This window comes from Lynx canadensis, chromosome A1 (genome assembly GCF_007474595.2).
Source record: "Lynx canadensis isolate LIC74 chromosome A1, mLynCan4.pri.v2, whole genome shotgun sequence".
NCBI lineage: Eukaryota > Metazoa > Chordata > Mammalia > Carnivora > Felidae > Lynx > Lynx canadensis.
Window position 1 is genome coordinate 87,889,469 of NC_044303.2, and position 278,559 is coordinate 88,168,027.

The 278,559-nt window shown below is 53.4% G+C and overlaps 7 protein-coding genes and 1 long non-coding RNA gene across 44 annotated transcripts; 3 read left to right on the forward strand and 5 right to left on the reverse strand.

The window, feature by feature from the left end:
* Positions 1-3,479: 3,479 nt before the first annotated feature.
* Positions 3,480-8,274, forward strand: TRIM17 (tripartite motif containing 17). The gene is made up of 6 exons (XM_030315035.1): positions 3,480-3,908; positions 4,611-4,706; positions 5,089-5,319; positions 7,270-7,292; positions 7,383-7,483; positions 7,727-8,274. The coding sequence occupies exons 1-6, from the start codon at positions 3,480-3,482 to the stop codon at positions 8,272-8,274; spliced, it is 1,428 nt and encodes a 475-aa protein (XP_030170895.1).
* Positions 8,275-9,330: 1,056 nt separating this feature from the next.
* TRIM11 (tripartite motif containing 11) lies at positions 9,331-17,528 on the forward strand. Of its 2 annotated transcripts, XM_030315013.1 has the most exons (6): positions 9,331-9,874; positions 12,523-12,618; positions 12,825-13,055; positions 15,381-15,403; positions 15,492-15,592; positions 16,113-17,528. In XM_030315013.1, exons 1-6 carry the CDS (start codon positions 9,467-9,469, stop codon positions 16,658-16,660), a joined length of 1,407 nt encoding a protein of 468 aa, XP_030170873.1. In that variant the 5' UTR covers positions 9,331-9,466; the 3' UTR covers positions 16,661-17,528. The 2 variants fall into 2 exon arrangements, with proteins under 2 accessions (XP_030170873.1, XP_030170883.1); XM_030315023.1 differs by lacking the exon at positions 12,523-12,618.
* Positions 17,529-52,555: 35,027 nt separating this feature from the next.
* On the reverse strand, positions 52,556-208,613 carry OBSCN (obscurin, cytoskeletal calmodulin and titin-interacting RhoGEF). Of its 33 annotated transcripts, XM_030315328.1 has the most exons (114): positions 204,389-206,257; positions 202,964-203,233; positions 202,008-202,268; positions 200,947-201,255; positions 200,558-200,824; positions 199,488-199,763; positions 198,787-199,062; positions 197,868-198,143; positions 180,409-180,684; positions 177,429-177,704; positions 173,383-173,658; positions 169,735-170,010; positions 157,382-157,657; positions 154,659-154,934; positions 151,001-151,276; positions 148,867-149,142; positions 146,635-146,910; positions 142,511-142,786; positions 140,584-140,859; positions 139,337-139,621; positions 138,875-139,141; positions 138,483-138,752; positions 137,427-137,693; positions 136,906-137,172; positions 136,628-136,740; positions 136,376-136,529; positions 136,035-136,196; positions 135,843-135,947; positions 134,883-135,149; positions 134,516-134,785; positions 134,105-134,371; positions 133,476-133,742; positions 133,107-133,373; positions 130,430-130,702; positions 129,564-129,830; positions 129,154-129,420; positions 127,311-127,583; positions 126,731-126,997; positions 125,710-125,976; positions 125,359-125,622; positions 124,778-125,041; positions 121,812-122,075; positions 121,208-121,471; positions 118,018-118,281; positions 117,221-117,484; positions 116,627-116,890; positions 115,797-116,060; positions 115,195-115,458; positions 114,389-114,652; positions 113,789-114,052; positions 112,983-113,246; positions 112,383-112,646; positions 111,800-112,066; positions 110,796-111,062; positions 110,419-110,691; positions 109,720-109,992; positions 109,275-109,471; positions 108,685-108,760; positions 102,754-103,026; positions 102,156-102,431; positions 101,595-101,882; positions 101,120-101,479; positions 99,667-100,040; positions 97,794-98,658; positions 96,485-96,763; positions 88,405-88,483; positions 88,068-88,192; positions 87,738-87,935; positions 87,278-87,310; positions 86,966-87,064; positions 86,452-86,670; positions 86,057-86,129; positions 85,779-85,846; positions 84,962-85,081; positions 84,690-84,829; positions 84,138-84,338; positions 83,946-84,028; positions 83,595-83,768; positions 82,839-82,995; positions 82,474-82,590; positions 82,213-82,377; positions 81,702-81,860; positions 81,415-81,592; positions 80,871-80,984; positions 75,899-76,066; positions 75,585-75,687; positions 75,296-75,425; positions 74,240-74,348; positions 66,429-66,692; positions 65,314-65,410; positions 64,958-65,079; positions 64,291-64,403; positions 63,976-64,144; positions 63,745-63,826; positions 62,807-63,007; positions 62,243-62,303; positions 61,778-61,855; positions 61,297-61,469; positions 61,126-61,152; positions 60,401-60,553; positions 60,258-60,303; positions 60,046-60,123; positions 57,631-59,659; positions 57,056-57,133; positions 56,628-56,738; positions 56,312-56,479; positions 55,269-55,391; positions 54,922-55,092; positions 54,404-54,488; positions 53,943-54,182; positions 53,491-53,714; positions 53,293-53,368; positions 53,010-53,159; positions 52,556-52,865 (listed from the first exon to the last, which is right to left on the reverse strand). In XM_030315328.1, the coding sequence occupies exons 1-114, from the start codon at positions 205,419-205,421 to the stop codon at positions 52,688-52,690; spliced, it is 26,655 nt and encodes an 8,884-aa protein (XP_030171188.1). In that variant the 5' UTR covers positions 205,422-206,257; the 3' UTR covers positions 52,556-52,687. The 33 variants fall into 33 exon arrangements, with proteins under 33 accessions (XP_030171188.1, XP_030170926.1, XP_030170934.1 ...); XM_030315066.1 differs by lacking the exons at positions 116,627-116,890; positions 118,018-118,281; positions 154,659-154,934; positions 169,735-170,010 and adding exons at positions 104,851-105,117; positions 106,063-106,335; positions 208,418-208,613 and having other exon boundaries at positions 66,429-66,713; positions 204,389-205,395; XM_030315074.1 differs by lacking the exons at positions 116,627-116,890; positions 118,018-118,281; positions 154,659-154,934; positions 169,735-170,010 and adding exons at positions 104,851-105,117; positions 106,063-106,335 and having other exon boundaries at positions 66,429-66,713; positions 204,389-205,395; positions 205,875-206,256.
* Positions 208,614-239,899: 31,286 nt separating this feature from the next.
* On the reverse strand, positions 239,900-247,913 carry IBA57 (iron-sulfur cluster assembly factor IBA57). The gene is made up of 3 exons (XM_030315340.1): positions 247,545-247,913; positions 241,193-241,542; positions 239,900-241,045 (listed from the first exon to the last, which is right to left on the reverse strand). The coding sequence occupies exons 1-3, from the start codon at positions 247,883-247,885 to the stop codon at positions 240,654-240,656; spliced, it is 1,083 nt and encodes a 360-aa protein (XP_030171200.1). The 5' UTR covers positions 247,886-247,913; the 3' UTR covers positions 239,900-240,653.
* Positions 243,485-245,695, reverse strand: LOC115513856. Its single transcript, XR_003968807.1, has 3 exons — positions 245,684-245,695; positions 245,592-245,598; positions 243,485-245,470 (listed from the first exon to the last, which is right to left on the reverse strand). It is a non-coding gene; the product is annotated as an uncharacterized LOC115513856 (long non-coding RNA).
* A 7,664-nt stretch (positions 247,914-255,577) lies between the features above and the next one.
* GJC2 (gap junction protein gamma 2) lies at positions 255,578-258,017 on the reverse strand. The gene is made up of 2 exons (XM_030315368.2): positions 257,943-258,017; positions 255,578-256,867 (listed from the first exon to the last, which is right to left on the reverse strand). The coding sequence occupies exon 2, from the start codon at positions 256,847-256,849 to the stop codon at positions 255,578-255,580; it is 1,272 nt and encodes a 423-aa protein (XP_030171228.1). The 5' UTR covers positions 256,850-256,867; positions 257,943-258,017.
* An 8,058-nt stretch (positions 258,018-266,075) lies between these two features.
* Positions 266,076-273,168, reverse strand: GUK1 (guanylate kinase 1). 2 transcript variants are annotated; one of them, XM_030315393.1, is made up of 9 exons: positions 273,079-273,147; positions 272,583-272,736; positions 268,765-268,878; positions 268,435-268,476; positions 267,617-267,713; positions 266,754-266,892; positions 266,583-266,667; positions 266,382-266,467; positions 266,076-266,269 (listed from the first exon to the last, which is right to left on the reverse strand). In XM_030315393.1, the coding sequence occupies exons 2-9, from the start codon at positions 272,626-272,628 to the stop codon at positions 266,234-266,236; spliced, it is 645 nt and encodes a 214-aa protein (XP_030171253.1). In that variant the 5' UTR covers positions 272,629-272,736; positions 273,079-273,147; the 3' UTR covers positions 266,076-266,233. The 2 variants fall into 2 exon arrangements, with proteins under 2 accessions (XP_030171253.1, XP_030171244.1); XM_030315384.1 differs by lacking the exon at positions 272,583-272,736 and having other exon boundaries at positions 273,079-273,168.
* A 179-nt stretch (positions 273,169-273,347) lies between these two features.
* On the forward strand, positions 273,348-277,087 carry MRPL55 (mitochondrial ribosomal protein L55). 3 transcript variants are annotated; one of them, XM_030315441.1, is made up of 4 exons: positions 273,348-273,467; positions 274,436-274,527; positions 276,304-276,505; positions 276,856-277,087. In XM_030315441.1, exons 2-4 carry the CDS (start codon positions 274,475-274,477, stop codon positions 277,006-277,008), a joined length of 408 nt encoding a protein of 135 aa, XP_030171301.1. In that variant the 5' UTR covers positions 273,348-273,467; positions 274,436-274,474; the 3' UTR covers positions 277,009-277,087. The 3 variants fall into 3 exon arrangements, with proteins under 3 accessions (XP_030171301.1, XP_030171291.1, XP_030171284.1); XM_030315431.1 differs by having other exon boundaries at positions 274,439-274,527; XM_030315424.1 differs by lacking the exons at positions 273,348-273,467; positions 274,436-274,527 and adding an exon at positions 274,534-274,626.
* The last annotated feature ends 1,472 nt before the right edge of the window (positions 277,088-278,559 follow it).

Genomic DNA, 278,559 nt, shown 5'->3' on the forward strand with positions numbered 1-278,559 from the left:
CTGGGTGTTTCAGTCAGTTAAACGTCTGACTTGGGCTCAGGTCATGATTGCACAGCTAGTGGGTTTGAGCCCCGCATTGGGCTCTGGTGCTGACAGCTCAGAGCCTGGAGCCTGCTTCAGATTCTGTGTCTCCCTCTCTTTCTGACCCTCCCCTGCCTGTGCTCTGTCTCCCCGCAGACAAAACAACAGGCCAGATACATCAAACACGGTAAAAGGCTCATCTGGGCACTTTATGCACGGGATTCGTTGCTCTCCTGTGGGTCTTCCTGACACCTTTTTACTCAAGGTTTGAACATTCCATGATTCTGTTCCCTGAAGGGAAAGACATCCTCCGCCCAGAACGCCCCAGCTGATGGAAAGGGCAGCAGAGGGGTCGTGGCTCTGGGAGGGGGGATTAGAATCAGCATCAGGCTGTCCACCTGGAGCCTCTTGCACCGCCCAGGCCCAGGCGCACATAAAAAGGGTCAGCGCCCGGCCTGTCCTGGTCCTGTGCGTCTACAGCCACATGCCTGTTTTCCCCGCCCTCCTGCCCTGGCCCAGCCTCAATTTCCTCATCTGTCGGGTCCCCCAGACCCTAGGACTTGGGGGTGCTCAGCCACCAGCGAGCTCTAGGTCCGGGTTGGGGGCAGCTACCCGCCGAAGCAACCTCCGGGCGGGGGCCGGACCCCAAGGGGTCGACCGTTCCCAGTGCCCGTCCGATATGATCCTCCTTTCCTAACCGGGGATCTGGACGACGCCCCCTCCCCTGGCCCGGCTCTGAGCACTAGTGAAGTCACCACCGGAGAGGTGGGGCTGTTGTGAGAGGGTCGCCCGCCCTGCTGCCTCCTCCAGCGACCCCACTTCATCCCCACCCGCACCCAGCGATCCCTTCACCTCCCGCACCTCCCCCCCCCCCTCCACTCCGCGGGGAGCCCAGACTTGCTCCGTCTTCTGCTCTCATCTCTTCCCCATTGTGGATCCACCCCTTGCCCCTTCCCACCTCCCCCCTGCCTGCAACCCTCTTTTCCCACACCTCTCAGAAAGATTACCCCCCACTGGCCTTTGCCCCTGCAATCTCTGTCATCCCTCTTCCCTCCTCCCGGCTGGGTTGCCAAAACTGCCTCCGTCCCACCCCTGACCCACTCTGCGCTGGCCCCCGCCCCATCCCCAGGCTGCTGACAACCCGCCCCACAAAGCCTCCCGCCCCCATCCCCTGCCCCCACCTGATAACTAGCGCCCCCCCCCAGCCGCCCTTGCCCCCGCCCCTGCTGACGCCACAAAGCCCAGCACCCCCAGGGCCCCCACGCCCTCTGTGACCACCGCCCCATGGTCTTCACTGCGCAAACGCAGGCTTTCCAGGGCGCTATTTGCGCGCGTGGCTGAGGACGACCGCGGCCTGTGGCCCCCTCCTCGGTGGTGAGTACCGGTCCCTCCAGGGAGGGGGCAGGCGGCACGTCACCCCTTGTGCGCTGAGGCTCTGGTGGGGACTTCGTGCGCTGCCCCTGTAGCAGACACAGCTTCCAGGATGGTTACAGCCTGGGACCAGACGGGTGAACTGGTTTTGCCCCTTTACAGAAAAGCATTCTTGGACGGAGGGTGGCCTGTCCATCCTCACTGACCTGGGGCCCTTGGGCGTGTCGCCTCCATCCTGAGCCAGACCCCCAGCCCACCAGCTTGCCCCGCTGGCCCGCGTTTCTGTTGGGTGGGCAGCAGTGCCCCTTAGGGTGGAGAGAGCAGAGGGACACCCTGACCTCACAGTGTCTGCAGAGACAGCTCCAGATAAATTGAACCAGGGTCTGGGACGTGGGAGGCCTGAGGCATCCAGCCGTGCTCACTGCAGATGACTGCAGAGAAAGGAGCTGGGATAGTAAAGTCCAGAAATGATGTTCCAATCCCCTAACAGGGCTCGAATAACACCCTGTGACCTGCAGAGGGGGCTTTGGACCTCCCTGGCATAGGGTCAGGGGTACAGCCACACCCAGTGTGACCATGTGTGTGCATGTGTGTATGTGTGTGCTCTCATGTGTGCATGCATGTATGCATGTACGTGTGTGCGTGTGTGACTGTGTGTGCATGTATGTGTGTGCTTGTGAGATTATGTGTGCGAGTGTGTATGTGTGTGCTCTCATGCGCGTGCATGTATATCTGTGCGTGTGCTCTCGTGTGTGTGTGTGCGTGTGTGTGCGTGTATGTGCTCTCGTATGTACGTACATGTGTGCATGTGTGTGGCCGTATGTGGGTGTGCTGTCGTGTGTGCGTGCATATTTGCATGTATGTGTGCATGTATGTGTGTGCATGAGTGACTGTGTGTGTGCATATACGTGTGTGCGTGCATGTGTATTTGTGTGCATGTGTGCACTGTGTGTGCATATGTATGCTCTCGTGTGTGTGCATGTATGTCTTGCGTGTGTGACCATGTGTGTGCGTGTGTGACCGTGTGTATGTGTGTGTTCTCATGTGTGTGCATGTGTGTATTTGTGTGTGTGCTTGTGAGACTGTATGTGTGCATGTGTGTGCATGCGTGTGTATGTCTCTGTGTGTGCATGTGTGCATCTGCGCGCATGTACATGTGTGTATTTGTGTGCGTGTGTGTGCATGCATGTGCGCACATGTGTGCGTACATGTGTATTTGTGCGCGTTTGTGTGTGCATGTGTGCTCTGTGTTCTGTGCATGCGTGCACACGTGTGTGCATATGTGTTCTCTGAACATGTGTGCTCTCGTGTATGTGTGCATATGTGCGCATGTGCGTGTGTGCTCTCATGTATGTGCATGTGTGTGCATGTGTTTGCATTGCATGTGTATGTGCATGTCTGCTTGTGTGCGCATGTGCATGTGTGTATGTGTGTGCACGTGTGTATGTGTGTTCATTTGTGCACGTATGTGTGCAAACATGCATGTGTATTTGTGTGTATGTGTATACATGTGTGCGTGTGTGTATGTTCTGTGCATGTGTATGTGTGTATATGTGCGCGTGTGTGCATGGGTGCGCTCTCGTGTGTGTGCATATGTGCACGTGTGTGTGTTTGCTCTTGTGTGTGTGCATGTCTGTGCATGCACTCACGCACACCAGGTGTCTTTTCTGCACTGCACCATGTGGCAGAACACCAGAGCTGACGCGTAGTCAGGACAGTAAAAACAGACTTTGTTCAGGATTACTGTAACAGGGGATGAGAGATCCCAGCAAAGAACTGGCTCAACTCAGTATAGGGTGGACCAGTGGGGATTTATGGCGGTTCAGGGGAAGTGAGGGTTAGTGATGAAAAATCTCTGAGAGGGAGATTCTTGCCAAACTGGCCGAACAGGATTCTTGCTGTAGACAGGTCAGTGGGAGGTGAGGAGTCAGATCAGACATCATGTGGGGGGTGGGGGGTTGGGGGGATGCTCTAATGCAACCTAGCAAGATTCTCCCTACAGTGGGTGGGGCTGGCCACAGACAAGGGTTTGGTGTGGAGAGGATCAAGGAGCATGTGAGGGACACTCCACTCCCTGCCCAGGAAGCATGGATGCCTTGGAACTTGCCAGAAAGCTGCAGGAGGAGGCCACGTGCTCCATCTGCCTTGACTACTTCACGGACCCGGTGATGACCTCCTGCGGCCACAACTTCTGCCGCGAGTGCATCCGGCTGGCCTGGGAGAAGGCCAAAGGCAGGAAAGGGGGGAGGAAGCGGAAGGGCTCCTTCCCATGTCCCGAGTGCCGGGAGCTATCCCCCCAAAGGAACTTGCGGCCCAACCGCCTGCTGACCAAAGTGGCTGAGATGGCGCGGCAGCACCCAGGCTTCCAGAGCAGGGACCTGTGTGCAGAGCACCAGGAGTTGCTGAAGCTCTTCTGTGAGGACGACCAGATCCCCATCTGTGTCGTCTGCAAGGAGGCCCGGGAACACAGGACCCACAGGGTGGTCCCGGTCGAGGAGGCCGTGCAAGAGTACAAGGTGGGTCACAGGGACGTCCTGGTGCACATGTAGTAGGCAGGACAAGAGCCCCCATAATGCACAGCCCAAACGTCCACAAAGCTGGTGGCCTGGAGTCCACACTGTTGGAGGCCCTGCCCCAGGTCCGTGCAGTTAGGGCTCCAGCACCATGGGCTGATAGCCCTCATCCTGGTTCCCTGTCCTCGCTGGGCAGGGAGCTCTGTGGGGTCTGTTGTATGATCACACTAATCCCATTCCTGGGGGCGCCACCCTCGTGACCTGATTGCCCCCCAGGAGCCCCACCTCCTCACTCCGCGCTGGGGGTTCGTATTCAGCATGTGGGCTTGGAGACATGTGCCAAGCACAGCAGAAAGCAAATATAGGGAAACTCACGGAAGAGAAGGGTTGTTAGTGCACATGCATCGGGGCACCAGCTCGCCACCTTCCTGTAGGGCCATAAACCTTCCTGGGATGAGACCCCTGGCCCTCCTCTTCCTCTGGCCTTTACTCAGTTAAGGGGAGCCCCAGGAAGGTCTATTTCTGCAGTGCTGATCCTTGATTGGCTCCAGCTCATAATAACCCTCCTGCCCAAGGCACATGTCTCGGGTGCCATGTGTTCTTCCCCAGGACCCCCTCACGTCCTTCTCTGGAGTGGGGGCACTGGGCAGATGCCAGGGCATAAGGGCCTCTGACCCCACACTCTGCGGTCCATGTGTCTCACAGCTGAAGCTGCAGGCCGACGTGGGGCACCTTCGGGAGGAGATGATGAAGACTGGGAGGCTGCAGGCCAGGGAGAGACAGACCTTGGCTGAGTGGCAGGCAGGTGCCCGGGGACGGGGTGCACACACAGGAGCCCAGTGGGTTCGGACAGGCCACACAAGAGCTGTGTGGATGCGAACACATACCTGGAGCTCAGGATTCCCGCTAGAATCAGGATCCAGAACACACGCCCAGCCCAGGCCGGCCGCCTTGGAGATGCAGGGACGCTTGGGTGCCGCTGCTTGGGGCTCAGCAGGTGACCCCCACAGAGGGGCTCCCTCCCCTGCTAGGCTAGCTTCTTCTCTGTGGGTCACCAGGACCCTGGGGGGTTACAGCGTCCTGGGAGCTGCCCTCCCATCTGGCTGGCGGGGAAAGGGAGTGGACACGGGTCCGGGGTCCCTCACACCCGCAATCCCCCCTCCCCCACCGCTGGCTCCTGCAGGAGAAGGTGAAGGAGCAGAGGCGGCGCATCCTGGTGGAGTTTGAGAAGATGGGCCTCTTCCTCCTGGAGGAGGAACAGCGCCTGCTCCAGGCCCTGAAGACTGAGGACGAGGAGGTGGGAGCCAGGCTGCGGGAGAGCTCTGCCACCCTGGAGCGGCAGGGCCTCTCCCTGGAGATGCTGCTGCTCCAGCTGGAGGACAAGAACCAGCACAGCCCACTGCAGATGTTGCAGGTGAGGGGGCGCCCTGCTCTCTGGGGGGAGGAGAGTCCTCAGTACACCTGCTCCCTAGGGGTGTGGCGAGTCCTCAGTGCACCTGCTCCCTGGGAAGGAGTCCTCAATACACCTGCTCCCTGGGGGGTGGGGGTGGGGGAGAGTCCTCAGTACACCTGCTCACCTGGGGATGTGGCGAGTCCTCAGTGCACCTGCTCCCTGGGAGGGAGTCCTCAGTATACCTGCTCCCTGGGGGATGGGGGAGAGTCCTCAGTACACCTGCTCACCTGGGGGAGGGGAGACCCCAGGACCCCTGCTCACTTGGGGGGGAGACCTCAGGACCCCTGCTCACCTGGGGAGGAGGGGAGACCTCAACAACCCTGCTCACCTGGGGGAGTGGAGACTTCAGCACCCCTGCTCCTTGGGGGAGGGGAGTCCCCAGGATACCTGATCCTGGGGGAGGGGAGACCTCAGCACCACTGCTCATATTGCGGGGTGGGGAGACCTCAATACAGCTGCTCATCTGGGGGGGAGGGGAGACCTAGCACCCCTGCTCACCTGGGGGAGGGGAGACCTCAGTACACCTGCTCACCTGGGGGGGTAGGTGAGACCTCAGCACCCCTGCTCACCTATCTGGGTTGGGGGGACTCATGCCCAGGTGGGGGGGGGGGGACTCATGCCCAGGTGTGGTCAGGTGGTGACTGCAGTAACTAGTACACACAGGGGAAGGCTCTGTCTCAGCTCAGGCTGCCTCACAAAGACCACAGGAGGTGGTTCACACAGTGGACTGTGTCTCCTGGTCCTGGAGGCAGGAAGTCTGGGATCCAGGCACAGGCAGGGCTGGTTACTCCCCAGGCCTCTCTCCCTGACGTATACGTGGCCATCTTCTCCCTGAGTCCTCGCAGGGTCGTCCCTCTCTGCCTGTCTGTGTCCTAAACTCCTTTTCTTGCAAGGACACCAGTGTTAGGGAATTAGGGTCCAACCCTAGTGACCTCACTTTACCATAAATCGGCTCTTTAAAGACCCAATCACCAATACAGTCCCCCTCTGAGGTCCTGCAGGCTGGGGCTCCAGTGTGTGAATCTGAAGCCCAGTCAGCCCATAACAGGCTCTCGTCCTGCAGATGTGTGTCCCCTCCCTTCCTAGCCCAGGGAGGTGGCCTGGGGGCGGCTGTCATTAGTGAGGTGATGTGGGGCACAGACACACTGGCCCAGATAGACACCCACGACTTCACAGGCAGGAGGGAGTCATGTGATTGCACCCCAGGATGGCAGTCACGAGAGGCCACAGCTGGCCTTCCAAGGACAGACCGGCCCACCGAGGCCCTGAAAGCAGGGGGTTATGTTGGCCAACAAGTGGGTGATTCACCAACTATGTGGAGGGACAGAATCCACGGTGACAGATAAGATTGCACACACTCCTGTGTGCATGTTTCCACAAGAGAAGCAAATGCCACATGCAGGGAATCCATGCATCCATCCCGTTTGCCTGGCTCAGGCCCAGGTTTTTGTCTGTTGTCCTGACCTCTGTGGGTTTTGTCCCCAGGAAGGGGCCTGTTCTAGATGACAGGTTATATGGTAGCTCAGGCTACGTAGCTCAGAGGAACGTTTTGTCTTCTATTAAAAAGCAACCTATCTACAAACTAACATGTGGACCTTTTTGTCACTCACAGTGATGCTGAACTATAAAAGGCACATTGATGGTCACCTGCCCTGTGCCCCCAATTCCACCCATGGGTTCACTGGCACAGCTTCCATGTCCCCAGGCATTATGTGGGGAGAACAGGAGGCCTGGCCAGGCCAGCGCGTAGGATTCCTGTGTGCAGCCAAGACCGGGTTACGCTCTGGAAAGTGGGCACAGGGCTGTGGGAAAACATCTTAGCCTTTCTAGCACTACAGACCAGAAATGCAGGCACAACGCCCCAGATTCCTCACGAAGCTTTGCCAATCTCCCTCCTTCTGTGTCTTGCAGGACATGAAGGAGCTCCTGAGCAGGTACGTGGCCAGCTGCAGGGGAAGCACTGATGGGCGCAGGGAGGGCTCCGCGTGGGGTCAGAGGGGACAATGACCCTGTGTCCACTGGAGGAGGAACAGCCTGAGTGTACAGTACCCAGAGGCCACCCCAACTGTGCTGAGGACAGTCTGCAGGGTCCCTGGGCAGATAGAGGTGCTGAAGAGTTTCCAAGGTAAGCAGGAGCCCAGCCGGGGGACTGTCCTTTATGGGACATTCACACTCTGTGCCCTTTCTGTTCCTATGGGGACACACGGTGAGGTGCCCAAATGGCCCCCCAGCTCCCAGCTCCTTAGCACCACCAATATGGACAGTTGGGGGAGGGACCCCAGTGGCCCAGGTGTACAGCTGGACTCAGCCCTGGAGCCTGGTTAGGGAGAGCACGGATGATTCGCTGCCCCCTTCCCTCCATCTGCAGAGGATGTGGTGCCGGACCCCGCCACCGCCTACCCCTACCTCCTCTTGTACGAGAGCCGCCAGAGGCGCTACCTGAGCACGCCACTGGTGGGCGCGCTCCACAGCAAGGACCGGTTCCTGGCCTACCCCTGCGCCGTGGGCCGGGAGACCTTCTCCTCGGGCAGGCACTATTGGGAGGTGGGCATGAACCTCACCGGTGACGCTCTCTGGGCCCTGGGCGTGTGCAGGGACAATGTGAGCCGGAGGGACAGGGTCCCCAAGTGCCCCGAAAATGGGTTCTGGGTGGTGCAGCTGTGCAAAGGGAAGAAGTACACACCCGGCACATTTGCCCCAACCCCTGTCACGCTGGCCGAGCCCCCCAGCCACATGGGGGTCTTCCTGGACTTCGAGGCGGGGGAGGTGTCCTTCTACAACCTGAAGGATGGGTCCCACATGCACACCTACGCCCAGGTGCAATTCTCCGGCCCCCTGAAGCCCTTCTTCTGCCTGGGGGCCCCCAAATCAGGCCAGATGGTCATCTCTACAGTGACGCTGTGGGTGAAGGGATAGGGGCACAGACCGGGGGAAGGGGGGCGCGGGCATCCCTGGTTTCTCCAGAAGGTGAGGTGGCTCCACTCAGCGCAGGCCACTTGCCAGACATATCTAAGGTGGTGGAGCGCTTGTGAGCCACTGGCTGGCTGCTCTCAAAGCTGAAGTGTAATCGCGATTAAAGCCTTTAAATATCAAGAGACTGTATTCACACATGCGTCATAAAGGAGGCTTTGAAAACCGCTGGGTTTCACAGTGGGCCGATTCTAAGTGGGGACCTCCCGTGCCCGGCGCAGCGTGGGATGCTGGTGTTTAGCCCCCACTTCGACACACGCCCAAGCAGGGATGCTGCCTGCGCATGGGCTGCTTGTGACTCGCAGAGCAGGGCCCACCTTGTCTTCCAAAACTTCCACGTTTGCACGCACCTTTTGCGGGTGTCATGGGGAAGGGGGGACCATGGGAAGATGACACTTTTCAAACTGCATCGCTGAAACCCTCAGAGCAGTCCAGCCTTGAAGGTGTACCTGCAGGGATCACGGGTCACGGGGGGGGGGGGGGGGGGCGGTGGTGGTGGTGGTGGGAGGAGAGTCCTTTCTGGCCCCGCCCCCGCAGTTTCAGGCGCATTAACCGCCCTACGCCAGGCCGGGCACCCAGAATCCCAGTCGGTGTATGTCTACCTTAAGGCCAGAGTGCCTACAGGCCGAGCCCCTTCCTGCACTGATCCTGATCGTGCCCGGCGCAGGGGCGCACGGGAGACGGCTTGGGGCTCGCCGCCGCGGCCTCAGGCTCCCCTTGTCCTCGAAGTCGCTGTGCTGTGCGGGGAACCCAGTGAACGTGTGAGGCGCCCGCCGGCCCGGGTCCTGCAACCGGTCCTTCCCGGGACGCCAGGGAGAGGTGACCCACAGCCTGGAGCGCACGCGCGCGCGCGCGCAGACAGCGGAGGCTACGCCACAAGGTCAGCTGGCATGCAGCCTCCAATTCGGTTGGGCCCGCGGACCGCGTGGCCGGCCTCAGCCAATCCGGAACTAAAGCGGGTTGTTCCAAAAAAAAAAAAAAAAAAAAACCCAGCTGCTTCCTGCTTCCGCCGCGGCGCCTCTTCCTCCGCGCGTCCCTGGAGCCCCTGCGTCTCCGAGTGCTACCCGGAGTCTCGGTGACGGAGGCCACACCGCCCGAGCCGGCGGAAAGCGCCGCCCATCTCCGCCCGACCGGCGCCATGGCCGCCCCCGACCTGTCCACCAACCTCCAGGAGGAGGCCACCTGCGCCATCTGCCTTGACTACTTCACCGACCCCGTGATGACCGACTGTGGCCACAACTTCTGCCGCGAGTGCATCCGGCGCTGCTGGGGCCAGCCCGAAGGCCCGTACGCCTGCCCCGAGTGCCGCGAGCTGTCCCCGCAGAGGAACCTGCGGCCCAACCGCCCGCTCGCCAAGATGGCCGAGATGGCGCGGCGCCTGCACCCGCCGTCGCCCGTCCCGCAGGGCGTGTGCGCCGCGCACCGCGAGCCTCTGGCTGCCTTCTGCGGCGACGAGCTGCGCCTGCTGTGCGCCGCCTGCGAGCGCTCTGGGGAGCACTGGACGCACCGCGTGCGCCCACTGCAGGATGCGGCCGACGACCTCAAGGTGCGCGGCGGGGCCCGGCTGGAGTCGGGGCCCGGGGGTGGTGGCTCGGCCCGGGCGGCATCCCGGGGGTGGTGTGCTCCTGGCTCGGGTGCAGGGAGTGCACGCAGCCGGCTTCACACAGTTACCCTGGCCCGGGTTCTAAGGAGCACGGGATGTGAGTGCAGCAAGCCCACACCAGCATCCTCCTGGCTGGGGGTGCACCCTGGCCGGGTTGTAGGGGTGCGCGTGCAACAATGGAGACTGGTACCCTCTTGGGGGGGTGTGTGTGCAGCCAGTCCCAGACCGGTACCATCCTGGCTGGGGTTTAGGGGAAACAGGGTCTGAGTGCAGCAAGCCTACACCAGCACCCTTCTGGCCAGCGAGTAGGGGACACAGGGTACCCGTACAGCCGGTCTAGGCTGGCACCTTCCTGGCCAGGGTCTAAGGACGAGGCACAGGGTGTGTGTGCAGCCTGTCCCAGACCTACTGGCTAGGACAGCATTCACCAGTGGGGCACCGGCCTGAAAATCAGGAATGGAGCCCAGAGAAGGAGAAAGCAGGAAGAGAACCTTAGGTTCTCTGCGTAGACAGAAGTGGGCTCAGCCCTCAGAGGGCCATGGGCGAGGCAGGGCTGTGGGGTGGAGACGAGATTTGAGGAATCACTGGGTTGGGATGGGTGGGGACACAGCCGTTGCCCTGGGAGGCAGGTGCCAGGGTGCCCGCAGCCCGTCAAGCTTTCCGAGTGGGATGCTTGGAGCCACTTGTGCCACCTGACATGGCAAGATCCACCCGCTTTGTTCTGGAAACGCATTTCCTCAAAATCCAGGCCAGCCCTCGCCCGACTGCTGAGAGCTCGGGGCAGACACCCATGTGCGGTCCTCACTGGGCCTCAGGAGTGTTTGCTCCTGGAGCCCCAGGTATTGACTACACAGCTGATACCTTGCCAACGTTTGGATTGGTGTGCGTTGTGCTTCATGGCCCAGAGCGTCTGCTGGCTTGCTCCAAGGACGTGGCGTAGCCACGTGAACCAGTACTTGGCCAGTTTGTCACTGTTCTAGAACCAACAGGACAAACTTGGATCCTGATCTGCATCTGTGGGCTCGTCCTGACGGAAACCCCTGAAGTCTTGCCTTCCACTTTGAGGCACAACACGCGGATGCCCCACCCCTTTTGTCGGTCCAGCAAATGTGCTCTGTCACTGAGCAGAAAGTGACCATGCCGCTCTGCAGAGGCCCCTCTCGGTTGGCCTGATAACGCCTCTTGGGGCAGCACTTAAACCCCTTCCTATCGTAGGGGAGGGCAAAGCTTTATGTCCAACTTGTTAGGTTCAGTGACTGAGGCTTGCAAATTAAGCTAACAAAGGCAGAGTAACAAGTGAAAAAAAAACATAATTTTATTAGTCTTTAAAGAAAAATTTTTTTTAGGGGCGCCTGGGTGGCTCAGTCGGTTAAGCATCCAACTTCAGCTCAGGTCATGATCTCACAGTTGGTGAGTTCAAGCCCCACGTTGGGCTCTGTGCTGACTGCTCAGAGCCTGGAGCCTGCTTCGGATTCTGTGTCTCCCTCTCTCTCTGACTCTCCCCTGCTCATGCTCTGTCTCTCTCTGTCTCAAAAATAAATTAAACATTAAAAAAAATTTTTTTTAAATTTTTTTTAATGTTTTATTTTTGAGAAAGAGACAGAGGGTGAGCAAGGGAGGGGTAGAGAGAGAGGGAGACACAGAATCCGAAGCAGGCTCCAGGCTCTGAGCTGTCAGCATGGAGCCCAATGCAGGGCTCAAACTCGTGAACCTTGAGATCATGACCTGAGCTGAAGTGTGACGCTTAACTGACTGAGCCACCCAGGGGCCCCATAATTTTATCAGTCTTTTAAATGTTCTATGGCACAAGAGCTTCACAGAGGCAAAATGAAAAACCCTTTTAGATATGGGATTATGTTCTATTTTAACAAAGGGTGTTGATAAACTGGGGAGAAGTGGCTAGGCAAAAGAAAGGGAATTAGGGCTTGTAGGGTCAGTAAGTTGTGGGAAAGGAACTAGGGAATATATGGGGGGAACAAGTGATAGGTCAGGGTTATCTGAGTCATAAAGTCCCTTCAGGCACAGTCCTGTCTGACAGACATTGTGATGAGTGCCGTCCCCTTCTGGGTACAGACAGGGAGGGCACCCTTGTGGGAAATTTCTGCTCTGCCTTGAGGCAGAAAGGAGGAGGGCAGAGGGCTCTTCCTACATCTCCAGAGAGTCCTTGTGCCAAAGTGGCTCCCTCTGGGCTGGCACCTTCTGACCTCCTTCCCTGTAGTAGCAGGTAGCTACCCTTCGTGCTAGGGGTGCGCAGCACACCATCTTTACCTGCCCCCAAAGGGCTGTGCCTGGCATTTGCACACCCTGGGGTGCTGGGTCCCCCAAAGTGCCACCTCCCCGGGCCTCAGTCCATCTAAAAGTTGGAGGGAGAGCGCAGTCAGGTGGAGAGGTGTGGGGCCTGCAGGGAGCCCAGAGCAGGCCTGGAGAAGGAAAGGGGACTGAGTCAGGGGAGGGCAAGGGGCCTCGGTGCTGGGGGGGAGGGGACTCATAGGTTAATTTGAGGCTGTCCCATGTGTCATGCCTGGCCGGGTTGACTGGAACGGGGATGGGGCCCACCCAGCCAGGGTCACACTGGCCTTACCTTCCCGTAGGGTAAGCTGGAGAAGTCCCTAGAGCATCTGCGGAAGCAAATGGAGGACGCGCTGCTGTTCCAGGCCCAGGCCGAGGAGACCTGTGCCTTGTGGCAGGCAGGTGGCGCGGTGCCCTGAGGTGCCCAAGGTCGGGGGGTGGGGGCGGCAGGCAAGCGGGCGCCTGCCTCGTGCTGTGTATGAGGAAGGCTCCCTGCGTGTAACCCGCCCAGGAGGGTGAGGCTGGGGACTGGACAGGACGTGGGGGCCCCAGGTGGGGGATGGATGAGGTCCCTGGGCCCTCAGCTGCCCTGTTCACCCTGCAGAAGATGGTGGAGAGCCAGCGGCAGAACGTGCTGGCAGAGTTCGAGAGGCTGCGCCGGCTGCTGGCAGAGGAGGAGCAGCGGCTGCTGCAGAGGCTGGAGGAGGAGGAGCTGGAGGTCCTGCCCCCGCTGCGGGAGAGCGCTGCCCGCCTGGGTCAGCAGAGCGCGCAGCTGGCCGAGCTCATCGCAGAGCTGGAGGGGCGCTGCCAGCTGCCTGCGCTGGGGCTGCTGCAGGTGAGGCACGCTGCGCTCCAGGTGTGCGCGTGCTGGCTCTGAGAAGGGATGGGCAGTGCTGTGCCCTGGGGGTGCCTGCCTGGGGGCTCTGGGCAGGGATGGGCTCATGGGGCAGTCTGCGCGCTCAGCTCACCCAGGTGTCACCCACCTGTGAGAGGTGAGGGCGGGGTGGGGGGGGTAGCTGGGACCGGCGATCCACTTGTGGCTGCGGGTCCTGCAGAGTGGGTGCGGATCTGGAACTTCTCCCGGAACTGCTCCAGTGCCTGTCCTGTAGCCCTATTGGACCGTGTGACAGGTGGCATCTGGGGTCTGTGGGTCACCAGGCTAGCTCCAGAGGTTCTGGTCCCCTGGACTGCGAAGTGCCGGCAGGAGTCCTGTAGGATTCCTGCGCCAGCCCTGTGGGGCCCTGAGACTGCCTGGCTCTTAGCAGAGGGTGGGAGTGAGGACGCTGTGTGTGTAGCCCTGGGCATCTCCCACGGGTGGTGACCCTCCTGCATCTCACTGACCAGGCAGAGGCTCCTGGCTACCCTCCTGGGGTCTGAACTTGGTCCTTCCGCCCTGCTGAGACACCAGGCAGTTTCAAGCCTGGGAAAGAGGAAGAACCCAAGACCAAGTATCTCGCGGGGTTTCAGGCAGAAGTAGGCTGTGGTCAGTGAGGCAGAGTCTGAGCCGCCAGCCAAGGAGGTCAGGGGAAGTGAACCCGGGTGGAGAAGGCAGGGACACCCCAAGTTCTGGAAAGAGGAGGGGTCAGCCCCAGACATGAGATGATAACCCCAGGTCTGTATGAAACGTGATTTGGGACAATGTGAGATGTCCCAGTGGGTTCACTGGAGGCTCTAGTGGCGCGGGCACTGGGTTCACTGGAGGCTGTGGGTGGGTGGGTGGTCTTGACTGGCCTGCTGCACTCCTGAAAGTGGCCACCTGCCCCCCAGTGCCCCCTGCCTATTCCCCCACCTGCCCTCCACTGCCTCCCCCAACCTGCTCACATCTCCTGGCCTGGATCTTTAGCTGGCTGGCTAGCTAGAGGGAAGACCCCTGTCCCTTCTCCTATCACCCCCCAGCCCCAGAGCCCCCCTTGCCTGTGCTAGGGGTGGGGTGGGGTCTGCCTTGTGGAGGGGCAGGAGAGCAGACCCCAGCAGTACCCTGTGTACTGGTGTGAGGGAGCGAGGTCAGGTGCACCTGCACCCTCGGACCTCAGTGTTAGGCGGAGGACTGCTGCATGGGTTCTGGCACCTGGGTGGGTGGGGATGTGCACCCTCATGGACAGAGGAAGTGAGGGTTTGGGTGACTTCCAGGAACCCACACCTATGAGTCCCAGCTGTGTGACAGAGTCTGGGGGTCCCAGCTTCCCCCGCCAGGCTCACCCTGTAGCCATCCTCGGTCCGCTCAGAGCCTTTTCCTAAAGGGATATATGTGTCTCCAAGGGGCCATGTGGTCTGCATGGAGGCCAGCCCCTTTCCTGGAGCTCAGGGCCCTCCACATGACCCTCAGGGTAGGTAGGGCCTTGCTCTCGCCTCAGGCCTTGTGACAACCACAACTGCCCCCGTCATTCCCCAGTGCCCCCTGGGTGGGCTGCCCACCCAGCAAAACTACCAAGGACAGGCTGTTTCCGCTTTGCATGCTACCCACACCAGGTTCCTTGTCTCCTCCCTGTATCTTCACATGGTTGTCCCTTGTCTGTGCCCCAGTCCCCTCTTCTGATAAAGACCCCAGTCATGTGGGATCAGGGTCCACCCTAGTGACCTCCTTTTACTCAAACCACCTCTGTAAAGTCCCCATCTCCAAATCCAGCCCCGTTCTGAGGCCCTGGGGGTTAGGCCTCCAACATTTGGATTCGAGGGACACAGTCAATCCCTCATGCTGAGTACAATGCTTGTGTGTGTCATTATGGGAGAGAGGAATGTCCAAGTGGAGAGGCCTCACCTGGAAGGTGGGTGTGAGTCTGGGACCTGTGGGAGGGCAGGCAGCAGACAGCCAGGTACCCTTGAGCCCTGGAGGCCAGGACCCCGCCCCACGTGTCCCGCCACCCAGGGGTGCTGGGGGCTCTGGGTGGGCAAGGAAGTAGCCAGTGCCCTGCATCCTCTAAGCACATGGGGGGTGTGAGGCCAGGTCTGCATGGTGGCTGAGCCCAGGGTCTTTCCAGGCTCCCCATGTCCAAGCTGCACTTGGGACAGCCCACCACTGGTTCCTGATGACTGGTGTATGAGTGTGTGAGTGAGTGTGAGACGGGGGGCAGAGCTGGGTCTTGGGGGACACTGGTGGCCGGGGCGTGGGGGGGCCCAGGGTCAGGGGACAGGCGCTGACTGGCGTGTGTCTCTCCCACAGGACATCAGGGACACCTTGCGCAGGTAGGAGCCCCGGCCTCTCCCCAGGGAAGGTGGGCAGGGTGCAGGGCAGGGCTGCCATGGGGGGTGACGCATGCTCTGCCCCCTCCAGGGTCCAGGACGTGAAGCTGCAGCCGCCTGAGGTGGTGCCCATGGAGATGAGGACGGTGTGCAGGGTCCCGGGGCTGGTGGAGGCCCTGCGGAAGTTCCGAGGTGGGTACCCTTGTGGCCCAGAGGACGCACTGGTCCTGAGCTCCTGCAGGCATGCAGGGTGGGTCTGTTCCTGTGGCGGACCAGTTCACAGAGACCTGGAAGGTTCAGGCACCAGACAGCAGCTAAGGGAGGGCCGGTCTGGCTGCTGGCCTGGACGTGTAGGAAGAGCAGAGGTCAGACCACCGCCGGGGTGGACAGGTCCACCCGCACGGACCCCAGCTGTGGGGAGTCCAGGATGCGAGTAGGCTGGACACTCCTCCCTTGCCCCAGGAACTGGAGGAGTGGCTGCAGGAAACCCTTGTGGTTTCACAGGTCCTCTGAAGGAGGGTGCATCGCGAGGGAGCCTGGACCTCCTTCTGGAACATTCCGAATTGCAATGGCAGGTGGTTAGGTGATAGCTTTCAGGGAGAGAGGCAACATGGGGCGTGGCCAGTGCACAGCCAGCCCCCACAGAGGTCCACAGGGGCGCACAGGCAGGGCTGCCCACTTGCTCCCCCAGTGACCTCCACTCCATCTGCAGGGGATGTGACCCTGGATCCTGACACTGCCAACCCTGAGCTGGTCCTGTCAGAGGACAGGAGGAGCGTGCGGCGGGGGGACCTGCGGCAGGCGCTGCCCGACAGTCCTGAGCGCTTCGACCCCGGGCCCTGCGTGCTGGGCCGGGAGGCCCTCACGTCGGGTCGTCATTACTGGGAGGTGGAGGTGGGGGAGCGGGCCAGCTGGGCGCTGGGCGTCTGCAGGGAGACAGCCAACCGCAAGGAGAAGGGTGAGCTGTTTGCCGGCAATGGCTTCTGGATCCTGGTGTTCCTGGGCAGCTACTACAACTCATCTGAGCGCGCCTTCGCCCCACTGCGCAACCCGCCGCGGCGCGTGGGCATCTTTCTGGACTATGAGGCCGGGCACCTGTCCTTCTACAGCGCCACTGATGGCTCCCTCTTGTATGCCTTCCCTGAGACCCCCTTCTCGGGGACCCTGCGGGCCCTTTTCTCACCTCTGTCCAGCAGCCCCACGCCCATGACCATCTGCAGGCTGAAAGGTGGGCCCGGGGACGCGCTGGCTCCCCAGTGACAGGGGAGCCTCGTGGCTCCTCACCCTGGCTCCGGGATTGGGGACTTCTGGCTACACAGGACCCTGGGTGGGTAGTGCTGTCCTCTGAGCCAGGGAGATGCACACGGTGCCGTGCACAGATGTGCGCACAGCGGAACTGAAGTGCGCTCGCTCCTGCAAGCGTGCGCTGGCATGTGCGGGGCCAGCTGCGTTCTTTCCTGGGGGCCACAGGGCGCTGAGACATCCCCAGTCTCTGGTTTCAGAGCCCTACAGAGGTCTGGGGAGAGGCACCACGGCCTGTGGGACATTCTCCGGCTGAAGCCTGAGCCCCCGACGGCCCCGGAGCTGCCGGCAGGAGGGCACTCCAAGCCTGCCACCCTGTGTCCAGGTCCCATCCACTACAAGGCAGGGCAGAATGGGCTTCGGAACAGCCAGGTACTGGGTGGTATGCGGAGGTGGCCAGAGGAAGCTGGGAGTGCAGGTCAGGGGGCCGAGTGACCATGCCCCTCCCCCAAATGCAGACCACTTGGGTCTTCTGGAAAATGCCCTTCCCTGGCTCCCGGTCAGGTGCAGCAGAGGTTAGGGCCCCCGAGGTGAGCAGGCATAGGAGCCCATGGTCTCCCCTGGGCTGAGAACCACCAGCTAGACAGTCACCCTCTCGCTGATCCCAGAACTCTGTGTACCCGGTCCATAGGCATCCCTGCCCTGCCTGGGGAAGGCTAGGCTCAGAGAGCCCCCTCCCTTTCCTGCTAACAGTCTGGGATTTGTCTTTGCTTTGTTCAGACTCTTGGTCACCCTGCTTAAAGGTGTGCTGCAAATTCTTTGTACCCTAGATTTTATTTATTGTAAGGACCGATGTCACAGCAAATAAATTAACTGTTGTCTGTAATCTGCTGTCTGCAGTTGTGGAGGTGAGGAAATGCACCAGTGAGGGGGATGGCCCCGGGAGGGTGACACATAGGCGGGACCCCCAAGGGCGAAGTCAGGGGCACAAGTCACCCCCATGGGCACAGCAGACTTCCAGCTGCGTTCTCCTGTGCGTTCATCTCATGCACCTGCCTCAGGAACATTTTTCTTGTTTTGTTTTGTTTTTCCAGATACCCAGAAAGTGCACAGTAGCTAAGTGCTCCATTTATTTGGTTATGCATTCTCCCATTTTTTGACTTTTTGCTATTGTTACTTTTCTTTTTATGTTTATTTTGAGAGCGAGTGTGTGTGCACAAGTGGGGGAAGGGCAGAGCGAGAGAATCCCAAGGAGGCCCACGCTGTGAGCACAGAGCCTTATATGGGCTCGATCCCACAAACCACGAGATCATGACCTGAGCCACCATCAAGAGTCGTGTGCTTAGCGGCCTAAGCCCCCCCCCCCCCACCAGGTGCTCCTTGGCTATTGTTATAAATTTATACCACTTTGAACATCCTGGACAGCTCCCTCACATTACATACCAATGGGCGAGTATTTTCTCAGTATAGCGGGGGTCTGGCAGTGTTTCCTACCTCTTCCCAAGTGACTTCCTGTTGCGTCACTCCTGCTTGAGGATCAGGGAATACTGGGTGCTCCCACCTGCAGCAAGATTGGCCCTATGGTTTGGGACTTGGAACAGTGGCCGTCGGGAATGCAGCCGGCAGCAGGACAGCCTCATGGGCAGGAGAGTGGACAAGCACCAAGCCACACCCAGGACACCAGGACAGATGCTCTGGCCATGGCTTTAGGAGGGCACTGGGTGCTGGTGTAAGGGTGGAGACCTCATTTTTCCTCTGCCCCTCTGACGGCTTCACTGTGTTTTCGACACAGAGACTGATAGGAGATACCTATGGAAAATGAGTAACTCAGACCAGCAGCTTAGAAAGGTAGTTTAGGGGTGGCTGGTGGCTCAGTCGATTAAGCGTCCCACTTCACCTCAGGTCATTATCTCTCAATCCATGAGTCCGAGCCCCGCATCGGGTTCTGTGCTGACAGCTCGGAGCCTGGACCCTGCTTCAGATTCTGTGTCTCCCTCTCTCTCTGTCCCTCCCCTGCTCACACTCTTGAGTCTCTCTACATCTAAAAAATAATAAACATTTAAAAAAAAAAAAACAGTTTGAAAGTATGACTTCGTGCAGACGTCACAGGACACAGGAAGTGGCATCAAGCTTCAAGGTGCCACGGGAAGGTAAACTGAAAAGGCTAGTTAGTGGGATCATGTGGATCGCCCTCCCGCCTTGCCACATTCAGGCTGACTGTCTAGAGCTCTCTCCTGTGACCGGTAGTCCTTCCTGGCATGGAGGACAGATGGACACCTACATTTGAGTCCCGCTTTTAGGGACATAAAGGAAGGGTACAGAGCTCTTCTCATCTGCCTCCATCTCAAAATAATGCTAATGCCAAAGTGGGATATTTTCAGGTGGTGTATTCTGGTACCCTTCAGGCGAAAAGAGAGCAAGCTTCAGTGATGCCCATTCACAAGCACACACCCTAAATTCACACACTCACCTTTCCACCTGGTCTCCCTGCTTGACTCCAGCGGCCTGAGGGCGCCATCCACTGTTCTAGATGGTGGACAGACCACAGCAACATGCCAGCTCCTGCCTGTGGGGCTGATGCCCTTGTGCGGGTGGGGGGGGGGGGGCGGTGATGACCAGTGCATGATGTCCTACACTGGCAGCAGCGGGTGTGAGCCCCTCCTCTGGTTTTCTCAGCCCCCTCATCCCCTCAGAGTGATGAGTGCTCTGGAGGCGGATAACTCAAGGCTGGGAGCAGAGAACCAGGATGCGCACCCCGTGTGCTCAGCCAATCCAGAGGCTTCCACAATAACCCAGCACAGAGCCTACCACTTCCTAAAGTTCTCAGACGCCTTGCTCCCTGGTGGCTCAGCCGTCCAACGGGGAGACAGCAGAGAAAGCAGGTAGAGAAGAGAAACAGGCAGTGTGGGTTGTAATTCGTGGAATGAAGAAAATATTCAGGAAGGGAGCGCCTGGTCTAATCTCAGGGCATGGCTCCGTGGAGGTAAAAAGAACATTAAGAACTAAAACCATCCCTGCTGGTGCTGGCTGCTGGTCATTCCCTGCAAGCCCTTCCCCTCCTGCACCTCTCCTGGTCAGGAAAGCCTCCACAAGACTGTCTTAACAGACAAGCGTCTTGTTCCCTGCACCTGCGGGACACATTCCTGCATCTAGTGCAGCGGCCAGTAGTGAGGTCAGCACCATCCTCCCTCACACCCGCACAATCTCCTGGAGCGCTGCCTGCATTCCAAAAGCTTTGCTGAGGACTCATTGTACCCCAACTTCACCTGCTGCAAACGTACAACTAACAGGGTGATTTCCGTAAACTTGGGCAGAGTTGCGCAACCATCCGTGCGCACCGCGTCCCACCTCCCCGGCGCGCTGGAATCCCTCCCGGGGTGGAGCCCCCCACCCCCAGCGTCCCTGGGCTGGGCCGCACCTGCTGCGTCTACGCGCCCTGGAGTCCACACGACCCGCGGTGCGTTCGGGGGCTGCCGCGAGTCTCCGCACCTGCTGCGCGCGGGCGCGGAGACCCTGAGGGACCCGTGGAGGACAGCTCGGTCCCACCTGCGCTGCGCTCGACAGCCCCGCCCAGCACCCCCACAGACTGGGCACGTGTCCGGAACCTGGCAGGCTCTACGATTTCCTCCCCTCGCCCAGACCCCTGTGTCCTAACCCCGCCCCCGCGGTCCTCTGAGATCCCCGTGTGCTCTGTGGCTCCAGACCCCGCCTCGCAGCCCGCGCATCCCCCGCCCTCCATGCCTCCCACGTACCCCACAGCCTCCCTGCTCCCCGCGCCCCAGTCCCCCACGTCCCCTGAGTGAGCGCGCCCGCCTGGCCCCTCTGCTTGGACCCCTGCACTGACCCCTCCCCTCCTGATTACCCCAGTCCCGAGGTCTAATTTTCACGCCAAAGAATGCAGCTGTCCCAAGCGCACACTGGAGGGATTTTTACTAAATCCGCCCATCTTGCCTTCCTGGGTAAATCCCACTGGCTCCTGTTCCTCTTCTTGGGCTCCGTGAGCTCGTACTGTGCCAGGGGGCTTGCATTCATACCTGGGGACCGGGGTCTCCGTTCCCCCGCCACTGTTTTCTGAGAACTAGCTGGCACAGGACTGAGCTGTGACCTCATCCGATTCCGGGGATTCTGGGGAGTCTCTGTTCTTTCGCTACCATCTCAGTTTCTTTGCTGTGGCAAGTCTGTTCAGATTTTACATTTCTTTCTTTTTCTTTCTTTTTTTTTCTTTCTTCCTTTTTCTTTTCAATGTTTATTTTTGGAGAGAGAGAGAGACAGAGCGTGAGCAGGGGAGAGGCAGAGAGAGAGGGAGACAGAATCCGAAGCGGGCTCCACGCTCTGAGCCATCAGCACAGAGTCCCACCTGGGGCTTGAACCCACAAACCCTGAGGTTATGACATGAGCCGAAGTAGGACACTTAACCCACTGAGCCACCCAGGCGTCCCTGCTCCTCTCTATCTGCTTCTTAAAATTAATTTCAGCGTCTGTTCTGACTCTGGCATTTGCAGCTATAAATTTCCCTTCATGCCCCACTTTAGCTGTGCCCTATAACTACTGTTTCCATTCCCATCTGGCCCAAAACGCTTTCTAATTATGTTCATGATTTCTTTCTTGACACATGGATTATTCCCAAATATATTGTCTAGTTTGCAAATGTGTGTGGCATTCCCGAGTTTCCTTGCATGGCTGACTTCTGATAGATTTTGCATGCCATTAGCTGTGAACAGTCTGGGGCAGGGCATCCCCTGGAAAATGTTCCAGGCACACCTGTGTTGTCCTGCTCATTCTGCTGCCAGTCAGTGTTATATTGTGCACACACAGGAGTTTAATTTATGGGGTGACCTGCTGAGCACTGGAAAGAATCCATTACTGATATGTCTCAAGAGAAAGGGGCATGCCAAGCCACCCAGGGTCACTTCAGGGAAACAGCAGTTTTGGTAGGAGGCAGAAGAAAGTAGTGAAGGGAGAGACCCAGGTTTGTTCCCCTGGTTTCCACAGGAAAGAGAAAGCAGGACGGGGTAAACAGCTTAGCTTGGCTGGTTTAAATAATTCTAGTGGGCTGTGGGGCAGAGGAGCTAGCTGTCCCATACCTGGTCCTGCATTGACTCAGGGCAGGGAGAATATTGGCTTGGTGGCTGAGAATCCAAGTTGGCTGGTGGTGTGGGATCTGCTCTGGATACCTTGCTTACAAAAGAAGAGCATTTACTATCTCTAAGAATTTTTCAGCCTGGGAAGGGGTGGTCTTTCCCCCTCACCCCCGTCAGAGAGGACATAAACACCAGAGCATGAAAAATACAGAAAATAAGAAAATATATGGGGCACCTAGGTGGCTCAGTCTGTTAAGCATCTGGCTTTGGCTCAGGTCATGATCTCACGGTTGGTAGGTTTGAGCCCCACATCAGGCTCTGTGCTGACAGCTCAGAGCCTGGAGCCTGCTTCAGATTCTGTGTCTCCCTCTCTCTGCCCCTCCCCTGTTTGCTCGCTCTCTCTCTCAAAATAAATAAACTTTATGTATAGATATATATTTAATACAACTGGCACTATGAGGCCAAATAGACAAATCTAGAATCTGAGAAAACACAGCATACTTATGGATGTTAGATTTGCCAGGTTGCTTGATGGTGTTTGGTAATTCCATATTCTTGCTGTTTGTTTTCTATTTATCCTGTCCATTACTGAGAGGAAGCTATTGAAATTTCCAGCTGTTATTGTTCAAGTGTCTGTTTCTCCCTTTAATTCTGGCACTTTTTGCTTTATGATTTTTCAGACTCTTTTGTCAGGTGCATACATGTTTATAATTGTCATATCTTTGTAATATTAAATTTTTTATTATAAAACATCCTTTTTTCTAGTAACCTTTTTTTGTTTTATAGATTATTTTTGATTATTTTATTATAACCACTTTAGCTTTTATTAACCATAAGACAGTTTGCAAGTTCAGCCTTTTTGATTTCAATCTATTTGTGTCTTAAAGTGTGTCTCTTATAAACACCACTTCTATTTGTTTGTTTATCTATTTTGCTTTTTTGATCAGGGACAATCTCTGCCTCTTAACTGGAGTATTTCATGAACTTTCACTTCAAATTATTTCAAATTGCTTTATGCAGGTCTATCAATTTGCTATTTATTCTCTGTCTCATGTTTTCTGTGTTACCCTGTGCTCCTTTACCAATTTCTTTTATATTAAAGAAGTGTTTTCCAGTGGTCATTTTTATTTCTATTGGTGGTTCTTACTGATTGCTTGTGACATGAAAATATGCATCTTAATTTATCACAATTTACATCAGATCAATACTTACTTAATCCCAGTAAAAAACAGAAGATTTTATTCATTATAACTCTATTTACTCTCCCCTTCTGTGTGTGTATATGTGTAGATAAATATAAATAGGTAGGTTGATAGATGACAGATAGATGATGTCTATATGTTTTAACCCAATGATACAATGTTTTCATTATTGCCTTATATAATCTTAGGTATTTTATTTCATTTTATTTTTTAAAGTTTATTTATTTTGTTTAGAGAGAGAGCAAGGGAGGGCCAGAGAGGGAGAGAGAGGATCCCAAGCAGGCCTTGCACTGTCAGCACAGATCCCAATGAAGGGCTTGAACTCATGAACCATGAGATCATGACCTGAGTCAAGATCAAGAGTCCGATGCTTAACCAACAGAGTCCCTAATCTTAGGTATTTTAAAGAAGTTAAGAGAGGGGTGCCTGGGTGGCGCAGTCGGTTAAGCGTCCGACTTCAGCCAGGTCACGATCTCGCGGTCCGGGAGTTCGAGCCCCGCGTCGGGCTCTGGGCTGATGGCTCAGAGCCTGGAGCCTGTTTCTGATTCTGTGTCTCCCTCTCTCTCTGCCCCTCCCCCGTTCATGCTCTGTCTCTCTCTGTCCCAAAAATAAATAAACGTTGAAAAAAAAATTTTTTTAATAAATAAATAAATAAAAAAGAAGTTAAGAGAAGTAGAGAGAAACATATTCATAGAGACTTTTACATTAACCTACATGTTTCTCATTTTTAGTACTTTTTTTTTCTTCTTCTGGGTTAGCATAACTGTTGTCAGTGCCTCTTCAGTGTAGCTCCATTCCTCACTTCATTCTGTGTGCTTTTCTTGTTATATATGTTAGATCTTTACATATTATCCTCCCAGATGTACAATTTTATAAATATTGTTGCATGTGGTTGTTTTTGTAATCAGTTAAAAACAAATTTTATTGATATTGTCTTTCATATCCTCCTATGTAACTGTCTTTACTGTGCTTTTTATTTCTTCAGGTCAATTTGAGTTTTCTTTGGGGTCAATTTCTTTCTGTCTGAACAATGTTCTTTGGTATTTCTTGCAAGGGAAGTCAGCTATCAACAAATTCTCTCTGTTTTTGTATATCTGGGAATATCATTCTTTCCTTTTCCTTTGTGGAGGAAAGTATCCATCTGTTTCCTGGATATGATTTCTCTGTTTTGATCATTTTCATCTATATGGATCATTGTCATCATCCTTACAATTATTTTTATTTCTGTATTGAAATGCCTACTGATTTCTTTTTTTAGTTTTTATTTACATTCCAGTTAGTTAACATATAGTGTAGTATTAGTTTCAGGTGTAGAATCTCATGATTCATCACTTCTGTACATCAGCCTGTGCTCATCACAAAAGGTGTACTCCTTAATCCCAATCACCTATTTCCCCCATCCCCCCCCACCTCCACTCTCAGAACTATCAATGTGTTCTCTAGAGTAAAGGGTCCATTTCTTGGTCTCTGTCTCTCTCTCTCTATCTGCTTATTTCTTTTATATCTTAAATTCCACATATGAGTGAAATCATGCCTACTAATCTTTTAAAAATAAGGCTAAAAGCATCTAACAAAATTTATCATCTTCACCATTTTAAGTGCACAATACAGTAGGATTAATTATATTGGAATTCTATACCCAGTTGTTGAACAACAATTTCCCTCTTCCCCCTGTCCCTTCTGCTGCTGGCAACTACCACTCATGTTCTTGTGTCTAAGAGTTTGACTACTTTAGATACCTCACAGAAGTGGATTCATGCAGGATTTATTTTTTTTGTGTCTGGCTTATTTCACTTAGGATAATGTCCTCAAAGTTAATCCATGTTGCAGCAGATGTCAGGATTTCCTTCTTTTAAGTGGTCAAATAATATTCCATTATATGTATAGACCACATTTGCTTTGTCCATTCACATGTCCATTGCCAGTAAGGTTTTTTCCACCTCTTGGCTATTGTGAATATGTTACAGTGAACATAGTTATACAAATATCCCTCTGAGATCCTGTTTTCAAACCTTTGGGGTACATACCCAGAAGCGGAATTGCTAAATCATATGGTAATTGTATTTTTATTTTTTAATGTTTATTTATCTTTTTTTTCTTTTTTTCTTCTGTTTTCAATATATGAAGTTTACTGTCAAATTGGTTTCCATACAACACCCAGTGCTCTTCCCAAAAGGTGCCCTCCTCAATACCCATCACCCACCCTCCCCTCCCTCCCACCCCCATCAACCCTCAGTTTGTTCTCAGTTTTTAAGAGTCTCTTCTGCTTTGGCTCTCTCCCACTCTAACCTCTTTTTTTTTCCTTCCCCTCCCCCGTGGGTTTCTGTTAAGTTTCTCAGGATCCACATAGGAGTGAAAACATATGGTATCTGTCTTTCTCTGTATGGCTTATTTCACTTAGCATAACACTCTCCAGTTCCATCCATGTTGCTACAAAGGGCCATATTTTATTCTTTCTCATTGCCATGTAGTACTCCATTGTGTATATAAACCACAATTTCTTTATCCATTCATCAGTTGATGGACATTGAGGCTCTTTCCATAATTTGGCTATTGTTGAGAGTGCTGCTATAAACCTTGGGGTACAAGTGCCCCTAGGCATCAACTCCTGTATCGCTTGGGTAAATTCCTAACAGTGCTATTGCTGGGTCATAGGGTAAGTCTATATTTAATTTTCTGAGGAACCTCCACACTGTTTTCCAGAGTGGCTGCACCAATTTGCATTCCCACCAACAGTGCAAGAGGGTTCCCATTTCTCCACATCCTCTCCAGCCTCTATAGTCTCCTGATTTGTTCACTTTGGCCACTCTGACTGTCGTGAGGTGATATCTGAGTGTGGTTTTGATTTGTATTTCCCTGATGAGGAGCGACGTTGAGCATCTTTTCATGTGCCTGTTGGCCATCCGGATGTCTTCTTTAGAGAAGTGTCTATTCATGTTTTCTGCCCATTTGTTCCCTGGATTATTTATTTTTCAGGTGTGGAGTTTGGTGAGCTCTTTATAGATTCTGGATACGAGCCCTTTGTCTGATATGTCATTTGCAAATATCTTTTCCCATTCCGTTGGTTGCCTTTTAGTTTTGTTGGTTGTTTCCTTTGCTGTGCAGAAGCTTTTTATCTTCATAAGGTCCCAGTAATTCATTTTTGCTTTTAATTCCCTTGCCTTTGGGGATGTGTCAAGTAAGAAATTGCTATGGCTGAGGTCAGAGAGGTCTTTTCCTGCTTTCTCCTCTAGGGTTTTGATGGTTTCCTGTCTCCCAATCAGGTCCTTTATCCATTTTGACTTTATTTTTGTGAATGGTGTGATAACGTGGTCTAGTTTCAATCTTCTGCATGTTGTTCTGCATGTCCAGTTCTCCCAGCACCATTTGTTAAAGAGGCTGTCTTTTTTCCATTGGATGTTCTTTCCTCCTTTGTCAAAGATTAGTTGGCCATACTTGTGTGGGTCTAGTTCTGGGGTTTCTATTCTATTCCATTGGTCTATGTGTCTGTTTCTGTGCCAATACCATGCTGTCTTGATGATTACAGCTTTGTGTAGAGGCTCAAGTCTGGGATTGTGATGCCTCCTGCTTTGGTCTTCTTCAAAATTACTTTGGCTATTTGGGGCCTTTTGTGGTTCCATATGAATTTTAGAATTGCTTGTTCTAGTTTCGAGAAGAATGCTGGTGCAATTTTGATTGGGATTGCATTGGATGTGTAGATAGCTTTGGGTAGTACTGACACTTTAACAATATTTATTCTTCCAATCCATGAGCATGGAATGTTTTTCCATTTCTTTATATCTTCTTCAATTTCCTTCATAAGCTTTCTATAGTTTTCAGCATACAGATCTTTTACATCTTTTGTTAGATTTATTCCTAGGTATTTTATGCTTCTTGGTGCAATTGTGAATGGGATCAGTTTCTTTATTTGTCTTTCTGTTGCTTCATTATTAGTGTATAACAATGTAACTGATTTCTGTACATTGATTTTGTATCCTGCAACTTTGCTAAATTCATGATCAGTTCTAGCAGACTTTTGGTGGAGTCTATCGGATTTTCCATGTATAATATCATGTCATCTGCAAAAAGTGAAAGCTTAATTTCATCTTTGCCAATTTTGATGCCTTTGATTTCCTTTTGTTGTCTGATTGCTGATGCTAGAACTTCCAACACTATGTTAAACAACAGCGGTGAGAGTGGGCATCCCTGTCGTGTTCCTGATCTCAGGGAAAAAGCTCTCAGTTTTTCCCCATTGAGGATGATATTAGCTGTGGGCTTTTCATAAATGGCTTTTATGATCTTTAAGTATGTTCCTTCTATCCCGACTTTCTCAAGGTTTTTATTAAGAAACGTTGCTGAATTTTGTCAAAGGCCTTTTCTGCATCGATTGACAGGATCATATGGTTCTTATCTTTTCTTTTATTACTGTGATGTATCACATTGATTGATTTGCGAATTTTGAACCAGCCCTGCATCCCAGGAATGAATCCCACTTGATCGTGGTGAATAATTCTTTTTATATGCTGTTGAATTTGATTTGCTAGTATCTAATGGAGAATTTTTGCATCCATATTCATCAGGGATATTGGCCTGTAGTTCTCTTTTTTTGCTGGGTCTCTGTCTGGTTTAGGAATCAAAGTAATACTGGCTTCATAGAATGAGTCTGGAAGTTTTCCTTCCTATTCTATTTTTTGGAACATTTTGAGAAGGATAGGTATTATCTCTGCTTTAAACATCTGGTAGAACTCCGCTGGGAAGCCATGTGGTCCTGGACTCTTATTTGTTGGGAGATTTTTGATGATTGATTCAATTTCTTCGCTGGTTATGGGTCTGTTCAAGCTTCCTATTTCCTCCTGATTGAATTTTGGAAGGGTGCGGGTGTTTAGGAATTTGTCCATTTCTTCCAGGTTGTCCAGTTTGTTGCCATATAATTTTTCATAGTATTCCCTGATAGTTGCTTGTATCTCTGAGGGATTGGTTGTAATAATCCCATTATCATTCATGATTTTATCTATTTGGGTCCCCTCCCTTTTCTTTTTGAGAAGCATGGCTAGAGGTTTATCAATTTTGTTTATTTTTTCAAAAACCAATTCTTGGTTTCATTGATCTGCTCTACAGTTTTTTTTAGATTCTATATTGTTTATTTCTGCTCTGATCTTTATTATTTCTCTTCTTCTGCTGGGTTTAGGCTGTCTTTGCTGTTCTGCTTCTATTTCCTTTAGGTGTGCTGTTAGATTTTGTATTTGGGATTTTTCTTGTTTCTTGAGATAGGCCTGGATGGCAATGTATTTTCCTCTCAGGACTGCCTTCGCTGCATCTCAAAGCGTTTGGATTTATTGTCCTTTCATTTTCATTTGTTTCCATATATTTTTTAATTTCTTCTCTAATTGCCTGGTTGACCCACTCATTCTTTAGTAGGGTGTTCTTTAACCTCCATGCTTTTGGAGGTTTTCCAGAATTTTTCCTGTGGTTGATTTCAAGCTTCGTAACGTTGTGGTCTGAAAGTATGCATGGTATGATTTCAATTCTTCTATACTTATGAAGGGCTGTTTTGTGACCCAGTATGTGATCTATCTTGGAGAATGTTCCAAGTGCACTCGAGAAGAAAGTATATTCTGTTGCTTTGGGATGCAGAGTTCTAAATATATCTGTCAAGTCCATCTGATCCATTGTATCATTCAGGGCCCTTGTTTCTTTATTGACCGTGTGTCTAGATGATCAATCCATTTCTGTAAGTGGGGTGTTAAAGTCCCCTGCAATTACCACATTCTTACCAATAAGGTTGCTTATGTTTGTGAGTAATTGTTTTATATATTTGGGGGCTCCCGTATTCGGCACATAGACATTTATAATTGTTAGCTCTTCCTGATGGGTAGACCCTGTGATTATTATATAATGCCCTTCTTCATCTCTTGTTACAGCCTTTAATTTATTTTTTTTAATTTTTTTAACGTTTTATTTATTTTTGAGACAGAGAGAGACAGAGCATGAACGGGGGAGGGGCAGAGAGAGAGGGAGACACAGAATCGGAAGTAGGCTCCAGGCTCTGAGCCATCAGCCCAGAGCCTGACGCGGGGCTTGAACTCATGGACCGTGAGATCGTGACCTGCGCCAAAGTCGGACGCTCAACCGACTGAGCCAACCAGGGGCCCCACAGCCTTTAATTTAAAGTCTAGTTTGTGTGATATAAGTATGGCTACTCCAGATTTCTTTTGACTTCCAGTGGTATGATAAATAGTTCTCCATCCCCTCACTCTCAATCTGAAGGTGTCCTCAGGTCTAAAATGAGTCTCTTGTAGACACCAGATAGATGGGTCCTGGTTTTTTTTTTTTCCATTCTGATATCCTATGTCTTTTGGTTGGTTCATTTATTCCATACATTCAGTGTTATTATAGAAAGATATGGGTTTAGAGTCATTGTGATGTCCGTAGTTTTCATGCTTGTAGTGGTGTCTCTGGTACTTTGTCTCACAGGATCCCCCTTAGGATCTCTTGTAGGACTGGTTTAGTGGTGATGAATTCCTTCAGCTTTTGTTTGTTTGGGAAGACGTTTATCTCTCCTTCTATTCTAAATGACAGACTTTCTGGATAAAGGATTCTCGGCTGCATATTTTTTCTGTTCATCACATTGAAGATCTCCTGCCATTCCTTTCTGGCCTGCCAAGTTTCAGTAGAGAGATCAGTCACGAGTCTTATAGGTCTCCCTTTATATGTTAGAGCACGTTTATCTTTAGCTGCTTTCAGAATTTGCTCTTTATCCTTTTATTTTGTCAGTTTCACTATGATATGTTGTGCAGAAGATCGATTCAAGTTACATCTGAAGGGAGTTCTCTCTGCCTCTTGGATTTCAATGCCTTTTTCCTTCCCCAGATCAGGGAAGTTCTCAGCTATTATTTCTTCAAGTACACCTTCAGCACCTCTCCCTCTCTCTTCCTCCTCTGGAATACCAATTATGCGTAGATTATTTCTCTTTAGTGCATCACTTAGTTCTCTAATTTTCCCCTCATACTCCTGGATTTTTTTATCTCTCTTTTTCTCAGCTTCTTCTTTTTCCATAATTTTATCTTCTAGTTCACCTATTCTCTCCTCTGCCTCTTCAATCCGAGCCTTGGTTGTCTCCATTTTATTTTGCAGCTCATTGATAGCACTTTTTTAACTCCTCCTGGCTGTTCCTTAGTCCCTGGATCTCTGTAGCAATAGATTCTCTGCTGTCCTTTATACTGTTTTCAAGCCCAACGATTAATTTTATCACTATTATTCTAAATTCACTTTCTGTTATATTGTTTAAATCGTTTTGTCAGTTTATTAGCTGTTGTTATTTCCTGGATGTTTTTTTGAGGGAATTCTTCCGTTTAGTCATTTTGGATAGTCCCTGGAGTGGTGCGGAACTGCGGGGCACTTCCCCTCTGCTGTCTTGAATAACTTGAGTTGGTGGGCGGGGCCGCAGTCAGACCTGATGTCTGCCCCCAGCCCACCGCTGGGGCCACAGTCAGACTGGTGTGTGCCTTCTCTTCCCCTCTCCTAGGGGCAGGATTCACTGTGGGGTGGTGTGGCCCATCTGGGCTACTTGCACACTGCCAGACTTGTGGTGCTGGGGATCTGGCGTATTAGCTGGGGTGGATCGGCAAGGTGCAAAGGGGTGGGAGGGGCTGGCTCAGCTCGCTTTTCCTTCGGAGATCCGCTTTGGGAGGGGCCCTGCGGCACCGGGAGGGAATCAGACCCTCTTCTGTTGGCCTCTCGTCTGCGCTTGGCTCCCGAGACTCTGTTCTGCTAGTCTTCTGGCGGTTTTCTGGGTTATTTAGGCAGGTGTAGGTGGAATCTAAGTGATCAGCAGGACACGTGGTGAACCCAGCGTCCTCCTATGCCGCCATCTTCCCAGGATCCCTGTTTATCTTTGAGAGACAGAGCATGAATGGGGGAGGGGCAGAGATAGAAGGAGAGAGACAATCCCAAGCAGGCTTTGTGCTCAGCATGGAGCCTAATGCGGAGTTCAAACCCACAAACTTTGAGATCATGATCTGAGCCGATCATGATCTGAGCCAAAGTCAGACAATCAACCGACTGAGCCACACAGGCGCCCCTTATTTTTAATTTTTAAGGGAAGCTCCATATTGTTTTACATCAGAACTATACCATTTTACATTCTCACCAATTATGTATAGGAGTTCTGGTTTCTCCACGTCCTCAACAACACTTGTCATTTTCATTGCTGGATAGTGCCATCAATGATTGCGTAGTGATATGTCACTGTGGTTTTGTTTGGCATTGTCCTGGTGATTAATAACATTTAGCCTTTTTTTAATGTTAATTAATTTTTGTTTTTTAGATAGAGAGAGAAAGAGAGCATGCTCCCATGAGTGGGGGAGTGGCAGAGAGAGAGACACACACAGAATCCGAAGCAGGCTCCAGGCTCTGAGCTGTCAGCACAGAGCCTGACTTGGGGCTCAAACTCACAAACCGTGAGATCGTGACCTGAGCCAAAGCCAGATGTTTAACTGACTGAGCCACCCAAGAGCCCCAACATTTAGCCTTTTTTTTAAATGCTTGTTGACCTTCTGTATAGCTTCTTTGGAGAAATGTCTATCGAAGTTGTTTGCCCATTTTTAACATATGGTTACTTATTGTTTTTGTTGAGTTTTGGAGTTCTTTACATATTCTGAATATTAACCCCTTATCAAATCTATTATTTGCACATATTTTATCCCATTTCAAAGGTAGCTTTGTCACTCTGCTGCTTATTTCCTTTAATGTGTAGATTTTTTTTTTAATTTTGACATCGTCCTATTTGTCTATCTTTGCTTTTTTTGCTTCTGCTTTTGCTGTCATACCCAAGAAATCATTGTCAAATCCAATGTCATGAAACTTTTACCCCATGTTTATTCTAGGAGTTATACAGGTTTTCTTTTAATTTTTTAAATGTTTATTCATTTTTGAGAGAGAGTCAGAGAGAGAGAGGCAGAGAGAAAGGGAGACATAGAAACCAAATGAAGCAGTCTCCAGGCTCTGAGCTATCAGCACAGAGCCTGATGCGGGGCCTGAACCTACAAACCGTGAGATCATGACCTAAGCCGAAGTCAGATGCTTAGCCAACTGACCCACCCAGGTGCCCCAGGAGTTATACAGTTTAGATATTTGACCCACTTTGAGTTAATTTCTGTATATGGTATAAAGTAAGAGTCCACGTTCACTCTTTTGCCTGTAGATATCCAGGTTCCCCAGCAGTATTTATTGCAGAGAAAATACCCATCAATTAGCCTTGGCACCAGGATCATCTGGCAGTATCATAGCAGGATTCTCACACAGAGAGTCATAACGCAGAGGCTTTTTTAATTTCCAGGAAGCAACTTTATTCGTGCCGGCACTGCTCAGTTGGGTTCGTACCCGAAGAACTAAGCGCTGAATGTCATGTGGCATAGTTTTTAAATATATTTTCTTTGTCTCCCATATATGGTAACACACAAACATGTAGTCTGATTAAGTAGTCTCAGTTTACAAGGTCATGAGAGATGTTGTCACGTAGGTGCATAGCCAGGTTACCTTGAAGTTTTATCTCCCTTTTTTTCTCTCCTTAGGGAGGGGATCCTACCACAGTATATGCAAGAGCTTGTTCTGTGCCTTTAGTCTATGTCTGTCTTTATGCCAATACCGCACTACCTTTATTACTGTAGCTTTGGAATATGTTTTGAAATCAGGACTTTTGAACTCACCAGCTTTGTTTTTCTTTGTCAACATTGTTTTGGCTATTTTGAGTCCTTTGAGATTCCACATGAATTTTAGGATTTTTTTTCTCTTTCTGTACAAAACAAAAATGTCATTTTAACAAGGATTGAATTACTTTGAATCTGTAGATGACTTTGGATGGTATGGACATTTTAACAATATCAAGTCTTCCAATCCATGAACATAGGATGCTTTCCATTTTTATTTGGATTTTCTTTAATTACTTTTGGCAACATTTTGCAGTTTTTAGTATACAAGTCTTTTGCCAATTTGGATAAGTTTATTCCTAAATATTTTGTTCTTTTTGATGCTATTTTAAATTTTCATATTTTTGACCCATAACTTGCACTCTGGGTATAAATCCAATTTAGTTATGATGTGTTTAGTTCATGTGTTGCTGAATTCAGTTTCCTCATATTTTGTTGAGGATTTTTGCATCAATATTCATGAAGGATATTGGCCTGAAGTATTCCTTTCTTGTCATGGCTTTGCCTGGCTTTGGTAATGGGGTCTAACTGGCCTCACAAAATGAGTTTGGGGTGTTCTTTATTTTTTAAAAATATTTTTAACATTTATTTACTGCTGAGAGAGAGAGAGAGAGAGAGAGAGAGAGAGAGAGAGAATGAGCAGGGAGGGGAAGAGAGGGAGAGAAACACAAAATCTGAAGCAGTATCCGGGCTCTAAGCTGACAGCACAGACCCTGACACGGGGCTCTAACCCACGAAGTGCGAGATCATGACCTGAACCAAAGTCAAACACTTAACCCACTGAGCCACCCAGGAACCCCTTGGAGTGTTCTTTAAAGTTTGATGAAATTCTCCATTGAGGCCATCTGGTCGTAGGTTTTTCTTTATTATGAAGATTTTGATTCCTGGTTAAATCTCTTTATGAGTTATAGGTCTGCTCAGGATTTTTATTTCTTTGTGATTCAGTCTTGCTACATTGTATGGTTCTAGGAATTTATCCATTTCTTCTCAATTACCCAATTTATTGGCATTCATTGTTCACAATAGGGTCTTGATCCTCCTAATTCATCTGGCATCAATTGTAATGTTTTCCTTTCATTTCTCAGTTTCGTTATTTGATTCTTCTTTTTTCTCAATTATTCTAGCTAAAAGTTTGTCAGTTTTGTTGATCTTTTCAAAAAACTAACTCTTAGTTTCAATGATTTTTCTATAGTTTTCTATTCTGTTTTATTAATTTTTCCTTTAATATTACCTCTCTTCTGTCACCTTTGGGTTTAGTTTGTTCTTTTTCTAGTTCCTTGAATTGTAAAGTTGGTTATTGATTTGAGACCCTTTTTTTTAATGTAGGCATTTACCACTATAAACCTCCTCTAGCACTGCTTTTGCTGCATTCCATATGTTTTGGCATGTTATGTTTTCATTTGTCTCAATATATTTTCTAATTTTCCTTGTGATTTCTTCTCTGGCCCACCGGTTGTTCAAGACCATTTGTTTAATTTCCACCTGTATACATCCCCCCCCCCCCCATTTTCGTTTTGGTATTGATCTCTAGTTTCATTCTATTGTGGTCAGAAAAGACACTTTGTATGACTCAGGTTTTTTATTTTTATTATTTTTTTTAAATAATTGATTGTCAAGTTAGCTAACATTCAGTGTATACAGTGTAGTCTTGGCTTCAGGAGTAGATTCCCGTGATTCATCACTTACAAACAACACCAAGTGCTCATCCCAACAAGTGTTCTCCTCAATGACCAACATCCATTTTCCCCACCCCCAACCCTAAGCCCAGCCACACATGAATGAAATCATATGATATCTCTCTTCTTTTGACTGACTTATTTCACTTAGCATAATATCCTCCAGTTCCATCCACATTGTTGCAAAATGACAATATTTCATTCTTTTTCATCACCAGTCACTGTCTTTCTAAGTTTGTTAAGACTTGTGTTGTGGCCTAGCATGTGATCCATCCTGGAGGATGTTCTATGTTCACTTGAGAAGAGTTCATATTCTGCTCCTTTGAGGTGGAGTGTTTTGTATATTTCTGTTGGGTCCAATTCATCAGTAGTGTTGTTCAAGTGCTCTGTTTCCTTACAGACGTTTTGTCTGTTGTTCAAGCCATTGCTGAAAGTGAGGTACTGAAATTTCCTACCATAATTATATTACTGTCTATTTCTTTCCTTCAGGTCTGTCACCTCTGACCTCATGTATTTGGGTGCTCTGCTGTGGAGATGGGGAACAGAGCCACTCCAGGCTAACATGCCCCAGATGCCCCATCCCCATCCTTGCCAAGGTTCAGGATATTCTGTTAAATAAATATTTTCAATTTGGTGTATGCTTTTTGTCAATTTTCAGTTTTTATATAGTTGCTTTGACAACTTTGTCCAGTTTTAATGTTACTTTTTGGGGAGAGAATTTGCTGAGTTCCTCAGTCATCCATTTTTTAAGTGGCTGGGCAGGTTCTCCACTGTTCCCTTATTCATACAGGGATGAATGAGGCACTGGGAGATGGATTTCATGGACCTTGGAAGAAATATGTGCCCTGAAGTCTAGCTGTGTCCCCCTCAAACATACACCCCTCCCAGGATCCATTCAGGCATTGGGACAATGGGTCACAGACCAACTAAGTTATCTTGGGGCCATCAGCTCCATGTCCTTGCCTCAATGGCCACTTTACTCCCTCCAACCAGGTCCCCAGCACCCAGAAGACCCTAAGTGTACACTTCCAGACACTTGCAACCCAACTCCAAGCTTCTTGTGATGGTACAAAATTAATGAACATTGGAGACAGTTACTTCCTCATCTTTTTCTATCCCATTTGGCATAAATTGAATTTTACTCAAATTTTATTTCTAGATGGTTCTGTATGATTCTCTAAACTAATTAAAAATATTTTCGCATAAGCATCCTAGATTAAGAATTGTCTGTATAAGAAGTAGTTATGGGGAGCCTGGGTGGCTCACTTGGTTAAACATCCAACTCTTGGTTTTTTTTTTTTTTTTTTTTTTTTTTCTTTTTTTTTTTTTTTTTTTTTTTTTTTTTTTTTTTTTTTTTTTTTTTTTTTTTATATATATATATATATGAAATTTATTGACAAATTGGTTTCCATACAACACCCAGTGCTCATCCCAAAAGGTGCCCTCCTCAATACCCATCACCCACCCTCCCCTCCCTCCCACCCCCCATCAACCCTCAGTTTGTTCTCAGTTTTTAACAGTCTCTTATGCTTTGGCTCTCTCCCACTCTAACGTCCTTTTTTTTTTTTTTTTTTTTTTTTCCTTCCCCTCCCCCATGGGTTCCTGTTAAGTTTCTCAGGATCCACATAAGAGTGAAACCATATGGTATCTGTCTTTCTCTGTATGGCTTATTTCACTTAGCATCACACTCTCCAGTTCCATCCACGTTGCTACAAAAGGCCATATTTCATTTTTTCTCATTGCCACGTAGTATTCCATTGTGTATATAAACCACAATTTCTTTATCCATTCATCAGTTGATGGACATTTAGGCTCTTTCCATAATTTGGCTATTGTTGAGAGTGCTGCTATGAACATTGGGGTACAAGTGCCCCTATGCATCAGTACTCCTGTATCCCTTGGGTAGATTCCTAGCAGTGCTATTGCTGGGTCATAGGGTAGGTCTATTTTTAATTTTCTGAGGAACCTCCACACTGCTTTCCAGAGCGGCTGCACCAATTTGCATTCCCACCAACAGTGCAAGAGGGTTCCCGTTTCTCCACATCCTCTCCAGCATCTATAGTCTCCTGATTTGTTCATTTTGGCCACTCTGACTGGCGTGAGGTGATACCTGAGTGTGGTTTTGATTTGTATTTCCCTGATAAGGAGCGACGCTGAACATCTTTTCATGTGCCTGTTGGCCATCTGGATGTCTTCTTTAGAGAAGTGTCTATTCATGTTTTCTGCCCATTTCTTCACTGGGTTATTTGTTTTTCGTGTGTGGAGTTTGGTGAGCTCTTTATAGATTTTAGATACTAGCCCTTTGTCCGATATGTCATTTGCAAATATCTTTTCCCATTCCGTTGGTTGCCTTTTAGTTTTGTTGGTTGTTTCCTTTGCTGTGCAGAAGCTTTTTATCTTCATAAGGTCCCAGTAATTCACTTTTGCTTTTAATTCCCTTGCCTTTGGGGATGTGTCGAGTAAGAGATTGCTACGGCTGAGGTCAGAGAGGTCTTTTCCTGCTTTCTCCTCTAAGGTTCTGATGGTTTCCTGTCTCACATTTAGGTCCTTTATCCATTTTGAGTTTATTTTTGTAAATGGTGTGAGAAAGTGGTCTAGTTTCAACCTTCTGCATGTTGCTGTCCAGTTCTCCCAGCACCATTTGTTAAAGAGGCTGTCTTTTTTCCATTGGATGTTCTTTCCTGCTTTGTCAAAGATGAGTTGGCCATATGTTTGTGGGTCTAGTTCTGGGGTTTCTATTCTATTCCATTGGTCTGTGTGTCTGTTTTTGTGCCAATACCATGCTGTCTTGATGATGACAGCTTTGTAGTAGAGGCTAAAGTCTGGGATTGTGATGCCTCCTGCTTTGGTCTTCTTCTTCAAAATTCCTTTGGCTATTCGGGGCCTTTTGTGGTTCCATATGAATTTTAGGATTGCTTGTTCTAGTTTCGAGAAGAATGCTGGTGCAATTTTGATTGGGATTGCATTGAATGTGTAGATAGCTTTGGGTAGTATTGACATTTTGACAATATTTATTTTTCCAATCCATGAGCAGGGAATGTCTTTCCATTTCTTTAAATCTTCTTCAATTTCCTTCATAAGCTTTCTATAGTTTTCAGCATACAGATCCTTTACATCTTTGGTTAGATTTATTCCCAGGTATTTTATGCTTCTTGGTGCAATTGTAAATGGGATCAGTTTCTTTATTTGTCTTTCTGTTGCTTCATTGTTAGTGTATAAGAATGCAACTGATTTCTGGACATTGATTTTGTATCCTGCAACTTTGCTGAATTCATGTATCAGTTCTAGCAGACTTTTGGTGGAGTCTATCGGATTTTCCATGTATAATATCATGTCATCTGCAAAAAGCGAAAGCTTGACTTCATCTTTGCCAATTTTGATGCCTTTGATTTCCTTTTGTTGTCTGATTGCTGATGCTAGAACTTCCAGCACTATGTTAAACAACAACGGTGAGAGTGGGCATCCCTGTCGTGTTCCTGATCTCAGGGAAAAAGCTCTCAGTTTTTCCCCGTTGAGGATGATGTTAGCTGTGGGCTTTTCATAAATGGCTTTTATGATCTTTAAGTATGTTCCTTCTATCCCGACTTTCTCAAGGGTTTTTATTAAGAAAGGATGCTGGATTTTGTCAAAGGCCTTTTCTGCATCGATTGACAGGATCATATGGTTCTTCTCTTTTTTTTTGTTAATGTGATGTATCACGTTGATTGATTTGCGAATGTTGAACCAGCCCTGCATCCCAGGAATGAATCCCACTTGATCATGGTGAATAATTCTTTTTATATGCTGTTGAATTCGATTTGCTAGTATCTTATTGAGAATTTTTGCATCCATATTCATCAGGGATATTGGCCTGTAGTTCTCTTTTTTTACTGGGTCTCTGTCTGGTTTAGGAATCAAAGTAATACTGGCTTCATAGAATGAGTCTGGAAGTTTTCCTTCCCTTTCTATTTCTTGGAATAGCTTGAGAAGGATAGGTATTATCTCTGCTTTAAATGTCTGGTAGAACTCCCCTGGGAAGCCATCTGGTCCTGGACTCTTATTTGTTGGGAGATTTTTGATAACCGATTCAATTTCTTCGCTGGTTATGGGTCTGTTCAAGCTTTCTATTTCCTCCTGATTGAGTTTTGGAAGAGTGTGGGTGTTTAGGAATTTGTCCATTTCTTCCAGGTTGTCCAATTTGTTGGCATATAATTTTTCATAGTATTCCCTGATAATTGTTTGTATCTCTGAGGGATTGGTTGTCATAATTCCATTTTCATTCATGATTTTATCTATTTGGGTCATCTCCCTTTTCTTTTTGAGAAGCCTGGCTAGAGGTTTGTCAATTTTGTTTATTTTTTCAAAAAACCAACTCTTGGTTTCGTTGATCTGCTCTACAGTTTTTTTAGATTCTATATTGTTTATTTCTGCTCTGATCTTTATTATTTCTCTTCTTCTGCTGGGTTTAGGCTGCCTTTGCTGTTCTGCTTCTATTTCCTTTAGGTGTGCTGTTAGATTTTGTATTTGGGATTTTTCTTGTTTCTTGAGATAGGCCTGGATTGCAATGTATTTTCCTCTCAGGACTGCCTTCGCTGCGTCCCAAAGCGTTTGGATTGTTGTATTTTCATTTTCGTTTGTTTCCATATATTTTTTGATTTCTTCTCTAATTGCCTGGTTGACCCACTCATTCGTTAGTAGGGTGTTCTTTAACCTCCATGCTTTTGGAGGTTTTCCAGACTTTTTCCTGTGGTTGATTTCAAGCTTCATAGCATTGTGGTCTGAAAGGATGCATGGTATAATTTCAATTCTTGTAAACTTATGAAGGGCTGTTTTGTGACCCAGTATATGATCTATCTTGGAGAATGTTCCATGTGCACTCGAGAAGAAAGTATATTCTGTTGCTTTGGGATGCAGAGTTCTAAATATATCTGTCAAGTCCATCTGATCCAGTGTCTCATTCAGGGCCCTTGTTTCTTTATTGACTGTGTGTCTAGATGATCTATCCATTTCTGTAAGTGGGGTGTTAAAGTCCCCTGCAATTACCACATTCTTATCAATAAGGTTGCTTCTGTTTATGAGTAATTGTTTTATATATTTGGGGGCTCCGGTATTCGGCGCATAGACATTTATAATTGTTAGCTCTTCCTGATGGATAGACCCTGTAACTATTATATAATGTCCTTCTTCATCTCTTGTTACAGCCTTTAATTTAAAGTCTAGTTTGTCTGATATAAGTATGGCTACTCCAGCTTTCTTCTGGCTTCCAGTAGCATGATAAATAGTTCTCCATCCCCTCACTCTGAATCTAAAGGTGTCCTCAGGTCTAAAATGAGTCTCTTGTAGACAGCAAATAGATGGGTCTTGTTTTTTTATCCATTCTGATACCCTATGTCTTTTGGTTGGCGCATTTAATCCGTTTACATTCAGTGTTATTATAGAAAGATACGGGTTTAGAGTCATTGTGCTGTCTGTATGTTTTATGCTTGTAGTGATGTCTCTGGTACTTTGTCTCACAGGGTCCCCCTTAGGATCTCTTGTAGGGCTGGTTTAGTGGTGACAAATTCCTTCAGTTTTTGTTTGTTTGGGAAGACCTTTATCTCTCCTTCTATTCTAAATGACAGACTTGCTGGATAAAGGATTCTCGGCTGCATATTTTTGCTATCTAGCACCCTGAAAATCTCGTGCCAATTCTTTCTGGCCTGCCAAGTTTCAAAAGAGAGATCAGTCACGAGTCTTATAGGTCTCCCTTTATATGTGAGGGCACGTTTACCCCTTGCTGCTTTCAGAATTTTCTCTTTATCCTTGTATTTTGCCAGTTTCACTATGATATGTCGTGCAGAAGATCGATTCAAGTTACGTCTGAAGGGAGTTCTCTGTGCCTCTTGGATTTCAATGCCTTTTTCCTTCCCCAGTTCAGGGAAGTTCTCAGCTATGATTTCTTCAAGTACCCCTTCAGCACCTTTCCCTCTCTCTTCCTCCTCTGGGATACCAATTATGCGTATATTATTTCTTTTTAGTGTATCACTTAGTTCTCTAATTTTCCCCTCATACTCCTGGATTTTTTTATCTCTCTTTTTCTCAGCTTCCTCTTTTTCCATAACTTTATCTTCTAGTTCACCTATTCTCTCCTCTGCCTCTTCCATCCGAGCCGTGGTGGTTTGCATTTTGTTTTCCATTTCCTTTAAAGCGTTTTTCAGCTCCTCGTGACTGTTCCTTAGTCCCCTGATGTCTGTAGCAAGAGATTCTCTGCTGTCCTGTATGCTGTTTTCCAGCCCAGCGATTAATTTTATGACTATTATTCTAAATTCACTTTCTGTTATATTATTTAAATCCTTTTTGATCAGCTCATTAGCTGTTGTTATTTCCTGGAGATTCTTCTGAGGGGAATTCTTCCGCTTGGTCATTTTGGATAGTCCCTGGTGTGGTGAGGGCCTGCAGGGAACTTCCCCTGTGCTGTGGTGTATAACTGGAGTTGGTGGGCGGGGCCGCAGTCCGACCTGATGTCTGCCCCCAGCCCACCGCTGGGGCCACAGTCAGACTGGTGTGTGCCTTCTCTTCCCCTCTCCTAGGGGCGGGATTCACTGTGGAGTGGCGTGGCCCGTCTGGGCTACTTGCACACTGCCAGGCTTGTGATGCTGGGGATCTGGCGTATTAGCTGGGGTGGGAAGGCAAGGTGCACGGCGGGAGGGGGGGCAGGCTTAGCTCGCTTCTCCTTAGGTGATCCACTTCAGGAGGGGCCCTGTGGCAGCCGGAGGGAGTCAAATCGCTGCCGGAGGTTTGGCTCTGCAGAAGCACAGAGTTGGGTGTTCGCGCGGAGCGAGCAATTTCCCTGGCCGGAGCCGGTTCCCTTTGGGATTTTGGCTGGGGGATGGGCGGGGGAGATGGCGCTGGCTAGCGCCTTTGTTCCCCGCCAAACTGAGCTCTGTCGTCCGGGGGCTCCGCAGCTCACCCTCCCTTTGTCCTCCAGCCTTCCCGCTTTCCGAGCAGAGCTGTTAACTTATGACCTCCCAGACGCTAAGTCGCGCTTGCTAAGTCGCGCTTGCTGTCTGAACACAGACCGTCAGGCCCCTCCGCTTTTGCAAGCCGGACTCGGGGGCTCTGCTTGGCCGGCGAGCCGCCCCTCCGCCCCGGCTCCCTCCCGCCAGTCCGTGGAGCGCGCACCGCCTCGCCGCCCTTCCTACCCTCTTCTGTGGGCCTCTCGTGTGCACTTGGGTCCGGTGACTCCGTTCTGCTAATCCTCTGGCGGTTTTCTGGGTTATTTAGGCAGGTGTAGGTGGAATCTAAGTGATCAGCAGGACGCGCGGTGAGCCCAGCGTCCTCCTACGCCGCCATCTTCCCAACTCTTGGTTTTGACTCAGGTCATGGTATTATACTTCATGGGATTGGCCCCTGCATTGGGCTCTGTGCTAACAATTCAGATACTGCTTGGTATTCTCTCTCCCCCACTCCTGCACTCTCTCTCTCTCTCTCTCTCTCTCTCTCAAAATAAATAAATAAATTTTAAAGAAGAAGTAGTTATAACAAAAGTACTCTGATACTATCAGGTTTGTAAATTCTAAATTAATATTATTTGAGATTCATCCATTATGCAACTATAAAGACATACCCAATAACTCAAGATTTACAGTAATGACACTATTTATCTCTTGTACAGATTATTTCATTTTTAAAAATGTTATCATTAGGGATGCCTTGTTGGCTCAGTTGGAGGAACATGTGACTCTTGATCTCAGGATTGTGAGTTCAAGCCCCGCATTGGGAGTAGAGATTACTTAAATAAATAAATAAATAAATAAATACTTTAATTTTTTTTAAAAAATAAATAAAATGCTATCCTATCATTAATAAGCTGGCCCAGTAAACTCCTTTAAAATCTTTGGTTTTCATTCTAAATTGTGCTTGTCCAAAGATAACATTCATTTACTCATCCAACCAGCAAATATTTATTGGGCACCTCTTTTAGTCTGCTTTCACCCCCATAACAAAATACTGTAAGCTGGAGGGGATTAAACAACAGATATTTATCTTCTCATATTTCTACTGGCTGAAAAGTCCAAGATCGAGGTGCCAGCCGATTTTATTCCTGGTAAGAACCTCTTCCTGGCTTGCAGATAGCCACTGTCTTGCTGTTCCCTCACATGGTGGGAAGAGAGAGCTCTGGTCTCTTCCTTTTTTTATAAGGACACTAATCCCATGATGGCTGCTCTACCCTCATGACCTCATCTAAACCTAAGTACCTTTCAGTGGCCCCACTCCTAACACCATCACATTGGGAGTTAGGGCTTCAACATAAAAATTTTTGTAGGAACCCAGGGATGCCTGGGGGCTCAGTTGGTTAAGCGTCCCAATTTGGATCAGGTTGTGAACTCTTGGTTCATGGGTTCGAGCCCTGTGTTGGGCTCTGTGCTCAACAGCTCAGAGCCTGGACACTGCTTCAGATTCTGTGTCACCATTTCTCTCTGTCCCTCCCCCACTCATACTCTGTTTGTCTCTCTCAAATATAAATAAACATGTTTTTAAACTAAAAAATAAAATTTTTTGTAGGAAGACAAACATTCATCCCATAATAGTGCCTGTATCTGCTGGGCATTACTTATGGTGCTGGCGACAAACAAGTGAACTCAGATCCTCTATCCTCATAGAGCTGGAATGTGCCTCCTAGAGAAATTATTAATAAAACGGAGAGTCTTACATTGCGTGAGGTGGGAAGGACAGGCATATTTACACCAGAGAACACATTAGAGTTTTATACTTGTAAGGTGATCATTAGGTCACATCTTCATAACAAGTGATTTAAACCGAATCTGGCATGTTTCATAGCAACCTGAAAGGCCAACTGGGAGGGCATGGAAGAATAAATCCCATGGTAGTATAACAATAACCAGAATAACATAACTATTCTAGAATAACACAGAACAACCCAGAATGTTTGTTCCACATGTGTGTGGTTAAGTGTCTGCTGTGGGTTCTGAGATGCCAGAATGGACATGGCCCTAGCACAAGAGGGAGACCAGCCAGATGGACATGGAAGAGGAAGTGGAGCTATGAACAGAGAAAAGATTCCAAGAAAGTGGCATGGCTATTTGAGTGTGCCTTACAGAGAACCTACTGGGGCATGAGGAGGGGTTGGGGAGGGGACATAGGAGTTTGCAGGTGAAGATAAGTAAGGATTGACCTTATTCTATAAGCATTGGGAAGCCACTTGGGGGGACAGGATGAAATTTGTGTTTTCAAAAGTCATGGTGGTATGGACAGCAGGCTAGGAAGCTAATTGGATGCAGAGGCAGTGGATAGGATACTGTTGTCATAGAAATGAGAGATGTTGGGGCACCTGGGTGGCGCAGTCGGTTAAGCATCCGACTTCAGCCAGGTCACGATCTCACGGTCCGTGAGTTCGAGCCCCGCGTCAGGCTCTGGGCTGATGGCTCAGAGCCTGGAGCCTGTTTCCGATTCTGTGTCTCCCTCTCTCTCTGCCCCTCCCCCGTTCATGCTCTGTCTCTCTCTGTCCCAAAAAATAAATAAACGTTGAAAAAAAAAATTTAAAAAAAAAAAAAAAGAAATGAGAGATGTTGGCTTGAATTGGAGTGATGGTCATGCAAGTGGGGTAGGGGAGGGAAGATCTGACAGACTCAGGACATGAGGGACAGGGTGGAGGGGATGATTGGGTATGGGAGTGCTATTTGAGGAGAAATTTTGGTACCTGTTTCCAGATTGAACATCTGAGAAATGATAGAGCCCCAGATGAGGTTTGGGCCAGGTCGGGTGTATCAGGTAGAGACTGCATTGTGAGTTTTGTTTGATGCTGAGTGTGTGGGGGTCTTCGAGGCCTCCAAGCAGAAGGGTTGAGCTGGTAGTTAGCCAGGAGTTTCGAGTTCAGGAATAATCACAGCAGATGCTGTTGGGGTGTGCACCAAGACCACCAGTGATTCACTACAAGTACTCTCAGAACTCAGCAGAGTTATGGTTTATTATGGGGAAAGGTCACAGGTGAAAATCACCTCAAGGAAAGAGGCACATGGGGCAGGGATACACCAAGGATACACCAAGAGCAAGCTTCCAATTGTCCTGTCTCAGTGGAGTTGTGGATAGCACTTAACTGATCCAGAAACCATACATGGCAACATGGTGGCAGAGGAGCTCATGGAGCTTTGCTGCTCACAGAGACTTGGCTTATGGTCTTCAGTGCTGACCTCAGTACTTTAGTGTCTCCAGGGGTCAAAGTGATGCTGCATAGGTCTTGATATCTTCATATGGTTTGGGGTTACTATCTAATTCCTTTCATTTCAACCTCAAGGACTCCCATACTCGTGTGTGTGTGTGTAGAGCAGTGGTAATAAACTCTCTAACCTTTATACCTGAAAGTCATTAACACTGTATGTTAGTTATACTTTAAGAAAAATGTGTTTAAAAATAAACCCTCTCACCTTTTGTTTATAAGGAAAGGTCTTAATTTCTCCCTGAGTTTTGAAGGACAGTTTTGCCAGCTATAGAGTTCTTAGTTGACAGTTTTCTTTTCTTTTACAACTTTTCAATCCTGCCTTCTGAGCTACAAGGTTTCTACTGAAAAATTGACTTATGATCTTATTTAGAATTCCTTGTATGTGATTAGTTGTTTCTCTTGCTACTTTTTTTTGTCTTTCTCTTTCAACAGTTTGATTATACTATGCTTCAGTTCTTAGTTTACCTTGTAGGAGTTCATTAATTTTTAGTTTTTTTAATATTAAATATAATTTATTGTCAAATTGGTTTCCATATAACACCCAATGCTCATCCCAACAGGTGTCCTCTTCAGTGCCCATTACCCACTTTCTCCTCCCCCTCCCCCTCCATCAACCCTTAGTTTGTTCTCAGTATTTTAGAGTCTCTTATGGTTTGTCTGCTTCCTTCTCTGTAACTTCCCTCCCATCCCCCATGGTCTTCTGTTAAGTTTCTCAGGATCACATATGAGTGAAAGACAGAGAAAGAGAGATTCTTAAATACAGAGTGAAATTATGGGGTTTCCTGTGGGGTTAGTGCCCACACTAGTGACCTCATTGTACCTTAATTAACCCTTTAAACACCCTATTTCCAAATATTGCCACAAATATAGTCACCTCAGAGGTCTGGGGGGTTAGGAATTGAACATATAATTTCACTTATGTCTTTCTCTGCCTGACTTATTTCACTTAACATAATACCCTCCAGTTCCACCCATGTTGCTACAAATGGCCAGATTTCATTCTTTCTCATTGCCAAGTAGTATCCCATTGTATATATAAACGACATCTTTTTTATCCATTTGTCAGTTGATGGACATTTAGGCTTTTTCCATAATTTGGCTATTGTTGAAAGTCCTGCTATAAACATTGGGAGTACAAGTGCCCCTATGCATCAGCACACCTGTATCCCTTGGGTAAATTCCTAGCAGTGCTATTGCTGGGTCATAGGGTAGATCTATTTTTAATTTTTTGAGGAACTGCCACTCTCTTTTCCAGAGCGGCTGCACCAGTTTGCATTCCCACAGACAGTGCAAAAGTGTTCCCATTTCTCCACATCTTCTCCAGCATCTATAGTCTCCTGATTTGTTCATTTTAGCCACTCTGGCATGAGATATGGTATCTCAGTGTGGTTTTGATTTGTATTTCTCTGATAATAGATTTTTTTTAGATTCTTGGAGTTTAGGATTTCTATATTTCATTAATTAGAATGTTTTTAGCCATTATTTCTTCAAATAATCTCTCTGACCTTTCTCTGTCTCTCTCTCACTTCTCCCTCTGGGATTCCCATAAAGCCTGTGTTGAGACCTTTGATGTTGTGCCACAATCCCTTAGGCTCTATTCACTTTTCTTCATTTTGTTTCTTTCTGATACTCAGGCTACATAATTTCAAATGCACGGTCTCTTTATTCTGCCTGCACAAATCTGCTGTTTAACTTCTTTTTTGGGGGACTCCTGGCTGGTTCAGTCTGCGGAGCTGCAACTTTTGATCTTTGGCTGTGAGTTCGAGCCCCACGTTGGGTGTAGAGATTGCTTAAACATACAATCTAAAAATATATATAAACAATAAAATAAATTATCTTTTTCAATATATTTCCTGTATTTTCAGCTCAGAAGTTCTTATCAGTTTTTTATGTATTTTCTATCACTTTGTGGATATTCTCATTATGCTCATATATTTTTTCCTGAATTCTTTTAGTTCTTTGCATTTGTTTTCCTCTAGCTCTTTGGTTATACTTAAAGCAATTGTCTTCAAGTTTTTATCTAGTAAATCCAATGCCTGTGCTTCTTCAGGGATAGTTTCTGGAAATTTACTTTGTACCATTGGATGACCCATTTTTTCCCCTCTTCTTTATATGCCTTGTGATATTTGTTTTTTTAGAAAAGCAGACATTTGACAAAAGCAGTCACTTCCTCATGTCTTTTCTTGTTGGCTCTTGGCTGGTACAGTTCTCTACTGTTTAGTTGAACATGCTCCAAGCCTAGAGATCTTCTCAAGGTGTTTTGGGGACTTTTCTGATACATATTGCCTGGAACTCACTGACTTTTTAAATTCTCATGTACACATGGCTGCTTTTGAATGTCTTAATTTCTCAAAGAGAAATCTAGCTTCTCCTTAGGAGATAGATATATATAACTCAGCCATCAAAAAGGATGGAATCTTACCATTTGCAAAGATGTGGATGGAGCTAGGATGTATCATGCTAAGTAAAAGAAGTCAGCCAGAGAAAGACAAATATCATATGATTTCACTCATGTGGAGTTTAAGAAACACAATAGATGAACATTTGGAAAGAGGAGGAAAAGGAGAGATGAAAACATACAACAGGAGACTCTTAATGATAGAGAACAAACTGAGGGTTGATGGAGGGAGGTGGGTGGGGGATGGGCTAGATGGGTGATGGGTATTAAGGAGGACACTTGTTGAGATGACCACTGGGTGCTGTACGTAAATGATGACTTACTGAATTCTACTCCTGAAACCAATATTGCACTGTATGTTAACTAACTATAATTTAAATTTTAAAAATGGAGCTTCCTAATGTGTCATTTGACTAATGTCACTCTCTTACACTGATTAATTTTGAATCGTAAACCAACTTATTATTCCTAAGGTAAGTCTTACATTATCATCATGGTTATCCTTATATATTGTGGGATTCTATTTGCTCATATTTAGTTAGGTGGTTTTTTTAACTTTTTTTTGAAAGTTTATTAATTTTGAGCAAGAGAGAGTAAACAGGGGAGGGGCAGAAAGAAAGGGAGAGAGAGAACCCCAAACACGCTCTTTGCTATCAGCACAGACCCCAATGCAGGGCTTGAACTCATGAACCATGAGATAATGACCTTAGCTGAAACCAAGTTGGATGCTTAACTGACTGAGCCACCCAGGTGCCTAGTTAGGTGTTTTTTTCTGTTCTTTTTAAAATGGAAGTATAATTGACATATAGTGTTATGTTAGTTTCAAGTGTACAATATAGTGATTTGACAAATCTATACATTACTCAGTGCTCATCACAATAAGTATAGTTGCCATCTGTCACCAAACAATGTTATTAAAATCTTACTGTTCTACTTTTCATCTCCACGACTTCTTTATTTTGTAACTGCAAATTTGTACTTTATCTATTTCACCCATTCCTGCCCCCCCACCTCCCTTCTGGCAACCACCAGTTTGTTCTCTGTATTTAAGAATCTGTTATTTTGTCTGTCTCTTTTCTCTTTGTTTTGTTCATTTGCTTTGTTTCTTAAGTTCCAGATATGAGTGAAATCTTATTTGTCTTTCTCTGACTTATTGCACTTAGCATAATACCCACTAGGCCCTTCCATGTTGTCACAAGTGAACAGGAAGCTCTCCTTGTTTTCTAAGGCTGAGTGATATCTCACTGTATGCATGGACCCCATCTTCTTTACCCGTTAATCAGTGGTTGAACACCTGGGTTAAAGAAAGTGAGATACTCCAAAATGGTAACTAAAGGACCCTCACTTCTGAAGACAATAGAGTATGTGAGCTTCTTGCTATTCCCTTCACTAGATACAAATAAAAGCTCAGAAATTACATATAAAACAAACATAAGAAGACCCTTATGCTAGTCAACTCAGGCTGTATAATAAACACTAGGAGGTTTAAATAACAGACATTTACTTTTCCCCACTCCCAGAGGCTGGAAGTCTGAGATCCAGGTATGGTCACAGATAGTTCCTCCCGAGGCCCCTCTCTCGTTGGTGTGTCCTCACATGGTCATCCATCTGTGCCAGCCTGTGTCCTGATCTCCTCTTCTTATAATGACACCAGTCCTGTGGGGTTAGTGCCCACACTAGTGACCTCATTGTACCTTAATTAACCCTTTAAACACCCTATTTCCAAATATTGCCACAAATATAGTCACCTCAGAGGTCTGGGGGGTTAGGAATTGAACATATAATTTGGGGGGGTGGGGCACAAGCCTACAACAACCTTCAAATGTAGAGACACAAGGTGGACCATAGGGAACTTGTGATCCTAGGAACAACACCATAGCGATTTTCCTGCATTTTCTTTTTCCCTCATGTATCCCAGACTTGGAGAACAAGAAGTCAACAACTCAGAAACACAAATGAGCACTGACAAAAAAAATGTCCCCCAAAAGCCTACTCCTTCTAGCCATAGGACCAGGACAGGAACAGCCTAGCAGGACAGAAAACTTGAATATCCCAGACTTTGGCCCCAGCCAGGCTGTAATGAGCCTTCTCAAACCCACCCCTTCTGGGAGAGTTCCATAAAAGACCAAGTGGGGAGCTGGACTTTCAGCCTTGCTGTGCAATACCTGGGAGTCAGAGGAGACCAGAGGGTAGCTGCAATGCCCACCTCTGTTCAACAGTAACTAGAGCCCCCACCCTGCCAGCAATGTCAGTGGTACCCCTTCTCCCTCTGCCAGGCAGTAATGAGGTGACATCAAACCTTCCCCTGCTGGAGTAGTGTTGGAGACAGCCAGTCAGGGCTGCTTTCCATCACCAACAACCAATTCTCTTATTCTCTGGACATCAGCTAGGCAGCCAACAATTCAATTTGGTTTTGACACTGCATACCTAGAATTAACATCGGATTCCACAGGTTAAAGGTCCAGACCCCACAAGTCATTCCCACTTACAATGCAAGGTGCAAGTCCTAGGCCACCTGTACTTCTGACCAACCAACAATAAATTGGAGACTCCCACAAGCTCCTCCCCAGGTTTGATGATTTGCTAGAGTGGCTCACAGAATTCATGAAACACTTCGGTTTACCAGTTTACTACAAAGGATACAACTCAGGAACATCCAGGTGAAAGAGAGGCACAGGGAAAGGTACAGGAGCAGGATGGTGCTTTAATACCCTCTCTGGGGCATCACCCTTTCCGGCAAGTTGACGTGTTCACCAACCGAGAAGCTCTTGGAATCTCGTTGTTCAAGCGATTTTATAGAGCTCAAATTCCAGCCCCCTCCCCTCCCCAGAGATCAGGGATAGAGATGGAAGTTCCAATCCTCTAGGCACTTGGCCCTTTTGGTCATCCCGAGGCCACCCATGGTTCCCATCTTAAGTCATTTCGTTAGCATAAACTAAGGTGTGCTCTAAAGGAACTCTTCAGGAGTAACAAAAAAACATTTGCATCACTCAGGAAATTCCAAGGAGCCTGGAATTTTAGGGACTCTGTGCCAGGAATGTAGGACAAAGACCACATATACTTCTTCTTATATTACAGGCAGCTAAAACAGAAGCCTTAAATAAGAACCAGAGTCTCATAACATGTTATGAAAGTGTTCACATATCAGTAAAAAGTCATAACTTGTCATAACTAAGAACCAAAACCTAAGAAGATCCCAAAATGAGTGGAAAACAAAAAAAAAAAGACAAGGAATAGGCACCAATATTGACATGACAATATTGTTGGAATTATCTGATAAATGTTTTAAAGCTATTAAGATAAAAATACTTCAACAAAAATTACAAACACACATGAAACAAGTTATAAGTCAAATGTTTCAGCAAAAAAATCGAGAGTCTTAGGAAACAAGTAGAGACATAAAGAATAACCAAATGGAAATTTTGGAACTGAACAATACAATAACCAAAATATAGCTCAACAGCAGAATGAAGGGGACAGAGAATGGAACTGGTGAACCTGAAGATATGACAATAGAATTTACCCAATCTGGGGGTGCCTGGGTGGCACAGTCAATTAAGCGTCAGACTTTGGCTCAGGTCAAGAGCTCAGGGTTCGTGAGTTCCAGCCTCGCATCAGGCTCTGTGCTGACAGCTGGGAGCCTGGAACCTGCTTCAGATTCTCTCTCTCTCTCTCTCTCTCTCTCTCTCTCTCTCTCAAAAATAAACACTAAAAAGACTGTGGTTTGCCTCTCTTTTCCCCCCCATGTCTATTTGTTTTAAAATAAATAAATAAATAAATAAATAAATCGTTCTAGGGGTGCCTGGGTGGTTCAGTCGGTTAGCCATCTGACTCTTGATCTAGATCTGGTCTGGCTCTCAGGGTCATGAGTTCGGGTCCCTCACATTGGGCTCCATGTTGGGCATAAAGAGTACTAACAAAAGAAATAAAAATAAAAATTACTGTCCTAAAAAATTAAAACTTGCTCTTTGAAAGGCCTTGTTAAAAGGATGGGGGAAAAAGCTGCAAAGTGGAAGAAAATATTTGTAAGCCACATATCTCACAAAGGATTAATATTCAGAATACACACATAATCTTCAAAATTCAGGAGCACCTGGGTGGCTCAGTCGGTTGAGCATCTGACTCTTGATTTCTGCTCAAGTCATGATCCCAGGGTCATGGGATCAAGCCTTGTGTCAGGCTCCTTGCTGAGCATGGAGCCTGTTTGATTGTCTCTCTCCCTTCTTCTGCCCCACTCTGTCCCTCTCTCAAAATAATAGACTTTAAAAAATCATTTTAAAAAGTTACCACATCCTAAAGTACAACACAACTGTTAAAAACAAGTTGTGTTAGATTTGATCTTTAGAAACAGCTTACCAACGAAATAGTCATAACAGATAAATGCAGGGACTTTGGGGCTGAGTGAGTTCATTCAACAAGGTTCAGTCTGGGAAAAGGGTCATGGATCATGGCACATGACATTAGAAAGGGCAAGTCCAAAATAAGTCTGTGAGGATGCACTAGCCACTGTGCACTAAGCACAGAGGCAGAGTAACAAGGTAGAACTCTCAAGGACACCTGGGTTTGCTGGGAAGTTAGGCCAGCCACCAGCAAGGACCGAGGGAAGCTGAGCCACTGGAGGAGACATTGCCTCTCTGCAGCCCCAGTGAGTATCTCTCAACATGTGCTAGTCGGAGCTGGGCTGACCCTGCAAAATTAGGTCTAAATAGGCTTAGACAAGGACATATCATCCCAGAACATCACACAGAGGAGGTTACCAAAGAAATGCAGTCTCAGAAGACAGGTTGCTCAAAGTCTCACCTGGGTCCCCATGTGCAGAGCCAAGCCAGCTGGGGCTGGATGAGCATGTGATGGAGAGGAAGGAGTGGGCTCAGATGTAGATCATGAGGACTGAGACTAGAGGTGTGTTCACTGTGTGTCTGAACAAGAGTGGTCAGGGCTACAGGACTGTGGAGGGACTCTCAGTAGAGGGCTCAGAGTCCCTGGGCACAGTGGACCTGTTCCAGAAGGGAGTGCTGGAGGGAGGCCATTCCTAACCGAAACTAGAATTAGAACTGGTAGAGATCAAACAAGGCAGCAAGTGCTCATGGCACATCAGAACCACACATTCTTTCCAAATGAGATTTCCCGGTGAGAGTGGCCAGAACATCTAGCAGGAGCAGGAGGCAGGGGGTTGGGGGGACTCTGGTTCAGGATCCTTCTTCAGCCTCTACGGCCCTCCTGTATAATCCACCTCTGCCTCCCTCTGGGGGGGAGGGACTGCTGGTCACCCACCAGGCTCCTTTCTGCCTCCGACTGAGATAGAGCTACTGTGGCCAATTCTGGAGGCCACACCAGGCCAGGGAGGTGACAATGGGGGCCAAGCTGATGATTTTCTATCCATGCACTTTGGAGCATCCAGGAGCCCAGGAGAGGTGCCTTGGGGGCCAGCTGGTGGGGCGAGGCTGGGGACCAACTGTCCCAGTTTCCCCAGGACTGTAAGCTGGATGAGCTGGTCACCTCCATTGAGGGTGCCCTGGCTGCCCCACTCCATGAACCAGGATGCCTGACTTCCACCCATTCCACAGGGAAGGGCAGTTCTGCTGTCTGATTGGCCCCCAACCTCCAAGTGAGGTGGCGGAACCCTCTCCTCCTTCTCCAAACAAACCCACAAAGAAAGAGATAACACTTCATCCGGTTCTGCTTTTTTATTGGCCTGTCTGTTCATATACAGCGAGTCCTAGAGCGGAGACTGAGGGGCGCAGCCCAGAAGGGCGACCTCCCACCCCCCATCACACACACCCCCTCTCTGCCAGGCCGGGTGCTTAGTGCACCTGGGCCAAGTTGTGCTTCTTGTACAGCAGCGCCCTCTTCTTCTCTCGCTCGCGCACGAAGGCTCTAAGTCGCGCGGTGGAGAAGGAGACAGCCGCGGGCTGGGAGCCCGCAGGGCCCTCCTCGGTTAGCCATGGACACTGTAGGCAGCTGGTCGCGCACGGCCGGCCCCTGGAGAGAGGGAAACGGTACCAGCTGAGCTCTGGGAGCGGAGGCCGAGCGGAGAAGGGACGTAGGGCGTGGGCCAGGCGGTGTGGGAGGGCTGGGCTCGGGGCGGAGCGCAGGGTGATGCGACGGACAGGACGGCCACCTTACCAGGGGTGCGCACACAACGTGCTCCGGAGAAAAGCCACCGCGCCGCCGGACAGCCCCGCGTAGCAGCAACCCAGACGGATGAGCCCCTTGCGCAAGGCTTTCTGCAGGTCGCGTGTCCCTTCACCGTTCACCGGGTACTCCGCGCTCAGCCTGCGCGCGTGGGGGATCAGGAGACTCAGGTAACCATCGGGTGTGTGCGGGGGGGACAGCGGGGGGTCTGGGAGAACCCTCCGTGGATGCCCAGTCCCTCCCCCCCCCCCGCCCCTGCGCTTGGAGAACTCACATGATGAAGGCTGTCACGCCTATAGCCCAGATGTCGGTCTGTGGGACGGCACCCTGGCCCTCCAGGAGCTCGGGAGCTGGGAGTGAGTACAGGTCAGGGCACAGGTGAGAGGCTGGGGAGGGACGCAGGCCTGGGGGCGGGGTTTCCTCCTGGCCCACCCTTCCCCCCAGGTCAGGTTGGCGTCCGCTTCCCGCGCACCCATGGTCTCCACGTAGTCCTTGAACCTCTCGGAGGGCAGGACTTTCTCCTGGGCGAGGCTCTGGGCGTTGCCCAGGTCGACGACCTTGAGTAAGTTGTATTCGGTGACGATCATGTTCTCGGACCTGAGGTCCAGATGCAGAATGCGCTGGGCGTGCAGGTACTGGGCGGCGCTAAGCATCTGCCATAGGTAATCCTTCACCTCCGACTCTGAGTAGGAGACCCTGGGGGCGCGTGAGAAGAGGGACTCGGCTCTGTCCACGGCAGAAGGGGCGCGGAGACACGAGCCCTGCCCGTGGGCTTGGGAGGGGCACCCCCGCTCTGCTAAAGCTCCGGGACGTGGGCTGGTCGGTGGAGGCGGAGCCGGGAGGTGGTACGCACCGCGCACCCCTCCGCGCTCCGACGCTCTTTACATTCCCAACCCCGGGACCAGCAGGCAGGCCACCCCTCACCTCTCCGCCAGGCAGGGGAGCAGCTCGGGTCCCGAGCAAAGCTCCAAGATGAGGACCAGGTGCCGGGGGCTGAGGTAGGCGGCCTGCAGCTGGGCCAGGTGCGGGTGGCGCAGGCTCTTGAGAGCCTCGTATTCGCGCAGTACGGCAGTCCTGTCCTCGGGGCGATAGGGAACGATCTTCGCGGCCAGCGCGCGTCCGCTGGCCTTCTCCCGGCACTGCCGCACCACGCTGAAGCGGCCCCTGGGCGAGGGGGCACCGGCCAGGCTTGTGAGGACACCCCCCACGCACCCTCCTTCCCAGTATCAGTAAAGCAAGCCCAGCGGGAGGTGACCAGAGCCTTCCGGGAAGGGGGAGGACGGCACAGAGGCTCTGAACCAAACTTGGGTGGAGGCACCAAGTGGGGAGGGAGGCTGGGCCAGCGGGGTGGTGGGCTGTGGCGGGGAGGTCCGCCTTCCCTTTACCTTCGGATCTGCGTCTGGAAGGCGAACGTCTGCGTGCTGGGGAGGGGCTGGGCTGGCCTCGAGGCGCTGCTCTCCTCCTCAGAGGCTACGGGAGAAGGAGTCAGTGACGGAGGCACCCCTCCAGCTCCAGCTCCCCCCACCTCGTCTCCTCTCCCCCTTCCCAGGCACCCTGACAGGGGCCCTTCTGTGAATCCCCACACTTTGACCTCATTCCTTGGGCCATGGAGATGCAGGGACCTACAGGTTAAACCAAACTTTCCCAGGGGCAGTCCTGGGGGCTCAGTCCCTTAAGCGTCTGACTCTTGATTTCTGCTCTTGTCATGATCTCATGGTTGGTGAGTTCAAACCCACAGCTCAGAGCCTGCTTAGGATTCTCTCTCCCTTTCTGTGCCCCTCCCCTGCTCATGCTCTTTCTCTCTCAAAAATAAATAAAACAAAAATAAATTTAAAAAGCATCCCAGAGAGTACGTGTGACTGGAGTGATAGTGCATGGCCACCGCCCTGCCCAGCAGGCTCACCCAGGTGGCTGGGCCCTCCCAGGAGGACCGGCTCTGAGGGGCTGCTGTAAGGACCCATGCCCGCCTTGCTGACGCAGGCCGTGCGGAAGATGTATGTGCCGCCCCTCGAAAGCTTGCTGGCGCCGTAGCAGCAGTCGAAGATGTCAGAAGCCAGGGTGTTCCAGCTGCCACCTGGGCCACACAGGAGGGGCATGGGTGAGCACTAGCCCAAGGCCCCCCTCCCCAGGGCCAGGGGGTGGACAGACCCCTCCCAGAGGGAGCACGGAGTTGGCTGGGCTCTGCCTGAGGCCCCCCAGCCAGGCAGGCTTCCCCGATGGGCACCCGGGGGACACCGGGACGGCTCGCACCTTCCAAGCTGCACTGCACAATGTAGGTTACGGGGCCGTATGACTCCACGGGTTTCCAGACCAGCAGCACCCCGTCGGCATATACCTCCCCGATGTCCGGGCGGGGGGAAGACGAGGGGCGCTCTGCGGGGCCACAGTCAGCAGTCAGGGTGGGGGGGCCTTTCCAGGGCTTCCGATGCAGCTCAGAGCCCCTGCCCGCCCCGCCTTGCCCTCCTACACCTGCAGCCAGGACCCTGAGCCCACCATCCCCTAGTCCCATTCGTTCGGGGTCCCCTTCCAGCACTGACCAGTAAGTAGAAGGGCCCAGGGCCTCCTGTGGTGGGGGCCTTGGTAGGTGTGTACCCTGCCAGGCTCCCTTCCCACCATGTACTCAGGAAGCCCGTGGAGTGGCCCTCAGGGACAGCCCTCTGCCAGTGCCAGGCCCCCCACAGGGAGGCCTGTCCTGGCTGCTCAGGTTCACCTGACAAACACCTGCTGGTTGGCCATTGCTGAGAATTAAGCCAGGGCTCGAGGGCTGCACCCACAGCCCCTGTTTGGGGTCCCCTGCACTGTTTTTGAGATCATAGTTTGACCTTAATAGAAATACAAACTGGGAAGCAGCCTGGTCCTCCATTGGCTAGAAGAACTGGGAGGAAATGGGTGTGAAATGCAAGGAGAGGAGCACCCCCCCCCCACGCCCAGAAGGGCAGGGGAGAGGGATGGGCCAGGTGGGCCACCCTGCCTCCTGCCTCCTGCCTTCTGCCTCCCATCCTGGGGGTTCCAGCCTGCAGAGCGGACTCCTACCCTCTGTGGCCCCTCCAGGCTTGCCAGTGTGCTGGGGTGTGCACAACTGGCTGGTGAGCGTCACATTCTGTAGGCCTCCAGCAGAGGGGCCTGGCATAAACCCACCCTCAAAGTGATAAGGGGTCTCCAGGCACCCCAGAAGAGTCTCATCCCCTCCCCCGCCTCCGTGGGCCTGGAGGAAACCTCCAGAAGGAGGCAGTGGCATGTGGGGTGGCCCCTCTCCCTGTCTCCACCCAGAGGGCCTGGCACGGTGCACCCACCTGCCTTCCGGAGGACAGCCGTGGTGGCTGCAGTCCCCAGCGTGTTGCGAACACTGCACGTGTACACTCCCAGGTCATCAGCATTCACCACCAGGATGGTCAGGAGCTGGAAGTTCTTGAGTGTGGAGGAGATAAGGAGGCGGCTGCTACTCTCCAGGGGAGTCCCATCTGCAGCAGGACAGAGCAGACCTAGGGAGCAGCTCGAATATGCACCCTGCCTGGAGACCCGTGCCCTCCTGGGGCCTCAGGTTCCCTCTTTACAGTGAGAGCAGTGCCCTCCTCCTTCCTGCACCCCAGCCCCAGGACACCTCCTTACCTTTGCTCCAGGTGGCCTGTGCAGCTGGCTGGGCTGACACTTGGCAGGCAAGAGTCACTGACTGGCCCAAGACCACCGTTTCATCTGAGAGCTCCCTTAGAAAGGATGGCGCTGAGGAGCAGGAAGGGAGGCAGGGGAGCCTTCAGAGATGATCCCCAACCTGAGAACCTGGACCCCTGAGGCAGGGATGCTGGGGAAGCCCACCCTCACTCAGCTCATCTTCAACACTAGCACCTGCCCCAGAAAGTCCTCCAGAACTGCCCCAATAATGGAACCAGAGCACCCCCCCTCACCTATCTGGGCTCCAGCCCCCGTGGATGTAAGCTTGTCCCCCACACTGGTCTGGGCACTGAGGAGGGGCTCCCGTCCCCCACAGCTGGGTCCCCTCAGCTGCAGTGAGGCTCGGCCCCCCAGGGCAGCACACCCACCTCGGTCCTTACTTTTCAGGCCCAGCCGAAAGGAAGCCAGGCCTGCCTTCTTCCTGGGGGGGCTCTCTTTCTCCAGACCTGCAGGGAGGAGGCCTCCAGAAGTCACACCTAAGGGGCCCAGCTGCCACCCACAGTGGACTCCCACACGGGGCACAAGAGCCCAGATCCCACAGACTTTTGTTGCAAATGAGCTAAACTTGCTGCAGAGACCACTCCCTTCTGACCCCTGTCAGGATCAGCCTGTCCTGGGCAAGGGCACCAGGGGCAGGTAAGACTTGGGGGCCACGGGTGCCTGGGGAGGCCAGGACTGGTTTGATTCTCTTTGTACCAGTGTCTCCAAGCCTTCTCAGGTCCCAACACAGGGACCTCAGATGCACACGGGGGTTGCGGGTTGAGGCCACACAGGAGACCTCAGAAACAGAGGCCCCCATGTGGGGCAGGGGAGAGGACCCTGGAGCAGAGTGGCTTCTGTGTCACCCAACTCTTCCCAGCCGCGGAGGCGGCGAGGTGCCCCAAAGTGCAAACAAGACACCTACTACCTGCAGGGAGGGGGTGGAGTGGGGTGGGGAAGTCACCTTCCGGCCTGCCCTTCAGGAGGCGGGAGATGTGAGCCACCGAGGCCCTCACCCTCCTGCGCAGTCCCAGCTCCAGGGGCTCCTCCAGCATGTGTCTCCTGGGGAGGTGGAAGAGGCCACCGGAGGGGGGTGACCATTTCCGCTTCCTACTGCCAGTGGCCTCCCCGAGCAGGGTCTCCATGTCCTCTGGCTCCTCTGTGATCTGCAGGCTGGCTGGTGGACCCAGTGCGCCTGGCCAGGGCCACGCGGCCTCTGGGAACTCAGCCAGCTCCTCCTCTGCCTCGGATTCCGGGGAGGAAGGTGACTCTGGTTCCACAGGCTTGGGGACCTTCCTGAAGATCATGAACTCGAAAGGGAGGTACTTGATGTCATACAGGTCGGACAGGTTGAGGTAGGCAGGCTCCACCTCTGAGATGTCCAGGGACACAGTGTCCGCTGCTTCTGAGTCCCCAGACAGGTCTCGGATCTGCACCAGGGACACCTGGGAGCCCCTGCCGAAGTCTTTCCACGAGCTCAGCTCTGGGGAGGCCCTTGGGGGTGCCCTGCTGCCCTCGGGAAGGGGCGCTGCGCTGGCCTGGGGGGGTGGGCTCTGAGCCCCAGTGTCATCATGCTCCTCTGAGGACTGAGAGGTGGCCCAGGCCATCCTGGCCCACAGGGGACCCTGCCCCAGCATGCCCCCTGCATCCCCACCAAAGGCAAAGGTGCCATAACCTGCCACTCCTGCGTAGCCCCCACGTTGCCCCAGGGAAAACTTCCGCATGGTGGCCTGTTCCTGAGGCCGCTGTGGGCTGGGCTCCGGTTCTGATGCATCCTCCAGCTCCAGGGTGGCATCCTGGGAGGGACCAGGCCCAGTGCCCACCTGGGAAGCCAGCCCTGAGGAGCTAGGGGGACTCAGCCTCCCAGGGAGACAAGTGTCCTTTGGACTCTCCATAGAGCCTGGCTGGCAGCTTTCTTGGGCTGGGGAGAGGGGAGCCTGGGTCTCCCCCGAGAGGAAGGGGCTGGAGGATGCCCAGAGGGGCCCCGTGCACTGCTCTGAAGGGAAGGAGCCAGAAAGTTGTGGTGTAACAGCCTTAGGGGGGCCACAGCCTTGCAGGGGAGCGGGACCCCACTGGGGCTGGAAGGAAGGGGCGGGCTGCCACCCACAGCTGTCCTGGGATGACCCCTCTTGCTGAGCAGCCCCTGGGAGGCCCCCAATGGATGGCAATAGTCTTGGCCCCTGCTGGGATCCCTCTGGACACTGCATCTCCTGGGCACATGTGACCCCTCCTGGCAGGCTCTCCCCTGAGGCTATCTGGAGGCCTGAGAGGCCTGGGGCAGGGCACTGCCCCCCGCCACAGGCCTCAGTGGAGGAGCTGGTGGAGTGTGGCTGGTCGAGCTCCAGGGATCGGCTGCGGCCGGGTGCCACTCGGGCACTGGAGCCAGGCAGCCGCAGGGCGGTCTCGAAGGAGGGCACTTTGGCCATCAGAGCGGCCTGCTCCTCCCGGGCGGCCTCCTCCTCCAGCGCGCGATGCTCCAGCAGCGGCTCCCGCAGGCCGGGCAGGGCCTTTGCGAAGTAGCCGCCCTTGAGCAGGTGCCTCCGCCGGGCGGGGTGCCGCCTGCCGCCCATGGCGGGGCCTCCGCGCTCCGGGGCCTCGCCTGCCTGCTGGTAGAAGAGGCTGCGGATGACGCTCTGCCGGGGAACGCAGCCCGGGGCAGCAGGCACCTCTGCACCTGGGGGCGACGCCGGCCGAGGCGCGGCGGCGGCAGACGCGCAAGCCTCGGCCTCCTCCGGCAGGCTAGCGGACGGCCGCAAGAAGCCCCGCGGGTGCAGCAGCGGGGAGTGGGTCACCGGAGAGGGCGGCAGCGATTTGGCCCGGGCGAAGGGTGCCAGCTCGTTGTCGGAGGACGAGGACGAGCTGCTGGAGGCGGCGCTGGCGCCTTCTTCGTGCAGGTGCCGGGCCACCCCGAGGGACGGGCTGTCGGGCGGGCCCTGGAGCAGCTCGGGAATGGAGCGCATCACCAGGATGGACTTGTAGCTCATCAGGGAGCGCTGGGGGTTGCGGGGGACAGGGGCACGTCAGCCGTGTGTCCGCCCGCTTTGCGGCTCCTAGTGGTCCCTGAAGGGGCACCCAGGAACTGGAGCGCGTTACAAGCTCCACTCCTCATCCCCTAGGGCTGTGTCGTTCTGTTCCTGCCCAGGCTGGGACGTTGCGCGTGGCACGCACCTCCTCCCAGACCCGCCCCCGGGGCTCAGAGAGCGCATGCCCCAGCCTGGCTTCTCTTTCTCCCAGGCCCTGCGGGGACGCACAGCCAGCCCTCGGGGCCTGGTTTCCTTGCGGGCCTCCAGCCCCCACCTCGCAGCTCTGCCCCCTCTTCAGCATCTTTTGGGGGGTCTAACCCTAACCCTCACCCCCTCCGCGAGGCTGCACTGCTCACCTGCCAGCGGCTGCGGGCTAGCAGGAACTTGAGTTGCTTGGTGTTGATGAAGTGGGCCTCCTCCGCGGGCACGGACTTCTGAGAGGGCCCAGGTGACAGAGACGGTGAGGGCAGACCCTGGTGCACCCTGTGGTCCACGCAGACCTCCGCCTCCCCAGCCCCATGGCCTGTTTCCCTCCCTGTGCAGGCCTGCTTGGGCTCAGCCTGCTCACCTGGAACCAAGGGTGGGCCAGGCACTTGGCTGCGCTGGGTCGGGCCCTGCGAGGAGAAGAAGGCCAGGGGTCAGGCCAGGTGGTCAGCTGCCCCAGGGGCAGGCCTGTGAGAACCCGGGGCGGGGAAAGGGTGGCACACTCACTCTGGGGCCCTCTGCAGGGCAGCCTTGATAAATTCCTGGGCATCCTCGCTGAGGTGGGCAGCCATGGGGCTGCTCCAAGACACCCGCCCCTCCAGCACATTCAGGAGGGTGGCTCGGTCACTCTCACCGGCAAATGGTGATGAGCAGGTCAGGCTGAAAGCAGAGACATGACTTTGCCTTCAGAAGTGACCTGGATTTCTGGATGCATAGGGAGCAGGTGGCCAGAGCAAACAGTTCTGGGTCTTTTACAAGGCCCCCAGTGGCCACAGAGCCACTCCCATCCAGCCCTGAGAGTCCCAGAAATGGCCAATATTTGCCCAGAGATCCATGCTCAGCCTGGGACAGGGATCAAGGGTCAACCTGGAGTATGTACCCAGCCTTAGCGTGAGGTGGGATCCAGGCTCAGTCTACACCAGCAGCCTCCTCGAGGGCAGCTGTAACTGTAATGAGGAGGCTCTGGGCAGACCCTTTAGGGAAACAGCTCAGTGCTTTGCCTGGTGACCCGGCCAAGCTCCTCTGGGCCACAGTGTGTAAGAAAAGAGTGCAGCAGAAACCACTTATCAGAGTTGGCTGACCGCTGGTTCCCATAATAGCTGCCCTGTGGGTCTTGGGTCTTTGATCTGGGAAGCAGCCAGTAGTGCACGTGGCTTGTCATGGGTCTGATGGGGAAGGGATCGGCGCTTGGTTTCAGAGGGGGTGGTTGACAGAGGCAGGTGTCTGCTTACCTGAGATAGGAGATGACCCCCATGGCCCTGCAGGAGCAAAAGCACAGTCTTGAGTCATCCCATGCCTGGGCTTCAGGCAAAGGGTATGCTCAGAGTTGGGGGGTGTGGGAGGAGGGGCAGCGACTGTGTGTGGGGCGGGGCTGCTGGCATCCCCAGTGGCCACTCACTTACCAGATGTCCGAGGCCTCGCTCACAGGAGTCTGCTCAATGATCTCAGGGGATACAAACTCTGGGGAGCCATACTTGCTGTATTGTGGCTCTACTGGGGTGATTTTTTGGGCAAAGCCGAAGTCGCAGATTTTAATGTCCTCCCGAGCGGGATGCACCATCAGGATATTTGGGGGCTGTGAGACACAGTCAGGGAGAGGGGAGGCCATGCCCTAAGGAGGGGGCTCCCAGGGCCGCAGGGAACACACAGGGGTCTGTGAAGGGCTTTCCCAAGGCAACGGTGATGCTGGTGGGACAGTGGGCAGTCTTGGGGTAGGTTTTAGTGCTATTTGGGGACAGCTTCCAGTTCATCCGAGCTGTACCCCACCTGATATCACTCTGCATCCCCAGAGAGTCTGGAAGTGCTAGACTTGCATCTACCCGCCCCCCCCCCATGTTCAGGGTCCCTCCCTGGTCCCTGCGGGGCCCCAAGAAGGTCAAGCACCTTTATGTCCAAATGGAGAATGCTCTGGCCGTGCAGATAATGCAGCCCTTCTGCCAGCTGCTGGATGTACACCTTGACCTGGAACCGAGGCCAGGGCTCAGAGGAGGTCCATCCTCCACCTACTGCTCCACTCGCCCCCAGATCTGAGCTGGGCACGGATCCCGCAGGGCAGGTGGTGTGCAAAGCCTCCCAGAGCCCAAGGCCAGAGGATTCCTCCAGCCCGGAAAGCAGATGGGCCTGACTAAAGCCAGAAGCACCTGGTGTCTCAGGAGGGAGGGCCCCACCAGCCGGGTGGTGACTGGGAGAGGAAAGCAGTGGCCCCCCGGGGAAGGGGGGTGCATGGAAGGGCTTAGAGAGCCCTACTGAGGACCTGCCACACCCCATGAGGCCCGGGGGAACCCCAGAAGGTTTCCAAGGTGGGGTGTGCTGGGTGTGGCCAGGGAAAACAGGAGACCGTGCAGTTACCTCAGCCTCGGTCACCACACTCTTCTTGAACAGCCGGTCCAGCAGCTCCTCTGAGGAGCACCTGGGGCTCAGGTCAAGGGAAGCTCTGGAGTCTGGAACCCACCTGGTCCCACACACACCTCCTATCTTGGGGTGGGGGTGGGGGCCAAGCTGGGGAGGTTGGTGCTCAGACTGTGGAGGGTGGGAGGGACAGGGACCCCAAGGAGGGGGGCCAAGGTCAGCGGACAGCAGCAGAGTGGGAGGGGTGAGTAGGGCATGTGCACCCCTCCCTGGAGCTCGGGTGGGCTGCCTGAGGACCCTCAGCATTAGCGCTGAGTGTGGCCCATAAGTCTGACCTCCCTGCTGGGCAAGGCCCCGTGGAGCGTGGGATGGCCCAGTGAGGGCTTGTCTTGGACCCTGTGACACAGCTCTGCCAAAATTCCTGAGCCAGGGGACCGTGAGCTACAAGGCCAGGGCTGTGTCCAGGAATAGCAGAACAGGCCCTGCTGGGGCCCTCTGACCTATGCCTGCCAAGGGTCTGCGTGAGCGCCCCTTTTCTTGGCCTCTGGCCTGGCTGTGGGATACAGCTCCAGGACAAGGATCAGGGTCTTCCGGGTCTCAAACTGGTCAAGCAGCCCTGTGACCAGCGGGTGGCTGAGCGTGGCCAGGATGTCCCTCTCGCGGTACGCCTGGGTGCGCGTCCTGCTCCGCAGCGGGATGAACTTGGCCGCGCAGAACATCTGGTTTCCCTTGTGCTGCACCCTCTTCACGAAGCCGAACACGCCCCTGGGAGGAGGGGAGCCATGCTGGGGGCGCGCGCCGGTTCCCCAGGACGGGGTTGGAGGAGCAGTGGAGTTCCGGAGAGCTGTGCTCATGAGGGTCCTCCAGGGAAGGAGGTTTCTGGGGGACTGAGTTCTGGGTGGGGGTGTCCGTGCCGTTGGGTCAGCGGGAGGGGTGGAGCTCCTGAGAGGCGGAATTTCCGGAGAACAGGAGGGCGGGAAAGAGGGTGCTTCGTGGACGGCGGGGTCCCGAGGTGTAGGGGTTCCAGGGGATACTGGCGGCTCCCTGGAGAAAGCTGGTGCTCCCTGGGGGCGGGGTCCCGGGAAGCTGGGGCTCCCGGGGGGCTGGGGGTGGGGACTTGAAGGAAGGGGCTCTGGGAGGTGGAGGTTGAGGGGCGGAGTTCAGGGGACGCAAGGGTCCCCGGGGACCAAGGATTCCAGGGGTGCTGGGGGCTCCCGGGGGAGAAGGCAGGTGCTCCGTGGTGGGCGGGGTTCCTGGGGCGCAGGGGTTCCCGGGTCGCAGGGTTTCCAGGATCCTGGGGGTTCCGGGGGCGGAGATTGGGAGGAAAGAGCTCAGGGAGGCGGGGGCTGAGGGATGGAGTTCCAGGGATTCAGGGGTCCGCGGGGCGCAGGGGTTCCAGGAGGTGCTGGGGGCTCCCAGGGCGGAGAGTGTGGGGAAGGGGCTCTGGGTCACGGGGGTGTCGAGGAGCGGCCCTCTCCTGGGGCTGCGTTTGTGGACAATACCTTCCAATTTCCTCCTTGACCTCATAGAAGGAGTGCAGCTTCCTTCGATAGCTTTGCTTCTCAGTGTCAGGCTCGCTGTCTCCTGTAGTCGAAGAACGGGAGTCGTAGGTGTAACTATGTCCACTTACTCCCAACTGGAGCGTCTCTGTGCTGGACGGACTATGCTGGAGCCTGAGGGAGGCTGCAGACCACACCCGTCCCATGCCCTCGAGGAGGGTTCCCCGGACTCACCCCCGTGGACCACCAGCTCCGCTTTACACAGCACCTGGCCACCAGCGTTTTGGGCCAGGCAGGTGTAGACGCCTGCGTCCTGCTGGGTCACGTCTCTTAGCACCAGGGAGTAGGTAGTCCCTTCCCGATGCTGGCTGAGCCGGGCGCCGTCCACCACCTGGGCATCATCCTGGGGGCACAGGCGGGCGGGGCGGCTGTCAGCCCAACCTGGGGATGGACTCTATCCCGCCCCCGCCCTACTGCGAGTGCTTTGCTGGCGGGTGGGAATGCTACACACTCCCCAGTCCCGGCCCCCAGCCCGGTGCCTGTCCCTACCCGGTACCAGGTCACTGTGGGCTGCGGGTTGCCCTCGATGACCGCTTGGAACTGCGCGGTGCTGCCCCTCTGTGCCTGCACGTCTTCGATGGTGACCTGCATGGATGGGGGCCCTGGGGTGCAGGAGGGAGCCCATGGAGAGAGGTCCAGGCTGTGTCCTCAGCCCACATTGAGTCTTGGAGCTGGGCCTTGCAGTCAGAGACTGCGCCCCTATAGTGGGCCAGCATTGACCACCCACCCACGCCTGTCCTGATACCCCCAAGCCTTGTGATATGCCCTGGGGCAACAAGAGCCCACCTGCCTCCCTAATGGGGGCGCCCCCCTCCTGACTCTGCCCAGGCCCCTGATGGTCAGGAAGTGCCTCCTTCCCACGAGCCTCTGTCTCTCCTAGCTGTCCAAGGGCAGGGTGTGCAGAGCATGTCGACGCCTGCTGGAGAAGGTGGCCCCCAGCAAACAGTTCACTACCTTCAGCCCCTCAACCCTCCCAGGTGACAGCCCTCACCTCTCCCTGGGGGGACACAGGGGCAGAGAGCTCCCCACACCTACCCCGCCCCAGCAAGACTGGGACAGGCCAGGTGGCTCTTCAGGTTCCTCTGCACAAGCGTCCCTCCCCCGGTCCAGGGCACTGGGAGCACACACAGACATGACCCACTAAGCCCCCGCCTACTTGTGGCACCCATGTCGCTGGCCTGGTACACGTATGTCCGATGCGTGGTCTCCATGAACACCTGGCTGTGGATGTCCCATAGGTCCACTGCTCCTGCTCCCGGCCAGGCTGTACCCTCCATCCTGTGGTCATGGAGCTGGATGAGTGTCTGCTCTTCTCCTACACCCCTGGAGTGTGGGTAGCTCTGCCCCCCCTCCCGCACTACAGCAGACTTTTAGGGGATGCACAAAGAGGGGACCCAGCCCCGGGTGAGGCGAGGGCTCCACCCCTCACCCTGAGAGCAGTCTCTCCTCTGTGCCCTGACCCTGGGATGTCCCCTCATGAACTGCCCCCACCCAGCACGCCAAGGAGGTTACCGGATGGGCACAGTGCGTCCCTGGGCCTCAGCATGGGCCCCCAAGTCCTGCTCCTGGCCCTCCTGGGGAAGAGGCTCTGGCACCTTCTGAGGCTCAGCTGGTAGGAGACAGGGGCTTAGTGAGAGGGAGCTTGGGATGGAGCTGGGACTGCCCTTCACTATGTGTCCCCATGTCATCCTGCAGGCCCAGAGGGTGGGAGCACAAGGTGGAGGAGGGACTGTGGGAGCGCAGGGCCCCTGTGGGTAAGAACAGACAGGGACTACCCTCCTCCAAACCCAGGGGTCCTGACCTCCCTGCAGAGCCCAGGAGCCAATGCACCCTCCTGTCCTAGCTTCTGGCCTGGGCCAGCAGCCATGCAACAGGGTCCCAGCTACCCAGACAAGGGCCATTCTGACAGCCAGGTGCAGCAGCTTCTGGGGGGGAGGGGCCCCAAGGCAGCATCCCTAGGGGGGTCTCATCAGGCCAGGGTGGTGGTGAGGGGGTCTACCTCTCCTCTCCTTCCTCCTCCCTCTCCCTCCTCCTCCTTTCTTCCTCCTTCTCCCTCTCCTCCTCCCTCACCTCCTTTCTTTTCTCCCTCCTCTTCCTCCTTACTCCTCTTCCTCCCTCTCATCCCTCTTCTTCCCTCTTCCCCCTTTCCTTCATCCTCCTCCTCCCTCCCCTCCTCTCTCTTCCTCCCTCCTCCTCCCCCTTCCTCCCTCCTCCATCTCCTCCTCTCTCTTCTCTCTTCTTCCTTCTTCCTCCTCTCTCTTCTTCTTCCCCTCCCTCCTCCTCCTCCTCTCCATCTCCTCCCTCACCTCCTCCTCCCTCCTTTTTCTTCTCCTCCCTCCTCCCACTCCTCCTCTTCCCCCCCTCCTCCCCCGCTCCTTCTCACCTACCCAGAAGCACAGGGCACTCAGGCTCTGTGCCCAGGGCTAACCACCAAAGCCTCTGGCTTCCAGGACAGATGTACTCAGGGTGGGAAGAACCTCCCAGCACCCACCTCCTGCCTATAGCTTCACAGTTGGGGAGCCTGAGGCTGAGCTAAACTGGGCCTTGTCCAGGTCCCCCAGTGCATGGGGCCATTGGGATGTCAGGGTCCCCAGGGCTCTTCCCATTCACCTGAATAGGATGGATACCTGGGGTGGCCAAGGTTGAAGCCAGCACAGGGGGGACCCTGAGAGCAGGTGGCACTTTGTGGTCAGCCTGAGGCCACTGGGCCTCACCAGATGCATCTGCAACCTCCGTGCCTAGGAGTTTGGGGCCAGCCTCCTGGAGTTTGGGTGGCCCCCCAGGGCCAGGGATGGGGCCAGCGTGGTCCCCTGTGGAGGGTCCTGGAGCCTCGGGGCACACCAGCATCCTCGGAACAGACGTGATCTCCTTGTCTGCTGGCTCCAGGGCAACTGGGGGAGGGGCAGCAGCATCTGTGGGAGAGGCGGGTCAGCGTGTAGGGGTGAGGTGTGGCCTGGGCCCAAGAAGAGGGCTCCAGAAACCTTGTCCCAGTCCTCAGAGGCTGCCCCAGTGAGCTGACTCCAAGCTGCCCTTCCCACCAATCTGACCCACCACACACTCAAGCTGCCCTTCCCACCAATCTGACCCACCACACACTCAAGGCAGTGAGCCCAGGACTTTTGAAAACATGGGGGCTCCTCTGGGCACAGGTGGGTCTGGACACCTGCCCTCTGTCTTGGTCCTGCCCCTCAGTCTCAGTTCATCCCATACCTTCACCCTGGGACTGGCCTCCACACCATGGTCCACTCCAGACCCCAGGGTACTGGGCCACCCAGGCCCAAGGGAACCCAGCCCCACACTCTAGGGAAGCCTGGGAACAGCCTGATGCTGTCAGGGGCCAAGGGGTCCTTCCTGCCCTCCCAGGCCAGCCATGCATGGCAGCGGCCTCCCCTCCACCTGCAGCCTAGCCCCACCAAGGCCACTGTATCCTTGTTGGCTCCCTGCCTCTAGCTTCTGGTGCATTTTCCTCCCCCACCTGGGGGTCATTCTTCCTATGGTCACACCACAGCCTCACACATGCCCAGGGATGCCTACCACTCCATTCCCAGCAGGTCCCCCCGCCTGGAGCTCTCCCCTCACCCCAGACTTTTTCTCTTGTTCATCTTCTGTATCCTCAGACCCTCCAAGCTGGAGAAGCGACTAGTCAGTCTGCTGTCTGTGTGCCCTCAATGGCACTGGGACATGTGTCTCATCCTTCCCCAGTCCAAGGAGGTCAACAGACCCCGAACACATCACAGCCTCTGTGCCCATTTCACCAACAACCCCCCCGGCACAGATGGTAGGGAGGGCTGCTCAGCCTCCAGAGGGCTGGGAATGACCACTAGTCTTGTCACAAGGTAGCACCTGTCACCAGCCACACAGCCTGTGAGCAAGCTACACCGGCGAGCTGTCACGCCTCCAACCAGGGACCCTAGGATGGGCCAGAACCCACAGGCTGGTATCAGGTGCCACCAAGGGCTGCTACTGGTGGTCCCCAGGACCAGGCATAGAAGGCCCTCCCCAACAAGTCGCCGGAGCCACCAGGCAGAGAAGCAAGAAAGCAGAGACAACACAGTGCAGGGAACCAGTTTATTATCATCATCGGGGCCATCCGATGGGCCACTTCCCACGCACAGACCCTGGTCCACCCTGCAGAAAGGCTCAGGAGGGCCTGCAGGGCTGTGCCCCGCACAGGCCTCCCAGAGGCCAAGACAAATGTTCATGGTGAAGATGGGGCTGGGGAGCCCCCACCTGAGAGGAAGACCAGGACCCTAGCCTGGAGCAGACAGGACAAACCTGACATCCCAGCCTTGTGAACATGGCCAGACAGATACAGTGTCCCTGACTTATGTCTAGAGCCCTGAGCCCAGAGCTGCAGTCCATGAGTCTCTCCAGCCTGTACTCTTCAGAGGCTTCTGTACTTTCTGAGACTCCAGATCTGTGTGCAGTGTCCTCAGCCAGACCAGGCCTTGTGAGGTAGCAAGTGCCTGGGGTAGAAGGGGCAGGCAGGCTCCAGCCCTGAGTTCTTGGAGAGTGGAGGGGAGGATCAGAGCACACATATCCATGGGGCACTGGCTTCCTCCACACAGCCACACTGGCTGCATCAGGGTGCCTGACAGCCAAGCCCCTGACGCTTATGGCCTCAACTCTGGGAGGGGCTGGGGGCCTTATCCCCATCTGGGTGGATGTGCAGAGTGACCGTCTCACCCACTGTCCCAAAGCTGACTGTCTGGGTGGAAACCTCTGTTTTGAAGCTGCTCTGGCCACTGTCTGCAGACCGCTGGACCTGGGTGCAGAAGGACGGCTTCCAGGAGGTAGCACCCCCAGCCCGCACCTCCTGCACACAGAAGGAGACTCCACTGGGGCCAAGGACTTGAGGCCCTGACGGAGACACTTCCCGGTGACTGAAAAAGCTGGATGGGCCTCGTGGGCCCAGGGGACGCCCCACATTGAGCAGGACAGGCCGCCCCACAGTGGGCTCACTGATCTCTCTCTGAAGCACAGAGACCTCGCAGGGTGGGTCATCAGAAGTGCTGGGCACTGGGCCATGACAGCCGAAGGTCTCCCCCTCCCGGGGCACGTAATCCTCCAGGTCAGCCAGCGTCAGCACTCGGCCATCGTGTGTGAGGACCTTGGGGTCACGGCTCCAAAGGCTGTTGGTGCCCTGAGGCTCCTCTGTCAGGAGGGCACCTCCTTCCTCCATCTCCTCCAGGGGAGCCTCTTCTTCAGCTGCTTGGGGAGGGAAACGCTCAGGGGTCTCCTCTGGCCCAGCGTCCATGCAGAAGGTGAGAGGCTCTCCAGCACTGACTATGGTTCTGCCCTGGGCCTGGGGCTCCTGAGCCAGTAACTTGTTGTTGGAATTGTTTGCATTGGGGTCTCCTGTGGGTGTCCCACCTGACATCGTGAAAAGGAGCCCTGTGGAGCTGTCGGGTGCCTCTCTGGCAGGAGATGCACCCCTGGAGCCCGTCTTCTTCACCTGGACTTCAATAGTCTCCTCAACCTCTACCCACTTGGGTTGGGGCCTCGTGCCCTGGGGCAGGGCCGGTGTGTGGGACTCAGGCTCCGTCACGTACAGCGTGGGCACAGTGGGCCTCCAGCCTGGTTCCACCTCAGGCTTTCGAGGCTGGCTGGCCCCCAGTGAGTAGAGCACCTCGGGGGCCAACTGGCCTGGCCTGGGTGGGCTGGCAGTGCGGCGAGAAGGCGAGCGGGAAGGGGACTTGTTGGGGGACCGGCGCCGGCCACGGGGGCTCTTCACCACGGTGGTGATGGTCTCCTCTCTGCGGGGAGAGGGCCAAGAGGAAATGGGCACAGAGACCTGCAGCCTTGCTCAGTGCCCGCACCATCAGCACATGCAGGGGCCACATGAGTGATTGGGTTAGTGTCCTCACAAGCAAGTGGTGACACTGCACAAACTCCTACACATGTGCTTGAGCCCAACCTCTGGAACCTACAGAGAACCAAAGAAACAAAGCACAAAGCCCCATCTGGCTAACCTCAAACTCTAGTGTGCATATCTCAAAACAAGAGTTGAGGCATCAGGGGAGGGCCATTCCACATTACAAGGTGCCTCAAAACCCCAGACTGAGACTGGTTTACAATGTCTCTGTGTGCTAGTCTCTCCTCCATTTATGACCATCTCACTTCGGAGATCCCAGTGCTCTTTGTGCAGTTAATGGGAAGGTATGCAGGGACATAGCCATATGGCCTTCCTTGTCCATCCCACCAGTGCCTTATGCTTTATATCATGTGGGTTACCCCAGTGAGCCCTCAGAGAGCAGGAGCCATCCATAAGATGTAAATAATAGAGATGCTCCTTTCATGGATGAAACATAGAGTTAATCTGTATAAAGCTCAGACACAGTCGCATAGCTCCAGGGATGGGGTACTTACTACTACCCCATGTATTGTGGGGCAGCAACGTGCCTTGGGGGAGGAGGGAGGAAGTCGAGGAAGGGTTAACCCAGGATCTGACCAAATGTCTGATGATAAGATTCTCCATAACTTGGACAACTTCAGGCCCCTTGAGGAGGTCATAGGTCCATGGGGACTAACCAGAGTTTCCCAGCCATCTGGTCTTAGACCAGTTTTTCTTGCCTCCTGGCTTTTGCAAGCTTTTCCACAATCTCCACCTGCACACACCCTCTAGTGGAAGTCCTCCTGATCATCCAGGTCAAAACCAATTCTTCCTTCTGTGGTTTCACTCAGCTCCAAACCTCTTGTGTAATTTAAGTAGCAACAACCCCAGCCTTGAAGGCACCAAAGAAGGGGATGGCGGGCGTGGCACCGGGGAAATGGGTTATCAGTTGGCTTCCAATCATGAGACACCTTGAGCAAGCCTCTTCCCTGAACGTGAGTTTCCCCATCTCCCTAATGCTAGGGTTGGGCTTGGAGACATGTAAGGGACCTAGAGCTGTGCTGCCCACTAGGGTTACACTATTTTAATTAAATGCAAGTTAATGAGAATAACTAAAATCTAGCATTCAGTTCTTCAGTTACACTTGACACATTTGAAATACTTGGCAGCCACATATGGCTAGTGGATGCTCTTGTAGTGTGCAACATAGAGAATACTTCCAACATCACAGAAAGCTCTGTTGGACAGAAATGTCCTAGATTCTAGGGTTTTGAGTAGAATTCTGCCTCTGGCCCACTGTGGGAAACAGCTCTCAGTCCCGGCTCCAAACTAACTGGTGTGATTCTGGGTCCAAGCTGGGTGTACTGCTGTGAAGTATACAGAGTAAGTCTACCCTGCGGAAGCAATGGAGCCATGGAGGCCCTGTAAGAGAGAGCTGTGAAGTGTGAAGGTAGTCAAGACCCCAGGGGAATGTGGGTCCCCTCTGGAGCTTCTGCAAAGTGCTGGCAGTCTGCGTGGTGAGCAAAAGCCATATGGGCAGGTAGTCAGACAAGCAGGTGGCTGGGCCACACAGGCAAGGTCCAGGTGGGTTAGTGGGCATGCAGGGGGCACTGCAGTCAGAAGGAAAGTTAGGAACACGCCTGCACTTACATGATGATGGTTTTCTTGGGGACTTTAGTCTCCTGCTCAGTGACTACAAAGAAAACAGTCGGAATAGCCAGGGTTACAGATCAGCCAGCGCTCAGGAGTTGAGCTGTTTGAATGGCATGGCAGTGTAGTAACCTGCTCGGCTTAGGAGCACTGGATCCAAGCCCTGCCTGGCCTATCTGTCTCAGCTTGAAGCCCCAGTTGTCATCTTTGAAATGGAGATGACAGAGCCTTCTTTGAGTGTCTGGGGGATAAGGAAGTAGAACATCAAATGTGTCTAACATGAGGAAATGAGGGTCTTTCAGGGACCGTAGCAAGAGTAGGGGCCCCATCTGGGCAGTCCACATAGAAATTCCAGCTCTTTCTTCAGCTCATGTGCCAGGGAGCCCTGTGAGTTTGTCAAACCTAAGGTCCCACTGCTCAGACAAAAACTGAAGGCTAGGCGTGGGGAAAGGAATGGCTCATGGGAATCAAACTGCGACTGGGATGGCTGGTGCCTGTTTTATAAAAATTCCTAAAGAACAAAGGCATCTCTCCAGGGAGGTGGCACATATGAGCTTTGTAGCATGAGGCCATGAAAACCCCATCAGGAGCAACCAGAAATGCCTGGACAGGGTCCTGAGCTCTAAGTGAGTAGAGAAATTTAGGTCTCCCCATAGAAGCTACCTACAAATTCAACTGCTTTGATTACCCTACCTTTCTACCCATCTGGAGCCAGCAGATGGAGGATCAGAATCCCAGAGACAGGATAAGACTCATCTGGGACCAAGCAGCACCTATTCCAACCTGTCTCAAGGTCTCTTCCTCTGCAACTTCTGGGAAGGGCCAGGTGTGCAACAGAGATGCCCCCTCCCAACCACACCCTGCTGGACAGCAGGCAGTCACCGGCTACCAGTACCCTTAGGTCTCAACAGTCCCTTTTGCCATTCTAGGGACAAAGCTGAGTGGGATGCTCAAAAAAGTCAAGTGGCATGGCCTGGGGCACACAGCACCCTGGCTTCGTGTGTGGGATTTCAGGCTTTGCTACAGTGCCATATAGAAAAAGGATTTTCCTTTTAGATGACCAAGAGTATTTTAAACTTGTCTCCAATTGGATGCACATGAATTAAATGTACCAGTTGTATCCGTATGGCCTTTGGGAGCCTCATTTATTCGTGTATATGTGTGCACACAAGCATGTGCATGCACACATGCATGTATGTATGTACATGTGCGTGTTTGTGCTAGTTGCCTCCTGGAGAGGGAAGCCCCCTGGGAGAGAGAATGGAATGCACCAACATGCCCTGTGTGTGAGGATTAAGTTGGGGCCAGAGAGAGCCAGCCTGTTTGCCACCTGCAGACTGGACCCTGTGTGCAGAACTCCTCTCCTCGCCTCCCCCCCATGACTGGGGTCCCCTCCTGCTGCTCTATGGGGTGGTAGTCAGGACATGTCTTGGCTGCCTGGTGCTTTTGTTCCTGAACTGGCCAGCCACCTGATGGGCCCTAAGCTCCAGTGAGTACTGGCAGCTATTGGAGAGGTGCAGCCGTGCGAAGCAAGGCTCCTGGCCCAGTGCGGTTCCACAAGCGAGGGGGCAGCACCCACCCCACAAGGCTGGCCAGGGCCGTGCTGGCCATAGAGCCACCAGGTTAAAGATGAAGCGGCAGGATAGGGTTAGGAAGCGGTAGGCGCTGGGCTCCAATCCTGGGTTTGTGAGAACCCGCCTTCTTGGATGTGAGGCACCAGGAGGCTGCCCCTCTTCCAGACTCCACAGCCGTCGGACGTTGACAGAAAGTGACCCATCATGACAATGAAGTGAATGCCTCTGTAGGACATGCTTGTTGCCAGCCTGAGAGGGAGCACTGAAGTCCCTATGCAGCACCTCCCCTACATAAGATGCTACACTGCAGGAAGTGCAGGTGCCTGCAGACATCACAGAATCCTCTGGGGGGCAGGAACAAGGACCCCTGCCCTCTCTTTGATGGCTGTGGAGGGTCTCAAAGGCTGTGAGGCCAAACTTCAGATGCCAAGTAGGCTGACTGTAGGAGGGTCTAGATAGACAGAGGCGCCCAGGCATGGGGCCCCAGGAAGGACTGGATCCAGTAGCCCAAGGCATCACAGAAGCCAACATTCAGAAGTTGGGAGGACATGTATTCCAGCCCTTCCTACTGTGGGAGCTGAAGCTCCACCAGGTATTAGTCAAGCCTCTGCTTGTATGCCTCCAGGAACAGAAGACTTACCACCTTATAGGTGGGGATACTTGCACTGGGAGAAGCTGTCCCTGGGGCTGCACCCTGCCCCATCAGGCTGCTCTCTGGGACTGAGCAGGCCCAGAACAGATTCCAGTTGCCACCCTCCCCATCCCAGCCATTCTTGGGCTGGGCCCAGCTGGGATCTTGGACCCAGGCATGAGTGGAGGCGTGAGGTGCCCTGCCGCCCACCCTTCACCTCCCACCCCAAAGCACATCTCCCCCTAGTGAGACATATCCCAGGACCCCAGGGCCCCCCCCCGGCCAGGTTAGGGAGGCAGAGCCACGGCATTCTGTTTTTCCCATGAACAACCCAACCCCAACACCACTCCCTCTCCTGGGAGCCAAGCTGAGACCCGGCAGCCCTGTGCTCTGCACATGGCAAAGCTGTCCTACCTAATGTTGCTGCCACCTATCACGAGGCCTGGCTGGCTACTGTCCAGCAGCCTGCCTGGCCCAGATAGGACCTTTCTATGCACTCATTACTGCCCCAGAGATGGTGAGGAAGATGCCACCCCCAGGGCAGCCCTTCAGCCTTGCTGAAGCTCTGGGCTCATGGCTCACCTCATGCTGCCCCAGTAGGGCGCTGGGACCCAGCCCTTGCTCCACGGCCTCTGCATCCCCTCCTCTCCCAGCCAGACCCCTCCTTGGCCCTCACTGCCCCTCCTCCAAGAAGCACACCTTGATTGGAAAAGCTGGTAGTTTCCCCCAACCCAGCCCCACAGCACTCACCTTCCACAACTGCAAGCTGCTCTCTGCGACGTTGTTCCCGGGCTCGCACAGCTGGGCTCTGCATGCACAGCTCTGCCCCGCCCCTCGCAGAGCCCAGCCGGTTCACCAACTGCAGGGCAGATGGCAGGAGCCTGCTTAGAGCCTGCGGCTCCCTGGGGACCATGCAGGTCGTTTGTAGTGGGGGCCCTCCCTGGCTGTGTCCCAGAGGCATAGAGCTTATCACCAAAGAAAGGGTTCCCACACAGACCCAGCATTGCCCAGGGTTTCCTAGGCACTGGGGACACTGTCTACACACTTCAGTGTGGTGGCCATATGGGCCCAAGCACGTGCATGGAACCGAATCTTTACCTACAGGTAACTTATTGATTTCAATTCAAATTGCATGTGGCCAATAGTGACTGAATCAGACAGTATGGGTCCAGAGCTGGCTCAGGTCTGTGTGTTCCCACAGGAACCTCCATAGGGGCCAGGACCCACCTAGGCTACCAACAGCAGCCACACAGAGGGGCCTTGTAGCCAGGAAGAGCCACAGCCTGCACACACCATCCACAGACCACCCCTGGCCCTGCAGGTGGGCAAGTGGCTTTGGGAGAAAAGAGGATGCCACCCAGGGTTCCCATCTGGGTCCCTGTCCCCTGTCATGGACACTGGATGGTGGGCCAGAGATCCCCTCCTTCACTGGGGATACTGGGTGATCGTGGGCCAGGGATCGCTCCATCATCAGGGGCACTGGGTAATGGGGGGCTAGGGTTCTGTCCTCATCATGGTTCAGGGACACTGGGTGATGGTGGGTTGGGGTCCCTCCCTCAACAGGGACACTGGGTGATGGTGGGTTGGGGTCCCTCCCTCATCAGGGGCACTGGGTGATGGGGGACTAGGATTCTGCCCTTATCATGGTTCAGGGACACTGGGTGATGGTGGGTCAGGGTCCCTCCCTCATCAGGGACACTGGGTGATAGGGGGCTGTGGTCCCTCCCTCATCATGGTTCAGGGACACTGGGTGATGGGAGGCCCCAAGCTAGTCCCCTCAGCTGCCCTTATGTCTGCCCATGTCACCTCGCACTCATAGTGGCCCAGGTCCTCCTTGTTGGCCGCCAAGATCTCCAACACCAGCAGGCCACTGCGGGGCTCGTTCAGGGTTCGGTATTTGCCGCTGGGTGTCAGCAGGGCCCCGTCCTTGTACCACCTATGGCCAACCCTACAGTGTGAGGCAGAGCCACCCCAGCCTCCCCGACTTGAGACCCTCCTCTCGCCCCCCCTGCAGTCTGGGCTTGCACATGGAGCCCACCCACACTTTGCCAGCATCCAGCAGACCCTGTCCCAGCCCCCACACTGCCTGGCCTACCTGATCTGGGGGTGTGGGGCACCTTCGATGGTACAGGTGACCTGAACGTCCTCTCCCTCCACAAAGGGCACTGCCCGGACCTTTTTCACAAACCGTGGGGGTACTGTGGGGCCACCGAGTGGTGGAAGGGGAAGAGATATAGAGAGAGACACCATGATGGAGAGGGACCCTACTCCACCAGTGAGTTCCCCAGATGTGGTCGGAATCCACATGGCCACCATCAGCCCCACCCGCAGGCCTGTGCCCCCCATTGAGTCCCCAAGGTAGAGCAGGGTCCAGATGCCCCACACCCCAGCCTCCGTCCCAGGGCTCACCTTGCACCAGTATCTTGCCTAGGGTGCTGGCATTGCCAGCAGCACTGGCCGCGAAGCACATGTACTGGCCGGAGTCCACACCAGTCAGGTTGTCCAGAATGAGGGCACATGAGCCATCGGGGTCCTCGATGAGGATGTGGTGAGGGTCCACTTCCACTGGCTTCCCGTCTGGAAAGGAAGGCAGGGCTGTCACGGAGGGGACCCTGCTGGGGACAGGAGGCTGGCCTGCCTGGGGGGTTGCAGTCATGGGGCAGCGATGGAGGAGCACTTCTGGAGCATGGACCCCTGGCGGGGAGCCTGGCTGGCCAAGCTGACCCAGAGTGCCATTTCCTTCCCCAGACCTCCATGTCCCCTGTGCAGCCTTGCAAAGTAGGCTCCTAGCTGGAGGTAGGGGCCGGGCAGAGGGACCTGGCCCCAACAGACGATGTCTCATTCTGGCACGCAGACCTTCACTTATCTGCCCATTGATTCCGTTACTCCCCGGGACCCCACCCAATAGACATGCTCAGACACTGCCCATGTCCCTCATCACTACCCAACTGAATGTCTCCAGCCATCATGCAATTCTCCCCTGCGTGGAGGCCAGGATAGGTGCATCTTTCCCCGCAAGGATCTGTGTCCTCCACAAATACCTAGAACTTCACAGGAGACTTTGTATGTGCCGAATGAGGCTGTTTAAATAACAGTTCATAAGCAGCATCGTGACCCCTAACTCAGAGGAACCCGTGCCAACTGTTTTTAAGCCACGTCAAGTGACCCAGTCACTTTGGGGAAGAGGACACAGGCAGGCCTGCTAGCAGCCCCATAGAAGTCCAGCGTCTCCTAGAACCTGAGGTTTCTCCATTGGGGGGGCAACCCACTGCCTGCAGCTAACATCTGGCCCCCAAACGTGGGGACTGGCATATGCGGCTCCAGCCAGAAGGCCTTGTTTTCTATCTGTATCTGGCTGGCCTCGTGGTTTCCAAGTGGGGAAACACCCCAGACCCTTCATGCTTCGGTGACAAGAAGGGACACGGTCAGGACGAGGTGTTCCAGAAGACAGAGGAGGAGGAAGATAAACAGAAGGCCCCACTGGGCCAGGTAACAGGACCCATGACAGGTCTGTGGAGTCGGTGGCAGACAGCACGAGGTCCACTGGGCAGGAAACCACCCCCGCTCCTCCCCCCCCCCCCCCCCCCCCGCCGCCGCCGTGGCCTGTGGAGGAAGAGCCATGGGGCCGGAGGCTGCAGTCTGGGCACCGAGAAGCAGAGTCAAAAGCAGATCTCTGGGTGGTGCTTTGGCTGATACGCTCCCTCCTGACGCCTGACGTTGACTGGCTTCCTAACAAACACGAGAGCCCATGCTGGGTGCAGTCACCAAGTCCGGATGGGCAGAAGGCAGGAGGGCCAGCACCTGGGCTGGGAGGCCGGGCACTGGAAGTTTGTGAAGGACTCCTTCGGATGACAGCAGAGGAGCCATGTCCCCACAGGGAGTCTTTGATGCCCATCCTGTGGGCTGGTGGAACCTGTGTGGCATCCATAATGTGACAGGCTGGAGGAGGCGGAGGTGAGTGGAGGGCTATAGGAGCATTCTGACAGGTGGCCCTGAGAAAGGCTGGGGGATGTGACTGCTGCTCTGGGCCAGAAGGAGCCCCATCAGCAAGGTCACCACCTTGCGGGGGGTCCCCAGCCAACCAAGGGGCACAGAGCCTTGGACGGTGATGTGACGTGGCTGCTAAGTCAACATCCCCGAAGCCAAAACAGTATTTGCAGAGACGCTGCTCCAGACGGAGTTTTGGGTGAGCCCCAAACGCGGGACATTACTGAGCTGCGGAAGTGTGTTGTGTCTTCCTGCTCCTCCACCCTGACCTGACAGATGAGCCTTGGTCCCCTGTGCCCAGAGACCCCAGGCAGGGAGAGGTAGGATGTTCACAGCACCTGCATCCACTCACAGGACTTTAAAGTCACCTTGAGGCCAAGTCAGAGTTCTGTGGCTGCAACTTCTACCTCTGGACCCAATGTTTGCGGTATGCAGTTCGCGGGCCAGAGGGAATGTGGGGAGGGGACATTCCAGTGTGGACTCTCCAGGCACAGAGATGGCAGCAGCCACCAGAGGGAGCAGGTGGCTGGGCAAAGACAACTGCTCCTATGGCTCCAGTAGGTGTAGACAGGCTGCTGTAAGGGGATCCCCCATGCAGAGCCATGGATCCTGCTCTTCCACCCTCAGGCACGCAGGCACCAGGACCTCTCCGCATTCTCGAGGCGAGGTCTCTGATTCGTGTCCGGGGCCCTCCATTCTGGACATGTGGCCCCTGTGGGTGGGTCAGCACTTGCCCCTCTCTGCTCCTAACATGGGAAGCGTCCACCCATGACATTCTGTCATTCTGCTGGCTGGCAAGTCAGAAGTCTCCCCACGCTGAGTTCCTCCATTGCAATAACCAACCTTTACCTCTTCGTCGCCTACAAAGGGGACCCCCACCTACAGACTCATGTACTGGGACAGAACCTCCTAGGGGACCTTCCCTCCAATTCCCCCTCCCCTGCCCCGTCATCCAGCTCAGGGGAGACCCAGGCTATGCAGTGAGCGCAGCAGCGGTCCAGGCCACATGGCGGGGAGCCGGGTCCCAGTTCCATGGGCAGAGCTCAGGGCCAACTGTGTGGCTCCACTGGCGATGCTCTTCCCAGTGAAGACTGCTATGTGCCCACCAGCCTTGAGCTGTTGCAAAAGACACAGCCTGAGAGCCTACAGACCGGTCAGTTGAAGACCCCTCCTTGAGGCGGTGAACGAGGTGAGGTTCTTGCATGGGACACCGCTCAGAGGCCAGGCTGGGGGCGGACTCCCCATCCTGGCAAATCAGTGTCTCCGTCAGCTACCGGTGGGGTTTCCTGCCATGACACTGCTTTGGGTCACAGCAGCTCTGTCCCTACCACACGACTGTGTGCGCTGCGTGTATTGTGACAGCATGTGTCAACACGGGCTGACCATGTGGCTGCCCCCACCTCCTCCATCCACCCCTTGGGGAGGCAGTCTGGTCACTGGACACAGCTATCCCCAGCCAAGTTATCCCTCCAGAGCACTCACTGTCCACTCCTGGGCAGCACGTCCCCCTTTCCCCTTGGACGTGGGCCCCGGCCAGCACACCCTCTTGGAGGCAGCCTGGCCAAAACAGGTGGCCCCAGGGGTTCGTTCTTGCTTCCAGGAAACTGTATGAACCACTCTGTCCCTCCCAGGATGGAGGGTATGAACCCGTCCTCACAGGTCAAAGGTCTGGCCATGAGGGGACAGCGGGATGGACAGGTACCCTCCCAGGTTCTGTGCAGGGGAGGCAGCTGGGGATGGACCTCCTCAGACCCCAGGACGAGGTGGCTGCGGGGCCTCCCTCCAGAAGACGACCCTGGGGCCGCTCTCCCAAACTGCTGACGGGAACCAGTCCCTGTGTCCCCCAGCTTCAGCCTGTGGCTCTGACCGCAGGACACGGGGAAGGCCCCTCTTGTGTCCCAGTAACACCACCAGTATCCGCTCTAGCCCCATCCTCAGCCATGAAGGACAAACCAGTGCCCCTGGCTGCTCAACCCGAGGGCCTGCCCCTGGGACAGCTCCCCAAAACTGGGACTGGACTTGGTTATTCAGACTGAACTGAGGACTTGGAGACCTGTCTGCCAGCCCAAGTGACCCACAGTGAGAGTGTCTCAGTTTACCTGGGGGCCTTGGACCATGTCAGATGGCTGTACTACACTGTGGTTTAGGGCTGGGGCTTAAGGTCACATGTCATTAGCTTGACCTCTGTAGGGGCCGTGACAGGTCACCTGTGCCTGCATGAGTGGCCCCGAACAGAGGCCCTGGACACAAGGCCACAAGCCACAAGGCTCAGAGGGATGTCCCCAAAGGGCCAGACTGAGTGCTGCCACGCATGCATGCGGGAGGAACATGCAGTCTGCATGACCACTGGGTGGGGGGACCCTGGGACCCTTCCCCATGTTGCTTTTCCCTTTCCTGCAATAAAGCACACCCTGAGCGGAATGTTCTGCTGAGTTCTGTGAGTCCTTCAGGTGATTCATTGAATCCAAAGCTGGTCGTGACCCCCCCAAAGTGAAGTTGATGCCAGAAGTGGGGCTGGTCCCGGGGACCCCCAGAATACAGCCGGTGTCAGAAGTGGGGATGGTCATGGGGACCCCCAATGTGCAGCTGATGCCAGAAGTGGGGGTGGTCCCTGGGGACCCCCAGAATACAGCCAGTGTCAGAAGTGGGGGTGGTCATGGGGACCCCCAAGCTGCAGCTGATGCCAGAAGTGGGGGTGGTTCCAGAGACCCCAGACTACAGCTTGTGCCAGAAGTAGGGGTGGTCATGGGACCCCCAAGCTGCATCTGGTGTCAGAAGTGGGGGTGGTCCCGGGGACCCCCAAGCTGCATCTGGTGTCAGAAGTGGGGGTGGTCCCATGGACCCCCAGAATGTCAGAAGTGGAGGTGCTCCCAGAGACCCCCAAAGTGCAGCTGATGCCAGAAGTGGGGGTATTCCTGGGGACCCTGACCACAGAGCCAGCCTCAGTGCCCTCTCCCTGCTCCTGGCCTCCTGGTTGCCCACCCAGAGCTCCTGAATGTTCACCAGGGAGGCCTGCCAGCTGCCCCCTTTGCCTCATTTCTCTAGCTGGCCGTGTCGCCTTCATGCCACATGTTTGTCTCCTGGTTTGCCATCTGTCTCCTCCCCTAGACGACCAGCACCCCTTGGCAGGGCCTGGTACCTGGGACAGGGTGTGAGCCCTCGGAGAGCTAAGGAGTGAGTTTGGGGTGGGTACGATCACTGTGTCGGGATCATGGGTGCACACCCTCTGACTCTGTCCCACCTCGTCCACCCACGCACCCACCCAGGCTGGCGGTGATTGTGCCCAGCCCCCCAGCAGGCCGCCCCTCATTCCCCAGCCCCTGCCCAGGATGGATTCCCTCCCAGCGCCTCTTCCTGGTGCAGGATCAACATCCTTTGAGCCCCAGGGGCCTACCTTTGTACCAGCTGACGATGGGCTTGGGTGTGCCTATCACACGGCAGGCCAGCTTGACAGTCTCACCCAGCTCGGCTGTGCAGTCTGCCAGCTCCTCTTCGAAATCTGGGGGTTCTAGATGCACGCATGCACACACACACACACACACACAACACACACACAGGCTTTGAGCTCTTGGTGGGTGGGATAGCCCCCCCTCCCAAGTCCTTGGTGCGTCCCTGGCACAGCCAGAAGCCTCAAGGTCAAAGAGTGAGATTGTTATGGACACCACCCCTTGCGACCTTCCATCCAGGACCTGGGTCCGATGGGAGTCAGGGTGAGTGAGGCAAGCTGGATGGGTAACAAAGAACCGCGGAGAAAGGGGATCCCCTCTCCTGTCCTAGGTGGGGAAGCCGACCTGGGGTTACCAGGTCCTTCACGTCCCTAACAGTCTGGGTGCCTGTCTTGTGCTGGGGTGGGGGGCTGTGTGAACCCCAAGGCTTCCTGTACTCAGGTCAGGCTCAGGCTCCCAATCTGGCAGCACTGCCATGGCCAGGACACTCACGCCACACGGGCAGGGCCAGGCGCTGCTGGATGCCGCAGATCTCCTTCACCCAGGAATTCTTGGTGATGACCGTCCGCGCCTGCAGCAGATACTTGCGCACAGAGTCCTCTCGCTCGTGCCAAACCTCGAAGGCGCGGTCGTCACCCTCCACCTGGTCATTCAGGTCGATGCTGCTCAGCTGTGGGGGGAGGCGGGATGCAAACTCACTGTCTGGAAGCAGGACTCCACACTCCCTGCCCAGCCGGCACCCCCTCTGCCCCACTTGGGCTCCATGGGCACCCGCAAACCTTCATCATGTTCCGGAAGACATAGCTGAAGGTGTCGGTGCGGGAATCCCGTCTGGGCTTGCAGACCACCAGGTGGTGGCGGAACAGGAAGACATGCCGATGGTGGCCCTTCCAGGGCATCCGTGCGCCAGGCGCCCCCTCCCACACGATGAAGTGGCCCTGGGGAGCATTTGGCTCTCAGTCAGCTCGGTACCTGGCGCCCACACGGCCCCGCCCAGGCCCTCCACAGCGCCCAGCACCCAGCACCCACATAGCTCCACCAGGCCCTCTACCATGTCATCTACCCCGCATCCATGTGGCCCCATCAGGCCCTCCACCCTGCCCTGCACCCGGCGCCCACATGGCCCTGTCAGGCCTTCCACCATGCCCCACACCCCGCACCCGATGGCCCTGCCCAGGCCCTCCACAGCACCCCACACCCCGCACCCACATGGCCCCGCACCAGGCCCTCCACCGTGCCCCATTCCCCCCACCCACGTGGCCCCACCAGGCCCTCCACCGCGCCCAGCACCTGGCGGATGGGCTCGCCCAGGGCCTGCAGGGTGCCTGGGTAGTTCTCCATGAGTGACACGTGCAGTTGGTTCTCAGCGCGCTGCGGCAGGGCCGACACCACGGCATACGCCTGCTCCAACAGCGCGCAGTTCTGCCTGTTCCTCGCCTTGTTGCGGATCAGCTCCTGGGGGAGAAGGCGTCAGGCCCGAGCCCCACCGCCCGCCCGTCTGCCTGACCGCCCACCAAGGACAGGGAGGGAAGCCATGCAGCGGCCCTGTACCTTGAGCAGGGCCTGGTACTGCTGGACCCGCTCCACAGGCTGTTCCAGGAAGTGCTGCAGGGGCGGCGGTGGTGGCTGCGAGGGGTCTAAGGCTGACAGCACGTCTTCCGTGTATTTCTGTGGGAACCGCAGCACAGGGTTGGGGACACACATGTGCACCCCCGATGGCCAGTGTTACCAGGGCGGAAAGCTGGAGGGCTGGGGCGTGGGGTACATGCACATGTGCATACATGTGCACTGCTCCTCCCTCTGGTGGGCCTCACACCCTCCTCCTGTCCCCCGCGGTGTCACCCTCTGAAGCTGAGCCCAGAGCTTCAGGGGCCCTGCTTTTCTCAGAAAACTATGAGGCATGGGCTGGGGGGCACCTTGTAGAACTCCTGCACTGCTGTGCTGACCACCGCAGACTCGGCTTGTACACGGCCTACCAGGAACTCCAGGTACTTCTCAAAGGCCGCCTGGTTCTTGATGAAGCACATGGCCACATCGTCATCCGTGTCACACTGCTGCAGCTCCCTCTGGAAGCTGCAGAACAGGGGACAGTGGTCAGGGGGATGGCGAGCCCTCAGGCTGGGGGAGAAACAGGCTGCTGCCCAGGTCTGGGCTGGAGAGGCTGCAGGTGCAGTGTGTGAGGGCATCCACATCTTCACACATGACACGTGTGTGTCGTGTACACATGCATGCCCACACGTGTCAGAGTGTGCGTCTGAATGCAGGTATGCACGCCTGTGTCTGTGTACACAGAAGTGCATGTCGTGGGACGTGCCTGTCATGTGTTTGGAGAAATTTCTGGAGCGTTCTCACATATGGGTGCTGGCAGCAGGCAAGGATACTACAGGCGCTTCTGTGGGCAAGCCAGGTATATATGCCTGTGTTCCTAGGGACATCTGTGCCCTTAAACAGGGGTGTGGTGCGCCAGTGGGTAAACCCAGTCAGTGAAGTTCTCTCAGGCATGCGTGAGCATGTGTGTGCGTGCATCACTGATATGCATGCATTCGTCTTTGTGCACTTGTGACTGTCACGTGTGCTTGTACCTTTGTGCATGCCTGGCTGGCCCATGTGCATGTGTCTGTGTGCACACCTGGGGGCTCCGGAGCAGCCGTGGGGCCTGCCTACCCACCTACCTGTTGTGGAAATGGCTGATGTCCTGCACGTTTCGAAAGATGACAGCCTTCTGGGAGGTCACAGCCGCAGGTACATGGGGGCAGCGGTCCAGGTGCTGCATGTGGTGGCTTTGCAGGAACTGCAGCTTGCCCACAAAGGCCTGCTCAGAGCTCAGCAGCTCCTGGATGATGGAGCTGGGAGGGGATGGGGTGAGGAGAGACCCAGGAGCTCCTGAGAGGGGCGGGCGGCCTCCTCCTCCCATGCAGCCCACCGCCGCCCACCTTCAGAACAAGCCCGGCAATGTGGGCAGCACCCCCAAGGCTACCTGGAGGCCACAAAGCCGCTCCTGCCCCTGCCTGCCGGACCCTCACCTTAGCCTTGTCTTGTATTCATCCTCAGACACGGCCTCCCCCGGGAACTCGGGGGCCTCAGTGGGCCCCCACTCGGGTGACAGCTGGTGAGAAAATGGGGGATGGTGGCAGGTGGTCCCATCTCTGGCCCAGCCCTGCCCTGTGGGAGGACCCAGGGGTCCATCCCAGGACCCCGCCCCAGCCATCCAGTACCTTGAGCCGCCTGTCCAGGTAGGCAGGGGACACCCAGCCCTGGCGTGAGGGGCTGGACTTGGTGGGCTTGGTGCGCACAAGCCAGCGCAGCGGGTGGGCGGAGTCCAGCACTTCCACATACTGGCCCTCCCGCAGTGAGATGGCATCCTGCTCGGCCCCCAGGGGCAGGTAGTCAGCCGTGACCACATAGATGTCGAAGATCTGGGGGGGATGATGCCAAGTCAGACCAGAGGGATGCCAGCCTGACCTACCAAGACCCCCACAACCCCCACAAAGACCCCAGAGTGGGGAAAACCCAGACTGGAGTCAGCCGGGCCTCCTGAGGCTGCGGGGTGCCTGGCATCACGTTGGGGGAGAAGCCATCCTGAGGTTCCAGAAGTTCCAGGACAAGCTCAACCCAACTCTGCTGATGGAAATCCCATCAGGGTGGCAGTGAGGCCACCCCAGAGGGCCCAGGGGTCCAGGCCATCCCAGGTGGCAGTATTGTGCTCCCGCTCCTCCCCCCACCGGTGCCCTGCCCACTGCCTGCCCCCCACTGCCCCATCAGAGCACCTCGCCACGGGAGTCCCCATCTTCCGACTCCGAGGATGACTCCTGGATGCTGGAGGAGGGGCGGGAACGGCCATGCCAGGGGGATGCAGACGGTGTCTTAGATTCCTCATCGCTGTCACCTCCAGGCACCTGCAGCTTGGCTGGGGGCATAGGGCATGTGATGCCCAGGAAGGGCCTGGCCCATATCCCCTCCCCGTGGGTCCCCAGGGTGTGTGGACAAGGGAATTCAGTCACTGCCCCTACCCTCGCCCCACAGCCAGCGGCGCCCTCACCCTGCGTGATCTTGGCCGACACTATCTCTGTGATCTGGGAGGTGAGCTTCTGCAGGAACTCCTCTGTGCCCACCTCGGCCAGGGACAAGTGGCTACGGGCCTCCACCGCCATGGGATCTCCTGGGGACCAGAAGCTGGCTCAGCTAGCTGCAGGCCCTGCAGACCTGTGCTCTCCAGGCCTGGACCTGGGCTCAAGTGTCAGCAGTGCAGAGGAATGCACAGACTTGGGGCCATCACTGCTGGAAGCTTTGCAGGGTTGGGTCAAGAGTGAATGAGGGCTGCCTGGATGAGTGGGGGTCAGCCGAGAAGTGACCCCAAAGGTGGGCAACCAGCACACAGAGCACATGGCCTTCCCTTCTCTACTTCTGTGCAGACTCCCTGCTTTCCATTAAAAAGTTACAAATACCCCAAGGTGCCAGAAGGGCCTGTGCAGGTGGCCAGGAAATGAACCGAAGGACCCTGCTGGGGACGGGGGAGAATCCAGGACAGATCAGGTCTGGATGCTGGCATGCCCAGCACCTGCCTCCTGCACTGCCTTCACCTAGCCATCACTGCCACCTGTGTCCAGGCCAGGCATCCACACAGCCCGCTGGGCATGAGCTGTGAGCCAAGGGTCAGATCTGCAAGGCTCAGAAATGGCTCTGACACCAACTAGCATTCAGAATCAGGCCCAGGAGAGGGCAGGAAGCCCTGGCCCAGAGAGGACAAGCAGGTATTTCTGGAGCAGCTGTGGGCCTGGAGCAGCCTCCTCCATGCCTCACCCCTGCACTGGGTGCATCGACCCCCACCCTGCTCCCTGCTCCCAATCAGCCCATACCTTTCCTCTGCCCAGCAAGATCAGTGAAACCTGCAGGTTCTGACATCTGCGTGGAGACGGCTTGGGTCCTAAAGGGGAGGGGCATCCTGAGGGAATGCTTCAGCCGAAGCCCTGGTGTTACAGTGGGGACACTGAGGCACAGAGAGGGACAGGGCCTGGCCCAAGCCACAGAGTCCTTGAGGGGCAAGGCTGGGCTGCAGTCTGGATGGGGTTCCCTCCCAAGGGCGGCAACGCCCCACTCCCAGGCCTGCTGCTGCTGACCTGCTTCCCCTACTCACCCCTGCAGGAAGGTGGAGATGAGGGCCTCCTTCACCCCAGCATGCTCCTCTACTGCCCCTGCCTCCTTGGGCACTGTCAGGAGAACAGGGTGAGTCTCAGGATGACGCCCCACAGCCCTGAGACAATTCTGGTGGGGACCTGACCCAGGGTGTCTACCCCCCAGCAGGGACCTTGACCCTGGCCCTTGGGAGCCCCAAGGTGGAGTGGGGCCCAGGAGGAAAACACTCAGGAGGGCAGGAGGCTTCTAGGAGGGTCTCATCCAGCTATGCAGAGCCTACAAGACAGGGGTGGGAACTGGCCCATGGGGCTCTGTGTTCAGGGGGCCAACAGGAGAGGGCTCTGGGTCGGGGGCTCAGTGAAGGTCAGCTGCCCGCAGTCACCCACGCCCACTCACGGCCAGAGATGTGCAGGCTAGCGGAGCAGAGGGCCTGGCCAGCGCTGTTGCTGGCGATGCAGGTGTATGTGCCCTGGTGCTGTCTGCCCACATCCAGCAGGACCAGACTGTGCTGCTGTGCAGAGCTGGCCACCGTGTAGCCTGGCGTGTCATGGCCAATCCACAGCACGCCTCGCTCAGCCTCCTCCCGCAGCCAGTGCACGGCTGGGGCCGGGCACCCTGTGGGCAGGAGGGAACAGTGAGGGAGACTTGGGGAGATTGGAAGACTGAAGGGCCTTGGGGGGAGTCCTAGGTAGGAAGAGGGCAGGGCCCTCTCTGATCCTGGGGGAGGGGTCCCAGGTGGGAAGAGGGAGGGCCCCCCCCCCTCAGCCTGGGGGAGGAGTGCCAGGTGGGAAGAGGGAGGGGCCCTGCTCTGATCCTGAGGGAGGAGTCCTAGGTAGGAAGGGGGCGGGGCCCGCTCTGATCCTGGGTTTGGCTGTCCTTGTCAAGGGGCAGGAGAGTAGGAGGGCCCCACCTTCCACCTTCACTGAAAAGGTGATGCTGGAGCCTTTCTTCACTTTCTTGGAGGTGAATCTTTCCAGGAATCGGGGCGGCACCAGCTGCTGGTACACATCTGGAGAAACAGCAAGCATTGGTGATGAATGCATGTCGAACCCCTGCTCCCCATCCTCGGGGCACCAAGGCCCCCCTCCCAGGTCCCAGCCCCATCCCATCTGGAGGTTGGGTCTCCACAGCCTACAGTGCACCCTCCTCCACCTGCGACGCTGTGTCCCTCACTCACTTTGCTGAGCCACCCACCCACCTCTGCCCACCTGAGTCGGCTCACCTGATTCTGGCTTCTCTTCGGGATCTTTGGGGCCTGAAAGAGGCAAGAAATGGAAGTCAGGCCTGTAGCACCAGGGGGCCTCCCTCCTCTGGGCCTGTGCACCTGCTGGGGGTAGGAGTCTGTAGGGGTGTCCCACCCACTCTCATACACACAACCCTCCAAGGCCCCAAGAGTGTGGGCGTCGATCTGGAGCCAGCACGTGGGGTGGCACCGAAGGGTGAGTGAAGCCTAGGCAGAGCTGGGTCCCTCAGCCACTCCCTCTGGTGTGACCTGGGAGCACCTTGCGATGCTCAGAACTTGGGACAAAGGAGCTCATACCCATCCTCCAAAAGTGACTCCTGACCTCCTCCTCCGCAGTCTCCTGGTGCTCCCACACTTGTGGGTCTGTTTCACTGCCTGTCTGCCCCCACCCAGGCCACTTGCACTGCCCAGGTGGGGACACCCAGTCCCCCGCACCCACCTCGGACCAGCAGCCGGGCTGATGAGTAGGCGGCGCCCACGGCGTTGCTAATGTAGGCTGAGTACTGGCCGGCATCCTCCTTGGTGACAGATACAACCTCCAGGGTGTGAAGTGTTTTCCTGTCAGCCATGCGGATGTGTGCAGAAGCCGTCAGGGGCTGCCCGTCTTTGAACCAGTACAGCCGTGGCGCTGGGTAGCCTGGGACCACAGGGGACTGGTCAGCACACAGCCCCTGGCCAGCGTGCCCTGCCCTCAGAACCCCCAGCCCCCATGCCCACCCAGCCTCCACTGTCCAGATGGCGCTCCGGGCCATCTGTCTCTCTTCCTCACCTTTCACTTTGAGCTGGAACTTGGCCAGGCGTGTACCAGGGGCCACCTGGAGGTCCTTCATCTCCTCCACCACCTGGGGCAGCTGCCCCTCCTCTGAGGTAGACTCCGTGCCCTCTTGCTCCCGGCTGGTGGGAGAACAGAGAAGGGGCATGAGGTGGACCAGCAAGGGGTCAGGCCTGGATGGCTCCTGCAGACCCCTGCTTGCTGGCAGGACACTGCCAGGGCCTGGCTGAGAGCTCCAGGACTCAGGTTCCGTCTGCCCAGGCCAGCACTGCCGCCCCCCTGGGCCTGCACCACCAGCCTGCTGGGTGCTGCCTGCGTCTACATGGACCTCTACCTGGACAGGTAGCCTTGGGCGCTGAAGTAGGAGGAGGTCTCCGTGGCATCGGCCGCAGTTTCATAGTCCGTGCTGGTCACTGGGAGAGGAACAGTGGCTGGAGTGAGCTCTGTGCCCTACCTGCCCAGGCATGGCCCCCCACCAGAGGCTAGCCACCTGGCTCTCAGTGCGAGGCCATCCCTAGGAGCCACTGACACTCCTCGGGGAGAGGCCATGGGGCACATGGTAGACGGTGTCCCCTCCACACCCCAGGCTGTCTCCATGTTTCCAGGCCCGTATCTAACTGCAAGTCCCAACAAATTGTCAATACTGGGTGACGCTGGGCCTTGTGACTGGCAGAGAGCAGCCACAGCTGTATCCTCCAGTCTTCCCCACTAGAGAACAAGGGGTGACATATATAGCCAGCCGTGAAGGAGTAACAGGGTCTGGACTCACCCTCTGCTGTAGGCAGGATGTTCGTGTCCCCTTGACCTCAAATGTGGAAACCTGCAGTGTGCTGGTGTCAAAAGTGGGTGCTCTGGGAGGTAGTCAGGGAGTCAGGAGCTCCTGACAGTGGAGCCCCCACCATGGCAATGGCATTAATGCCCTGACAGGAAGCAACCCCATGCGAGGAAGAGCTTGACTGCAGCCACGAGCAGTACACTTCTGTTGTTTCTACCACCTGGTCCCTGCTGCAGTAGCCCCAACAGCCTCCCCTTCCCCCATACAGAATATGTGGGACAATGGCTGTGATAGTGTGATTTATAAGAAATACGGACTCAGCCCTTGTCACTGTTCCTGGCTCAGAGGTCCTAAGCCCCTTGGGTTTCCCAACTGAAGACAGCAATGAAGGTGTCACGGTGTTCATAACAAGCCCAAATTCATGTTGTTGTGGTGACTTTAGAAAGCCCCTAGGGATGGCGGCTGGTGGCCTGTGGACCCCACCGTGGGACCAGAGAGTTGGAGGCTTCAGTCCTGCCCCTGACCTCTGGGAAGGGGAGATGGAATCAACCACCAATGGACAATGGGTTAATCGATCATGTCTATGCAATGAAGCCCCCATGAAAACTCAGAGGGACAGTCTCAGCATTGGGGGGGATTGAAGGCTGGGGAGCACGTAGAGATGTGGGGAGAATGACGTGCCTGGAGAGGCATGGAAGCTTCCCATCCCTTCCCCAGTATCTTGATCTGGGCGTCTCTTCTAACGGGCTATCCCTGAGTTATATCCTTTTGTAATAAACCACTAATCTAGCAAGTCAAACATTTCCCTGAGCTCTCTGAGTCCCTCCAGCACATTCATCAGACCCGAGGAGGGGCTGTGGGAACCTGTGATCTGTTGCCTGTGGGTCAGAGCACAGGTGATGTCTGGACTTGGGGTTGGCGTCTGAAGTGGGGGTGGTCTTGTGGGGCTGAGCCTGTGGGGTCTGATGCCATCTCCACATAGATGGGGCCAGAGCTGAGTGAATTGTAGGACCCCCAGCTGGTGTCAGAGAATTTCCTATTGATCCCGTACAGATAGGAAATAATGGTGAGCCCTGTGATCACCCCAGCTTCCTGCCTTCAGTGTCCAGGTCTAGGAGGGGAAACTGAGGTTGGCAGAGCCAGGTAGACCCTGAGTTGAGGAGACAGAGTTGGCATCCTGGGAGATGAAGGCTGCTGGAGTCCACAGGACAGAAGCCAGAGAAGAGAGAGCTGCACACAGAGAGTGGGGACCCTCTCACTGGAGGGTCAGCAAAGCACTGACTGGCATGTGAACATGGGGAAAGAGACCTCTGAAGGGGCCATGGACACAGTGCAGAGGATACTGTGTTTCTAGTCAGACTGGAAACTTTCACAGTCTGTGGATCAGGTGCTCAGGAAGTCTTTCCTTTCAGTAGAGGGAGGGAATCAGCCCAGCTTCCTGGGCCCCACCTCTGGGGAGGATCTCAAGAAGGTCTGCAGACACACTGATCCTAAAACTCATGTAGAAATGCAAAGGACCCAGAGGCTCAAAACAGTCTTCAACGAGAGCAAAGTTGGAGGACCCACATGTCTAGATTTCAAAACTTACAATGAAGCTACAGCCATCAAGACAGCATGGTGGTGGCATGATGGTCAGATCATGGATAAATGAGACAGAATGAAGAGCCCAGAAATAAACCCATTTGTTTCATGGAAATGAGATTTTGACAAGAGTTCCAGGACCATCTTATGGAGGAAAATAGTCTTTTCCACAAACAGTGCTGGAACATTGGATTTCCACAAGACAAGGATGAATTTGGGCCCTTAGCCTCTCACCATATACAAAAAGCAAACCTAAATGTCAGAGCTAAACCTGTAAAACTCTTAGAGGAAAGCATGGTTGTAAATGTTTATAGCAAAAACTAGGCGATGGTCTTGTAGACATCACAACAAAAGTACAAGCAAGCAAAGGAAAAGTAGTGGACTTCATCAAATTGAAAATTTTGTGTATCAAGAAAGTGGAAAGAAAACCCTCAGAATGGGGAAAAATGTTCAAAAATCATATATTTGATAATGGCCTAGTACGCAGAATATATAAAGAACTCCTACAACTCAAAATCAAAACCCAATCTGAAAATGGGGAAAAGACCTGAGTAGACATTTCCCCCCAAAAACATACACAAATATCCAATAAAAGATACATGAAAAGATACTCAATATCATTAGTCACCAGGGAAATGCAGGTCAAAACCACACTGCTTAGGGCAGCAATTACTAAAAACCCCTGGGTGGCTCAGTCTGGTTGAGTGTCCAACTTTGCCGCAGGTCATGATCTTAAGGTTCGTGGGTTTGAGCCCCACATCAGGCTCTGTGCTGACAGTACAGGATCCTCTGTCTCCCTCCCTCTGCCCATCCCCTGCTCACTCTCTCTCTCTCATAAATAAATAAACATTAAATTTTTTTAATAAATAAAAAGGTGAATAATAACAAGTACTGATGAGGATGTAGGGAATTTGAACATGCATCCATTGCTGGTGGGAATTGACAATGGCACAGCCCCTGTAGAGCATGGCCATTCCTCCAAGAGTTAGCCACAGAATTGCCATATGACCACGTGATTCCACTCCTAGGTATGTGTCCAAGAGAACTGAACACGTATGTCACAAAACACAATTACTTGTACACAGATGTGTGCAACAGCATTACTGATAAGACCCAAGACAACTGATGGATAAACACCACCTGATGAATGGATAAGCAGTCCACATACAAGGGAGTATTGTTCAACCTGAAAAACAGATGAGGTACTGATGTATTTTACAACACACATGGATCTCTGGGACATGTTCAGTGACAGGAACCAGACACAAAAGGCCACGTATCATATGATTCCATTTATATGAAATGTCCAGAACAGGCAAACCCACAGAGACAGAAAGTAGCTTAGTGGTCTCCAGGGACCAGGGAAGGCAGAGTGGGGATTGACAGTGAATGGACACAGGGTTTCTTTCTGGGATGACAGAAATGCCCTGGTGTGGGAAATAAGCATAAGAATTCCCTGAGCTTGGGGGCGCCTGGGTGACTCAGTTAGGTGTCAACTTCAGCTCAGGTCATGATCTCGCAGTTCTAGAGTTTGAGCCCCACCTTGGGCTCTGTACTGACAGCTCAGAGCCTAGAGCCTGCTTCGGATTCTCTCTCCCTTTCTCTCTCTCTCTCTCAATCTCTCTCTGCCCCTCCCCCACTTGCACTCTGTCTCTCAAAAATAAGTAAATGTTAAAAAAATAAAAATAATAATTCCCTGAGCTTGCACTAATGAGTTAACAAGGCTTAGGATGGAAAGCCGCCTCGACAGGATGAAAGTGTCCGAGACCAGTTAGAGGCGGAAAGCCACTACAGGGTAGAAGCACCCGACGTTAGCTAGAGAAAAGGTGCTTTGTTAGCCTTGAGGCACCCTGCTCCAGCAACCTTACACTTTGGAGATAGGAGCTGCTTGGCTGTATCACCCACAGAGAAACACTGTCCATCTGGTGTATCGCTGTGCTTTAATCTCAACTTTTTTTTTCAATATATGAAATTTATTGTCAAATTGGTTTCCATACAACACCCAGTGCCCATCCCAAAAGGTGCCCTCCTCAATACCCATCACCCATCCTCCCCTCCCTCCCACCCCCCATCAACCCTCAGTTTGTTCTCAGTTTTTAAGAGTCTCTTATGCTTTGGCTCTCTCCCACTCTAACCTCTTTTTTTTTTTTCCTTCCCCTCCGCCATGGGTTTCTGTTAAGTTTCTCAGGATCCACATAAGAGTGAAAACATATGGTATCTGTCTTTCTCTGTATGGTTTATTTCACTTAGCATCACACTCTCCAGTTCCATCCACGTTGCTACAAAGGGCCATATTTCGTTCTTTCTCATTGCCATGTAGTACTCCATTGTGTATATAAACCACAATTTCTTTATCCATTCATCAGTTGGTGGACATTTAGGCTCTTTCCATAATTTGGCTATTGTTGAGAGTGCTGCTATAAACATTGGGGTACAAGTGCCCCTATGTATCAGTACTCCTGTATCCCTTGGGTAAATTCCTAGCAGTGCTATTGCTGGGTCATAGGGTAGGTCTATTTTTAATTTTCTGAGGAACCTCCACATGAAAAGATGCTCAACGTCACTCCTTATCAGGGAAATACAAATCAAAACCACACTCAGATTTAATCTCAACTTCTAATGCCACTCGCCCCCCGAACCCTTTGCTTGTTACACACACAAGTTATTGGTCCCTAGCTTATTGGTTTCTTCAGCAAGTTCACCACATATGTAAAACCTTGAGAGCTCAATCAATACAGAGACAAAACCCCTGTTTGGGGCTCTTGTCTCCTCCCGGACATTAGCCTCTCTCATATGCAATTCTGCATCTGCTCTCTTGCTGGACACGAGAGAACTTCAGATTCAAAGTCTGCAACACTCTGGCACTGGATGGTCATGCTGGTCGCACAACATTATGAATATACTACAATCCACTGAATTGCACATTTTTAAACAACTTCGATGGTGTGTAAATATCTAAACATTTTAAATCCCAAGAGAAAAGGCAAATTTTGCACAGAGAAACAAAGGTAAGAATGGCATCCTATTTCTCAGGTGGAAACAATGCAAGTTAGTAAACAGTGGAACAGCACCTTTAAAGAATGAAAAAGAGAAAAAAAAACCGTCCTAACAAAAATATCTTCCAGAACCAAAATAGAAATAGACGTTTCTTTCAGGCATAGAAAAGCTGAGAGAACTCTAGCATACCCAGACTACAAAAAAGATGCGGAAAGATGTCCCTCAGGCAGAAAGAAAGTGAGAGCAGATGGAAATCCAGATCTACACAGCAGAATGAAATATCTCCTACTGGGTAAACACATAATCTGGTCTCATTCGAGGTAACTGACTTACTGTTGTGTGCAGTTGTGCTGATGACACTGACTCCACATTTGGCCCTACATCTTGTTAGTGTTGCTTGATGACCTCTCCTGGGACCCTGTGTTCCCGGCCCCTTGGAAACTCATATACAGGTCTTAGAAGTGCCCACCAAAACTGGGATGGGGGAGGTTTGCTTTGGCCTCCCGTGAATCTGTTAGAGATAACCTAGTTTTTCTCAGACCTTATATACCCTTCAGTCTCCAGCAACCGAGGTCGCTTGTGTCATAACTACAGAAGGTGACACTGACACATCCCTTTTCCTTGCCAAGCAGTGTTCCCTACAATGGCTGTACCACTATGTAACCATCGCCCACTGAAGGACAGCTGGGTTGTGACCAGTTACTGGCTGTTGAGAATAAGGTTGCTAAGAGCCTTTGGGTACAAGTTTTATTATGAATTTGGGATTTCATTTCTCTGGGATAAACACCAAAAACAGCAACTGTTGCATTACATGTTAGCTATGCGGTTGGTTTTGTAACTGACTGCCACCCTCTTTCCCAGATGGAGTGTACCATGTTACATTCCTGCCAGCAATGCATAATCAATCCTGTTTCTCTGCCTCCTCGCCAGCACTGGGTGTTGTCTCTATTTTTTATTTTAGCCATCCTGCTAAGTGTAGAGTGACGTCTCGCTGGGGTTTTGATCAGCATTTCCCTGGTGGCTAATGATGGTGAATATCTTCCATGTTATTTGCCTTCAGGGTGTCCTCTGGTGTGAAACATCTGGACATGTCTTTTGCTCCTGTTCTAACTGGATTTTTAATTTCTTTTTTTTTTATTGTTTACTGTTGACCATTCTTTTTTTTTTTTTTTTTTTTTAATTTATTTTTGGGACAGAGAGAGACAGAGCATGAACGGGGGAGGGGCAGAGAGAGAGGGAGACACAGAATCGGAAACAGGCTCCAGGCTCCGAGCCATCAGCCCAGAGCCTGACGCGGGGCTCGAACTCACGGACCGCGAGATCGTGACCTGGCTGAAGTCGGACGCTTAACCGACTGCGCCACCCAGGCACCCCGACCATTCTTTATATACACAGTAAAACTGTGGATTGTGAACAACTTGTTCTGCGAGCATTCCACAAGATGAGCAAACATTTCTAATAAATTTTAACTTGATAAACTGAGCGATGTGTTGCAATATGAGTAGTACGTGACACTGAATGTCACATGATTACAACTGAGCCAATGGTTCTTCTCTCTCTCTTTCTCTCTTTCTCTCTCACTGCAGGATTGTGGGTGATTGTCTTCTATGCTCAGATGCTCATGCTCAGTCTCAGGCCATGGCATTTCACAGAAATCAGTGGTTTTTCAAAACATTGGAAGGTGCCCACAACTGGCACTTGTGGTTTTTGTTTTTTTTTTTTTTTTTTTTTTTTTTTGTCACTTCCAATCACCTATGGACAGCCCTTTGCTTTTCCATACAAGAGTGAGCTTAGGTAGGAATGCTTAGCTTCATTCTAGGTCAGGCTGCCTGCAGATATAGATCATTTCCTCTGCCGCCTTACTGACAGTTACATTCAATACGTGACAAGAGTTTATTAATACTGTAGTGAGGTCAACATCCATGTGAGTGTATGAAATGGCCCCCATGCAGAAGGTTCCATGGAACCAATAGATAGCAGTGATTCCATTAGTGATAGTGAAGGTTGCCCTACACAATAATCCTCCTCTCCCTTGTCTCCCTTACACCAGCCACAAACATTTTCAGGGTAAGTACATGTTAATTTTTCTTTATATTTTGTATTTTCTTGATTATTTTGCATTATATTACAGTATTGTAATCATTTTTATATGAGTATTTGGGGGCTGTGGAGCAAGTCATCTGAGTTTCTATTGTTTCTTATGGGGAAATTTGCTTTGATATACGAGCACTTTGGATTACAAACATGTTTCCGGAATGAATTATGCTCACAAACCCAAGTTTTCCTGCACATATATTTCATGCTTTCCTTATTTTTATTGGTTTCAGAGGTAGAATTTCTTGTATATATTTTTAGATAAAGTCCTTTACTAGATATGTGGTTTGCAGATACCTTCTCCCATCCTGTACTCTGACAACCCTCTGCACCGGGTCTTTCTCAGAGCAAACATTCATAACCTTTACCAATTTTCCCTTTTATGGGTGTGCTTAGTATCAAATCTAAGGAGTGTTCTCCTGGATCCTAAATATTTTTCCCTATTTTTTTTCCTGAAACCTTCATAGTTTTGTATTTAACATTTACATATATAGTCCATTTTGAGCTAATTTTTGTATAAAGCCAAGGTCTAATTCTTTGCCTATAAATGTCCCAATGACTCCAGCACTACTTGAGATTCTATCCTTGAATCTGAAATTCTATCCTGCCTCCACTTAATTGCCCTTGCACTTCTGTCAACAATCAAATGGATGTACTTGTCCTGAGGCCCACCAGGAGTCTCGGCATTAGAATACAACATGCCTCCTGGTCCCTTATCACTCGGGAAACTTCCAGGGATTTAAGAACTGTGTGCTAGGAACCCGGAACAAGACCAAGTACATATTTCTTGTTGTGCCATAGCTAACCGCCCAAGTGTGCCGGACACCTCCAAACTGTCCCAGGCCCCTCCCCAGCCTAGGCACCTCCCAAGGAGATAAGGTCTCTGCCCCCACCCCAGCCACAAGATATGAGGCTCCACATCCTGTCCGACCCGAAACCAGTGCTCTCTGGGGGCTGCCACACTCACGGTCCACACGGAGCTCTGCCTTGGTGGACGACACACCCATGCTGTTCTCAGCCATGCAGCGGTAGACACCCATGTCTGCAGGCACCACTGCAGTGATGATGAGCTGGTGGCCACCCTGTTGGTCCTCACTGATCATGTAGTGGTCATCCTCCTCCAGCATCCTGCCGTCCTTGAACCAGCACACGGTGGGCACCGGCTGGCCTGTCACCACACAGTCGAAGCTCACAGGGTACCCGTCCTGCACCTCCTGATTCTGCAGCTCAGTCAGGAACACTGGGGCTGGGAGGGTCAGGCAGGGTATGCAATAAGCTGGCCCCAGGGTCTCCACCAGTCAGCCCAGCTGCCAGCGGCTCAGTGTGCATCCAGTTCACAGCACCCATTCACGTGGGAGTGCTTGCAGACCCCGGGGCTAAACACAATTCTGCGTCTGCCAGCTTCACCCCTGTTCTCTAGGAGGATCCTCTCCTTGCCAGCCTGCATCTCAAGCCACTGAGAAGCCAGAGGGATAGTGGGCAGGAAACAGGTAGGAGGGGCAGGTAAAGAGAGACAGAAGTTGTGTGGGCTGCAAGCATGAGAATGGCCCATAATTGCACAGGGGAGGTTTCCAGACATGAGGCCATGGGGGTTATACACCTTCTTTACTCCTAGGGAAACACAAGGGAATGGTGGAGTAGCTTTAAAAGTAACTTAGTTGCTGGAGCAGAAGATGGGGGCCGTGGAATGCCACCTTTTATACTGGTTTTACCCCAAGCCCTCACGGAGCAAACACAAACTCTGGAAAGTCCATATTCTTATACCCACTTCATAGACAACACTGAGGCTCAGAGTGGCTAGCACGTAACAGACAGAGCTGGACTTAAACCGAGCTCTAACTCCAAATTCAGGGCTCCTCCAGCTCAGGCAGCTGCATCCGCAGTGGCCCCAAGCTGGAGCCCAGCCAGCTCCCTGAGTCTTCAGCTGACCCAGGTCACACCGGCCCTGCCCCCCCACCTCCCGGCCCTGCCCCTCCCCCTCCCGGCCCTGATCCACCCTCCCTTCCAGGCCCCGCCCCACCTTCCCTTCCAGGCCCCGCCCCATCCCCATTCTAGGCTCCACCCTTTACCGCCCCACCCCTCCTCATCCCAGGCCCCTCCCCCTTCCAGCCCCCGCCCCCTTTTCCCTGCCCCGCCCTTCCTTTCCAGCCCCGCTCCTCCTCTTCCAGGCCCCGCCCTCTCCCTTCCTGTCCTCCACCTCCAGACCCCGCCCCCACCCCTCCTCCCTTGTCGCCCCTCCCCCTTCCGGCCCCGCCACAGACAGCGCGCAGACTCACCGGCGTCTGTGGTCAGCGGCCGGGGCACCACCTCCTGAGCTGCTGCGGGGGTAGGCGCCACCTTGCTGATGCGCATCTCCACCCCCCGGGGCCCCTGCTCTGACAGGCTGATGTCCACGCCGATGCCCATGGTGCCAAACATCTCTCGGAAGCAGGTGGCCGCACGGTGGGCCTCGGCAAGCGCCTCGAAGCGAATGTAGACAAAGTGCTCTTCTTCGCGGTACGTCCGCCAGTCCCCCGGCTCCTCCGGCTCCGCCGGGCCCTCGTCTGCGCTCAGGAAGAGCTCTTCGTCCGATACTTCGGCCGGGCCCTTGGTGCGGAACAGGCGGTGCAGCCGCCGGGCTGCTCGGCGGAAGGCGTCATCCAGCTCGCCCCCCGAGGAGCTCTCCGCCTCGCTCTCCGTCCCGCTGACTACCACACAGGCGCTGTGGGCCACGTGGCCGAACTTGCTGCTCACCTGGCAGGTGTAGCGGCCAGCGTCTGCACGGCCCAGGCCCGTCACCAGCAGACAGCAAGTGCCGTCCCCAAGCTGGTCGATGTGGTGGTGCCGGCCGTCAGTCAGCTCCACGCCGTCCTTCAGCCAGCGAGCACGCACATCCGCCTTGCTGGACACCACACACTCCAGACGCAGGACATCTCCCACCTGTGCCTCAGTGTCCCCAAACGTGCGGGAGAACACGGGTCCTTCCTGCTGCTTCATCTCTTTGCGGACCTTGTAGCCTTTGAAGGCAGCCTGGATCTTCACCGCTGCCTTGTCCATGGACGGGTCACCCAGGTCTTCAGCCCTCAGGCTTCCCGGGGGTGGGTGAACTGCAGGTGGCTGTTCCTGATGCTTCGGTGGCTTCCCAACTGCAGGGATCCCAAGCTGTGTGCACAGGTAAGGCAGGGAAACTGAGGCCCGTGACAGAGAAAGGACAGTGCAGGGACATACAGGAAGCTGGAAGCAAAGCTCATGTTTCACTTCACCATGCTGCTCTGCCTTCTGCCTGCCTGAAATTGCATAACTTTCACAGAGGCTGGATGCCTTATGACTCCTGTTGCCACCGAGAGGCAAGCCCACCCTCCCTGAAATCATTTCTAATGGTTACCTGGACGGGGACTGACAGGTTGTGAGGAACACCACAGAGAGACCAGTTTAGCTCTTAACAGCCAGGTGGATGGTGGGTGGGAGGATGCATGGGTGGTGGGAGATGGGTGGGTGGATGGTGGATGGATGGGTGGGTGGGTAGGGCATGGTGGATGGATGGGTGGGTAAGTGGTGGATGGATGGATGGATGGATGGATGGTGAATGGTGGATGGGTGGGTGGGGGATGGGTGGGTGGGGGATGTTGGATGGAGGGATGGGTGGGTGGGTGAATGGTGGATGGATGGATGGATGGATGGGTGGTGGATGGGTGGGTAAATGGTGGATGGATGGATGGATGATGGATGGATGGATGGGTGAATGGTGGATGGATGGATGGGTGGGTGGGGATGGTGGATGGTAGTGAGATGGGTGGTGGCTGGGTGCATGGTGGCTGGCTGGCTGGCTGGGTGGTGGCTGGTGTGGCTGGCTGGGCCTGCTGGCTGGGTGGGTGGCTGGCTGGATGGGTGGGTGGGGGGATGGTGGATGGGTGGGTGAATGGTGGAAGGATGGATGGATGGATGGATGGTGAATGGTGGATCGATGGATGCATAGATGGGTGGGTTGGTAGTGGATGGATGGATGCATGGACAGAGAATGGATGGCAGATGGGTGGTGAGTGGATAGGTGGTTGTATAAATGGATGTTAGATGGACAGATGTATGGATAATGGAGAAATGGGTGGGCATATGGCTGATGAAGATCTGAGACATCCAGGCCTCTCTTCGAAGGCCACACTGGACACTCACCTTGCCGGCCAGTGGTGAGGTGCTGGGCTTCCCAGCCTTCTTGAGGTAGGTAACCAGGGAGGGAGTGCCTGCCCGGGACTCGTCGTCAGAGCTGGTATGCGAGAGGTCGGCCTCGCCAGTGCGTGCCAGCTCGTCTGCTGTGGAGTAGTCCTCAGAGAGGTCTGGGGCCGCTTCTTCTACCTCCTGCTGCGGGCGTGGTGAACGACCATCCTCCTCGGGCAGCTCACTGATGGAGTCCAGCGTGGGTTCACGGCTCATGCGACGCTTCCGGGCCAGGGCCTCCCACAGCAGGTGCAGGTCACCCTCCTGGGCTGCCTCGGGGGGCAGGCTGGGCTGTGCAGGGGCCTCGTCCTCAGATCCCGTGGTCAGCACCACTAAGAAGGACAGGAGACTGATCAGCAGAGTTGGGACAGACCCTCGACCCCAGGCTGGCCATGGCGGCTATGTGGTTCCCCTCAGTAGGCCTCTGGCACCTCCCTGGGCCACCAGGGTTTTCTGGAGGTCCAGTCTTTATGAAGTTTCAGAGGCTCTGAACTGCCCTCTCAGCCTCAGCTTCCCCTGCTGAAGCCAGACTTCACCCTACCTTGGGTACCTGCACAGGAGGAGTGAGCCCAGGGGAGCACGGGGCCAGGATCAGTGCAGATGCAGTGGGACAAATAGTGTGAGGGGGTTCAGAGCACAGGGGAAGGTGGTCAGAGTGGGGAGGCTCATAGCGGGGGGTTCAGAGCACAGGGGAGAGGTGGTCAGAGTGGGGAGGCTCATAGTGGGGGGCTCAGAGCACAGGGGAAGGTGGTCAGAGTGGGAAGGCTCATAGTGGGGGGCTCAGAGCACAGGGGAAGGTGGTCAGAGTGGGGAGGCTCATAGTGGGGGCTTCAGAGCACAGGGGAGATGTGGTCAGAGTGGGGAGGCTTATAGTGGGGGTTTCAGAGCACAGGGGAGAGGTGGTCAGAGTGGGGAGGCTCATAGTGGGGGGCTCAGAGCATAGGGGAGAGGCCATCAGAGTAGGGAGGCTCATAGTGGGGGTTCAGAGCACCAGGTGAAGGTGGTCAGAGTGGGGAGGCTTATAGTGGGGGTTTCAGAGCACAGGGGAATGTGGTCAGAGTGGGGACGCTCATAGTGGGAGGACTCAGAGCACAAGAGGTCCCTGTGCATGAGGAGGAGGCTCAGAAGGCAGGGTCCGAGAGCTTAGGGGACCAGCAGTGGGTACCAAGGGATGTGTTGGCCAGGACGTGCTCAGGGAGCAGTGTGGCTTGAGGTACCAGCTCTATGATTTGTGACAAGAGACTCAGCCACACGGGTCTGTGCATCTCCCCACCAGACCTCAGTCTTCTTTGGTGTGAGAGGGGCTCCCCAAGAGGATCAAGGAGCTGATGAAGAGGAGGGGCTGGCTTACCCCCACCCACCCCGCCCCACCCCACCCCACCCCCACCTTAGCTGGGTCCCAAGGACACACCCTGGAAGGAGGCAGCTGCAGAGGAGGCCGGGTCTCGGGTGAGGCCACAGCGGTACTCCCCCTGGTCCTCCGCTGAGAAGCCCCGGATCACCAGCGTCCGCCGCTGACCCTGGCAGAGAACCTGGAAGCGCCCACTGGGTTGGATGACCTCCGCCCCCTTCAGCCACACCACCTCGCCCGCCTCGGCCACCTCACACTCCAGACACACGTCCTCGCCGGCAGCCACCTGCCGGCTCTCGGGAGCGGGAGGTGTGGGAGCTGGGTGCGCAGGAACCGGGGCCACAGGCACGGGGACTGAAGACACGGGGGTGGGGACCGCAGGCACGGGGGCGCTGGCCGCAGGCACTGGCTCCAGGGCCTCTGCCAGAAACAAAGCCACTTCAGAAAGGACGCACTGGGGCTCTCCAGCTTGGGGAGGTCTGGAGCGCTCCAGGCGGGACTACCACCACCCACCTTAGGAAGGGCAACCACTCACCGAGCTTCACTGTCTGCGGCAGGTGCACGGGCTCCCCAGCCCCTGCTGGGCCCACTGCTGCCACGCGGAAGCGGTAGGTCTCCCCGGGGGCCAGGCCGTCCACCACGCACTCAGGCCCAGGCACCAGCTCATGGCACAGCTGCCACTCGCCTGTGGCCGCCGCCTTCATCTCCACCCTATAGCCGCAGAGACCGCCGCCACCGTCGCTTGCAGGCGCCACCCAGGACAGCGTTACCGAACGGCCGCTGCGCGCCACCACCTCTGCGTCCTCTGGAGGGTCTGGGAGGCCTGCGGGGACGGAGCTGGTCAGTGGAGGCTCCCGGTCCGCGCCCGCGGGTGCCCAGCCTTGCCTGCCTGGTTTCTGATCCTGGGGTGAGAAGTGGGCGCTGGCCCGTGAGCCCCTGTACTTGGTGGCCCCGACCGTCTGAGAGCGCAAAGGTCGTGCACTTCAGAGCCAGGGAGACAGTGTACCCTGAGCCTACCTGGATGGCAGCCTCTGGGGCTGGAACAGCAGAACCCTGGTCGCAACCTGCCTGCCCGCAGGCGGCCCAAACCACCCACCTAGCACGGTGAGCCGCGCGGAGGCCACAGCGTCGCGGGCGGCGAAGGTGACCTCGCCAGCGTGCTGTGGCTGGGCACTGCGCAGCTGCAGGGTGTGGTGGCTGCCGTCGGCGGTGACCGTCCAGTTGCGGTCGTCCGGCTGCACGGCGGCCCCGTTGATGTACCACGTCGCCTCGCCCACCGGCACCGCCTCACTGAGCGTGCAGCTGAAGCGGACCTGCCCACCGGCTCGCACGGCCGCGTCCTGCGGGGACTCCAGTACCTCCAGGCGCCAGCCTGCGGGGGCCGGGGTATGCGGTGAGCGCGCCGGCCTGGAGGCAGGTCTGGGAAATCTCCCGGCCACCGGGTCCCGCCAGCCCCGCCCCCCTGCTCCTGGCAGAGAAGGAAGCCCGGCATCTGGCAGGAGGGGTCTCAAAAGACCGACGCCCCCCCCCTCCACCAACGTCCTCAGCCCCCAGCCCTGTACCTCTACAGCGGAGGATGCAGTGGGAGGGGTCTCAGAGACCCCACACACCTGCTGAGCGGCAGCCGGTGGGAGGGGTCTCCAGATACACGCCCCCCCCCCCGTGAGGCCTCAGCCCCGCCCCGCACCCCTAACCTCTGACTGTGAGGAACGCGGACGTCACCACGTCCCCTGCCAGGAAGGTCACCCGGCAGCTGTCCTGCGGCCGCAGGTTTTTGAGCAGCAGCAGGTGCCGCAGGCCGTTCTCGAAGTAGACCACCTCCGCGTTCTCGGAGGTTCGCACAGGCTCATCGTCCAGCAACCAGGTGTGGGCGGCCACCTCGGGGCGGGACAGCTGGCACTCGAACAGCGCCTCGCCGCCTTCGAGTGCGTCCACGTTCTCCAGGCCACGCACCACTGTGTTCTTGGCTGCGGGGAAGGCGGCGGCTCAGGGTGCGCTGGGGCCTCCTCTGCCCCAGGGCCCCCTGCAGAGTTATGTGGAAGAGCCCACCCCCATTAGAAGGGCTTAAGGGCTGACCAGCATGTGGCCCAGTGGAGGGCAGTGCACGGTGTCCACATGGGGCCACCACGGGGGCCTCTTGAGGCCCTGCCCACTCCCATACCATCACCACGCTGGTAGCTTGCCTTGGCTGGTGGCCAGGGAGGAGGTGCTTCTCCACACCAGACAGGTGAGAAGCCTCACAGGTATTCCCAAAGCTGCCCAGCCCACAGCCAGGCTCAAACCCTGCCCCCAGCAAGAGTTATATGCCCCTGCCCAGGTTGCAGCGTGGGACTCTGAAAATGGCCCCCTTTCTTCCCAATCTTCAGCCAGCGCTATCAGACATGCTGGGCTGCTCCCCTCACCCACAGGGACCAGAGAGACCCCTGCCCTACTTCCCCACCCCTCTCCAGCTCTCTTGTTCGCATAGTACACCAGACTTAATAAGTGGATGTGTGTTTGATGTGTTAAGCCATGAGCTCAGGACTGGGCTTGCCTGGCCCCAACAGCAGCCCAGGCTTACCACCTGCCACGGCCCATTCCCATGATACACCACCTATACAGCAAGTGATGCCAGTGGGAAGTCTGAGCAACTTCCTGGAGGAGGAAGAATCTCAGGCTGGGCATGACTGAGCTGGGCAGGGCACATGTGAGGCAGGAAAGGAGAACCAGGTGACCCAGGGCTGGTCTGGATGCTGGGAAGGGTGTGACCTTGACCCACATGACTTTAGGAAGCCGCTACAGAGCCTGACCTGGGCAATGGGGGATGGGGCAACCACAGCCCCAACTGCTCTCTGGGATACATACCCAACTAGAACCTATTCACAGCCCTAGTGCTCAGTCCCAGCTTATCCACAGAGTACACATGCCCTGCAGGTAGGGGCATCTGCTCTGGACACGAAGCCCCAGGGAGTGAATGGGGCAGGGCATCTCAGAGCAGACGCCCCCACAGGACCCACCCATGTCCCTCTTCTGGCCACCGTCCCACTCCCGGGCTCCTCATACCACAGACCAGACTTCCCCACATCCCAGCTCCTTTCCTGCCCACATCAAAATCAACAGCACCAATGGGGGTTAGACATCCCAGATGTCAAAGCAGCAGTGAGCCCCTGCCCTTTCTGCCTCTCTGGGCTCCACTGTACCCTACCCATCCCAGATGGTCCCATGCCTCAGCTGCACCCCCGCCTCCCTCAGGTCTGGGCTCAAAGGGCAGCCCCTCCCCATAGCTGCTGTCACGTCTAACTTCAGCTCCCAGAGGGACAGCCCCCTGGAGGGAGGGATTGCTGTCTATTCCGAGCTGTGCCTCCTGGAACCAGAAAAAGGTGCTTTAAAAACGTCACTGTTTACAGAACCAGGACCTGCTTGTCCTGGCTTGGATGGCCCTCTCACTAATGCCTCCAGATCACTCCTCACTGGGCAGTGTTCTGATCTTCCCAACCAGGAACTGGCAGCGGCCAAATGATGTCCCTCCCCTGGGGGCTGCAGTCAACTGCCCCCCCACCCCTGGTCCCCCACACGGTATCCTTGCTGTGTGCAGACAGGGACACAGGGCTCCAGTGCCCCACCTAAGATCAGGGACTCAGGGCATGCAGCCCAGTACCCCCCTCCTGTCCCATCAGGCAGCTCCAGGAGGAGCGGAGGCCTGCCTGTTGGGGCCCTGTCTTTCCAGCACGGCCACATAATGCTGACTGTCACACCCGCCTCTGCACCAGGAAGGATGGCCCCAACCACGCTGGAGCCGTGCAAGGCCTCACCTTGCACCTGCAGCAGGGCCACCACACGGGTGCCCGCAGCCTCACAAGAATAGATGCCACTGTCGCAGGGCAAGGCCGGCCTGAACGACAGCCTGGCCACGGTCCAGTCCTGCTCTATGATGACACGGCGCCCGTCAGCGCACACCTCCTGCTTGTCCATCTTCCACGTGGCCTGCACAGGCCTTGAGTACTGGCAGAGGAGCTCGGCTGGGCCGCCCTCCTCCACGGCCAGGTCCTGCATGGCACTGACCACCTCCACCGTGGGATCTGTCGGCCGACACCCCGGTCATGTGTCAGCTGGTGCAGCATGGCTGCACCCCACCCACCCTCTGCTCTCAGCAGCTCAGCAGCAAGCAAGCGGTGTTGGGCGGGGGGGGGGGGGGCTGCGGCAGGAGGAGAACCCATCGCGGCAGCCCAGGGCCCTCCTCATGGGGGAAGCTGTGCCCTCCCTGGGGTAGATGGCACTGGAGGCTTGGCCTCTGTCGGGGCTGGGCCCTTCCTGAACCTTCTGCCTCCCTCCCCAGCCCTGGCCCAGGGCATGCTTTGCCTCAGCAGGGGCACAACACCCCTGCTCAGGGTCTATGAACTCTGCTGGGCCCATGGCACCCCCAGGGGCCTCGCCAACCTCGGGGTCCCTGTCCCATCTCAGCCTGCTGAAATCCTACTCAACAACTGATCTGCCCCTTGGACATGGGTGAATGTCTGCACTTATTCCACAGAAGCACCGAGTGAAGCCTTGTTGGCCAGCCATCCTGGAGGACCGGACACCCCACTGTCATCCTCCCCAAAGATGGCTCTTTCCCAGATGGTCACAGGACCCCAACTGAGCCCACAGCAAGGGAAGCAGTGGCGAGCAGGGACAGAGCAGGCCAGGCCCAGGACCAGGAAGGGGGCTCTCACTCCCCAGCTGCCCTCTGGGCGAGCACCTGAGGGATAGACAGCCACAGAATGGTGACCAGGCAGGAAGCCAGGCCTGGCGCCCCACAGGGAGGTGGGCATGGGGTTGGCTTCACCTCTCCCCAGCCTGGCCTCCTCCTCCACAAATCGGGACAGCAGACCTCCCACCATGCCTGCCCACGGCACACACAGAGCGATGCCCAGCTCGAGTCCTGGGGCCAGCCCTGGACCCGGCACCCTGGGAGCCCGCAGCAAGCGTTCAGGGTCAGCAGGTACAGAAGCGTCAGCTCAGGGCAGGGTCCCATTGGCCAATACCTTTGACCAACAACTTGGCCGTGGAAACCAGGGGCCCTGCACGGTAGGTGACGGTGCCTGAGTCAGCAACCCCCAGGCCCGAGAGTGTGAGGGAGTGGAAGGTCCCGTCACGCACGGAGATAGCACTCTGGGGACCATCCTGCAGCAGGGTGCCATCCAGCCACCAGCGGGCCTCCGGCCCCCCCGCACGGGACACCTCACAGGAGAATGTGGCCACCTCCCCCGCAAAGACGTCCACGTTCTGCAAGCCACGTACCAGGCGTGGTACTGCCTCTGTGCAAGAGGGCAAAAGGAGGGGGTCTAGGCACCCTGGGTCTGTGGAGCCAACCCGGGGTCTGCAGAGGCTGCCTTGGGGCTGAGACAAGAGGTCCACCCAGGCCAGCTGACCCACCTTGCTTGCAGAATGAGACACAGAAACCACCCACAGCAAGCCCATGGGAGGGCAGCTTAGCCCCCTGTACCCAACACCCCCATTGGGACATGTCCTGTTTCACCACAGGAGACTGGTCACCTGCATCCACGCCCTTTTCAGGAGGCAGAGCAGACAAGCCCTAAGGCTCCAATCCTTGGGGGGTGGGTGTGGGGTAGGAAGAAGTCATGGGGCCCCCTGCTCTCATAAAGTGCGGGATCTCCCTTGGGAAGTAAGACTGCCATCCCTGGGCGTTTGGAAGTAGATGTTTCTCCTGTCCCCAGAGGTCCATTTACCCAGACGTGCCCCGAGGTCCTTCCAGCCCTCAGATTCTGGGGCCCTAATGTTGCATGGCAACTGACTCTTGCCCTGTCACACAGTGGGGCTTGAACCCAGGGGCTTCCCAGATGCAGACGATGCCTGCTGTGTACCCCTGTACCCACCATGGCTGGGCCCTCCTGCAGAAGACCCCCCATACCCTTCCCAGGGTACGCCATTGATATTCCAGCCCCCACCTTCCCTCCTATCCTCTCCCAAAAGTGCACACCTGACCATGTCCCCACCCTACTGCATCATCTCCCCATTCTCGTCTCCCAACAGAGCTCCCAAGCTTGTCCATATACCACCTACCAGGACACCCATTTGTACCCCACCCCCATGCTCATGGCCCTCCCATAAGACCATGGCCAGGTATCTTTACATCATTCAGCACACTTCAACTGGGGACACCAGGCCAAGAGGGGCCAAGGCACAGCCCTCAGTGGGACCTGTAAGGCTCAATCCACTCCCACGCTGCCCCCTCACAGATACCCACTCTTAAGAACACACAGGCCCTTCCTGGACCCACCTGGATCACAACACCCAGGATACTTCCCCTCTCCCATCACTCAGCTGGAGGGCACTGCACTCTGGTGCCTTTCTCAGCCCCACAGTTCACAGAGCTGACTGCGTCTGTCCACCCTCTCAAGATCTGGGCTGGTGGGGCACCTGAGACTCAGGACACACTCCATCTCTATGTCTAACTCTACCAGCAGACTGGGGACTCCCTGATGGCACAGCTTCAGGCCCTCTCCAGGTAGAGGCATGTAGGGTAGATTGATGCCGGGTGGATGGATGGATGTCCATGGATGGATGGTGGGTGAACAGATGGATGGTAAGTGAACAGATGGATGATAGGTGGTAGATGGATGAGTGGATGGATAATGGATGAACAGATGGACAGTAAATGAACAGACGGATGGTGGACAGATAGATGAGCAGTAGATAGATGGATGAATGAAGGATGGTTGGATGAATGGTGGATGCAAAAATGTTGGGTGGGTAGATGAGCAGATAAACGGATGATAAATGGACAAAAAGACAGGTGGTGAATGTGTAATGGATGAATGTGTAGATGAATGATAGATGGTGGATGGATGAATCATGGATGAATAGATGGTAGATAGATGAGCAAATATGTAAGTGGATGGTGATTGGACAGATGGATGGGTGGTGGATGGAAGAGTAGATGGACAACAGATGGATAGATGGATGGTAAATGAAAGGATGGATGGATGGATGGATGGATGGATGGATAGTAGGTGGGTGAATGGTAGATGAATGGATAAGCATATAGGTAAACAGATGATACATGGACAAAAACATGGGTGGTGAATGTGTAGTGGATGGACATGTAGATGAATGATGGATGGTGGATGCATGGGGCCAGCTTGACAACCAGGAGTAAGACAGCACAGGAGAAGCTCTCAGGGTCAGGCACTCAGAGAGATGACCAGCTCTGGGGACAAAGTATAACCCAAGTTGAAGGTCTTTAGGTCCTCCCTACATGCCTGGGACCTTGTATGCTGTTGTATAAAACCACATGTGTCACTTGGAAACCTATGGATGTGCAGGCATGTATCAATGTAGACATGATTATCTACATGGCACACACAGGAGTGTGCCACAAGAGTAGACATTCACAGGGGAGAAATCCCAAAGGCCCAGGCCCACATCTCCCTCCTGTGGACAGCACTAATCCAATCCTGGGATCCCCCACACACTATCCTTCTGGTGTGTGACTTTAGCCATCAAGGGGTGGACGGTCACCATCCCAAGGTAAGATCACCTCTGGAAGGCATTGGCTTCTGGCCACACCACTGCCAACAGCTCCCCAACTAAGGAAATACAGACATCTGCAAGCAAGGGGCTGGTTAGGAGAGGGGGCTGCCCACCTGTGACCTTCAGCTGGGCTTCTGAGCTACATGAGCCCACTTGGAAGCTGATGATTCCTGCATCTTCCAGGGTCACCTGAAGGAGAGAGGGGGTCTATTCCATCTCTGCAGGCCTCCAGCCAGGTCCGAATGGAGTGGGAACCTCCCCTCCACTCCCCAGGGAGACCATGGCTGGCCCCCAACCAGGTCTGAATGGAGTGGGAGCCTTCCCCCCCACTCCCCAGAAAGCACCATGGCTGGCCCCCAACCAGGTCCGAATGGAGTGGGAACCTCCCCCCGCCCATTACCCAGAGAGCACCCCAGCTGGCTCCCAGCCAGGTCTTAATGGAGTGGGAGTGTTCCTCCCCACTCCCCAGGGAGCACCGTGGCTGGCTCCCAGCCAGGTCTGAATGGAGTAGGAGCCTTCTCCCCCAGTCCCCAGGGAGCAACCCGGCTGGCCCCCAGCCAGGTCTGAATGGAGTGGTAATCTATCCCCCCCCCACTCCCCAGGGAGCACCGTGGCTGGCCCCCAGCCAGGTCTGAATGGAGTGGGAGACTTCCCCCCACTCCCCAGGGAGCACCATGAATGGGGCAGGACCCAGAGAAGCCACCTTGTGCAGGGTGAGCAGATGCAGTGTGCCATGCTCCACGGTGATGTCATTCATCTCATTGGCCTGCAGAGGCACCCCTCCCAGGGCCCAGCGGGCCTCCTGGCCGCAGGCCCTGGATAGCTGGCACCGGAAGTGGGCGTCCTGGCCCTCACTGAGCTGTACATCTTGCAGGGGCTCCAGGATGCTCACATCAGGGACTGCACAGCGGACACACAGTGTGGGCCTCAGCATCTGGGATGCCACTGCCCACTGTCAGGGGTGCCTCCCAGCACCCCATCCCACTTCCTGAACACAAGCATGTGGGGCACCCCTCCATCACACCTCCACTGTCCCCAAGTCACCCCTCACAGGGCCGCCTCCCCACCCGTCCCTCAGACCCGGGGGCAGGGACCCCGGCATTTGTCTCTGGCATACAGAGGGCTTGAGCTTATGTGGCACCCGTTACCTCGGACAGTGAGCTGGGCAGAGGATGTGTGGGCGCCCACGTGGAAGGAGACAGTACCCGCATCCTCAGGGGTCACGCCCTTCAGCCGCAGCGTGTGGGTGCGGCCACCCCGCACGGCCAGCTCTGTCACCTCGTTGTTCTGTAGTGGCAGGCCCTGGAGGTGCCACTCCACAGCCATGGCCCCAGCCCGTGACACCTCACAACTGAACTCCACCTCCCCGTCGACCTGCACCTCGGCATCCTCCAGCCCCCGCACAATGGTCACCTCAGGCTCTGGGGGGTGTAGGCAATGGGGTCCCTTTACCAGCCACACCAGTGCACCAGGCCCACCTCCCACTCCCCTCCTCCAGCAAGTCTTCTTGAACATCCTCCCACTCTGCCTCTATTTGCCACGCACAACCTTTGTCTCCATGACACTTAAGTCTGGGCACTCAGAAGAAGCAGAGGGGTTGTGGGGTGGGGGGCTGCCTCTGTCCACCCCCACCCTGTGGCCAACCCCAGCAGGGAGGCAAGCCCTTCAGGAAGTCCTAGGACATGCTGTCCCCCTGCATGCTGGGGCCACCCACACCAGAGTGAGCAGAAAGGAGAAGAGCCTGTAACTGCAAAGGCCTCAGAGCCACGTCCAGAGGGGCACTTGGCCCTAGTGGGTGCCAGGCCAAGTGTTCCCCCGGGGCAGTGGGTGTGGCATGGATGGCTCACCTTTGACCATGACAGAAGCCATGGTTTTCTGACCACCGGCCATGCAGACGTACTCGCCCGTGTCCTTGGCCTCCAGCCCATGGATCAGCAGCTCGCACATGGTCCCCACACGCCGTATCTCATACTTGGGACTCACATGCAGCTCCACACCCTCCTTGAGCCACTGCACTGGGACTCTAGGCTCTGCCTCACTCAGCTGGCAGCGTAGCTGGGCCACACTGCCGGCCTCCTGTTCCATGCTCTGCAGCTCTATCTGGAATGTGGGCCTAGGGGCTGGGGGGCCAGGGAGGGGTGCTTAGGGCTGGTGAGCACAGTGCCCACTGCTCCCAGGGTGGGGGTGAGACCCCAGGGAGGGCAGGAGCCGCTGAGCAGCTCACCTCGGACAGAGAGGCTGGCCGTGCTCTGCGCATGGCCCGTGTCACAGGTATAGTGGCCAGCATCCTCCTGCTCAGTGTGGTGCACCCACAGCTCGGCAGCCCTTCCCTCCTGCACCATCTGGTACTTGGCACAAGGGAAGAGCTGCAGGGAGTCCTTGCGCCACTCCACACTAGCACCCTCTTGGCTCAGCTCACAGCGCAGGTGGGCAGTGGCACCTTCATCCACCTCCTGGGCCTGCAGCTCCCGGAGAAAGCGCACCGGTGCAGCTACAGGGAAGCAGGGCAGCGTGAGGGCAGGTGCAGGGGCAGCTATGGGAGTGCAGGGAGACCACAGGGGTGCAGCTATGGAAGCACAGGGAGACACCACAGGGGTGCAGTTATGGGAGTGCAGGGGGAGACCATGGGGGTGCAGTTATGGGAGTGCAGGGAGAGACACAGGGTGCAGTTATGGGAGTGCAGAGAGACCACGGGTACACCTATGGGGTGCAGGAGGACCAAGGGTGCAGCTATAGGAGTGCAGGGGGACCAAGGGTGCAGCTGTGGGGTGCAGGGAGACCACGGGTACAGCTATGGGAGTGCAGGGAGACCACAGGTACAACTATGGGGTGCAGGGGGACCATGAGGGTGCAGCAATGGGAGTGCAGGTAGAGACCACGGGGGTGCAGCTAAGGGAGTGCATGGAGTGACCACAGGAGTGCAGCTGTGGAGTGCAGGGAGACCACAGGGGCACAGCTGTGGGGATTAGGGAGAAAGTGAGGGCAAGACCCAGGGTTCCCACAAGGGTGCATGGGGGAACCACAAGGGTGTGGCTACAAGGGATAGGGGTAACCTCAGGGGCTCAGCTACCAGGGTAGGAATCATGGGGGCTGAGGCTCCTGCCAGGACTGATATGTCTACAGGAGCCCCTATCCCCCAAGGGACTCCCAGGGAGGTGCTGCATCCCAGAGGCCCAGCACAAAGCACAAGGGACTTGCCCCTGGGACAGGTGTTGCCTTGGGGCCCACCTGTAATGGTGAGGGTAGCACTGGTGGCCTGCGGTCCACAGGCACAAGTGTACTCGCCCGCGTCCTCTCTGCGCAGGTCCCACAGCACGAGCTCCGCAGTGTAGCCCCGCTGCCGAGGCTCCCAGCGCCCATCAGCCTGCAGCTCCAGGCCACCCTTGCTCCAGACCACAGCAGCATTGGGCTGGGAAAGCTCACACCGCAGTGTGGCCGAGGCACCCTCCTCAGCCTGCACGCTCCTGAGTGGCTCTCTGAATACCACTTGTGGGGCTGCAGGGAAGCGATGCAGAGGGGAGATACAGTCAGCCCAAGAGGGGAGTACCCACACCCAACTGGGCCCAATGAGGGCAGGAAAGCTGGACAGGTTGGGGTAAGGTGGGAGGGGGACACCAGGTGGGGATTCTACCCCACCAGCAGGATGACCACGTGAGGCCACGAGGATGGGGGACAGTGAGCAGACAAAAACGACTGGCAAAGTGAGTGGACACGGCACAGAGCAGGTAAGAGCCCGAGACACAGTGGTGATGCAGAGACATATACAAGGACAGGCATGCGTGCAGTCCACCTGGCCACAAACAGTCTTTACCCCTGACGGTCACCGTGGCTGACGTTCTCTCCTGCCCGCACACACACGAGTACTCCCCGGCATCTGCCACGGCCAGGTCACGGATCTCCAGCTCACACACCGTCCCATCCTGTCTCAGGCTCACTCTGTCCCCGGCTCTGAGGGTCTCAGACCCCTTCTTCCACTCCACGGGGACCGCCTTGCTCAGCTCACAGCGCAGCGTGGCCGTGGCCCCTTCCGTGGCCTCTTCCTTCCTCAGGCTCTTTGTGAACTTGGCGGGCAGGGCTGGGGAGAGCCAAGGATCAGGAGGACTCCAGGCTGTCTCGAGGACTCTATGTCCAGGACGAGACACCCACAAGCACCACACAAACTGCCCAGGGCCACAACACGAATGAGTGAAAGGAGCACAGAGTGGGTGAGGAAACAGTCCAGGAAAGGCAAACACAAGCCTGGACACAGACACCAGAACAAATACTTGACAAGGAGATGGAGGCTTGGAGTTCCCAGGGGGACACAGCTCGAGACACACAGATGCCCACAGTCTGACAGGGAGATGGTGGCGATAATGGACAACATGCAGACACCAAGACATTGGCCCACGTGGCCACACATGACCTTTACCCCTGACAGTCAGCATGGCCGATGTCCTCTCCTGCCCGCACACACACGAGTACTCCCCGGCATCCTCCATGGCCACACCACGGATCTCCAGCTCACACATGTTTCCGTCCTGCCTCAGGCTGACTCTGTCTCCAACTCTGAGGGTCGCGGACCCCTTCTTCCACTCCACAGGGGATGCCTTGCTTAACTCACAGTGTAGCTTTGCCGTGGCCCCTTCCATGGCCTCTTCCTTTCTCAGGCTCTTTGTGAACTTGGCGGGCACAGCTGGGGATGGTCAGAAAGACACAGACACAATCACAGTCTCTGAACACATGGATAAGACAAGACACTAACAGCACAGAAAAGACACAAACCAAACTAGACATGTGCCATGTGCTTGCTGGGTGTGCCAAGCACACACTGTGCGTTGTGGCTTCCCTCAGACCGGCTTATATACAGCGTGGCCGTGGCCTCTTTGATGGTTCATCAAGCCTCATGCTTTGTATGACTCTGGCTAGCATGGCTGGAGAGTCGGACACAGAATGGAGAATTGTTGAGGGCAGGACACAGTAGCACAGAGGACAAGACAGACTCCCACAGGACAACAGAACTAGCAGGGACTGACAGGTCAAAAGTGGCTTGGATGCTGGCTTCTCTTGGTTCATACAACCACCCAGGGAAGGGGAGACATTTCACGAAGTAACAGTGGAGGGTGACATCAGAGAATGGGGGAGAGAAAGAACGTGAACATGGAATGAGTGCACACGGACATCACGAGTCACTTGGACACTAGATCACAGCTCTGCTTGGCCACACACAGTCTTTACCCCTGACGGTCACCGTGGCTGACGTTCTCTCCTGCCCGCACACACACGAGTACTCCCCGGCATCTGCCACGGCCAGGTCACGGATCTCCAGCTCACACACCGTCCCATCCTGTCTCAGGCTCACTCTGTCCCCGGCTCTGAGGGTCTCAGACCCCTTCTTCCACTCCACGGGGACCGCCTTGCTCAGCTCACAGCGCAGCGTGGCCGTGGCCCCTTCCGTGGCCTCTTCCTTCCTCAGGCTCTTTGTGAACTTGGCGGGCAGGGCTGGGGAGAGCCAAGGATCAGGAGGACTCCAGGCTGTCTCGAGGACTCTATGTCCAGGACGAGACACCCACAAGCACCACACAAACTGCCCAGGGCCACAACACGAATGAGTGAAAGGAGCACAGAGTGGGTGAGGAAACAGTCCAGGAAAGGCAAACACAAGCCTGGACACAGACACCAGAACAAATACTTGACAAGGAGATGGAGGCTTGGAGTTCCCAGGGGGACACAGCTCGAGACACACAGATGCCCACAGTCTGACAGGGAGATGGTGGCGATAATGGACAACATGCAGACACCAAGACATTGGCCCACGTGGCCACACATGACCTTTACCCCTGACAGTCAGCATGGCCGATGTCCTCTCCTGCCCGCACACACACGAGTACTCCCCGGCATCCTCCATGGCCACACCACGGATCTCCAGCTCACACATGTTTCCGTCCTGCCTCAGGCTGACTCTGTCTCCAACTCTGAGGGTCGCGGACCCCTTCTTCCACTCCACAGGGGATGCCTTGCTTAACTCACAGTGTAGCTTTGCCGTGGCCCCTTCCATGGCCTCTTCCTTTCTCAGGCTCTTTGTGAACTTGGCGGGCACAGCTGGGGATGGTCAGAAAGACACAGACACAATCACAGTCTCTGAACACATGGATAAGACAAGACACTAACAGCACAGAAAAGACACAAACCAAACTAGACATGTGCCATGTGCTTGCTGGGTGTGCCAAGCACACACTGTGCGTTGTGGCTTCCCTCAGACCGGCTTATATACAGCGTGGCCGTGGCCTCTTTGATGGTTCATCAAGCCTCATGCTTTGTATGACTCTGGCTAGCATGGCTGGAGAGTCGGACACAGAATGGAGAATTGTTGAGGGCAGGACACAGTAGCACAGAGGACAAGACAGACTCCCACAGGACAACAGAACTAGCAGGGACTGACAGGTCAAAAGTGGCTTGGATGCTGGCTTCTCTTGGTTCATACAACCACCCAGGGAAGGGGAGACATTTCACGAAGTAACAGTGGAGGGTGACATCAGAGAATGGGGGAGAGAAAGAACGTGAACATGGAATGAGTGCACACGGACATCACGAGTCACTTGGACACTAGATCACAGCTCTGCTTGGCCACACACAGTCTTTACCCCTGACGGTCACCGTGGCTGACGTTCTCTCCTGCCCGCACACACACGAGTACTCCCCGGCATCTGCCACGGCCAGGTCACGGATCTCCAGCTCACACACCGTCCCATCCTGTCTCAGGCTCACTCTGTCCCCGGCTCTGAGGGTCTCAGACCCCTTCTTCCACTCCACGGGGACCGCCTTGCTCAGCTCACAGCGCAGCGTGGCCGTGGCCCCTTCCGTGGCCTCTTCCTTCCTCAGGCTCTTTGTGAACTTGGCGGGCAGGGCTGGGGAGAGCCAAGGATCAGGAGGACTCCAGGCTGTCTCGAGGACTCTATGTCCAGGACGAGACACCCACAAGCACCACACAAACTGCCCAGGGCCACAACACGAATGAGTGAAAGGAGCACAGAGTGGGTGAGGAAACAGTCCAGGAAAGGCAAACACAAGCCTGGACACAGACACCAGAACAAATACTTGACAAGGAGATGGAGGCTTGGAGTTCCCAGGGGGACACTGCTGGAGACACACATATGTCCACGGAGTCTGACAGGGAGATGGTGGTGACATAGCAACAATATGCAACACCAAGACATTGGCCCACGTGGACACACATGATCTTTACCCCTGACAGTCAGCATAGCTGATGTCCTCTCCTGCCCGCACACACACGAGTACTCCCCGGCATCCACCATAGCCAGGCCACGGATCTCCAGCTCACACACGTTTCCTTCCTGCCTCAGGCTGACTCTGTCCCCAGCTCTGAGGGTCTCAGACCCCTTCCTCCACTCCACGGGGGCCACCTTGCTTAACTCACAGCACAGCTTTGCTGTGGCCCCTTCCATGGCCTCTTCCTTCTTCAGGCTCTTTGTGAACTTGGCAGGCAGGCCTGGGGATGGTCAGAAAGACACAGACATGATCACTGTCTGAGCACTTAGACAAGACATGACATGAACAGCGAAGTTAACACACAAATCCAACTGGGCATGGGCCAAATGCTAAGTGTGCTAAATGTGCTGTGTGTTGTGGTTTCCCTCAGCCCAGCCTGTGCACAATGTGGCTGTGGCCTCTTCTGTGGCTCCTCATGCCTCATACTTTGTATGACTCTGGCCAGCATGGCTCGGAAACAGCCAAGAAGCAGGGAGCACAGTAGGCTCTCTGGGCACTTGTGTCCAAGATGGTACCCACACAAGGATCCCACAACTGCAGAGGGCCGTGGGGCTTATGAGATACACATGCACCAACAGGAGGTGGCAAATGGCCTTGCAGAAACAAGGGGCACAAGGACTGACACCAACAGCAGGACATGTGCTGGATAACAATAAGGATCCAGGAGACCCTGAAACCACAGTTGAATAGAGACAATTGCCCACGAGTCCTACACAGAAGATGGTGATATGGTGACAATGTGCCCACATCGAGCCACTGGTTCACATGGTCACAAATGGTTTTTACCCCTGACAGTCAGCGTGGCTGATGTTCTTTCCTGTCCGCACACACACGAGTACTCCCCGGTGTCCACTAAGGCCAGCTCACGGATCTCCAGCTCACACACCATCCCATCCTGTCTCAGGCTCACTCTGTCCCCCGCTCTGAGGGTCTTGGGCCCCTTCCTCCACTCCACGGGGACCGCCTTGCTCAGCTCACAGTGCATAATGGCTGTAGCCCCTTCGGTGGCCTCTTCCTTCCTCAGGGTCTTTGTGAACTTGGTGGGCAGGGCTGGGGAGAGCCAAGGAGGACTCCAGGCTCTCTTGGGGACTCTATGTCCAGGACGAGACACCCACAAGCACCACACAAACTGCCCAGGGCCACAACACGAATGAGTGAATGGAGCACAGAGTGGGTGAGGAAACAGTCCAGGAAAGGCAAACACAAGCCTGGACACAGACACCAGAACAAATACTTGACAAGGAGATGGAGGCTTGGAGTTCCCAGGGGGACACAGCTCAAGACACACAGATGCCCACAGTCTGACAGGGAGATGGTGGCGATAATGGACAACATGCAGACACCAAGACATTGGCCCACGTGGCCACACATGACCTTTACCCCTGACAGTCAGCATGGCCGATGTCCTCTCCTGCCCGCACACACACGAGTACTCCCCGGCATCCTCCATGGCCACACCACGGATCTCCAGCTCACACATGTTTCCATCCTGCCTCAGGCTGACTCTGTCCCCAGCTCTGAGGGTCACGGACCCCTTCTTCCACTCCACAGGGGATGCCTTGCTTAACTCACAGTGTAGCTTTGCCGTGGCCCCTTCCATGACCTCTTCCTTTCTCAGGCTCTTTGTGAACTTGGCGGGCACAGCTGGGGATGGTCAGAAAGACACAGACACAGTCACGGTCTCTGAGCACATGGACGAGACAGGACACAAGTAACACAGAAAAGACAAATAAATGGACACGGGCCATTTACTAAGTGTGTTGAGCACACACTATGGGTTGTGGTTTCCCTCAGGCTGTCCTGTGCACAGTATGGCCATGGCCTCTTTGATTGCTCCTCAAGCCTCATAATGTGTATGATTCTGGCTAGCACAGCTGGCGAGTCAGACACAGGACAGAGGATTGGTGAGGGCAGGACACAATAGCACAGAGGAAAAGACAGAGTCCCATGGGACAACAGGACCAGCAATGACCAAGGAGTGGGTAAGTGGCTGGGATGCTGTCTTCCAGTGGTTCACACAACAGCCCAGAAGGGGAGAGATTCGATGGAGTAACAGGGCAGGTGACACCAGAGAATGTGAGAGAGAAAGAACGTGAAAACAGAATGAGTGCAGATGGATGTCATGAAGTCAACTGGACACCAGATCACAGCTCTGCTTGGCCACACGTGGTCTTTACCCCTGATGGTCAGCATAGCCGACCTCCTCTCCTGCCCACACATGTATGAGTACTCTCTAGCATCTGCCACGGCCAGGCCACAGATCTTCAGCTCACACATGGTCCCATCCTGCCTCAGGCTCACTCTGTCTCCAGCTTTGAGGGTCTTGGACCCCTTCCTCCACTGCACAGGGGCTGCCTTGCTCAGCTCACAGTTCAGTGTGGCTGTGTCCCCTTCCATGGCTTCCTGGGTCTTCAGATTTTGGATGAACTGAGCAGGCAGTGCTGTGGAGGGTCAGATGGATAGAAGTCATCAATCCCTCTGGAGGATTTGGGGCATGACGTGAACACTTGGGATCAACAAAGCAGAAGTATGGAGGAGGACAGGCAGATCAGCTCATGTTCGACTGCAATGGCCTCTGGCATCTTGCCCTGAGGGGCATTTTACCCAGGGGCTGCCTCCTTCCAGGTGTCATGTCTTCTCAATATCCTCATACCCCGACCTTTCGTACTAGCCCAGCTCTGGCCTCACCTGCACTGAGCTTGAAGCCAGGCTCCTCCCACTCACACATGACGTTATGGCTCTTTCATGGAAGAATGCCCATGAGGCACCTCGGGTCATGACATTCACTGCTCCACTGCTGCTTCTCACCCCATGTTTCCCAGCCAAAGCAGGGCATCCATCTCTTGCTGCCCACACCTGGGCTCATTGCACTCTATCCCCACCCACACTAGGCCCTCTCTGCTCCACCTCACATGTTCTTGTCCAGACTCCACCAGACACTCACTCTCCTGCTCAGATTTCCAAGACTATGATGGATGCAGCCATGGCCTTTTAACCACACCCCTGGGCCCTTGTCACCTGGAATTCCAACTGTAGGCACAATGAGGTCCTAAAGTTACAGGTGACCAGTGTCCACCCTAGTCACACCATGTTGTGGGGTGACTCCCGTACCCCAAATTCATGTCAAGGCCCCAGGGGGCCTCAGAACAGGGCTGGAGATGGAGTCTTTAAAGAGGTGGTTAAGGTAAAAGGGGGTCACTAGGGTGGGCCCTGATCTTATATGACTGGATCCCTATCAGAAGAGGACATTGGGACACACACACAGACACACACACACACACACACACACACACAGAGGGACAGCTACGTGAAGACACAGGACATGAGAAGGCAGTCATCTGCAAGCCAATGAGAGGACTCTGGAGGAACCAGCCCTGTCCTGACTGGATCCCAGACTCCAGCCTCCAGGACTGGGAGACTACACGTTTCCAATGTCAAGGCCACTTCTCAATATCTCAGTCATGCCTGTTTTGATAGCAGGAGCGGTTCCTGCCATAACAAAGGCCTCAAGTTCTAGAACCAGCTTTGGAACTGATGTTGAGTGAAGGCTGGGTTTTGACAGACAGCCGGATAGATCTAGATTGCCTGGAGTAGATCATGGGAGCAGGGGTCAGTATAGGCATTACGGCACTTCTGGTGAGGCCCAAATCGGCAATGAGAAACAGCTGACTGGACACTTTCAGGAAAGTAGTATCTGTAGGAAGTATCAAGGAACCTGGATGAATTCTGCCCAGTCTGTGGGTGGATGAATTCTGCCCAGAATCTGTGGAAGGTGGGCCTCGTGAGCAGTGAACTTGCACTGGTTAGCTGAAAGATCTCCAAGAAGAGAGTTGAGGGAGCATCCTGATTTCTTCTCACTCCTTGTGGTGAAACACAGGTAAGAGCAGGGCAGAAGCGGGAACAGAGGTAGGGTCACCCAGGCAGGGTGTGCGGAAGGCTGGTCTGATGAGCCACACTCCTGAGAGCTGCATGGGAGACCAACGAAGTTTTGGAGAGCATGCAGAAATGCTACAGCCACGCCTGAATCAGAGAGGCGAAGGCTGAAATGGAGGAAACCATCAGACTTCCAGGGGTCCTACGGGATGCACCCATGGAGCTGCCCAACTGTGGACACGTATCACTCGTCAAGAAGGGCAAAGAAGGAAAGCAAGGGAAATTCAGAGGCTGCAGGGCTGCCACGGCATGGGATCCACAGGCCAGGCCACATCTACCCACAGCCCACGGCACCACTTGTGGGCCCAGAGGACAGAGCATTGAGCCAGAGGCTCCTTGTCCAGCCTTAAAATCCAGGAGTCTTTCCTGCCCAGTGTCGTGTCTCCAGGGACCAGGGACCTCTTCCCTCATTTCCGTTTCTCCCCTTCAGAACAGGAATGCGCGTCCGGTACATGTCCTGCGGCTGCGTTTGGGAGGTGTGCAGTCTGACCTCGCAGGTTCATGGCTGAGAGGAAGCCACCTTGAGTGTCACCCAAACCTGGTGCACATGCTTCCATCACACTCTGGATTCTGTGGTGACACTGGACTCAGGTAAGGCTTTGGAGCCTTGGGGACGGGGTGTGCATACGCTGCACGTGGGAAGGACATGCATTTCCAGGGATGTAAGAGGGCAGAGTGTCACGCACAAACTTGTCCCACCAGCAAATTGTATCCTGGAGTTGTACCCCCGAGACCTCAGAATATGAGCACATATGGAAATATGATTACCCTTCAGAGGGGTAATTAGGGTAAAGAAGGTCACTGGGCGGGTCATTAATCATGCTGGCATCCTAACAAGAGGGGATCAGGACACGAATAAAGGGACAGCCACGTGAGGACATGGGAGGAGACAATGTGTACACTCTAAGGACGGATGCTCCTGGGTCCCAACACCTGGATTCAGACTTCCAGCCACTACGAGTGTGGGACCCGTGACAGTGTTTGTCCTGCAGCCCAAGCCAAGTGGGACAGAGCCCTTCAGAGGGCAATCAAACCCTGTCACCAAAGGAGGGCCTGGCCTGTCGGGCCACCTTATCCCTGAACACCCCAGTGCTGCCCTCAGTCCTCCTTCACACATTCGTCATGTGTATGACATGCTCCCAGCCCCACACCTGGGCCCAGGATGCGTGCCCATCCGCAGCCCGATCACAGGCCAGGAGCCCTGGGCCATTCTCCTGGACTGTGATGCCCATCTGTACATGTTTTCCTGGGGGTCCCCGTACCATCCACCCCGGGGCCTGGACAGGACTGACCAGTGTGTTCTTAGTGTGAGACTGTGGGATGCTCCACATGGCTATCGTGTGGTCCTAGAGAGACAGCAACATTGAGAGACATAGGGGAACAAAGACCAAGAGGCAGGGGGAAGTCACTCAGGTGGCCACACACAGTCTTTACCTCTGACGGTCAGTGTGGCCGATGTCCTCTCCTGCTCACACACACACGAGTACTCCCCAGCATCCTCCATGGTCAGGCCACGGATCTCCAGCTCACACATGGTCCCGTCCTGCCTCAAGCTGACTCTGTCCCCAGCTCTGAGGGTCTTGGGCCCCTTCCTCCACTCCACAGGGGCCTCCTTGCTCAGCTCACAGTGCAGAGTGGCCGTGGCCCCTTCTGTGGCCTCTTCCTTCCTCAGGCTCTTTGTGAACTTGGCAGGCAGGGCTGGGGAGAACCAAGGATCAGGAGGACTCCAGACTGTCTCGGGGACTCTATGTCCAGGACAAGACACCCACAAGCACAACACAAAGTGCCTAGGGCCACGGCATGAATGAGTGAATGGAGCACAGGGTGGATAGGAGGCAAATGGCCCAGGAAAGACAGACACAAGCCCAGACACAACATCAGGACAAATACTGGATGGGGAGATGAAGGCTAGAGTCCCCAGGAGGACACAGCTGGAGAGGCACAGATGCCCACGGAGTCTGACAGGGAGAAGATGGTGACATAGTCACAGTGTGGAGACACCAAGCCACAGGGCCACATGACTACACTCAATCTTTACCTCTGACAGTCAGCGTGGTCGAAGTCTTCTCCTGCCCGCACACACACGAGTACTCCCCGGCATCTGCCACAGCCAGGCCGTGGATCTCCAGCTCACACACAGTTCTGTCCTGCCTCAGGCTGACTCTGTCCCCAGCTCTGAGGGTCTCAGACCCCTTTTTCCACTCCACGGGGGCCACCTTGCTTAACTCACAGTGCAGCTTTGCTGTGGCCCCTTCTGTGGCCTCTTCCTTCCTCAGGCTCTTTGTGAACTTGGCGGGCAGGGCTGGGGAGGAACAAGGTGACACAGAGAGCATCAGACCAAGTAACTTAAGAAGTCAGGATGTGGACACTCAACAATGAAATACACCCTGGAGCAAATAGGAAATCAAAGAATGGACACATGGACACATGGGTGGATCACAGTGTGTGGGGGCTGGGCAGCAGGGAGACAGAGGAGCTGGCATCCACAGTGGACCTCAGGACATGGACACATGCATGGGAATGGTCATAGTGCCCACAGAACAGATAGACAGAGTGGCCAACGGGGACATCTGCCAGCATCTTCCATGGTCAATCCTGTCTTAGACTGTACCTGATGCTAGATTCAAGGTCCCAGGTCCCTCATCCACCTCGCATACCCCAGGCTGCCCTGCTTAGACCACATCATGGCCGCAGCCTCTGACAGCTGCTCCCAGACTAGAGGGCACCCATGCTCCATGAGGTCACCCGGTGCTCCTATGGCAAAGATGCTATGTTCATCCACACAGTTCAAGCACCATAGGGGCCCGGGTGCTCCTAGGATACCCTCGGGATGTGGGGGGTGGCCTCATCCTACCTTGTTTCATCTGCTTCCCTGCAGGAAGTGACCAGGCTCCCATAAGGGCCCCTGAGGACCCGGGCCCCATCAGGGAGCCACCAGCCACACCATGGCAGGGCCTGTTCTGAGCCCCCATTCCCAAGAGTCTCGGGCCCCTCGCACCACTGCACAAGTTCCTCCCAGAGCCCGCTCAGGCCCCAGGACCTTGGTGTAGGGGTTGTCAGGCCTGAGAGGAGCAGACACACGCACAGAGAGCAAATGAGAAATGGCCACAGATATCAACCTGGCAACACAGCTGCCTTTTGGAGGCAGGGCCTCGGGGACAGCAGGCAGGATGACCCATGGCAGGCAGCTCCACTGCATAGGGACTCCCACCTGCCCCTCACAGGGCCTGTCATCCCTAACCCCTGGACCAGCCTCCTGTCCTGCCCTGCATCCTGAATCCCACCATGTCTGAGATGCCCCACTCCCAAAAGACTTCCTGCCAATGCTGTGAGCAGACCTACCCACCTGTCAGCATCAGACCTGGACCCCACCTCCACATGGATGTCCCCCTGCCTTCCTGGGCATGGCACACATGACCTTCCCCTCCGTCACCCGCCACATTCCATCCATACCCACTGTCACCTCCACACCTGCTTCACCTCACCTCCATACCTGCCTCACCTCATGTCCACACCCACCTCACCTTCCTGACCACCTTACCTCACATCACCTTACCTCATCCACCTCACCTCATCTCCACACCCACCTTACCTCACCTCCATATCCACTTCACCTCTCCACACCCACCTCACCTTCCTCACCCACCTCATCTCACTTTCCACACTCACCCACCTCACCTCCATATCCACCTCACCTGACCTCATCCACCTCAATTCACCTTCCTCACCCACCTCACCCCTACACCTGCCTCACCTCATGTCCACACCTACCTCACCTTCTTGATCTACCTTACCTCACATCACCTCACCTCATCCATCTCACCTCACCTCCACACCACTTCACTTCTACAATCACCTCACCTCACCTTCACACCCACCTTACTTCCACACCCACATAACCTCCACACCTGCCTTGCCATACCTCCACACCTGCCTTGCCACACCTCCACACCTGCCTCATCTCCACAATCACCTCATCTCACCACTACACCCACTTCACCTCATCCACCTTGCCTCATCTCCAGCCTGCCTCAATTCACCTCCACACCCCCCCACCTCCACAATCACCTCCCCTCCCCTCCACACCCACCTCACTTCTCTCCACACCCATCTCACCTCACCTGCACACCCACCTCGCCTCACCTGCACACCCACCTCGCCTCACCTCCACACCTGCCTCACCTCCACAATCACCTCACCTCACCTCATTTTTCTTATTCACCTCACCTCAACACCCTTCACCTTCACACCCATCCATCCACCTTACCTCAACACCCATCTAATCTCACTTCCACACCTATCACCTCACTTCACTTTATCTCTGCATCTATACCCAGACTTCATGTCACCTCAACTCAACTCACCCCCACACACACAGACCTCCCCTCAACTCACGCTACACACCCAATCTAACCTCACTTCACCTCACACACTTTCTACATAAACTCACCTCATTCACCTTCCACCTCACATGATTCACCTCATAGTCTACATCTACCTCACCACATCTTACCTCCAAACCCAACTCATCTCACCTCACCCCACCTCACTCTGCACACCTTGACCTTGCCTCCATCCACCCTCCACATCCACACTTCACCCCCACATCTCTTCCATGTCCCTGCATGTGTTTCCTGGCTCCCCTCCTCAGTCAGCCTCTCAGTATCGCTGCGTTGAGTGCCAAGCTTCGATCTAGTTCCTAGCTCCTCCGTGGCACGTTCCCTCCAGAGAACTCATGAAGTCTGTAATCCTCAGTTGTAGTGTAGGATGCCCCCCATTTCTCCCTGAGATGTAACCCCCTGAGGGCAGAAAGAACCTTATTCTCTGCAGTTTATTTGGGATGAGCCTCACACAAGCAGATGCTAGAGACTCATGCTGCAGGATGCAGGAGACAGAGGCAGAGAGGCAGAAGGACCCTATGGCGACCAGAGCAGAACAACAGGACATGACACAGCTTTTTGAGACATGGAGACACTGCTCCACATGACCACACAAAATCCTTACCCCTGACAGTCAGTGTGGCCGACGTCCTCTCCTGCCCGCACACACATGAGTATTCCCCAGCGTCCACCACAGCCAGGTCACAGATCTCCAGCTCACACATGGTCCCATCCTGCCTCAGGCTGACTCTGCCCCCAGCTCTGAGGGTCTCAGACCCTTTCCTCCACTCCACAGGGGCCTCCTTGCTCAGCTCACAGTGCAGAGTGGCTGTGGCCCCTTCTGTGGCATCCTTGCTTCTCAGTCTCCCTATGAACTCAGCAGGCAGGGCTGGGAAGTCAGACATAGAAGATCAGATTCTCTGGAGATTTTGGGGGGTGGTGGTACATGATGGGACAGATGACAAGACAGACTTCTACAGAACAACAGGACCAGCAGTGACCAAGGAGTGGTAAGTGGCTGGGATACTGGCTTCTCACAGTTCACACAACAGCCCAGGAAGGGGAGAGATTCCACAGAGTAACGGGTGGAGGGTGACACCAGAGAATGTGGGAGAGAAAGAACATGAACATGGAATGAGAGCAGATGGACATCACAAAGTCAACTGGACACCAAATCATGACTGCTTGGCCACACGTGGTCTTTACCCCTGACGGTCATCATGGCTGAAGTCCTCTCCTGCCCACACACACACGAGTACTCCCCAGAATCTGCCACGGCCAGGCCACGGATCTCCAGCTCACACATGGTCCCGTCCTGCCTCAGGCTGATTCTGTCCCCGGCTCTGAGGGTCTCAGACCCCTTCCTCCACTCCACGGGAGCCTCCTTGCTCAGCTCACAGCGCAGCGTGGCTGTGGCCCCTTCTGAGGCCTCCTTGCTTCTCAGTCTCCCTATGAACTCTGCAGGCAGGGCTACAACAGGGCCCAACAGGGAATGTCACCTTTGACCTCCCACAAGAATGAAAGGAGCATGTGGGCAAGGCAGGCACGCATGCTTACCCTTCACTGTGAGCATGGCCAAGGTCATCTGGTCCCCGAAGTGGCAGGAGTACTGCCCGGTGTCCTGGGGCCGCAGGTCCCGGACCACCAGCTCCAGCACTGCACCCTCCTGACGCAGGCTGTACTTGCCTCCGGGCCGCAGAACCTCATCTCCACGGCGCCACTCTACAGGCGCGGCCATGGATGACAGCACACAGCGCAGTGTGGCAGCTCCACCCTCCGGCACCTCCAGGTCCTTCAGCCCCTCACGGAACCACACCGGCCGTGCTGCAAGCAGGCACAGGCTTGGCTTGACCCCTCCATCCTGCACCCCAGCTGAGGGCCCCTGGGGTTGGGGACAGCTGAGGACACAGCAGCCAGAGGGCTCAGGCAGGCCCTCCTCACCCTTTCTACACTGGGGGTTATGGGCAGCGAACTCCAAAACTCTGTCCTCTGGGGGGGGCAAACGGTTGGGAAAAGAACTGTGTCCCCCACCCTAATTCATATGCTGGAGCCCCAACCCCCAGAACCTCAGGATGTGACTGTGTTTGGAGATGGAGTCTTTACAGAGGTGATTTCGGTAACCTGAGGTCATTGGGATGGGCCGAATCCCATGTATCTGAGCGATCACATAGGAGCTGAGGACACAGACGGAGAACTAAGCCAGAACATAGGCAGGGGGTGGTGTGTGCAAACCAAGGAGAGAGGCCTCAGTGGGGAAACAGCCCCGCCCACACCTGGATCTCAGACTTCCCCCTCCAGGACTGGGACACAGTAAATGTCCATGGTTTAACTGGTCTGTGGATCCATGGTATTTGTCATGTGGTCTATGCTGAGACACTTGGAGATGAACCAAGCCAGGAGGAGGGGACACAGAGATGTCAGAAAACAAGACATAGGAATGAAGCAAGTCAGACGCTGCTGGTCAGGAGACACAGGTGAAAGATGGTCAACTCTACCAAAGCAGCAGACACCTGGACATGCACAAGGGGGGCCACAGGCTCCCCCACACAGAGAGTAGGACATGAGCCCAGGAACTCACCGTGGACCCTGACAATGGAGCTGCTCCAGGAGCCCCCGGCCTCACACTTGTAGCGCCCACCATCCTGCACAGTGGTACCCTTGATGACCAGCTGGGCCCGGTGGCCCTCCTGGCTCAGCTGGCACCGGGCTGATGGCCGCAGGGTCTTTCCATCCTTGGTCCAGCACACGGGGCTGTCCGGGGCGGTAGTCTCACAGACCAAGGTCAGATCCTCCCCCTCTGTGACCGTGGCATCCGTGAGCTCCCGGGAGAAGACACTTGGCTTTTCTGGAGGTGCAGAGGAAAGCTCAGGAGGTGTGGGCCCCTGCCCCATGAGGCTGGGGTCACAAACGGGCTGCCGGGGATACAGAGCAGGCCTGGCATGGCCCAGCCCACACTTTGGAGACTGAGGGATCAGCTCTGCATACCACATGCCTCAATCACCTTCAAAGAGCCCCACCTCCCCGGGATCTGTGGGCCGGGCACCTTGTCTGTGAGCCCCAGGACCATGCTCTGCACATGGCCAAGATCTGCCTTCTACAAGGCTGCACCCTCAGCCTTATGGACCAGGCCCCATGCCGGCACTGGGCACACAGCCCACCTGTGACCCGAAGGGCAGCTGAGGTCCGCTGGTCCCCTGCCTCAAAGTGGATGGTGCCTGAGTCCTTGAGCGCCAGCTGCCGCAGGGTCAGCACGTGGTAGCCACCTGGCTGAACCTCAATCTCATTGAGCTCATTCGGGTGCAGGGGCGTCTTGTCCAGGAACCAGTGGACAGGCTCGTAGTCGGCAGGGGAGATGCGACAAGAGAAGGTGGCCGAAGAGCCCTCACGCACCTCCATGTCCTCCAGATCCTCTGTGATGAGCACTTTCCGGCCTGCAAGGCACAGACCGGCAAGTCACGGTCCCTTGCAGCCAGCTGCCAAGGGAAAGGGGCACTCCCCAAGACTGGGGGTGGGCTCACAGCTGGACTGAGTAAGGCTCAGAATGATGAAACCCAGAGCACAGAAAATGTATCAGAGCTCAACTGTCCACACGTGCGAGTTTTGGCTCCACTGATGAACCCCAAGCCCACTTCTGGGGTCCTTCTCAGAGCACATGGGGTGGGTCAGAGCGAGCCCTCCTCTCCCCAAACTCTTCTCCACACCTGCCTACGTCCATCTCCAAGGTCACAGAATGCAATTAAATCATGGATTAAAAGAAGAAATAGGAGGGCCCCTGGGTGACTCAGTCAGTTAAGCATCCAACCTTGACTCAGGACATGATCTCACAGCTCCTGGGTTCAAACCCCATGTCTGTGTTGACAGCTCAGAGCCTGTAGCCTGTTTCGGATTCTGTGTCTCCCTCTCTCTCTGCCCCTACCCCATTCATGCTCGCTCGCTCTCTCTCAAAAATGAATAAACATTAAAAAATATTTTTAAAAAAAGAAGTAGGAGTGTGAAAACAGTTGTGGCCATGTGAAAACTTAAATGCTTTGGAAGATTGGCGACGTGAAAAAACCCACTTCTGCAGCTGACCTAGGTGTGGGGAAGGCTCAGAGAGAAATCCTAATGATGGAGAGGGACTGTCTCCAGCCTTCTTCTGCACCTGCAGGTGTCTTACATCTATGGGACCACAAAAGGAACTCGTGGATGGCCCATTGGTGGGTGACGTGTGCAGGGCAGACAAGGAAACTGAGTCACAGACTGGTGCGCAAAGAAAAGGCTCTGGCCGCACAGCCAGATGGGCAAGTGTGTATTGTCTCTGAAGAGGATGCTGTGTGACAGCGTGTTTCTCACTTTAGCTGGTGTTTCCTGGATTAAGCATGAGTACGAGCTTTGTGACCAACCAGGGATTCTACTGTGCTTACAGAGTGGATGTGGTGTGAGCTCACTGGGCTTGCTGGATTTCACAGAAGAGGACAGGAAAAAAACCACAGCAAGGCTTCTTTGTTGTTCTTTCGTTATTTCCCACGGACGGAGCCCCCTGCCCCCGGGAGGGCCCTCCTCCTGACCTCCCTGAATGCTGGACCCTGGCGTTGGGAGGGGAGTGCACCATCCTGCCTGGACATCAATATGCCCTATGATTCTGGGCCAACCACGGACTGCATCGGGCCCCCACTTCCCCATCTGGGAGGTGGGAGAATAGCATTCATGCCGCCTGGCAGGTGCAACTGTTACTCCTCACACCTGGAGGCATCCCCAGGCCACACTCCCTGCAGAGCCCCGGTGTGGGGGCCAGGCACATTCCAGCACACAGGCTCTGAGCAAACAACTGTGTGAATTCATGAGGACACGTGCTCTTTAAAGGGATGTGTGTCCCTTTAGCAGGACCTCAGAGACGAGACCACCCAGGGCCAAGCTCCCAGGGATGGGGAAACTGAGGCTGGTCCCTGACAGCCTCCAAGCCCACTTTGAACAAAGCTTACTCCCAACCACACCCCCGGCCAGCATGGCACCAGGCCCCACCTTGCACCAGGAGCCGGGCCTGGGAACAGGCCTGGCCGATGTCACAGGTGTAGGTGTCGCTGTCCGCCTTCTCCAAGGCGCTGATGGTGAGCCTCAGGGTCAGGCCCTCCTGGCTGGGTGCGTGCTTCCCAGAGGCATGCAGCTCCGTGAGGCCCTTGCGCCAGATCACCACAGCTGCGGGACGCTCTGTCTTGCACGTGAACACGGCTGTGCCCTTCTCTTCCACATGCAGGTCGGTCAGCTCGTCTGTGAACCAGTTGGCCTTTTCTGGGAGGCAGTGGGAAGAAGTGGGGGTTGAAGGCTGTGCAGACCCCATGCCAGCCCCTCCGGACAGGGAACAGCCCCCACCATGGGCAGGGAGGGAGGGACAGAGGCCAGGGGACCCATCCCAGGGTCTCCTGTGGGGTCACCTTCCACACGGAGACTCGCTGTGCTCTTGGAAGCTTCTGTCTCACACGTGTATTCTCCTGAATCCTTGAGCGACACCGCACGGACCACCAGAGTGGCCCAAGTGCCTTCCGTGACCAGGTCATACTTCTGACTCTTGCGAATGGCCTTCCCGTCCTTTAGCCAGCGCACCGGGGTCCCGGCCCGAGACAGCTCACAGCTCATCACCACATCCTCACCCGGAGCAGCCTGCTGGTCTTCTAGAGGCTTCGTGATACCTGCCGGCCTCTCTGAAGAGAGCAGAGAGCAGAACAGCCCCCGTGAGGCATGGCCACACCCCAGCCGTGCTTAGGGTGAGGGCAGGGCAAGCACTACAGAGGTGGAGACCACAGGACCTTCTGGGGCCTCAAGGTCTGGAGTGCAAGAGGCCCCACAGTCACAAGGCAGGGGCCTGGGAGGGGAGATATGAGACCACAGACCCTCACACCTTGGTATCACTCAGAGCCCCAAGACTCAAAAGTGTGGCCACCGCCATTGCCAGCTGTGAATTGAATACCACCCACCTGCACCAGTATTTATACCAGGTACACAAGTTTAGGAATGCCAATGGTGATTTCACTAGCTCAGTGAGCAGTGAGCCCTAGGGGCCACCATGCTGTCAGGCCCCCAACCCTGCTCCTGCCCACAGACTGGAGGCTCTCGCCCCACAGAGTGAGCTCTCTGAGATGACCAGACACCCCTTGCACCCCAGCAGGTGCTTCTGGGCCTCCAACAGGGGAGCTCCCCGGGGACTGGGGGACTGTCCCCAGAAGCACCGTTTCTGGCCCGAGGCCCCACTCCACCCTCACCCCAGTAGAGACAGGCCCCCATCCCTGCACATGGTGCCCACCTCTGATGATGAGGGAGGCCTTGGAGGTGAGGTCCCGCACGGAGAACACCACCTCCCCAGCATCTCCAGGAGCCACATCTTGAACAACCAGGGTGTATTTGCGGCCCTGGCGTGTGGCCCGGAAGCGGCCAGAGCCACCCACTGTCTTCCCGCCAACTGTCCATATGGCCACATCGCTGGGGTTCTCATGGGACAGGACACACTCGAAGGTGCAGCTCTGGCCCTCCGGCACCTCCACCGACTTCAGCCTCTTGGTGATGCCCACGTGCAGGTCTGTGGGCCACGGAAGATGGTGGTCATGCCGGCCAGGCCCTCGGACACAAGCCTCTTAACACTGGCACTGTCAAGCCCGTTGCTGCCCCAGGTCAGACCCCACAAGGGGCAAGACCTCACTCCCTCCCTCCCCAGTCCCACTCCCCGCTAAGCAAATGTCTCCAGCTGGCCGAACCCTGTTGTATGGATCACAGAGAGCTGTGAGTGTAAACCAGCGTGGCCACCCTCCTAACTGCTACAGAACACTCACTGTGCAGAGAACATTCACTGTCCATGGTGGTGGCCAGCTCAAAGCTCCAGGAGGTGAAGGACAGGCCCGAACGAAGGAGCCATCCAGCTCCAGAACAAACTCACCATGCTGCCCTGCCCCATTCCCTGTCTCACCTCAAACCCTGGCCAGCCCACCAGGGACACGTCCCAGGGTGACTGCGGAGCGAGCCTGCCATGCACATGCAGGAGAGAGAATCGGACCAGAGGAGTGGGCCAGGACAGCAGTGCACACAGGAGGCCAGGCCTAGGCTGACAGTGACTTCTGAAGGGACCGTGTGTTCCAAGCCAGGGGGAAGGGGGGGCAATGCTGCCCTGCTGGCTGTGTAACCCATGGTGCAGCTCAACCTTTCTGAGGCAACTTGATAAACCAGAAATGTGGCCTGCCAACAACCACCTTCACCAGGCTATTCCTGTGGCCTGGAAGTCCTTCCAGAGCATCCTATGCCTGACATCTGGGCCTCTGCCATTAGCCACCCCCAAAAGGCGACCTTGACTGTGCTCCCTCTGTGGTTCCCACACCTGCCCACACACATCCCCTGATGTAGATTGAATGTCACTAGCCTGCATTGAATCCCTGGCATCTTAGGACTCTATCACTCATGGCCAGCCCAGTGTCCCCAAGAGCTCTTCTTTTCTTTTTTTTTTTTTTTTTTAATTTTTTTTCAACGTTTATTTATTTTTGGGACAGAGAGAGACAGAGCATGAACGGGGGAGGGGCAGAGAGAGAGGGAGACACAGAATCGGAAACAAGCTCCAGGCTCCGAGCCATCAGCCCAGAGCCTGACGCGGGGCTCGAACTCCCGGACCGCGAGATTGTGACCTGGCTGAAGTCGGACGCTTAACCGACTGCGCCACCCAGGCGCCCCGAGAGCTCTTCTTTTCAACGTCCCCGCCCCACTGTCTGCAACCTAGGCTTCTTAGGGACCATCAAGCCTGGTCTTCCAGGAGCCTGCCCCTCACCTCCTGGGCTCTACAAAGCAGCTCCTGGCACGGTTGAGCGGGTGGGCACCACAGTGGCAGGCCCCGCCTGCCCCCTGGACCCGTACCCGCCTCCTGGACCCAGACCCACCCCTGGGCCCGGCCCCGCCTCTGGCCGCGACCCCGCCTGCCCCCTGGACCCAGACCCACCAGTGGACAGGGCTCTGCCCCTGGACCCAGACCCTCTCCTAGACCCGGACCCGCCCCTAGAAACAGTTCCGCCCCTGGACTCAGATACATCCCTAGACCTAGCCCTGTCTGCCCCCTGGACCCAGACACGCCCCTGGACGCAGACCCGCCCCCTGGACCCAGCTCCGCCCCTGGACCCGGCCCTGTTCCTGCAACCAGCCTGCCCCTGAGATGGCCCCACCCCTAGAGATGGCCTCGCCCATGGACCCAGCTTTCCTGGAGCCTACTCCATGCCTTGGACCCGGCCCCACCCCATGGACTCTGGCCCTACCTTGGACCCGGACCCGCCCCTAGAGACGGCCTCGCCCCTGGCGACAACTCCGCCCCATGAACCCGTACGCTTCCCTGGACCCGGCTCCATTCCTTGAACCCAGACTCTCCCCTGGACCCGGCCCCGCCCCATGGACCCGGCCCTGCCTCCTGGTGCCTACTCCATCCCTTGGACCCGCCTCCGCCCCATGGACCCGGACTCGCCCTGCACGCGCCCTCACCCCATGGACCGGCCCTGCCTCCTGGAGCCCGCTCCACCCCTTGGACCTGGCTCCGCCCCAAGGACCTGGCCCCGCCCCTTAGGCCCAGCCCCGCCCCTGCACCCGCCCCCGCCCCATGGCCCGGACCTGTCTCCTGGACCCGGACCCGCCCCTTGGACCCGGACCCGCCCCATGGACCCAGACCAGCCCCTGAACCCGCTCCCGCCCCGTGGACCCCGCCCTGCCTCCTGGTGCCCGCTCCATCCCTTGGACCGCCTCCCCACCAAGGACCCGGACCCGCCCCCTGGACCCGGACCCGCCCCCTGGACCCAGCCCCACCCCTGCACCCGCCCCGCCCCATGACCCGGCCCTGCCTCCTGGACCCGGACCGCCCCATGGACCCGGACCCGCCCCTTGGACTCGGACCCGCCCCTGCATCCGCCCCCGCCTCCAGGACCGGGACCCTCCCCTTGGACCCAGTCCGCATAGCCACGCACCTTGCACGCTGACTCTGGAGCTGGTCTCTTCGGAGCCCACACTGCAAGTGTAGAGGCCGGTGTCTTCCCAGCTCAGGTCGTGCACCACGAGCCCGCGCGTGCCCGCCGTGTGCAGGAAGTCGTACTTGTCACTAGGGACCAGCTCCACCCCGTCCTTGCGCCACACCACGCGGGCCTGGGGGTCTGAGATCTCGCACTGCAGGGCGAGCGTGCCCCGCTCCTCCGCGGACACATCGTCCAGCGCTTTCAGGAACACCACCGGCTTTGCTGCGGGGAGGTCGTGGGCAGGTGAGCGAGCTCCACCTTCGGCCTGCAAGGACCCCGGCGCCCCGGCTGGGAGTACCCCAAGGACCCACAGCGACGCCTCACCTTTGACCTCCAGGCGGGCAGTGACCGACACCTTGGGGGAGCAGGCGCGCACAAGGCCGGCGTCGGCCCGCCGAACCCGCTTCAGCACCAGCGTGTGGCGACAGCCTTCGTGGGAGATCTCGTGGAAGCTGTCGTTGTACAGAGGTGTGCCGTTGAGCGACCACTCGACCTCCTCGTCCTCATGAGACAGCTCACACGAGAAGCAGGCGCGGCCCTCCTCCGTGGCTTCTGCGTCCTGCATCGGCTGCATCACTATAACCTCGCGCGCTGCCAGAGCACAGAGCCACTCAGCACCGCCACAGGAGACCCTTCCCCGGGGGGAGAGGGGGTTCCTCGCCTCCTCTCCCAGACCCTCCCCCCTAGGGACGCTCCTCCCCTTCCCCGGCGAGGACCCTCCCCCCCAAACCCTACCCCCTGAGGATGCTCCCCCCCCACCCTCCCCCTCCGGAGCCCCCGCCCCACGGCAAAGACCCTCCCCACATCCCCGACCCTCCTCCTTGGGGACCCTCCCCCCCAGACCCTCCCCTCCGGGGACCCTCTCCCTGCCCCTCCCCCCTCTACCCCGGGAACACATCCCCCAGGCGGAGACCCTCGCCCTGGCACGGGGCGACCCCGTGCGCCCTGGCTACCTTCCACCGTGACCTCAGCGCTGCTCTGGGCACTGCCGGCCTGGCACCGGTAGACGCCGGCGTCCGCGGGCGTGAGCCGGAGGACGCGCAGCTCTGCCATGTGGCCCTCCAGCCTCATCTTGAACTTGTCGGAGGGCGCCAGCGGCGTGTCCTCCTTGTACCACTGCACGGCCTTGGGGGCCGGCTTGAAGTCGCAGGACAGGACCACCGACTGCAGCTCGCGCCCCGCCTTGGGCTCCAGGGGCCGTGTGAGCACCATGGGGATGTCTGCCGCGGGAGGGGAGAGGGCAGCGCTGCGTCAGCGGACCGTCTGGGACCGTCTGGGACCGCGGGGTCCCAGAACCCACCCTGTGCCAGGTCTGCCACCAGACCTGCCAGGTCTGCGCCCCTTCGCCCCAGCGGTGCGCTCACCAGAGACCACCAGGCGTGCGGTGGAGCGCGACTTGCCGATGGTGAAGTGCACCGGCCCAGTCATGGTGGAGCAGGTTCGTCGCAGCGTCAGCCGGTGCACCGTGCCCTCCTGCTCCATGCCCACGGTGGGCCCGGCCTGGAGCACTGTCTTTCCCAGGAGCCACTTGGGCGGCCGCACCGAGGGGATGGAGGTCTCGCATTCGAACCAGGCAGGTGCGGGCTCCATCACAGTCACGTCCTGCAGGCCCCGCACGATGGTGATGGATTGCTCTGTGGGTGAGGGGCTGGTCACTGGGGCAGTCCCACAGGGAGGACCGCCAGCAGCCACAGGCACAGTGGGGAGGTGCCAGGATGGCCCCGCCCGCACCTTCCACAAAGAACTGGGCACTGGTCTTCACGTTGCCAGCGTCGCACGTGTAGGTGTCCTCATCCTCCGGCTGCACGTCGTTGATGATCAGCTTGCGGTAGAGGCCATCGCTGACCATCTCGTACTTGGGTCCTGACTGCAGCTCCACGCTGCCCTTGAACCACTGCACCTGGGCGCTGGCCCTGGACATCTGGCACTCCAGCACACCGCGGTGCCTCTCCATGGCTATCTTGTCCCGAAGTGGGCGCAGGATGGTCACCGGCAGCTCTGAGGTGTGACCAGGGGTGAGGGGACAGGATAAGGGATGCTCAGTGCCCCAAAAACCCCACCTGAACCCCCACCCATCCACCCACCCGGGTCTGGGTGCTCTGCCTCTGCAGCCTCCAGAGGGCTGGAGCCTCTCTGCCAGGGCCAGCAGGTGGCGAGGCCAGGTGTCACCCTCGGCTTCTCTGGGACCCACTGCATAGAGCTGACCAGGTGAAGGGTGGGCGCACCACTCCCCCCCCACACACACCACTGCACCGTGCGCCCTTGACAAGCTCATCCAGAGCACCTGGCCTCACCCCTGCCCTGCCTCTTCACATCCACACCCCTCGCCCTGCACAATCCTGCATCAAGCAATTCCAAATCTCATATACCTTCCCCCCAACTTGTGGCAGACCCTCCCTCCTCTATGCCCTGACTGTGGCTAGGGCCACCTGTTAAGGCCTCATGCTCACCACATGCCAGGACCCCACAGTGCTTTCTCTCCATTGCTAAGTCCCAGGAGGAAGGATTTACTGTGACCTCCTGAGCTGCCTCTCCAAGACCCCTGTCTTCCTGGTGAGGAGGCAATACCTCCTTTTCCTCCTTCTGGGTCATTGGTGTCCTGGGACAGCTGCCCTGTCAGTCCCTGTAAGGCTGCAAAACTGTGCATTCACATACACTGTCCAGCAAAAACCCTCCCCTGGGCTCCCTCACCTTTGACTCGGAGCTCAGCTCGAGATTCTGCATTTTCGGCTACAAATCTGATCTCTCCTGCATCTTCTGCCAGGACCCTCCGGTAGATGAGGGTGTATGTCCTCCCTGGAAACACAGGCCAGTCAGTACTGGGAACAGGCCCTGGGGGCAGAATGGAGGACGAGCCCTCCTGACACCTGCCCAACAGCTCACCTTCCTGGCGGATGCGCACATTGTCACTGGGCCGAAGCTTACTGCCCTCCCAGAACCACTGGGCTGGCACCTCATCGTGAGAGATCTTGCAAGAGAAGGTGGCGCCCTCCTTTTCCATCACCTCCACATCCTCCAGGGGCCTCACGATCTGGATGTTACGACCTGGGGTGGCAAGAAGGCCATGCCATTTGTGGATGCCCAGAGCTCCCCCTTACCCCTCCCACCCAGATTGCTGAAGGGTGCAGGGCGGGACAGAGCCAGAGGGCTAAGCACTTTGCTGGGGGGATACAGGGTGGCCAGGAGGCTCTGGCCCAGCAGACCCTGACCCTTAATCTGCCTACCTTGCACCTTCAGGGAGGCTGAGCTCTGAGCATCACGAGCGTCGCACACGTACACGCCCTGGTCACCAAGCTCACAGCGGAAAATGATGAGACTCCGACAGGCGCCCTGGGCCACCATGCCCACTGTCTTGCCCACCCTAAGCTCCACGCCATCCTGAGGAGGAACAAGGTCGGGTCAGGCACTGGAGGTGCCCAACAGAGCAGTCCCACCCCTGCCAGCCCACAGTGACAGGTGGGAGCAGCCCAAGCCACCTTCAGCCAGCGCACGTCCACGTTGGGGCGAGACAGCTCACACTCCAAGGTCACCCTGTCCTTCTCTGTGGCCACCACATCCTGCAGAGGGCGGCTGAACCTCACAGGCAGCTCTGGGTTGGCAGGAAGGGGGAGGTGAGAAGCGGGGCCTGAGATGTGTGGTCTCACACAGCCAGTTCTGGGAATGACACCCCCCACCCTGCCCTTGCCTGGCTCCCCGGGCCTCACTGGGGACAGAGGCAGGTGCACTCAGGAGTGCCCCCCCCGTGCCCACGCACCAGTGACCGTTAGCCGTGCAGACGTGTGCACCCCCTCGGCTTTGAAGGCGATGAGGCCACTATCCTGCGGCCGCAGCCCCGACAGGATGAGGGTGTGGATGGGGCCTTGCACGGCCAGCTGGCACGTGGACCCTGGCTGCAGCCGCACACTGTCTCGCGTCCAGCTGCCCTCCACGTTGTCGTGTGACAGCTCCACATCCATGGTGGCTGTGCCCTGCTCCCACACCTCCACCGCCTGCAGGCCCCGCACAAGCCGGACCTGGCGCACTGCGGGACAAACATGGGGGTGCATGAGGCACCGCCGTGAGACCCAGGCCCTTCAGCCAGCCCCCACTCACCTCCCCAGGAGCCTCAGAGCCAGCCAGGCATCCTGGAGGGAAAGGCCCAGCCCTTCCCTTCCTTCTCTCCCATCCTCCCTGCCTCCCGCCACCCCCCAGGGCCTGTCCCTCCAGGGGGACACCCCCTTCCGTCATCCTTCCTTGACGCCCGACCCCCACGCCCAGCCTGCTGCTGCCACTCACTTTCCACGGTGAGCTTGGCCTGCGTCTTGTCGTCTGGAGTCTCACAGCCATAAAAGCCGCGGTCGGCAAAACCCACGCAGTGAAGAACCAAGCGGTGCCTGGTGTTCTCGGCGTGAATCTCCACGTTCTTGCCTGGCGCCAGGGCCACTGCGTTCCGTGTCCACTTGACCTCAGGCCATGGCCGTGTCAGCTCTACCTCCATGGCCACTGAGCTCCGCTCCTCCACCGTCTGTGGCTCCAGCTTCTTTCTGAACAGCACTGGAGCCTCTGGGGTCATGAGAAAGGGAGGTCATCGCAGCCACTGCCACTCCCAGGAAAGCCAGGGCACAGAGGGGCCTGACCTCCACAGTCGGCACAGCTGCCCTCACCGTGACCTCATGTTCTCACTCCACACTAGGCCCAGCTGCACACCTGTACAGATACAACTGTAGAGAAGGGAACAGAGGCCCCGGGAGCTGCTTCTTCCTCAGCCTGTCTCTCACCTCCCACCCTCCTACTCAGGACAAGCCCACCATGACCAGCAGCAATGGGGCACGGTTGGGGGGGGGGCAGGTAACACAGACGCTGAGCCCCCAGCCAGTCTGCCCCAAGGAGACCCTGGACACTCTACGTGAAGGAGTGAAAGGAGCCAGTCAGGTGCACCTCCCAGTCCCAGGCTCTGGATGACCTTTCCAGGTGTCCATGTTACTAACTCACTCAGAACCAGCAGCAGGTCCCCAGGTGAGGTCCCAGCACCCCCCCCTGCCCCCAACCCTGCTTGCACTGGCTAACTCCACTCCCTCCCACCTTGCCGACCATGGGGCTCAGCTTGGGGTGCCTTCTTCAGGCAGTCTCCCTTGATGGCCTAAACCTCTGCCCACCCACAACCAGATGCACCTTACAGAGGTTTACTTTGTCCCCTTCAGAGTAGGTATCTGGCCCCTGGGTCCCACCTGAGTCTCCTTTCCTTAGCCAACAAAGCCCAGCGTCCCTCGAGGTCACCCGAACCGGCTGGACACAGGTTGGCATCAGAAAGCGACCTTCGAACCAGTCCCCCTGGGAGGCCCTCCCACGTACCTCGCACCCGGAGGGCAGCAGCGGAGGAGACCCCCTCGGCCTCTGCGGTGATCTGGCCTGGGTCGTCCAGGGTCAGACCCAAGATGGTCAGGCTGTGGCTCGCGCCACTCTGTGAGATGAGGAACTTCTCACTGGGCTGCAGCAACGCGCCGTCCCGGAACCACCTGACTGCTGCATCGCTGGGGGACACCACGCACTGGAAGGTGGCCTCCTGGCCCTCTTCCGCCACCACGGCGCTCAACCCAGACATGAACTTGACCATGCGGGGGGCTGCAGACAGGGGTTTTGCTTGAGAGATGAGTAGGAGAGGCAGAGACCCCCTGCCCCATGCAGACACAGAGAGCACACACCTTCTCCAGGAAGGCCCCCAGATGCGTCTCGCCCCTGCCTACCACTGACGGAGAGCTGCGCGCTGGTGCAGTCATCCCGGGTCTCACACGCATACTGCCCCGCATCCTCCAGCCGCAGGCCGGACACGGTGAGCGAGCGCCGGGGCCCTGCGGCTTCCATCTGGAAGCGCTTGCCAGCCCGGAGCTGCGTGCTCCCGCAGCGCCACACCACCTCGGCCTGCGGTGGGCTCAGCTCGCAGGCCAGCGTCACCGTGCCACCTAGCTCCCCGCTCACAGGCTCCAGGGGCCGGCAGAACTTAGCGGCCACCTCTGCGGGATGGAAGGGGGGTGTCAGCCGCAGGGCTTGGGCCAGGGGACAAACTCTGTGCCAACCAGTCATGCGCCCAGAGTGCCACTCCGGCTCCACGCCGGGATGCTGCCTACGCAACCTCATGGGAGACCCTCCAGCCCCATGGGCGCCCCAGTGCACACGGGGCTCCCAGAGGACACCCCAGTCCCTCTGACCTTCCACCTGCACTGGGAAGTCCTGCCCATCTGCGCCCACGCGGCAGCTGTACACTGCGGTGTCCAGGGTTTGCGCGCCGCGGATCGTCAGGGTGTGGGTGTCCCCCAGGCTGGCCGTTTCGTGCCGCTTGCTGCGGCGGATCTCCACGCCGTCCTTGAGCCACGTCACTGCGGCCACGGAGGGCGTAGCCAGCATGGCGGTCAGGACAATGTCCTCGTGCTCCCTGACCACCAGAGGCTCTCTGCGGCCAGGTCTCTCCACCGTGGGGGTCTCAGGCTCCAGCTCTGTGGGGAGATCAATGAGCATGAGAGCAGGGCCCTTGCATTCCTGGCCTCGCTCATCCCACCTAGGGGCTGCACCGGGGGACGAGATCTGAAATGGGACACACACACCCCACCCAAACTTCCACTGCTCTGCTGCTGCCTGGCCCGTCCAGTCCTCCTCTGCTGAGACTCTGCTGAACAAGCCTGAGAGTTAATCCAGCAAGGCTCCATGCCACCTAACGGTCACTATCCAGGCTCCCGGGGGTGCGACAGGGTGGCCAGGAAGAGACACCTGGGGTCACGGGCCCGGGAGCCAAGAGCCGAGAGCCCAGCATCCCTGACCAGCAGGGAAGAGGGGGCCTCATGAGCAGACACTGTAGACAGTGGGCAGCAGGCAGGTCAGAGAGACCACAGCCTGGGGCCTGGGCCCACATTACTGAAAGACATTGGAGCAGGGTCAGGAGAGGAGGCAGGAGAAGACAGCTTGGCCCAGACCAAGATGGGCATCAGAGCAGGGCAAGCCCGCAGGGCTGACTGAACATCAGCTGGACACTCGGGATCCCAAGGCAAGAGACAGGGAGCCAAGCCCCACTGAGGGCAAACCCCTCAAGTAAGTCTCCCAGAACAGCGCTGGGCTCCAAAACTGTGCATGGTGCGTTTGCAATGGGAAACATGTCTGCCTACCAACCCTAGACAGAATGGCTACGGCCACAGACCACAGGCCTTGGTGGTCAGGTTGTGTGGGGGTAAGGTGGGGATGTGGCAGAGAGGGGTAGAAACTGGGGGACGCAAATGTCGGGAATGTCCCAGAACAGGGGCTACAGGGAGTGTCTCCAATCCAAGGACCTGGGCAGTGGACAGAGCCCTGGGCCGGGCCCGTCAGCAGAGACCCCAACACAGGTACAACACACAGCCCTGTCTGAGAAGGGCTCATTTCCTGATTTGTCAGGAGTTTATACCCTCTTCCCAATGCTGGCCCCCACCTGTAACGTTTAGGCGGAAGGACACCTTCTCTCCCCCAGCCTCACAGCTGTACTCCCCGGTGTCTGCCTTCCCTGCCTGCTGCACCACCAGCCTCCTGCTGCAGCCTGTGGCCTCCATGCACACTTTGGAGCTTGCATTCAGCTTCTTCCCATCCTTGTACCACATCACCTCTGTCTTGTCCTGAGCCACCTCGCAGCTCAGCGTGACGCTGGCCCCTGCCTCAGCCTGCACCTCACTGCATGCCAGCTGCTCCTTGACAAACATGGCCAAGGGCTCTGGGGACAGAGAGGGACACACAGGAACAAACACACCATCTAAGTTAGGAAGGCAGCACTGGGAAAGAAGAGGTAAATGGGATGGCTGGAATAGTCTCCAGGCTCTGCACGTGCATGGCTTGCAGGGTCCTTCCCATGTGGGCACGGATTCCCTGCAGCTCCCTGCTGCAACCTACTCTGTGTCAGCATCTGCTGGCAATGCAGGGAGAGTGGAACTGTACCTCCTATCAGTGCATGATTCTGTTGATACACTGCTGATTTCAGTTCACTGATATTCTGTCTAAATATAGGCCTGGAAAGCCATGACACACTGGCCTGCACTCTTTCCCCTGTCCCATCGTGTTGTACTACAAAAGCTACACTACCATGTAAGATGGGATAAGAGTATATCTCCTTTTCTCTACAAGAATGTCTGTGAACAGGATATAATTTCCAGAATGCCTGGAAGGATTTACCAGGAAAGTCACCAGGCTTCCATACTGTTCCATGAAGACACTTTGGTTCCTGCTTCTGTTGTTCCAATGACGCTGTGGGCATTGTCCACTTCTTACATCCATTGAGATTTGCTTTTCTACAACCACTAGGACCATACTTCACCACTGTTCTGATTTTCTGGCATTAAAGAGTGCCAGATTCTCTCAAGTGACTTGTCAGAAAGACACACAACAGGTTTTGTGGTGTCCTTACACACCCACAAACCATGATGTACTGATACAACAGCAAACTGCTATGGGGGCCCCCAGGAGTCAGGCGGGGCTGCTCTGAAGTTCAATTTTCCCACAAGAAGGAAAATAAGATAGGTCACAGACTTGTCTGGAACCAGTCAGGAGGCATCAGTGTCCCTGAGCACCATCTGGAAACACAGTGGGATGGATACTGCCTTATCAGTCAGGGGCTGCTACCACTGAGTGTGCTCATGTCCCACAAGCCACTTACTCCTCTCCCTCCCTCAACCTGTACCTCATCCAGGGGGAATTCTGACACAGGATATCCTAACTGAAGACAAAAAGAAACAAGATTTGCTTTGAAAACAGCTCCAAACCACACAGGTGCTCATCACAGGTGTTCAGCTACTACCACTTCGCCGCTCGTTATTTATTTTGCCAAGATGCTGCAATAAACATCTATCTGTGTTTTGCACTGAGGGAGCTTCCACACCCATAAGCATGGCCCAGAATACCTACAACCTCAATAACGCAAGTTCAGCCTCGAGATGATTCCAGCTATGATCAGAAGGCTGAAGCGTCCTCTTATCCTGGCTTACCGAAACCCAAACATCTCTTGATAGTGAGAACCTTTAAATGAGGCTATGGAAGCCACTAGAGCATCTGCAGGTGAGGACGTCTGGTCAATCTCAGCCCAGTGCCGCACATAGAGCCTGAATCCCGGACGCCAAAGGAGCCACAGTACGTTCTGAAGGGGTGCTGGGGACAGTGGCTGAGCATGGCCATGTGGACACAACATGGGGTACCCAAGAGGAGCTCTCTCTTGTCTGGACACTCTTCCCTTCCCACATCCGTGGGTTCAGCCACCAGAGTGAAATGGAAGGTAGAAGGCTGGGATCTGGGAAGAGCATCAGGGTCTGTCTAGGCTGCGCACTAGTGCCATCATCGCTGGCAATCAAGGATAAAGTATTAGCCCCAGAACTGACCTGTGACGTCCAGGTGGAAGGACACCTTCTCTCCCCCGGCCTCACAGCTGTACTCCCCGGCATCCGCCTTCCCTGCCTGCTGCATCACCAGCTTCCTGCTGCAGCCCTTGGCCTCCACACGCATTCTGGAGCTGGCACTCAGCTTCTTCCCGTCCTTGTACCATGTCACCTCCGTCTGGGCCTGGGCCACCTCGCAGCTCAGTGTGGCACTGGCCCCCGCCTTGGCCTGCACCTCACTGAGTGCTGGCTGCTCCTTGGCAAACATGACCGAGGGCTCTGGGGACAGGGAGGAACACACAGCATCAAACATTAGGGTCGCATTAGGGTCCATTAGGGTCGCAGCACTGGGAGAGCAGGCCTGGATGAGGGTGCAGGGCCACAGAAACTCCTCCAGGCTCTGTGCTGGCTGCACAAGTACCCAAAGTTCACTATAGGCTCTACCACTGTTCCACATGGGGATGCTGGAAAAGACTTCGCTGTGCACACATACCTCTGGGAGAGGTGCAGGGGTGTTGCAATGCACACGCACCCCAGCCTTCCCAGGTGATGCAGTCTTTCCTCACGGTTGTGCAGGGAGCTGCTGCCGCTCCTTGCTCTCACCTACCCTGTGATGTCCACTGCTGGCACCTGCGGGGAGGGACATGTCCCTCCTGTGGTCTTTCCACGTAAGTCCCTGATGACTCACACAATGGAGCACCGTTCAGGTTTCTCTGACTCTTCTCTTCTGCAGTGTGGTATCATTGCAATGCCCTGTCTGGTTATCAGTTATTGCTAATTATGGCCTGTCCTTTACATATTCGTTTTTAGGAGCTCTTGCACTTGCATTAGAGCTTTGATAATCATGGTTTTGTGAATAATTTATCCATCATTGTCACTTGCCTTTTCATCCCTTTGTGTCCTCTGATGATGTAAAGTTCTCAGTTGTGATTTAGGCAGGTATGTCAATGTGTCCTTTGTGGTTGGTGTGTTCATATTCTGTTTCAGAAATTTTTCATTACCCTGAGGCCATTAAATGTTGTGTGTTCTCTGCTAAGAGCGTGTTTTGTCTTTCACACTGGAATCCTAGCTTGGCTGGAGTTGGTACCTATGCGTGATGTGGGGGAGCCCCCCATTTTTATTATAGATAAATAGATCATTTGAGAGAGACATAAAAGATAGATAGATAGATAGATAGATAGATAGATAGATAATACAGGTAGATGATGGATAGATATAGATAGATGATACATATATATGTAGATACACACATAGGTAGGTAGGTAGGTAGGTAGGTAGATAGGTAGGTAGATAGATGATCCAGATAGATGATGGAAAGATGGAGTAATGGATGATACAGATAGATGATAGATAGATAGATAGATAGATAGATGATCCAGATAGATGACAGAAAGATGGAGAGAAAGAGAGAGAGAGAGAGACAGACAGAGAGAGACAAAATCCACATAGATGATGGAAAGATGGAGAGATGTAAGACACAGATAGATGATAGATAGATAGATAGATAGATAGATAGATAGATAGATACAAAGTTACATAGTCTGAGCACCATTTATGAAAAGACAATCTACCTCTATACCATGTGCCAGAATTACAGAATAAAAATAATGGAAAAGGTGGGGGGGTGCCTGGGTGGTTTAGTCAGTTAAGTGTCCAACTCTTGGTTTCAGCTCAGGTCATGATGTCACGGCTTATGGGTGTGAGCCCCATACCGGGCTCTGCAGTAGCAGCACAGAGACCATGCATTCTGTCACTGCTCCACCTGGGCTCTCTCTCTGCCCCTCCCCTGCTCTAGCTCCCTCTCTCTCTCTCTGAAAATAAATAAATAAACATTAAAAAAATCTCCTTTTAAAAACTGGAAAAGGATGGGTGGGTGAAGCTGGTCACAGCACGGTCTATTTGAACCTTACCACTTGTCCCTTTGTGCTATGCACCTATCCCCAAGTTGCAACCTGATGTCTTCCTACTACAGCTTTATCAGTTATATTACTTCATTTTATATTTCTCCTGATTCACTGTACAGTGTTGCACACAATTGTACCAGTGGAGCCATGTACGAGCTCCAGTTAGAAGGAGACACCCTGTGAATGTGATGTGCTGTAGTTTTCTGTATCCTGCATCAAATTAAGGAACAATCCTCTTATAGTTAATCAAGGACTTGACTACCTTGAATGTATGCTACATTTTATGAAATTCTTCTTCTGCATGTAATGTAAAAATTTTATCAAGCAGTCATGTGAGAATAAAACAAAACAAAAAATGTGTTTTCCCTTTTAAGTTCTAAATATGACAGATTATACTGATATTCTAATGTTCTGGTGTTGGCCAATCCTGTGTTCTTAGGAGATGAGCTCAGACAGTGTGTCTGCACTTTGAGTATTGCACTGTTACTTGGACAATATTTTGTGTAAAATTTGGTATTGACATGCATCCGAGACTGGCCTCCAATTGCAATTCTTCACACTTGTCCAATTTGGGTATCAATGCGGCATAAAATGGGTTAAGAGTGTACATCCCTTTTCTGTCCTCTTAAAGAATCCTCCATGATCATGGGACAATTTCTTTCCAGAATTTGTAATTTGTAATCTATAATTCGTAAATTGTAACTTACCAGCAGAACCACTGAATTTAATCTTGTCTAATGAAAAGGTTTTTTGGGATGGTTCCATTTTTTAAAAAAGTTATAAGATTGTTCACGTTGTTTATATCTTCTTGTGGATGTTTTGATACAGTTTTCGAGGAATTGGACAATTTGCCAAAACTTTTCAATTCTACTTGAGTAAAATAATATCACGTTCTACTGAAATGACGGGGTCAAAGGTGTTCCTAGTAAGTTTCTTACTATCTATACACATCTACAAATCTTGTAATGATACACTACTGAAGAATCACACATTGCTATTAGGAGTCAATGTGGGGCCACAGACCACCTATTTGAGCTTAACCTCTCTTAACTTAAAGTAAGTTTGCAGACATCTCTGTGAACCAGCCAGGGATGGGCATACGCATGCACGCCCCCCCCACACACACACACCACTAGCAAATGCTATGAAATAAATACATAAATACTGCTTCACCAGTCAGTGGCTGCCACTATAGTAACTTATCTGTCCCAAAGTGTGCTGATTTCAGAGAAGCTACTCATTCTTCCCAGCTTCAAAATCTATGAATCAAACTCCAAGCACAATACTGACACAGAACATTCTCACAGAGACAAAAGGAAACTGAAATTTTCTTTCAAAAGAATGTTCCAGGGGCTCCTGGGTGACTCAGTTAGTTAAGCATCTCAGTCTTAAGTTCAGCTCAGGTCATGATCCCACAGTTCCTGAGATTAAGCCCTGCTTCGGGTAATGTCAACACAGAGCCTGATTGGGATTCTCTCTCTCCCTCTCTCTGTGCCCCTCCCTTGCTCATGCTCTCTCTCTCTCTCTCTCCCCCCCCCACTCTCTCTCAAAATAAATAAATAAACATTTAAAAATTATCAATAAGTAAGTAAATAATGTCCCACATGCCAGGTACACATCCAAATCGCATATCTCCCAGCCCTCTGCTCCTGGTTTACTATGTGAGGACATTGCGACAGAACAGTGATCGAGATTTGGGTACACATAGGTGCACAGGTAACTTCCATGTCCACATGTGAGGCAGGAAGAGTGTCCCAAAATGACTGAAATTTTGGTAATGCCAAGTTCAGTCTCAAGACAACTCTAAGATGACTGGGTTGGGTATCTGAAATGCACCTGTATCAGGTTCAAAGATATTCAGCCCTCATGTGGTGCTGGGTGAGGTCATCTGGGAGCTTCTAGAAGTAATTTGCATGCCCTGGGGTGAGAGACATTGGCTCTAGGCAGTGAAGCCAGATGGAGCGAGAGTACTGGACACAGGAACTCCAGGAGCATTACTCCATGGAAACATCATGCAGGGTGCACAACAGGGGTGGTGTGCTGTACACAGATCTTCCCATCCACTCTCCCAGGGCTTGGCCACAGGCATGAAGATGGGATATGGGAGATGTGAGGACAGGAGATCTACTGGAGAGACCACAGGTTCTTCATAGCTGTCAGTCAGTCAACACATCATGCTGAAACAGGGCTAACATGGCACGCCGCCACCACCCAAGTACTGACCTGTGACATCCAGGAGGAAGGACACCTTCTGGCTCCCGGCCTCACAGCTGTACTCCCCGGCATCCGCCTTCCCCGCCTGCTGCACCACCAGCCGCCTGCTGCAGCCCTTGGTCTCCACGCGCACTCTGGAGCTCGCACTCAGTTTCTTCCCATCCTTGTACCATGTCACCTCCGTCTGGGCCTGGGCCACCTCACAGCTCAGCGTGGCGCTGGCCCCTGCCTTGGCCTGCACCTCACTGCGTGCCGGCTGCTCCTTGGCAAACACAGCTGCAGGCTCTGGAGAGAGGGAGGGATGCATGGGGTCAAAGATACAATCCATGTGAAGAATGCAAGTCTGGGAAAGAAGGTCTAAACAGGGAGGCAGGGGGACTGGAACTCTCTCCAATCCCCGCATCAGGTGTCTTTAAAATGAATACAGTACAGTACTATAAATGTATTTTATCTTTCTTGTTCTTTTCTTAATATCATTTCTTTCCTCTATCTTACATTATTGTAAGAATACAGAGTATAATACATATAACATGCAAAATCAACTATTTAAGTTATCGGCAAGACTCTCAGTCAACAGTGCGCTATTAACAGTTAAGTTCTGGGGGAGTCAAAAGTTATAAGTGGATTTTTTACTGCATTGGGCACTACCACCCCTAATCCCTACATCACTGAGATCAACTGTGGTGATTTTCTACTGTTTTGAATATGAAAACCAACTTTGCATTCCTGGACTATGACTTCATCAAAGCATATTTTTTGACATCTTGCTTAGATGACTTTGTCAATGTTTTGTTGAAGATATTGGATATTGATATCCATAAGAGATTGGCCTATAATTTTAATCCTTCCTTCTTTCCTTGTCAGATTTTGGTGTTGATGTTATGTTAGCTCCATGAATCAAAAAAGAATGTACATCTTTATTTTATTCTCTAGGATAATCTCCATGAATACTTTCCATAATATTTGGTATAATTTTTCAGCAGAGCTACTAGGCTTAGATCATTCTCTATGAAAAAAAGTTTTATTACTGTTTCCATTTACTTAAACTTATGGGACTACCTAAGTTATCTATTTCTTCTTGTGTCACTTTTTCAGATGGTTTTCTAAGAATTTGGTCAATTTATCAAAACTTTTCAAATTGATACCATAAAATAATATGCCATATGCTCTCAAAAAAACATTTTGGAAAAATGTAGGATTTCTGGTATCTGTACACACCCAAAAATATTATATACTGATATACCATCACAACTATTATGGGCTGGCAGCTAGGATTAATGTGGTGCTATGGCCCACCCTCCTCTGATGTTAAGACAAATTTAACAAAAGCAAAATAAATTTAGTCCTTAGACCTCCCCATGAAGCAGCCAGGAGGCACAAACACACAATACCCACTAGGAAATCCTATGACATACTGCTATACCAGCCAGTGATTGCCACCACAAGGATTCATCTATAGCAGAGCATGGTGATACTTACTCCTTCCCATTTCTAAATCTATAAATCAGACTCCAAGAGGAATTATGACACAGAATGGCCTTACTGAAGACACAAGGAAACAAGACGTGCTTTAGAAAAAGAACTCCAGAACTTATATGTGCATGTCTCAGGCACAAATCTATCAACCCTCTAGTTCTGTTTACTTTGCACAGGCACTACAAGAAAACAGCGGTCTAGATTTTGCTACATACAGGTGCACAGATAACATATATTCATGTGCAAAATAATACATTAAAACAAACAAAACATTAACAATCCAAAGTTTAGTTAAGATCATTCCAAGTATGATTATATCATCAAAATTTCCCCTACTCTGGTTTAAAGGAACTGAAATGTCTCTCACTAGTAAGAACTCCTTACAGCACTGAAAGGGGCATCTAGGGAGCCCAGGAAAGCACAGGCACATAACCAAGGTGTGAGATGCCTAGTTTACTTCAGAACCCAAACATGAAGAACAGCCATAGTCCTGGGCACTGAGGAACTCCAGGAGGGCCCTGTGCAGGTGCTCAGATGCATGACTGAGAGAACTGCTCAAAGACACAAAAATGGCCCCTCTCACTCCCTGAGCACCCTTCTCATTAAACTTCTGTCAGTCTAACCTTGGCTATGAAGATAGGAGGCAACAGGATGGCAGAGGGGAAAAGATGAAGAGTAAGGGAAGGAACATCAGAGCCTGTGGGATCTGTAATGCAATTCCTCCATTATGTCCAAACAAGACTGTTAGTATCAAAAGGAACTGACCTGTGACATCCAGGCGGAAGGACACCTTCTGGCCCCCGGCCTCACAGCTGTACTCCCCAGCATCCACCTTCCCCGCCTGCTGCACCACCAGCCTCCTGCTACAGCCCTTGGCCTCCACGTGCACTTTGGAGCTCGCACTCAGCTTCTTCCCGTCCTTGTACCATGTCACCTCTGTCTTGTCCTGGGCCACCTCACAGCTCAGTGTGGCGCTGGCCCCTGCCTTGGCCTGCACCTCACTGCGTGCAGGCTGCTCCTTGGCAAACACCACTGTAGGTTCTGAGGACAGGGAGGGATGCACAGGGTCAAAGATACTGTCCAAATCAGGAAGGCAGCACTGAGAAAAGACTGAATGGAGAGGCAGGAGAATTGAAAGTCTCTAGGCTCCACATAAGAGTGAAACCATATGGTATCTGTCTTTCTCTGTATGGCTTATTTCACTTAGCATAACACTCTCCAGTTCCATCCATGTTGCTACAAAGGGCCATATTTCATTCTTTCTCATTGCCATGTAGTACTCCATTGTGTATATAAACCACAATTTTTAGCTCTGCAACAACTGTATGACTTGGAGAAGCCCCACTGCCTTCCTAAGGACAAGTAACACTATTTATCTGTACATTCTACCCCACTTCTCCATGTGGGCTGTTCCAGGTGGGGACTACATTCTACCACCACTCTGCTTGAGGTATTGTGGTTGGGGGGGTGGGGAATTCTGTAAGAGACTCTTGTGCACGTGGGATCTGTGGGGTCATTATGCCTGCACACCTCAACATTTATAGATGATGCAAATCACATGACTTTACCACATGACTGCCTAAGAACATCCTTCCTGCAGTGCAGGAATGTTCCTACAGCCAGAATATTTGGTACAATTTGATAGTAGAGCCACTAGGGTTATCCAGTATTGTGTGACAAGATTGTTTATTATGGTTCCAATAATTTATAAGGTTATAGGACTACTCAAATTGTCTATGTGTTCTTCCATGAGTTTTGATATAGCTTTCTTGATCAATTGGTCAAAACTTCCCAAATTTACTTGCATAATGTTATATCATATTCTCAGATAATCACATCACAAATACACACATAGGGTTTTAAACATTTGTAAACACTCACAAACCATTAAACCCCAATGTAATACCAACATGTTATGTGCTGGCATCCAGGAGCCACAAGTAACTGTACATATCTGAATTATATGAAAGGAAAATAAAGTCAGTTCTCAGACATCTCTATTGATTAGCCAGGGAAGCACAGATGCACACTAATCATTAGGAAATGCTGTGAAATAAATGCTAAATTACTTTCAGTGGCTGCTCCTGTGACCTCATTCTTAGCAGGGCATGCTGGTAGACAATATGCTACTCAGCATTCCATTGGCAAATGTATAGGTCTAACTACAAACAGAATTCAGAGGCAAAACACCAACTTATGACAAAGTGAAAATAAGATATGCTTTGATAGGAAATTCCAAGCATCACAGGTGTTTGTTGGGGCACATACACACCAGTCCTCTGTCTCTGTGTAATCAACACAGACATGGCAACAAAATATGGATCTAGATTTGGCTACATATGGGTGCAGAGAGAACTCCTACACCTCTGTGAAAGGAGGGAAGTATCCCAGAACACATAAGACTTTGAAAACCCAAGGCACAGTCTCAAGATAATTCCAAGTATGACTGTGTGGCCCACATTTCCCCTTCCCCTGACTCAGTGAAGCCAATATCTCTTGCTAGCAGGAACCCATAGGTGTGTTTGGTGAAGATACAATGACCTCTCAGAATGACTCCAGGGGAGAGACATCTGGTTTACTTCAGCCCCAAGCATCAGGGAGATCCAGAGTCCTGGACTCCAACGTCCACCAATGGGTTCTGAGCAGGTACTGGGAACATGTGACCAGCACTATTACGTGGAAACACAACCTCTGGCGTATGAGAATGACCTGTCTCCCTCCTGTGCACTCCTTCCAGCCATGTTCCCATGGCCCCACCTGGGATATGGAAATGGAGGTGGTGAATGGGTGATGTCAAGGGAAAAGTCTAACTGAAAGAGCACGAGAGTCTGTCTTGGGGATAAACCTGTTCCACCTTCACCTCACGAAAAGGCTAATTTTGCATTCTCTAGGAACTGACCTGTGACATCCAGGCGGAAGGACACCTTCTGGCCCCCGGCCTCACAGCTGTACTCCCCAGCATCCGCCTTCCCCGCCTGCTGCACCACCAGCCGCCTGCTGCAGCCCTTGGCCTCCACGTGCACTCTGGAGCTCGCACTCAGCTTCTTCCCGTCCTTGTACCATGTCACCTCTGTCTTGTCCTGGGCCATCTCACAGCTCAGTGTGGCGCTGGCCCCTGCCTTGGCCTGCACCTCACTGCGTGCAGGCTGCTCCTTGGCAAACACCACTGTAGGTTCTGAGGACAGGGAGGGATGCTTGGAGTCAAAGATACCATCCATGTGAAGAATGCAGGTCTGGGAAAGAAGGTCTAAACAGGGAGGCAGGGGGACTGGAACTCTCTCCAATCCCTGGATCAGATGTGTGGCCAAGAAGCCCCACCACCTTCTCAGCAACAACTAACAAAATTTATTTACACACTCTACTGCTTTCCTAGTTGTTCCAATTGGGGACAATACATTCTATCACTGCTCTGCCTGGGCTGTCCCCAGTGGAAACCAAAAATTCTATCACTGCTCATCAACGATGTTCTGGGTGAGGACCATACATTCTATCACTGTTCTCTGTGGGCTCTTCCAGGTAGAGACCATACATTCTATCACTGTTCCACCTGTGCCTTCCTGTGGCTGTCTTGTTCATTGACTTGATGACTCACAAAGCGCAGTAAATTTTCTGAAGTTTTTGGACCTTAATATTTGCTCTTCTGTGGTGTCATTGCTCAAGTGTTTTGCCCTATTTTCAACAGCACTGTCTCTTACTCATATGTTCACTTGGGAGCTCTTTATTTAAGTAAATGTCAGAGTGTTTGTGGTTATGTGTGTTTATATACCCTCCCCATCTTGTGATTTGCCTTTCCACACCTTCATGTTTCTAGTTACAAAATGTTAAGAGCTTTCTTATGGACAGATATATTATTTTGTCCTTTTTATTTTGTGCACTTTGTTCTTTTTTAAGGACAACTTCATGCTGAAGTCATTAATGACTCACATTGTTTGATAAGAGCTTGAACCACACTTCTCACTGAGGTCTCTAACCCACATTGAGCTGAGATTTTGCATGGGAAGAAATAGACATCCATCTTCAATTCCGTTTTCCATATGGTTAATAGTCTTAGTACCATTTGTGAAAGACTGACCCTCCACTACAGTTACACTTAGCACCACGGTGAAAACCAAACTAAAAAACAAAAAGCAGAAGGGACTCAGGTTTTATACAGACCTGTTTCTGGATTCACTTTTCTGTTCTCTTGGGCTGTTTCTCAGTCCCTACATAAAGACCCAATTGCCTGAATTGCTGTAGTTTTATCAAAAGTCTTGATATCAAGTAAACTAAATATCATTGTTTTGGAGGATTTTTTTGTCTTTTGTTTTGTTTTGTTTTGTATTTTTCAAAGTGGCCTTCCTCTCTCTGGCTTTGCAATATACTTGTCAATACTCTTACTCACAGAAGAGCTATTATTTGGGTGTTGAAGAGGATTGAACACTTCGGGGTGTTCCATCAATTTCCATCCATGATTTCGATCTTATTCTCTCAATAAAGTTGAATAGTTTTTGCCCACAAAGCACCTCAAGATCCTTTCTTAGACTTGGAATTGGTAACAGGATTTTTCTGATGCTATGTTAACCCCTTTAAAATGTCACTTTCCAGCTTCTGGTGTCTGGTGTATAGATACAGAGTGTTTCCTGTAGTGATTTTTGTATATCCTAATCTTACTCTCTTTCCAAAATGTAACTGTTTGGGATTTTCCACATTGATAACCATATCTTCTGTTAGTTTCAGTTTTCACTTTTCCAGCTTTCATGTCTTTACTTTTATTTTCCTCCATGGTGTGCTGTGAATATTGCATAAAAGTAAGGCCACTCAGTTTCCCTGTCTTGGTCCCATCTCAAAGGCAAAGTTTTCAAGTTTTCATGTGAAATTTGATGTCAGGTATTCAATACCACCAATTATTACATTAAAGGCAAAATGTTCTACTTAAAGTTTGTGAAGAATTTTTTGGTAGTAATTGATGCCAAATATTATGGAATATTCTCCCTGGATTTCTGATGTTATATTTTATCTAGTGCTTTTATTTATCATTTATTGGGGAAATCACATTGCTTTTACTTTTATTTTGTTAATATCAAGCTATTGTTGATTTTTCTGTTAGTTTTTTTACTAATTATTTTTTAAAATTTACATCCAAGTTAGCTAACATATAGTGCAATAATGATTTCAGGAATGGAATCCAGTGATTCATCCCCTATATATAACCCTCAGTGCTTATCCAAACACGTGTCCTCCTTAAAGCCCTTGCCTTTAGCTCATTCCCCCACCTAACACCCTTCTAGCAACCCTCAGTTTGTTCTCTGTATTTAAGAGTCTCTTATGGTTTGCCTCCCTCCTTGTTTTTATATTGTTTTTGTTTCCCTTCCCTTATGTTCATCAGTTTTGTATCTTAAATTCTACATATGAGTGAGTCACGATATTTGTCTTTCTCTAATTTCACTTAGCATAATACTCTCTAGTTCCATCCATATTGTTGCAAATGGCAAGATTTCATTCTTAATGATTGCTACTTGTTGATTTTCTAATATTTCTGGTGTTGAACCAGACTTGCATTCCTGGAATATGACTGTTGTCCTAGTGTGTTGTTCTCTTGATAAATTGCAGAATTCAGTTGGATAATATTTTCTTGAAGGTACTGCCTTGACATCAACAAGAGGTGGCCTGTGAAAATTCTTCATATTTATCTTGTCATATTTTGATATTGATATGCTATATATGTAAAATAAATTGATGTTTGTGTCTCTTTTCAAAACCCTATAAGAATCCTATAAACATGAGATAATTTCTTTCCAGAACATTTTATACAATTTAAGAGGCACTGGGCTTAGACATTATTCTCTAAGATTACTTATGATCCTCCATTTATCTTAAGTCTTAGGACTGTGCAACTTGTCCAATTTTTCTTGTGTAAGTTTCAATATAATTCCCTAGGAAATGATTGATTTGTAAGTGTCTGCTCTCTTTGTAAACTGCACAGACATTGCAATACAACACAGATCTAGATTTGGCTACATATAGGTGCAGAGAAAACTTCTACATCCCTGTGAAAACAGGGAAGTGTGTCCCAAAATGCCAAAAACTGTGACTCAAAGCACAGTCCTGGGAAAACTCCAAATATGACGGTAGCCCCAATTTTCCCTTCCCCTGGTTCCATGAAATCAAACATTTCCACCATCAAGAACACTCATGTGATTTGGAGGAAGATATTTGTGACCTTCAGAACGACTCTCCTGGAAAGACATCTGGTCTACATCAGCCCCATGCATCAGGGAGATCCAGATTCCTGAATTCCAATGTCCACCAGTAGGTTCTGAGCAGGTGCTGGGAACATGTGACCAGCACCATTACGTGGAAACACAACCCATGGTGTATGAGAATGACCTGTCTCCTTCCTGTGCATTCCCTCCAGCCATCCTCCCATGGTCCCACCTGGGATGTGAAAATGGAGGTGGTGAATGGGTGATGTCAATGGAAAAGTCTAACTGAAAGAGCACGAGAGTCTGTCTTGGGAATAAATCTGTTCCAAGCTCACCTCATAAAAGAGGCTAATTTTGTACTCTGAAAGAACTGACCTGTGATGTCCAGATGGAAGGACACCTTCTGGCCCCCAGCCTCACAGCTGTACTCCCCGGCATCGGCCTTCCCTGCCTGCTGCACCACCAGCCGCCTGCTGCAGCCCTTGGCCTCCACGTGCACTTTGGAGCTCGCACTCAGCTTCTTCCCGTCCTTGTACCATGTCACCTCTGTCTGGGCCTGGGCCACCTCACAGCTCAGTGTCGCGCTGGCCCCCGCCTTGGCCTGCACCTCACTGCATGCTGGCTGCTCCTTGACAAATACAGCTGAAGGCTCTGGGGACAGGGAGGGATGCATGGAGTCAAAGATACTATCCATGTGAAGAATGCAAGTCTGGGAAAAAAGGTATAAACAAGGAGGCAGGGGGACTGCAACTCTCTCCAATCTCTGTGCCAAGTGGGTGGACAAGAAGCCCCACAACCTTCTCGGTAACAACTAACACAATTTATTTACAGACTGCCATTTTCCTGGCTGTTCTGGGGTGGGGGGGCCATACATTCTATCACTGATCTGCCTGCCTTCCTGTGGCTGTATCCTCCATAGTCTTAATGACTCACAAAGTACAACACCCTTTCTGAAGTTTTTGGTAGTTATAATTTGCTCTACTGTGGTGTCATTGCTCAAGAGATGTGCCCCACTTACAAGAGCACTATCTCTTACTCGTATTTATTTAAGAGCTCTTTATATAAGTAAATGTCAGACTGTTGTGGTTATGTGTGTTTATATACCCTCCCCATCTAGTGACTGGCATTTCTACCCCTTCATTGGGGCCATACATAGACACCCAATTTTTTGCATTGCTGTATTTTTATCAGAAGTCTTGATATCAGGTAAAGTTAATGCCATTGCATTGGGGATTTCTTTTGGTTTTTGTTCAGTTTTGTTTTGCTTTGTTTTTGTCAAAAGTGGATTTCCTCTCTCTGGCTTTACAACTCACTTGTCAATACTCTCACTCACATAAGAGCTATTATTTGGGTTTTGATGAGGACTGACTGCCTCTGGGTCTTTCATCAATTTCCATCCATGATTTAGATCTTTTTCTGTCTCTCAATAAAGTTTAATACTTTTTTTCCCACAAAGCATCTGAAGATCCTTTCTTATACCTGGAATTGGTAACAGGATTTTTCTCATGCTGTTATAACCCCTTCAAAATGTCACTTTCCAGCTTCTGCTGTCTGATGTCTAGATACAGAATGCTTCCTATATATTGATTTTTGTATGTCCTATTCTCTCCTCACTCTCTTTGCCATCCAAAAAGTAACTTTGGGATTTTCCACATTGATAATCATATCTTCTGTTAGTTTCAGTTTTCATTTTTTAAACATTCACCTTCACTTTTATTTTCCTCCAGGTTGTGCTGTGAACGTTGCATAAAAGTGAGGACATTCAGCTTCCCTGTCTTGGTCCCATCTCAAAGGCAAAGCTTTCAAAGTTTGACGTGAAGTGTGATGTCAGCTAGCCTTTTCAATACCACCAGTTATTACATTAAGGACAAAACCTTCTATTTAAAGCTTATGAGAATTTTGTGGCAGGAATTGATGCCAAATATTATGGAATATTCTGCCTGTGTTTCTGATGCTTTATTTTATCCAGAGCTTTTACTCTTCATTTATTGGGGAAATCACATCATTGTTTCTTTGATTTTGTTAATATCAAGCTTTGTGTTGATTTTCTAATGTTTCTGGTGTTGAACCAGCCTTGCATTCCCAAAATATGACTATTGTCCTAGTGTATTGTCCCCTTGATAAAATGCAGAATTCAGTTGGATAATATTTTATGGAAGATATTACTTTCACATCAACGAGAGGTGGCCTGTGAAAATTCTTCATATTTACCTTGTCACATTTTGGTATTGATATGCTACCTATGTAAAAGGAGTTGATGACTACATCTCTTTTCAACACTCTAAGAATCCTATGAATATGGAGTAATTTCTCTTCAGAATATTTGGTAGAATTTGACAGTAGAGCCACTGGTCTTAGACATTATTCTGTGAGAAAATTATATAATCATCCATTTATTTTAAGTGCTAGGATTGTACAAGTTGTCCATTTTTTCTTGTGCCAGTTTCAATATAATTCCTTAGGAATTGATTGATTTGTAATTGCTCTCTTTGAAAGCTTCACAGCCATTGCAATAAAATACAGATACAGATTTGGCTACATATGGGTGCAGAGAGAACTCGTAGATCCCTGTGAAAACAGGGAAGTCTCCCAAAACACCTATAGCTGTGGACACTCAAAGCACAGTCCTGGGAAAACTCCAAGGATGATTGTGTGCCCCAAATTTACCATTATCCTGGTTCAGTGAAATCAAACATCTGCACCACCAGAAACTCTCATGTGTGTTGGAGGACGACATTTGTGATGTTCAGAACAACTCCAGTGGAGACATATCTGGTCTACCTCAATCCCATGCATCAGGGAGATTCAGACTTCTGGATACCAAGGTCCACCAGTGGGTTCTGAGCAGGTGCTGGGAACATGTGACCATGTTACATGGAAACACAACCCATGGTGTATGAGAATGACCTGTCTCCTTCCTGTGCACTCCCTCCAGCCATCCTCCCATTGTCCCACCTGAGATGTGGAAATGGAGGTGGTGAATGGGTGATGTCAATGGAAAAGTCTAACTGAAAGAGCATGAGAGTCTGTCTTGGGTATAAATCTGTTCCAAGCTCACATCATAAAAGAGGCTAATTTTGTACTCTGAAAGAACTGACCTGTGATGTCCAGGTGGAAGGACACCTTCTGGCCCCTGGCCTCACAGCTGTACTCCCCGGCATCGGCCTTCCCTGCCTGCTGCACCACCAGCCGCCTGCTGCAGCCCTTGGCCTCCACGTGCATTCTGGAGCTCGCACTCAGCTTCTTCCCGTCCTTGTACCACGTCACCTCTGTCTGGGCCTGGGCCACCTCGCAGCTTAGCATGGCGCTGGCCCCTGCCTTGGCCTGCACCTCACTGTGTGCTGGCTGCTCCTTGGCAAACACAGCTGTAGGCTCTGGAGAGAGGGAGGGATGCATGGTGTCAAAGATACCATCCATGTGAAGAATGCAGGTCTGGGAAAGAAGGTCTAAACAGAGAGGCAGGGGGACTGGAATTCTCTCCAATCCCTGCATCAGGTGTGGGCCAAGAAGCCTCAGCACCTTTTCAGCAACAACTAACACAATTTATTTACACACTCTACCACTTTCCTGGTTGTTCCAGTTGGGGACCATACATTCTATCCCTGCTCTCCTGGGCTGTTCCAGGTGGGGAGCATACATTCTATCCTTGCTCTCCTGAACTGCTCCAGGTAGGACCATACATTCTATCACTGCTCCAACTGGGTAGTTCCAGGTGGGAACCATACATTCTATCCCTGCTCCTCCTGGGCTGTTCCAGGTGGGACCATACATTCTATCCTTGTTCCTCCTGGGCTGTTCCAGGTGGAACCACACATTCTATAACTGCTCCTCCTGGGCTGTTACAGGTGGGACCATACATTCTATCCCTGCTCCTCCTGGGCTGTTCCAGGTGGGACCATACATTCTATCCCTGTTCCATCTCGTCTGTTCCAGGTGGGACCATACATTCTATCTGTGCCCCTCCTGGGCTGCTCAAGGTGGGACTGTACATTCTATCCCTGCTTCTCCTGGGCTGTTCCAGGTGGGACCATACATTCTATCCATGCCCCCCCTGGGATGCTCCAGGTGGGACCATACATTCTATCATACATCCTGTCACTTCTCCACATGGCCTTCCCAGGTGAGGTCTGTGGGAAATCTACCCATGCACATGGACTCTGTGGGGCCATAAGAGATGTGTCCCTCAACCTTCCTAGAAGACATCAGCTTTTTCCTTATGGTTTGAAGGGAATGCTTTCACCTGTCATCTTCAAAGTTGCTGAGACTCAGTGCTCCTTCCTTAGTATTGTTGACTACTGGCTCTCTGGTGGGAGTCCTTGTACTTCCTCATGATTGTCTTTGCCATTGTCTGAAGACCAGTGAGGCTGAGTACCTTCCCCAAGATTACTGGTCTGACCATTACTATTTGCTCCTGTGTGGTGACTCTGTTCAAGTCATTGCTCATATACCAACAGTATATTCTTCTCTCTATCGTTGTAAAGCACTCCTTACATATTTAAATGTTAGAGAATGACAACTATGTATTTTATAGGTGTTTTCCGAATGCTGTGACTACTTTTCACTCTCTCATGGAGTCTTCTGATGAGTGAAATTTTTAGTTTTAATGTAGGCAAATATGTCTATTTTGTCCCACTGCATTTGGGGCATCTGCATTCTGTTGAAGAAACTTTCCTTACCTAAATCTTTAAACAAGGGTGTTGTCCTCTATGGGTTTTATGGTTTTAGCTTTTATATTGAGGTCTCTAACCCACCAGTAGTTGACTGTTGTGTGTTGTGTAAATTCCCAGAATTTAATTTTTTCCATGCATTAAATGATTCAAATGCCGTTTATGAAAACAACAAACTTCTCTACTTCTTTTTATTTGTTTTTTTCTTTTCACTTTTTTCTCTTTTTTTAATATGAAATTTATTGTCAAATTGGTTTCCATACAACACCCAGTGCTCATCCCAACAGGTGCCCTCCTCAATACCCATCACCCACCCTCTCCTCCCTCCCACCCCACATCAACCCTCAGTTTATTCTCAGTTTTTAACAGTCTCTTATGGTTTGGCTCCCTCCCTCTCTTTTTTTTTTCCTTCCCCTCCCCCACGGTTCTGTTAAGTTTCTCAGGATCCACATAAGAGTGAAAACATATGGTATCTGTCTTTCTCTGTATGACTTATTTCACTTAGCGTAACACTCTCCAGTTTGATCCACGTTGCTACAAAAGGCCATATTTCATTCTTTCTCATTGCCACGTAGTATTCCATTGTGTATATAAACCACAATTTCTTTATCCATTCATCAGTTGATGGACATTTAGGCTCTTTCCATAATTTGGCTATTGTCGAAAGTGCTGCTATAAACATTGTGGTACAAGTGCCCCTATGCATCAGCACTCCTGTATCCTTTGGGTAAATTCCTAGCAGTGCTATTGCTGGGTCATAGGGTAGCTATACATCGCAGTAGAACCAAAACTGGGGGTGACAGGAGTCCATTTATGCAAGAATATGTTTGTGTTTTATTATTTTGTTCCTTGATCTGGCAACTATTCCTGCATTGAGATCCCGTTGTCTTACATACTATCGCTTTATGATAATTCTCGACATCTGGTATAGCAAATGCTCACACTTGGATTCTCTTCAAGAGAAAAGTGTATCAGCTATTCTTTGCCTTGCCTTTGGAATCCACTTATTATTTTTCAACCCTCCCCTCAATTTTTGTTTAGATTTTGATTAATGAAAATATTTGATTTTTCCTGGATTTCTACCCATCTATTTATATCTCTTGGCTGTCTCAAAAATGTTTAATAATTTCCCCCCACAGAGCCTCTCCTAGAACCTTTTATCAGAGTTGGAATTAGAAACACAACATTTTTGATGCTATTATAACTGTAAGGTTTCGATTTCAAAGTGTTTCTTGCTAGCACATATAATATTTTTTTACATGGTAATCTGCATGTTTTTTTACATGGTAATCTTCCTCAAGAATCTTATTTGGCCTAGTAATTTATATTTAGGATTTTTTGAATTGGAAATCACATCATCAGTGTACATTCTATCACTGTATCTTCCATCTTTATGGAATCTATTTTATTTTCCTCCTTACACTGCTCAGTAATTACAGTGGCCTGCTTGTATGGTCCCCAAATCGAAGCTTTCAGTGTCTCCTATAAATTCCTCATGTGTTCTGTAACTTCACTTTCTGAACCAAGAAAAGCACTGTCATACAGCGTGTTAAGAATTTTATGGCATGACTGATGCTGAATTTTATCAAACACATTTTCTGAATTTATGACATAAAAATTTAACCACTTTTATTCTGTGTTGAGATAATCACACCGTTTTTCACTTAGTTTCTTAATGTCAGGCTTTACATTGATCTAACATTCAACCAAATTTGCAATCCTGGACAATGACTTCCATCACCATGTGGTACTCTCTTGCTATATTGTTGAATTAATTTTGCTAATATTTCATTTATGATTTTGGTTTTTGATATCCCCAATAGGTTGGTCTGTAATTTAATTCTTCCTACTTTTCTTGTAAGATTTTGGTACCACTGCTACATTTGCTATTGTGAGAAGTAAGGGAGATGATTCGTTTTCATCATGATGATTCAAATAAAAGCTGTGCTGTCCATTTGACATTAGGTTTACAATCTAGAGAAAATATGTTCGACCCCCTCCCAACAATGGAGTCCCAAACTTTACTTCCTGGTTCTTCTTCCTGTCTCTGTTTCAGGGACTTATTTTCATGGGATTTGCAATGAGCTTGCACCAAAGAACAAAGAGAGAAGGTGAACAAATGTGAGAGGTCCCAGGATTCACCTCAACCTGCAGGGTCCAAGTCCTCCTGTGGGTGAGGACTTAACTGGCTCATCCCAGTTAGGGTGGCCTTTCCATGGGAGGGCTCCTGGCCTCTGTGGTATCTGTGGAGCTGAAGACTTTTTATCTTTGGAGAAAGAAGTGATGCTGGGGAAAGGGTAAAAGACAGCACCGCGGTGACCCATAACTCTGTGCATGTGATGAGGGAGCATAAAGCAGGCTAACGGCAAAGTATAAGCTAGCACCCACCCACCCCCAGGTGGAATGTGTGATATTGCTCGGAAACTCTTGGCTGCCCAAGAACAAAGGAAAGGGGTTTAAGTGCTGGCCCCCATGATGTGGGGAAACTACAGCAAATGAAAAATGAAATTCCCTTCCTGCCTACAGCCCGTTGACAAGTCCTTGACACAGGCAAAGTGACCTTCCTCTAGGAGCTCAGCTGCCTCAATGATGACACTTTGTTGGGGGCAAAAGAGAATCTTGGCTGAACATTATCCCCAACCTCAAGGATCCTGTAAGTCTATTTCCTTTATCTCAAATGCCCCAAGATACATGCTGGCAATCATGCTCCAAGCTTATGGCCCCCAATGTACATCTGAAGGGTCTCATGCTGAGGTTTTACTAAATGGTAATAAATGGCATTTTCCTAACAACAGCTAGCCTTTCAAGGTCCTGGAAACCTTGCCTCCAAAATTCCTTAGAGACTTACTCTATCCCTGACCCCTTCCCAGCCTGAGGGTATAGAATGAGTTACCCCGTCATGACCCCGGTGCAGTTCTTCCTGCCCGTGGGTCCTGTCCCCGTACTTTAATAAAATCAACTTTTTGCACCAAAGACGTATTCAAGAATTCTTTCTTGGTCTTCAGCTCCAGACCCCATGAACCCTTACCATCATCCCAAAACCTCATCACCCAGACCAAGGTAGGAAAATTTGACTACAAGTACTGCCTTGGGACAGGAAATCCTTAGAAGCTGAGTGTGTACGACTGAGACATACCCTAGATATGAAGACAATGCAGAGTCTAGATCTGCAGTCCCATTCTCCTATGAGGGAAATGGCTGGAGACAAAGTGGGTTCTGGAGAGTGCAGGAAACCTCCATTAATGGGGGGATCGAACACCCCAGGGAAGCTCAGGAGCAGGAACCAGCCTTTTCAAGGATGGGGAACAAAAATTCTAGGCCTAGGGGTAAGGAAAGAGACCCAGAAATAGGTGGGGTCTCTTCAGCTTCCCCCAGATAGTCCACTGGGGCGAATGTTACAGTACTGGGAGGATGCTCCTTATACAGGGAACAAGGACAAACATAAAATGATCAAATTCTGCTGCTTTGTTTGGACAAGAGACCCAGTTAAAGGGCCCTCTGTTTTTTGGCCTCAGTTTGTCTCAGAGAAAGACTGGGTCTGCCAGGCTCTAGTCCTTTATGTGAATGACAAAGTTCCAGTACACTGTAGGTGAAGGAATATGCTCTCTGCTGTCTACCAAGAACTCTTCTATGTTTCCTCTTAACACAAAAAAGGAAAGTACTAGGAATCTCTAAAGGAGAAGCCTTGGGACGCCCTCTCTTGTACTCCTCCTCCTTATAATCCCCAGGTCAACCCACAGGAGGGGGTAGGAGGGAACAAAACAGAGAATTTGGGTGGACAGGAGGAACCTTATGCCTTATTGGTTTGTATACAAACCTCAGGAGGGAACTGAAAAAATGTAAAAAGCACATAGAGAACTTCCTTCTTCCCTCTGGGAGCTCTTCATTCCCCCAAAAAAGATTTCCTTAAAACAACTGGGTGAAATAGTTTGCAGGAAGCAGTTTCCTATTCCAATAGAAGGAAAAAAAAAGTCTCCAGCCAGTGATCGCAGATCTTATCAAGGATAGATTGCTGGAGCCCTAAGTTATTTCCATTAAGGAAGGTCCTTTTAAAGGGGACAAGGAGAGATTGGTTTTGTCAATGCCCACCACCACCAGTACTGAGGTGAGGAATTTCAAGAAGGAAATGAAACCACTGTTGGAAGATCCACTAGGTTTGGTAGATCAGGTTGATTAGTTTTGCGGACCTAATATTTATTCCTGGGCTAGGCTGATGTCTATCATGAATATCCTATTTACCGGAGAGCAAAGAGGAATAATCAGAAGAGGTGCAATGTCTGTTTGGTGGAGAGAGCACCCACCTGGCCAGGAGTTCAGCCAGCGGAACAGAAGTTTCCTAACCTAGATCCTGGTTGGGACAATGATGATCTTGGGCACAGAGTTAGGAGGAAGCAGAAATTAAGAAAACCAATCATCAGAGGGATCAGGGGATCAGCTCTAAGATCTCAGAGTATCATCAAGGAATTGTAAATATATGTATATATATATATATATATATATATATGTTTTATTTATTTTTGAGAGAAAGACAGACAGAGTGCAAGCTGGGAGGGTCAGAGAGAGAGGGAAACACAGAATCCGAAGCAGGCTCCAGGCTCTGAGCTGTCAGCACAGAGCCCAATGCAGAGCTCAAACCCAGAAACCATGAGATTGTGACCTGAGCTGAAGTCAGATGCTTAACCAACTGAGCCACCCAGGTGCCCCTTAAGGCTTTTGAGATACAGAAAGAGAAGGAGGAAACCCCAACTGCTTGCTTACAGAGGCTTAAGGATCAAATGAGGAAATATTCAGGCCTTGATCCGGAGTACCCAGTGGGGCAGGGTCTCCTGAAGGTTAACTTTGTCTCCAGAAGTTGGCCTGATATTGCCAGAAAGTTATAGAAGGTGGATAGAGGAATTGCGCAGGGAGGCACAAAAGGTATTTATAAAGAGGGATGAAAAGAAGCAACAACAGAAAGCAAAAATTATGGTGACTACTGTGGAGAAGGTGGTTGAAAGGGAAGGAGGAAATAGAGATCCCCCAGGGGGGAAATGAGGGATCATAGGGAACAAAGTAAAACAAGAGGAATGGGAGAAGGAGAAGAAAGGAAATGTTATAAATGCAGACCGCCTGGCCACTTTAAAAGGGAGTGTCCTCTATGGAAGAAGGAAGAGGAACTGACCCCCTTATGGCTCTGGAAGAAGAAGATAAAGGGGGTCAGGGGTTCCCCTTTGCTAGACTCCAGCAGCAGTCCTTGATACATTCAAAGGTGGGGCCCAAGGGAGAAGATACAATCTTCTTGTTTGACACCGAAGCCGCCCATTCCTCCCTAACTTTTAAGCCACAGGGGACAAAATTCTCACCACAAAAACTTTTGGTTTCAGGAATAAAAGGAGAAAAATTTCAGGTTTGTATATATGAAACCATGACTGTAAGAACTGAGAGTGAGGAAACAGAGGTGTCTTTCCTGTTCGTTCCTGAAGCAAGAGTTGACCCCCTAGGCAGAGACCTCACTATACAGCTGGGTTTGGATATAGGGATAGAGAGGAGCCAAATTAAAGTTCTCATAGCTTACCTCATAGAGGAAGAAGAAAGTAAGATACATCCAGAGATATGGGTCAAAGAGAGAAACAGAGGAGGGCTTCAAATTCTCCCAGTGAAGATTTGCTTAAAACAACCAGGTGAAACAGTGTGCAGGAAGCAGTCTCTTATTCCAATAGAAGGAACAAAAAGACTCCAGCCAGTGACCACAGGTCTTATCAAGGATGGGTTGCTAGAACCCTGTATTTACCCATACAATACTCTGGAACTCCCAGTATGAAATCCAGATGGGTCCTACCAGTTGGTGCAAGACCTGGGAGCAGTAAACCAGATAGTTTGGACCCAACACCCTACAGTCCCTAATCCCTATACCCCCCTCAGTAAAATTCCTTATGGGCATAAATGGTTTAGTGTAGTAGATTTGAAAGATGACTTTTGGGCATGTCCACTAGACCCAGAGAGCAGAGATCTCTTTGCCTTTGAATGGGAGAATCCTGTAAGCAGGAGAAAGCAACAATACCACTGGACAGTATTGCCACAGGGCTTTACTGAGGCCTCCAATTTGTTTAGTCAAATATGGAATCTATAATAAAAATGTCCCCCCCCCAGACACTCAACTCTTTCAATATGTAGATGAATTCCTGATTTCAAGGGAAAGTGAGCCGAAGTTTCCAAGGCCACAATAGGTTTGCTTAACTTCCTAGCAGGGTTGTCTGCCTATGAGCTTCTTGATAGGCTACTTTATTTAGGGAGGGCATTGGACTTGGACTTACCCACCCTGGAAACTAAAGGTCAGTTCCTCAGAGATATGTACTGGTCACATCCTCTGTTCTATCTTCCCTTAGGGTAAAAGGGCTCTCACACAGACCCTGCCACTTCACAGCCCATCACTTTCAACTGGGGGATCAGGCATTAATCAAATGTTGGAAAGAGGAAAATACTCCAACCTAGCTGGCAAGGCCCCTATGAAGTCCTTGTAACCACTGAAACTGTTGTAGTGACTGCTGAAAGGGGACGGACTCATTACACTCAGGTCAAGGGGCCGGTAACGCGGACTCTAGACAGTAAGGTGAAGGGACGATGGGAGGTATATAAGACAACCAAGGACCCCTTAAAGTTACCCTTAAGAAAGGAAGTTCAGAGTGTACAATAAAGGTTAGAGTCTGGCCTTGCAACTGGGGAATACTATGGCTTGGGTAGGCAACCACCAGAGGATGAGAAAATTCCAAAAAGGAAGTGCCTCAAGCCTATCCCATTAGCTTAATAATTAATGTAACTAGAACTGAATCCCCTCAAACTTTGAAATTTGATGCCTGCCTCATCCTATCATGTGGGAATTTAGAAAAACAGAGGTGGCTATCACAGGCAGATAAATATCTTTGTATTGATACCTTTGATCTTTACAGTCATCTGGACCTCAAACCTTGTTTGGGAGTTGGGACTTGGCATCGTAGACTACTCAGATTCAGGAATGGACGGCCAAACCCATGGACACTTTAACAGTTAAAATACATCCATCTAAGGGTATCCCACTGAAAAATTGCCAGAACTTAAAGTGTGACCCCATGCTTCTAACCATTAACAGCCCCCTCACTGCAGATCAGGACCCAAGGGCAGCACCTGGAACATATGGATTAGGAGTCGATGTTACAAGAATTTAAGAACTTAAAGGGACTACTGTCCCTTAAGTCAGTTGATAACCTCATCTGTAGTATGCCTCAACCAACCACAGATCCAAGGGGGTATTTAATTTCTCCCACTAATGATCCAAAGAAGATAAGCAAAGTTGAAATCAAAGACCTGACACAAACCCTTAAGATCTAGACTGGATATGGAGATGTTAATGCGTGGGTGTAATGTGTTTACTTCTCTGTGCAGATGTTTAACAAAAGCAATTGTTATGTTTGTGGTGCAGAAAGGCCACAGGGGCAAATTGTTCCATTTCCCTCTGGATGGGATACAGACCCTGCAGGAATGAGTTGCATGATAGCTCTCCATCAGTCACGGATGTTTGGGGAAATGAGACCTGCAAGATCCTGTCATTGCTCTTTCATGCACTACAAATGTCAGACCCAAGGGCCATCCCCTCTTCCTTCCTAGGGACAAGGAATCACTCCTCCTGTCTCTCAAGAGTAGGGAAACAATTCAACAAACCTGTGGGATATTGGCTGACCCACATGCACATCCTAAATGCCACTGGTGAACAGAGCCACAACTATTCTAACTTGAACATCCCACGAGCAGATGTTTGGTGATACTTTGGGAAGAGGAGCCTACTTAACCAGTTTCTGTCCAATTGGAGTGGAACTTGTGCATTAGTCCAAATGGCCATTTCATTCACTTTGGCATTCCATCAAACCGATAAAGACAGTGACATTCACCACAGAAACCAGAGGGCTTTACAGTGATATTTTTATTCCAATGTGTACATTGGTGCAATAGGAGTCCTACAGGGGTGTCTCCAATGAACTTAAGGACAGGAATCAGATAGCTGCTGGATTTCAGTCCTCACTTTTCTGGTGGTTTTCCATTGATAAGAATGTGGACTGGATTAATCACATCTGCTAAAATCAGCAAAGGTCTATCAATTTCACTAGGGCTGCACTCCAAGGAGTAGCCAGTAAGTTAGATGCTACCACTCGAATGGCATGGGAATATAGGATAGCCTTAGACATGATGCTAGCAGAGAAAGAGGGAGTCTTTCTTTTGTGTTATGTTAGGAGACCAGTGCTGTACCTTTCTCCCCAACATTGCTGCAGACGGCACCATCACCAAAGCTTTGCAGGAACTACCAACTCTAGCCAATGAACTAGCATAAAACTCAGGGAGTAGTGACTTGTTTAGTGACTGGTTAGAAGTACGCTTTAGTAAATGGAAAGGAATGGTTGCTTTGATTCTAAACTCTTTGGACAATGAGTCCAAAGACTCATTGCTATTAATGAACAAATGTTTGTGCTTATGCCCAAAATGACCTATTATTATTGAAAAATAAACCTTACTATGAGGAGGAGAGCCAACACCTACTAAACATGTTTGAGTAAGATCTCAAAAATGAAGGAAATATAAATGAAAATGGAATCAACTTAGAAAAGAAGAGGTGGGATTGTGAGAAGTAAGGGAGATGATTCATTTTTGAATACCAAACAAAAGCCATTGTGTCTAGTTAACAATAGATTTACAACTTATTGGAAATATGTATGTACCCCACACACACAGTGGAGTCCCAAACCCTTAGACTCTTCACTTCCTGGCTCTTCTTCCCCTCTCCGTTTGGTAGGCTTTGCAATGAACACGTGCCAAAGAACAAAGGAAGGAGGGGCTGAAAGCCTCTGCATCACCTTAGGGAATGTACAGTTGTTCCAATCAGACTACTTTTTGCCTTCCATGGGCACAAGCAATGTCTGGGTAAGACTGTAATCCCTGCAGTGCTCAGCCAATGAGGAAACACAGGAGGGACTTGCATGCTAGGAGGTAAATTGTCTGCTGTAACTGCCCTGAGTGTGCCTATCCATCAGACACTGCTCTTGCAAGAACATCGCTCAAAGCCTTGTTTCACTATGCTCCAAGTCTCTGTGCCCCTCCTTTGATTGAGTTGGTGGGCTTATTTCTCACACTACCTAAAATGAGTTATGAAATATATCTTGTTTTTATATTCCCCAGAACAATTATTTCCTCAAGCATAGAATAACCATTTTAAAGAATATTGAACATAGTTTACCAGAGAACTACTTGACTTCAAAGATTTTGTATTATTGGTTCCACTTATTTAAAAGTCATAAAACTATTTGAGATTTCTGTATCTTTTTGTGTCCATTCTCACAATTTACTAGGAATTAGCCAAATTGTCACAACTTTTCAAATTTATTACCATAAAATATTTTTGTCATATTGTCTTAAAATAAGATTTCACAGACACCTAAATGGGATTTGGGGTGCCTACCCCCACCCATGGATCATTATATGCTGATAAAATTCTGAACTGTTATGTTCTGGCAACTAGGAGTCAGAGTAGGATGGAGCCCACCCCTATTTGGTATCAAGATTCTCTCTTTTTTTAATGTTTATTTATTTTTGAGAGAGAGACAGAGACAGAGAGAGACAGAGTGTGAACAGGGAGGGGCAGATTGAGAGGGAGACACAGAATCTGGGCCAGCCTCAGGCTCCAAGCTATCAGCGCAGAGCCCGACAATGGGCTGGAACTCAGGAACTGCGAGATCATGACCTGAGCCAAAGTTGGACGCTTAACCCACTGAGCCATCCAAGCGCCCCAAGGTTCTCTTAACAAAGGAAAAAAATTTTGATTTTTTACACTTTATGTACCAGTCCAGCAGATGCAGATACACACAAAACATTAGGAAAATGCTACAAAATAAATGCTGCTTTCCTGGTCAGGCTGCTACTGTGGGAACACCTCAGTGACAAAGCACACTGAGTGCCAGGAGTTACCTGCTCCTTCCCATTTCTAAGTTTACAAATGCAACCAGAAGGGTAAATCTGACACTGAGAGTGTATCTCCAACCTGGAGAGAAGGGCAAAGTGAGGTTTGCTTGAAAACAATAATCCTAAATGTCACAGGTGAATATCTACAAATCACCCATTCTTCCTTCCCTTTGCACAGCAGACACTGTCACAAAACATGCACCTACATTTTGTCACACACAGGTAACAGCGAGCTTCTCTATCAGTGAAAAAGAAGGAAGAGTGTCCCAGACACCTCAAGTGTGATAATCTAAGGCTCACTCTTGATATCTCAATTCCAAGTATGCTTGTGTGGCCAGAATCTCCCCTAATCTAGGCCCAAGTGAATTGAAACACCTCTCACTGACAAAAACTGGTCAGAGCTACTGATGGGTGGCATGGGTAGTTGTCAAAACATATAATGGAGAAAATGTGCCATATCCAAGGGTGAGAGATATCTGGTTGACCTCAAGCCCAAGCACAAGATGGAACTAGAATCCTAGACACCAAGGAACACCAGAAAGAGCAGGGCAGGTGCTAGGAATGTGACTGAGCATTGTTGCACCAAATTGCCATTCCAGATTACAGAAACGGCCCCTTTCCTTTCCATGCATACCCTTCCCATGAGGCCTCCCTTGACCCAAAACTGATGTGAAAAAAGGAGATGAAAACAGCATATGGACAAATGGTAGACATGAAGAGATTAGGTCTAAAGGAAAAGGACACAAAAGTCCATCCGGGTGTAATCCTGGATGGTCCCATCATCACCTTCCATCAAGGCTAGAGTATTACCCCCAAGTACTGACCTGTAACATCCAGGTGGAAGGACACCTTCTCTCCCCTGGCCTCGCAGCTGTACTCCCTGGCATCTGCTCTCCCCGCTTGCTGCACCACCAGCTTCCTGCTACAACCCTTGGCCTCCACACGCACTCTGGAGCTTGCACTCAGCTTCTTCCCATCCTTGTACCACATCACCTCCGTCTTGTCCTGGGCCACCTCGCAGCTCAATGTGGCACTGGCCCCTGCCTTGGCCTGAACCTCACTGCATGCTGGCTGCTCCTTGGCAAACACAGCTGCAAGCTCTGGGGACAGAGTCACCTTGCAAGTCAGGAAGGCAGCTCTGGTAAGAGGAGCCCGAATGGTGAGCTAGGGGGTCAGAAACTTCTCCAGGTTCTGCACCAGCTGTAGGGCCTGGAGAAGCCCCCTGCCTTTCCTAGAAATGGGTAACCACAATCTATCTATACATTCTATCACCGTTCCATGTTGCTGCTGCAGGTGTGGACACTGGAGACATCCCTCTGCACAAGCTCCTCTAGGAAAGGATCTGTGGGGTTGTGATACATGCACACTCCAGCCTTCTCAGATGATGCAGAGTCTTTCCACAGGACTGTCAGGGAGGGAGTTCCCACTCTTGCCTCCCCTGTGTTGTCAACTGTTGGCAACTTGGTGGGACTGAAGTTGTCCCTCCCTGTGGTCCCATTACTGATAAAGTGATGCACATTTTCTGATGTTTTTGGCCATTAGCATTTCCTCTTTATGATGTCACTGTTCAAGATTTGCCCCATTTTCAATACCACTGTATGTTTCTCTTATATTCATTTTCAGGAGCTCTTTGTTAATTAAATTTTTTTAATATTTATTTATTTTTGAGAGAAAGAGATGGAGTGTGAGCAGGGGAGGAGCAGAGAGGGAGACACAGAATCCGAAGCAGGCTCCAGGCCCCAAGTTGTCAGCACAGAGCTCGATGTGGGGCTCGAACTCATAGAACTGTGAGATCATGACCTGAGCCAAAGTCAGACTGTCAACTGACTGAGCCACCCAGGCACCCCAAGCTCTTTGTTACTTTAAATGCTAAAGGGTTTGGTCATTAAATGTCTTATTAAAATTCTCTCCATCTGTGTGTCTTGCATTTTCCCTTCTTCATGGTGTCTTCTGATCAAAGTTCTTAATACAGACAAACATACCAACTTGTCCTTTGTGATTAACCCATTTATTAAGTCTTTTGTTACATTTATGCCACTAAATAGTCTGCATTACCTGCTAAGAGCTAATTGTTTTACCTTTTACACTCAGGTCTCTACCCACCTGGAGTTGATGTGTGTGTGTGTGTGTGTGTGTGTGTGTGTGTGTGGTCTGTTCTGTATATTGCTTTTTTTTTAAGTTTTAATTTTTCCAAGTCTCTTATTAAAGTCTAATCATTAATCTTTTGGGTTTTCTGAAATTGATATTATCTGTAAATTCCACGTTTGTCCCCATATTTTATACCTTTGTCTTATTTTCCTCCTTATTGTATTGCCCATTGTTGGACAGAAAGCCTCCTTACCTTGTTTCCAATCACAAAGTCAGGTCTCTTTCATTTTAAGGGTGATTCTAGCTGGTATTTCCTGTAGTACTGTTTTCCAAATTAAGGAAGAAACCCTTTATCTATAGTCAGTTAATAATTTTATATTATGAGATTATGTTAAATTTTATCAAACATTTTAATTCAGCATTTATCGAGATAACCACAACATTTTTTCTTTCAATCTGTTAATATCATGCACTGTTTTGCTTTTTTAATGTTTCTAATGTTAAAGCAACCAGACATTCTTGAACTATGACTTCCATCATAGTGTATTGCCTGCCTCATGTGTCGGATTACTTGGTTGACTAATATCTTGTTTAAGATTTTAGCTTTGATATTCATAAGATACTGGCCTGTAATATTTTAATGTTTGTTTATTTTGAGAGAGAGAGATGGAGTATGAGCAGGGGAGGGGCAGAGAGAGGGAGACACAGAATCTGAAGCAGGCTCCAGGCTCTGAGCTGTCAGCACAGAGCACAATGCTGGGCTCAAACCCACAAACCGTAAGATCATGACCTGAACTGAAGTTGGACATTTAACCGACTGAGCCACCCAGGTCTCCCTTTAATTTTTTAAATGTTTATTTATTTGAGAGAGAGAGAGAGAGAGAGAGAAGATGGGCATACAGAGAGGGAGACACAGAATCCCAAGCATTGGCCTGTAATTTTAACTCTACATGTTTTCCTTGTATGATTTCAACAACAATATTATTTATCTACATCTACATAAGATGAGTTGGAGAGTGTACACCCTTTTTCTGTTGTCTAGAAGAATCTCTATGAAAATGTAATAATGTCTTTCCAGAAATATTTGGTATAACTAATCAGTAGATCCACTGAACATAGACTCTTTCTATGAAATATTTTTTTTTATATTTCTGGATCCATTTCTTTAAAAGTTATAGGACTGTTTCAGTTTTCTATTTCTCCTCATGTCATTTTTGATATAGTTTTCTATCAAATTTTAAAACTTTTAAAATGTTTAGTATGAAGTAAGTTTTCAAGTCCTCTTCAAATAACGTTTCACAAAGATAACTAGCATGTTTCTCTGTATCTATATACACACACAAACCACTGAATACAAATACAATACCACACTGTTTTGTGGTGGCACCTAGAAGTCAAATGTCAGACCTTTACTGAACATTAAGACTCTCCTAACAAAAACAAAACAAAAGACCCTCTTAACAAAATAAAATGAATACATTTCTCAACCTTCTCTACGAACCAGCCAAGAAAGCACAAATACACACTAATCACTACATAATGCAACAAAATAAATACTGGTCCACCAGTCAGTCTGCCATTACAGTCACTTGTCTTTAACAAGATGTGCTGATACAGCTTAAGCTATTTATTCCTATTTCCAAATTTATACATCAGACTCCAAGAGGAATTCTGACAAAGAATGTTTTAACTGAACACAAAAGATATGCTTTAAAAGGAATATCCTGTACAGCAGAGGTACATATCACAGGCACATATCTACTGATCTCTGCTTTTGTATACTTTGCACAGACATCGCAACATGGAATGGATCTAGATGCTACAGCACACAGGTGCAGAAAGAGCTTTTCTACACATGTGCAAGGAGGGAAGAGATTCACAGAACATCTAAACTTTGATAATCCACAGTCAGTCTGAGGTATTTACAAGTATGGATGGGTAGTTGAAATATCCTCCTATCCTTGGTCAGTGAGATCCAAACATCTGGCTTGTGATAACCTGCCTGTGATTCTGAGTGAACAAACCTGATAGCTGGCAGAACATCCAATAGGAGGAAATTTACAAGAGGCACTTGGTCTAATTCAGACCCAAATGCTAAGTAGATTCAGAGCTCCAGGACACAAAGAAATTGGGTAGGTTCTAGGAATATATAACTAAGCATCAGTGTTCTAAACACCACTGAAGATGGACACAAGAGGTCCCCTTCATTCTTACACACCTGTCCAACCCAGCCACCCTTGACCCTACCATGGGAGGAAAAACAGGAAGGTAGGAGGATGTGAGATGGAAGATCACTGATGGTGAGAACACTAGGGATGATCTGCGCTCAAAGTCAGTCCCATTCTCTCAAACAAGGCTAATTCACTACCCTAAAGATTACTGACCTGTGACATCCAGGTGGAAGGACACCTTCTGGCCCCCGGCCTCACAGCTGTACTCCCCGGCATCTGCCTTCCCTGCCTGCTGCACCATCAGCTGCCTGCTGCAGCCCTTGGCCTCCATGCACACTTTGGAACTGGCACTCAGCTTCTTCCCGTCCTTGTACCACGTCACCTCTGTCTTGTCTTGGGCCACCTCGCAGCTCAGTGTGGCACTGGTCCCCGCCTTGGCCTGCACCTCACTGCATGCTGGCTGCTCCTTGGCAAACACAGCTGAGGGCTCTGGGGACAGGGAAGGACACACAAAGTCAAAAAGTAATTCAAGATGTAGCACAGGGGAAAGAAGAACTAAATGGGGAGGTGGTAGAATCTTATCCAGGCTCTGCACCAGCTGTGTGGCTTGGAGAAGCCTCACCACCTTCTCAGCAACAACTAACACAATTTATTTATACATTCCACCACTGCTCCATGTGGGCTGTTCCAGGTGGGGACCATACATTCCATCACTGCTCCTCCTGGGCTATTCCAGGTGGGGACCATATATTCTATCCCTGTTCCATGCGAGGACTCTGAGAGACTTTCCTATGTACACGCTTTTCTGGGTGAGGAGATGTTGGGTCATGATGTGTGCACACTTCAACTTTCCCAGATGATACAGAGTCTTGCACATGAATGTGTAAAGAGCATGTCACCCACAGTGCAAGACAGTCCCTGAACCTCCACACTGTCACCTACTCTGTGTTGTCAACTCTTAGCAACTGTGGGCAGTGGAGCTCTACCTCCCAGGGCTGTCTCTTACCTGGTCCTGATGATTCACAAAGTGAATTACCTTTTCCAGTGTTTTTGGTTATTAGTGTTTGCTCTTTTGCTAAAGGCTTTTGCCCAATTTCCAATAGCATTGTCTGTCCTTTCTATGCTTGTTTTTAGGATCTTTTTATATATATGAAGGCATATCTTTGGTGATTACGTGTGCTGTAAATATCCTCCACATCTGTGTGGCTTGTCTTTTCTGTGCTGTCTTCTGATGATTCAACATTTTTAGGTTAATGTCCTCATATATTTCATATTTGTTTCATTGTGGTTAGTGCACTTGTGTTCTGTTCTAAGCAATCATTCCTAAGCTTGAAGCAATTAAAAACATCTACATTACCACCTGAGAGTATATGGTTTCACTTCTGCTCTGAGGAGAACACCAGGGGTTGACTGTGAGTGGTATGAGTTACTAGTCCAATCCTTTTCCATATGGTTAAATGGTCCTAGCACCATTTGTTTAAAACCATGCTGTCTCTACTTCGTACACAGTTCCACATTAAACACACACACACAGAGGGGGAGGGGATGGCGTCATCAGTTCCTGCATGGGTCTGTCTCTGAGATCACTATTCTGGTTCTTTGGTCAGTGTATCTTTCCTGGCATCAAGACACCATTCTCAATCACTCTATCTGTAATAGTTCTGATACCTGGTCCAGCAAATGCTCACCCTTTGCTCTCCTTCAAGAGGTATATTGTCTGTGTGTGGCCTTGATGATCTGTCAATTTTCAAAGTCCCCACCACTACCACCACCAAAAATGACCATTTGCTTGGATGTTTATTAGTATCAGGTATGCCTGTTTCTTCCATGGTTTTCTATCCATTTATTTCCATCTCTTGACTGTCCCTCAATAACATGTAATAATTTACCCTCACAGAGCCACCCAGCATCTCTTTATCAAACTAGGAATTAGAAACATGATAGTCTTGATGCTCTTATAACTCTTAAATTTTCATTTTCAAAGTGTCTCTTGGCAGCACAGATACAAGAGTTTTCTCAATATTGACTTTTTACACAGTAATCTTTATCAACTTTCTAGGTCAAATAATTTATCTTTTGGATATGTCATATTATCCATAAATTCTATTTTTGTTTTTTTTTCAAACTTCCGTTGACTTTATTTGCCCCCTAACTATGCTGCATAGCATTGGATAAAAGTGATAGCGGTTAGCTTCCTTGGGTAGTTCCCTGTCTCACAGATCACTCTGTGTGATTAGCTGGTTTTTCTGCAGCATCATTTATAAACTGAAAAAAGAACCATTCTATTTATAATTGCCTAAGAATTCTATGTCATGAATTGATGTGAACTTTATCATACACTTCTTCTGGATTTATGATGTTAAATTTTATCAGCTACTATATTCTGCATTTATGGAGTAATCACTTCATTCTTTTTCATTCAGTCTGTTAATGCCATGCATTATACTGATCTGCTAATATTTCCAGTTTAAAAAGCCTTGAACTCCTAGACTATGACCTTCATCATGGTGTATTATCTGTTAAATACTTTGCTAATTTATTTTCCTAATGCTTTGTTTAAGATTTTGACCTTGAAAATCCATAACAGACTGACCTGTAATTTGAATTTTTCATCCTTTGCTTTTCAGAGTTTGGTTATCAACATTATACTGTCTCTGTGAAGTAAATCAGAAATAGCTTCCTCTTCTCTTTTCTAGAAAAATCTCCAGGAATAGGCACTAACTTCTTTCCAGAACATTTCACATAATCTACCAGTGAGAAAGTGCACATGGTGTGAGATTATTTACTACATCTCTATTTGTTTAAAACATTCTAGGACTATTTGAGGTGTTGAAATCTTCTTGTGTCACTTTTATCTGGTTTTCTAAGAATTTGGTCAATTTGTCAAACCTTTTCATATGTATTACCATAAAATAATTTGTTACATCATCTGAAAATAACACTAAAAAAAGACACATGGTAGATTTTTTGGTATCTGCATACACCAACAAATAATTTTCTGCGGATACAATACCAAACAGTCAGGTGGTGGCACCTAGAAGCCAACGTAGGACTGCAGCCCATTTTTATTTGCCATTAAGACTCATAAGGAGTGGTGCCTGCATGGCTCAGTTGGTTAAGCATCTGACTTTGGCCCAGGTCATGATCCCATGGTTCATGAGTTTGAGCCCCGTGCCGGGCTCTGTGCTGACAGCTCAGAGCCTGGAGCCTGCTTCAGATTCTGTGTCTCCCTCTCTCTCTGCTCCTTCCCTGCTCTCTCTCTCTCTCAAAAAAAAATAAATAAAAACATTTTAAAAATTTTTAAAAAGACTCATAAGGAAAGGAAAATACATTTAGTTCGGACCCTTTTCTGTGAACCAGCCAGAAATGGACAGACACACAAGTCTCTAGAAAATGGTATGAAATGCTGCTTTACCAGACAGCAGCTGTTAAAGACCTCGTCTTTAACAAAGTGTGCTTGTGTAAGATAAGCCACTTATTCTTTTCCATTTCTAAATCGATGAATCATACCCCAAGGGGAATTCTGACACAGAATGTTCTAAGAGAGGGGAAGCAAGATTTGCTTCAAAAAGAGAATCCAGACTTCACATGTGTCTATCACATATCTGTCAGCCCTCTGCTCTCAGTTTGCTTTGTGCAGACATTGCAGAGAACAGGGATCTAGACTTTGCTAGATCTGTGTCCATGTGCAAGATAACTTCCGTGTCCATGTGCAAGGAGGAAAGGGTGTCCCAGAATGCCTAAAACTTTGATAGTCCATAGTTCTGTCTGAGATACATCCAATTATGATTGGCTGGAATAAATTACTCCTTATCCTGGTTTAATGAAATTCAAACATCTCTCCCTAGGGTGAAACAACATGTTGCTAGATGAGGGCACCTGGGAGCTGCCAGGACATTAAGCAGAGGAAAATGCATGTATCATGGGTGAGAAATGCCTGGTCTACTTCAGACTCCAAGTGCAGGGAACAGCCAGAGGTCCAGGTACCAAAGAACACCCAGGAATTTCTGAGCAGATACAGGGAACTTACAACTGCCATTACTGTGTGGAAACAGCACTTGGGGTTTCTGGGAGCACAATCTCCCTTCTGTTCATACCCTTCCCACCCAACCTCCCTTGGCCCAGCCATGGGTAAGGGCATTGGGAGAATGGGCCATGTGAACACATGAGGTCTGGTGGGAAGAGCACCATGGTTGGCTGGGGATGTAAGCCAATCCCATCACCTCCACACAGGCTATGACAGTCCCATAAGAACTGACCTGTGACATCCAGGTGGAAAGACACCTTCTGGCCCCCAGCCTCACAGCTGTACTCCCCAGCATCCACCTTCCCCGCCTGCTGCACCACCAGCTTCCTGCTGCAGCCCTTGGCCTCCATGTGCACTCTGGAGCTGGCATTCAGTTTCTTCCCATCCTTGTACCATGTCACCTCCGTCTTGTCCTGAGCCACCTCGCAGCTCAGCGTGGCACTGGCCCCTGCCTTGGCCTGCACCTCACTGCATGCTGGCTGCCCCTTAGCAAACATGGCCAAGCGCTCTGGGGAAAAAGAGGCATGCACAGGTTCAGAGACACAGAGCTGTCACCAGCCTAGGTCACAGGAATGAAAGCCTCAGGGTTCAGTAAATTTTCTACTTGGAGCAAATGCCATCACATGCCCAGAAGAGTGCTGGAGTGTGTTTGTAAACATAAGCCTCCTGTCCTACAGCCCAAGTGTACATTTGGATGTGTCCTGACTCAAGAGCAATTTCTAAGGCTGGTGCAAGGTGGCAGAGGCTGTTCCATCACCTGTCTCTGCTAGTTCATGGTCCTTCCCAGGTGACAGCCAGCCCTTGTGGGCAGGTGGGGTTGTTCACTCCTATATCCCCAGCACATGGTGTGTCCACCACAGACTACCTTACCACAGTGTAACTCCCATATTAATGCACTAATTCATTTGCACAGCCCAGTGGAGTTTGGTGTGACTGTCCCCACAGAACCAAAACAACAACAAACAGAAAACATCTATCTCCCCACTCACTACTAACCATGCCCAAAAGTAACCATTATCTTGACCTCCGCCACCATCAATTACTTTTGCCTGGACTTTGATTTCACATGAATGCATGATCCATTGGGTGTTCTTTGGGTCTGTCTTCCTCCCCTTGACAGAATGTGAGATCTACCCATGCTGCTGCATGCATGGATAGTTTTCTACTGTATGAACACCTCAGCTTGTGTTTGCTTTACCTCTTGTGATTCATCTGGGCTATTTCCCATTTGGGGATATGATGAGTAAAGCTGCCTTGAACAGTCTTGTATGTCTCTTTGGGGACAAACAGAACTGCTAGTACATACATATGGCTAAATTTGGCTTTAATAGATATTTCCAAAGAGTGTTCAATAATGATTGTGACAACTTACTCTACCACTGACAGTGTGTGATAATTCAGATTCTCCACATCCTTACCAACACTTGAGATCATCGTTTTTTAAAAAATTGTGTATATCCCATTAAACTCAAGTATGTACATGCAGGAAGGATCTCAGGGATTCCATGCTCTGAGCCCACCAGAGTCAGACTACCCTGAACAAAACTACAAGGTGGTCCCAAGTCAACATGGTCCTGGAATGAGCCAAAGTTTGATTGTCCTCTCCCTGCCTATCACAGGAAAGAGCAACCCTCTTTCTGGAATAAGATAGCATCATCCATATAACAAGTTTTCTCATTCAATATCTGACAGTCAATCGAAGCATTGCTGATGTGCCACAGACAGGAGTAAATAGAAAACTAAACAAGAAAAAAGTACAATATCAGATGATTGATTATTATGTTTTTTCAGACTGGGATACAGCCATGATTAATACAGTTTTAAAATGAAATTTTAAAAGAAAAGGTCAAACATGAAAAATTTACTACAGAGTCTGGAATCTATAAGAAATCAAAAAATGGAAGTTATATCACTTGAAAATAGTAAACACATTATAAGTGAGTTGGACAGCACATTAGATATAGCAGAATACAATATTAGAAAATTGGAAGGCAGGTAAACAACATACCCAGAATAAAGCAGAGAGAGAAAAATAATTAGGAGGCAGAGAGAAAGATGCAACAAGATATGTGGGGAAACATAAAAAGGTCAAATAAAATATAACAAGAGTTCTGACAAAGGAGAGAGATAGGACAGAACAGAGAAAGGCCAAGGATAGCCTATGGTTGATGAGGACATAAACCCACACACTCAAGGTGATCTACAGCCTCAACCGGTATGAATACAAAGAAAACCACATCCAGGTTCATCAAAGTAAAACTTCTGAAGGCCAAAAACAGTATCTTAAAAGCAACAGGAGAAAAGAAAGAAAAGAAAAGAAAACCCTTGAGAGAATATAACAGATCTGACAGTTGATGTTCTAAGAGAAAATATGGAACCTAGAAGACAATGGAATGATATCTTTAAAATGTGAAAATATACAAAATTGACTCTTAACAACACAAGGGTTAAGGGTGCCAACCCACCATGCAGTAAAAAAAAAATTCATGTATAACTTTTACTTCCCCAAAATGTAACTACTAGCAGCCTACTGTTGACTGGAAGCCTCATGGATGATATAGTCAATTAACACACACTTTGTATCATATGTGTATTATAAACTACACTCTAACAACGAAATAAGCTACAGAGAAATGTTATTAAGAAGAGAAAACACATTTACATACTGTACTGTATTTATAGAAAAAATCCGCATATAAGTGGACCTGTGGAGTGTAAACCCATGCTGATCAAGAGTCCACTGTATTTACATATGTAACTTGATACCCAGAGAAAATAGGCCTCAGAATTGAAGACAAAATAAATACTTTTTCAAATAAGCAAAAAAAGAAATTAAAGTACCAGAATACCTACCAAAATAAATATGCATGATAAAAGTTTTTCAAGCAGAAAAAGTAAATAAATAATCTCAGAATATTGGGCCCAAACCCTGGCTCTTAGGTTTTCTGGCTGTGTGAATATCAGCACATTATAGAATTTTCTTAGTTCATATTACAATGAGAATATTCAGAATTCTTCCTCTGAGGTTGTTGTAATGTTTGCACAAGTGAAAAGACAAGAAGCATTCGTAAAATGCTGCCATGGGTATATAATTAATAACTGCTAGCTATATGAAAGCATGATGACAAAATAGACCATTAGATGTCACCTGTGCACAGCCCAATCCTTAACAACTAGCTTAAGGAGCATAAGACAGACGTCAAGGAACTCACCAATGACATCCAGGTGGAAGGAGACCTTCTCCCCCGCAGCCTCACAGCTGTACTCCCCCGCATCCGCCTTTGCCGTCTGCTGCACCACCAGCCTCCTGCTGCAGCCCTTGGCCTCCACACGCACTCTGGAGCTTGCACTCAGCTTCTTCCCGTCCTTGTACCACGTCACCTCCGTCTTGTCCTGGGCCACCTCACAGCTCAGTGTGGCACTGGCCCCCGCCTTGGTCTGTACCTCACTGTGTGTTGTCTGTCCCTTGGCAAACACCAATACAGGTTCTGGGGATAGGAATGGACAATTAAATGTCTAGAACTGAATAAGGGCCCACCTTCTGGGTCTCAAACCAGGATTCCTTGGGCACAAGCCTGCCTTGCTCCTGGATCCCTCCACACAGAGAATTCTATACTCAGGAGATGCATAAAGCAAAGAACAGGTTGTTTCTCAGAATCTGAAGGCTCCAGATCAAATAATTTCCAGGTCAGTATGTGTCATGTTACAGGATTAGGCATTTACCATTTGTGATACCATAATTATCCTAACAAATGGAGGCATATCTTGTCACTTGTACATCAAAGCACAGGTATTTTCAGGGAGAATTTCTTGTGCACTGTCACCAAAAGTGGGTGATGCCCAAGGCACAAGAACACACACACAATGACTTCTAATGCAATCTGTAACTTCTATAGGGATTTCCTATAATCAAACCCCTGTCCTTGAGACTGGATGTGGTTTTTACTAACTTACTTCTTTTGCTTCACATCACATTACTTCTAGGACCCACTTGTTCACTCTAGACTAAATTTTCTTCCTTTTGACGTATATCCATCAGCATTTTTTTCCAGCAAGGTTTTGTGATGGTAAATTCTCTCCATTTGCTTTCTGAAAACATTTCTATTTCATTCTGAATTTTGAATGATAGTTTGGCTGGATACAGAATTCCAGTTGACAGTATCTTCCCCAGTACATTGAAGGTGATGCCTTCTTTGTGCTCTTCATTGCTGTTGACAAATCTGCAAGAAGGATAACTGCCCTCCCATTAATCTTTATTTTTCTGTGGTTCACTGAGATGTGTCTATCTGTGGACTTATGTTCCCTACATTCCTCATGATCACTTGTAAATCCTGAAGCTTAGGATTCACATCTTCAATCAGTGCTAAAAATTACCTACGTGATTTCTTTCATTATTTCTTCTTCCTCATTCTCTCCAGTCTCTACTAAAAGTCCTTTTAGACACATGTGTGGCCTTCTGCTTCTCTTCCCCACATCTGTCATTATCTCATTTTTTTAAATCTCTGCTTCATTCTGAGTAACTTCCCCAAATCTATCTTCCAATTCAGTGATTTTTCTTCAGCTATGTCTAATTTGCTACTTATCGCTCCACTAAATTGCTTATCATAAATGTGTTTCCCATTCAAGAAGCTTCCCAAATGTGCTTCCCATTCATTTGGTTCTTTTTTGAATCTGCCTATTCTTTTTCTTACTATTTTACTTTTTTCTTACATTTTCAAGTCTCCCATGTAACTCATTTTAAGTATGCTTATTTCAATACTCTTTCAGATAGTTGTTCTATTATCTGAGGTCCCCAGGTGGTCTAATCCTGATCTTTACTGTGACTTCCAACTCTCTTCTATGTAGGATTATTCCTCCGGTGCTTAGATGAATTTTATTGTGAGTGCATCTAGCATGGTTTCCTTAGCCAGTAGTATTAAGTGTGGCCTCGGTGATGAGGTAACCCACCCACCTGGGCCAAGGCAGAAAGACAAGTGCCCTATAATCTCCCTGAGCTCAAGGCATATTGCTTTATTGGTCCATCTTTTCTTTAATGATGTGGTTTTACAACGTTTCCATCCTTGTATGCTGTTTTCTGTTGCACTTCCTTTTTGCTCCCACAGCCTATTTGCAAGCTGGTGGTGTAAGTCAGATGCAGATCCCTGGGACCCAAAGTCCCCCACAGCAATTGTGCACCAACTCATCACCCATTGCTTTAGTTTCTTAGTGCCTCTTCCTTTCTAGCACCTGGAAATGTCCCTTTTTTGTCTTGCCACTCCAGATATTAACTTAACTTGACTTTATTACATTCTGTCCCACATTTTAAGATGTCTATGATGGGAGAGTTTTCACATTACAGAAGTCCACAGTACCGCTGGAACCCCAAATCCAGATGGGGTGTTTATAAGTCTACCTTTCCACATGAGATTATTCAATTTCATGCACTAGGGACTTTCTGCTTTAGGAATGCCTATTTTCTCAACAGAAGTCAGTGGAACTCTTGGTTTTTGGCCTGCACATCAAAGCATTGGTATTTTCAGGGAGAATTCTTTACATGCTATCACCAAGAATGGGCACTATCCTTGAGTTACAAGATTTTTAATTGGATTTCTAATATTTTTTTAAAACTCAAATAGCCAAAGTAAAAATGGTTCTATTTTTATGCCTTAAATATATTTTTCATGGAGAAAAAGATAAGGCATCCAGGTGGCTGAATTTCACCTACATGTCCTCAGTGACCTGATACCACATAGGACAGGTGTCTGGATGGAAGGCAGTGATGATGATCCAAAAATCTATGCAGTGACTGGCAGGGGCTGTGGTCAGCCTCAATATTCTTTGGTTCTCCTCCCACCCCAAGCCCCTCCCTACATGGTCTCATGTCCCCCAGTGTCCCAGGGGGAGGTCCCATCATCATCCACTCCTTCCACGCCACTTCTTCCCCCAGTCCCTCCCACCACAAACATGCCAACAAATCCTGAATCTCCAACCCCAGACCAGTGTCAACTGAGTACCATGCCCAGATAGCTGACCACCCCTGGACATCCCAGGCTAGCATGTCACCTGCTTCTTCCAGCAAATATGCTCCTGTCTGCCTGCCATGTCTCATATGGTGACCCCTAGATCTATGTATTCACACATGGGTTTAAGATTCATCTATGTCTCCTGCTTCTCAGCCCACACCCACATGAGCACGAATTCATGCACTCATCATCCCTCTCTGTCCCTTCAACCACAGCCTCTGTTTGACTTGGACATCTCCAGAAGCAAAACCTCTGCAGTAAGATGTCCTTGGGGACCAGATGGGTTAAGTGGAGTCTGCATGCTTCTTGTGGATGCCATGCCCACCTGAGCTTCTGCCACATCTGCCCTCCAGCCAACAGCTTTGCTTTTGGAATCATGGTCTCTCTATCATTTCTCCACCCGTGAGGCTACCACCAGATGAGTCCTCACAAACACTACCATGTGAAAGCAGAGAACACCTAACCACACAGCCAACTGTCACCTTTATCCATAACCAGCTGAACACACAACTTTCATACTGTACAGTGAGGTACCTCCTGTTCATTTTGTGGCCCCAGACTCAGCTACATCCCCAAGGTGGGGTTGCACCAGGTCTCTGTTATTTCTGACATTCACTTCATAGGAGTCCTCACAGACTAATCTTAAAGAAAACTGTGTCTCTTTGATATGCATGTCATGAAATCATTCCTGATCACACTGTGTGTGTGTGTGTGTGTGTGTGTGTGTGTCTACGTGTATATATGTGGGGGTATGCATGTACGGTTGTATGTGCACATATATGTTTGTGCATGTCTTTGTACATGTGTTTAAACGTGTGTATGTTGTTGTATGTGTTTAAATGTGCATGTATGAGGATGCCTGGGTGGCTCAGTTGGTTAAGCATCTGACCTCGGCTCAGGTCATGATCTCATGGTTTGTGGGTTCAAGTCCCACATCAGGCTCTGTGCTGACAGCTCAGAGCCTGGAGCCTGCTTTTGGACTCTGTGTCTCCCTCTCTCTCTGCACTTTCCCCACTTTGTCTCTCTCTCTCTCAAAAATAAACAAACTTTAAAAATATGCATGTATGTATGTGTATATGTGTCATGTATGTATGTTTGTGTGTATATATGTTTGTGAGTGTGTATGTGCATTGAAATTTATGTGAATATATGTCTATGCATGTGTGTATGTGTGTTGTGAGCATGTATATGTGTTTATGTACATGGGTATATGTATGTCTATGCATGTGTGTATGGATGAGCATGTATGTGTTTAAATGTGCATGCATGTGTATGTGTGTGTGTTTGAGATGGCCTGCCACTATCTGTGCCCAGGAAGAAGCACATGTGGGAGCCCTCCATGATTACTCTGACCCCACAGCTGAGCCCACACCATGAGGCCCCCAGCTACAGTGTTTTGCCTTCAAAATTCACCTGAATGAGTTATAAATATCCCTGAAAGGATGCTTAGGATTTGTCCCACACTAGAAATGCCAAAGTTTGGGTCCATCTACATAGTTACAGAAAATTAAAACCCATATTTTTACAAAAACACCTGCACTTGGTTCCAGTTCTGGGCATAAACACTCCTCCCTGTTTCAGTCACCAAATGCAGCCACAGAGCCATGGAGCAGCCATCTGAAGATTCTCCAAGTAAGCAGCAGCAGGCAGATTGGGGAGAAAAAACAGAATTCAAAGTCCACCAAACCAGAAGTGACTCTACCTTTCCCCCCTTGCCTGCACTCAAGGCAGCTCAACATCCAGAAGCAGGTCCCCATCCCTCTCCCAAAACTTAGGGAAGAGAACCCCAAGTGCTGAGAGAGAATGGAAGATACCCCATTTTTTCTCCATGCTCTCATGCCCCAGCCCATGAAGACTAGAGACCCCTAGAACACTGAGGGTATAGAATATAGTATTCCTATGCAACCGAAGGAGGACACTGATCTTCCTCTTTTCTATCATTCTGCCACTGGACACTGGTGCAGGTGGGACCATTAAAAGCAAGTATCACAATAACATGCCTAGAGCTCCAGCTTCCCAACTAAAGAACTGAAAAAGAAGACAGAAGATCTGGAACAGGTGGTTGTCCAGAAATGCCAGGGATCACCATTGAGTCACATTTGAGTGAATATGACCCCAAAAACCAAACCAAAAATTTTGAACTCTGAACTGGGCAGAGGCCACTGTCCAGAGCCACACCTACCACTAGGTGGGCACATTCAGGACAGATTCAAATGGCACTGCAAAGTCACTGTAAAGAAAACAATCTACGGGGAGTTGGCAGGAACCCATAGCCTGAACTCAACAAGGCCTATTTCCAGCTTTACTAAGATCAACATCCCTCATTAAATGTAAGACTCAGGGTTTCAAAACATACCATTCAGTATATACGGGATGCCATCCAAAACAGCCCCCTGAAAAACCAGGAAGCTCTCAGTTCACATGCATAGGAGAGGACTATTAACAGATACCAATGTCAAAATGACACAGATGCTGGAAATATCTGACAAAGATTTTCAAGCAACTATTACAAAAATGCTCCAACAAATGAAAGCAAATACTCTTGAAAGAAATGGAAAGACAGAAACTCTCAACAAAGAAAAACAAGATATAAAAACACAAATGGACCTTTTACAAGTGTGGAAATAAAATAATTGAAATAACTCACTGAATGGGCTCAGTAGCAGAATCCAGACAACAGAAGACTTACTGAACTTGAAGATAAATCAATGGAAATTATTCCATCTAAACAAGAGCAAGAAAGGGAGTTTTTAGATAGAGCCTCAGGGATCTATGGGATGAAACCAAAAGGACTGAAATTCATCTCATCAGTCCTGGAAAGAGAGGAGTAAAGGTCAGAAAAATATTTTCAAGAAACAGTAGTTCAAACCTTTTCAAATTTGGTAAAAGACATTAACCAGATTATGAGAGCCCAGTAAATCTCAGACAGAATAAATCCAAAGAAATCCACACCTAGACACACTATTTCAGAGCCACTGAAAATTAAAAGACAAAGACTCTTGAAAGCAGGCAGAGAATACAAACCCATGATTTGTAGGGGAACAGCTTGAGTGACCATGAATTTTTCTCATCGAAAATTAGTGCTGAAAGAAAGAACCATCAGCCCAGAATTCTGTATCCAGCAAAAATATCCTTCAGGAATGAGGATAAAATAAAGACATTCTGTATGAAGGGAAGTTAAGAAAACTCACTGTCAGCCAATCGCCTCTACAAGAATTACTAAGGGAAATGACATTGTAGGAAGATTCAGAGCATCAGGAATTAAGGAAGACCAACACACATGGTTAATATTTGGGTGTTATGGACTATGAACTGTCTTCCCTCCCATGATCCATTTGTTGAAGTCCTAACCCCCAATTTTGGCATTAGGACCCTCAAGGAGTTAATTATGGTTAAAAGAGTTCATAAGGGTGAGACCCTAAAACAATAGGACTGGCACCTTTATAAGAGAGAGATACCAGAGATCTCTCTTGCTCTCCATAAACCCACAGAAACCAGGCCAGAAAAGGAGGCCTCACCAGTACATGGCCAAGCTGGCACCTTGATCTTGGGCTTCTAGCTTCCAGAACTATGAGAAAATAAATTTATGTTGTATACACCACACAATCTGTGGTGTGTGTGTGCGTGTGTGTGTGTGTGTGTGTGTGTGTATTTTTAAGTAGGCTTCAAGCCCAGCACAGAGCCCAATGCAGGACTTGAACTCATGACCCTGATATCAAGAACCAGACCCTTAAGCGACTGAACCACCCAGGCTTTCCCTGTGGCCTTTTGTTATGGAAGCCTGAGTTGACTAATACACTGGTGAAACAAAATAGACTATTCTTCTTCCATTGAAATCTTTGGAATATATTTGATCATTGAAATCAAGAATTACCACATTGTCTGATGAGGTTTTCAATGGTAGACATAGTGCATAAAACAACTAATAACATAATGGTGGGAGAGTAAAAGGACCTACAAATTGATAAAAGTTCTACATCCCAATTGAAGTAGTAAAATAATGATTCTAAGGAGTTGAATATGTTTAACACAATCCCTAGGGTGACCACACAAAAATATACATAGAACCACAACAGACAAATTAAAATGGAATACTAAAAACATGCCAAATGACCCAAAAATGCAGGAAATGTGAAAAAAAGGGAAAAAGAGAAAAAATAGAAGCAAATAATAAAATAGTAGACCGAAACATACCAATTATTTCATTAAATGGATATAGTGTAAACACACTGATTACAAGATAGAAATTGTCAGAATTGATTTTTTAAAATGTACCAGCTTTATGTTAGCTACAAGAAACCCACTTCAAATATGTGTAGGTAAAAATAAAAGAATTTTAAAAATATACACAGTGCAAGCAGTAATCAAAACAAAACTGGAATATTTATATTAATATTATATTAAAATTAATTTATATTAATATTATATTAAAATTAAAATAAAGTAAACCTTTGAGCCAAGAAAATTACCAGAGATATTATAAAGATAAAAGAGTTACATTTACAAAGAATGCATAACAATACTAAATGAGTAAGCCCCTGACAACAGAGCTTCAACACATGCAAAGTAAAAACTGACAGAACTGAAAGTAAAATAGAAAGCCCACATGTACAGCTGAAGTTTTCAACACTCTTCACACAACAATTGATTGAACTAGTAGACAGAAGATCATCAGGGGTATAGAAGAATCAAACCATCAACCAGCATGACCTAACTCATATTTGTAAGGCATTCCACCCAACAGCAACAGAATATACCTTCCCTTCAACTATACATGGAACATTTACCAACATAGGCCATAGTAGTTCAGAAAAGAAATTTCTAAAACATTTTTTAAATTGAAGTAATACAAAGTATGTATGTATGTACGTATGACCAAAATGGAATTAGACTGGAAGTCAATAACAGAAAGATAAGAGCATGCTTCTGAAAAATATAGAAGTCAAAGAAGTCTCAAAGGAAATTAGTAAATATTTTAAAGTGAACAACAACGAAAATCAACATATCAAAATTTGTAGGATAAATTTAAAGCAATGCTTAGTGAAATTTTAACACTATTAAATATTTTTAATAGAAAAGAAAAAATTCAATCAGTAATCTATACTTCCACCTTAAGAAATTAGAAGCAAATAAACCAAGAGCAAGCAGAAAGAAAAGTAATAAAGATAAGAACAGAAATCAGTTAGATTGAAAAAATAGAGAAAATCAATGAAAACCATATCTGGTTCTTTGAAAAGATCAGTAAAATTGATAAATCTCTAACAAGACTAGTAAAGAAAAAAGAGAAAAGACCTAAACTAACAATGTCAGGAATGGAACAGAACATCTCCCAGACCCTGCTGGCATTAAAAGTATAATAAGAAAACATTATAAGCAACTCTATGCACATAAATTAAACAAATTTGATGAGACAAAACAATTCCTCAAAAACCACAAACTACTAAAACTTGCCCAAGAGGAAATAGGTAACTTGAACAGTTTCATCACTATAAATAAAATGTTTTCAAAATTTAAATCTTCTAAAGAAACAAATTTCTAGGTTAGGAAGACTTCACTGACTTTATCAGGGAAATAACTAAAAAAAAAACAAAAATAAAGAAGGAAGAGAAGGGGCGCCTGTGTGGCTCAGTTGGTTAAGCATCTGACTTTGGCTCAGGTCATGATCTCGCGGTTCGTGGGTTCAAGCCCCGTGTCGGGCTCTGTGCTGACAGTTCGGAGCCTGCTTCGTATTCTGTGTCTCCCTCTCTCTCTGTCTCTCCCCCACTTGCCCTTTCTCTCTCTCTCTTTTTCTCTCTTTCTCTCTCAAAATAAAAAAAATAAAAAATTAAAAAAAGAAGGAAGAGAAATCACATTGATTCTACACAATCTCTCACAGAAAACAGATGAGAAGATAACTCTTTCCAACCTATTTTGTGAGGCCATCATTACTCTGGTGACAAAACCAGACAAAGACAGTATAAGAATACTACAAGCCAGAATTCCTTAAGAAAATAAATATAAGAATACTCAACCAAACAGCATCACATTGAATCAGAAACAGGTAAAAAGAATAACAAACCACAATCAAGTAGCCTTAATCCCAGGATTACAATGCTGGTTAAATATTTTAAAATCACTCAAAGAGCTGTCAGCAAAAATGGCAAAATAACTTTTTAAAAATTGCATAAACCTTGCAAAATTGTTGCAGTCAACTTTTTTAGTGTTCTGGAAATTAACGGAAGGCTTGCAGCAATCTAGGACGCATGTACTCAAGGAAAACAGCTGAATCTCAGTAAGAACATCAAGATTTGTGGTGTTTTAACATACCCAATCCTCATACTCTCCTCCCTAACTCTGAGGTAGCCTGGAAAACCAATAGTCCACAATCACAGGGAACACTGGCACTTGGAACCCACATGAGGGAGTAGAATGAGACAAGAGCTCTTTCACAGCCCATTCCTAGGGAATTATCATTATTTGACCTATTGGTGGTTCACTGGAAAACTCCACTCACAAGCCTGTCTGTCTGTCTGTCTGTCTATCTGTCTGTCTTCATTCCTTCTTTCCTTATTATTCAAACCTAAACAGAAGGCTATCCCATGCAAACAGCCTTTTCCCCATTGGCATTTGTTGAAAACAATCACACGCACTACTGATCATGGCTGCTCGAAGTGGGGTCACAGTCAGGCAGAGAAGAGGCTAACTAATCAGCTTACAAGGAAAAGCTGAAGAATGAGATGTCCATAGAGGGCTTTGGAAAGCTCTGGCACATCCCTGGGCATCTAGAAGTCCACATATATATATGTATACTCAGGAAACACTTGAGTAGGCCCTAAAGTCACACATCAGGCTAACCTTGAGGCTGTAAAGCATAAAGTAAAGACAAGTGTAAATTCAGAAACTGCCTTGCTGAGTGGCATATGCATGTAACAACATAATGGCCCTTGGCAAGAACTGGGAGACCTCTTGGTTACTAGCATCTAAGGAAATCACTACAAAACCATTAGCTGACCAATAAACTAACCAATCAGAGACTTCAGTGGTTCACACAGCACAAAAATGCATACTTCACAGAAGTCGTTCAGAAAAGTCACTGGACACACAACAGCAACAATAACAAAAAGCAACAACAACAACCTGGGGGAGGGGTTGGAGAATCTGAACTCAAGTTCCCATGCTATATTATTTAACATTCCACTTATCAACAAAGAATGACATGGCATGCAAAGAAGCATGGCCTGTTACAGGAAAGGAAGCAGTCAACAGGAACTGTCCCTGAGAACACCCAGATACTATCTCACCAGTCAAAGTCATTATGTCATCTATTTAAAATATGTTCAGAGAACCGAAGGAAATCATTTCTCATAGAATAAAGTAATGTTTGAGGAAAATGTCTCACCAAGTAGAGAATATCAATAACAAGATATATTTCTAAAACTAAATAGAAATTCTATATTTGAAAAGTATAACTGAAATGGAAAGTCACTAGAGGGATTCAGCATCTGCTTTGAGCACACAGAAGGAAAAATTAGCACAGTTGAACATAGGTCTCTTGAAATTATCCGGTCTGAGGAGCAGAAAGAAATAAGAATGAAGAAAAATGAACAGAGCCTTAGATGCCCATTGAGCAATATATGCACATGGGGGATATTTATAGGGAGAGGGCAAGAGGAAGAGGCACCGAGATGTTTAAGAAAAAAATGATCAAAAATCTCTAAAATTAACATCCAAGAAGTTCAACAAACTCCAAGCAAGACAAACTAATGGAGAGCCACATGGAGAGAGATTATATCAAAATTGTCAAGAGCCAAAAACAAAAAGAATCTTGAAAGCAGAAAGAGAAAAGCCAGTTGTCACATACAAGGACTCCTACTAAGAGTGACAGCGTATTTCCCTTCAGAAACCATAGAGGTCAGAAGGTAATGGGTGATGTGTTTAAACTTCTCAGTGAAAAAAAAAAAAAAAACTATCAACCAAGAACTTAATCTCTGACAAAACCATCCCTAAGAGTGAAGGAGAAATTAATACATTCCCAGTCAAACAAACACGGGATTTTGTTGCATTATAACTACCCTGCAAGAAATGGTAAATAGGCATTTCAGGTTTAAATGAAAAAACACTGACAGTAACTTAAAATCATATGTAAAAATAAAGGACAAGAGTAAATATATTTACCAGTAAAGGACACTGGTAAATATAAAAGCCAGTATTTTTAGTTTTTAACTATTCTTTTTTCCCAGATGACTAAAAATGCAAATGCATGAGCAATAATTATAAAACCATAAAGTTAACTGACTAAATTTGGTATATGAAAACATAATTTATGATGATAACAACATAAAGCTGTCCTTTGTGTGTGCACACAGAGCTGTAAAGAAGCAATTTCTTATTTAAACTAAGATGGTATAATTTTAAACTTGATTATTATAAAGTTAAGATGTTAACTGTCAAAACCACTAAGAGTAGACAGTAGACACTAAGAAAAAACTAGACAGGTAGGTAGGTAGGTAGGTAGGTAGGTAGGAAGGTATATAGACAGACAAAAGAGTAAATATTGTACATAAATATATATAATATATATAAAGTCATGTTAAATTAAATATAGTAAATATATATACTTAGTTCTGAGTACAGAAAAAGAAGTGAGAAGGAAATGAAAATAGAAAAAAATAAGTTAAATGTAAAAACCAGTAATAGAGAAAATAAGGAGCAAAAAAGATGTGACATATTAAAAGAGAAAAATACAGGGTGCTTGGGTGGCTAAGTCGGTTGAGCGTCCAGCTTTGGCTCAGGTCATGATCTCATGGCGCATGAGTTAAAGCCCTGCATCAAGCTCTGTGCTGACAGCTCAGAGCCTGGAGTCTGCTTCAAATTCTGTGTCCCCCTCTCTCTCTGCCCCTCCCCTGTTCACACTCTGTCTCTCCCTCTCTCTCAAAAATAAAGAAACATTTTTTAAAAATTTTAAAGAGAGAAAAATAGTAGAAAGCCTTCCTTGTAAATATTAATTTAACTGTTAATAGATTTAATTCTCCAACTAAAAGGTGGAGATTGGCAAAACAGATTAAAAAAATATATGCTGTCTACAAGAGACTCACTTTAGATCCAAAGACACAAATAGGGTTTTTTTGAAACAAATAATTTTAAAGTGAAGATATGCTCCTTACAAAGAGCAACCAGACAAGATGGTTTTTATGTTGTCAGGCTGAACAGACTTTAAGGCAAACCATTACAAAACACTATATATTGGTTGAATAATGTATTGATTAAGGACATCATAAGTTGATAAAAGGGTCAACTCGTCAAGAAGATCTGATAACTATGAACATAAGCACAACTCACAGGAGAGACCAAACTACACGAAGTGAAAACCAACTGATTAAAGAGAGAAACAGACAGTCGTACAATAATAGTTGGATAATTCAATGCCCCACTTTCAGTAATGGACATACAGCCAGACAGGAGCTCACTAAATAAACAGCAGTGCACACCAGCAGACCCAGCTGAATCTACAGAACTCTTCACCCAACCACAACAGGAAACACACTTCACTAAAGCACAGAGCATGGGAGAGGCCAGGAAACAAGTCTCAATAAATGTAAAAAGATTGAAATAATACAAACAGTCTTTTCCAACCACAGTGGAGTGAAGCTAGAAATCAATAATAGAAGGAAAACTGGAAAATTCACAAGCCTGTCAAAATTAAACAATGCACTCTTAAAAAATTATAAGGAAAATTAGAAAATATTTTGAGATAGATGGAAATGAAAACACAACACCTCAGGACTACTAAGGTGCACTGAAAGTAGTACTGATAGTTGTATATTATAGGTCTATGTCAAAACAGATGAGCACAAATCAATAACTTAACTTCGCACTTTAAGAAACTATGGAGCACCTGAGTGGATCAGTTGGTTGAGTGTCTGACTCTTGATTTCGGCTTCAGTCATGATCTCAGGAATATGGGATTGAGCCCCATGTCCAGCTCCACACTGAGTGTGGAACCTGCTTAAGATTCTCTTTCTTTCCCTCTGCCCATCCCCCCTCACATGCACACACATTCTCTCTCTAAAAAACCATAAAACTATAAAAAAACTATAAACTATAAAACTATAAAGCTTAAAACTATAAAACTATAACAAACCTATAAAGAGTAAGCAAAACCCCAAGTTAGAAGAAGGAAGGAAATAAAGACTGGAGTGGAGACAAATGAAATAGAGAATAAAAAAGCAATAGAAAGAACAAAGGGCATTTTAAAAAATCCACAAAATTGACAAACCTTTAGTTAGACTGACCCAGAAAGTTTGAAGTCTCAAATTATTAAAACAGAAATAAATGTGGGGACATCAGTACAGATCTTAGAGAAATTAAAAGCATGGTAAGAGAATACCATGAACAATTGTATGCCAACAAATTGGACAGCCCAGACAAAATGGACAAACTCACAGAAATACACAAATTATCAAAACTGACCCCAGAAGAAATAGAAAACCTGAACAGACCTACAAAAAGTAAAGAGGTTCAATCAATAATCAACAACAAAATGAAAGGCATCTAGACTGTAAATAAAGAAGTAAAACTATCTGTACATGCAGGTGACACCTTTTTGTATCTAAAAAAAATATCCTTAGGGGCGCCTGGGTAGCTCAGTCAGTTGAGCGTCTGACTCCGGCTCAGGTCATGATCTCATGGTCCATGAGTTCGAGCCCCGTGTCAGGCTCTGTGCTGACAGCTCAGAGCCTGGAGCCTGCTTCATATTCTGTGTCTCCTTCTCTCTCTGCCCCTTCCCTGCTCATGCTCTGTCTCTCTCTGTTTCTCAAAAATGAATAAACATTAAAAAATTTTTTTAAATATCCTTAGGAATCCATGAAAGAATTAATAGGTGAGTAAACCAGTTCAGCAAGGTTGTAGGACTCAACGCCAATATACAAAAGTTAGTTCTGTTTCTGTGTATTAGCAACAAACCATCTGAAAGTGAAATTAAGAAAACAATTCCATTTAAAGAAGCATCAAGAAAAATGAATGCATGGCAACAAACTCCACAAGTCTTTTACCTTGAAAACTATAAAATTTTGGAAAAAAATTAAAAAGCTTGAAAAATAGACAGGTAGCCTGTATTTATGGATCGGAAGATTAATGTTGTTAAAACAGCAATACTCAAATTGATCTACACATTCAGTACTATAATAATCAAAATACCAGCTGCCATTTTTGCAAAATTTGAAAGCTGATCTTAAAATTCAAGTGGAAATGCAGAGACCTCAAATACTCAAAAAAATCTTAAAAAAGAAAAATGAACAAAGTTGTAGGACTCACACTTGCCAATTTCAAAACCCACCACAAAGCTACAGTGATCTAAACTGTGGTACTGACATAGAACAGACAGTTCTATGTATCAATAGAACAGAATTGAGAATCCAGAAGTAAATCCCAACATTGACGGTCAGATGATTTTTTTTTAGTGTTTATTTTTGTGAGAAAGAGGGAAAGAGAGAGCACGCATGCACACGTAGTGGAGGAAAGGCAGAGAGAGGGAGACAGAGGATCTAAAGTGGGCTCCACACTGTCAGCACAGAGCCCGATGCGGGGCTCAAACGCATGAGCTGTGAGATCATGACCTGAGCCCAAGTCCAATGCTCAACCAACTGAGCCACCCAGATGCCCCAATATCAACTGATATTTGACAAATGTACCAAGAAAACTCACTGGGGGAAATGTCTGTTCAACATACAGTGCTGGAATAACTGAATCCCCATATGCAGATAATGAAGCTGGATCCCTATATCACACCATATAGAAAAACTAACTCAAAATGAATCAAAGACCTAAATGTAAGAGCAAAAACGAGACAACTCTTCGAAGAAAACAGGTGTCAACTGGTGTGACCTTGGATCAGGCACTGGTTTCTTAGGACACCAAACATACAAGCAACAAAAGAGGGTACATTGTATTTCATCACAATTAAAAAACTTTTGTGCATCAAGGGACACTCTCAACAAAGTGAATGGCAGAAAATATTTGAAAATCTTTTATCTGATAAGGATCTAGTATCCAGAATATGTAAGGAACTCTTACAATGCAACAATAAAAAGATAACAGAATTTAAAAATAAGGCAGAAGACCTGAATAGACATTTCTCCAAAGAAGACATGCACATGACCAACATGTGCATAAAAAGATGCTCAACATCATGCATCATCTGGAAAATTCAAAACAAGACCACAATGAGATACCTCCTCATGCCCCCTAGTGTGGCTAGAAGCAAAATACAAATAGATAAAACAAAAATAATGAGCACTGGCAAGGATGTGGAGAAAGACCTTTGCACACTGTTGGTGGGAATGTAAAAGGGGGCAGCCACTGTGGAGAATGGTCCTCCAGGGAGTTAAGCATAAAATTACTTATGACCAAGCAACCCCAAGAGAACTGAAAATATATGTTCACCCATGTAAGAATGTTCTAGCAGCGCTGTTGGTAACAGCCAAACACTGGGGTCAACCATGATATGCATTAGCTGATAAAAAGATAGACGAAATGTGGGACGCAATCCACATGGTGGAAATGTTACTGGCCATAAGAGAATTAAACACTGATGGTACAGCATGGATGGACCTTGGAAACATGGTGCTCGATGGAAAGAGCCAGACTTAAGAGTCTACATGCTGTATGACTCCATTTAAATAAAGTGTCCACAACAGGCAAACCCACAGAGGCAGAAAGTGGATTCGTGAGTCCATGGGGCAGGGTAAACACAGGGTGATGGTGGGTTTAGCATGTCACGGCGTTATGACAATGTTCTAGAACTAGGTGGTGGTGCAGTCGATCACACAACCTTGTGAATGTACTAAAACCACAGAATTGTATGCTGTACAAGGGTAGACTTTATGGCATTTTACTCAATTACCTGGCACCAGTTCCTGTTCAGCCTCCTATCCCAAGCCTCAACACACCACCAGCTGCCTTCCAGAACTTTCCGGGCACCCTGACATACACTCACTCCCTGAGCGCTACCCGCCTGATACACTTGGGCTTATCCTCCAGGACCTGATGCCAGGACCCTCCTGCCTGGACCTCAGCCCCACCAAGCAAGCTGTTGTCCCCTCTCTTCCCTACCTCACCCCCAGAACCTTGGTTCAGAGGCCAGATTTCACAGTGTCTGGACGGGAGTCCTGTGCTTCTCACAGAGCACCAGGGATGGTCTTATGGACAGAGTCTCTCAGCAAAGTCTTAGAAGCTCTGTTACTACTTTGCAGAAAACGAAACTGAGTCACAGGTGGCAGGATCAAATGACCACAAATGGGGGGCCTAGGACAGCAGGCTTTGTTCTTTCCCAGGTCTGGAGGCCAGGAGACAGGTGAAGGTGCCATAGGGCTGCGCTCCCTCCTGCCTCTCCCAGCTGCCAGGGCCCCAGGCATTCTGGGCTCATGGCTGTGGCCATATCCCCAATCTCTGCCTCTGTCTCCATGTGGCCATCTCAAATCCCCCTCCCTCATCTCATAAGGACCCACCCTGATCCAGGATGCTCTCACCTCAAGATCCACCTCAACCTTGATCACCTCTGCAAAGACCCCATGTCCACATTAGGCCACGTTCTGAGGTCCGGGGGCACAGGTGAGTTTCAGGGACACACAACACTGACAAGTTGCCCCAGTCACCCAACAGAGGTTAGATCTGACCCTATCTACACTCTGATCCCTGCACTGCTTGCCTTGAACAGGGTGTCCAATCTCAGCGTGCAGCCACCCCGTGGGACAGGGCAGTCCCAGCACACACACAGGCCAGCCATGTAACCACTGGCCCACCTCCTCCACCCTCGACGTCCCACTGCTGAGGCAGTAGGGCCAGGGGCACATTTTTCCAGGCTATCTGCAGGGGGGTGTGGCCATCAGAGTGTTTGAAACCACAGCAGACAAAAAAGGAATAAAAAAACACCCCTTGCATGTTCTTCCCACCTTGAATGTGATGGCCAGGGCTGTGGAAGCCATCTTGTGACCATGAGGCAACAAGCATTAGAAAGATCCTTATCTTGCGTTCAGGAAGGCAGAGAATTAGAGACAGACAGAAACTGTGTCCCCGGGATGTCCCTGTGATAGACTGTTAGAAGTGGTCCCTGATAACCCAAGCCTCCCTGCGTCCACACCCCTCAATGATGGGGTCTACTTCTCCCCCGCCTTGAAACCAGACTGGCCTTATGCCTGTCTTTCCACCATACAAAGTGACAGAGGTCATACTCTGACCACAGACATTAACGAGCCCTGTAGCTCTGCTATGCCCTGAGGGGAAGGAGCCGGCTCTCCACAGGGAGAAATGGGCCCTGGGGTGAGGCATCATGAGGAAAGAAAGGGATCCCAGACACAAGAGTGAGCCTCGCCAGCATCACAAGGAGAGAGAGGCTTGCTGTCCCAGACAGATGCATCCACTGAAACCAACCCTACTAGGACCTCAGATGCATGGATGAAGCCAGGCTGGATCTTCCTGTCCCAGCAGAAATGAACGGTCTCACTGAGCCCTGCCCGAGTTCCTAACCACAGAACCAACCGTCTCCAAAGTTTGGGGGTACTTCTTACATGGCACCAGATAACTGACTGATACAGGCCCTGACCAAGCTGCAGATCACTGCCCCAGTCCCCACCTATATACTTCCTCCAGGCCTGTTCCTAGGATATGGTCATACATCTGCCTCATCAACTGACCTGTCATGTCCAGGCGGAAGGAGACCTTCTCTCCCCTGGCCTCGCAGCTGTACTCCCCGGCGTCCACCTTCCCCGCCTGCTGCACCACCAGCCTTCTGCTGCAGCCCGTGGCCTCCATGTGCACTCTGGAGCTGGCACTCAGCTTCTTCCCGCCCTTGTACCATGTCACCTCCGTCTTGTCCTGGGCCACCTCGCAGCTCAGCATGGCGCTGGCCCCCACCTTGGCCTGCACCTCACTGCGTGCCAGCTGCCCCTTGGCAAACACGGCCGAGGGCTCTAAGGACAGGGAGGGACAGGTGGTCAGAGGTCCTAGTTAGGTGAGGTTTCCCAAGACCTGGAGCCAAAGCACAGACACGCTGTAGACTCCAGGCCACCTTGGGAATCCTTCATGTCAGGTGCTGCCAGTGGGACCCTCCTCAGGCACAGGGTGGGGCTTGTGCCCTGACCCCTCTAAGCAGCATGATGGGCACCCTGGCTGGTGCCTGGGGACAGATGGAGGGAGGCATGGGGGGCAGTGGCCAAGACCCTACTAAGAGCCAGGACTCAGGCAAAGCCAGATCCTGAGAATCCACCAAGATGCACCAATAGGTTCTAGAAAGAGCCAGAGCCTCGTCCATCAAGATCCCAATTTAACCTGCCGAGGTGGCTTCTGGCACCTTTTGGGTCTTGCCAGCCTCACTTTTTCATCCTTGAAAAGAGAAAAAGGGCTGCAAATTTCTTATCTTTTATTCTCCATACCCACACTCCTCTCTCATCTAAACGTTAGTTCTGTGGGCACTTTCTTTCCCCAATTCTGGAAGCAACTGCACCCCCACAAGCATTCTTGGAAAAAAGGAAGGGCTGGGCAGCTTGGCCTCACAAGTGCTTGATGCAGCCGGACCTGCTTCCTACCCTCCAAGTCCTGGAGGCTGCAGCTCACCACTGACACGCAGCTGGAAGTCCACGGAGTCCTCGCCCACACGGCATGAGTAGGTGCCCTCATCCTGCTTGGTGACCGAGGCTGCCACCAGCCGGTGCCACGTTCCCACGTCCTCCTGCAGGAAGCGCTGGCTGGAGCGGCTGAGCTCCGTGCCATCCTTGTACCAGCGCACACAAACCTGGGCCTCAGAAGTCTCACATTCAAAGTGGGCTGGGCCCCCGGCCACGGCATCCACCAAGCCACCAGCTGTGTCCTTGTGCAGAAAGGGAGTGAGCCCTGCAAGGGCACATGGGCAGGTCAGGGGGCCAGCAGAGCCCTGGCCACACATCCACCCACTCAGACAGCAGATGGAGACGCCCAGAGCTCCAGGGCCTCACTGACCAGGTCCCATTCAGAGGCAGGACTGGCCTGGGATGCTGACCTCTAACCACTCACGCACCACCTGCTCTTAGGAAGACCCTCCCCACCCTCTCACAGGCTGTCCACCTCTCACACCGTAGCGTCACTGGAGCCAGTTTCCCAGACTCCCGCTCCCCAAGATCAACTAAGTCCCCCACCCTCCCACAAGGACAGAGGACAGGGGCTCCCACTGCCCAGACCCCCTAGAGCCTGTCCAGAGCTGGGAACATAACGTGTGGCCGTGACCATGGTGATGGTGGGCAGGCGAGGACGTGGACACACACACACACAGAGGACATCACCTTGCACCAACAGCTGGTAGGCAATGCGGCCCCCACGGCTGACACACTCGTACAGGCCAGCATCGTCTCGCACCACATCCCGCACCAGCAGTGCCCGCTGTCCGGCACTCGCCTGGACCTCGTATTTGGGGCCCAGGGGCAGCACGTGGCCGTCCTTCAGCCATGTCACCGCCGCAGCCTGGTCTGAGAGCTCTGCCAAGAGCTGTGCCTCCTCATGCAGCCGGGCCAGCACTTCCCTCACAGCTGCCACTGGACGCTTGGCGGCCAGCCCTGGGGCTGTGTGGGGCCACACAGGTGGACACAGGGGATGTAGACAGAGGGGTGGAGGGGGGGGGGGGCAAAGGGGAAGGGGGCAGAAGGGGAAGGAGCAGAGGGAGAGGAGGCAGAGGGAGGGGGTGGACAGATGGGGAGGGGACATAGGGGATGGACAAAGGGAGGGGACATTGGGGAGGGGACAGAGGAGGTGGACAGAGGGAGAGGGGGCAGAGGGGAGGGGGCAGAGGGAGGGGGTGGACAGAGGAGGCAGACAGAGGGACGGACGGGGACAGGGAGGGGGAGGGGACAGTGGAGAGTGGACAGAGGAAATGGACATGGAGGGGGAGGGGACAGAGGAGGGGGACAGAGGAGATGGACAGGGATGGGGAGGGGGCAGAGGAGAGTGGACAGAGAAAGCGGACAGAGAGGATGTATGGGCAAGAGAATGAGACAGTAAAGAGTAGACACAGTGGGGGTGGGGTATGGGAGAACAGACAGAAAAAAAGAGGAAGAGACAAGATTGCAGAGAGAGAGGGGAGCAGACAGATGCAGAAGTGAGGTCCTGCAGCTCCTCCTCCACTCACGCTGAGGCCGAGGCCGCTCCCAGCCCTGGGCAAGCTGCCTCACACCCCCCTCCTCTGTCCTGCCCACCTCATCCAGGAGACCACCCAGAGCCCACCTGGCCCTAGGGAAGATGCCTGGGGGGGTCACAGCCACACGCCCCTCCCCTGCCTGCCACATCCAGGAGACCACCTGGGAGCCCACCCTGCCCCTAGGGAAGAGGCCTGGGGGGGTCACAGCTGGGGTCCCCCTACCTCGGACCTCCATACGGATGCTGTTCTCAATTCCGTTGGCCACGAACTTGAGCTCAGCGCCATGCAGGCTGGCGGACACGGAGCGGATGGTGAGGGCATGCTGCGTGCCTTCGTGACGGATCACATACACACTGCTGGCCTTTAGGGCCTGGCCATCCAGGAACCACTCTCCAGCAGAGGCCAGAGTGAGGTCCACCGAGAAGGTCACCTCGCCACCCTCCACCGCCTCCACCGCCTTCAGAGGAGTCTTCACAGCCAGCTGGGGGGCTGCAGAGTGAGGGCCTTAGGAAGGGGCCGGCCTCTGCCCTCCTCTGCTCCCCCTCCAGAGCCCAAGTTCCCCCTCCCCCAGGAAGCCCTCGGGACAGGCTCCAGGAGCCTTCCTCACTTACCCAGGTGGACAGTCCCTGGAAACTCCAGGTAGGGGCTCTGACCAAAGCTGTTCACAGCTGATACCCGGAACTGGAAGTCCCCCTCCTCAGCCATGCTGGCCACAGTCAGCTCACGTTCAGCCACCAACTCTGCCTCATGGCACCGGCTCCAGGTGTAGGCGCCAAGCCGCTTCTTTTCCACCAGATAACCGTCGATGGGAACAGGGCGGTCCCCATGGGGTGGTGGGGACCAGGCAAGGGTGACGGAACACTCTGTCCTTCCCTTTACCACAGGGGCCTCAGGGGCATGCAGGGGCGGCCTCCTAGGTGCTGGAGAGAGCACAGTCAATATCACTGACTGGCAGTTCCCTCCCAAAGCCCTGGGTCCAAGCTCAGCTCTTCAAGGTGTCACAGAACCCCACCCTGCTGGGGGAGCTACTTTCATGATCTGGGAATGGCCATGGCACAAGGGGACACTGGGCCCAGGGAGGGCGTGGGCCCGCCACCCCTGTCCCAGCCCTGTGGCCATTTCTTTGGTTGCAGTGGGAAGAGTGCTCCGGCTTCAGGCCACTCAAACTGTGCACGTGGCCTGGGGACCAGGCTTATCCGTTTCTGCAGGTCTTAGGCTAACCAGTGACCAAAGCAGGTGCAGTGACCACTCTGAGGGTGCTCAGACCTGTGTGCAGGGACACATTCCTACCCCAACCAAGGGCTGACCAATGGGTGTGGGTAGGGGGAGGGACCTACCACCCAATCTACAAATGGGATACCAAAGGTCACAGAAAGAGGACACACCTACACCTGAAATCCCACACCCACCCCATGCCAGCCACAACAATCCCTACCTTCTAATTTGGTTCATAGAGTGGGGAGGCCACCAGGACTGCTACCTCACAGTCACCTGGGGTAATCACGGTGAAGAAGGGCACAAACAAACCAGGGGCCCCAGGAAACTGAAGCTATGACCCATTGGTTCAGTCCCCCAAAGCCCTCCGTGCAGCAGGCTGGAGAGCACAGCAGGGCCCCATGGACGAAGGAGGCAAAGGGCACTGTCCATCCAAGGGCACTCCCCAGGCCCTTACCAGACACGAAGAACTGGGTGGACGTCCGGCAGTCACCAGCAGTGAAGGTCACCTCGCCCACGTCCTCCAGGCTGCACTGGGAGATGGTCAGCGTGTGGCACATGCCTTCTGTGGTGATGGCCACACGGCCCCCGGCCACCATCTCCTCCTGGTTCCTCAGCCAGTGGACAGGGCCCTCGGGCCTGGCCAGCTCCACACAAAACATGGCCGTGTCACCCACGCGCACCGCGGTCTTCCTCGGGAGCTTCCGAATGAGGTTTCCTGTGGTGGTCAGGGTGAGAGGCTGGTCAGATAGGACCCCTGCCCCAGCCTCCTTCCAGCACACCTTCTGGGCCCCTGTCCACCCCCGCAAGACACCATCCCCCCACCCCCCACATGGCCCCACGCCCCCTGCATGATGCCCCCAGTGCCCCTGCAAGACACCTGCCCCCCCAGGACCCCTGTCCCCATCCCCCAGGACCCCTGCCCTGCCCCTTCCCATCCTTGCCCACTCCTTGCAAGGCCCCACCCTCCACATGACCCCTCCACCTGCATGGCCCCACCAGCCGCAGGACCCTTGCCCTCCCCCCCACGTGACCCCTGACCTCCCATAGGACCCCTGCCCTCACCCTCACATGACCCCTGCTCCCCCCAGAGGACCCTACCCCCACCACCGCAGGACCCCTGCCCCATCCCGCATGACCCCTGCCCCCCCAGGACCCCTTCCCTGCCCCTTCCGGCCCCTGCACCACCCCCCCCACAGGACCCCTGTCCGCATCCCGCAGGACCCCTGCCCAGCCCCTTCTGATCGCTGCCCACCTCCTGCAAGGCCTCACCACCAGCATGGCGCTGCCACCCGCAGGACCCCTACCCCCCCAACCCATGCTGCCACCCGCAGGACCCCTGCCCTCACCCCCACATGACCCCTGCCCCCCCCCCCGTAGGACCCTACCCCTTTCCCGCCCGACCCCTCCCACCTTGCACCGCGAGCTCTGCCACCGTGCGGCTGCCCTCCGTGGTCTCGCAGATGTAGACGGCGTCGTCGTCGGCCGAGACGTTGCGCACCGTGAGCCTGCGCTCAGTGCCCGCCTCCTCGATGCCGTACTTGGCGCTGGCCCACAGACGCGTGTCCTCCTTGTACCACGCGGCCTCCGTGGACGGCAGCTGCACCTCGCACTGGAACGTGGCCGACTCCTTCTCCCGCACCTCCAGGTCCTGAAGTCGCCTCTTGAAGGGCACGGCGGGCTCTGCGGGGAGGAGGCGCGTGAGAGGTGCTGGGGCGGCGGGATGCTTGCAGCCGCGCGGCAGGGAAGAGAGCTCCGAGGAGACAGAGGAGGGGGGAGGGGGCAGAGCGTGGGGATGGAGCAGCGGTGAGCTGCGGGGGAGGGCAGGAAGGGGGGCAGGTTAAGGGGCTCGGAGTGGGAGGCTGGAGCGTGGGGGCGGGGGACCAGGGCAGGGTTGAGGGGGCTACAGGGCAGGGGGGAGTGGAGAGGCAGGCGAGCAGCAGGGAAGCGTGTAGGGAGGTAGCGGGATGGAGGCGGGACAGGGGCGGGCGAGGGCACAGAACCTGAAGAGCCCCTTTCCCTTAAACAGAAGAAGATGTCCTGAAGACAAAAAGGAGAACCGAGGCCCGCAGGCAGCAGCCCAGCGCAAAGCTCGGGACTCACGCCCACGCCCACGCCCACGCAGCAGCCAGGCTGCGGGACCAGCTCCAGATCTCTGCAGTCTCTGATCACCGGCTGTGGGCCAGGCCCCGCTGCCCTGCGCATTTCCCCCTGTGCAGCCCCCCTCCCCAAGAAACCGGGCTGTTTCCTCCGCGTGGGCCATGGCCTGGGGCGCGCACTGAAGGTCAGAGCGCCCTGAGATCCTACAGCGGGTCAGAAGTGGAGGTCAGTCTCTGCTCTTAGGAGCCTCGCCAACTTGCCCGCAGGACCTGATCACGTCGCCTGCCAGGGCTTCCCTCCAGAACCCGGAGGGAGCCCCAGACCCCTCCAGGGATCCTCAACGGGAACCTGTGAACTGGCTCAACCCGGCTCGGCCCCAGCCCCAGCCCTGGCCTTTCTCCCGGACTCTGCCTGGGAGACCCCTTTGGCAACCTGTCACTGGGGTGGAGGGCCTGGTTCACCCCGACAGTGTCTCAGGAGGAGGGGTTGCTTAGGACAAAGCGCTTTGTTCACTCATGTGACTCTCACAAAGACAATGGGACAGGCCGAGGGTCATCCGTGTCGCCCTCATTTCCTGGGCCCGAAGAGGCTAGAGCCGCCAACAGCTCTGCCTCAGGATTCCACCACGGATTCCATTCCAGGTGGGGGCGGGACTGGGGAGGCGCCTGCTTCTGCGCTCTGCGGGCAGTGACCTGGGCGGGGACCGTGCACTCCCGGCCCTGCGGGCGAGGCGCTCACCTCGTACGACGACTAGCACGGAGCTGTAGGTTTGGCCCACCAGGTTGGACGCCGTGCAGGTGTAGAGGCCCCGGTCCGACTGCTTGCAGAAGAGGATCTTGAGCACGAAGTTCTCCTGAGCGTCCTCGTACACCAGGTGTCGCCGGCCCTCCACCACCAGCTGGCCATCCTTCTTCCACACCGTCTCTGGCTTAGGCTCGCCCGTCACGTAGCAACTGAGGCGCGCGTGCTTGCCTTCAGTCACCGTGCAGGTGCGCGTGCCAGAGCCAGGTGGCGAGGCAGGGATGCCCTCAGCGCGCATCGCCTCCCGACGCCGCTGCAGGTGCGCCAGAAGCCCGGCAGTGGAGGCTCCCGGCGGGGCGGCGTCTGGGTCCGCGTCTACCGTGAGCGCGGCGTCGGCACTGGCGACGCCCAGCGGGTTCTCGGCGCGCACCGTGTATGTGCCCCCGTCGCGCGGCCGCGCGGACTGGATGCGCAGCGCGCTGGCCTCGCCGCTGGCCTCCACGCGCACCCGGGGGGCGTCGGGCGCGCCCAGGCGCCGGCCGTCCTTGGCCCAGCTCACCGCCATGGGCGGCGAGCCGCGCACGCGGCAGCGGAAGGTGGCCTCGGCGCCCTCGCGCACGCGGATGGACGTGGGCCGCAGCAGGAAGTGGGGCGCCTGCTCGGCGTAAGTGGCCTCGGCGTCCACCTGCAGGCCCACGGCCGCGAAGGCCTCGCCGATGGCATTGCGCGCGCGGCACACGTACTGCCCGCTGTCGCCCAGGGCCAGGTCCAGGATGGTGAGGCGGTACAGGTCGCCGTCCTGGGCCAGCCGGAAGCGAGAGCCCGCCTCCACCGGCTGCTGGTCCTTCTCCCAGCTCACCTGCGGCGTAGGGTTGCCCACGATCTGGCAGCTCAGCGTGGCGTCCTTCCCCACCGACACCACAAAGGCCTTGGGCCGGGTCAGGAATCGGGGCGCCCCGCTGAATGAGTGATCCATGGTGGGGGGCGGGGGCGGCGGGACGGACCTGAGAGCAGGTTGGGGGAAGGTCATAGTGGGGATGAGCCGCGGGTGCTGTCCGAGTCCTCCGCGGCTTCCCAAACAGTGTCCCTGAAGAACCCAGTCTAACCCAGGGTGGACACCTCCCGGCCTTATCTCCACCCCCCACCTCCACGCGCAGGTAGAACTACCAGAAGGCACAGTGGTGCAGAAAATCAGATTTACCCCTTTCTGGGCACCTGGAGTCTGGTGCACCCCTCGACGGGCTTTTCTAATGGGTGAGCATATCTCCTTCCTGTCCCCCCAGCTCTAGCCCTACACCCCAACTCAGGTCCAGTTGAGAACCTGTCCCAAAACAGCACACCAGCAGCCAGGCTGGCCCTCCTCTCTGTGCACCAGGGTCCTCCCTACCCTGGGGGCCATGCTGTACCTCTCCACACAGACCTGCCTGTTCCCCCCTGCCCACTCCAGCTGCTTCCTGGTGACCAGTTCCCGTCCCCCACACACCTCTGCTTCCTGGAGTCTGAAACTCCAGTCTGCTTACATCACTGCCACTCAGCTCTCCACACCTGGACGGGGCCTGGCCCCTGGCGGGAGTGCACCCAAGGTGACCCATCTCCCAGCAGGCTCTCCTCTGAGCCCTTGGCCCTGCATGTCCCCTTTTGTCCCCCCACTTCCTCCTCTGGGTGACTCATCTTCCAAAGCTGTTGGGCCACACATCCTGCCGGGTGCAGCTCAACCCTCCTCACCCCAGGAAGTGCCCATGACAGAGGCCTGTCCCACCTGTAGCTGCCTGCACCTGTCCTGCGATGCCTTCTCCCCTCCCCTGCCAAAAAACCCTGATGAGCAGGGAAGGATTAGAGACCCTGTTGCCAGGTGACTTCCTCCTAACTGGCTGAGCTGCCCACACCCCCTCGCTGTGAACAGCCACAGGAGGATCTGGAGGGCACACAGTCAGCAGTGAGGCCAGGGAGGACAGGCAGAGAGTCCCCTGGGAAGGGCCTGGCCAGGTTGACTGGCAGGAGCCCTGTCACTCTACAGACTTTGTGGCTCCACTGGCCAGGCACCCTGTGGGGATGGGGTGGGCACCACCCGAAAGCCTCAGGGGACAGGCCTCTGCCTAAGCCTCCCCTCCCCCTCAGGCCCCAGCTGGCCTTCAGCACAGGTGGGTATGGTGAGCCTGGGCCTTCCCCCCCCCCCCCCCCCGGCTTCTTTATGTAAGAACAGCAGCCCACTGGGCTCAGGGCTGGCCTCAAGCACCTTTACTCCTTCCCCAATCCACAGCTGGGCTTCTAGCGTGGGCTGCCCACTGGGGGACAAGTGGGGTGATGTCCTGTGATTCAGGGCCTAATCCCCCTTAATCCCCCTCTAGGAGGTGAGACCGCTCCAGCCTGCTGACTCACTGTGTGGTCAGCACCTCTGGCCCCTGCCCCCCACAGCCTGGCCATGTTCTGGAGCTGGGAGGACCTGGGCGGGTGGCCACCAGAGCCCTGCCCCTGGGGACGCCCTCTTGGGCCTTGATGTCCCTCTGGAGAAGGCTTACTCAGATCTCCCCTGAGATCTAAGCTCCCAGGGCCCCCCTCCTGAATCACAGTCGGTGGGTCCCCCAAAGCAGGACACTGAATCCTCCCTCCAACACACCAGGTGCAGCTATGGGAGATAGGTCCTCTGAGCTCATGAGTGGGCATGGGCAGGGGCCATCCCACAGCTAGTGGCCTCTGGGGGGCAGGGACAGCAACAGGGACAGGACAGGGAGCTCCCATCACCACACGTGCTTAGGGGGAGCCAGCCCAGGACCTTGGCAGGTGCACAGGCTGACCCCTGGTCTGGCAGGGGTGGGCAGAGACCTCCAAGATCCTCTGAGGCCCCCAGGGACAGTGCTGATGCCTGTCTCCTCATTTAACAGCCTGTATTTCCCACCTCAATGCAGCAGACACCATGAAGCCAGGGCTGGGAGCTCCCACAGATACAGCTGCCTCCGAGTCTACCCTGCCAGGCAGGCATCCCCACTGGTCAGTAGAACCCTAGCTCCAGAAATGCTTGCCCGAGGACTCCAGAGCCACCCACCGTCCTTCAGGCCAAGTCGGGAACACCCTCTGGGGGCCCCCAGAACTCCCATTGGGCACATACATGCAGCAGTGAGCTCAGAGACAGGAGACTCAGGAGGGGACACAGCCCCAGCCTCCCAGGAAAAGCCCCTTCCTTCCTCAGATGCCCGCCTGGGAAGGCAGCTCCCTGTAGACCCCACTCAGACTCCTGATGCCTTGGAGGACCTAGCTTGGCACTGGCAGGAGCCTCCCTCCACATGGAGACCATGACTCCCCCACCCCCACCTGGGGTCATTTCTCTAGAGCCCAGGAGTCCCTGGGGCTGACCTGAGCCCTGCCCACACCCTCCATCCTGGCTCTTCTAGAACTTGGCCAATCTCAGGTCCTCTTCCAGGGGCCCCTGGGCCATTTCTCAGATGCACCAAGGGTGGGAAGTGACTTGCAGCCTGACTGCAGAGTCTGGTCCCTTCCTGGGAATCCCTGCTGCCCCCGCCCCCACCCTTCCAGAAAAGACTTCCAAGGGCAGCTCCTGGAGTCTGTGCCTCCCCCTAGACCCCTGGGCTGGCGGCTTCCCGAACTCCTGGGGAAATTCTTTCCTGGAGTCAGGTGTCAGTGCCCCTTTGGCTGTCCCCTCTGCTGAGCCAACAGGCCTAAAATAGCCCCAGCTGTCAGCGGACATCCATCTCAGCAGAGCTGGGGGCAGGGCTGGCCAGACCTCTAGGCCTGCCTCACAGCAGGGAGCCCCCAGCGAAGGAGGAGGTGGATGCACCCCATGGCCCCCTGACCTCACACCCCAGCTGCTCCCTCCCCAAATGAGGGCTCAGGTCACTGCAGGGACTGGATTCCAGGGCTCCAACCCTCAGAGGAGCGGCACAGCCTGGCTAGACCAGCCCCCTCCCAGGGCCAACTGTACCCCACAGCCCTGACCTTCAACAGAGCAGTCCTGGAGGAGAGGGGCTAGGCCCAGGATGGCCCCCACCCCTGTCTGTCCTGCTTCCTCACCTGTCTCTACGGGAGGCTGGGAGCAGCACCCAGGCGGGGGGCTCAGACGGCAGGGCAGGGGCTGCTGGGTCTCACCTCCCTCCACGGGCCCAGGACCGACACGGCTCCCACCCAGCAGCCCACTCTCTGGCCGGTCCTCAGACTGGACAGGGACGAAAGGACAGGCGGACGCTGTCAGCTGGAGAAGGCTGGGCCCGCCCCCACCACCAGCCAGCCCAACCCAGCCCAACTCCAAAATAGCCCGGGTGTCACTGCCCCGGATTTGGTTTCACCCCCAGCCCCACAGAAGCAAAGGGCACAGACTCTGCATGGCCAGGTGTTTGGTGGGGGACAGCAGGGATGTGGGTAGGGCAGGGACCCCATCTTGTGGGGAACCCTGTTCAGACTAATATCCCGGAGTGCAGGGAAGGAGGGAGCCTAGGGGACCCAGAACCACCCAGAGGAGAGAGGGGGACCTGAGACCCCCAGAGGATATCCAAGATCACCTTAAAGGGACCTGGGACCCCTCCCCCAGAAAGGGATCCAGAACCAGTCAGAGGGGACCCAGAGCCAGCCAGAGGGGATCCAAGACTGCCCAGAGGGGACTAGACCCAGCCAGAGAGGAGAGGGGGACCAGAAACCACACAGAGGGCACCCAGGACTGCCCAGAGGGGACAGGGGTCCCAGGACCATGCCAAGTGCACTGGCCGTCTGAAGGTCCTGCAGACTCTGGGTATAGGTGGGCAGCCAGAAGCTACACACAGGCCTAGGGCAGGTATTGTATCCTTGGTGCTTCCGGCAGCACCTGGCCTAGCTGTTGTGTCCATGGCACCTTTAAATGGGAACCCCTGAGAACCCAGCTAGGGGCCTTTGCTGGCCATGGACAAGGGAGGGCCCCAGGCCCCAGGGTGGGCCGGCAGGACAATGTGTGTGCTGCAAATGACCCAGGAAGACTGTTCCCAACTCCATGGCTATCGCCCTGATGCAGGGACAAGCAGGGACAAAAGGCCAGCCCTGCCTGGGTGAAAGGTGGCCTTTGTCTGGTGGGGCTTAACCAGGACCCAGAGGGGCCACCTGCTGGGAAGTGGTTGATCCCCGCCTCCAGCAGCCCAGGTCTGAGAAACCCCCTTCAGGAACCCCAGATGAGGGTAGGGACCAGGGGAAGACACGCAGGCATGCCCCTTGCACCTGCTTGATCTGAGGGCTTTTCCTGCAGGTGTGTCCACCAGTTGACCCTCACCACGGCCAGGTGTAAGGGCCAGGGGTCCAGAGCACCCAGGGAGGTGGGAAGGAGGGTAGGGAGGAAGCAGACCCACCATAGCCAGCAAGATGGGAGTTCTGTGGACACTCAGCTTCACCCCTGCCCTCAGCCAGCACCCCTTTGTCTGCTGGGGAAACCGAGGATCTGAGCACAGACCAGATGCACCCAGAGTGCCCAAAATCTGAGCTCAGTCACCATGATAAAACCACAGAATAGAAGGCTTCAACAGACATTCATTTCTCAGGGTTTGGGAAGCTACATTCTGAGAAGGTGCCTGAAGATCCTGGACACCGAGGTGGTACAGACACAGATAGCTAGTCACGCTGTAGCCAACAGAGGGCAAGCCCTCCAGGGTCCTTCTTCCTCTTCTGTGAACACTGATGCCACACGGGGACCAGGAATGATCTCAACTTCGATGATCCCCTGACACCAGCATATTAGCAGTTACCCCCCGACTTCTGACTTCCTGTAGTCCTGGGATCCTCCTCTTCCAGTCCTCCTCCCTGACCTGTGACCCTCCATAGTTTACCCTCCTCCTCTGTCCTCCTCATGACCTGTGATCCTCCATAGCTCACCCCCACGCTCATCCTCCTCTCTGACCTGTAACCCCCCATAGCTCACACTCATAAGTCTCTCTGAGTCCCTTGTCCCTATGCCCTGTCAAAGACAGGCAAGTTTGGCTCTAGGAAGTGGCACCTGCAGGTCAGGATCCCCCCGGCCATGCACCCCTGGCACCAGCCCATCTGCTGCCTGTGGACAGACCCCAGGCCACCGGCTGCAGCCCCTGCCCATACATCACTGGGCTCTTGTGGGACATTTGGCCTCCTTGGTGCTCCCTGCATCTACACTCTGCTCATGTGGTGTGCCAGACCATCCACATGCTGGCTGCATGCCATGGGACTGTCCCGTCCTCCTCATGGCTCTGACAGGAGCAATGGGCCTGGCTGAGCTGTGAGTGGTCCGTCTGAGGGGAGAGGCCCATCTAGGAGGCACCAAGGGGAGGGGGCCATGCTTGCACTGCTGTGTGGCCCCGGGCACACCCCTGCAGGGCCTGTCTCCTTCTGGAGCTGCCCGCATGGCTGTGTGGCCCTGGGCACACCCTTGCGGGGACTTTTCCTTCTTTTTTTTTTTTAATTTTTTTTATCTTGTTTTATTTTGTATTTTTTTTAAATTTACATCAAAATTAGTTTAGCATATAGTGCAACAATGATTTCAGGAGTAGATTCCATACTGCCCCTTACCCATTTAGCCCATCCCCCTCCCACAACCCCTCCAGTAACCCTCTGTTTGTTCTCCATATTTATGAGTCTCTTCTGTTTTGTCCCCCTCCCTGTTTTTTTTTTATTTAACTTTATTTTTTATTTTTTAAAATTTACATCAAAATTAGTATATAGTGAAGCAATGATTTCAGTAGATTCCTTAATGCCCCTTACCCATTTAGCCCATCCCCCCTCCCACAACCTCTCCAGCAACCCTCAGTTTGTTCTCCATATTTATGAGTCTCTTTTGTTTTGTCCCCCCTCCCTGTTTTTATATTATTTTTGTTTCCCTTCCCTTATGTTCATCTGTTTTGTCTCTTAAAGTCCTCATATGAGTGAAGTCATATGATTTTTGCCTTTCTCTGACTAATTTCACTTAGCATAATACCCTCCAGTTCCATCCATGTAGTTGCAAATGGCAAGATTTCATTCTTTTTCATTGCCAAGTAATACTCCATTATATATATATATCACAACTTCTTTATCCATTTCTCCATTGATGGACATTTGGGCTCTTTCCATACTTTGGCTATTGTTGATAGTGCTGCTATAAACATGGGGGTGCATGTGTCCCTTTGAAACAACATACCTGTATCCCTTGGATAAATGTCTAGTAGTGCAATTGCTGGGTCGTACAGTAGTTCTATTTTTAGTTTTTTGAGGAACCTCCATACTGTTTTCCAGAGTGGCTGCACCAGCTTGCATTGCCACCAACAATGCAAAAGAGATCCTCTTTCTCCACATCCTTGCCAACTTCTGTTGTTGCCTGAGTTGTTAATGTTAGCCATTCTGACAGGTGTAAGGTGTTATCTTATTGTGGCTTTGATATGTATTTCCCTGATGATGAGTGATGTGGAGCATTTTTTTCATGTGTCGGTTGGCCATCTGGATGTCTTCTTTGGAGAAGTGTCTAGTCATGTCTTTTCCCCATTTCTTCACTGGATTATTTGTTTTTTGGGTGTTGAGTTTGACAACTTCTTTATAGATTTTGGATACTAGCCCTTCATCTGATATGTCATTTGCAAATATCTTCTCCCATTCTGTCTGTTGCCTTTTAGTTTTGCTGATTGTTTCCTTTGCTGTGCAGAAGCTTTTTATTTTGATGAGGTCCCAGTAGTTCACTTTTGCTTTTGTTGCCCTTGCCTCCAGAGATGTGTTGAGTAAGAAGTTGCTGCAGCCAAGATCAAAGAGGTTTTTGCCTGCTTTCTCCTCAAGGATTTTGGTGGCTTCCTGTCTTACATTGAGGTCTTTCATCCATTTTGAGTTTATTTTTGTGTATGGTGTAAGAAAGTGGTCCAGGTTCATTCTTCTGCATGTTGCTGTCCAGTTTTCCCAGCACCACTTGCTGAAGAGACTGTCTTTATTCCATTGGATATTCTTTCCTGCTTTGTCAAAGATTAGCTACCCATACGTTTGTGGGTCCATTTCTGGGTTCTCTATTCTGTTCCATTGATCTGAGTGTCTGTTCTTGTGTCAGTACCATACTGTCTTCATGATTACAGCTTTGCAGTATAGCTTGAAGTCTGGGATTGTGATGCCTCCTGCTTTGGTTTTCTTTTTCAAGATTGCTTTGGCTATTCGGGGTCTTTTCTGGTTCCACATAAATTTTAGGATTATTTGTTCTAGCTCTGTGAAGAATGCTGGTGTTACTTTGATAGAGATTGCATTGAATATGTAGATTGCTTGGGTAGTATCGACATTTTAACAATATTTGTTCTTCCTATCCAGAAGCATGGAACCTTTTTCCTTTTTTTGTGTGTGTCTTGTCAATTTCTTTCATAAGCTTTCTATAGTTTTCAGTGTACAGACTTTTCCCTTCTTTGATTAGATTTATTCCTAGGTATTTTATGTTTTTTTGTGCAACTGTAAATGGGATCAATTCCTTGATTTCTCTTCTGTCACTTCATTGTTGGTGTATGGGAAGGCAACCGATTTCTGTGCATTGACTTTATATCCTGCAACTTTGCTGAATTGATGAATCAATTCTAGCAGTTTTTTGGTGGAATCTTTTGGATTTTCCATATAGAGTATCATGTCATCTGCGAAGAGTGAAAGTTTGACCTCCTCCTGGCTGATTTGAATGCCTTTTATTTCTTTGTGTTGTCTGATTGCAGAGGCTAAGACTTCCAGTACTATGTTGAATAACAGTGGCGAGAGTGAACATCTCTGTCTCATTCCTGGCCTTATGGGGAAAGCTCTGTTTTTCCCTATTGAGGATGATATTAGCCTTGGGACATTCATATATGGCTTTTATGATCTCGAGGTATGCTCGTTCTATCCCTACTTTCTTAAGGGTTTTTATCAAGAAAGATGCTGTATTTTGTCAAATGTTTTCTCTGCATCTATTGAAAGGATCATATGGTTCTTGTCCTTTCTTTTATTAATGTGATGAATCACATTAATTGTTTTGCAGATATTGAACCAGCCCTGCATCCCAGGTGTAAATCCCACTTGGTTGTGGTGAATAATTTTTTTAATGTATTGTTGAATCTGGTTGGCTAATACCTTGTTGAGGATTTTTGCATCCATGTTCATCAGGGAAATTGGTCTATAGTTCTCCTTTTCAGTGGGGTCTTTGTCTAGTTTTGCAATCAAGGTAACTCTTCACAGAAAGAGTTTGGAAGTTTTCCTTCCATTTCTATTTTTTGGAACAGCTTCAAGAGAATAGGTGTTAACTCTTCCTTAAATGTCTGGTAGAATTCCCCTGGAAAGCCATCGGGGCCATCTCCTGCACTTGCCAGCACTGCTGTGTGACCCTGGGCACACCCCTGTGGGGGCCCATCTCCTTCTGCACCTGCACACACTGCTATGTGGCCCCACCCATGCCCACAGCCACACCTGGAGCGTGTTTCAGGACATGCACGGCTGACCTCCAGGCCTGGGCCCTGCCACCAAGGGCAGGGGAGCTGCCGCAGTGGAGCTCAGGGCAGCTGCAAGCCTGAGAGGTCACAAGGGCTACAAAACTAAGTTGTCACACAATTACACTGTGTGCAAGAAATGGGGGGCCAGACTGGGCCCCAGGGGAGGCCTCCAGCTGGTCTGATTCCTGACGAAGCGTGTGATTTCCTCAGCTGCAGAAGGCTGTGTCCCAACCCTCCCAGGCCTAGGAGGAATGGCCTCGGGAGGAATGGCCTCGAGAGTCATGGGGGCACACCACTGGGGTAGGAAGGGAGCCCAACAGCCCACACTGCCTCTGACCCTCCGCCAGAAGCCACAGGACTGGGAAAAAGGCCAGAAGGCCGGGAAGCTGAAAGCCATCAGTAGGCCATGGTGGCCAGCACCAGTACCCTTGTGCTGTAACCCAACATGCCCACGTGTTACCCTGACTCCAGACCCCGAGCATGTATTTCTTTGCAAGGAAAGAAGTGAGAGACAAAAATTCATTCTTGGAAAAACAGGTGATGATGCGAGTCACCTGGGTATGGGGGGGTCCCCCGCTCCTGTCCTGCTGGCGGCCCGTGGGGGTGAGGAACACAGTTCTCCACAAGGCTTCTGTGAACGCCAGTGGGCCACGCTGCTGGCTTCCAGGGACCCCCCCCCCACTCATTCCAGTCAGGTTCAAGTGTACTTTCCCCAGGAGTATTTCCCCAGGAACAAGGTAAGATCTACTGGAGCAAATGAGCTCGACCCCAACCGCAGGGTGCTGAGGCTGTACCCCAACCCAGGGCGCTGAGGCTGTACCCCCACCCAGGGCGCTGAGGCTGCACCGGGGAAGGGGGGGGGAACACCAGCCCATGCAAACAGCCCGACTCAGGTGGGGAGAGCAGAGCCCCCCACCCACCCATCCGCTCCTACTCCCCCCCACCCCGCATTGTCAGCGTGCCTCTGGGTAGCCCCTGATGGATGCCGTTGAACCCGTTCCTTCTCCCGCCCGTGTGCTTCTCTGGCTCCGCGCATCGTCCAACAGGAGAAACCCTGACTGTGGAGGATACCGGCTCCCATCCCCCTCCTTTCCTCCCAAAGATACTTCATTTTAGTTTCCATAGCAAGAGCAAGGGTGCAGGCCCCCAAATCTTCTAAGTTACTGCCCTTGCTGCCGGCAGCGAGGCCCCGAGAGAAGGGAGCACAGCGGCACGACCGAAATGACCCGAGCTTCTGCAGGTGCGTGCAGGGCTCACTCAAGCCCCTGGGCTCTTCCAGCCGCACCCCAAACAGCACAGCCTCGTGTCTGCGGAGCTGAGTCCGTGTGCAGGGGTCTGCAAAGCTTATCCGCGACATGCGCTGGGGCAGACCCTTCCTAAGGAAGTAGGTTTGGCCTCTGCGAAGACTTGCTCCCCTGGGCAATACATACGCGTTTCTAAGTAGTGCCGGCTACGTGGGGTCCTAGCTGAGGACACGGGCCCTTTGAATCCACCTGCTAGCTTTTGAGTGTGGCCTCATATGGTTATGTCCAGCGAGTAACAAGTGTGCAGCAAACATTATCATCTGGAAAACGCTCACTGAGCCGAACACAGAGGCAGGCCAAGCCTCCGCTTCCCTGCTGATCTTCCTGGGGGAGGGCGGGGCTGGGGGTCGGCCCTGCCCTCTCCCATCCAGACAGAGCGTGAATGAATCTACATTTGGGGCAAGCCACCCTTTCTTCAGGGACAACTCAAGTGTGAGCGGAACCTAGAGACCCTTTATCCCAGAAGGAACCCGAGCCTTCCCGGCCGCAGCACAGACCGAAGGGACTGGCACGTGGGCTTAAGACTAAGCGGCCAGTTAGCAGGCACCCAGCACCACCCTGGGACCTGAGCCGGCTTCCACATCCTGGATACCTTGGTCCCCCCACCTCGAATTCATACTGCCAGGGCCTCAGTCTTGGAGGCAGGGCCTTTGGTGGGTGATGAGCTGCTGAGAGTGGAACCCCAATGATGGGATCAGTGCCCTTAGGAAGGGGTCACCCTTGCCCCTTCCACCACAGGACACCGTCAGAAGATGCCGTCCGTGAACCAGGAATCGGCCTCACCAGACACCATGTCTCAGACCTCCAGCCTCCAGAGCCCTGAGAAAGAAGTGTGTTCACAACCCTTGGTCTGTGGTGTCCAGGCACAGCACCCTGGCTGACCTGGCATTGGAAAGGCCACGCCCGCATGCTTGAAACCATGACTCTCACATCCTCACAGTGAAGCATTCAGTGAAAGGGTTCTAAAGGGTTAGACAACCCCTGCTGGGTTTACTCGGAGGCAATCACTGAGTCCTCCGGAAAAGCAGGTGTGCACATGGTCAGGTGCTCGGCACGTGGGCTGCTGCCCAGCTCAGGACCTATGGCATAAGGAGGGTGGCACATCTGGTCTCCATCCTGGTCCTGACACCAAGCTCCTTCCCACCTTGGGATTTCCCGGTGACAGAGCGTCTCTTGATCTAACCAGGCGACTCCTGGCTGGTTCCTTCCTGGGTGGGGGCAGGTCCCCAGAAAGATGGAGACCTGACTGGAAGCCTGGAACGTTCAGTCCCACCCCCGTCCCCTAGGGAGCTATCACAATCCCTTGTGCCTATGTGGCAAAGACCCCAAAGATCCCAGTAGTGGGGGGTTCAGGGAGCTTCTGGGTTGGGGCATGCCTCCACTGGGCTCAGGACCCTCCCGGACCTCACCTGTGTGCCTCTTCATCTGGCTGTTCATCTGTGCCCTTTATCACATCCTTTCCTATGTAAGAAACCGCTAAGTTTTCCATATGCGTTTCCCCAGGATCTGTGAGTCCTTCCAGCACATTCATCAAACCCGAGGAGGGGCCGTGGGAACCTCTCATCTGTCGCCCATGGGTCAGAGCACAGGTGATGTCTGGACTTGGGGTTGACGTCTGAAGTGGGGTGGTCTTGTGGGATGGATCCCCGAGCCTGTGGGTCCCACAGAGATGGGGCCAGAGCTGAATTAAACTGCTGGACCCCCAGCTGGCATCCGTGGAGAATCAGAGAATTGGTTGATGTTGTCGGAAAACACCAACACACCCATCTGTTGTAAAACCTCAAGGGGCACTGCAATTGTAACAGAAAATTTCCCTGAGGACACGTGTGACTCTTGTGGAAAATAAAACCGCGAAGATAAGCTAACAGATCTTGTCGCCTACACACCCACGGGCACTCCTTACAGCCACTGAAAAACACCAAATTTCACATCTTCACCCTGTTGCATCCTTAGAAACCACTACTGTAGCATGGATGTTGTCAGTGCCAAACATTCTTTTAAGCAGGCTCCACACCCAACGTGGGGCTTGAACTCGAGACTCTGAGACCAAGAGCTGTATGTGCTACTGACCGAGCCAGCCAGGTGCCCCTGTAAATGCTGAGCACTTTAATGAATCAGCTTTTTTGCTTTCCAAAGCATCAGCCACTTGCAGAAATTACCTGGTGCTAAGAGACTGTGCCTCATGTCACTGGAAAAACTCCTGTGGCCTTTGAAAATACTTTATAACCAAGATTAAGGGGAGGTCACACATATTGTAAAGAATGTTGAAAGGTGCATTGTGTCCTCAGGCTGAATGTGGTCAATCGGCGCTGGGATGAGGCTGGTGTGTCCAGAGACCAATGGAGAAGCTCCCCCATCAGTTGCCATCTCCAACCCCGTGTGGTTCACACAGTGCTGAACACCCTGGGTGCAGTCAGCCCTGGGCACACATTACGGTCCCTAGAGAAGGCCACAGCCCGGGACAACCAGATCCCACATACCCCGCGTGGCTCATGTAGTGCTGAACACCCTGGGTGTAGTAGCCCTGGGTGCACATTATGGTCCCTACAGCAGGCCACAGCCCGGGACAACCAGATCGCAACACCTGGGGTGCGGAGTCCAGGCAGCAGGGGTCCTAGGCCTTGTCCCAGAACCATGGGCATCGACCTTAGTGCAAACAGCAGGTGCAGAGGCCCACTTCCGGGGACAGTGCTGCAGCAAACCAGGTGTAAGTGATGAGAGCCAATTAGAGAAAACGTTTCTAATCTCCGGAGTTGTCCTCAGTGCATACAGCCAACGCTTCAGGAACATCTGCTAAAACCTGGTAAGAACCATGAGCTTCTGCCTCCAGCTCAAGCGGGACACAGTGCCACTCGTGGTCGGTGTGGCCAATACAGGGCTCCTGATCAGGTGTGGTATCAGAGCAACATTCCTCAGCTCCCCATCCAAGTCAAGGGGGCTAAACCCTGCAGCACTGTGGCCCAGAGTCTTCCATTTGGAGGCTGTACCCCATGCACGGAGGCGTGGCAGATTGAGCTTATCTGGGACCTGGCTGCCCCCAGTCCAGCGCACTAGCGGAGCACAGGGTTTGCCCCAGGAGAGCAGACGGGGAAGGTTAGGACCGCTGCCCAGGGCCTGCTGAGACCCTGCCTCAGGGAGGAGAGGCCAGTCAAGGGGCTCTCCAAAGGAACTGACCTCCTTTGACACAGAGCGCAGGAAAGTTCAGGCTGTAGGCTACCCTTGAAAACATTAGCTTGTCTTAATTAAGAGCAACAAGCTGAACCTCGGAAAGACTTGGCTCAAGAGAACCTGCCGGGGTTGGGCAGAACCTACCTACCCACTGGCCTTGAGAAGCGCTGCTTGCCCGAGGCTGAGCATTGCTGAAAACAGAGATCAGTCAGCCAGCAATCAAGGGGGCCCGAGGCTGACTGAGACATCAGCTGAGACAGGCCTCCGAACGGAGGGACTGGAAAAGCGATGGGCAGAGAGGCCCTGGAAATCCCTGCACCTGGTGGCGGTGCTCACACTCAAGCTGCACGCTGACTCGGCACCGACACCAGCAGCTTCACCCTGCAGGGCACAGAGACCCCACTGATACAGTCCAAGCACACACGCCCACCTGCAACCACGAAAACAAAACAAGCCCACACAAGCAGGACTGGAGTGTGTCCAGACTTGTTGTACAACGTATCACCTGAAGTATCCAGTTTTCAACCACAAACAGGAGACATGCCAAGAACAGGAAAGCCTGGCCCCAACACAGGAGGGGAAGGCAGACCACGGAAACAATCGCTGCTATTTCTACTGCTCTGAGAGCACCAGGAGACTGCGGCTGTGATGCTGTGCATCATCAAATAGGGAACACCAACGAAGAGGAGTTATAAAAGTCAGCATTCGCGAGAGCGGCTCAGTGGCAGAAGACAGCACCTGTGAGCTTGAAGATAGATTGCAACAGGTCGTGCAGTACAAACGACAGAGAGAATAAAGGATAAGGGGAAACGGAGAGTCCTGGGGAAATGCGGGACGGTACCCAACAAGCACACATGGTAAAAACAACGCCCAGTGGACAAGGGCAGAAGACCACCCACAAGGTCAGAGACAGGCACTAGCCAGGTACACGGCAAAGGGCACAGCTCCTGGGAAAACCACTCATTCTCTCCCCCAAACAGTGGAACACGAACAGCAGCTCAGCCAAATGGTATCCTAAAAAGTGTAGAGTCAGAACACGAAAATAAATGCAATGTGCTTTCAATTGTTATTATTGTTCAGGGTAGTAACTGTTCTCAACACAGGCTTCCTATGGGCGGGGGGGGGAGGCTGCTTTACATGCTTTAGCCCACCTGTGGGGTGGTGGTGGGAGGGGGGTAGCCCACCTGAAGGGGGGGCGGCAGGAGAGGGGGTAGCCCACCTGCGTGTGGGGGTGGGAGGGGGTAGCCTACCAGTGGGGGGGACAAGGGACACATAGCCCACCCATGGGGGGGCGGGAAGCAGATAGCCCACCTGGTGGGGGGGGATAGCCCATCTGTGTGTGTGGGGGAAGGGATAGCCCACCTGTGGGGGGGCGGAGAGAGGATAGCCCACCTGTGAGGGGGTGGGAAGAGGATAGCCCACCAGGGGGGAGAGGATAGCCCACCTGTGGGGGGGTGGGGGTAGAGGATAGCCCACCTGTGAGGGGTTGGGAAGAGGATAGCCCACCAGGGGGGGAGAGGATAGCCCACTTGTGTGGGGGGGTGAGAGAGGCTAGTCCATCTGTGGGGGTGGGGGGGGGAGGATAGCCCACCTGTGGGGGGGGGGCCGGGGAGGTAGCCCACCTGCGGGTGGGGGGTGCTGGAGGGGGGTAGCCTGCCTCCAGGTGGTGGGGGGAGGTAGGCCACCTGCAGAGGATGGCAGGAGATGGGTAGCCCACCTGCAGGAGGAGGGGGGCTGCAGTGCTGCTGGGTACAGTGTAGACATTCTCATCAACCCTGAAAGTTTCAGAGCAGAGAGATGCTCTGAACAGCATTCAGGAGGAATTCACCTGCAGCGACTAACTTGGGCGAAAACCCAAAAGTGAGTCCATAATCTGACAGAGAGTTTCAGGAGCAAACACCAGGCAAGACTTTTAACAAAGTAAATGCAAGGATTCTGAGGATCTAAACTGTGTCTGCTAAAACAAATGCCAGAGAATGTATGTGGAAATTTTTCTGGCCCAGAGTATTTGCCAAACCTTTGAAAAGGCTCTTGGAAAACCTTGTTGATGTGCCCAAAGAAAACGAGCCCCCGGGCACCCTGGTACTGGTGTCAGCAGCACAGTTGTGTGCCCCCCCCCCCCACCATTGTCATGGTTTAAAATTAGAGCCCACAGGGTCTGGGAGTTGCCACGGAGCATGGAGCCACCCGCCCTTCCAACAGCTGCCTTCCCTCCCTGGAAGGGCTAAGATTAGGGCTGCACAAATTCCTAGAGTAGAAATTAAGGGCCACATTTAACCGGGTGACTTAATTTGGCAATCCTGCCCCTCTGTCATAATCAGAAAGTGGCTCTTCTCACGGCCAGAGCTTTGCTACTAACTGACTCCATCATTTCCGATCAGTCACTGCCTTGTTGGCCTTCCCAAAGGACTTCAAGACCCCCATTCATTATCCCCTGAGCATCACAATCTGAGAGTCAGCTCGTTCAAAAGCTTACCCTTGTCTTTTACACAAGGGCTGTACCGAGAGATGCTCTCAACAAAATTGTTACTGTCCAAGCAAGAAACACACCCTACTTTCTAAACACTGACTCTCAGATGTGTTAACACCTTATCAGAAAGCTCAGTAATGAAGATAGTGGCTCAGGGGTGGGCAAATGAATGGAATGGAATGGAGTAATAAAGTAGAATAGAATAGAACAGAATATAATAGAAAAATAAAGTAGAATACAATATAATGGAATAATAAAGTAGAATAGAACAGAACAGAATAGAATAATAAAGTAGAATAGAATAGAACAGAACAGAATAGAATAATAAAGTAGAATAGAATGGAATGGAAAATAGAACGAACAGAGAGCCTGGGAACAAGAACCATCAGTTCTCCTTGGAAGACACAAACATCAGGTCACTACTTTGCACCTGCATGGAATGAATGGTGACTCCAGAAAAAGATATGTCAAAGTCCTTACCACCAGAATATGTATGGGACCTTATACAGAGGTACGGTCTTTGCAAATGCAATCAAGTTAGGATGTGGTCATCAGGATTGGCCCCAACCCAAGAAATGGCATCCAGGGAAACTTAGGTGCACAGAGAGGGAAGGTGACCCAGATACACACAGGCAGAAGGTGGTCATGTAAAGACAGAGGGAGAGACCATCTGGGGCACCAGGATCTGGAAGAAGCAAGAAAGCCCCCTGCCCCTACCCAGAACCTCTGGAGGGAGTGTGGCCCTGCCCCCACCTTGGTGCTGGGACAATACATTTCTGCTGATTAGAGCCACACAACTTGTGCCAGTTTATTACAGAAGCCCTAGGGAGTGAATACAATGCCACATACAAAATTCAAGATGACTTTTATCCCAGGAATTACCACATGACCCATCAATCCTGGATGTGTACCTGTCCACACAAAAACTTGTACACAAATGCTCACAGCAGCACTATTCACAGACGTCCCCCTCAGCTGATGAATGGATAAACAGTGTGGTCTCTCCTGACAAAAGGAGAGAAGCACACTCACCTGGTGCAACATGGCTGGACCTTGAACACAAGATCGCTTGGTGAGAGAAGCCAGACACAAAAGGCCACATGTGAATGTCCAAGAACAGGCAGATCCAGGGACAGAAGGTGGGTTCTCGGTTACCAAGGTCGGGGGAGGGGTTGGGGTGGGGATGAGGGGGCAGGATATGACTGCCTGATTCTGGGGAGACAAAAATGTTTTGAAGCTACATACAGGTAATGGTTTCACAATAGTGAATGTAATAAAGCCACAAAGTTGTACACTTTAAAATGGCTAATTTTCCAGTCACTGTGTGCACCTGATATCATTATAATATCGTATGTCACTTATATCTCAATGAAAAAATGAAAAATAAAAATAAAATGGCTAACTTTATGTTATATGAATCTTACTTCAAAAAAATAATCAAGCTGAGCTGAATTTTAAAACCTAACTTATAAAATCAAGGGGTGCCTGGGTGGCTCAGTCAGTTAAGCATCTGACATCGGCTCAAGTCATGATCTCATGGCTGGCAAATTCGAGCCCTACGTCAGACTCTGTGCTGACAGCTCAGAGCCTGGATCCCGCTTCAGATTCTGTGTCTCCCTCTCTCTCTGCCCTTCCCCCATTCACACTCTCTCTCTGTCTCTCAAAAATGAATAAACATTAAAAAAATTTTTTTGATCAAAACAAGGGGCGCCTGGGTGACTCAGCCAATTGAGCATCCTACTCTTGATTTCAGCTCAGATCATGATCCCAGGGTCATGGGATCCATGCTGAGCATGGAGCCTACTTAAGATTCTCTCTCTCTCTCTCTCTCTCTCTCTCTCCCCGCTCCCTCGTGCTCTCTAATACCAAAACAAAAAACTTTTAGAAGAAAATCAAGAACATGTGTATGCAGAGATTTTTTATTTTTTAATGTTTTATATGCAAACATTTCTTATGCAAGACACAAAACAGCAGCCATCCTAAAAGAGAAAAAACTAATTTGAATGGCTGCCTGACAAAAGACACCAAAAACAGACTGGAAATGACACCTGCCACGCTCAAGGCTTTTGGGATTTCTAACACGTGTGCACTACAATACAGAGATGTTCAAGGTGGCACACGATGGGAAAACATTGTCAACAAGCTCAACCACCAGGGAAGAATCCAATAAATCAGGGCACCACCACAGCGGCAATGTCTCAACCACCTGAGGAGAATCCAATAAATCAGGGCACCACTACAGAGGCAATGTGGCAGGTTCTCACCCACTCACATGGGAAGACACTGGTGTTAGGGTTCTCTACAGAGATGGAACCAATGGGGTGCTCATACATATACATCATCTGGATCAGCAAGCTGGAGACCCAGGAGAGCCAATGTTCCAGTCCAAGTCCAAGGACAGAAGGCCTTGGGGGAGGGCCATGATGAGGGTCATGGTGAGGACCAAGATGAAGGCCACAAAGAGGGCCATGATGAGACCAGGGTAAGAGCCAAGGTGAGAACCAAATTTAAGATCAAAGTGAGGATCAACATGAGGACCATGGTGAGGGCCAAGGGAAGGATCAATATGAGGGCCATGATGAGAGCCACGGTGAGAGCTATGGTGAGGGCCAAGGGGAGGGTCATGGTAAGAGTCATGGTGAGGGCCATGGGAAGATCATGGTGAGGGCCATGGGAAGACCATGGTGAGGGCCATGGTTAGGGTCATGGTGAAGGCCAAGGGAAGGATCAAGGTGAGGGCCATGGTGAGGGCCATGGTGAGAACTAAGAGAAGCATCAACATAAGGGCCATGGTGCCAGGGGAGGGTCATGGTGAGGGTCATGGTGAGGACTAAGGGAAGGATGAAGATGAGGACCAAGGTGAGGACCATGGTGAGGACCATGGTGAGGGCCATGGTGAGGGTCATGGTGAAGGCCAAGGTGAGGGCCATGGTGAGGACCAAGGGAAGGATCAAGATGAGGACCAAGGTGAGGACCATGGCAAGAGCTATGGGAGGACCATGGTGAGGGCCGTGGTTAGGGTCATGGTGAAGGCCAAGGGGAGGGTCATGGTGAGAGTCATGGTGAGGGCCATGGTGAGGACAAAGGGAAGGATCAAGATGAGGACCAAGGTAAGGAACATGGTGAGGGCCATGGGAAGACCATGGTGAGGGCCATGGTGAGGACCAAGGGCAGGATCAAAATGAGGTCTGTGGTGAGGGCCAAGGGGAGGGTCATGGTGAGGATCATGGTGAGAGCCATGGTGAGGGTCATGGTGAGGACTAAGGGAAGGATCAAGATGAGGACCAAGGTGAGGACTAGGGTGAGGGCCATGGTTAGAGTCATGATGAAGGCCATGGTAAGGGTCATGGTGAGGGCCATGGAGAGAGTCATGGGGAGACCCATGGGGAGGACCAGGGGGAGGACCATGGTGAGGGTAATGGTGAGGGCCAAGGGGAGGGCCATGGAGAAAGCCATGGGGAGACCCATGGGGAAGACCATGGTGAGGACCAAGTGAGGGCAAAAGGGAAGACCTCAGTAAAGGCCACGAGGCAGGCCCAGCTGGGCTAGGGCAGGAGTGGCCTCACTGCAGCTGTGAGGCCCAGCCTGGGGTCAGGTATCCCCTTCACTAAGCACTTTCCAACCTGCCTTCAGAGCATTTCTTTCAATGAAATCTTAATCAGAGCTCAACATAAGAAGCTGGTAGTGGCTCTCACTGTGGGGTCCCCATACCTCATGGGTCTCTGAGGCCCTGCAAGAGACCTGGCAGTCAGGACAGTCCCCATGGAAAATGTCATCTGCATTTTACACAGATTTGTGGCATCATCCGAGGCTGTGGGGCTCTGGAACAGAGAACCCAGCATTGTGTGTGAAGCTGGCTGTTAGAGAGATCTGCACGCTGTGACAAATGCCACTTGTGCATTGTTGTTGTTGGAAAACATGATTCTTTTCTCATTAAAAATATGTCTCTTACATTAACATCTCCTGGGCTTACTTATTATTAGATTAATTAATAAACATTCACAGTTTTTCTGTTTTGATATCAGTAGACTTATCCTACAGGGACTAAAGCTCTTTGGCATCTGTGAAAGTGTTAAGAAGTGACATAGTTCTGAAGCCACAAGGCTCCAAGGGACCCCTGACTTGCACAGGACATTAGCCTAAGGCAACAGCATTAAACAAGAGCAACAGATTTCAAGGAGCAGCTACTGGTGCCAGAGGCAGGAATATACCCAGAGTCACATACACATGTGTGGTTTTACATGTACACACATAGACATGTATTTCAGCTAAACAAGAAAAGATCTGGGGCATGCATAACAAAAAGAAAACTTGAAATGATGTTATTGTTTTTTTTTAATTGGAGAACCATTGGAAATATAAGCATATAAAAAAGTTCAAAGACAAAGAAAAGGAAAATAAAGAAAAGGCAATGTCAACCAAGAGAAAGCTGATGCAACTGTATTACCAGTAAACTAAACTGGCTTTGTAGGAAAATAATAACTAAAGTTTAGAAGTCATTTAAAAAGATTTTATTCACCAGTCTTGGCGATGATCTTTTAGACATAACACCCAAGCACCACCAACAAAAGCAAAAATTAACAGGGAGGGAGGGTTACATGGAAGAAAAAGCTTCTGTACAGCAATGAAACCATCCATAAGTGGGGAAAGACAGCCCAAAGAACGGGGGAAACATTTGTAAACCACGTCGCTGGCAAGGGGGTAGCATCCAAAATGAACTCATACAGCCCCACTGGGGAAGAAACAAAGGTCGAATTCACAGTAACAGAGAGTAAAATTGTGGCTTCCAGGGTCTGGAGGATGAGGAGAGGGGCGCTGTCAGCCAAGGACACAAACTGTCCCTTCTGAGATGGAAAGTCCCAAGGATCTAATGTGCAGCATGGTTAAAGAAACAGAAGACAGTAAGACACTGGCCAAAACTCACTGGATTGTATGCTTTAAATGGATGCAGTTTACTGCACACCAGCTACACCCCAATACAGCTTATGTTCTTAATGATACTACGAACAACGTTTTTCACAACAAATCTGAAAATGTGATGATTCAGACAAGTTTTCAGAAAGGACAAGCATCATTTATTTCAACATGCGCCCACAAAAATCAATAAACTCCAACAACCATTCATGACTTTAAAGGAAAAAAAAAACCTTAACACACTTAGACTTCCAGTTATGGAAACTTTCTCAGCCTGAAAAAGGATATCCACCAAAAAAATAGCAATAGCATCTCACTGAGGAACAAGAATGGTGGGTGGGGGGGGCACCTCATTCATCCCTGTTTAACTCAACACACCGCAGGAAGGCAGGAAGGCGGTAAATGCATGAGGGTTGCCAGAAACAAAACAGTCGCTCATCTCAGATTATAGGACTGTCTACAGTAAAAGCCCTGGACCACGTACAGAAAAAAAAAGAGTCATGAAGAATCAGTTACAGTTTTGCAAATCTATTTTGACACAGTCATGAACAAAAACATAAATGCAGTTTCACAAAGCTGCCATTTGTGGCAGTAATACAGTCATTTTTAAAAAATTTTTAATGTTTACTTTTGAGAGAGTGTGGGAGATGCAGGAGAGAAGCATCAAAGGAAAAGACTTCAAAAGGGAAGGGCTGGAGAAGGTGCAAGGCCTTAGGACATGTTTACATAGCTGAGCATGGCTGTGGCTCATAAGGAACGTCTAGAGCCATTAACATTGTCCAGGGCCAGATCCTCCTCCACACCTGTCCCTTCCTAGTGTTATAGAAACCAACTAACTCGGAATTCAACCTTGAAAAGCTAAACCATTAAATTGATTAACACACTTGCTTAGCTAACTTTATGCATGTAGTCTTTAGTAATTATCCTAATAAAAAGAAGCTTTATTCTGGAGTCGGAGCATCATTCCCAGATGACTAGACAAGACTCGAGACTCAAGTATGAGGACCTTCACTTAACTGCACTTTGTTTGCAGACTCATCTTTTGTGACTCCAGCCATACTCCCTGCAACGAGAGAGAGAGAGACAGAGCATGAGCAGGGGAGACACACACACAATCCGAAGCAGGCTCCAGGCTCTGAGCTGTCAGCACAGAGCTGGACGTGGGGTTCGAAATCACGAACCGTGAGATCGTGACCTGAGCCGAAGTCGGACACTTAACCAACTGAGCCACCCAGGCGCCCCAGTAATGCAGTCATTTTTAAGAGTATGTGGATAAATAAAACAAATATGTAAGAACTTTAGGAAAATGATACAACTGTTGTGAAAGACATTAAAGTTGACTTAAATACATGAAGACATACATGATGTCCATGGGCTTGAAAATTCAGTAGCACTAGGATAACAGTTCTCAACTTGACAAATTTAATGCAATGCTGGTCAAATGCTATTGTGTGTATGTAAGAGTATGTGTGAGAACAGACAGCAGTCAGTCTGACTCAAATTCACATGGAGCAGCAAAGCACCAAGAGCCAAGATATTCGTGAAGTCACAGGACACAAAACCAATACACAGAAATCTGTTCATTTCTATACACTAATTACAAACTATCATAAAGGGAAAGTAATAAGACAATCTAATTTCAATTGGATCAAAAAAGAATAAAATACCCAGGAATAAATTTAACCAAGGAGGGTGAAAGATGTGTACACTGAAAACTGTAAGTCATTGATTAAAAAAGAAAAAATGAGGGGCGCCTGGGTGGCTCAGTGGGTTGAGCATCTGACTTCAGCTCAGGTCATGAACTCACGGTTTGTGGGTTCGAGCCCCGCATCAGGCTCTGTGCTGACAGCTCGGAGCCTGGAGACTGCTTTGGATTCTGTGTCTCCTCTCTCTCTGTTCCTCCCCTGCTTGCTCTCTCTCTCTCTCTCTCTCTCTCTCTCAAACATAAATAAAGACTAAAAACATTTAAAAAAAAGAAAAGAAAAGAAAAATTGAAGTCACAAATAAATGGAAATGGATACCATGCTCATGGATTGGAAGAATTAATATCATTAAAATCTGCATACTACCAAAAGCAATCTACAGATTCTATGCAATCTCTATTAAAAATCCAAAGGCACTTTTCACAGAAAAAGAGCAATCCTAAAATTTGTATGGAAGCATGAAAGACCATAAATAGCCAAAGGAATTTTGAGAAAAATAACAAAGCTGGAGTCATTGGACTTCCTGATTTCAAACTGTATTAAAAAGCTACAGTAGTCAAAACAGTATGGTACTGGCATGAAAGTAGACACATATCAAGGGAATAGACTACATCAAACTAAAAGGCTTCTGCACAGCAAAGGAAACCATCAACAAAATGAAAAGGGAGCCTATGATAGGGGAGAAGCTATTTGCAACTCATATATCTGATAACGAGTTAATATCCAAAATATATAAAACAATGAATATAACTTGAGACACCTGGGTGGCTCAGTTGGTTGAGCATCCAACTCTTGATGTCAGCTCAGGTGATGAGCTCATGGTTCTCATGGGATTGAGTCCCATGTCGGGCTCTATGCTGACAGCGTGGAGCCTGCCTGGGATTCTGTCTCTCTCTCCCTCCCTTTCTGCCCCTCCCCTGCCCTCACGTATGTGCACACACTCTCTCAAAAATAAACATTTAAAAAAATAAAAAATAAATATAACTCAATAGCAAACAAAAAGACAGTATGATTAAAAAGTGAGCAGAGGATCTGAATAGACACTTTTCCAAAGAAGACATCCAGATGGCTAACAGCACATGAAAAGATGCCCAACACCATGAATCATCAGGGAAATACAAATCAAAACCACAATGAGATATCACCTCACACCTGTTAGAGTGGCTATTACCAAAAAGATGAGAAATGCCAAGCATTGGTGAGGATGTGGAGAAAAAGGAATCCTTCCACACCAGTGGTAAGAATGCAAACTGGTACAGCCACTGTGGAAAGCAGCATGGAGGGTCCTCAATTAAAACTAGAAATGCCATATGACCTAGTATCCATTTCTGGGTATTTATGTAAAGAAAATTAAAGCACTACATTGAGAAGATATCTGCACCCCAATGTTTATATCACGTTATTGACAACAACCAAGACAGGGAAACAGCCCAAGTGTCCATAGACTGATGAATGGATAAAGAAGATGTGGTGTATATATACAAGGGAATAGTACTCATTTATAAAAAGAATGGAAACTTTTCACCTCCAACAACATGAATGAACCTCAAGGGCATTATGCTAAGTGATATAAGTCTAACACAGACATTTAGTTCTCAATTACAGGACTTTACTTATAGGTGGAATCTTAAAAAAAAAAAAAAAAAAAACCTTAAGCAAAGAAAAACAAAGAAACGCATAGATACGGAGAACAGATAACAGACAGGTAGTTGACAAAAGTTGGGGAGGGGAATGAAATGGGTGAAGGTGGACAAAAGGCACAAACTTCCAGTCATGAAATGAACCAGTCCTGGGGACATAACGTATAGCATGGTGACCCTAGGGAGGAACACTGTAGTGCACATTTGAATACTGCTAAGAGAGTAGTTCTTCAAAGTTCTACTCACAAGGAAAAAAGTCCTGTAAGTAACTGTGGTGATGATGTCACCTAGACGTCCCGTGGCGATCACTTCACAGTACCTACAAATATCAAACCATCATGTTGTACGCCTGGAACTCATGTCATCTTGTATGTCAGTTATACTTTGATTCTAGAAAAGAATGGCCTGGGTGCTCTCTCAACATCTTGGCTTGCTCTAGGGCCACACCAGTTCCCAAGAACAATCGCCAAGATGCAGAAATTAAGATGACATGGTACCAGCCCAGGTTCGGACAGACACAGGGACAAGGGAAAGAAGGATGGTTCGGTGGGCAGCACTGGGACAAGTGGCCATCCACAAGGGACAATGTGGAAGTCTGTGTTAAAGCTGACCCCTACCTCACACCACTCACCCACATCTGTCTGAGGAAGATTAAAGCCTCAAAGCCTCAGTGTGGGGGGCACCCAGGTGGCTCAGTTGGCTGAGCATCCGACTTCTGCCAATTCGTGGTCTGAGCCCTGCATCTGGCTCTGTGCTGACAGTTCAGAGCCTGCTTGGGATTCTCTGTCTCCCTCTCTGTCTCTTCCATGCTCTCTCCCTCTCAAAATAAATAAATACACTTAAAAAAAAATCCTGGGGCACCTGGGTGGCTTAGTTGGCTTAGGTCATGATCTCCTAGTTCGTGGGTTCAAGCCCCACATCAGGCTCTGTGCTGACAGCTCGGAGCATGGAGCCTACTTCAGATTCTGTGTCTCCTCTCTCTCTTCCCCTCCCTTGCCCTCTCTCTCTCTCAAAAATAAACATTAAAAAAAAATTTTAAGCAAAAACAAAAAACCCCAAAACCACAATGTCAGTATGGCAAGAACAACTGCAGAAGTATCAGAAACCAATGTAAAAAGAACGAAATCTGGCCATTTGCAGCAACGTGGATGGAACCAGAGGGTCTTATGCTAAGTGAAATAAGTCAGGCAGAGAAAGACAAATACACTATGTTTTCACTCATATGTGGATCTTGAGAAACTTAACAGAAGACCATGGGAGAGGGGAAGGGGGAAAAAGCAAAGTTATAGAGAGGGAAGGAGGCAAACCATAAGAGACTCTTAAGGACTGAGAACATACTAAGGGCAGATTGGGGGTGGGGGAGAGGGGAAAGTGGCTGATGGGGAGGGAGGAGGGCACCTGTTGGGATGAGCACTGGGTGTTGTATGGAAACCAATTTGACAATAAATTATATTTAGTATAAAAATAAATAAAAAATAAAATCTTCTATATCTTTAAAAGAAAGAAAGAAAGAAAGAAAGAAAGAAAGAAAGAAAGAAAGAAAGAAAGAAAGAAAGAAAAGAAAAGAAACGAAACAAAACCAATGTAGTAGGGTCACAGCGTCATGACCTTTAGGGTGGTGCAGATTTTTTAAGCATGGTAAATGCACACACCTTAAAGACGCTGATAAAAGTTAACTATGCCCCAGTAAAACATGCATGTCCCAAGACGGCACCATGGAGAAAGAATCTGTGTGCTGGATCTATGTGGCCTGGGGAACAGGTCAGGCGCACTGTTTGCAGGCCAGCTGCTGTGTGGACCATCTGTCCGCTGTGGAGCTTGGAGATGAGGCCCCCACTGGTGTTTACTGTGTGTCCCACCCTGGGAACCTTCTAGTGCTTGTTCTGTGCTCCAGTGCTGGGTGCATACACACTCAACAGTGCCATGGCCCCCTGACAGGACACGCGGTGGCCTTCTGGGTCTCCTGAGTCTGCTTTGTCCCAGGCTCCCTTTCGTTTCCCATTCCCACAGAGTATCTTTTCCAGCCCTTGCCTTTCCTTGTCTGTGTGCCCTGGGGCCACAGCCATCACCTAGCTTCACAGAACAGGGCAGTGCTCTCCAAACCAGTCAGTCAATGCAGCGGAAGAAAGATCAGCCATGGTCTTAAAGTGGGTAGAGCTAACTGAAGACTGTAGAAGTCCCAGATCGCACAACCCCTGCAGATCCACAGGCTTCTTAACCCATCGCAGTCTGACACTGATGCTCTGTGAGTCTGAATTCCTACACATCTTAGCCCTGCCTCTGTGCCCCTGCTCATAACACACAGGTGCATGCACTCTCCAGGACACTATTGCCAGGTGCCTGTCCACCTCTCTGTCCCCACGACCCTCCTACCAGCTGCTTGATCTACCACCCTGCCCCCACCTCCTGCCACCTGCGTGATCCACCTCCCCTCCTCCCTCCCCCTCTCCTGACACCTGCTTGATCTACCTCCTTGCCCCCACACCCCCCTCCTGCCACCTGCTTGATCCAGCTCCCCGCCCCTACCCCTCTCCTGCCATCTGCTTGATCCACCTCCCCTCCCTCCTCCTCTCTCCTGACCCCTGCTTGATCTACCCCCCTCCCCCTCTCTCACCCTACATGGCACTGTATGTCATTTACAGAATTCAGCTTTGGCATCTGACTCCATTCTCCCCAGGAGGGTGAAGTTTCAGTGGATGGCTCTAGGTCTGAATTTTTGTTGCTGGTTCTCCACCTCTGAGAGCCTGGCAGAGCTTCAAGGTTTGCTGCAGCCCATCATCCACACCGTCTGTCCCCTTCCCTTTAGGACAAAACCTGCCCGTGAGGACCCAACTTACAGTCCAAGTCACCATCTCCCTTATGTCCCCTCCCCCCCATTGGGGACTCCTCTCTATGGACTGTCCACCACCTGTCTTACCTCTAGCCATAAAGTAAATTTCTGGAGAAGGAATCACAATTTTCCTATGAGTTACATTTACAAAAAATATGGTAGGGGTGCCTGGGAGTCTCAGTTGGTCAAGCATCGGACTCGATCTCAGCTCAGGTCTTGATCTCAGGGCCATGAGTTCAAGCCTGCATTGGGCTCTACGTTGGGTGGGAAGCCTACTTAATAACATAACATAACATAACTACATGAATACTATAGGTAGGTTCCTTAGCAGAAAAGTCTAAGCTGAAAAACTTAGTTCACAGTCTTCCCCATTATATACTGGAAAATACTGTTTACAATTATGCCTTGTGGGTCAGAGATTTTCCTAAATCATCACTCAAGTCTTTCAGACCTTCAGTCACTCTGTCTTGTGCTTGACATCTTCAGTGCTTCAGGTGATAACATCAGACCCTACACGGAGGTGATGCATTCCAACACAAATTTTTTTAATGTTTATTTATTTATTTTAGAGAGAGACACAGAGAGTGAGAGGGGAGGGGCAGAGAGAGGGAGAGACTCCCCAGCAGGCTCTGCACTGTCAGCACAGAGCCCAACTCGGGGCTAAAACTCATGAACCATGAGATCATGACCTGAGCCAACATCAACAGTGAGACGCTTAACCAACTGAGCCCCCCCGGTGCCCCCAACACAAATTTTTACTGATACCGGACAAGCCTCTTAATTTCCAATATTCAACTACTACAAAATAAGGTAGCACCAAACTGATCAGCTGTACAGAGAGTCTACCAATACAAAGAGTCCATTCACAACAAGTGGCATGGGCTGAAAACGCTGTGTGTGCCAACTGTCCACCGCTAGATTTCCAGCACCCAGCACAAGGCCTGCACTCAGAAGTTCCTCCATGTGTTTGCAAAGGTACTTAGATGAGCTAGTGTGCATACCTGAATTCTACGCCAAAGTAAAACTGCCTTGAAGAGAATTTATTCGTTAGTGTAGGTAGAGAAATTCATAGTCCTCTTTTACACAGTAATCACCATGCTTCAAGACAAGAAAGAAGGAAGGGAGGGAGGGAGAGAAAAAGGGGAAGGGGAGGGAGGGAGGAGGAAGGAGGAAGGAAGGGGAGGGGAGGGAAGGGAAGGGGAGGGAAGAGGAAGGAGGGAGGGAGGAAGGAGGAGGGAAGGGAGGGAGGGAGAAGAAAGGAGGAGGGAGGGAGAAGAAAGGAGGAGGGATGAGGAAGGAAGGAGAAAGGAAGGGAGGGAAGAAGGAGGCAGGAGGAAGGAGGGAAGGAAAGGAGAGGAGAGGAGAGGGGGAGGGGAGGGGAGGGGAGGGAAGGGAGGGGGGGGGGGAGAAGGGAAGGGAAGGGAAGGGAAGGGAAAGGAAGGAGGGAAGGAGAAGGAGAGGATAGGGAAGGGAATGGAAGGGAAGGGAAGGAGAGGGAAGGGGAGGGGAGGGAAGGGGAGGGGAGGGAAGGGAAGGAGGGAAGGGAAAGGAAAGGAGAGGAGAGGGAAGGGGAGGGGAGAAGAGGGGATAGGAGGGGAGGAGACGGAAGGGAAGGGAAGGGAAGGGAAGGGAAGGGAAGGGAGAGGGGAGGGGAGGGGAGGGGAGGGAAGGGAAGGGAAAGGAAGGGGAGAAGGGAAACCACCACAAGGCTTCTTGCAGGCACACACTTAATCCAAAATTCATATGGAAAGGCGCAGGCCCTAGAAGGCCTAAACATCTTGAAAAAGAAGGTAGAAGAACCGTGCAGCCACAGGAATCAAGAGGCGTGGTGTGGCAGAGAGCCACACAGATGAGCGGGATGGGGCACACACGGGGGCCCACATGGGGATCCACGCGGACATGCCCTCCTGGCCCCTGTCAGTGGTGCAAACACAACCCAAGGGAGGAGCCTTTTCAACAGATGGTGCTGGGCACCTTCCCACAAATCCCACACCTCATGTTCGCCAAACTGGTTCAAACCATGGACCTAAACACACAACAGAAACTGTAAAGATCTTGGAGAAAACCTTCAGAATCTAGGGCCTCGGCAAAGAGCTCCTGCACCTGACCCCAGAAGTGTGATATGTAAAAGGTAGAGTGGACATCGATACACCACGATGGGGCGTTTACCCACAGAGGGTGAAACACTGATCAGAAAAGACAAATGCACCCCTGTGTCTCGTGCAGTAGTGTTTATGACAGACAAGATGTGGAGGCAGCCCAAGGGTCTATCCACAAGGGATGGATACATCAGACAGTGCAATAGTATGCAGCCACAAAAAAGGATGAGATCTCGCCATCTGCAAGGACACGGATGGAGCCAGAGTGTAATATGTTAAGTGAAATAAGTCAGACAGAGACAGACAAATACCATATGACTTCATGCCTACACAGAATTTGAGAAATAAACAAAAAGCAGAAACAGAACCACAAATACAGAGAACACACAGACAGCTGCCAGAGGGGAGGGGAAAATGGGTGAAGGGAAGTGGGAGATCCAGGCTTCCTGTATGGCACGAGTAAGTCACAGGGATGAAAGGCACAGCACAGAGAACAGTCAGTGGCTCTGTGGTAGTGTGGGTGGGGTGGGGAACACAGTGTAAGGGGCAGAGGAGCTGGATCAGTGTGGCACACAGCTGAGGCCAATGTAATGCTAAGTGCCAACTACACTTTGGTGAAAAATAAATATGCTAAACAAATGAATCAACAAATACATGAGAGGCGAGGGAGAGAAGGGGCATTACTACGGGCCCCACGGACGTTAGAGGATAACAAGAATATGGTGCACAACCCTGTGCCCCAAAGCTGATAATCCAGGTATAACAGGCCAATTGCCTGACATGCCACCTGCCAACACCCTCTGAAGGACAAATAGCGCAAATGGGCCTCTATCTACTGGTAGCTAACAACCTTCCACGACAGAAAGCACCAGGCCCAGTGGGGTTCATGGGTGAATTCCACCACACATCTCGGGGAGAAACAACACCACCTCCGCAGCCTGTCAGGAGGCAGAGCACGAAAACACCTCCTACCTCATCTGTGAGGCCAGCATTGCCCTAAGGCCAAAAGCAACAGAAACTATAAACCAGGGGCGCCTGGGTGGCTCGGTCGCTTAAATGTCCGACTGCGGCTCAGGTCATGATCTCACAGTTCGTGGGTTCCGGCCCCATGTCGGGCTCTGTGCTGACAGCATGGCATTCTCTCTCTCCGGCCCTCCCCCGCTCGTGCACGTGCGCACTCTTTCTCTCTCTCAAAGTAAATTTAAAAAATAAAATGAAACTATAAACTACTATTGTCTCCACAACAGAGATGCCAAAAAACAAGGAAATAAAAAAGGAAGCACTGATAATTGCACCAGGTCAAAACCTAAAGCTTCTGTTGTGTGCAAGGATGGCAGGTCTAGCTATCCAGGGAAAAAGTATCTGCAAACCACAGCCGACTCTCATTCCTCTGGCCTCTGTAAGTGCAAGTTGGCCCGCTGGTCCAGTGTGTCTGTGACCCCTTATCAGCCGTCCTTGTGTATAGGCTCAGAGCGGTGAGACGGAGCTGGGGCAGGTGCCTTGTTCCACACTGAAACCAGTGTCCTCTTCCCCGTCTAAGGTGGTTGGCTCAGGGCCATGCCGCCTGCATTTCTGGACCTTTGCTGGTGGTTTCCCTACTCACACTGCCCGAGAGCGCGGAGGATGCAGAGCCGTCTGGTGGTCCTCAGTGCAAGAAGGCCACCCTGGGCCTCATCCGCTGACTGCGGGTCGGGTCGTGTTGTGCCTGACATCAGGCGTCCGTGAACCGAGCACACAGCATGCCAAGTTGCCTACTGATGGGCCATGGTCCCCCAGGAGCAAGGTGGCAGTATCTGCGGCACCTGCCGCAGGTCGTGAGTACCCTTGGCCTCGGACAAGGGAGGAGGGCCTGTACCCCAGTGCCGAGGAGGCGTTCCACCAGTGAATGCACCCAGGAGCCGCGGGGGAAGTTCAGACCAAAACCAGCACCACACACCTATGGGAGCAGCTAGAACACTCCCAGCCCCCGGATGCTGGGCAGGAGGCAGGAAACGGGGTCCCCCCTCCCTCCCCCCCCCCCCCCCCCCCCCCCCCCCCCCCGGAGCGCACTGCGGTGCAGCAGTGCTGGGAAAACGTGCAACTCCTGGGACAATAAGCTTGCCGCCACCACCACGTGAGGCAGCCTGGCCTCTCCCGGGCCCGCATCCCAGGGACACGGAAACCGTGCGCACACAGCCCGGGGTGAACATGCACCACCCAAACGTCCCCGCCCCCGCGGGGCTGGAACAGAGCGTGACAGACCACTACACCAAGCTGCGCGAGGAGATAAGGACACGAAGCAACCTCACGAAACACAGCAGCGCCCCCTGGTGATAAGACTAACAACTCACGGGCACGCGGACCGCGCGTGCAAGAGGGGCTGCATGAGGCCAGCGGGTCCTGTGTGATACCGCGGGGGTTCTGCAAACAGTCCCCACTGCGAGGCTTGGGGGGGACCCTGCAAACAGTCCCCACGGCGGGGAGAAGGCTGAGGGTGTACCCTGCAAACAGTCCCCAACGGGGGTCTGGGTGCAAACAGTTCCCACGGGGGGCAGAAGGGGGGTGCTGGGGAGGGAGCCTGCAAACAGTTCCCACTGCGGGGCTGGGGGAGTACCCTGCAAACAGTCCCCGCGGGGTGGGGGGAGGCTGGGGGACCTGCAAACAGTCCCCACTGCGGGGCTGGGGGAGTACCCTGTAAATAGTCCCCACAGGGCAGGGGGGTGCTGGGGGGGGGACCCTGCAGACAATACCCAGGGGGTGGGGGGAGGCTGGGGGACCTGCAAACAGTCCCAGGGAGGAGGGGTGCTGGGGGACCTGCAAACATCCTCACGGAAGGGGAGTGGCTGGGGGACCTGCAAACAGTCCCCATGGGGGGTATTGGGGGGGGGGATCCTGCAAACAGTCCCCACACCAGGGGCTGGGGGCGGGTCTGGGGTACTTGCAAACAGTCTCCACGGAGGGGGTGGCTGGGGGATGTGCAAACAGTCCCCGTGGGAGGGGTGCTGGGGAACAGGGAAGTGGGACCTCGTGGTGGCGATGACCTCGTAACAGTTCCCATTAAGCCAGAGGTCCACACAAGGTGTCGGGGGACCTGAGGCAGGTCCAGAGAGGACCTGTGAGTCCCATGGCCCCCACTGGTCTTCATCCTGCCACACCTCCTGTGCTCAGAACTTCCAGGCCACCTGACACCCTACTGCCCTCCACCCAGGGGGCAGCCCTACGCAGCGTCCCCCATTCCTCCAAACCCCATGCTTTAGATAAGGTCTAAGCCCCTGACTCCTCACCAGGGAACCCTGTCCCCATGCCCCCACCCGCCACAAACCCTCCCGCAGCTCCTGCCCTGCATGGCAACAGCCGCTCTCCCACACTGCCCCTAAACTCTGCCCTACTCTACCTCTGCCCCTTGAGGCCTCAGGATCCTGCCCTTTGCCCACACCCCTTCCCAAGAGCCCTGCCCCTAGCCACACTGGCCTCAGCTCTTTGAAGGGCATGCGAGGTGCAGTATTGGTCAGGATCTTTCCCCCACGGTGGGCCCTCTGTCTGGACACAGCCACTACAGATGCTTGACCCCATGCTGAATGTACGCAGCCACTCAGTGCCACCGACCCTGCACACAGTCCAAGCTCCCAAGGTGTCCCAATGCCCATGAGCCCAGCCCCCCAATGTGCCCCAACCCTGCACACAGCCTATCTTCCCAATGTACCCCACTGCACATGAGCCCAGGGCCCCAGTGCTCCCCGACTCTGCACACAGCCTATCCTCCCAATGCACCCAGTCTCCCAATGTGCTCTGACCCCACACACACCCATCCCCCTAATGTACCCCACCTCCACACACAGCCTGCCCTGTTCCCAGCTTAATCACAGAAAAGCTAACACAACCCAGCATACTTTGTGCTTTAGTTTATGGCTGGTGGGCGCTTAGTAAGCCTCTGAGTGAACAGATGAGAGAGTGAAAGGTAGCCCAGGACTCAGCAGTCTCCAGAACATTCTGTTAATCAACAGGGTCCCTGCTGGCTGGCTGCTGACCTTCCCTGACCATCTCCTCCCTTTGAGGGCTGACACAAAACAAAACCTTTGGAAATCACTCATTTTTCCCGCAAACACGAACGTGACCACACTAGATCAACATCCTCTGGGAAGAAAGTGGAGCCAGGGACCCTGAACTGTCCGGGTGCCCAGACCATAAAGAGTGGACGGGGCTCCCCACCGTCCCTGAGACACAGGCAGGCATCCACCCACGATGACTGAAATCTAAACACCAAGTCTCCACGTGGAAATTACGAAGGCTGACCACACCACATGGTGGCAAGGCCATGCTGCTGGCTGGAGCAGGAAACGGAACAGTCGCCAGGTCACCCAGAGAACACAGACAGCTCCTTACTGGGGACCTCCCCCTACCTGCAGCTCTGTGATCCCACCCCAGATGAGGCATGTGTCCACAAAGGGCTCACTCCCACAGGAGGACTCAGAGATGCTCACCATGGTCCAGCCACCCGCCAGGCAGCACCCCACCTGAAGCCCCAGGCTCTGCACATCTGTGGCAGCTGGGGCACAGGGACTGGCCGGGACAGGCCGGTGAGTGCTGCCCAGGGATGGAATGTTCCAGACCTTCCTCCGGTCTTGGGTTCACAGCCATATGCACTCTGTACAATCCAGGAAATAGCAAGATTGGTGCATTTCACGGTAGCCAAATTTTACCTCCCAGGGAACGAAAGACGTTGATGATGAGGAAGGCATTAGGAGTGAGGGTGTGAGGTCTGCCAGTTTGTTGGAAATGCAGCAAAACACAACCAAGGCTGAGGGGAGGCCAGGTGATGGGGTCTGGCAAGTGGGGTGTCATCGGGCATGTGCACCGGTGCTCACAGCAAACTCTCACGTTCCGTGCGGGGTGCTCATGATGAAACGTTGGGGGAAGCATGTCTTAACCAGCTTCACAGTGGGGGCAGGGGGCTCCCCCAGGAGGGCCAGGTCTCCAGAACCCAGTGCCCTCTGCCATATGCCCACTGGCCACACTCTCAGGGCATTGGGGCAGAGCATAAGACCACTTGCTTCCTGGAACTCCGTACTTCTTACAAACAAACTGAGGTGGACCCAAGAACCAGCAAGGGGCTTCCCGAGTGCCTGCACTGTCCTCCTGGAGCTCGACATTGACGAACACGGAGACAAGCAGACATAAGCATCAAACCTCAACGGGACCCCTTGGTCCCCTGGCATGTACACTGGGCAGCGCACCTTACAGCCTCTGAAAGCTGCAGACTCTTGGAAGCCCTGGTGATTCTGTGAGGAGTGACAAGGTCTGTCCAGCAAAGGAACACTTGTTTTGGACAGCAGCTTTCGGCTATGATCCCTGAGGTAGAACTCAGACTGAACAGAGTGTCTCAGGTCCCAATGACCTGGATGCCTGAGGACAGTAGGGGACACATGATCTGGAAGGCAGCATCTCACTGGGCAGCTGCTGGAGCTTTCCACCACAGTGGCCAGCCTCCCTCCCGGTTACTCTCTCGGCTCCCGGCATGGGACTCCAGGTACCCACTCGGCGGGTGGGTCCACGGACTGTGAGGAGCCTAAGCACGTCCAGCACAGCACAGGTGCTGGGCACAGGCACACACCCACTGTGCAAGGCTGGCTCCCAGGCCCCAGGTCACATGCAGAGGGGCGCTGCACAGTCTGCAGCTGGACAGGAGACAAAGTCCTGATGTGAGGTCTGGGTGTTGGCCTGGAGACCCGCCAGTGGGGGCTGAGGGAGGGCAGTGCATACTTGCCAGTGAATCGCCCCGTGAGGGCCCAGATGCTGGCACTAACTCGGTTTCCTGTTAGCCTCTCCCCTCCGTGGATACGAAGGCAAGCCATGCCATCCACCGCAGACTTGGAGCTCCCTTGCTGTCCCAGAACAAGGCCTCTTCCTGGGACTCTGCTGGCGTACTTCACCTGGAGTGCTCTCGGTGTATCTGCTCTACCCAAAACGGAGTCCCAGCACCTTCCACCCAAAATGAAACCAGAGCTCCACACATGCTGCTTGTGCGTCACACTTTAATAGCCACTCCGGGGCATCACGCGGGACACCCCTAACCATGAGATTCACATTGCATGGGACAGTGCAAGTCAGTGGTTTCAAGAAGAGAAGAAAGTCAACCTCTTGCTGTGAAAACATAGCCACGCCTCAGAAAAGCAGCAAGTAAACCAAGCAGAAGCTCCTCCTTGTCAGAGCCCTGCTGTCCCACCCCAGGGCAGCTCCTGGGGTGGAGGGGGAGGGGCGCAGCAGAAACCTTGGTGCACAAGTGGGGCCCCCATGTGAAATTCACAGGGTGTCCCACAGCCAGCACATGGCACACCAGTTCCCAGGGCCCACCTGCCCTTTCAGCCAACCCCAGATGGAGAGGAATGCAGGCAGCCTGGGGACAAGGCTCTGGACCATCCTGTCCTCAGCCAATAGATGAACCACCTCCAAACCCACACAGCTGGGACCCTGTCCTTCCCCATCGGAGGGAAACTGCAGCTCACCTTGGCACAGGGGCATGTGAAGGGCTGGCTCCTCCTCCTGGGTCCCCAGGAGGACTCCTGCAGCTCACAGCCACAGAGCAGCAAGGGATGACAGCCACAGCTGCCCGTGGGACCCTCTTTGGGAAGCACGGTGGGCGGGAAACACAAGCCAGCCACACCTGCAGCCCTGGGAGCTAGGAGGCCAGCCTGCAGAGTGCAGCAGATGGACAGAGCCCTCCAGGGCACCCTGGCAGCCCCAGGGCTACAGGAGCAGAGGGACGTCCTGGCTACTTGGCGACTGTGGGCCACCAGTCCGGCACAGACACAGTCAGGGCCACCTGGCCGCTGTTGGAGGTCCTGATGTGGAGAGGGCCCTTAATCTTCTCTGCCCGCAGCAAGGCGAGGCCCACATCCCCCTGGCCAGCCCTGTACTTGCCGGCGGCCTGACCCGACTCGGTGAGCACTGGGGCGCCCAGAGCGATGCCATCCTCAGGGACAGGCCCCAACAGCTGCACTGGGAACAGGCGTTTGCGGATGACGCCCATGTGGTGGGTGCGGGCGGTCAGCTCCTGGCCTATGTAGCAGCCCTTAGTGAAGCTGACACCATTCATGAAAGCCAGGTTGGACTCCAGGGGCAGGGCCACTCCTGGGGGCAGGTCCCGGACCCCCTCAGGAACGCCTGTGGGGTGGGAGGGGAGAAGCTCCCTGAGGGCTAAGGCCTCCTCGGGGGCTGGGGGATGGTGGGCTTGTGGAGAAGGGCCAACACTGGACACAGCGCCTGAGCCCTCCCCCCGCCCCCACCAGCACAGCCCCACCCCGTCCCTACCTTGCTGGTACCGGTGCCTGTGATAATCCCGGGGGTCTCCGAGCCGGCCTCTGGGCACCGGCACCAGGCCCTCATCCCGGATGAGAAGCCGCCAGCCCATGCGGGCGGTCCGGGGGTCGGGGGTGAGGACGCTGGTTCTGTCGGTCCGCTCCCGCAACAGCGCGGCCCCACAGACCTCCTCGGGGCGGTCAGGCAGCAGAGCCCACACGCGCAGCTCGGGGCACGGCTCCACCACGACCTTCCGCCGGATCCTGTACAGTGCCAGGTGTGTCTGCAGGGCGCCCAGCACCGCGCTGTCACACTCCAGGAGGAAAGCGGGCACCTGTTCAGCGAGCTCATGCTCCGGGAGCCTGCAGGTAGGGGCAGGGGCTCCTGAGGGTTGGCCTGGGGCCACCGCTCTCCACCCACCGTGCTCCAGACCCCAGGTCTGCTGCGGGACCCTCCCCACCCGGGGTGCGAACCACAGGGAGCAGTCCACTTGGTGGAAGACAGGCCGTGGCTGGGCAGGTGGGATCCAGGTCCGGGGACCACAGTGCTGTTGGTCTGGTCCTCCACGTGAGGGGGAGAGCTGCAGGCAGCCTCACAGGACCAGGACCTGCCTCCTCTGGCCCACAGAAGCCAAGGGTCTGAGGTGGGTGCCCTCAGCACTCACAATGAGGGGCAGGCTGGGGAGTAGGTGGGACAGCAGGCAGCGGACAGAGCCGAGGGGATGTGCTGTGAGGCCACATACAGTCTGCCCAGAGCCACCTCCCACTTCCCAAGGAGAGCCCTGGAACCCTGTCAGGGCCCCACAACCACCCTAACTGCACTCTGGACCCCCACTGCCACAGCAGCAACCCTGGAACCTGGTGTGCTAACCACATGGGACACGCAGCACAGAGAAGAGACTGGTACAGGGACCTCAGGGGAGACGTTCAGGACTCACAAGAGTATATAACCAAGATCCTGGACGTAGATGTGGACAGGACTAGGATCCCCAGCCCAGTGGAAACAGAAAGGGAACGGATAACACCTTCCATGAGCGTGCCTGAGAAACTACCAACTAGTGCCCCCGACCCCTCCCCCAGGGCCCATCATCTGGTGTCCCAAACCCCTCCCCAGGGCCCACCAATTGGTGCCCCCAACCCCTCCCCCAGAGCCTATTATCTGATGTCCCAGACCCCTCCTCCCCCAGAGCCCACCAGCTGGTGCCCCCAACCGCTCCCCCAGAGCCTACCAGCTGATGCCCCCAACCTCTCCCCCAGAGGCCACCTGGTTCTGATTGGACTAGCTCATCAGCTGGTATACTTTTGGGGGAGGGTTCATGGAACCTGCTGATGTCGCTGACCTCTACCCTTGATCCCATCATCTGGTGCCCCCCGACCACTCCCTCAGAACCCACCAGCTGGTGCCAACCCCTCCCCCAGAGCCCACCAGCTGGTGCTTTTGACCTCTACCCTTGACCCCATTAGCTGATGCCCCAACCCCTCCCCCAGAGTCAACAACTGGTGCTCCCCCACCTCTCCCCTCAGAGCCCACCAGTTGGTGCCCCTGACCCCTTCCCCAGAGCCCACCTACTGTGACCCCAATCCCACCCCATCACTTGGTGTCCCTTACATGTACCCTTGACCCCATTAGCTGGTGCCCCAGAACCTTCCTCTCAAATCCATCAGCTGGTGCCCCTGACCACGCCCCCACAGCCCACAAGCTGATGTCACCCACTCCTCAGAGCCCACCAGCTGGTGCCCAGACCCCTCCCCCAGAGCCTAGCAGCGGGTGCCCCTGACCCCTCCCCTAGCAGCCATCAGCTGGTACCCCTGACCAGTCCCATAGAATCACCACCTAGTATCCCTAATCTCTACCGTTGACCCCATTGCCTTGTGACCCCGGAAACTTCCACTCACACCCACCAGCTGGGGTCCTGGACTGCTCCCCCAGAGCCCACTAGCTGCTTCCTGACCCCTTGCCCAGAGCCCACTAGCTGATGTCATTGATCCCTTACCCTGAGTCCACCAGCTGGTGCCCCTGAACCCTTCCCCACAGCCACCAGTTGGTGCCCCAAACCCCTCCCCCAGATTCAACAACTGGTGCCCCCCTACCTCTCCTCTCAGAGGGCACCAGCTAGTACCCCCAACCCCTCGCCCAGAGCCCACGAGCTGGTGCCACTGACCCCTCCCCCAAAGCCCATCAGCAGGCGACCCTGACCTCTACCCTTTACCTCATTAGCTGGTGCCCCTGACCCCTCCCCCAGAGCCCACCAGCTGGTGCCACCCACCCCTCCCTGCAGAGCCCACCAGCTGGTGCTCCCCACCCCTCCCACAGAGCCCACCAGCTGATGTCCATGGCCCCTCCCTCAGAGCCCATCAGCTGGTGCCCCCAGACAGTACAGGATTAAGTGCTGCCCTGGAGAAACCAGTTACCCCCACAGGAAAGAAAAGCAAGGACTTGCTTGGGGTCCCACCTCTGGGGGCTCACCCTACAGTGCACACTCTATCGTGTCCACATTCCCCACCCCCACTCCCACCACAAACAGCAGCCATGGGTCACACTGATACAAGTGGGCAGAACCACAGGGTATCAAGGTGTGTGAGTCCAATCCCAAGCAGTTCCACTTGTCAGACTTCGAGGTGACCTACTGGTCAGACAAATGGTAAAAAGCCAGGAGAGGAGCTGGGGTGAGAAGGGCAGGTGTGCTGCACAGGGGACAGGGGACCCAGTGGTGGTGATGGAACAGCTGTCCTCATCGAGGTCACAGGGGCCACACGTGTGACCAAGGCACAGACACCGGCAAGTGTGTTCACACGTGCTGGCGCATTGAGTCTGCGGGGATCCTGCATGAGCTCTGTTAGTGGCCCATGTCCCACCTCTGATCGTGACCCCAGACTCCAGGAGGCAAGACACCGCCCTGTGGGACTGGGGCAAGAGTGCACAGGCCTCCCTGCTCCTTCCCGTGCTCCCTGTGAATCCACCATTATTTCAAAAGAGTCATAAAGGAAAAGAAGCTGTCTCAGAGGACAGGGCTCCGGATGTCTATGCAGGTTGGGAAGAAGCAGCAAAGGGGTATCTCCCACTGTAAACCGCCCCGCACCGTTAGGGTTCTCTGCCACATGCACCTGTGTTTTCATTTTAAGTCTCGGGTAAAAACCACCCTCAGAGACAACATGAAAGATGGCAGGGGAGGAATCAGGCAGGGCTGGGCACAATGTGAAGTCGTGGGGGAGCACCAGCCTCTGAGGGTCCTGGCCAGGGAGCCAGGTTCCCAGGGGTGCTGAGGCAGGTCAAGGCAGGCAGGTCCCCATTCTGGGCTCAGGCACTTCCCTGGCCACCTGTGCCCATGACTGTGCGCCAGGCAGACCCTGGGGACCAACAAAGGTAGAGTGCACCCCGGCCCCCCTGTGCCCCCAAATCAGACTGTCTGCTGCACTTGCTACAGCTGAGGAACAGGGGGTGGGGGGGAGGAGGTACATCTGTGCCCAGGGTTGCTTGCCAGGCCTGACCCATTCGATGTCAGGAGCACCAACACCCCCAGCCCTGAGTCACAAGCACAAATGTCCCCAGATGCCTGGTGGCACTGCCTCTGGGCCAGTGTTGCCAGGTAAATTTATCAGATAAACAGTGAACGATGTCTTTAGCAAAAAGCACCTTCCAAACACTGCAGAGAACGTCCTTACTCTAAAAGTCACCCGCTGTCTGTCGTGCCCTGCACTCTTGTTGCTAAGCATGGCTGCCCCTCCTAGGGTCACAAGTGCAGCTGCAGGAAGAGGGAGGCTGGGGGACAGCTGCGGCCTCACCAGCTGGCCTGGCTGTCAGGGCACAGGCTGTGTGAACACCAGAAAGGGAGGCCTGGGCCCGCCTAACCCCATGCCCAGAGCACAAGGAAACTCCTCCCCCAAGAGTCTGATGTCCTCTCTGCACAACACCCACCACCCTGTCATCTGCGACCCCCATAAACACAGGGGGTCTACCCTATGATCACACAAATACGGTCCCTCGAGGACGTGGCAGGTGTCAGGGTGTGAGGTGTGGGCAGGTATGGGACACAAGGAGGCCAGCAGGAACAGGATTGTACCTGGAGAATTGAGTCAGGCTGACTGGTGTGCTCCAAGGCACTTGGGGGAGTGGCCTACCAGGTGCCCATGGAGGACTGAGGACATAGTGCCCTCCAAGGTCCCCAAGAGGTGCCCCAAGGAGTGAGACCACGGCAGGGGGACTGAGCGGAGGCCACATGGGAGCCACATGGGAGGTTCCTGGAAGTAGGTGTCCCTGGCCCCACATTCCACTGAGCACACACAGGCCAGACTGCACCACCCAGGAACTGCTGAGATCCACACGAAGGGAAAGAGGTGGGAAGGCGAGGTGCATGTCCTGCTGGAAACAAGGGAGCAGGGGACCGACCCGATCCGCAGAGCAGCAGACAGACTGGGAAGCTTCCCACAAGAGCCAGCGATACCGTCCGTAGCGGAACCCAGAGCACCTTGTATGCAGCCAGTGCCTGAGGAAGGCTCCCCAGACAGCACACGTGTGGCTGGGACAGGAACACACACAGCCTCGCCAGAGGGAACGAGGACAGCAGGGGGAGGAGACCTGAAACATCACATGTGACCAGGGACCATCACTCAGAACACACAAGAACACTGAAAAGTTCAAGGGTCAAGAAACAGACAATCCGATTAGAAATGGGCCAGAGACCTTAACAGGCACCTCCCCACAAAGAGTATGCACGTTGCAAACAAGCCATTGCTTGCTGGTGGGGACCCGAAACCGCACAGCCATCATGGAAGGGTTTGGTGGTTTCTCAAAAAACCAAACATTGTTGCACGGTGCGACCCAGCAGTTGAGCTTCTGGGCCTTTACACAAAATCCTGGACGCAGATGTTTACGGCAGCTTACCCACAACCACCCAAACTTGGAAGAACCAAGACGTCCTCCACGAGGTGACGGGTGAAGAGACTGCGGTCCATCCACGCCAAGCGACATCACTCAGCGCTAAAGAGAAATGGCTTAACCACATGTCACTAAGTGGAAGCAGCCAATCCAAGACGGCTGCGCACTGTGGGACTCCAAGTGCCCAGCTCTCTGGAAAAGGAAAACCACGAAGACAGGAAAAGGATCCCCCCGCCCCCAGTGGCTTCGGGGATTAGGGAAGGGAGGGATAACTCTGGGCACAGGGGGGCTGGGCTGTCAGGGTGGTGACAGCCATCACGTGATGGGTCCATGTCATCCCATACTTGTCCTCCCCACGAAAGGATGGGCCCTGGGTGCTGCAGCATCAATGCGGGTCCCCCAGGTGGGGACGCTGCCGTGAGGTAGTCTGTGCCTTCCCCGCGGTCATGCTGTGAACTTAAATGGGCTGCAAAAACTAAAGTCCACTTTCAAAGCAAAAATCCCAAGCTACCCCTAGAACAAGGTGTTACGCCTGGGAAACCAGAACAGGGGGCCACGAGGCAGGAAGTAGATGAACCAAAAGGAGAAACTCCAGAGAGCACCAGGCAGGGACAGAAAGCTGGACAGCGCTGGGCTCCCAGGAGGGTGGCCCTCTCTCCAGAGCAGCCCAGTCAGCCGCAGGTCAGGTGTCCTCCCCTCGATGCCCAGGCCCCCCATGTCCTTCCCCAAGTGACCCGCCCTGAAGATCCTTTCGCAGCCTCTGAGAGTTCACGCCAGGTGCCCGGGCTCCGGGTGACCCCTAGCAATCCGCACCCTACCCGTGAGGCGGCCTGCCCCTCCGCGGCTCCCGTCCCTCTTCCCTCCCCCTGGGTGCCCCTGCCCCTCGACCTTCCCCCTGGCTGCGGCCGCCTCTCCTCCCTCCACCTAGGTAGCCCAGCCCCTTCTCTCTCCACCTAAGTGACTCGGCCCCGCCCGGGCTCCCGTCCCTCCTCCCCCCGTTGGGTGCGGCCGCCTCTTCTCCTTTCCTCGGTGTGTCCCCGCCCTCCTCCCGCCCCGGCGGCCTGCCCCTGCTCTCTTCCCCCCCGGTCCCCGGGTGTCCCCGCCTCTTCTCCTCTCCTCTGTCTGTCCCCGGCCCGGCTCCCGCCCCTCCCTCCCTCCCCCTGGGTGGCCCCGCTCCGGATCCCGCCCATCCTCCCTCCCCCTGAGTGGCCCCGCCCCTCCCCCGCCCCTCTGGGTAGCCCCGCCCCGGCTCCTGCCCCTCCTCCCTCCCCCCGGGTGCGGCCGCCTCTCCTCCCTCCCCCGGCGGCCTGCCCCTCCTCCTTCCCCCAGGGTGTCCCCGCCCCTCGCCCCTCCTCCCTCCTCCCTCCTCCCTCCTCCGTGTGGCCCCGCCCGCCCCGGCTTCCACCCCGGCTGCCGCCCCGGTTCCCGCCCCGGCTCCCGCCCCTCCGCCTTCCCCCTCCCTTTAGGTACTGCAGACGCCCGCTCTCACCGGTAGACAATGACGTCGTATAGCGTGCGGCCCTGAATGTTGAGAAAGTGGGCGTAGCCCGCTCGCGCCGGGGGTGGGGTAGCGCCGTCCGCAGGACCCGGAAGCGGCAGCTCATTGGTCAGCAGCCCCAGGAGGAACGGCGCGGAGTCTGGCCCGCGCACGCGCACCAGGGTGCGCTCGCCCAGCGGGAAGCAGGCCCAGGCCGCTCCGTCCGCGGGGTCGCCGCCGTGACGGCTCGAACCGTGGGCGAGGCGGCGCTTCGGGGTCGCACGCAGCCGCCAGCGCCAGGCCCGGCTGCCGCGCCCCTGAGCCGCGCCCCGGAGCAGCGCCGCGGCCGCCATCTTAGGGAGGAGTAAGGCGGCTCGAAGGGGCGGGCTGGGCGGCGGCGCTGGGAACTGGGTGGACGCCACAGCGGCCTCTGCCGGCGGGCGGGGCTGCACGTGGGGGCGGGGCGTGCGCGGGGACGAGACGTGCGGGGCGGGACTTGTGCGGAGAAGGGCAGGCCTGCGCGCGAGACGGAGCTTCGAGAGGGGCGGGAACGAAGTGTGCTGGGCGGGACTTGTGCCGGCGAGGGGCGGAGACGGAGTTATGAGGTGGGGCTTGTGCCTGAGGGGCGGGGCCAGGCGCTATCCGTCAGCCTCCCGCCCCGCCCCCTGACTGTCCTGGCTGGGCACCTCCGTAGGACGCACCTGCCCTGCTCCTGGTCTCCAAGAGGTTTCCTCTTGCTTTACTATGGTGATGTGCATGTAAGATGAGGGTCTCCATCGCTGAAATCTCAAGCGCACAGTTCAGCCCCAGCCAGCGCGCGCTTATCGTGTACAGCCGTCCCCCACTTCTATCCAGAACTTGCCATCTTCCTGCCGACCACTAATCCCCTTCACCCGGCCCCCAGCCCCTGGGGCCCCCAGTCCCCTCTGTCTCCGGGAACCTGACTCTCATGAGTAGGATCGCACAGTGTGTGTCGTGCTGTGACTGGCTGATGCCATATAACGTCCTCCAGGTTCGTCTGTTCGGTAGCAGGTGTCCGATCTTCCTCTTGAAGGATGGGTGAGATTTTGTTGTATGGATGTCCCACAGGTTGCGGACGTCTGTGTTACTTCCACCCCTTCGGTGTTGTAGATGTTGCTGCCATATGTATGCACATCTCTCGGAGACCCTGCTCTCAGTTCCTTTGGGTGTTGTGTGCACAACCATGCTCCTGTGTGTCCTCTGCTCACACTCTGCCCTTCTCTCTGACACTTAGGATCACCCCCTGTGCTTGAGGGGAAGTCTGCGACACCAGCTGGAAGTCTGCCACACCAGACTGCCACACCAGTCTGACCCTGTCCACATGGAGTCAGCGTCAGACCCCACAGGCTCAGCCCCACAAGACCACCCCCACTTCAGGCGCCAACCCCAAGTCCAGATGACACCTGTGCTCTGAGCCACAGGCAACAGATCAGAGGTTCCCACGGCCCTTCCTCAGGTTTGATGAATGTTCTGGAGGGGCTCAGAGAACTCAGGGAAATGTTTCACTTTCTAGATTAGTGGTTTATTACAAAAGGATATGACTCAGGGACAGCCTGATGGAAGAGACGCCCAGGGTGAGGCACTGGGGAAGGGGTGGGAAGCTTCCATGCCTCTCCAGGCATGTCACTCTCTCCACATCTCCACGTGCTCCCCAGCCTGGAAGCCCCCCCCAACCCCAAGACCGTCCCTCTCAATTTCATTGTATAGACGTGATTGATTAATCCATTGCCCATTGGTAATTGATTCCATCTCCCCTCCCCAGAGGTCAGGGGCAGGACTGAAGCCTCCAACTCTCTGGTCCCACGGTGGGGTCCATAGGCCACCAGCCGCCATCCCTAGGAGCTTTCTTTTTTTTTTTTTTTTTAATTTTTTTTTTAACGTTTATTTATTTTTGAGACAGAGAGAGACAGAGCATGAACAGGGGAGGGGCAGAGAGAGAGGGAGACACAGAATCAGAAGCAGGCCCCAGGCTCCAGGCTCTGAGCCATCAGCCCAGAGCCCGACGCGGGGCTCGAACTCACGGACCGCGAGATCGTGACCTGAGCTGAAGTCGGATGCCCAACCGACTGAGCCACCCAGGTGCCCCCCCTAGGGGCTTTCCAAAGTCACCGCAACAACATGAACTCGGGCTTGTTATGAACACCATGACACCTTCATTGCTGTCTTCAGTTGGGAAACCCAAGGGCTTTAGGAGCTCTGAGCCAGGAAAGAGTGACAAGGGCCAAGTCCGTATTTCTTACTATAAATCACACTATCACAGGCATGTACCCTGAGGGCAATTGCCAGTTCATACAGTAATTCTGTGTCTAATTTTTCAAGGAACCTCCATACTGTTTTCCTAGGTGTGTGAATCAGTTGTGCAACAGATGCCACACACTGGGTGGCTTATACAACACACACCTGTTTCTCAAAGCTCTGAAGGCTGGAGGTCCAGGAACAGGGCTGGTGTCTGCTGAGGCCTCTCTCCGTGGCGTGCACATGGTGCCTTGTCACCTTTGGTGTCTCTTCTGAGAAGACACCAGGCCTGCAGGGCCAGGGCTCGGGGATCCCTAATTACCTCCGGATGGCCTATCTCCAGACACAGTCACACGGGGGACCAGAGCTTCGCATGTGGGTATATGGGGGGCATAGCTTTTGAGCCCTGTTTCCCCCATCAGCTATTGTCCTGTTTTTGCTCCCCTTTGGGGGAAACTGAGAGACTGTATGCTGCATAAGAACTGCCTCTTAATCCTCCTGCACTCCCCAGAGCCCCAGCCAAGGTGGGAGATGGAAGCTGGCTTCGTGCCCCCACCCTGGATCTGTGTGGTCTGGGCTCCACTGCCCACTGTCCCTCCTGTCCTGATCGAGCTCTCTGAGCTCTAGTCCCAACGCTGTGTGCAAACAGGGCTGGAGGCGAGGCCGAGCCAGCCCCCGGTGTGGGGCTCCAGGGCCATCCTTGGGCCCAGCTCCGTGCGTCCCCACCACGTCACCAATTCCCCCAACCACACTCCAAGTCTGTGTCCGCACACAGGGCATTTCCGCAAAAGTCCAGACCCACAGCCTGCCGGGCATTCCCCCTTGAGCGTCCTGTTCCTGAAACACAAGCATATTTGCACAAACATGGCCTGCACACCCCTTCCGGGGCCCTAGAGCTCCATATCTGACACCTCCCCTCCACACACTTGCATCCAGGAAGTGGGGTGGCTGTGTGACACCTCACTCCCACAGCGCATGCCCCTGGGATTGATCAGGTGGTCTTCTCAGGACTGGATGCTGAGAGGACCACGTGAGAACAACTGTGAAAGCTAAAGCGCACCCCACTATAAAGGGGTTGCGGCTCCATGGTTAGTGACCCCACGGCCTTCCACCCCAGGTCTTAGCACTGGGCCCTCACCCTGGCCTCCTCCTAAGGCCCTGGATACTCTGCTGATTCACCTGATCTGAGTGCCTATGTGGCTCCCTGCTGCATCCCCAGGGCACGGGTAACATGGGCCATCTCAGCGTGAACAGCCCATCAGCACACGGTCGGAGCGCCAATGCCGGGTGCCCGCCCATCCCTGAGCCTCAGGCTGCTCAGCCCCCCTACTTGCCCAACTCCCCCTTGTCCTGTCCAGCCCTACCCAAGGCCATGCTGCCCAAACCTGTGAGGTACTGGGTCTCTCCCAGCCGGGCCTGGCAAGCCTGGCTGACAGCACGGTGAGGGATGCGGATGGCCCCCCGAGCCCCCTAGTGTCTCCCAGGCCCTCGGTCCCCCTCCTGGCTGGCATCCTGGCTGTGACCTGCCATTCCTGGTATGTGGCTCCCCTGGCCGCTGGCCACTGGCTGCTTGCCCTTCATGGAGAAGGTCTTCCTCTGCCTGGCCTGGCATTCCACAGGTGACCCGGCACGTCGCTGCCAGCTTGGGGAGGATGGAGAGGAAGCGGCCAGGACAACACGGGGCAGGGGGGCGGGGGGGCGCGTTCCTCCAGCCTCACGTCAGCCGGCCCCTTGGCCAGCAGAGGAGTCTGCTTCCCACCAGCACTGCCGCCCGGCGCCACCGGGAACCATCCCGACCTTCCTGGCGCAGTCCACTCGGCGCTGTCCAGCACAGCAACTACCCACACTAGGGCTGGTCAAGTGCACAGCAACTCAGACCAAGTTAAATGAAACTTTCAGCTTCTCGCAAGAGCCACACTGAAGTGCCCAGAACCACACGTGGCCAGTGGCTGCCTGCACCTGCCAGCTAGCACTTCTCCAAGCCCTCTACTCTGGGAAGCCCTCCCAGATCTCTGGGCCAGCCTGGCAATGGGGATCCTTGCACATGGGCTGCCCCTTCTCAGGTGTCCGCTGCCTTGCACCTTCAGCTCCGCATTTGTTGGGGACGGTGGCTGGGGCCTGCCTGGCTGCGGGGGAGGGGGGGAATGCCTGGCCGCAGAGCCTCTCAGGGAAACCACACTGGTGGACCTGGGTTGTGTGCCATTGCTTCTTCTGAGGCCATGAGCCCTGGAGGGGTGGAGAGCCGGGAACCCAGCAGGCGTGGGGGTCCTGGACCCTACTTCCCAGCTGCCACTGGGCCAGGGGTGGCTTCCTGTTATTCTCCCCTCACGGTCTCCTCCCTTCCCAAAGGCAGAGAGGAAGCTGCCTCCATTCTGGGAGCGCACAAGCAGCCGCCCCCCCCCCCCCCCACGGCCCTCCGCTCTCCCCGAACAGCCGGCCATTTGGCTCCGGCCGTGGAAACGGATGACAGTGAGACAAGAAGGCCATCCCGTCTGCTCCTGTTCTGGCCACCCCCCAGCCCAGCTCAGGGACCACCCCCCACCACCACCACCACGCAGTGAGGTGAGGCGGGGAGGCCTGGGCTCTGTGCCTTGGGTTCAGCCCTTCATCCTCATGCCATGCCAGGTGCATGGGGAAACCAAGGCACGCACTGAGAGGGGTCTGTCCAAGTAGCACAGTGAGCATAAAGCACCGCCTCTGGGAGTTCCCAGCCCCAAGCAGCTTATATGCCGCGTCCTTCAGAGGATTGGTTCAGGCGTGGCATTGGGGCTGTGTCTGCAATGACAGGGTGTCAGAGGCAGGACCCTGGGTGATGCACAGGTCCGCTGAGGCTGGGGACAGCCAGTGACATCAGTGGAGAGGGCGTGACGTCAGTGAGGCATGGCATCAGTGGGAACCTAAACCATGGCCATGGAAAATTCACAAAACTGAAGGCCCCCAGTGGTATCCGCAGGCCCCAAGCCTTGAAACGGGATGCCCTGTTAACACACTCTGGCCGATAGGATGTGTATTAGCTGGGGTTCTCCAGGGAAACAGAAGCAATAGGAGATAGATAGATAGATAGATAGATAGATAGATAGATAGATAGATATATTGAGAGAGAGAGAGAGACTTATTTTAATGAACCAGCTCATGTCATTATGGGGCCGGCAAGTCTGAAATCTGCAGGGTAGGCTGGAGGCCTGAGAGCTGGGTTGTCGGCCCAGCCTGAGTGAGTCTGCAGGTTGGAGACCAATGTCCCAGCCCACTCAGGCAAAATGAGTTCCCTTTCACTACTCAGGCCTTCACCTGATTGGGTCAGGCCCAGCCACACTAGGGACTTCACTCAGTCTAAAGATTCAGTGTGAATATCATGCAGAATCACCTCAAAGACACCCCCAGAATTATGCTCACTCTGGGAATCCTAGGGCCCAATCAGGATGACACAAATATTACCAACAGCAGCACTGTGGGCATAAATGGCTTCTTCAGGAACCTCAGTCTTTGCTCTTATGGCCGTCACCTGATTGGATGAGGCCCACCCACGCTGGGGATGGCGATCTGCCTTACCAAAGAATGCTCATTGCCAGTGTTAATCTCATCTAAAAACACACCTTCACCGTGACATCTAGACTGGTGTTGGCAGGAACCACTGGGCACAGATACTCAGCCTGACCCACAGCAAACCAGTTTCCCCAGCAGCCCTGGGGGAGAGTCCTCCTCCTGATGACCCAAACTGCCTCACGTTGTATCTAGACCAATTGAGAGTGGGCGGGGGGAGGGGGGCTGAGATATAGAAATCGTACAGGCTACACCCTTGAGGGGATTTATAGGAGGATGGTAGTGTCGTGGTTTAAGAAGGGTCAGTGGCCGCAAATTCCCAAAAGCAGTCCCCGGCGTGGGGTCAGGGGGCTTCATCTATGGTGGAGGGGGGGCATAGCTGATTAAGCCTTGCAGGGTCCATGTGGCTGATGGCATTCTCCATGAGGCCACAGAGATCCTATCCCACATGTACCTCTTAAAATGTAACCCTGGTGGTCCCAGAAGGATCCTGGTTGCTCTTGGATCCCACAGGCCTGTGGCTGCAGTGGAAATGGTGTCACTTGGGGGCTGCTGATAAGAGTCATTGGCCTTTGCCAGGTACTCTTGAGTCACTGTGCTGTGAGGAGGTCTGAGCCACACACAGAGACTCTGACTCCCCCAGGACAACACTGCCGGTCACGTGACCCTTTCTGTCTTGGAGATGCAAGGTGTGTCTCTGCTCTGAATCTGGATTGGCATAGCTCTATGGGACTCCCTGGGACAGGGCTCCCCCAGGGGACCCAGCGTATTCTTGGCATCAGAGGCAGGCTGACATTGGGATCGGGGTTTGGTCTGGGGACACCAAAGAGGGTTTGCAGGCCAGGAGGGGTGCTCTGGGCCTGAAGGGGACTGGGGGACCACTGGGGTCAAGAGCGATGGGGTTCCCCACCTATGTGCCCACCTCCGCCCTTCACGCTACAAGCTGTGACCAGCGTCCACATAATGACATCCACTGTACTCTGCCTTTCGTGCCTGTGACTGTAGGCTGAACTTAGGCTCTGGGTATGTGCGCCAGGCTGTGTTCTTTGTTGTCCCCATTTGTGTGTTTGGCTGTGCCCCCCATCCAGCCCCGCCCCGCCCACTACCCAACACTGAAAGGCACCCAACTGGCCTGGGCCTTGCTTCTTCCAGCCAGACTGGAGCTGAGTCAGGTGTCCCAGTAGGGCCAAGGCCATACACATAAACGTGCACACTCACACGCGTGTGCGCACACATACATGTACACACACCACACCCGGGCACACTCACACACGTGCGCGCGCCAGGGTAGACATACATGTGTGCACCCACAACCTACGTGTGCGCATGCCCACATGCACACACAACACGCAGTTGTAAACAAAAGTTAGTTTTATTTTGTTTCCTTTGCTTTGGCGGCTGTGTCTGAATTAGGGAGGGGGACGGAAGGCAGAGAAGGGGTAGATGGGAGCCAGGATCCCCATCCCCCAGAATGGCCCAAACTGGAGTCCCAGCACTCCCTGGCAACAGGCTAGCGGCCTCTTTGCAGAACCACACTTCTGTCCCAGGGGGAGGGGCCAAACCACAGAGGTACAGAAGCTCCAGAGAGTGCAGTCCCTTCCACCCACCCCAGGGCCTCAGCACAGGAGGGAACTGTGGGGGGGGGGTTGCCCTCCCACAGGACGATGCAGCACTCCCCTTCTGTCCCTCCCTTCCCGTCCAGACCTCGGTTTCCCCTTCTGTACCAGAAAGACCTAGGAGTGCTCTCAGCTCTGTAGGAAACAGGAAGTGAATTGGGGATGGAGGTGGGGGGTTTGGGAGGGAACCCCATTTGCTGCTACAGGCTGTATGGACGAGCGCCGGGCCTGCCATGACACACATGGGCTGATCAGGGGAGCAGGGTGGGGGAGGAGAGGGCCAAGACCCCCCCCACACACACACACACACAGGTGAGGCTCAGACTGCCCCCACCCCCGCAGCCACAGTCCCATAAACCCTTTCGGGTTTAGGGATCAGAGCTGGGGACCCTTCGCAGGTCCCTCCTCCTCCTTCTCCCCTGGACAGAGGGGAGACCTCAGGCAGGGAGGGGCAGTGACGCTGAGTGGGTGATGCCTTCAACCTGGCGCCCCTCCCGGGTGGCCCGGAGCAGGCGGAGGAGAAAGAGAGGGTAGGTGGTGCTCCTCGCCCTGCGCCCTGGCCTTCCCCCAGAGCCCCAGCCCCCCGCCCCAGCCGTGGCCTGCAGGGGATCGGGCCACTTCAGGGCCGGGCCGTCAGATCCACACGGTGGTCTTCCCCTCCCTGCTGCTGGCACTGCCCTTCTCTGAGCCCGCCCTGGGCTTGGCGCCTGGCCTGCCCTGGCCCGTGCCCCCCGACGTGGCGCTGCCCGACCCGGAGGCGGGGGCGCCGGACCGCTGGGGCCCCCGGGCGGCCGCGGGGAGGCCGGGGCACGGCGGGCTCTCGCGGTCCTCCAACGCGTGCCCGTCCCGCAGCGCCTGCAGCGCCAGGCTCGCCAGGTCCCGGTCGTGGGAGCGCGCGCGCTCGGCCGCGCGCACCACCAGGCTGTAGTCGGGCGGGCAAGCCAGGCCGGTGGGCGCGGCGGGCAGCGCGCAGGGGGGCGGGCGCGGCGCGGGGCCGGGGGCGCCGGGCGGGGGACGGCGGCCGCGCACCGCGTCCTGCGCGCTGCCCAGGCCGAGGTGCGCCATCTCGCACAGGTTGAGCAGCAGGCAGAGGCAGCTGACCACGTACATGACCAGCAGGAAGATGGTCTTCTCGGTGGGCCGAGACACGAAGCAGTCCACCACGTGCGGGCAAGGCTGGCGGCTGCACGGGAAGAAAGGCCGCACCTCGAAGCCGTACAACAGGTACTGGCCCACCAGGAAGGCCACCTCGAAGGCAGCCCGCGCCACCAGCTGGGCCACGTACACGCGCATCAGGCCTTCGCGCTGGATGCGCCGCCGCCCGTCGTGCTGCCGGGCGGGACCCGGGGCCCCCGCCGCCTTGGCGTCTCCGCCTGCGCCCTTGGCCGCGCCCGCGTCCTCGGCCTCGGCCTCCTCGCCCAGGCCTTCGGGCGCCCCCGACTCCTCGTCCTCCTCGCCCAGGCCCCCCAGCATGGGCTCCTCTTCGCCCAGGCCGGCGGAGTCGGGCCAGCTGGGGTGGGGCGGCAGGGGCAGCGGCAGGGGCGCGCGGGTCGGACGGCGGCGGGGAGCGCGGCGGCGTTCCTCCTCGGAGGCGCGGGCCAGGCGGTGCACGGCGTACCCCAGGTACATGACGGAGGGCGTGGAGATGACGACGATCTGGAAGACCCAGAAGCGCACGTGGGACAGGGGCGCGAACGCGTCGTAGCACACGTTGTCGCAGCCCGGCTGGCGCGTGTTGCACGTGAACTTGGTCTGCTCGTCCGAGTAGATGGACTCGCCGCCCACGGCCGTGAGCACGATGCGGAAGACCACCAGCACCGTGAGCCACACTTTGCCCACGAACGTGGAGTGGTTGTGGATCTCCTCCAGCAGTCGCGTCAGGAAACTCCAGCTCATGTTGGTCATAGGGGCGGGGGGTGGGACCTGCGGAGCGGGAGCTGATCTCAACCTCAGGGGGAGACGGACCGTCGGCCAGGAGGGGCGCACGCAGGGTGGGGGGGGGGCGTCGCGGGAGGATAGGGAGGGGGCGGACCTCGGGAGCCCGGAACTGGGACTCTGCCTAGCCCTTCCAGGAGCGCCGTGCCCACCCCCTCCCCCCCCCCCCCCCCCCCGGGCCCGGCCCCCCCCCGGGAATGGATACCGGGAGAAGCCAGGGCCTCCGTGAGCAGAACTGGGCACCAGCCAGCCTGCAGCAGCACCAGCGCCCAAGAAAGCCCAGCGCCTTATAAGCCGCGCCCCTCCCCCGGCTCTGGGGACCCCACCCACCCCAGGCCCTGAGAGCCACAGGGCCATGGGGCCAAAAGGGAAACCAAGGCCCGCCCCACTCAGGGTCAGCTCAGATCCATGGCCCTCACCGCACCCAGGCAGCGCGCAGGTCATTGGAGAGGGTCTCATGGAGTCCTGTTCCCAGCATCCCGGAGGCCTCCAGGATCTGGGCTCCTCAGCCCCCCCCCCCCCCCCACTGGCCCTCATCCCCCCAGACCCACCCCCTGGAGCCCCATGGCCACCTAGAACCATCTGTCCCCAGTCTCCCCCAACAGTGCACCCCTCCCCCCTCCCTCCTCCACACCCTGCTTCCTCCGTCTGTACAGGGGACCCCCATACACTTCATGCCCCCTCCCAAGGGACCTGCTGGCCCCAGGCTGCTGCCCAGCCCTCTGGGCTGTTTTTCTCTCTAGTCCCGACACTACCCTGCCCTCTGCTGTCTCCTGGCCCAGACATCCCCTCCGGGAAGACAAGTGAGGCCAGGCATCTGTCCAGGACCGACCGGTCTGTGAGGCACACAGACACCAGGGCATCTGTGACACTTGGAGACAGCCGCAGGGCCGCTCACCACTGTCCCAGACCAGTGCCCCCTTGCAGATCAGCTGATCCCTGGGTGGGCCCGTGCTGGGGAAGAGAAGGCCACTGCGTTCACCTCCCTGCACCTCCAGGAAGGGGGGAAGGGGCTACAGCCTCCCACTGCCCACCCTACCTCCTTCACTACCAAGGCCAGTACCTGCTGCTGAGTAGTTTGGGGACAGGAGACCCCAGGGTGCCTAATGCTTCTGGTCTCCTCCCTCTGGAATGGGCACGGGAGGCAGCGTGGGCAGGTGTGGGATGGCGCAGCAGAGGCAGGCGGGCAGGGGCTCCGGGGAAGCTCCACTTTATGCAGCTGGGGCCTCTCCCCGTGGGTGGGGGCAGGAAGAGGGGGCAGCCTGGGTTCCTGGGGAAGTGACCCTCTTTCCTCACATCTGTGCGCAGCGCCCCTCAGAGCCACACAGGCACACGTGCTTCTCAAATGCACAGCCACACATGCACTCGGACACACATGTGCATACAGCAGGGCACATGGACCCACAGACACACATGCATGCTCGTGTGTGCACATACTTATAAGCAAATGCACAGAGGTTTGGGGCACCTGGGTGGCTGAGTCAGTAGAGCATCTCTTGATTTCCGCTCAGTTCATGATCTCACAGTTCCTGAGTTTGAGCCCTGTTCTGCCATGACAGCGTGGAGCCTGCTTTGAATGCTCTCTCTCCTCTCTCTCTCTCTCTCTCTCTCTCTCTCTCTCCTCTGTCTCCCTCTCTCTCTGCTCCTCCCCTTCTCTCTCAAAAGAAATAAACTTAAAACCCAAACGTACAGAGGTTCACTCAGATATTTGTACAAGCACTAGGCGTGCACATTCACATCTGCACACAATTATAAACAAACACACTGGTGCACATGCACACACACTCTCGGGTACACAGACATGCACACCCAGCCCTCCAAGGCTGCCTTCTCCAACCCCCATCTAAGGCAGTGACTCTTCCCCCCCACCCCCACCCCCCAGTTCGTTCTAACCTCAACTCTTGCAGTATATGTCCCTGCCCTGGACCACATCACCGGAGGCTGACACCCACAGCCCCACCCCACAAGAACCCAGGAAAGGGGTGGCAGAGGGGCCTCCACCTCTTCTCTTCCTGCCAGGAGGGTGCCCCAGAAGTGGAAAGAGGAAGAGCCCTTGGTGTGTGGTATTTAACAACCAGCTCTAGGCGTGTGGGGGAACCTCACTGTAGGGTGTGCCAATTCCCGGGTGTATGTGTGCCCACCACGCCCATGACCGAGCAGAGGGGCCTGCATGGGGGACTCTTGGACTAGCTCTAACTCTGCACTGGGGCAGACCTTGCGGGAGGTGTGAGGAACGGCGCAATGCCCTGGGGGGCAAGCCCACAGGGTCAGAGCCCCAGAGATGAGATTTGCCCTGGAGAGAGGGCACATCAGAGCAGGCCCTCCAGACCCTCAGCTCAGGAGAGAATCGGGCCAGCAGGAGCTGTAGGGAGCAAGGCTCCTCTCCTCCATCCCCTGCGCACTGGGGGAGGCAGGCTGCTTTTGAGAGGGGGGCAGAGACTCACAGGCGGCACCCATCAGATTTAGGGTTCTCGCTGCTTGGGGGTTGTAGACTGGCGGAGGGGGGTGCTGGAATGTCCCATGTAGTCGTGGGTTAGCGTGGGAGACCTGGTTGTGAACCCGTGTTAGCTGAACATGACACAGATGGCTCCTTAGAGAATGTCACCGGCACGAGTGTGCACAGGGTTTGTACACACGCGTATTCCCTTGCCTATCAACTGACAGGGTGGAGATGCACAAACATCCATAGCAGCAAACACACGCACCACGGTCCCACTCTCCGTAAAAGACGCTGTGCTCCTGGAGAAGCGACCAGTGCCAGGTTGGGGACAAGAAAGGTGCCAGGGCACATGCTTGGGCGGGAGAGCAAAGAGCCGATGAGTTGGGGTGCACACGCCCACGCACGCACTGACTCGCAAAGCACGCACACACACGCGCGTCCGATGCCCACAAGCACAAGCCCACGCAATGACACGCGCACACTGACGCACAAAGTATGCATGTGTCCACGCCCACGCACCGATGCCCACAAACATGTACGTGCGCACGCCCACGCGCGCACTGATGCGCAAAGCACGCACACGCGTGCGCCCCGGTGCCCACAAGCGGGAGCCCACGCACCGACACGCGCACACCGACGCACAAAGCACGCACGTGAGCATGCCTGCACGCACACTCATGCCCACAAGCACGCACATGCTCACGTCCACGCCCACACATGAGTTCACAGCCACGCACACACACGCGCACACGTACACAGTGATGGAGCCGGAAGCACGTCGCAGGAGCGCCGTGTGTCAGAAGCTGCACCTATCTGGGTGATAGCGGAATAAGGCAGTATTACAGATTGGACTCTAGCGTCTAAACTAGACTATAAAATAAGTGTGAGTCCGACTAAACGAATTAAAGTGGAAGAGAAGGGAGTTCTACACAGTTTATACAACCCATGCCACACGGCTCCCCATTCCTCGGCAGGGCCTTTCCGAGAGCCGGCACCACAAGAAGGGACGGACAGTGGACGCTGGCCCAAGTCCCCACCCCAGTGAGAGGCCGGTTTGTAGTACACGTGTAGACGCCCTGGTGTTCCGCAGAAAGCACCCAGGTAATGGAGAGACAACAGGAAACAGTTGTAGAGGCGGCTACAGATACCTGACATCAACACAGTCAGGGGTGTGATCACAAGGGAACTGAGGGCTGGACCCGGCAGCGTGGACAAGGAGACCTGATGGCCACGAGCCACTGAGACCCTGGGGGCACGCTCAGGAGACAAATACCACCCGAGACCTTAAGGAGACCCTAAGAGATGACTAAATGTCACATGAGACCCTGCAGAAAAGTACATGCCAGGAGGGACCATGGGGGTGACCCTCAGGAGACAACCACGTGCCTGAGACCCTCAGGAGATGACCAGATATCAACCACGTGCCTGAGACCCTGGGGTGGACCTTTGGGAGATGACCACATGCCTGAGACTCTGGGGGGGTGGGGTTGGAGCTCAGGAGACGATCACATGCCTCCTGAGACCCTGAGCGGGGGGACCCTCGGGAGACGACCACATGCCTGAGACCCTGGGAGAGGGCCCTTGGGAGATGACCAGATGCCTCCTGAGATCCTGGGGGAGGGCCCACGGGTGACGATCACATGCCTCCTGAGACCCAGGGGGGGACCTTTGGGAGACGACCAGATGCCTCCTGAGACCCTGCGGGGACGCTTGGGAGTCGACCAAATACCTCCCGAGACCCGGGATGGGGACCCTTGGGAGACGACCAGATACCTCCTGAGACCCTGCAAGGACCTTTGGGAGATGACCAGATGCCTCCTAAGACCCTGGAGGGACCTTTGGGAGACTACAGGATGCCTCCTGAGACCCTGCGGGGATGCTTGGGAGACAACCACATACCTCCCGAGACCGTGAGGGGACCTTTGGGAGATGACCAGATGACTCTTGAGACCCTGCGGGGACGCTTGGGAGATGACCACATACCTCCTGAGACCCTGGGGGGACCCTTGGGAGATGACCAGATGCTCCTGAGACCCTGGGGGGACCCTTGGGAGATGACCAGATGCTTCCTGAGACCCTGCGGGGATGCTTGGGAGACGACCACATACCTCTCGAGACCCTGGGGGGACCCTTGGGAGACGACCACATGCCTCCTGAGACACTGTGAGGACCTTTGGGAGACAACCAGATGCCTCCTAAGACCCTGGGGGGACCTTTGGGAGACTACAGGATGCCTCCTGAGACCCTGCGGGGATGCTTGGGAGACAACCACATACCTCCCGAGACCGTGAGGGGACCTTTGGGAGATGACCAGATGCCTCCTGAGACCCTGCGGGGACGCTTGGGAGATGACCACATACCTCCTGAGACCCTGAGAGGACCTTTGGGAGATGACCAGATGCCTCCTGAGACCCTGCGGGTGGACCTTTGGGAGACGACCACATACCTCCCGAAACCCTGGGGGGACCCTTGGGAGACGACCAGATGCCTCCTGAGACCCTGGGGGTGGACCTTTGGGAGATGACCAGATGACTCTTGAGACCCTGCGGGGACACTTGGGAGATGACCATATACCTCCTGAGACCCTGGGAGGACCCTTGGGAGATGACCAGATGCTCCTGAGACCCTGGGAGGACCCTTGGGAGATGACCAGATGCTCCTGAGACCCTGGGGGGACCCTTGGGAGACGACCAGATGCTTCCCGAGACCCTGTGGGGATGCTTAGGAGACGACCACATACCTCTCGAGACCCTGGAGGGACCCTTGGGAGACGACCACGTGCCTCCTGAGACCCTGGGGGGACCTTTGGGAGACCCAGGATGCCTCCTGAGACCCTGCGGGGACGCTTGGGAGATGACCACATACCTCCTGAGACCCTGGGGGGACCCTTGGGAGATGACCAGATGCTTCCTGAGACCCTGCGGGGATGCTTGGGAGATGACCACATACCTCCCGAAACCCTGGGGGGACCCTTGAGAAACAATCACATGTCCCTGGGGGGCTGGAGGAGCTGGAGGGCAAATGCTCTGGTGCCCCTGGTGGACTCCAGGACAGAAGAAGGACACAGAGAAAGAACGTGGACTTATGTTCATGACAGGGTAGTGACAGTGGTAGTGACACCGGTGCACTGATGAGAGGCTGTAAAATAACCACACTGCGGTACCTTCCTGCCCCATCAGTGGGAGCCCCCTTTCCCGGTGTGCCCCCCGCCCCACCTCTGGCAGGTATGTCTCTGAAGGCTGCAGGCAGGGAACAGGGACCTTGGCTGATGGCTTCCTAGGGCTGCAGGCCCAGGGAGGGCCCTGACCCTAAGGAGGGGTGACCACCTGGGGGGTGTAGGGGTGCTGGTTTGCAGGGGCCTTTGCTCAGTTTAGATGCCTCAGAGCAGGTGTGGGTGGGATCGCACTCAGCGGGATCCATCAGCAAGTGTTCGGGCTGGGTGTCAGGATCTGGGAGGGGACAGCAGTGGGGCTGGGGGAAGGGAGGACTTCAGAAGGAGGCTGGAGGGCTCTGCACTTCAAGCTCCTGTCACCCCTGGGTCTGGACAAAGGTCCTGGGAGTGGAGGGGGTGTGCAAGGGGCTGAGGGCCAGGGCCTGCCCAGCCATTTCCTTCCCATCCCTGACCCAGCTTCCTCCCAGGAGCCCCTCTCAGGGCAGGCGGGGCTTCCTCCCACTGAGGTGGGGCTGCCAGCACCCCCCCCCCCCCCCCGCCGCTGGAATGCTCAGCTGAGAATCACTGAATATGCAGTGAGACTCTTCCCTGGGGACCTTGGGGCTCCAGAGCCTAGCCCCTTCCTAAGCATGCCCAGCCCTGGGTGGCCCCTTGTTCATGTGACCACCTGCATGGCCCTGAATGCGTTAGCTCAGAGCCCAGGGCCTCACCCAGCCGTGGGACTCATCCAAGGTCTCCCCCTGTCTGCTCTGTGGTTGTTCCACGGGGTTCTGTCCTGCATGTCCCTCCCTGGGCCCCTGGACCAGTGTCCTCGATGCCCCAGTCAGGTTCCACCTGGACCACCTGGCCCAGAGGAAACTGCATACCCCTAGGCTTCCCAGTCCCCAAACCTGTGACCCTCTGCCACATTCATCTGCCCCCTGCAGCTCCCAAGGGTACCACAGCCTCCCCGTGAGTGTGGACACTGGTCAGCCCCCAGTCTCCTCTCTGTCTCCCCTCACCAGGCCCTCCCCCAGGCTCCCCACCTCTGTCTCCCCTCCCCAGCCCCTCACCCAGGTGCCTCCTGTCTCCCTTCCTTGCCATCCCCTAGGTTCCCCTCTCCCTCCCCTCTCCAGCCCCCAGAGGTGCTACCTTCATGCCCCCTCCTGTTCCTCACTCCACCTATAGGTTCCACCCCCACAGCCCACCCTTGGGGTCACAGGCCCACAGGACTGGGTCCCAGGGAGCCCTGTGCACTCAGAATGAAGCCCCCACCCTCACAGGGTCCTAGGGCCTTCCTGATGCCCTCCTATCCAACTCAGCGCTAGTCCACATGCAGATGTCCACACATGTTCACAGGTGCACACACAAGTGTTAGCACACTCACCCACCTCACCCTCTGCTCACACACACAAGCCCCTCCTCCAGACCCACCACATGGGTGCTCAGCAGAGGCAGGATGCACTGGGGGGCTTGGCCAGGCTGACGACAGCCCTCCTCTGCGGCCACAGTGCCTCCCCCCCCCCCCCCCCCCCCCCCAGCCACACTCCCAGCTCAGGACCCAGGGCCCCTCTGATTAGCTTCCCCTGCAACCCAGGAAGGGAGGGGTCCTCGTCCCACAGGGGCTGTGTCTGGGGAGTGAGTCATGGTGATTCTGGGGCCACCACTGCGGAGAGGCCCGGAGAGAGCCCTGGGCGTGGGGAGCCGGCCAGGACCTCAAGGGCACCCCGCTCTGGGACCCTCCAGACCTTCCCAGGCACCGCTGACAAGGGCAGGAGGCCACACTCCCTCTACAGCCAGGTGGGTACCTCCACTTCCCTTCCCCCCTCTTCCCAGCTCCTGCCAGCCTTCCCAGGTCCTGGACACCCCCTGCAGCCCCTCCTGTACAGACCCCATGCCCTACACCGTCGCTGCACCCACCTGCCCTCTCCGGATAAGCTTGCCACAGGCCTGGGCCACTCCTGGCCTGGCATCCTGCCCAGGCCACCTGCCCTCTCCCCCATTCTCCCCTGGGCCGCCCAGACGACTCACTCACGACATCTCTGGCACACTGGGGGCCGCTCCTGGAGAACAGGGGTCTGGTCTGCCCTCGGTGACCCCTGGGGCCCCTGACGCCTAGCAGGCACCCGTGAGGACTTGTGGGAAAGAGGCCCCAGGCCAGGTCAGGAACGGTGTGCTGGGTGGACAGGTATACCCACCCGGGTGTGTCTGCCTCCCCAGCCTTCCTGAGCAGACTGAGGCCCAAGGCCCAGCCTCTGGACACACTGCAGCTGCCTGGCTGGCGTGGGCCAGTGGGACCAGCGCCCTGAGGAGCCCCAGCTGCTGGGGAATGTCCGAAGAGCACCCCTTCCCTTCCTGCTCAGCAGCTGGCCTGCACAGCCCCTGGGGCTTCAGGTTCCCCCACCACAACGGAGGGCGGGCCCTGTCGGGAGAAGCGAGCCTGGGCCCACAGACAGGGTGCCTAACGCTTTGCACCAGAGGGCTGCCCACACCTGGGCCCCTGGGCAGTGCCCTACCTTTTCCAGGCCAGGAAATGTGAGTCCCTGAGCTCTTCCACCTGCCAGCCGGCTGGACACTGGCCCTCCCAGGGCATGTGCCTGGACGAGTCGTGGGCCCGACCCAGAGCCACCTCTCACCACCAAGCACAATGCGGGGGGGAGGGCCTTCAAGGGCTCCATTGTTCCCCCCAAGGCCTGGGGTCTGAATCCCCGATTGTCCCTGGGGCTGGACAGGGCCCAGAAAGGGAAGGGGCCTCCCCTACTTGCCCCCCCTTCCTCTGCACATCAGCCTGGCCCCGCCTCACCTGCCTTCAGGCCTGGGGTGGGGGTGTCCAGTAGCCCTCAGATTCAGGCCAGGCCCCCACCTGCCCTTCTCTCTGCACCTGGGCTTTGGGACAGAGTCCAGCCTCCCTGTCCACTCCCTGCCACCTCAAGTCTGTGTCCATTGTCTGGGTCCCACCACAGAAGCGTGGCATAGGCACGGACAAGGGCTAGGGGACAGCAGCTCTCCTGCCCAGCACGGCAAAGCCACAGCAGCCCTGACTCGAGAAGGGTGGCTTCTACAGGTGTCTTGTGAGACTCCGGGAATCTGGGAACCCCAACAGGAGCCCCCAGGGGTCCTCCCTGTGCTGGCCTTTCTGGGCCCAGCAGACCACGCACGAGGTGGAGGGGAGCCCTAGGCCCAAACAGTCCCCCAGGATGCAGGGTTCTAGCTCCCTCCTGCATCAGATCCTGGGCCACCACTGCAGCCCAGCTCAGGGACCAGGACAGGAGGGGCTCAGGCAGGAAGAGCCCCAGGTCCTACTGCCCACAGCCTCAGGGCACCTCCACCAGGCAATGCTCTCCAGTGGCCTCATCTACTCCATGAGGGCCCCACCCAGCGCCCAAGACTGACCTCCCTGACCTAGGGGGAGGGGCAAAGGAAGCCCCAGGGAGGCAGTGCATAGGGAAGCTGGGGGTGGGCTGCCCAGAGCAGCAGACACCAGAAAGAACTGAACCGCTAGCCTCCTGCACTGAGGGGGCAGCCAGGAGTCGGGGTCTGTGATGGACAGCATGGTCCAGTCCCCAACACCCTGGCTTGAAGATGGCAACCCACAGGCTCAGGGACACGGTTACACAGCAGTTTTTATTAGGACATGGGCCTGGCTCCCATAGGAGGGGGAAAGGGGAGGCCAGGGTCCCCCAGACACAGCAGTCTGGGGGGAGGAGGTGCTGGCTGATGTGAACGGAGTCCCCATCGGGGAGGACACAACTGGCAGTCCCTCTCAGGAGTGGCTGGTCCTTTGGGCCTTCTTGATTTCCTGCCACAGGGAGAGAAGGGCATCAGGAGGGCCCAGGGGATAGGCCACATCGTCTGTCCCAGCCCCTCTCCCTGCGTGCACTACAGAGAAGTCCTGACCCTGCAGAGCCCACCTCAGACAGTGCCTCCTCCAGGGCCTGATAGGCCTTGTCCAGGTTGTCATTGATGATGATCAGGTCGAACAGGCCCTGCTCCTTGCCTGGGGAGGGGGGAAGAGGGAGGGCAGGGTCATCTCTGGTGACCAGGGACCCTGGGGGTCTCCCTGGTGGGTGAGGAGCCTGGGGGGACGGCAGGTGGCCAGTGCCCACACTCACAGCTCTCCATGTCAACACGAGCAGCAGCCAGCCGCTTAGCCAGGCTCTCCTCAGTCTCTGTGTTCCGCTGCCGCAGCCGCTGCTCCTGAGGCACAGGGGAGGGTCAGGGTGTCTGGGCGGGCCCTGCCCCCAGCCCCGCCCCCCCCACCCCAGCCCAGGCCCACCCCCCACCAGGACTTCCAGCGAGGGCGGCTGCACAAAGATGTAGATGGGCCGCAGATCGGTCTTCTTGATGTTACGCACGCCTTGCAGGTCCACGTCCAGCACGCAGATGCGGTTCATGGCCTGCACGGCCCGCACCGCTGCTTTGCTGGAGGACAGAGTGGGGAGGACAGAGGGGCGGCAAACGCTCAGTGGGGCTTCTGGGGCTCAGCAGCCCCTCATGGCCTCAAGGAGCCTCAGCAGGGCATGGGCCTGGCCGGACATGAGTGCAGAAACCTACCAGGACCCCTGCACCTCCTCCACCTTTCTGGAAGTACATGTGTGCTGGGCCCTCTGCTGGGCTGAGGGTGGCTGTGGGAAGTGGCAGGAGGGCTCACTGCACAGCCCCAGGGCACCAGGCACCCACCCAACACAGCCCCACTGTCCTGTCCAGCTGTACCTAGAGCCTAGGATGGAGCAAGATGGGTCTCATAGGGTCTCTGGCTCACCCTTGCCAGCGGCTCACAAACAGGATGTGCACACAGGCTGACGTAGGCCTCTCAGCCGGGTGGGAAGAGCTGGCAGAGAAGTATTGGGGACTGGGGGGCACCCCCATGCCAGCCCACTGCTGGGAGAGCAAGCTGAGTACAGCCTGTGGTCCTAGAAGACCCAGATTGCTGGAGTCCTCATTGAGCGCCAGTCCCTAGAGGGGCCCGCGGACCTCACCATGGCTTGGCCAGGTGGACAGAGGTGGCTGGGAGGAGGGGCCTGCAGAGCTCGACCCCTGGCTGGGCTGGGGACCTGACTCCCAACTGCCCAAACAACCCTCAGAGGTCCTGTCCAGCTGAAGGCAGAGCCCCTGGGAGGGTGTGGAGGTGCCAAGTGTGGCCCACCTGGTCCCGTACAGGTTCCCCGAGAACTCCGCGTGCTCAATGAAGTCACCAGCCGCAATGTCCCGCTGCATCATCTCCCTGGTCACAAAATAGTAATCTGCAAGGAGGGGCTATCTGAGCCTTGCCCATGGCCAGACCACCAGGGGCTTGGGCACCAAGTGTGGCCAGAACCAGCATCTCCGGTGCACCCGTCCGCCCCACACGGAGGGGCTGTTCTAGGCGCTGAGCAGAACACACACATGACACCGAGGAGAGCCTGGAAACCACTGGCTTCCAAAGGAAGGCTAGAGGGAGCCTGGACACTGCTGGCCTCAGAAGGGGGGCCTGGACACTGCCAGCCTTGGGAAGGGGGGCCCGGACACTGCCGGCCTGGGCAGGGGGCCTGGACACTGCCGGCCTGAGCAGGGGGGCCTGGACACTGCCAGCCTAGGCAGGGGGGCCTGGACACTGCCAGCCTGGGCAGGGGGGCCTAGACACTGCCGGCCTGGGCAGGGGGGCCTGGACACTGCCGACCTGGACAGGGGATCCTGGACACTACCGGCCTGGACAGGGGAGGTTCAGGGGACTCCCATGATCCTACTAAGACACAGAAGATACCTGCAGTATCAGAGGGACCCTGATGGTACACAACTGTGATGTCTACATCAATCAGAGGACCATGTGTGGAGTAGCATGTGTGTCAAGACTGGTGCCTTCAGGGACCTTATGCAGAGATTGGGGCCCCCACCCCGTCTCTTCCTGGGTGCCAGCATGCTGCCTGCCCACCCTGTGTGGGGGTCCATCTCTCAGATGAGACAGATGCCGAGGGGTGAGCTCACCTTTCCCATTCTCTTCTCCAGGCCGTGGGTCCCTCGTGGTGTCTAGGAACAAACACCTATGACCAATCTGGGAACCTGGTGCCCCTACACCCATGCATGGCCTTCTCTGTAGGGCCTGGCTCAGCCCACGAGTGGGTGTGGGGGCCCCAGGTAAGGGGGTACAGTGTGGGGCTCTGGGTGGTGTGGGGCTCCCCCACAGGTGGGTGTGGGGGCCCCAGGTCAGGGAGTGCAGTGTGGGGCTCCCCCACGGGTGGGTCAGGAGGTGGCCTGGTCCTACCCCCAGCATCCCTGAAACCCTCCTGCCCCCTGCCCCTGCAACCCAGGCCTCACGGGACACGCTGAAGCCGAAGATGCTGCCGTGTTCCTGCAGGAGTCTCTTCAGCAGGGTGCTCTTCCCCGCCCCCGATGGTCCACTCAGGACGACAGGCCTTGGTCCTGACATTCCTGTGGGTGAGGGAGAGGGGATCAGCCAGGCCTGAGGGATGTACCCAGAACTGGAAGTGGGTGGGGTGGCTGGTGCCCCCGCTACCCTGTGTGAAGTCAGCCGGGGACTGGCACGGAGCTGGACTTGGAACCCAGCACCAACCTAGCTGTGCCTCACCCGGGGCTAGCTGGTGTCACACACATCAGCCACAGATGTGAGTTCCCTGGCCATGCAGTCCTGGACTTTGGAGCCTGGGAGGGTCCCCATCCCTGTGTCTCCAGGCACCACACCCAAGACAGCCTCGGTCAGTAAGCAGCACCTGAGCCCTGTTCTGGAAGCTTCCAGTGGGACGTGGGAACCCAAGGGACCACAGCTTCCTCACCCCTCCGATGCTTGGGCAGGTGGACCACCCCTAGCACTTGGCTCAAGACGGGGGGGGGGGGGGGGGGGGGGGCAGCTCCATATGACAGCCGCCCAGCTCTGCGCCCACCCGACCACCCCCAGCATGCCCAGCAGGACCCACCTCCTGGTGGGATGCAGACTCAGGGACCAGCCTGGGGCGGTTCCAGAAGAGCCCGCAGGGAGTGGTAATCCCTGCTCGCTCCCCACTCTCTGAGCACTAAATCCCTCCCAAGGCAGCCAGCCCCGCCCACTGAGCACAGGAAAAGGCCACTCCTCAACTCACCCACCCAGACACCTCGTGCTCAGGACACGTGAGCAGGGCCAGGTGCAGACTTGGGGGCTGGGGCACCCCTGGCGCACAGGGGCACCCAGGGGGACTTGTGCTGGGCTGGTGCAGCTCCCTCCTCTGCCAGCCCCTGCAGGGCTCCATCTGGGGGCCCCCAAGGTGGCTGGCAGACTCCCCTTGGCTGCCCTGTATCCCAGCCAGGGCGGCCTGTCCGCAGGTCCCTGGGCGGGCCCCGATCTCCTAATCCTCGATGTAGGCCAACACAGTAATCTGGCTAAAGCACCGCTATTCTGAGACCACCTCACCTTATGGACAAGCCCTGAGGAGGATGGGGGGGAAAGGGACCCTCTGCTGGAGACACAACAGGCAGGGACCTGGAAGAAGCCGTCAACACGCTGATGAGCATCGCCTTCAGGTGATGCCTCTTCCAGGTGTCCTTCCCAGCAAGGATCCCACTGGACCCCCAAGTGAACTCTGGTGGTCCTGCCTTCCCGCCCACAGGCCCAGGCCCACTGCAGCTGCCCTCTCCTTGGCAGGACAGCCCTGGGTGTGTCTGGGGATGGGAGTGGAGGGAGGGGTCTGTCCATCCCACAACTGGCCCTGGCCCTCCACCTAGGTCTTCCTGGGAGCCTGTGGTGTGTTGGTGCCTTGGGAACACGAGTTCCTCTGGGCAGGGCGGCCCAGAGGGGACACAAGGTGGTGGTCAGGGAGCTGAGCAGGAGGATGCCCAGATCCTGTTCACAGCAGCACATGTATGGGGAACCTGTGGACCCATCTCGGAGTGTTCCCTCTAGGGATTCTCCACCACGGACCTCATGAGGCAGGTGCCTCTGCCCCAGGATGCCCCCTCCCCCACACACCTGCAAGCACCCTGCAGCCCCCAGCGGTAAACTCCCCGGTGGTGCCAGCCCTGCAGCTCCGACATCCCAGGACTGCAAACGCACCAGGAGAGACACGTCTTCAGTGAGGGCCAGACTGCACACATGGAAGTGCCACATGGTCTTACTCACCACCCCACCCTCCACCCTGTCCCAGGCGTGTGTGTCCCAGAGCCCCACCTTACAGGCCTCCTCCCCGTCGGCCTGAACTGGCCGCCATGCCATGGGCAGCAGGTGCACACTCAGGGTGGGCTGAAGGCAAGAGCGGCCTGCCTGGCTCTGAAGCAATGCCACGCCCTGCCAGCCTCCCCTGGCAGGGGCATCCTCCTGGGCCCCACCTGACCCTCAAGCCCAGGCTCCAGACCTCCCTGTTGCCCTCCTTCAAGGGCTAAAACCCTGACAGTGTGGGGTGGGAACACCGTCTGGCCAGCCATGGCCATGCTGCAGGGGTGGGGTCTGGCCAGCCAAGAGCACTAAGTCCTTCCTGACGTGGGGCCCACGGAGCTGAGCTCCCTCACCCCAACACAGGCCACTACCTGGCCCCCATGTCCAGTGGCCATGGTGGCACAGTCCTGACAGAAGCCACCTTTGACAGGAGCACACCCAGCTGGGATGGGACTGGAGGCCCCAAGGCCCCAGCTACACTCAAGTGTGTCCTCTTGTGAAGGAGGTCGCCCAAGTGGATCTGGACCAAAAGGGCTGGTCATACTTGTCCCCAAAAAGGCTGCATGGGCAGGGCTGTGTGTGGGGTACAACCAAGCCAAGAGGCCCTGAGAAACTGCATAGCTCTCAGGATACCCACAAAGTGGCTGATGTCTTCTTCCCCACTTCCAGTCCCCAGTGGGGTAGGACCAGTCCCTCCTTGAGAGGAAGCTGGGCTGTCTGACACTGTGCAGGACTCTGGCACCTGGCCAGGGCCTGGGGCATAAGAACTAGAGAGCGGGAAGGAGCCCAGGCCCTCCAAGGGGAGGGACCATCCTTCTCCTAGAGACTGGGGTCTTGTCCTTGCACTCCTAATCGTTATCAGGACGCCCCCTTCCTTCCTGCTCCTCTTTCCATCGTCTGGATCTTCTTTCTTGGCAACACAACACTCAGCAAAAAGCAGAAGCCAACTGTTCACTTCTTTAAAAAAAAAAAAAAAAAAAAGGAAAATGGGCGTGGCCAAAAAAGAAACCTATGGAGAATCTTAACCTTCAGAACTGCCAGAACCTGATACCTCTTAACTGCTGCCCCACTGGCTCCAGCCAAAGATGAAGCACCCATACAATGTGTTCCCAGGACTGAAGAAAGCCCCATCTGGGCTGTGAGCGGGCCTGCTGTGTGCAGCTCACGTGGGAGGTTCCCACAAGGGGGCAGCACGGGGCACACTCAGCCATCGGTGGTGAGATAGGAAAGCACATGCATCCCAGGCCCCTCCTGGGGATGAAGGCCAGGGTCCCCCCCCCTCCCACCCCACCCCCGGGGTCCCTCACGACCAGCCCATGGTCCAGGATATGTAAGACTGACAGAAGAGTGTCCACAAGTCCGCGCTTGGGAGGTGTGCTGCCCAGGAGCCTTGTAGGGGACTCACACAGCTACATCTTGGCCTGTGTCCTCCCCGCCCCATGGGCCCTACCCCACACTGGCCACTAACACCTCAGCTCCCAGCTGCCCTTCCTTCCCGTGGAACAGTGACGTGGCTTGCCTCCCTGCTCCTCCCCAAACCAGCACCCCCAATGACCTAGGTTCACTCCCTCTCCTGTTCCCAAAGTAGCGTCTAATCACACCACACGCGCAGTTTCCAGCAGCCCAGACTAAAGCGTCGGGTACTGACGGAAGCTGAGCTCCACCTAGGACGCCCATAAGCCACAAAGGTTTGCCACCAACTCCCTGCTCCGCACAGCCTCGGGGCGCTGGACCCTGGGGGCAGGCCAGGAACCCGCAGCAATCCCGGGGGGCGGGGGGGAGGTGCGGGAGACCTCTGAGGGGCCAGCTCCATCTGTCCAGGACCCCCCTGGGTTTGCCCTCGGAGGAGGGAGCTGAAGCACAAAGAGCCAGACTACCAGGAGAGTTTCCCTTCTTGGGCCCAGGGAAGACTGTGGGGGCTTTGCGTGGCGGCCACAGACGGGCCTTCAGAACCCTCTTCTCCCAGAGTCTCCGGCTGTGCTGTGCGGCCCACCTTGGGGAGGGGTGTCAGGCTGCTCCCCCTCTCTGCCCCTCCGCATGCAGCAGGGTCCACAACGGCATCCAGCGTGAGGTCCTCAGGCCGCGGGGGATTTACAAGCTGTCTGGAGCTTCACGAGCCAGGAGAATCCCCTCCTACATTTTGAGAACTAACACAGGGAACCAGCTTTTAATTCCTCTACACAAGAGCAGCAGCTGCCAGAAGCACCTGCGCTGCGCGGAAACGCGCGCGCGTACGCGAGAAGGGCGGCCCGTGACAGGGGCCGAGCTACATTCATCGACAAGCACACTGCCCTGCTCTGCTCGCGGGGACCGCGGCCGGCCAGCCCTGGGGCGGCCCGCAGGGGCCCCAGGGCACGACCCCGCGTGCTCGACCCCCGAGTCTCCGCGACAGCGGCGTCACCAGTGCGACGGGAGGGCTGACCGCGAACGGCCCCCGATCCAGCCCCGCGGCCTGCGCGCGCCCCGACGTTCGCCCGCCCGCTGCTCACCGTCCGAGGGGACCCGGCCCAAGGCGGCCGCCGCCAGCCCGGCCAGCGGGCGTCGCAGCATGAGGGGCCGCCTCCACCGCCCGCCTGCGGGGTTACGTCAGCGCCGCGCCGGCCCGCCTCCGTCCGCAGCGACCTACGTCACGGCGCCGAGCCGGCCCGCTGGCGCCCGCGGAGGTCAACGTCACTGAGCATCGCCGGGCCGTGTCAGTACGTAATAGTACGGCGCCGGCCTCGCCCCGCCCCTCGTACGTGTCGTCAGCGCCGCGAGACGCGACGCCTGCGCAGCACGGCGCGTTGGGTTAGCCCAGAGTGTGTGCGCTGTACCTGCGGTCGCCTTCGTTCCCCAGTGGCCGGCGGAAGCCCGGACGCTGGGAGTCGAGGTTGCTCCGGTGAGCAGGGCAGGGTGGTGCCGGAAAGGCGCGGGCGTCGCGGGGTGGGAAGGACTTTCCCCGAGGGAGGGTCCGAGCCCCGCCGCCGGCCCTCGAGGGCGACAGAGCATGGGGGGGGGGGGCATCCGCTTGGATAGTTCGTTTTCCCGCGAAGTGGCTTCCTGAGGCGGTGGGAGGCCTGCAGATACCCTTGCCCATCAGGTAGGGGACCCCACAGCAGAGCTGCGCATCTCGGCCGGGAGGTCTCTCTGCCAGGGATCTGAGTGTCCGACATCCCAGGCAGGGGTTGGGCTGTCAAATTCCTGGCTTGTCGTGCACGGATCTCTGCACCGACGGTTTCCTGGGGGTCAAGGCTCAGGGACAGTAGTTCCAGGTCTCGGCTCTCCTTTTATAATCCCGACATCGCGGGGTGTCGTGAGAAGTAGGTGACCTTGGGAACCAGGGAAACCCCCAAGGGGCATCCTCAGAATGGCTTCCCTGCGTCTGTAACCCACTACCGAGAGTCTGGGCCCTGCCGTAGACTTACGGACTCAGGCTTGGGAGGTAGGACCTGGGCATCCGGAGTTCAGGAACCCCACCCCCCACCCCCACCCCCACTCCCACGGATGATGCTAATGGTAAGTCAGGGCTGAGAGCCTGACGGTTTACTGGGAGGAACTGGCAGAAACCCGGTGATAACTTCCCTGTTGTAGACGTCCTTAGGTCTGTGGTTTCTTCCTGGCTGGGATTTGATGGTTAGGTGGGAAACCTTGTCTTTTAAAAAACTCTCAAGGGGCGCCTGGGTGGCTCAGTCAGTTGACCATCTGAGTCTTGATTTCAGCTCAAGTCATCCTAGGGTTGTGGGTTTGAGCTCTGTGTCTATTCTCTCTCTGTTTAAGGTTCTCTCTCTCTGCTCCTTTCCCCTCTCTCTGAAATAAAAACCTAACACATAAATAACTAGTCAATCAGTGTTTTTTCTTCTTGTCCAGCAGGTTGCACACCAGGCCAGTGGCTGATCCTGAGCCTCCATGTACCACAGGGGCCCCCCGGGAAGAATGGCCACCATGGGCAGTCTGCTTGGGTAAGCAGGGACTTCCAGGCCCCTAGGGACTGCTGTCATGGGGCCGCCTAGCCAGCGTGTTTATCTGAAGAGTACGTACAAGTACATACAGATGATATGGTAGGTGTCAAGGGCAGAACAGAAGCGACTTGTGAGCACTTAGCAGCAAACACATGGTGGTGGTGGTGACTTTCCTATTCAGATTGCACAGCCCAGCCTGACTTTGGGTCCTTCCCACTGCTCCCATTGGAACTGTGTCCTCCCCCTGATGAGAAGTATGGTGTGATCACAGTGTTGCCACAGAGCTAAAGGAGAGCAGGGTTCTAGTCGGTTCTGTGGCATCTAGGGAGAGGGAGGGGGCACCGGAAGCTGCGGGTAGTGTGAAGCTAGGTAAGGGACTCCAGTGCAGCGTTCCCAAGAAAGTTCATGTTAGAAACGCTGTTACCGTGAGGGAACACCCAACATCCCTTCCAGCCCTTCTGGAAGCCTCCCCAGTCCACCAACCCAGGGTCCTCCGAGGTGACTGTGTCCTGTCCACCATCTGCATGACTGATGGCAGGGACTGGCTTTCTGTTGCCATACTGAGTGCCCAGTGACTTAACGGCAGATGCAGTGTGGTTCTTGCCCTGAGAACAGCAGTCTTGGGGAGGAGATGTACCCTCGGCCTGAGGGCTTGCTGGGAAAGCTGGGTGTGGTAGGAGCTCCACACAAGGCAGGTGGCACTGTGCCAGGCTGTGAGGTTGCAGGACACGCGGTCAGCCTGCCTTGTGGAAGGGGCAGGCCTGAGAGCTGAAAGACACCCCCACCTGCAGAGTACGGGGTCTCCGTGAGAGCTGATGTGGGGACCAGGTGGGAGGTGTGGGCTGGATGGGGCTGCTCATGCAGCGAGAGCCTTGGCAAAGTCAGGTGGGGAGCTACTGGGATGCCTGCCTGCCTGCCATGGGCGTGTGAAAGAACACTGGGCAGACAGGGCCACCTCTGGCATACAAGACATTTCAGGGAGTTCTCGAACTCTGCTGTCGGTCAGGTGCCCTCATCCTCAGACCCGGGCTAGAGCCGAGTTTGCAGGAAGGGTAGACTGGAGTAGACCTTGGGGGTCGTGCGGCCCAGCAGAGTGGGGTGACTGGGGCTTCCCTTGTCCTGTCACTCGAGAGCACACGCCCTGCTGTACGGAGGGAGGCCGAGTATCTGCCGCACTCAGAAGCCAGGTGGGCTCTGGGTATCTCGGTCCACTTGTGCTGCCCCAGCAGCAGGCCGCGGGGGCTGGGAGTGGGGAAGCTGGAAGTCTGAGCTCAGGGTTCTGTGGAGGCCTGTCTTCCTGGTTCCAAGTCCTCACAGCAGTGTTCCGGTCTCTTGCCTTATAGGGGCACCGGTCCCACTGTGAGGGCCCTTGTGACCTCTCACCCTAACCACCTCTGAGAGGCCCCACTTCCAACAGCACATCATGGGAGTCGGGGCTTCAGTGTCAGAATCCGGGGGAGACACGAAGGTCCGGGCCACAGCACTAGGTCTCTGTTCCCCTGGAAGTCTGGTTCCTGCCCGATGCTGGCGTCCAGTGCCTGAACTGTACAGCCAGTCCTCACCAGGGATGGTGCCTGAAGCCCACTGGGGTCTGCGCTGCCGACCTCTGCCTTCACACCTCTGAAAGCCTCATGATCTTGCCCAGCTGCTATGACCATGCCCTGTTCTGGTGCAGGTCACTGTGTGCACCCTCGGGAGCTGGACAGCTGGGCCCTGTGGGTACTCCAGTCCCCGCACCAGCCACTGACCCGCGCACATGCGCGTCTGTGTCTATAGCCTACTGCGGCAGCACGTGGTGATGGGGGCTGCCCCTGCGTGTCGCCACCTGCACCTGTCCTCCCAGATCGCTGACGGCAACAGGGCCTCACTCACGCGCGTGCGCCGGCAAGCCTATGCGCGCCTCTACCCTGTGCTCCTGATCAAGCAGGATGGCTCCACCATCCACATCCGCTATCGGGAGCCACGGCGAATGCTTGAGGTGGGTCTCCCTCCCCTGTACTCCCTGGGGTGTGGGTCCTGGCAGGCTTGGCCATAGCAGCTGCTCCTGCAGGAGCTGTGGCCTCAGCACCCATGGCAGCCTAATGGGTGAGGGGAGACGGGGGCCATGAGGAGAGGGAGGAGGGAGAGTGGACTTAGCTCCATGCGTCAGGACCAGAGAGCAGCCCTGAGCTGCGTGTCTGACCAGCATCAGTCTTGGGAAAACAACTGAGAGCTTTGAAGGCAGACAAACCTAGCGAAATGTGAAAACCTGAACCACACAGTGGAGGACAAGGTGAAGCAGAGACAGGGACAAGGCTCTGGGCCCTCTGACCGAGCCCCTCCCCACAGATGCCCGTGGATCTGGACGCCCTGTCCCCAGAGGAGAGGAGGGCCCGGTTCCGGAAACGCATGGCCCAGCTCACAGAGCAAAAGCAGCAGCAGCCAGAGCTGGGCGACGACTTTGATGTGGAGCGGTACAAGCAGTTTTGGACCAAAAAGTGACTGTGCCTGGAAGCTGGCCGGGTTGGGGACACCGTGGGTGGGGAGGGTGAGCCTTTAAACATAGTGTGTTCACAAAGCCGCCTCTGCCTTGCCTATCCTTCTGGTGTGTGCGTGTCTGGCTTGGGGGTCTCTGTGGCCACAGGGTCGGGTGAGAACTGCAGAGCCAGCCCTCGGGGCCTGGAGCCCCCTCCCCCCCTGCACTGCCTTCCAGCAGGGCACCACAGGCTCTCCTGGCGGGAGTGTGGCAGCCACAGGGGTGGAAGTGGGTGGAAGGAGCAGGGTGTCTGGGATCCCTGCTGGTGGCTGGCCCACCCTGCCCAGCACTGAGGCGCTCTCTGCCATACCCAGTGCCAACAGGAGGTGCCATCGGCCCTGTTGTGGACTCACTCTGCTTGCAGCCCCGCCCGGTGCAGCTACAACAGACCAGCCTTCTGTGGTTGACTGCTACTTTTCCCTCTTGTGGTGGGTGTCACCTTGGTCAGGCTTTTGCAAGACTGGAGGCTCAAGTCCTAACCTTTCCAAGTGCAGCTGGCCCAGCCCCAGCCTCGGGCTGCCCTTGGGTGTTGACTGTGGGGCGCTGCCTGACAGATGGTGGGGAAGGTGTTCCCGGCATGACTGGAGAGGGGCGCTGGCGTCTGATTGTGGCTCCCAGAGAGGGATGTAGGGCTAAGCACCCACCTTTGGACTCCTGAGTCCCCACTGGTCCACTGAGCACATTGGCCCTGAACAAGTTTACAGGGACATGCACCGCCCCTGCACCTGTGCCTGCCCTCCAGCTCCCTGCTTGTGAGATGCCCAGTGGCGTTGTCTGATCCCAAGGTAGCCAGGACGTTTCTGAAGATGGCAAGGCACTTTACCTGAAGTGGGGTCACAATGATGGATGCAGGAGATTTGTAGCCAAAAGGCAAGGGTGGGTGTTGGTGATGAGAAATTACTAAGAGGAATCACCCAGGTAGGGAGCGTTCTGGCAGATGCCACCTAATGGGATCATTGCTGAAGGCAGGCTTGGCAGCAGCCCCACATCTGCATGGGATCCTGCTAAGATACTGAGGCGGGGGGGGGGGGGGGGGGCGGGGAGGAGGCGGGCCTGGGCAAGCTGACCAGGGGTCATGGGATCCTGCTGGTACTGAGGGCAGGGGTCTGGGCAAGCCGGACCGGAGGCCCAAGGCCTGGCTGGAGAGCTCTGGAGACCTGAGCAGTCTGGTCAAGCAGAGAACTCCATCCGCGCTACAACCTTCGAGGACCCAGGGACTTCCTATACACGGACCCCCAACTCCCGACCTCCGCAAGTACCACCCCCCCTTCCAGGCCCATTTGGGGACTTCAAACTTTGTGCTGACAGCTTCCAGTGTCCAGACCCTGGTGGCTGACCCTGCCTGGCCAACCACAGGCGGTCCCCGTGGCCCACGCGCTCCCCAGAGGAGCCTGCGGTCTCAGACCGGCGCTCCCGCGCTGGAGCCCCCACGGGGCAACCCCCGGCCCAGGGAAGGCGTCGGCTCTCCGGGCCACACGTGGGGAAGCCCAGACTCCAAGACGACTTAGCGGCAGTGC

Coding starts and splice junctions, on each gene's coding strand:
- MRPL55 (XM_030315424.1), top strand. CDS start 274,565: ATGGGGCCGCCTAGCCAGCGTGTTTATCTGAAGAGTACGTACAAGTAC. Junction 274,627..276,303: donor AAGTACATACAGATGATATG/GTAGGTGTCAAG, acceptor CTGTGTCTATAG/CCTACTGCGGCAGCACGTGG. Junction 276,506..276,855: donor AGCCACGGCGAATGCTTGAG/GTGGGTCTCCCT, acceptor CCCTCCCCACAG/ATGCCCGTGGATCTGGACGC.
- TRIM17 (XM_030315035.1), top strand. CDS start 3,480: ATGGATGCCTTGGAACTTGCCAGAAAGCTGCAGGAGGAGGCCACGTGC. Junction 4,707..5,088: donor AGACCTTGGCTGAGTGGCAG/GCAGGTGCCCGG, acceptor TGGCTCCTGCAG/GAGAAGGTGAAGGAGCAGAG. Junction 7,484..7,726: donor GGTGCTGAAGAGTTTCCAAG/GTAAGCAGGAGC, acceptor CTCCATCTGCAG/AGGATGTGGTGCCGGACCCC.
- OBSCN (XM_030315328.1), bottom strand. CDS start 205,421: ATGACCTTCCCCCAACCTGCTCTCAGGTCCGTCCCGCCGCCCCCGCCC. Junction 134,372..134,515: donor CGCACGCCTGGTGGTCTCTG/GTGAGCGCACCG, acceptor CTCCCGCGGCAG/ACATCCCCATGGTGCTCACA. Junction 103,027..108,684: donor AGCCCAGCTGAAGGTCACAG/GTGGGCAGCCCC, acceptor CCTTCCCCGCAG/CCAAGAACACAGTGGTGCGT.
- GUK1 (XM_030315384.1), bottom strand. CDS start 273,139: ATGCTGCGACGCCCGCTGGCCGGGCTGGCGGCGGCCGCCTTGGGCCGG. Junction 266,893..267,616: donor GGGAACCTGTACGGGACCAG/GTGGGCCACACT, acceptor TCTGTCCTCCAG/CAAAGCAGCGGTGCGGGCCG. Junction 266,270..266,381: donor TGGAGGAGGCACTGTCTGAG/GTGGGCTCTGCA, acceptor TCCCTGTGGCAG/GAAATCAAGAAGGCCCAAAG.
- IBA57 (XM_030315340.1), bottom strand. CDS start 247,885: ATGGCGGCCGCGGCGCTGCTCCGGGGCGCGGCTCAGGGGCGCGGCAGC. Junction 241,543..247,544: donor TACGACGTCATTGTCTACCG/GTGAGAGCGGGC, acceptor CCCTACCTGCAG/GCTCCCGGAGCATGAGCTCG. Junction 241,046..241,192: donor CAGGCACCGGTACCAGCAAG/GTAGGGACGGGG, acceptor CCCACCCCACAG/GCGTTCCTGAGGGGGTCCGG.
- TRIM11 (XM_030315013.1), top strand. CDS start 9,467: ATGGCCGCCCCCGACCTGTCCACCAACCTCCAGGAGGAGGCCACCTGC. Junction 12,619..12,824: donor AGACCTGTGCCTTGTGGCAG/GCAGGTGGCGCG, acceptor TTCACCCTGCAG/AAGATGGTGGAGAGCCAGCG. Junction 15,593..16,112: donor GGCCCTGCGGAAGTTCCGAG/GTGGGTACCCTT, acceptor CTCCATCTGCAG/GGGATGTGACCCTGGATCCT.
- GJC2 (XM_030315368.2), bottom strand. CDS start 256,849: ATGACCAACATGAGCTGGAGTTTCCTGACGCGACTGCTGGAGGAGATC.